The sequence below is a fragment of the Motacilla alba genome, chromosome Z, assembly GCF_015832195.1.
Source record: "Motacilla alba alba isolate MOTALB_02 chromosome Z, Motacilla_alba_V1.0_pri, whole genome shotgun sequence".
In the NCBI taxonomy this organism is placed as follows: Eukaryota; Metazoa; Chordata; class Aves; order Passeriformes; family Motacillidae; genus Motacilla; species Motacilla alba.
The window spans coordinates 20,418,735-20,707,092 of NC_052046.1; the positions used below are offsets into that span (position 1 = coordinate 20,418,735).

General features: G+C 36.3%; 4 protein-coding genes across 7 annotated transcripts in view; 2 read left to right on the forward strand and 2 right to left on the reverse strand.

Moving 5' to 3' along the window:
• The first annotated feature begins 20,608 nt into the window (after positions 1-20,608).
• Positions 20,609-55,727, forward strand: LOC119696199 (regulator of G protein signaling 7 binding protein). Of its 2 annotated transcripts, XM_038125903.1 has the most exons (8): positions 20,609-21,246; positions 23,929-24,095; positions 43,754-43,884; positions 44,309-44,355; positions 44,924-45,038; positions 51,649-51,796; positions 53,128-53,198; positions 54,710-55,727. In XM_038125903.1, exons 1-8 carry the CDS (start codon positions 21,088-21,090, stop codon positions 54,799-54,801), a joined length of 930 nt encoding a protein of 309 aa, XP_037981831.1. In that variant the 5' UTR covers positions 20,609-21,087; the 3' UTR covers positions 54,802-55,727. The 2 variants fall into 2 exon arrangements, with proteins under 2 accessions (XP_037981831.1, XP_037981832.1); XM_038125904.1 differs by lacking the exons at positions 44,309-44,355; positions 44,924-45,038 and having other exon boundaries at positions 20,615-21,246.
• A 6,586-nt stretch (positions 55,728-62,313) lies between these two features.
• On the reverse strand, positions 62,314-71,936 carry SREK1IP1 (SREK1 interacting protein 1). The gene is made up of 5 exons (XM_038125905.1): positions 71,599-71,936; positions 69,131-69,178; positions 67,427-67,567; positions 65,144-65,222; positions 62,314-62,919 (listed from the first exon to the last, which is right to left on the reverse strand). Exons 1-5 carry the CDS (start codon positions 71,897-71,899, stop codon positions 62,730-62,732), a joined length of 759 nt encoding a protein of 252 aa, XP_037981833.1. The 5' UTR covers positions 71,900-71,936; the 3' UTR covers positions 62,314-62,729.
• CWC27 (CWC27 spliceosome associated cyclophilin) lies at positions 71,925-169,004 on the forward strand. Its single transcript, XM_038125902.1, has 14 exons — positions 71,925-72,055; positions 72,742-72,838; positions 74,457-74,569; positions 75,784-75,927; positions 76,649-76,747; positions 76,908-77,011; positions 77,989-78,058; positions 80,493-80,572; positions 82,843-82,876; positions 86,788-86,963; positions 138,550-138,647; positions 148,619-148,728; positions 151,504-151,607; positions 168,592-169,004. Exons 1-14 carry the CDS (start codon positions 72,014-72,016, stop codon positions 168,752-168,754), a joined length of 1,434 nt encoding a protein of 477 aa, XP_037981830.1. The 5' UTR covers positions 71,925-72,013; the 3' UTR covers positions 168,755-169,004.
• Positions 169,005-207,092: 38,088 nt separating this feature from the next.
• Positions 207,093-288,358, reverse strand: part of ADAMTS6 (ADAM metallopeptidase with thrombospondin type 1 motif 6) — an 87,558-nt gene continuing 6,292 nt past the window's right edge. For 2 of the 3 annotated variants that reach the window (XM_038124426.1, XM_038124427.1), the window contains exons 2-17: positions 278,847-278,993; positions 269,677-269,818; positions 259,678-259,785; positions 254,629-254,774; positions 252,323-252,386; positions 244,517-244,619; positions 243,392-243,525; positions 241,517-241,640; positions 240,332-240,412; positions 236,877-237,040; positions 234,954-235,092; positions 225,486-225,615; positions 221,744-221,948; positions 217,604-217,780; positions 216,221-216,377; positions 207,094-211,023 (exon numbers count right to left, since the gene is read on the reverse strand). In XM_038124426.1, the coding sequence (XP_037980354.1) occupies positions 210,914-211,023; positions 216,221-216,377; positions 217,604-217,780; positions 221,744-221,948; positions 225,486-225,615; positions 234,954-235,092; positions 236,877-237,040; positions 240,332-240,412; positions 241,517-241,640; positions 243,392-243,525; positions 244,517-244,619; positions 252,323-252,386; positions 254,629-254,774; positions 259,678-259,785; positions 269,677-269,818; positions 278,847-278,986 (2,124 nt within the window). In that variant the 5' untranslated portion in view covers positions 278,987-278,993 and the 3' untranslated portion in view covers positions 207,094-210,913. Of the gene's footprint in view, positions 211,024-216,220; positions 216,378-217,603; positions 217,781-221,743; positions 221,949-225,485; positions 225,616-234,953; positions 235,093-236,876; positions 237,041-240,331; positions 240,413-241,516; positions 241,641-243,391; positions 243,526-244,516; positions 244,620-252,322; positions 252,387-254,628; positions 254,775-259,677; positions 259,786-269,676; positions 269,819-278,846; positions 279,120-288,358 lie in introns of those variants that run through there. The other variant, XM_038124425.1, reaches the window with a different exon arrangement.

Sequence of the window (288,358 nt, forward strand, 5' to 3'; positions counted from 1 at the left end):
AATTAATTCATAGAGGAAAATTAGTTGAAAAAGTATGACAACAAGAAGGAAGAGAGAGAAAATTGTGAAAAAGAGTAATTTAATTTTCACTGTCAGGAAAAGGAGTTTAAATATGATGTAGTGATAAGGAGGGAGCCAGTATGGAATTCAGAGAGGGAGAATAAGGTGGCTTGTCCTGTAGTCACGTATCAGGGAGAAAGCCCCAGTCCACTGTTCTCATGAGCCATTCAAAGGAATGCGTGGACTATGTTAGCTTTGCACAGGCTGTGAATAGAATGACTTGCTGCAAGAGGATCAGTAGAGAAAAGAAGGCCACTTTTATCATCCATCAAAAGATGCTTGTGCTAGGAGTAGGTACTGCAGGGGGAAAAAATATTACTTTTTTCATTAGCTTTTCAAAGAGAAAAAAATGAGAATGGAGGCATTCATATAGCAGTACAGAGATAAAGAGGCACAGCCAATGAACCTAAGGGAAGACAGCAAAAGAAAAGGTTTAGAGGAAAAATGAGGAGCTTCTGTTTCCCACTGAACCTTGAGACATCTACTTTAATCAGCAGTTAATTCATTATTACATTATCTAGAGCTCTTAATTGCAAAATCCTAACAGTGTTTCCAGGTTTCTTTTGTAGCTTTGACCTGATTTCCTTCATCCTTTCTAAAAATAAAGTCATCTACTGCCAAAAGAAGTTTTGAAACATTTACAGATATGGGTTAAAAATTACTTGACCAAAATTACAAATAGATGATTTTGGCTTATATGAATGCTTTGAGACAGACTTTTTGGTGTTTTCAAGCACCATTCATGTGACCATTCACCTGGCTTACATAATTTAGACCTGTGAAAATGATTTCAGCTGTCTTTGCTTTTCACAGCCTTCTTTGGATCAAAAGTGTGTATGTAACACATAGTTACCACAGAATGTCAGGTAGAATATAGACTTCCCCATCCTATTCTAGAAGAGATTAAAACATACTTGTTATTGCTTCTACTGCTAAGTGATTTCTCTGTCTCTCTGTACAGTGTACAGTACATTTTAAAACCATGCACCATATTCTGCATTTCCCTTCTAAGAAGCAAAACAATATCCTAAATAAGAGGCATCATTGCAGATGTCTAAGGTGAGACACATTACTTTTTACACACTCTTTTGGGTACAGGGAAAATTGATCAAGACACAAGGTAGCTAGTATTAGAACATGACATATAAACTGTTCATTTAAGTTAAAAAATGTAGATGACAAGGAATAATGCCTTATTTCTTGAAACTAAAGGTTTGTCTGTTGATACTGAAATCAGCCACATAGAAACTTTCAAACACAGTTTTGAGTATTAGAAAGCAGACATTCTTTACTGCAGCCTAGTCACTCAGAAGATCCTTCCTCTAACTGTGCCAACTGTCAGGTGAAGAGTGTTTACATTGATTACAAATTCATTGGCTGTCCCTGCTTATTTGATGTGTCTATATCACTATATTCACATAGCTGCACCCCTTGTCAGAAGTCCTTCTATGGTTCTTTGGGATCTGTCTTCAACGCCTGGTGTCCTTTTCAGGTCGCTGTTTGTCAACCCCCACTTCTGAGTAAGCAAAACATAATTATTTTTGTAAAACTTGCATTTTGTCACCCTCACAGAGCTAAGCTGGCATCCTGCTTACATTTTGCATGGATTCTGTTTGCCCGAGTTACATCCTTTATTTCTCCACAGCTGTGCTGTCATTCTACTGTCCTTATCAGAATAAAATGCTGTTCTGTTCTACTGCCCTTATCACTGTCTTTGACTAAACTTATGATTTATCTGACTTATGGACAACTCAAAGAATTTCATTCATTGCCTTAAAGTGCCTGTATGTAAATTCCAAATTTTAGCTTTTTCTTTTGCATGCCAACCTTGGGAGTTTGCCTTGACACAGGCATAGTTTATTGGTATGAAAATAAGAAGAATGTACTTAAGTTTGTAAGATTTATGAATGGGGACAAAAGCCTCTTACAGAGGAGACCTGTAAGTATTGCAGTCATCCAAAGAATTTCTTAAATCAACGTTAATCCCTTCTTGTAAGTAAACAGTGCTTGGAAAGAAACAACTTCATTCAATCATTAATAAAAACCTAAGAAATCCCTTTAGAGCTGTATTTATGACTGTAAAGAATAAAATTGTAGGTGGGACTTTATAGACCTCCCCAAGTGAGTTGCACCTTAAAGTCCACATAGCCCACATTAATCTCATGTACATCAAAGGTGAATGTGATCTTCAAGAAACAGTAAGGTCACAGCTCCCTTTGAAACCTTTTCTGGCATTGAAATGATTTTTAATTAATTCCAACTTTTGTAACCATGGAAAACACGGTACAATAAAACTTCTGCCATTGGTGTCTGGATGAGATAGAGCAGTAAATCTTTGCTCTCAGAAGATATAGATTTTTATTACAAGTTTTTGTGAGGCTAACAAAGAAATGGAGATAGATGGTGACAATGCTAGGATGTATCAGCAGACCTACATCCTGCAAAAAATTTCTCCCACAGATTCTTTGTGAGGGTAAGGAGGCAAATTTTTCAGAAAAGGCTTTCAAGGAACAAAACCTACGTGCTGAATCCAAAGCCTCTGTATGTCTAATTCACTGCAAGGGGACTAGGATTTTAAAACAGCATTTAACCTCCTTAAGAGTCTTTTCTACCTCCTCCATTTCCACATCTCTTCAGAACACATTTCTACATGCATGCAGGAGTGGTTGCCCCAAAATGATCAACTGTGAAAAGCCTGTGAAGGAGATTTTATCTGAGGAATTATTACCACATTCATAACATAGCAGCTTTGTAGACTTAGAGAGTCAAGTACTCAAAAGCTGTCACATATCTTTTCTGCCTTTTCTCAGCTACACTCTGAAAAGGTGTGTGAAGTTCCCACAACTGGTGCCCAAATATTTTCTATTTTCTTTATTACATAGCTTTATTTGCTTTATTAAAATTCCCAATATACTGGATGATTAAAAGATGACCATAAAACCCAAGAAACAAATATTCACACTCTCACATATGACAATTCTGTAAAAGTATACATCTAAATGTCTATTTCAAAATAACTTTAAATTGTAAGGTTCTATAAGCATTAGTAATAAAAGTATTCCATTTTTGATTTAGTATATTTTTTTTATTTATTCCTTTCAAAAGTAAGTTGAAATTGCTTGGAGCTACCTTCTTATTTAACTTCCAGATTGAGCATGAACATTTTGCCTGCAAATAAGACACAGAGACTGTGACTACAAATAGCTATACTTGATTTGAATATGTGTGTACTTGCATATAATGAGTACTTGTGTGCATGAACTTTAATAGGAGGCAAGTAGAAGAGTTTTAAAAACAATGTTACATTTTTTAATCTTCTGCAGGATGAATATTTATCAAACTAAAGGCACACACAAGAGTGTCAGGAGATCAACAAATTTTAAAATAGATGGAGAAAAAAAGGAAAACATCAACTTATAATCCAATATATTGTCATGATTTAGCACTCAATCATATTTTATTTGCTTCACAAGCACTAGTAATAATAATAATAATAAACATATCAAAACTTTAATTAGCCAAATACTTCTTAATAACAAGTTGATAGATGTTGCTCTCCTTCAAATGTAGTCCCTGATCTTTTACTGAGTCTCCTACAGCTCTATGTCCTGATTCTGTATGGAACTCAAATTCTATTCCTGCTACCTGAGGAAATCTGGAAGATAAGACAAAAATACTGGATAGGAAAAAGGAATAAATCAAATTAATGAACCATTCAGCACAATAGTGTAAGAGCCAGACTCAGAGCAAAAAAAAAAAAAAATTGCTCTTAAAATAAGACTAGTCATCATACTTGTGTCAAATATTCAATACTATAAGGTTATTTGAAGCAGTAGCTGTTACCTTTTTTGCCAGCACTCTGCAACTGATTATCTGCGTTAAGACACGACTGAATGGAAGGTGTCTACATTTTTATATTTCTATTATTTAGTAAAAATGTTAGAAATGTTTATTATAGAGACGTAATAATCACACTTCACAAAAGTGTAACATAAGTTTTGTGATACCATTATCACCATTAAACCAAACTGTGTGAAATATTTTAAGTATCTAAGAAAACTAATTTTATTAGTTTTATACAGGTCGAACAGACTGGATGATTACTCTAGAGCCCGGTATCTGTAAAACACCTTTTAAAAAACTTCCAATAGTTTTCTTCACTGGATTTCCAACTCTTAGCAGGGGATCTAAAACAGCGAAGATAGCAAAAAGAACATACATTGTAAAATATTTGGCAGGGTATACTCAGTTTAAACAAAGGGTATGTACAAAATCAAAACAGATAATTATGAAATATCTTGTAAGATTGTTCTTCCATAAATATTTGGCTAAATAATGCATTATCTTGTTGAAAGATACCAAGTCAGCTGTGGTTTGAGGTTATCCTAAATGAGAGGCAATACATATTAAAAAGCTATTCAATTAACAGTGATGTAGGAGTCAATACCACAAAGATGTATACACATATTTATGTGCAGTAAAAAGCCTTAGAAAATAAGGCAATCATCTTGAGTTAATGACTTTTTTTAAAAAAACATGTTGTTTGATTTTGTAAAATTTTGCACACCTGGGAACATGGAGAAGCCAAGTCTCAATCAAAATTCCACAATAAAAATGGTATAAAGAGAGTAATTAGCTAAGAAGAAGAGATAATTAGAGACAGCAATACCATCAAAAATATTGTATATGAAGATATGTTGATAATTTCACTTTTAAAAACATTTGGTAGCTTTTTGGTTTCAAGCATGTTTGGCAACTGCAATTGTCCTGCAGATTCAGTTCAAGCATATAAAAATGTGAGAAATTTATTCTAAAATTGCTCCTTATTTGATTGAGTAATGGAACTAATTGTGCAAATCTGTCTTTCAAGACCAGACCTAGGATTTTACCAAGAGTTTTGTCTCATTATATCACTGCTGTACTTAAACCTAGCACAGTTCTTAACTTTGACCATATTTGTTGTACAGAGACCATGTATTTAGCTTGGTTTCTGTCTTGTATGTGGAATTTAAAAATGAAAAAAAAAAACAAAACAAGAAAAAAAAAATCATAGACAACGTACTTAAAAGTAGATATTTAATTTATAGGACTCACCAATACACTATAACCTATATATACCAATTTTTAAATTATTTATTGTAAGAATGTGTTCATTCATGTACCAATATATTATTGTACTTCAATAATAACCTGTAGCAGATAGCCTATGTGATTAGTTCATGTGTTAACATGCTGGTATTTTCAGTATGCATATTGATAGATAGAACATTAAGATTTACTCCTTTTTTTGCTAATTTTAAATTCTTAATTTCTTCAGAGAATTCTTTCAATATAACTATATTTTAATGCCTCCTTTTGTGTTAAAAATCCCTGACTTCTGGATTTGCTCCTATTCAGATATTTTGGAAGAGCTACTCCAAACTAAATCATTAGGACACACTTCTAAAGTTAAATATTAATATATTCAGAAGATTTTAGATTTCCAAAAATGTTTTAAATTATGACCTGAAGTAGTTACTGCTACACCAGCATAAGCACCTTCTAGTATGATATTGGCTATAGAATTTCTTAGACTGCTTTCTACTCTCACAGTATTGATATGACCATCTAGTTCTCTATCAGCTGAGCAAAGGACTACTTCTAAAAGATGATGAAAAATAAGATTTTCAATATACATATTTACAGCAAACATTCCTTAATTCTAGACATTTTTAAAAAACAGATTAATTTTGTAAGTTTCAGCAGAAATACAAAAACATGAAAAATATGTATTATCTCTTTAGTCCCATAAATCTGAATAACCATACAAAGCATCATTACTTTTGCCCTAAATTAGTGCCAACACTTCTGAAGCCACCTAGCTTATGCTCATGCTTTTGAGAAATTTAGCAAAACCAGCAAAGACACAAAATACATCACTCAAGTTTATCTAAGCAGGGAGAATTCCAGTCTAGCATTTTTTTTATTGTATCCCATATACATGATTTGCAGGTAATAACAGTAGACAGTAGAAGTGATGAAGACCTGCTGTAAGATTATAATCCCAAGGTATTTCCCCAAGAGAAAAAAATAAAGTTGTATCCATTGCTGTACTTAGGAAGAAAGATTGATTGGATGGCAAGAGACAACTTGGAAGATGAATGAACTAGGGGAATTTGTTCTCATATAGGGAATCAGTTCTGACCTGCAAAGAGTACATGGGATTTTACTTATGAGCTCTGAAAAGTCAAAATCACCCATTTTTTGGGGTTTTTTTCATGCTTCCTCTTCAAAAGGAAGGTAAAATGATTCTAATTACACTGATGACTCCTATAGAGAAGACTTAAGATTTTAGACAGAACTTGAGAATATATGAAAACAGCTCATAGTCAGGTACATCAAATTAACAGATTGTAGCTTGGTGCTTAAATCCATTCTTTGAACCATCCTCACCCACAAGCATTTCCTGAGCAATTTTCTTAACTATTCTCCCAGTTAAAGGTTCAAAACAAATTCACCCGTGGTAAACAACAGAAACACTTCTGCAGGTTTAAGATCAGGGACTGCTGACAACTCCACAGTCAATCTAACAATCTCAAAGTTTTACTGTAATGCTTGCTTGTTTTTAGCATCCCTTTTGAGTACCAATGATCTAATTGAAATTGTCTTGTGTTCTCCAGAGTCTCCTCTGAGACTAATATCTCTGAGAGATATAGTCTCTGTATAGAGCATTTGACAGGCTAGTCCAGTATGTTTTAGGCATCAGCCTTATAGGAATGTACCTGTGGGAATGGTATGAGTGCTGTATATCAGAAAAATTAGATTATTTTAAAGTAATATTTTGTAAGAAATATTTTATTCACAGTAAGAATACACAATGAAACTCAAGAGCAATACCCACACAGGTAATTCAAGTATAAAGGTCTAGGGATTGGATTAGGTACTACTAATACATAGTTATAATAAAAGAAATCCTTATAAATGTTAACCTTTCAATTAGAAAGGCCCAACATCTATAAAACAGAATGTTATTGGATGCTGCATTCTTTCACTCTGCCAAATAACAGTCTCAAACTGTTTAATGAGTAGCTCTCAAGAATAAATTTCCTCTTATTAATTCATATACTATTCATAGAACTCCTATGCCACATAATTCATATCCTCTTATCAACAAATTCTCTCAAGAAGTCAGCAGGTAACAGATAGTGAAAAATTGGTACCCTATCTGCTTTCATATATTAAGCAGATAAAGTAATATTTTGGAATCAAACTGACTAAATTTCATTTTCATAGTTGAGCTTAAGACTAATTTTGATTATGTGATGTTGGCTGGGCAATCAAAAACCATATGAAGTTTACCAAGGACATGGACCAGGTTCTGCACCTGGGATGGGACAACCCTGGATGTACAGACAGACTGGGGAAGGAGAGGCTGGAGAGCAGTGCCATGGAAAGGGCCCTGGGGCTCTGGTCCATGGCAAGTTGAACATGAGCCAGCAGTGCCCTGGCAGCCAGGAGGGCCAAGCGTGTCCTGGGGCCATCAGGGACAGCATCACCAGCCGGGCAAGGGAGGGGATTGTTCTGCTCTGCTCTGCACTGGGGCAGCCTCACCTCGAGTGCTTGGCACAGTTTTGGGTGCTGCAGTGTAAGAAGGACAGTACTGGAGAGTGTCCAGTGAGGGCATGGAGGCGGTGAAGGGCCTTGAGGGGAAGCTGTATGAGGAACAGCTGAGGTCACTTGGTCTGTTCAGCCTGGAGGAGACTGAGGGGACACCTCATTGCAGTCACAACTTCCTTGTGAGGGGAAGAGGAGGGGCAGGCAGTGATCTCTTACCTCCGGTGAGCAGTGACAGGACCTGAGGGAATGTCCTCAAGCTGTGTCAGGGGAGGTTTAGGTTAGATATCAGGAAAAGGTTCTTCATCCAGGGAATGTTCAGGCAGTGGAACAGGCTCCTCAGGGAAGTGGTCACATCAACAAACCTGCCAGAACTAAAGAAGCATTTGGACTAGCCTCTCAGGTGTGATCACACAAGGTGTGATTTTTGGGGTTGTTTTGTGTAGGGTCAGAACTGGACTCAGGGATCATTGTGAGATCTCATGGGCCCCTTCCAGCCCAGGATATTCTATGGTTTTTAAGGGCAATCAATTCATAGATCCACTAGAGTAAAGGTCCACTAAGAATGAAACTGAAACAAATAAATAAAAGATAGACAATATTCTTCTGTGGTCCAAGTTTACTGAAGTAAGTCAAGTTGTATTAGGGGAAAGTATAAATCTCCTTCCAAGATAGACAGGTGAACTAATTCAAAAAGTCCTGCTAAAAATAAATAGAAACTGCATTTTTAAAAGGAGGTGAATCCCAGGACTGTAATGTTAACACAATATAGTTAATCGCAACTAGAGTAATACAGAATATAGGAGAGAGTACTTACAGCTTCCCACCACCTAAATTCATGTTCAAATGTGAAGTCAAGATGCAGATTTTGTAAAACTCTACATCAAATAATATGGAGCTGCTTTGTGTCCCACTATTCACAGAATCATATAATGTGCTAAGTTGGAAGGGATCCATCAGGATAACTGAGTCCAACTTCTGGCCCTGCACAGGAAGCCCCAAGAGTCACACCTGTGCCTGGCAGCATTTTTGAAACGCTTCTTGCGCTGTCAGGCTTGATGCTGGGACCACTTCCCTGGGGAGCCCGTCCTGGTATTATTTACATGGACTTTCGTGTTTCACAACTCTAAAGGTTGGTTTATACATGTCACTGCCAAACTAACTTGTGCCTTATCAGTTCCTGGGTTACTGCACTGCTGCTCTCGACAGTTCTCTGGGTTACTATTTGTCACATTCTCATTTGGGAATCTGAACACTTTCTGCCTACAATAAAAGCAAAGTCTGTTTCAACTAAGACTTAATTACTCTGTTTATTAAAAAGTATTTCTGTACAAAAACACACTTTATATGGTTTGCTGGTTAATTTCAAAGATTATAGGCCAAACCAAAAATCTTACATAGATTCAAATGGTCTTGGATTTATGTCTTCCCTGAAGTAATTGTTCCTGAGGACTGGAAGAGCTACCAAGATGCTGCTACTGTACAAACTGTATGCTTGTCCTGCTGTGACAAGGGCTATTTTGAGAGGCCACTAGTTAAAAACAAAATCTTTTCTACCCATCATGTGAAGTAATTAGGCTGTATTGGCACAGAAAATACCACAGGCTGCATTAAAGGTAAAAATGTAAGGTTATGTTTGAGACAACTTATGAAAGTCATGGATGAAGCCACACACCTGGAAAAAACCAACAAACCACAGGTAATATGAAATTCAACTTAGATTTCCACACTGAAGACAGCAAATGGGAAATACTGCAGGGATCATGTGCTGTTGCTACACGTAAAGCTGATGAATTTAAGCAATCTCCTCCAAAACCAGTAAGTACATTCAGGGAGTCTAAAACCAGAAAGTGGATTCAGGGAATCCAACTTTTTATATCTATTGGAAGTCTACAAGTAAAACATCAGCAACAAAAAAAACCCCACCAGGGCCATTTGTCATACACTTCATGCAGCTTATCTGCACTTGTAGCATCCTTTTGATTGATGTTTTGGTAAAGATTTCATTCGGCATTTCCTCAAAATAACTGAAAATATTTACAAACACAACAGATGAACAATGTTTCGAACACTACATTCTCTTTCAAATGTCAATAGCAGGTGTTCTATAAATAGAAGGGGAAGGTAAAATAGAAAAAGGCTACTGGCAAAATATGAATTTTCTCTTTTTCTTCAGGGCTTTACCTATCCCATGATGGATAACGTCTACCACAGTGCAGTAACTTAAACATTTCCTTACAAGATTTCACAACTTTTTAAAAGATGGTATCTTCAACTTGTCAGGATCACAGTGAATTCTCAGCTGAGTTCCAGCATCTGTCCTTTCATATTTGTGCCATCTAAATTAATAAATATATTCCAAATACCACCGTCTGGGAAACATGGAAAACACTGAACACTGAGAGATGGACTCTCAGCAGGCATCTGCTGAGCTCCACTCACATTAGGCCCATGTTAAGAGTAACCCACTGATTACATATGGAGCTGTTCGAACCATTTTTTCCTCCCTTAACTGTAGCTCTCCCCTGAGACAAGACAAAGAAATAACATACAGGCAAATATTAATCTATATTATATAGATCCCATCTATATGCAGCATATATTTCAATGGATTTCTCCAGTCCCCTGTGGTGAACAAAGACAGGATTAGGGTTCTGGTCCCATAAGTCTGTCATGTAGTGTAGTCTGGGTTTATATAAGAATTTTTAATGCAATTTTTAAAGTTCATTTGTATAATAAATCTTTCTCTCTCATCATAAGTTTTAGCCTGTGTCAGGTAAGCTTTGAATTTTGCTCATACTTGCAGGTGTGATGTGCTAACCTCAAAACTACAGTTTCACTTGTTATTCAAAATACAAAACTGTTCTTTGATTACACAGAAAAGAACAAATGTGAGTATGGAAAGCAGAGAAATGACTGAGAGAAAACCCAGAAAAATAAGCACAAAACATTTAATGGAAGGATAATGCAAGACTACAAGAAAAAACAGAAGATGAGAACGGGCCAATTAAAAATATATGACATAAACTGTGAAGAACGTAAAGCAAAGAAACAAAAGGACAAAGTTAAAAAGAACAGACAAAAAAGACCAAACAAATAAAATGCAAGTCCATAAAATAATATTGGAACCAAGCCCTTAATTCTTTACCTCTATACACTAATTTAGTCCTATATTTTTAGGAGAACAGTCCAACATTCACAGATCTGTAGCTCTTTACTGACAGCAAACAGCCTCACTCATGATTTTAAAAACAAATTTCAAGAAAAGTATGTGCTATATGTTTCTGAATCCCTTCAGATCCTCCCACATGCTATGTCCTTTTCTCAATCTAAGGAAGATTCATTCAAGCTTAAGATGCTTTGCTTTTTCTTTTTTCTCCTTTGAAATATATTTTTAGAAACATTGGTCTGCATGAGTATGTCTCCCTATGTTGTTATCTTAGGGCATACCTTCTTGGTGATTTCTCATGGGTAGCTCTTCTCAGGACTGCTCCTTCTTCTTCACAGCCCAGACAGCAACTGACTCTAGGTCTCAGTTCTCACCCTCTTATAGGACTGTTCTTCTTTATTGCTTACAACTGTGAGTCAGGCCTGTTTCTTATCTTGGATAATTGGCCTGGCTGTAACTCTTTGGGGGTGAAACTGCTTTTTACACATTTTCTTATATTCTATTCCCACACATCCCTAAACCCTACCTCTTTTGAATTCATACTTGTGTTTAATAACTTCTTGATTCTTACAGGGATATTTAATTCATTATCATACAAAGCTCAATGAAGAATTATTAGAAAGGGTTCTTTTTCTTTCCATCACCTGAAAAGAGGAAAGAAGAAGGAAGAATTAGAGGAGAAGGAAATTTCCAGGCAGAGCCTTCATACCCATGTTTCTCAGTTTCTAAGAAATGCACCTGCAACCACAAACAGAAGGACACTTTTCTCATTATGAATTTCTCCACACCTCAATAACCAACCAACAAGGTAAATCCAGAAGCCTACACCAGCAACCAGCACATCACAATAATGATTGCCAATCTTTCTACATAGGTAAAGGGATAAAATTAAAGCAACCTTCAACTGAGTAAAGTTTGGAGAATTGTGCATATAATGAAGCAACAAAACTGGAAATTCTAGAGAGTATTTTCTGAGAAGCCACCATTCCATCATACTAATAGAATGTGGAAGGAAGGCATAGAGGGAATCTTTCATTTGCTTTCACATGGATGATATGTAATGTTTGTTTTGTTTGTTTATTGGATGGTTGTTTGTTTTTGATTGGGTGGGGGTTTTTTGGTGTTGTTGGTTTGGGGGTTTTTGGTTGGTTGGCTGGGGTTAGGTTTTTTTTAAATTTTATTTTATTTTCTTATTCTATTTTTCTGAAATTCCCTAGTTTATTCAGTTCTAGTTTTCCTTAAAATTCTCCCTGCTTCAAGTGAATGTCATTGAAATAACACCAGTCAACACCATCATTGTCCCTCAAACTTTTCCTAGACTTTTGAAAGAATAACGTAATATTTAAAAGTTAGGCAAACAAGAAAGAAAGGTCCTCATTACTATCCTTTTCTGACACAATGCAGAGCCAGATTCTCAGAAATACACAGTGTTCATCAAGAACAATTACAGATTTGCTCCACGTGTTGAAAATTTTACCCATGAATTAAAAAGTGTCAATTCTGTAGGTTGATGAGATTAATGAAAGATTCATGACTGATTAAGGACAAGTACAACAAAAGCATTTGGCAATATGTATTCTCATCAAGAATGTCTTGATTTCAGGGCAGTTACTTAGAACAACAAGGCCAAAAATCTTGTAAGGCAGAGTAAGAGCTCAGCTTTCCCCCATGGAATCCCCACTGGTCATTTGATTCAATCCAGACAGCTTCTTCATGTAAAAATGAACTATGCTGTACTTACCATGTACCAAAATAGATTAAGTCATGGTGGTGTGCTGTAATGACACTTGCATGGAAACAACATCATTTCCCATGAGATCTAAGCTTTCATTTAAAGAAATTATGAAAATATGGTTATTAAAATAAATCTTTCAAATGGGTATTTAACCTGCAGTGTAACAGTCCAGATGATATTCCTTTACAGGATCTGATCCATTTCTCTTCATTTCAATAATACATTAATTCCAAAGTCGAGAAATTATCATTTCAAAAACCTCTTCCAACCAGGTAACAGGCATGACAGAATAACCGAAATTGATGTAAAATATTGGTTTGTAGGGCTACAAGATCTTTAACACGCAGCTAGTGGATAGTTATTATGGAGAGCAGAGGAGCAGAAATATGAACTGGACCATAAAGGCTGTTTCACAAGGCCAAATTCAGATGTCAAGTAGAAGGGATTTCAGAGCACTGCTGCTTCCAATGAGTTTACTTATTTTGAGTTGTATTCTAATCTTCGCATAACATAAACAGAAATTTCTCAGAATTACTAAGCCTGAGTGTCCAGTCTAATTTAGTGTCCAGACTTTCATTAGGTCACTTGCTCTGAGACATACACACATTTGGATTATTCTGTGTAACAGCACAATTCTTGTACTATATTTACATTAGATACAGTAGCAAAGTTTTACTATCCTTGACTTGCCTTTGTTATCTGAAAATATTTGTCCTTTTTTAAATGTGATTTGACTTTTGCTTTTAAAAATCTTGAAAGAGAACAGTAAAAATTTTATAAAAACACTATTTATTTTAAAAATGTAAACATGAAGCATACCAGCAAGATTCCTCTTGTGGGCATAGTTTATGCTGTGTGCTGTTCCATTCCTGAGCTCTGGGACTGCGTGACCAGAAGGCAGTGCAGACAGTGGCAAAACGACTTATACTGAATAAACCAGAGATTTTGTATAGGCCTTTTATTTCCAGTAACCACTACAGAACAGCCATGGACATGACAATGAGCGCAAATTTTGCCATCTCTTCCACTTTTATAAAGTACAGGATTTTTTATAATGTTTCTGAAGATGCAGTAGAGGGCCTTTGTATTGATCCAGGCTTTCTTCCTGTACACAAAAGCATGAAGAAAAGTACTTGGGTCTGGTATTTATACTCTCAGATTCTCAAAACACCATACTTGGTTTTTTGAATTAAGTATATGTTCCCTGAATGCATAAATTACTGCAGTTTATACATTTAATATAAAGACACAAACCCCACATATATCTCTTATTGCATCCATCAAGCACTCTCTAGACCACTATATACCGTGCATTTTCTAAGTAGTAGAGCACTGATACATTTAAAGACTTTAATTACTTAAACATCCATTTACCTAAAGCTCTATTCTCTTAGTCTCTCTCTAACAGCTCCTCACAAATCCATTGTGTTTTCTTTTTCATAGCTCTTTCTATTCTTCTTTAATAACAGTAATCTTTCACTTTGAGTTTAATCTTCACCAGTCGATTAATAATGTACAGATTCATTGTAAGACTTTATTAAAATATTTTATTCTACAGTCTTTCATTAAACTGTCATAAGAGTTGTGACTCTTAAGGAATTTTAATAATATCATTAAACTTAGCTTTTAATTGTTATTTCTTACACATATCTTTCAAAAATTTTGGGCTATGTGTTTTATGACACTAAAGATATTTTTTCTTGGTTTTTTTACAGACTTTTACAGGAAAATTAATCAGTGGTCTCTTTTATCTTCCATTTCTTGGGTGGCTTTGTTTTATGTCAGATTTTCCATACCAATAAAAAAAATAGGTGATATTAAGGCAAAATTGTATTAATTTATTGCCTTGTCTACACTATTTATAGTCATTCTCTATTGCATTGACTACACTAGAGATAAAAGTAAATCATTTGCTTTCACACTTTCATAATGAGAAACTCATCTTAACCTTGTTCATTTCAGAAATAATTCTTCATTTCTGCAGTTTGAAGATTTTCTGTGCTAATGTTTGGGTTTTTAAAGAAGGCTTTTTTTCCCCCTCTTAATAACAGAAGTGTTGATGGACTTAACATTTTGTTACTAATGATACTGTGTTAAAAAAAAAAATATAGAGGTGAAAGCAAAAGGTACCTGGTTCTATGGGCCATTTTCTTAGACTTCCTCCTCATTAGTTCCTATATTGTGCTGGGCAAATGCAGATACATTTGAAAAATTTAGTTGGTTACCTTCCTGACTACTCCCACAGACATTTTCCCACAGACTGTTCCCACAGTCTAAGCTCATGTTGGAATTACATATGTAAATATATGTGGTAAAGAGCTAGAGAAGACTGGAACATATCCTGGATAATCTCATTTATAATTTCTTTAATTCTCTGGTTTTAAGAATGCAATAGTTATTAAGTGCCAAATATCTTACCACAATAATTTCTAGAATCCTCAAGGCATGACTTAAATATTACAAACAATCTTTTGCAACACTAAGCAGACTTAGCCATTTTTACATTTTTGCTAGCTTAAGCATGTTGTTTCTTGCATTTCTAACCAAGAGCAACATGCCTGTTCTGGGCTGACAGCTACAGTCTCCCTAGTGATTGCATTTTAAAAAAATTGACAGCAAGCAAAGTAAGCCTCTTCCTCAACATCTCTGCTGCTAATACACTGCATGGACATAAGCTTCCTAAGTTAACTTAGAAATTATTGAGACTTCTAAGAACAGAACTTAGGAAAGTGTTCCTGTCTTGTTCACAAGTTTAACTGACAAACTGCCTGTGTTTGTGGAATTGACTGACCATAAATTTGTCAACACAAATATGTTTCTTTGATTTGAAGGGTATTTATGTAAATTTTAGATTCAAAATGTACATGCAGTCAAAAAACACTCACTTCTAAAGAACTGAACATTATATTTTTCTATATCTTGCTATTAAACTGGTACATACTGAAAATATGCTAATGTATGTAATCTTCACTACATAATGAAGTAATAAGGTCAAAATAATTTGACTTGGTAAGCATTGCACTGAGCGCAGGCTGAAGAGAAAGGGTGCTGGGAACCGTCTCTACTGGAGGACCTCTGAAGTCAGGAAGATTGACACTTTGGATACGTAAAAGACTTCATGGAGTAAGTATGGAATAGTCCCTCTTGTGGCACTCCTTTCCCTAACTCCCCAGTCTTCTTAAATGATTTTAAAAAAAGAAATGGCCATTAAAGTTGTGATTTTCAAATGCATTATTATATATTATTACATTTTTATTCATGGTAAGTTAAACAGTTTTACTCCATAGGAAGCCTGGTGCAAAAATCAAGTGCTTTATCTCCAGACACTGATCTCACCCCACATTTTCAGGGTATAAATCTGTCTTTAAATTTGCCTTTGGAAGACAGAATTTCTTTAAAAATATAAATTTCATAGAGATGTAGGAAAGTGTCTATTTTTTTGTTTTCATTTTCAATTTAACTTTAAAAGTTATGGCTTATTTTTCTGTCTTGTGAAGATCATGCAGAAGTACTTTCTTTTTTTTTCTTCAGTATCTGCTTCTTGGTTTCCTCTTCTCTCTGTGTATCTGTATCTAGAGGAATGGCCTTTTTTCCTCCTAAATCTTACATATTTCTTTCCCTTTTTTTTCCCCCTGCAAGGGCATCTCCTCACATTTCTCAGAAAATCAGTGTCTCTGTCATAACTTATCTAGTCCATTACTGTCACCATGTCCTCTCAGTGTCCGTTTGGCACTCCCAACCAGCTCCGATGCAGCGGATGGCAGGGGACACTCTCCCGTGCCCTAGGGTACAGGAGGGCAGCTAGGGATGTTAGCCCTACAGCAGAGGAGACGCTGGCAGACAATGGCGGAGGAAGAAGGAGCCGACGCTTGGCAGGGGTGCAATCCAAGGTTTACTCTAGAACTCTGAGGAGCTCTGCACCTCAGGGTGACCAGCTGTGAAGAGCCCAGACAGAGCTTCGACAGCTGTTTTTAAGGGCGGGGCGGGGGGGGGGGGGGGGGGGGGGGGGGGGGGGGGGGAGGGGTGTGGAAACAAGGAAACTATTCACACATCAACAAAATTTGGGGCGCAGAAACCGGGGAGATATGCATAAGGGGCCACTAACTGGGAAGCACTGGAAGGGAGGGCCCTGGCCTTTGGCCAATCACTTGATGCCCCTGATGGAAGGCTCTGGACAGAGGGGACAGGAGGCTGAGTGACTGACAGAGGCCCAGGGAGGAGATTGGGGAATGACTCAGCAAAAACTCGGGGAGGTAGGTGGAGAGTAGGGAGGATTAACATGGGGGAGGAGGGAAACAACTTGGGGTAAACTATTAGGAGAAAACAGGGGTACAAAGACGAAATCATTACAAACCGAAACGGGGTAATAAAAACCACAATGGAACACATTACATTCTACACACCCTTGAGAAATATCATCAGAAGCCAACAACCAGAGCAATTAATGGACAGCCAAAGATTACAACAAAATGGAACAAGAGAAACCCACAAGTTTAAAAAAAAAGTTCATCCTAGTTTTGGAATTACCATACAGGCTAGGCAGAGGAAAGCCCACATATACACTTTTGGTTCATTATGAGTTATAGAGCTGCAAAGAATTTGACTGTAACACACCATGCACTTTCTGAACTTACTTCAAGGTCACCTGCCTGTGGTCTTGAGAGGATGCTACAGTGGGGAGCAACAAGCCCCTGCTTTCAGTAATCCATTAAAAATCAGGAGATGAAGCTAGAGTAAGGAAAAGATGACAGAAACACTAGTTCAGACAAGAAAAAAAATCATGTCTCTCTCTTCAAGAAAGTTTTCAACATACATACATCTGCTTTTAAGAGAGATCATTTGTTTCCTGGTGATATATGTTTTCAAACCTTGTTGTTTTCAAGTCTTGTTGCTTCCACTGCCCACCCTGCAACAAGGGGGCATGCTCTGCCTAAGCCTTTGGTGGCTTAGCTTGGAGCTCTTTCCCCCATCCCCATTCCTGGGATACCTACAAAAATCATTGTTTCTTATGCATCCCAGCCTGAGTTGATACCTGTCACTCCAGGCACCTGTCACTCACATGTTTCTCCAACATAACCCTGGGTTATGCTGATAAAGTGCCATCAAATTCACCACATTCCATGATGATTTCAGAGGTCAGCCAGAACAATTATGAAAACATGGAGTCTTACAAATTACAGAAAGAATCACCATATCCACTTCCAAATGTGGACATATTGAATACACCATGTGAAGTTAAATAAGTCAGTAGAACTTCAAAACTGTTCCAGATGCTGGCTGACAGACAATACTCAGCTGTGACTCAGTTTTATATAGGGCAGATATATTACCAGAAATTAAATTATCATCTTAAAAGCCAGGGGGACTTTGGTGCTGATTTCAAGGGACCAGAGCTTCAGCCAAGACAGGTAACGTACAAATAAACATGCTGCACTCTTTAACAGATTTATTGTTACTGTTGTTCGGTTTAGTATTAGCATTATTTCATTACTGCTATTGCAGTAGCTCTTAATATGACTAGAAATAGACTGAAAAAAGACTACAACATTTGACTAAAATGATCCTTAAGCAACAAAGAAAACACTAGCACTGGTATAGCATAGTGTTATATTTAATTTCCCTTTACAAATTTATTTTCCCTTACCTATATAGATGTGAGGAGAGGATGTGTTCATTTTGCATTTTACTGGTATTAAAAATATTTTTCTTGTCATTAGGAAATGTCTTTTCTCTATATTGCAGCAGGGCAATGTCTTGGCCCAAAGCATAATCTTATGCATTTGTTTCCTATAAGAGAAATTAAATTCAGTATGAAAAAAAAAGTGATGTCCTTAAAATAGGATTAGCAAACTGCAAGTTTTTCTGCACTGAATGCTGAAAATCTACTATTATGTTTACAAAAGCAATGTTACAATTACAAGGTCATTTTAGCTTTACCTAAGGTAATGATAGCACTTGCAAGTGCTGCAAATATATCCATACAACCACATATCCAGTAGCTTACATTTTTGTGAAAATAGCAGGAAAAGTCTAAAAATAGTTTCAAAGTAGATTCATAGGCCATATCCAGATTAAAGTGGATATTAGGTTGTCTGTGTTACGGTAATGTTCACTACAGCCTGAAAAGAGTTCCTCAAGCTGCCAGAGTACCATTGATGGTATATTCAAGCTCCCTGGCAAGACTAGGTTACTCTGTCTGATGTGTTTGATGTTGTTTTGGATTCAAGAACATTACCAAAACACAAAAAAGCTCTTACTCGGTGGCCTGAATAAATACAATTTTCCAGAAGAGAGCTGAACAGCCATAGCTCCCTGGGTACAGAAAGGAACAGCACCAGCAGAAGCAGAAGCTGGCTGAGGCCATACCTCGTGCTGCGGTAGTGCAGTCCCCAAGAGCCCCCGGGGGAGAGAGCTAAAGACACAGAACAGGCACAGCCCTACTGTGGGAACCCAGGATATGCCTCTGGGTGCCCTGGATGGCCAGAGCCGCTGGCAGGGGGCTCTGAGACCCTGGCATGCAGCCAAAGACACACGTGGGGTTTTGATCTTAGCCCGTGGAGCAAATTACTAACTCTGTATGAAGAATTACAAGCCACACACACAAGTTAGGTATTGTAGTAGAAGTAGTCACGAAGTGAAAGGAAGGATTTTTGAGTGCTGTACAGGGGGGTTTTAAGCCTTGTACGCAGGGGTCCAAGTTTTGTACATGGGGGTAAGGAGTTCTAAGATGGAGGGATTTGGGTGTGCCCTGTCCTCTTTCTTTCTCCTTCCTAGCCTCCATGTCTTTGGTGATGTTGGCACTCACAGATTGGTTTAGAGTAGAAAATCACTGTTCAATATAGATAGTAGATATTGGGGAAAAGGTATAAACATGTAGTACGTAATATATGATATAAAAAATAGCACCAGCCCCCTGGGAGGGCAGTGTGCCTTTTTCTGGTCTACTGAACGGGCCACAGCAGTTCAGGGAAAAAAATCTTTAGATAAACAAGAATAAACAACCTTAAGAATGGACAACAGAAGACTACTGAGTCTTTCTTTAAAAGCATGGGTTGGAGGAGAGACTTTTCCATCTTTTGGGGTCACCCCAATCCGGGGCTGGAAACCCCACATCTAGCGTCCCTGGGTGGACAGGAGACCCGACACCCTACAGCCCTCTGCATTGGAGGGGCTGGTGCCCACGGCCTGGGAGGACTGAGAGCATCAGCCTGGTGAACTGCAACTGCACTGCGCTGCTGGTGCACAGAGGAGTTTCTCCACTCAATTATTATTTAATCTTTCCTACAAATAAAAAATACAATCCTGTTGCATCACAAACACCAAACTTATTGTTATAGCCCCAAAATACTAAGTTTTTTTACAGACAGAAAGGCATAGTATCATAGAATATGCTGAGTTGGAAGGAACCTATCACAACCACTGAATCTGCTCTTGGCCCTGTGCAGGACACCCCAATAATCCCACCATATGAATGGCAGTGTTGCCCAAACACTTCTTGAACTCTGTCAGGTTTGGTGCTGTGACACTTCCCTGGCAAGCCTGTTTCAGTGTTCACCACCCCCTGGGTGAAAAATTTTCTGATATCCAACCTAAACCTCCCCTGACTTAGCTTCATGCCATTTTCTCAAATCCTGGCACAGATTGTGGGAGTGATGGGATTGAACCTGCCCCTTTGCTTCCCCACACGAGGGTGCTGAAGATCACAATGAGGTCTCCCCTCAGTGTCCTCTTCTCCAGGCTGACCAAACCAATGACCTCAGCTGCTCCTCATAAGGCTTCCCCTCCAGATCCTCCACCATCCTCGTGTTCCTCGCTGGGACGCTAACAGTTGACTAAATTTGGTAAATATTGAGCAGTGAACCAAGTCTTTTTTAAAAAGAAAAGCAACGCCTAAGCACGCCTCTTGAAGACCGCTATCAGCTTCGGCAAACGCGGGGCGGGTGGTGCCCTACGGTCCCGGGCGGCCCCGGGGCGGCTCCCAGCGGGGCCCGGCGCGGCCCGGTCCCTCACGGCGCGGGCGGGTTCGGGGCGCGGCGCTCCCGCCCCGCGGGGGCGGTGCTGCTGATGGCACCGGCCCCTCCGGACCTTCCGCGCCGCTCCCGGCGGGCGCCCGGCCACACGCGGCGGGTCGGGCTTCCCCGCCGGGGCTCCGGGCGGTGCATGGGAGCTCTTCCCCAGCGGGCACGGGCACGGTCGCGGTCGCACTACCCCCGCCGCCTGCGCGAAGGAGGACGGCGGAGCATGCCACCGGCGGGGCGGTTCCGCGGGGACTGACATGCTGCTGAAGGAGGGCAGACGCCAGCCCCTCCGCCTCTCTCCGCGGTAGCGGAGGCGATGCTGCAGGGCGCTCTCCGGGCTCTCCCGCAGCCGCCAGGCTATCGCCCACAGCAGCCGCGCTCGCTGCCGTGAGCGGCGCGGCTCTAGCCCGGCTGAGGCGACGAGAGGCGCGGGCCCGCACCCGTGCCCGGGGCGGCGGCGGGGAAGGCGCTGCCCGCGCCCGCGGGTGGCTCCGCGCGGCGGATGCGTGTGCATGAGCGCTGCATCGAGCGGGCGCAGGAAGCGCCCCCGCTCCGCCGCCTCCATCTTCCAGGGCAGCAGGACGTCGCCGCACGGCCGCGATAGCGAACGCCGGGGCAGCGGCTCCGATAGCGCCTACCAGACCCAGAGAACCCTGGACGACTGTAAGATGGTGGGTACCCCGGGCGGGCTCGCCGTAGTTTTTTACCTTTTCCGAGCTCTCCCGGCGCAGGCAGCGGTGCCGTTCCTCCCGCCACCTTGGCTATTCCCGTCACGTGCAGTTGCACTGCTTTTAAAACCGCAGTCCCCGCCGGGGTGCTGCCCTGCGCCCCAACTCGCCGCGGTTCCAAAGCGGGAGCCGGGAGGTTCGAGGAGACTTGCGGGGAGCCGGCTGCGGGACGGGGAGCGCCTGGACAGTCCTGCGGGGGCAGGAGTCCTCGCCCCAATACACACACAGCAAAGCAGCTGGAGTTGCTTTTTGGTAGATCCGTCCAAATCTGTACCCAGGCTTAGGCGCACTGAACCCTAAATGGATGAATAGTTGCCTCCTGTGAATCACTGCACTACTTGCTGTCTTGTGCAGCAAACGCATGCTTGCCCTAATATCCTCCTAAATAAGGAGACACAGAATTAGAGGCCCTGAAATTCTGTCCCTGATATATATGGTACCTGTTACCAGTCTTCCCAGAGTAGCTAGCTACAGTTGTAAAACCTCAGGTGAAACACCTGCGTCTGTTTTATTTATGGACCGTCACATTCTGGTATGGATTTTTCCTCAGTCGTGTTCAAAATGCTTGGATCCTGACACTTTCCTCCAAATCAGCACCGTATGCCCCCTTTCAGGCTCCTTGAGCTACAGTCGGCCTGACACTGTGCCCCAAAATTTCCCCTCTAGCTAGTGACAGGTGTAGAAAAAAAATTAAGTCACTGCTACTTTTCTGGACAAATCTGTACCTGGCTAAAGCTCTATCCAGTAGCAATGGAGCTGCTACTTCTGTTCTGCTGGATTCTGGCAATTTTTTTCCTCTGGTGCTGAAAAATGTGCTGGCAGATTATCCGCTCTGATGCTTCAAGATTGGGAACAATTCCCAGTGCATGGAGGAACAGAAGCTGCAACAGTAGCTCTATAAATATACCCATCAAGTGGATCTTACTAGGTTCTGCCTGTTTTCTTATTCCCAGCAGCATAATGTGGTTAGTTACAGAGAAGTTTTTAGAATTGACTGATTAGACATAAAATATGTTTTATAGGTGGGTTATCAAATTGCGATAGGATTTGGGAGGTAAAATCAATGTGTTTTTCTTGTTCTGTGTCTCAATTCAGCAACATATGTGTGGTTTTGTTTTCCTGGGCAGTCCTAAGGTGGCTGTTAAAACAAGGGATGAGTCTGTTTAAACAAGGGATGTCGGGTAAGAACTCGCAAAATGGGTCTGGTGCAACCAGTTACCAGTTGCAGGATGCAACACTTTTCTTCCTGTTGCAGAATAATCACACTATGACACAACACAGTACAATTTTTTTTGTCTCCATTGCCTTCATGCATTCTCTTAAGCTACAGAATGATAAGAGTTGAGGACTTGTTTAGCAAATATTGTGCCTAGGGTTTTGTTTGGTGTGTGCTTTTGGGTTTGTTTGGGATCTGGGTGTAGGAGGATGCAGATGTACTGAAATGCACTTGGGTTGACTTGCTGCTCCTGAAGCAGAGGAATCTATTTGCTATTCTTAAAATGAGATTTAAGAAAGCATGGTCAAAACTATTTTTGATACCAGTTCTCAGCTATACAGTTAATTGCAGTGGGATGCATGAATATAATACTGCAGAAGTGACTCGTTTATTTCCCGAGCATGAGAATTCAAGGACTTGACTTTAAAAATTGGCAGCTCTGATTGACTCTAGGTTCTTTTATGTTGGGGTTTGTTGAACTTCTGGTGGTAATGATGACTACAGAATTATGAGCAATTACTCTTGTCTGTTTTTGTATAGTTTGGAAATTGAGGTCAAAACACAGATAAATAAATATTCTGTTCTATTACTCTAATCCTTCCACCCCCGCCACCATGTGGAGCAAATGATCTTATATGCATTCTTTCAGAAGACAGCAAATGCGTCATTTCCTTAAAATATCATTCCATGTACATGATCAGTGGAACTAAACAATAATGATCTTTCATCACGGTGAAATTACCCATTTATCCAATCACATCTGTATGTATCTGCTGGATATTGGATTTCTGTACAGGTTGTAGTGTTTATTTACTCTTTTGTTTCTTTTTCCCACATACACTTTAGAAGCAGTGCTTTCTAAAATTTTAACAGGAAAGTGCCTACTTGGTACATCTTCTCAGTCAGTCAGCTGATGAGTTTTAAGTCAGAAATCTGGGTTGAAGGAAAGTGACAGAACAGAAATCATTACAAAATAAATTAGGAAAATTGCCAATTTAAAAACAAATGCTCCATTCCAGTCCCTGAACATGCTGTTAATCAGGAAGCAGGAAAAGCAAAGGCAGTAATTTCTGGAGATATTTTCGCCTTTCATGATAGCAAAAAATAACCTTATGCTACTAGTAAAGCAGATGTTTTTTTGTCTGCTTAATATTTAATACTAATAACTCAAACACTTTCAGATATTAAAAGCAGAAACACTACTTTCCTGCAGATGGACATTTATAGCTCACAGAAGAAGCAGCTGCCATGGAGGCTCTAGTTGTTTACTGAATCGTATGCTCTTGATCATGTGTCCTGTAAAATTATAGAAGCAGGAACAAGCCCTAGATTAGGCATGTTTTTAAAAAATTAAATTATTTTTACCTATGTAGTTAAAAATTCTCATGCAAATCGTTTTTGTTTTTCAGCTTGTCCAGGAGTTCAATACCCAGGTGGCTCTCTATCGGGAGCTGGTCATTTCTGTTGGGGATGTCTCGCTCACCTGTCCTTCTCTGCATGCAGAATTGCACAAAACTCGAACCCGAGGATGTGAGATGGCCTATCAGGCTCATCAAAAACTAGCAGCAATTTCTGGGTAGGAGGCAACTTATCTTTAATTAAAGCCATATTCATGTGCAAATCTTTGTTAAGTACTACATAATGGAAACTTTCAGGAAAAGCATTAAGTTGTCTTTCTGTTTTAGGCATACAGGTGTATGACTACAAATTTTGTAGAATGTCTGTATCTTTACAATAGTACAATTTTGGATCAAGTCCTGGTCCCCTCACCAAGAACATATCCTTTTGATTTCACTGGACAGTTTTATGTAAGACAAACAGGATTTTCTGCTTATCATTACAGATCAAGGGGGAAGTCATGCCCTTCAAGGGTGAAGTAGCAATAGCTTTCTGTCCAGTCTTTCATTGAGTATACCTAATTGAATAGTTAAGAGGCAGCTAGCTCAGTTCAACTAGAGACTCAACAAAATTAAACCAAAATTAGGTGCAAACTGAGTGACTGGAATACAAAAACTACTCTGAGAATTTGTGTTTACCTTCCACATGTTTTTAAACCTTGTTTGTGCTGAAATAAGAATGAAAGCTTTGCCAGCCTATAATGTTTTAATTTATTTTTTTGGTATTACATTATGTACATTCCTTTCCATGGTGACAGAATGTATTATCACGTACTTGAGACTATGCCTCAGTGCAAGATCAACCAGCATAAATAGCTGTTTCTTAAAAAATGGGAATTCGTGCAGCTAATTCTGTGTGGGTTCTTCACGGTATGGTGACTGGGGCATTTGTATTTATACGTGTACCCCCTGAGTCATGTCTTTCTGATTACACTTTGTCAGAACTTTCTGCATCTGTCTTATCTACCATAAGCTATTTTGCACCCCTAGATAAAAGAAAACACCTTCTTTTTTTGTAGCTCTGCCTAATTCCCATTGAATTTCTTTTCATCACTGTAATAAATGAAGAAATCTGTTATAGGCTTGGTATATAAGGGGAGCCCAAACAAACCAAACAGAAGAGGATACTGGTTGGATATTTCAGTAGAATTGTCACCATTTTCAAGTAAGACTTTGTGCAAAGTCACTTAGGTTGGTTTTGTGACCTCTGATTTGTTCCTTAAACAAAATACATGCTTTTAAAATACTAAAGTCAGTGGGAAATTTTACAAAAACCAGCAATGAATAGACATAGTTTTTTTTAACCAGTACATCGAAAATGTGAAAACAAACAGTAGTGAAATTTATCTTTTTTGCTTTCAGACCTAAAAGAAAAACTAATATGAACCAAAATAATATATTTGAATAGCTGAACCTATTTTGTAACTTTTAAATATTTTTCCCCTGTAAAGAATACAATTGGTACGTGCTCATTTAGAAAGTAGGCGGGTTTTTTAAGCAATCATTTTGCAGCTGGAAGTCTGTCATATACACAAAGATGTCCTGAAGGTTGTGCAATTGCTGCGAGATTGACATTTGGCTAATCTAAAACTGTTTTAAATAACTCTGATAATAGTGTGATAGCCGGAACGACTGCTAGGTGTTAGAAACTCTTTGGAAATTACTGGTTTGGTTTGACACACATTTTACAAGATATGCTTCATATCCCCAGCCTTCTGGAGCTGAGGAAAGCCATATGAGACATTAACTTTTTTGATGTGTTTGTGATGAAAGCTGGAAATGAAGATTTAAAAAGCAAAAATAAATAAAAGGAGAGGAGTAATAAATAGTCTCAGAGATTTAGTCTTTATTTCAGCGAAAAGACTGATGTAGTGCCTATGAAATAGGATCTGAAATTGGAATGATGGGAAGAAAAAGTATCGGGAAGAAAAATGCTTAGGAACAAGAATGCATTAAATCATCCTTAGTATTAAATATTCAGGAGGGTAGTGTGGTGCTCAGAAACCACTGTTATTCAGCATATGGGTTGAAGGCTTACTGAGTTCACTGCTTTAGTTCAAAATGGACAACACTGCACTGGGTAACACGACAAGTTCTGTCTTCCAAGACTTATTGAAGAAAATGTGTTGCTTTTCCACCCAGAAATAATAACATCAAGTAGCTGTTTATGTTACCAGACTGTAACATTTCATGAAGGAACAGTATTCTATTAATTAAGGCCATCAGTAGTGTTCAGTTAGTCTCTAAGTGATCTACCTGAAGTGTTGCACGGCACTCTTACTTTTAAGAACTTGGTGTCAGTGTCTTAAGAGAATACTAAGTTCGTTTATCTTGTTTGTGCTTTTTTCCTTGGAAAATTAACAGACACCTTAATGTTATGCTGTTCCTCTTTGAATACATCGAGATTTCACAGAATCATGGAATTGTTAGGGTTAGAAGGACCTCTGGCAATCATCTGGAGACCGCCTAGTCCAACTCCTGTTGGCACTAGTGCATTTGAGACTCTTAAATACACACCTGACTAGGACAATTAGAAGAATTTCCTTTTGTAATTCACTTGTCCTACAAGACTAAGCAAGGTAACAAAAAGGAAAGATGCAAAGACTTGGAAAGAAACAAACAAAAGCAAATCCTCTAGTGCTAGAGAAGGGAGCTCTGGGAAGAAATCTGGAAATTGTGGGAAGGGAAGGAAATGCTGAAGTGGAGATAATGCATTAGAAACTGAGCAGTATAGAAGTCATGAGGACAAAAAAAAGTGTTTGTCCTGGGTATATCAGTTCTGGAATATTAGGCAGACATCAGAGCAGGACAGTGATGTAATGTGAACAAGAAGAGAAAGCTGCAAGTGTAGCTGTAGGAAAAGGATACACTGATATGCCAACAAAAGCAGATTCAGCTGTAGAATCAGAGGAAGTGAAAGTCTCGCTTATGTTTTTAATAACTGAGAGAAAGACAAAGGAGATGATGAAAAAAAGATCAAGTAGCAAGGAAACATAAAACGTCATAAAGTCCACACTGGATTAGATCATATCACCCCATCTAGCTTAAACCTGACGGCTGCTGGTAGCAGGGATTTCATTAAAAAATAAGCCAAGATAACAAAAAACAGGTTGTGCCTAGAACGACGGCTTCTCTCACTCGCTACCCAGCACTCAGTAAGCAAAGGCTGCATCTGAACAATGTGTATCTGACAAATGTGGTTTCTTTAAATATTAAGGTCTTTTACTCAGAAAATGCTGAGATTGAATAAGGACATCTTCAGACAGTGGTGTATTTAAAAACCTATTTACTAAAAAAATATTACTGAAAAAGGAAGCTTCAAGTTAAGTCTCCAACTTAATAGGGCCTCATAGGTATTACATCCTCTTCTTTATTTGCTCTGATATCTTTTTCTTATAGAAGTAGTGAGATGTTAGCAGAGGGGAATAAAGATTAGAAATAAAAATAATCTTAATTGAAATATTCTAATTCTAATTAATGTTCCTTTAGGAATGCAAGTAAAAGTAAACCCTCCTTTCAGTGTTGATTTTCTCAGGACTTCAGGTCAATTCTTGCTCTTATACTAAAAGTTGTTAGTGATTTTTAATGAGCTGTCTTCTGAAGAAGGTGAGTAAAGTTCAGTCCTTTCCTCACATTTTCTGCTGGATAATGTAGCAGAAATCAAAAATCTATAAGTATTTACATTGTGCATCCATTAGTTGTCATGGTCAAAACTGGAAAAAGTACAGCAACAAGAAAATGATTCAGCATGATTTTTTCCAAAGAAAAAGAAAGGAAAAAATATTTTTAGCAGTAAAAAGATGAGGGAAAAAAGATGCAGATCTCTGTTATGGAAGGGAGTCTGCTTTATAGAATGATAGAGTGGTGATCTGTTAGAGTTCATCAAACAAGGTTTCATCAGCTGGTTTTATAAGTGGAGTCCACTGAGTCTGGGATGTCAACAGAGAGATAACTCAGAACTGTATTTTAAGATACAGGTCTGCACAACTGTGCGCACACTTTTGTAAATGTCCTTACGTATTCTCAAGCACTTGATAGGCTTACATAATGTGTGCACTTGGCACACTGAGACCAGAACTGGCAGTGTCTCTGTGACAGTCTGATATATATGTTGGCAGTAGCTTTTTTTTGCATGAAACAAAACTTGTGTAAGGAGCTCAGGGGTGCATGCATGGCAATGTACATCTGTGTGAGCATAGCTCTGGAAGTGATTTTTATCTGTTTTTTCTGACTGGTGTTGCAAAGTCCAAAATCTAAGGAAGAATAAACCTCTCTCTACACAAGTACACACTGAGGTAGCAATTTTGCAGAAGAGGATCTTGGGGGTTCTGGTGAACATCAGGTCGAACATGAGCCAGTTCTGTGCCCTTGTGCAAAGAGGGCCAGCAGCCTCCTATGCTGCTTTAGGAAATGTTGTGTGAAGGTCGATGGAGTTCATCATTCCTTTCTACTCAGGGCTTTTGAGGCCGTATCTGGAATACTGGGTCCAGCAATGGGTTCCGTAGTAGAAAGGAGGAAGGGACATCCAAATCAGGTCTAATCAACTACCTTAAAGATGGTTAGGTAGCATCCCATATACAAGGCAAGGTTGCTAGACCAGGGATTGTTTAGCTTGGAGAAGAGAAGGCTGGGAGGGGTGTATTATCCATATGCATAAAAACTACCTCCTGGAATAGTGTAAAGAAGACGCAGCCAGACTATTCTCAGTGATATACAGTGATAGGACAGCAGATAAAAATTGAAATACAAAGAAAAATTTATTTAAAATTTTAAACTCCTTTTTCTCCTGTGAGGCAGGTAGAATATTAGAACAGGTGCACTGAGAGATTCTGGAGGCTCTGTCCTTGGAAATATGGAGAATTCAACTGGTCAAGGCCCTTCATAACCCTCTGTAGCTGACACTGCTTTGAGTAGGAGGCTTAGGACAAATTAGTTCTAGGTGTCACTTCCAGCCTCTGATGAAGTCATCATAATCTCCTTGGGAAAATTCAAAGAAAGTTTCCTTATTTGACACTCATGTGCATCTGTTACTTCTATAAAATAACTGTTAATTTTAAGTTCCCCTAAGTTCATGAGAGGTTGAGAAAGTCAGCTAAAAATCACATCCTGATTGCAATCATTTGCACAAAAAGACTATCATAGTCTTGCTTTAAGTTTTTAATTTTATGTAATTTTTACTTTTGTTTTCCTTTGCAGTCTACAGTAGGAATTCTCATGTTTTCAATAAGCACCAAATGATAATTTTCTGAGAGCTAATTAATATTAGATCGTTTCCTAAGTCTGTTTTAAAACATTCTGCTGACACCCAATTGTGGCCAATTTTTTATTGAACTATCTGAATTTTCCCTGAATTTATACTCTACAAAATTATTATCTGCTTTCTTAGGGGCCCAAACAAAAAAGATTGCCTCAAAATATTTTACAAAGTAAGTGAAAAGAAGACTGTAGACCTATAAGTTAATGAAAGCTGTATTAAGATAGGCATAACAGAAATAATTTTAACTCTTTAACTGCATGTGTTAAATAAAGCTCTGCTGGCAGTCAGTATTAGCTGAGCAGAAACAAAGCACAGCAACACTTAGCTCAACAGGGAAGAATTTTTATAATCATGATTCAAAACCAAGTTTATGCCAGCAGTTAGAGCAGCAAACCAGAAGTCTGCCCTAGCTAGATACCGATTGAGCAGCATTCGTGGGCATCTCTGTCCTTCCTAGACATCTTTGCAGTCACTGCCATGGCACTCCTCTCAGTGTATGTATCAGAGGGGTGGAGAGTGATAATGTCGATCATGAGGTTCTGAATCACAGGCACTGCTGGCTGTACCCAGCCTCTGTTGGAGTTGTTAGCATTGTTTCAACTGCAGGTGAAGGTTAAGAAAAAAGGTAAGTGCTTCACAGAGATTGCAGCATGACAAGCAGAATGTGGCCTGATTAAAGTACAGTTAAAGATCAAAAACAATGTTATGATATGTAAGAAAACAAGGGAAGTAGTCAATATTCACTGCAAGAATCAATACTGTTATACATTGTAATACCAGTAGCTTAATACCCTGTGAAGGTTTTGTGATTTCTTGCTAAAATGTTGCAGATGTTTTAAACAGTAACAGCTTAAAGTTGTGACCTTAAAAATCCTGTCAAGTAAAAAATACTGAGATCCTCCACTTCAGAAAACTCTTGGAAATATAAAACATCATTTTGCTCTCACAGGCTACACTAAAAGTATGTCAGTAAGTTGTTTCAATGTGGCATCCTAGAGCTCACAATTCTTACAGTGATTTAATAGTACTTTACTTAGGAAATTGTCCTGATGATTTAACTGTGACTGTCTGAAATGAGTTAAGTCAGGGAGAGCTTTGTCTCCCTTCAAAGAAGAGCTTTTCAGGATTACTAAGCATTCTTATCATATAGTCTCATTGTCCTTCAACTTTGACATTCGGTTTCTGTAAACATTTACTGGAATTTTCTTACATGCTTAAAATTTTCTTGTATTTTTGGGCATATCTGATTCTAGAATCAAATTATTACAGTGTTTATTCCACTTTGTTTGGCATATATTCACTAATTTCTACATCCTGAAGTGATTGCAAATGTAGTACTGTGTATCAGAAACTACACCTATTCCAGTGAATTCAGTCCTATTTTGACTAATGGGAGTTCGTGTGCATGGGAATGGGAATGTTTTGATAAACAAACTCAGATGTGGATGGTTTAATATACCCCTTAAGGACCATGTAGTGCCTGTTAGTGCAGAGGTAGGTATACCATAGCTTACTCCTTTCACAAGAGGGTAAGATGCACATGTATTGTTCTAAATAGATTCCTTGTCAAAAAATTTCTCTGGTTATACAATCCACATGCATCTAAAATGATGGAAAGGGAGAGCAAAAAGATAAAACTATTTTCTGTGAAACTCAGTCAAGGTATGTTTGCGTATTAAGAATAAAATATGTTTACTCAAATTACGTTGCAAGTTGAAAATGGAGTTTAAGTCAGTCACCTCAAGTTCAGAAAGCAAATAATGGAAGAAAAACAAGGTTATTTACTAAGACTAGAATTCTCAAAATAGCTGACCTCTATAGACCAACTTTTTCTTTGTACCTCTGTCTTTGGAGGTGATTTAATAGGTGTTTGGGACTTGAAGATACAAGGTATTAATATCTCCCTTTATAGATCTGTCTTTCATAACTGGAGGCCAGATTTAGTAAAGGGCAAAGAGACCTATAAGTGGATTTACTACTATATTATTTTTCTGTGTTCAGAGCAGCATTCTGAAAATTCTGGTAGTTCTGCATCTGCAGTAACACACCGTAAGTTAATTTTCACAAAGTGGAAGAGCTTATAGCAACCTCCTTAATGATAAACCTCACCAGCAGTCAGAAGGACAACCTTCTTGCTTGACCAGGCTCTGACAAGATTGTTCCCAGAGGTGCTGGCAGAGCATCCTCAGAGCCTGACAGACACTGACAACTTTGGGCGCTTCACAAAACACAGTGGCCCTGCCACTTTCTTTTAGCCAAAGCTGAAGGTGAATCAAACTTAGTTTCTAGACCACTTGCACCTGTGTCCCAGAAAAGGCATGAAAGTGAGAAAAGGGGAAAGTGAGTGCTAAAAGTAGAACAGACATTGTCTTTGTCAGTCAGTTGTTTGCCCCTTTCTTCCATCTGACACTCAAGTAGCACATTCACAGCCCCTTCCAGTGCAGTGCTGCCCCTGCTGAGACACTCCAGGACTGCTGGGTAAGCCAGACAGGTAAGCCAGCCACTGGCATGATGGGGCCCTCTAATAGCAGGGAAGCCATGTCCCAGCCCAGCAGCCAGGGATGCTGCCCGTGCTTGAGGATCACCACAAAGAGCAGTATTCTCCCCAGGAAACATAAAGCCACATTGCTTTTCGTCTATGCCGTGACTTGAAGCTGTGAGGTAGTTGTGGAGAATTAGGGGGCACATTGCCATCGTCTAACCCAGTGGAAAGGGTATTTTGCGTGAGGAAGCAAAATGATGTTGCGGTCTGCTCTGTACTTGGGCTTCAAGCAGTGCCATTGCAGGTAAACACTGAAAACCATTACTGAACTTCTTTTGTGGTATTCTAATCCTTGCTCCCATTTTTTTTTTTCTATGTTTTAAGCAGATAAAACACATAAAGACACAGGGAAACAGAGAATCAGAACTCAGGTAAAGGCTGACTATTCTTCAGTATTTTATATCTTCAACCTGACAAACTGTAAATTCTTCTGCACAGGACCTTGGCGGAGGATCAGAGTATCCTGCAGGTTTAAGGTGGTTTACCTTCCATTTTGACATGCCCTCTGCATTCATCACTCTCATTGCAGGGATTTCCCCTTTTCCTGGAAAGAAATACCAAAAACTAAGATATGACTGTAATTTAAGTCCTTCAGTGGACTGTTCTCTGCTATGCATGAGCAGCATTCCACTACAGTTAGATTTTAGAAGGGTTGTTTCTCAAGCTCTAACTAATTATGAATGGAGTATTCGAGTTATAGGTAAGACTATCTGTAGCAATGATTGAAATAACGAACCAGTTTCACTTTCCTATTCTGAGGTATACAAACTTTTACATGAGAAATTTAAGAGAAGGAAAACAACATACATTATCAAAGAGATTTGAGGACTGAATAACATTGGCTGGCAGGGTCTCTTTAGAAATGCTGCAGAATCAGAGCTGACCTTTTGCAGAAAATTTGGTTTCTCTGCCAGCAGTCTCTAACTTTGTGCCCTTCTCTTGCCCCATTTTGTCCTTTCAGAAGATCTGCTCTCATTGTTGAATGTAAAAAGCTTTTCACACCTTTACTTTGCAAGTGATTTTCTCAGGGAGTAATCAGCCAGTGGATCCAGCAGTTGGGTACATCTCTAGAAACAGGAACTATGGGGATTTTGCAAAGCCCACATAACTTAAGTGTGGACTCTATTTTGACAGTTGCTGTTATCTCCACTTTGGATTTTCTCATGCACCTTTCACCTTTGTCATCGCGTTTTTTCAGTGTTTTTGTTTCTTGCTTTTTTTCCTCATAGCCTGTCTCCAAATAGTAATGAAATGAACATCTGATGTGCTACTGTCACATTAACTACTTGGGAACTCCTCATGGGAGTCTTGAATGTACATAGAACAAGTCCCCTGGAATCCAGTGATCTTTAGATCTATGGCATTACTGTAGTAAACAAGGCTAACAAAAATAATAAATTTTTCAAACTCCTATGTTTTGGGAAAAGTCTGGAAAATCTCATTCAACCTCTGACTGATGTTTCAGAAGAATCACTTATTAAATAGGTGCACCAGTACTTACTATCTCTGAAAAATACTTATAATTTTACAGCATATTTGTGTCTTTCAAGAAAAAGCATTGTTTTTAAATCATCTGTTTTATTATTACTATAGTGCTTTCTAAATAACGCATGTAGATTTTTATCATTGTTTTCATAATTAATTTCTTTTGAAATTGATTTTTAAATGTCAATTTGCTGGAATTTTGAGCCCTAACATGTAAAAGCACATAGCAACTCCTGTTGCTATGTCTTGTCATGTCATGTCACAAATGGAATCAGTTAACAAGCTCTTCTTGAGCAAAAACCAGAGTGTAACTAATTTATGTCAGTAAATAGTGCTTCACAAGGGGATCTAGAGACTAAGTTTTAGAGGGTATTTGAAGAGAGAAGTTTAGCTAATTATGAGACTTTCAAGTTATGCTAATTTCTATGCCCACAAAAGTTAGAGGTACCAGAGAAGCCTGTGTGGTTCAAAATTAATGTTAGGCCAATCCAAAAAAAATTTTTCTTTGCAGTATTTCTGAAAAAAATAATATACACTTCACACCTGTCTTCACAGACGTAAATGAAAGTTGCACTTGTGCTTATCTGTAACCATGATGGCCAAGAGGAGTGCCTTTGTTGTCCCCATTAGGCCCACTGCTTTGAGCCCTCTTTCAATAGTGTATTTCAGTATTTTTCTTCTGTAGGTTTCTAACGAAACACAGCTAAAGCTAAGAATTTAGTGATGAATTTTAAGTGCTTTTTTCCTGATAATTTTTCTAGATACTGCTCGACTAAGAAATCCCACATGGCTGCTATTTTAGGTGATAGACACTTTGCCTATTTTCATTCTGTTTAGCTTGGCTTAATATTGTTCTCAGAAATTACTTCTGATTCTCATTGAATCTTATAAAGCCGGACTACGTTGACAATATATCTTAAGAAAAGTGAAAACATGAGATAGTGCAGTTATGCATTAGAAAGGCTTCAGCATGAGCTCTTAGATTTCCACATATACAGGGATTTTGCTTCTGATTTCTTGCCTCTTTTTTTGTAAGTCTTGGAATGAGAATTGCCAGTTAATGGAAATGCTTTTACTAATGTTCAGTATTTCTCAACATTCTGGAACACTGCTCTTTAGTTAGAAAGGAACCATTTTGATTCTCTGGCCCTCACTGAAATCAGCCAACGACGTTGCCAAGTTAATTGTGCGGGGCCATGCAGTTAAGAGCATGTCCTTCTCATAACCCATGTTTGATCAAGCTCTTTGAAGTGCTGCACTTCCTGCTTAGTCAACTAAGAAAAAACTTCACACTTACTGTGAGCTGCATGATGCATGGAGGCTTGCTCTAGTCAGAGTACCAAACAGTAGCTACTCTTAACAGCATCGTCAGTACCTTGCAAGATCAGTCTCCAGCCGTGGGAGATACCAGTTCTGTCAGGCTTCCACTGGAAAAATTCCAGCCAGTTTCAACAAGGTATACAAAATCTGTTGTAATTTTTCTAATTGCTTTATCACTCTGTTTCTGAACAATTAATTAAATAATTGAATCTGGTCATTAAGATCTCATCTTGACACAGCATTAAATGAAACATTCCTTAATTTAGAATCCTTCCAGTATTACCAGTTAAATGCTGTTTAAATTCATGCTTTAAAGTTAAAAAATATGCTGAAGTGTTGGCTGTTATTGAATACAATTTTCTACCTGATGGGAATTTATAGATCTGCATTTACATTTTCCATATAATTTTTAACTATCAGAGAAATAATATATTGAATTATTTGTACATTAACATAGGAGGTCTTCTTTTCTCTTATATTCCATTTTTTATCTTGCTGTCCTTATCTTTCATAAGAATGCTTCCATCATGAACATTTCCTGGCAGCAGAATTCAAATACAGGCATATTAAATTCTGTGCTCAAAGTTGTTGAAGAAACTGTTTTCCCATTTCAGAAGAAAACAAGTTTGCATTTATTGTGTGAGCAAAGAGAAGCTGACACTTCATATCTCTGTCTATCACGGCAAGACAGATCATTGCAAATGTTCTGCTGGTAACCTTGGCAGCATGGCAAATGTTTGAGTGGCAAAATACTTTAAAGTGCCATGTTTATACAGCAGCTTCCAATTATTTCCAACAGTTCAGGAGTTGTTATTGTGATGAAACAGCACTATCCACCCATATGTGTTTACAAGCCCTCCCCAAAAAAAAACCCCAGCAATAACAAAGCAGTGTTTGGTACTTGGGAATATTATGACAACTGCAATCACAATATGTAAGACTGGGTACAGGGTGAGGCTGTGTGCTGAAGAAGTAGTCCCTTCATGCAGAGTGAAGAGTCCTGGTGCACCAAAGCTGTGGACATTCTGAAGTCTGGGCATATAATTTAGCTGCAGAGCTACCCAAAGTAGTGTGTGTACAGCATTTTGCAATTCATTTTGCATCATTCAAGACTCAGAAACAAGCAGTATGTCTATGCAGCTGCTAATATACAATCCTGAATTCCTAAGGAAGACTTCATGGAGAAATCCTTGTTTCCCAAGCAGAAAAAAGGGCTTTTCAAAGAAAGGAAAAAACAAAATTACCACCAGATCACAAAGTCAAGTGGAGACCAAAGCAGGATTAAAAATCTGAAGTGAAAAAAATTGCAAAATTCTTTTTGCTAGAATACTGCTTCCTGAACACATTTTTTCAACAGATGGTTTTAAAAATTTCTTTCTCCATATATGAATTTCAATTCAGGAAGCTAATCTCTTTCTTTTTTGCTTCTATTTCCTTCTGGTTTTTTTTTCTTTTTTTGACACATTCAAGTTTTCTCAGTCTCTCAGCTGTGATTTCTAACTACTCTTACAGATTTGATATATGAATATCTGGTGGAGCTGTGTGAGATTCTAATACTGATTCTATAACACAATTTCTTTTTCACTTGGAATCCTTCTGTATGGAGGTATTTGAACCTTCATTTTCTTAAAAAAAAGATAAAAATGCTCTGAGCTATAAGCATGACATATTCAAGACACTCCTTAGAAGCATTTGATACATATAAAACCCCAAACACTACCTAATTTTGAGCAACCTTGTAATATCTACTGGATGCGCTGTTTTCCTTCCAGTTTAGAATTGTAGCAGTCACAGTATTGGTGTATTTGACCAACAGACAGAAAAAAAAGGATTATGAAAATGTATAGATTTTTTCAATAATTGTTAATGCAATATAGCTCGTATCCAAATCACAGTGAAACTTAAAGAACATCTTCAGTTTAAATAGTTAATTAGGTAGTTTGTAATATTTTTGAGGAAAAGCAAATACGTTGTTCCTTGCCTCTTCTCATTTTAACAAATCTTCACAACCATTCTGGTTTTCTCATTTTGAAATATGGAAAACCAGAAATCTGAGTTACAAACTGATACCAGGTATCCAGATTACTCTAATGCTTTATGGAATGCCTTTTGGAAAATAATATATTGAAATTTATGTTCAAAGAAAGTACTAACCACAGAAATAAAATGGAAAAAGGAAGTGTCACAAATCTGAGGAATCATCTGGTTTAGTGTCCTGAGAATGGTCAACAGCAGATGGCATCACTTGCCTGCAGCAGAGTTCCTTCTAAATCCAGTACGTTTCTAGCTCATTGTGACCTAGATCCTACAGCATCAAATACCTGAAGCATCTAACTCTCCTTCAGGCTCTCTGGAAAGTTTGATCCTATTTGTCCACACAGATCAGAACGACTTTCATAAATGACCTCACATCAGATACTAGTTTTCATAAAATTCTGAACAACTATTAATCAAAGGAACTGGATGGGAATGTAGCTATGAATCCGTATATATTTTGCAGACTTTTGAAAGATGGAGTTTATAAATCATTCATTAACAAATAGTGAGTGATTAAGAGACATTTTAAATAACACAGAAGCTTAACTAAAGTCAAAGGGCAAATCCACAGGCAGCATGACTATCAGCTGCCTGCAGGGAATTTAGAAGAGGCCGGGCTTGAGCTGTTGAATGGCACAAAGTTATCTGTGCTTTCTCTACATTTTTATCAAATTCATTTGAGAACAACTTGTTGATGCTGACAAGGCAGTGTTCTGAATAGGAATTTCTTAGATAAACTTACGAGTTATTGCATATACAGCTAATGTCACTGTCTCCTTCTTGGTTAGCACAGATCTTTTCTGGAAGGTCCATGTAATGGTTTTGATTTAACTGTTCTTTGGTATCATATAATTGGAGGCTGTGAGATTTTTTTTGTTCTGCTGAGGCTAAAGCTAAGAAGGCTGACTTGAGAGCTCACTCAAAGTTTTTTTTTCATCCAACTGGACACCACCTTCTCAACAGGTCGTCTGATAACCTGCAGGCCCTGTTCAGCTCATATTTGACCAGTGCAGAAGTCTCCTGGATTTTTCTAAAGTAGAAGTAAGGGTCAAACAGCTGAAGCGAGGAACAATGGTGTTAGGGTGTTGTGGTCAAGCCCTGCATTTTGAGCTTTTTTTTTAATTTTATGAGAACTCAAAAGTGTAATTGTGAAGACATACATGCAATTTCATTTGGAATTCTGAGTACTTAAAAATATCCTGCCGGTGATTTTAAGCTTAGCTTAGCTTATCTTATTTTGAGACAACAGCCAAACTCACACATGATTGCTTGCTCACTCACTCCTCAGCAGAATATGAGGAGAAGGCAGGAGGAACAGGAATGAGAAAGGTTAGGTGGAAATAAAGATAGGGACATCAACTGTCTGTAGAGCAGGATTGACTTGGGAAATATTACCCTAATTTATTGCTAATTAAAATTAAAATAATTACTAATTTAAGCAGTGGGAAGATAAAAGAAACATCAAGCTAGCACTTTTCTGCCTCGCTTCCACGCTAAACTTCACTCCAGACTCCTCTACCCACCCCCACCCTCCTGAGCAGTGTAGGTGGGATGGGAATATGAGGTTACAGTCCATAACCAATCTGCTTTGTTTCTCCTTCCTCTTCACACATCTCCTCAGCTGTAGTGTGGGCTTCTCCACAGGCAGCAGTCCTGTCAGGAAAATCTGCTCTAGCATAGGTTCTCCACAGGTGGCAGTTCCTTCAGGAACATCCATCTGCTCTGGTGTGCTCCGTGGGCTGCAGGGAAGATCTGCTCTGCCATGGAGAGCTTCCTCCTTTCTCTTACCCTGATAGTCCCTCTCTTGTTTCTTACTCCTTTTTTTCCCTCACTCCTTCTCCCTGTGGCTGTTTCTGCCCTTTTTGAAAATAAGGTTTTTGCTCAGCAGATAGGTTCAGCTTTGTCTTGTTAAGGATCCCTTGCAGTGCAGAGGTGTAGGAACTGGCTGTCTCCAGCACAGGGAAGACCCTCACCCCTCCCACAAAGAGCACCCTATTGTCACCATCACTACCAAAACCTTGTGGCTGCATCCAACACATTTAGAATTACCTAGAGTGGAGTTTACATGAAATCTCTTGTTTCAGTGCTGTTACTCATGTGCTGAGCGATTTATGATTGGGTTTGTCCTCTAGTGGACTAGTTTGGATAGTGCTCTGGTAATTTACCTATTGCCCTTGCTTGAGTTAGTTCAGCCATTGAAACTGACTTGTGAGGGAAGAAGTCTAGAAAATTCTGGTCTGTGATTCTGATAATTTCAAGCCCTCTTTTTTTTTTTTTTTCTTTTTTGTTTTTAATGTATCTAAATTGTTCTAGCATGGAAATATCTAAAATGTTATCAACCTGGGAGGTAGCAATGTCTACACTATGAGCCACTGCATTGTGGTTTTGTTCTGCTGGTTCTATCATATACTCAGATTGACTCCATGAGCCTTATCAGAGTTACTGGAGATTTACACTATTCTAACCAAACTAAACCTGATCATGTCTTCTGTTGCTGTGAGCACTGTTGTAACTGCTCCAAAACAACAATCTGATTTAATAAGAACAGCACTGCAGTCATTTAGGGGTCTGCTACGAAGAACAAGCCCTACTTTTTTCCAGGCTGGACTGGGTGGGGAATAGAAATTGTATCACAGTATTGCGTAAATAGAGAACAACAAACCAACACATGGCACTGAAGCTGACAGCAGTTTGTGTACTTTTTTTTAATTGTTTAGAGGAAAACACTATTGTTGGACAATTTCTCTACCTATATTCAAAATGAATTCACCAGTCTTTTGTTGCCTTCAAAGATGTATGGTTGCATGATAAAGATATAAGCAATCTGTTTCAGATACAAAAGCGGGGGCAGGTTTAGTAGGCTGTTGAACCTGAGCCATAATCACAGGGGCTTCTGGTACTTGGTATATAAGGGGATTAAGTGTTTCTCCTCTGCAATATTTGTCACACTTTGTATCCAAACAGAAGCACCATGTGTCTGAGGTAAGTTTTGGTTTTCCTCTTTTTCATTCTACTTCTTTGTATTTCTAAACTACAGTGTTTCAGACACTAACTTAAAATACAGTCTACAGGGTAATATTTGTGGACAGTAATTTTTCACAACTCATCAAGCCAACTTACATTATTTTTCAAGGGAAGTACATATATAGAGCATAAGACAGAATTTGATGATTTAATTTTCACTTCTGGCTGGACAAATGTTACGTTTATTTTCCTTTATCTTTGAAGACTGACAAACTTCATTATATGTCTAGATAGTTTTTTTGGCTTACAGTATTTTGGAACTATTAATACTTTTATTTGGAGTTAAGCACATAATTTGTCAAAGCAATGCTTTTACAAAAAGGATTACCAAACCCTTCAGATGTCTTAGGTACTCCTTTAACCAGAGATAGTACATGTCTATATTTTTTTATGTTGTTGATACTTAAAGTAAAATGCTGTTCTGTTGTAAATGTGTGACTAAAAGTCTTAAGTTAAATTGAGAGTTAGACCATAATAATTTTTCAGTTTTAGTAGTCTTATGTTTTTTCTTAATTTCATTTAAATTTCACTAATTTCAGTGCAACTGTGAATTTTGGGCACCTGTGGGAATTCTGGAAAATCTCAAGGTGTTTCTCAATTGTAACCAATATTTTGGCAGTACAATAAAATCATCTGTCAGCTATTTTTGAGGGAAGATATTTTTTAATGAACCTTTACTCTTTTCCTTTGTATTTAGGGAGGAGCATTTTAATATTTTCTCTTTTTTTGTATTTTAAAATAAATACAAAATAGCTTTAGTTACCTCTCTTAATGATACTGGGTAGTGTATGGTTGGTGTAAGAGCTCCCTCTATAGGTTTTATTTTAAATCTCAGCTTAGGAAAATAAAAAGGAAAGGAAATGCCACTTATTGTCAGTGCTTTATAAAAATATTCAGTTGAACAACATTACATGATTTTTAAACAGTAGGATTTTATGGAAAGAATACCATTGATTTTACCAATGGTTAAAGCATGAGAATGTAATAATTTATTACAGATTTTATAGACTATTTATTACAGATTTTATAGACTTACTTTTGTTTTTACCAAAAAAATTGCACTTTTAATAGCAGCCTGATAAACTGCATAACTTAAGCTGCTGTTTTATGTAGGAGCAACACAGCATTTTCACTTTTATAACTACATTTTATACCATCAACAATGAGTTGCTGGTCTGTGTCTCATGGGCAGGTGCTCAGTGCTGTGCTGGCTCTCATATATCTAGTTGCACATAACTTATTAAATAGCTCTGTTGCAAACACAGTTTAGCACGGCATTGTATAAGATCGTGTTATATGAGGTTTCACTTGAATAACTTAAGTGATGTTCATAAAAAAATGAGCTGGACTAACTGAACAGCTGAGAGAGAGAATATTAGAAGTTTGCATGAACTTTCCTTTGTATATAAATGTTGATTTGTTATATAACTAATAAATAATATTTAATAATAGTTAGTAATAAATGTATCGTAACCAGCATTCTGAAATTTATGTCTGTACTAGTCCCCTATCAGCATTTCTCATGGCATGGCATTGTACACACAGAAATAGAAAAATTGATAATACTTGAAAAGGAAATATTAAGCCCTGTACACAGAATTCAGGGATTATAAAATAAATCTTTGTGGGCATTCATATCAGAGCATTTGGCTTTCAGAGATGAAAATGAGGCCTATATACATACATAGAAGCAAATTGTTTGGTTGCAAACTAATGGAATTGTTGTGGTCATTATAACAACTAAACACTAAATAGTTTGAGACAATTAGTGAGGGTACTGGGCTGGAAATGATTCTCATTGTATAATATTTTCTTGGATATCACTGCTGTTACTCTGGATTTGCAAGTGAGAGAAGAATTTTGCCCATAGTCCAGTTAGAAATGTTCTATATTCTTGAGAAAACAAGAATGGGTCAGAACATGCATATATTATTGATGTTTCTAGTTCTTAATCTCATGCTGTTCATAAATAGAGTTTGCAAAAAAAAAAGTACTAGATTCATGACAGCAAAAAAAGTCAATTAAAATGTCTATTACTATGCTTTTTTATACTCTTCCAACTTATTTGTAAATAGGAAGCCCCTAATAAATCTGAATTGGCTCATGAGTCAAGCATCTTATTTATAATTGCTGCCTTCCCAGTCTTGACAATTAAAAATTCTGTCACTAAGAGCAATAATGTTTTAAAGAAAAGTTTTCACCATTTTTGCTTTATAGGAATTTAATAGCTGCATAAGCTGTTTCCTTACACCTGTGAGCAGACCCTGAAATCTTTTTGTCAGTGACAACTAGAAAGGAACATAGTAAATTATAAATAAACATATGCAAACTATGTTCCTGTAGTAGCTATGATTTCTGAGAGGGTCTGAGGACTAAGAGGGTCTTTCTAACTATCTGAAATAGTGCAGAGAAAAATAAAACAGCCATGTTTATGTTTTATCTAAATCTGCTACAAGGAAATTACCTTGTCACAATGTAGTGTCTATTTCTCTTAGGGACAGACTTGTACTTAAATAATTCTAGTTTTCAGGAGAGCTAGATAGATTCATTCTTTTCTTGCATGAGAAAGAGGAGTAGAACTGTATCTCCCAATCAAAAGAGCTGTCATCATTGGGCAGAAAAAGGTAATCATTACTATTTCTCGTGGCTTAAATTTTTTGCAGGTCCTACTTTGTACAAGAACATGTATGGGCAAATCCCCTTCAGGTGGAATAGACAAGTCAATGGCTTCAGGGAGAAGAAGCCTTGGTCAGAGAGAAGTGTTCAGACATCTGAAGGAAACTTAAGCAGAAAATGAATAGGCCTGTGTGTCTGTTGGTGGGGCTTCAGGACTTAGGTATTGCATGAAATAAGCAGTAAGTTTGAAGATCTAAATTTTGGACGTACATCCTAAATATGGAAAGTAAATTGAGCTCTAAAGTTTTTTCTTTTAAAGGAAGTAACTACGTGCTCATTGAGAAAAGGGCTGTAGCAGTGAGTGATGCACACATTGTGGGGGGGTGAAGCAGAATTGTGGTTGAACCCTTTTTGTTCAGTACCATAACTTTATATTTATGATAAAATGCAGAAAGTATCATGCATGATAATTTTTCAACAAATCAAGACTTCACTTCAAAAGTAAAAAAGCAGGCGTGGCTTAAGAGAAATAAAAATATTGCAGTCTAGCCAAAAGAAATAAAGGTGCTAGGATGGGCAGATTTATTGCCATATGTTTGGTGTAGCTCCTGTAGTAATAGACCACAGCAATTGTAGCTTAGGCTCCAGTAATATCCTGCTTCTTTGATGACATCTGCTTTGTAATGGATTGGCAGGTGGAACCAATCATCCTTTGTCTCTTCCAATTCCAGAATAATTTCTCTTCAATCTTTAGTGTGTTCTGGGGTGTTGTTTTTTTTTTTTTTTCTTTTATAACCTAATTTTTTTCTTGTTTAAGCATTGTACTGCTTTCCACTTCTGTGATTACAGCCTAATAAAGTGATATTTAATGTCTGATTTTACAACCGGGCATGAGAATTAGTTCCTGAAATAGAAGTGTAGGATTTCAATTTTTATTTTGAAGATTGTTACTACTTTCCTGAAAAAAGTCTTGTGCATCTCATTCTCCTCACAGTGCAATATCACATCACTACTAATTTAAATATGGGGGAAAACAGGTTCTGGCAGAATGCATAGAATGAGTAGGCTAAAACTGACTTGTTTCTATTGAAAGTGTCTTCAAAGTAGGGTCGATCAGGCTTAATACAGGATTTGTAATCTGAACAGGGACTGCTAAAGTAGCCTAGTAATCTCCTGCATCTGTGTCAAGACCAAGGGTAACTGAAATTGCATGGCAAAAGAAGGCTTCAGTCTCACAGAAAATACTTATCCAAAGCATTTAAAGAGAGGACGTCTCAGTCACTTATTTACCCATTTTCTGAAAACACACAGAGGAGATAATAAAGACATGCAGTCTTACCAAAGACAGCCCAAGAGCTATGTTAAACCTAGAGTTTCATAGTTCTAATGAATTGTTTATTATTTATTTTTCTACCTAAAAACTGTTAGGTAGAAAAAGCATAATAGTTTGTGAAGCAGATTCTGATGTGGTTACTTGCAACAGTAAGGAAGTGGATTTTATGACCCTCGCATTCTTCTAGTCTCATTCCTAACTACATTTTTCTCTTTTATTGCAGCCCAGAAGATGGTGAAATCCATCCTGAAATCTGTAGACTATATATCCAGTTGCAATGTTGCTTAGAAATGTACACAACAGAAATGCTAAAGTCCATATGTCTGCTAGGATCACTGCAGTTTCATCGGAAAGGTACTGGATTGCACAAATAGACAGATGATTGTTTTAGAAAAAGAGCAATCTTTTGGGGCATGCCTGGATATTCATGAAAGAGAAAACACTGTCCTGGTTTTGGGTGGGGTGGAGTTAATTTTCTTCATAGTAGCCATCATGGTGTGATGTTTTGGATTTACACTGGAAGCAACATTGATAACACAGGGATGTTTTAGTCATTGCTAAACCCATACGAGGTCAAGACTCTTTTTGCTCCTCACCCCACCAGCAAGTATGCTGAGGGAGCCCAAGGAGTTGTGAGAGGACACAACCAGGACAGCTGATTCCAGCTGACCCAAGGGATATCCCTGACCATATGGCATCACACCTAGCATATAAAGAGGGGGAAGATGAAGGAAAGTGAGGATATCAAAGTAATGGCATTTGTCTTCTCATGAGGTAGCCTTGTTTTCCTGGAGATGGCTGAACACCTGTCTACCCATGGGAGTGGTGAATAAATCCTTGTGTTGCTTTGTTTGCATGCATGGCTTTTGCTTTACTTATTAAAACCGTCTGTACCTCAACCCAGGAGTTTGCTTACTTTTACCATTTCAGTAGTCTCCCTCATCCCACCAGGGGTGAGCAAGTCAACAGTTCTGTGGGGCTTCATTGATGTCCGAGGTTAAATCACAGCTGTAAAATGAATCATATATATACATCTATAAATAGATTTTCAGTTACTAAAAAGGAGCTCTATTTCTGTTTATCATCATTCTTACTGAAGTGTATCTTATCAAGTATGTATCACTAATATCCTCACCATTTAAAAGTCTGATTCTTTTTAAAAAAGAGTAGTTCCTTAAGTTTTGGCTGTCATTAGTCAGACGAGTGGGCCAACTTAGTAATGTTATTAGACATATTTGCCAGGCAAGATATGTTATTAATAATATTGCTGTTACTATTAGTTTTCTTATCTCACTGCTGCTTACTTCTTACTGCTGGTTATCTCCTACTGGTTCCAGTAAATTTTTCTTAACCTATGATGTTCACCTTTTGTGCCTCCAATTCTCAACTCCAGCCTGCCCCAACAGAAGGAGGAGGGGGAGAGAGAGAGTGTCCTATGGTTTGGAAGAATGTCAGTGACAGCACTAAATTGTGGAGTATCATTCCTAAAACACAACCAATAGCAAAAGGTAGATAAATATGGTTCAAAAGATGCTCACCTTTATAAAAACAAATACTAGACATGGAACTGAAAGGAGATGTCCTCACTTCAGTGAAAATGCATCTCTCTAATAATTTCATACTTGATTAGCTCCCTACTGAAAGGAAGATGTAGAAATGCTAAAAATTTACTGTATAGTTTACTTAGTAACCTCATTGCTCAGTGATGGTACAAGCTGATTAGAGCTGTGTCTGTGCTGATTGTAACTACTCTTTCCCTAGATAGCATCTCATCAATAAAAAGCTAGGTAAAGCAAGGAAAAGTTCTGTAATGAACTGTAATAAAGATCTTGTAATGAACCTGTTGCATTTCCTGTCGTGCTAAAAGGTCCTGTAGTGTACTTTTCATATCTACCTGTAGAATACTGCTAAAGCTAGGGATATTTTTATTATGAAAGTAAGAATGGGAGATTTGTAAATGCTTAACTGTGGTTCTCAATTATTTTTTTCAAGTCAGAACTCCATCTATGAAATAGGAAGAGAGAGAAATAGCAGAGCCGTTGTAGAACAAGGTAGTAGTAGCTGTTGAAATGAGTCATCATTTTTAAGACAGATTGTACTGCATTTCCTAGCATTGGCAACAATTGTCGAACCATCTGCTGAACTGCTGAAAGTAAATAGCTTAAAGTGACATCAGTAACTCTTAAATGTCTTGTCTCTCCCTTTTGCTTCTGGATGGAATCTACATTAATAACTTAAGCAAAACATTGAACTATTTGATGTCTAAAGTTGGATTAGAGGAGTTACACCTTAGTTCCTACCTTGCAGTAGGTAGACTTTGATAGACATCAGTTTCTCAACTCACCACAGAGGCTGTCATGGTAGTTATTCTGGCCTTACCAAATAGTGATTTTTGTCCTTGCCAAATAGAGTGTTTTAGAGATAAACACAGTAACTTGGCTTCAAGCTTCTGTGACATTCTTTGAAAAAAATACATAGTAGGCAAAAACTATATGATGCCAGGGATTCAAATAATTTGAATATCCAAGAGATATAGATTTTTTGTATGAAATATTTAGTATTGGCAACACCTAGAAGTATTGTGAGGGCATCATGTAATGATGGAAATTGTAGTCCTGTGTTAATTGTTTTTTCACCATGAAGGTAGCTGCACACTGGACAGGCACTCAGAGGGGCTGTGAAATATCCCTTCTTGGAGATCCTGATAACTCAAATAGTCCTGAGCAGTCTGATGCAAGGTTGCCCTGCTTTCTGGGATGTTACATTAGATGACTTTGCAACTTATTTATTCTATGTTCTGACAGAACATACTGTTTTCAAAGGAGCATTCTGAACCCGTACTTTTGGTTGATTTCTTGAGAGAGAATGAAGAGAGTATCAGAGAATGATACTTTAGTGTAGGTGAAGTGCATAAATTTATCTGTAGGAAGGAAAGAGCCAATAATTTCACCATTATAAAATGCATTGTGATGATGCTGTATATAGGTTTTTTATTTCTCCAAGTGTTTAGTTTTTCACAGGTCTTTCATCATCTGAGTGACCATATTAAAAAAAAAAGTTCATGTGTACAAAGAGTACTGCCCTTATAACCTTTGCTTAACCCATAAGTGTGCATGGTGTTCTTGTTGTGTCTTGAAGCTGATTTCTGTGGGTAATATTTTCCATTTTGATATAGTATTTCCCTTCTCTAGCCCTCTTACTTGCCAGACAATTTGTATGTTAGGTTTTTAAAGCTCCCATGAGATTTCACCAATTCATATTGTTACTCAGGAGGCAGCAGAGATTCAAGCAGAATGACATGCAGACTGTTCTCAGCAACCTGTGGCTTATAAATAATAATGTATGTATTGGTACCTTGATCAGAATTTATCAAATAAGCTATAGAACTGATAAAACTAAGGCAGAGTGCTGCTGCTGATGTTCTTTTCCTAAGAGAAAAGCAATGTGGCAAAAAGGTGTCTTTCTAGGAAAGATATTCTCTTAAGGAAACACCACATAAAAATTTGAAGGTCTGAGCTCTGGGTATTTTGACTGCCTTTCACAGCACATATCTTCTCATATCTCCTTATCTTTCTTTTCAGCTGAACAAATATTCCTTTATTTGCTGTATATATATCAATATTCCTGTACAGAAATTTCTTGCATGGTTAGAGTGTTTTAGAATAAATTACTGCTGTTATAGAACTGCTACTAGAAAAGTCGGATAGTCTGTTATCTCTTTGAGATATAACAGCCACAGTGGGGCCATAAATATTTGCAGCTTTGCTATGCAGTAAGTAAACTGAGGTAAGTGCTGTTCAATAATTTTTTGTAAGATACATATACTACAAAAGCCCAGTGTTGAGAACTGTTGAATAATGATTCAACAGTTCAGCATTCAGAAAGTTTGCAAAGAGCACAAAGAATCATGGCTAAGTATCTTTAATTCAAGTGTTTTGTAGTTACTAAGTCTTTGGCTACCTGATCATTTATTCTGTTACTCATTTCCATAATCCCAGGAGTTCTGGCTAACTAATACACATATAAGTACTTATTTCGGTATACATCTTTCTTTTTCCTAATTGTTAAGTGTCATATATTTTATTTATTGCACACCTTGAAGAAAAAATAACAGTTATTGAGATGTGTGAGTCCCACCTGACATGTATAAACACAGGTGAGGGCAGATAATACCAGCACTAACAACAGCGATAGCTACCTGTATAGTCATGCAAAAACGGCAAGAATTGAGTTTTATAGGAAAATCAAGCATGCATACTACTCGTCTTTCATGTAAGAAATTAATATAGTTAATTATTGTATTTTCAGTGTGTGTTTTGTGATAAAAATATGTATTTCCTTAAAATAGTACCTAAAAGTGATAGCTTATGTTACAAACTACAAAAATAAACCCTTGGTTCAGGGGAGAGATTTTTTGCTTTTTGGCTTTGTTTAAATGACATGCTTTTTAGAGGTTTTGAAGGGGAAAGGAAAGATTATTTAATGGTTGTGCTATAATCTCAGTGTTCTATTTAAAGACTGGTAGATATGTGTGTAACTTACACATATCACTTATGCAAGAGGAATAAGATGCAAGAGTGTAGAAGAGCACACAGTTATGGAGAAACAATCAAGAGACTCACCCATTCTTATGTGCACACTATGAAGAAGTGAAGGAATGGGACAAGAACAGCCATGGAAGGAGGGTAACACAACTTTCACCATAAAATCATTGTTCCTATTGCATTTTCTTTAATAATAGTGTTTCCAGTGAGACAGTCTCCAAGTCTGCAGGTCCCAAGTGTAAATAAAGAATTAAATTCCTCAGGCTGTTAGCCATATTTGTCAAATACCTTTTTTACTTCCTGCACAATTCTTTTCTATTCCCCTTTCCAGGTTTTCCTGCTTGTGTACTTTACCTGTGATATATAGCTTGTGCATTTATCCTTAATTGCCAGGTTAGAAACCTGATGTAAACACTGTTCTCTTTTTGAGAGAGGAATTCTCTCAACTTTGTTAGTCTGGTGTTCCACTCAAAGATCTCAAGCTCCTCTGCAGTGAAATATAACTAGCACTGAGGGACTTTTTTTTTGTTGTTTTTTCTTTTTTTTTCATTCATCACAGTTCTGTGTGAGCTAGGTGATGACTAAGAGTAGGTGCCTAGGGTTGCATGAAGGAAGCAAACACAGAGATCACCGCAGAAGCAATGAGGGGCACAACAGGTGAGAAACATAAAACCAGATGATGTATGTAACCTTACTGAACTGAAAATTTTCTGCCCTCTTATTTATCCTCACTCAAATTTGACTCTCAGCATTATTTAACTAAATTGATTTAATTTCATATCTAAAGCATTTTCTGCTTCTTACAGTAAAAAAAAACGGAATTACTGATGAGAAAAGAAAGAATATATAATTGCAACTAAAATTTTAAAAAATCTTTTCACTGACTACATTGAAAGTAAAATTAAGGGTTCATATCAGTTTTTTGAAGTATCTATGACAGAAGATATCCTTACCAATAACTTTAAGGATGAAAAGATTTAGAAGCTTTTGTCACCCTATAGGCTGTGACCAGGGTAGAAATGTTAAGCCTGAGTCATGCATTATTCAAGCAAAGCCTTTATTATTAGCTGACTCTTTAACTGCTTTCAAGAGACTGAGCAAATGATCTGAAATTCAAGAAAGGCTTCATGAATTGCTCACAATACAACAGAATTACTGGTAAAGAGCTTTTTCCAGGTGAAAAGAGATCTGTGTCCGTTCATTCTGGCAAATCTGCAAGAGCTTGTCTTTGTGTTGATGAAAAGAACATTGTGGTCTTTGCTTCTGTTCTCAAGCTGAGAAAAAGAGCCCTTACTATTATTTCACCTAGTGCTGTTACTGTTTCCATTGAAACACCTGTCACATAGCTGAAGCATGTCACCAAAGGCCAGGTCGGGGTTCCACCATAACACTTAAAGATAATGGAATAATCCACTAATACCCTTTTTTCAGAATAATGCCTTGTGATATCAGTGGACATTAGATGGTTTACCTGAAACCTTTTTAGTGGAAATGTAATATATGAGATATTGGTAACATTAGGTTGTGTTATGCACTTCTTGTGATGGGAAAAGATAATGAAGCTCATATGACTGAACAATGAGAACTGTACCATATGAATCACCTTAAAATAACAGCATAAGCTGCAGTTAAGGACAAGATTTGAAAGTTAAACCTACAGGGTGATACAGAGTATAAAACATGTAATCTCTAAAGCAGGCTTAGTCTGCTATTCCACAAGCAATTGAGTAATCTTTCAGCATAACGGCTTATAACCAACAGAAAGGTTTTGGTCTCTTTCTCTCTGTCTCCCCTCCCTTATAATGCCTTCACTTCTTCTTCATTTCCACTGCTTTTGGAAAAGGAGTAACATGATCATCCTCCTCTGGAACTTGCTCCTGGACATGTAGGGTTTTTGACTGACCTCACATAAACAACTTCATCAGAAAACATCACATTTTATTTTTCCTTTTGTTAGGGTAATCTATCATTTCAATGGCTAAAGTGGATCACAGAAGGATTTGACAAAGCACAGGTTAGCAATGGATGCCAGTAAGCAGCAAAGAAGGGACACAGGAGATTCTTTGATGGAGGCTAAATTGGTTATGGTCATGTCATGCGCTTGTTAGGATTCCTTAGGTAACTATGGGCTTCCTACTGGATTTGAAGAGCATTAAAACATAAACAAGTATATTCTGTAGCATAAGCAACATCTAGTTTGAGACAGGTAGCTAAGAATAACTTTTTTTCTTTCTCTTTTTCAAGGACATAATTTACCAGAATGCAACTATTTAGATAACTTGCCCAAAAATGTTATGTTATGATCTGGGAAATTTTATATTTTAAAAAACAAGGTTACCTATCTGATAGCAGGGATATGTATTTGTGATGTGGAAGAGCAGTGTACCATGGTCTGCTGTTTTGGTCTCTAGTGTCCCAGAAAAATGGCCTGAATGACCACAGCTCTATTAGCAGTTCTTGTTTTTCATGTACTTTGTCAAACCTTACAGGAACTACTCAGATTTGTACTGATGTCAAAACTTTTCCAATTGCAAAAATTGCAAAATGAGAAAACATTTCCTATGCAACTTTTTGTACTACTGGTATAAATGTTGACAGTTGTCTGGGATGCACTCCAGTGTGAATTTTCTTCAGTATTTGGTGCCAGAATTGTACTTGCCACTACAGAAAAGGAATACTGTCAGGTACTCCAAAGGAGATTTGCAGCTTTACCAAAATATTCTTCCAATGGTTAACTCTCTTGAATGCTCCATTATCATGATCCAGTCCTTTATCCCATTCTCTTCCTCACAAAAGCCCTGGAAAATCTGTCATGAAGCACTCCCCCTTCAATTTCAACACTATATTTGATTTTCATACTGTGAGCATGAATTAGGTAGGTGTCAACACAGAAATTCAGAATGTAATGCATTTGGGCAGTGGGTGGTGGCAGCTTTATATTGCTGTTAAATCATAAAGTACAAAATTTCACATTTTTGTTTTTGATTTTCCCTCAGTATTGCTGTAGTACTTGGAGACGTGAATTGCAGCGTTCTTTAGTATCAGAGTTTTGAAGTTGTTTCCAGAGTGTGTGTTACAGTTTCCTCACTTACTTTGTTCTGTTTTGTCTTCCGGCTGTTATGTTGTGTTCCATGAGAGCCACTGGAGTTCAATTGAACCATTTTAAATTGATAAGAGTAACATTTGACAGCACTCTGATTTCTAGCTTGGAGAGGTCTGCTCTGCTTCTGAACAGTTCCTACTCAGAGTTTGCATCTAAGCAGTCTTTTTATCTATTTGAATTGTGCAAAATCAAGTTCAAAGCATCAATTAGATAATTTGAGTATTGCAATTAGTGAAGTGAGAAGATATTGAATTTGCAGTTAGTGAAAATGCAAGATTTTTGTGTGGTTACACACAGTGATGCTGTTCTGGGGCCAATCACATTTCTTCCAATGACAGAAATGCATTTAAGCATTTATCTGAAAGATTATAAGCAATACCTTTGGAAGCAGTAAGATGAATAGCTAAAGGAGATTCACATCTTTTAATCAGTAAATAATAGGGATACATGTTTTGTTTAAATATTTTAAAGGAAAAGAACCTTGTGGCCCACCCAAGATCTTAGATACTAAAGTGGAAGAGAGTTCTGAAGTACCTATTTTAGAAGACACGTCATTATCACCAACAGATATTCAACAGCATCTATGGCAGGTTTCCACAGATATTGAAAACACTGAAAGGTATGTCTAGTACTTCATTCCTAAACAAACAAATTTCTTTCTAGGATTTATTTATTCTTTTTTAATTTGACAGCCATTGTTGCTACTATGAAAATATAAGTAAATTAAACAACCTGTTAACTTCTCTGATACATTTAACAGAGTTTCTGATTTTGTGAAATACGCCTGAAATGTGCCAGACTCCAGTTATGCATTCCAAAATCAAAAACACAGAATCTAATTAATTTCTGTTAGTTCTGCCCATAGTTTTAAGTTTGGAAGTTTTAGGAGAGGAGGGGAGGGGAATGTCATAGCGGTATTATCTTACTCTCTTAACTATGCAGTTGAAAGACAAAAATGAGACCCTTTACTAGAGAGTAATCCTGATGGCCAACATTTCTTTGCAAAAAGTCTTATTTTAAGGCTTTGTATACTAAGTTGTAGCTGAGATTTGAATTGTTAACATGCTCATTTGCATAAAGCTAAGTTCTGTTCTACCGAGCCATAGTGTGGCGAATGAACAGCGCAATTTTTTACTAATCATTCTGCTGCATTCCTGAGAACCATTTTATGTGTAGAAGAATGAAGCAAGATGATATTGGATTTAAATCCTGAAAGCATTAGGACATTACAAGCCTGTAGGTCTGCCATCTATGTGCAAAACATAAACTCTTTGGAAATTTCTGGCCTCTTTCAAAATATATCAAAATGTGATTTGCTTTTGGAGATTATGTGTTATCATCTGTTGATAACATGTGTTATCACTTGTTGATCATTTTTTGGAAATGATGTGTTATCATATTTTCAATCATCTGCCTTCCAGAAAATCTAATGCCAGAGTCCTGCCAAGGCAGGTGAGAATGATAGCTCTGTTCCTAAAATTTTTGTTTAATGTGCAGTAAGTATCAAGGGTTAGTTGCATATGTTACCAATATCTGCTGAACAGTGAAATACATTCATGGCACAAGCTACACAATGCTAATAAGGGGTATGAAGATGATGTTAGTACTGGCTAATATTAATTTTAAGACATATTTTGTATTTTGCCTCTAGTGTCACATTGTGCCCCCTAGAGGCTTTTAATATTAAATACTCAAGTGCCAGAATAGGTCATAAATTTGAACCAGGAAAAGTTTGTATCAGACTTTCATGAAAGTGCTCCTCTATTAATTTTATTACTCTTTCTTTTGATATGCATCTTCTAATATGTGTATGTAAACCAAATGCTTGCTCAATAGATTTTTGTATTTATTGCTCCATTTTTTTTGCATATGAAGCTATACTGTGAGCCACACTCCATGTAGTCTCCAATTATTGTTCCATTGTATCTTTTTAAACTGTTGTATCCACAGAGATATGAGAGAAATGAAAAACCTTTTAAGTAAACTCAGGGAGACTATGCCTTTACCACTGAAAAATCAAGGTAAGTTTTGAATTTTTTTTATTTCATAAAAATTAAGATAATTGAAGGGTTTTACTTCCTTTATTTACAAATATATCTAGGGTCCTTTTACGGAAACTACAAAAAGAAAAATCTAGGCAAAATCTCTTCCCTGCCAATTCAGTGGAGCCAGAATCTAGTACATGATGTTTGACCTCTTGAGTTTCACATGAGGTATTCTGGAATTTATGGATACAGTATCTATAGATAAAATAGTAAGACTTTTCCTGGTGATACAAAAGCAGTAGCAAAACTACTTCCCAGTGTCTGGAGTCCTTCTTTCTCAGAGGTAATGAAGGTGCAAATTGCATAGACTATGACAGGGATCCTTCTGAGTGATGAGGTTTGCTTCACCCCTACAAGGCTTGTAGCTTCAGTGACCTGACATTGACTTTCTGCAGAAAAGCAACTTGCCTTGAGTCTGCCACCAGACTGCTTTTCCCATAGACAACTATCAGGGACCCCATAGAAATTCACAGGAAGGCAGGATCTCCGTCCTATGCATGTATTTGGCAATGGGGCTTCATTTTGTTGGCGTGTAAAATACTCCACATCTACAGGCACACTTTGTTTGTGAGAACAGCATTGAGATAATAATTTTTCTTTTTGATTTCTTCTTGATGTAATGGGTGTTCCTTAATAAATGCGATGCAGTTTTTGCACAGTGGCAGCTGATGACATGTACTGAATTTGTCCTAGATCTTATCCCAAGTAACTAAGCAGCCTAGCATTCATCATAATACACTAAGAGATAAATATAGAATGATTGTATTCATTATACAAGTATGGTTTCATGGCAGGATACCTTGATTGAAAACTATGTTGAAAGATCAAAGGGAATCACTTGTGATACAGACATACCATTATAAAGACTGCAAGAGTGATGAAAGGTCTAGGCTTAGTCTAGAAGTAAAGAATGTGCTGGAAATAAGGAAGGGAAAGACAAATTGGGGGGATATAATGCATAGAGAAACTTGAATTCAGAACAGAGATAAAGGCATACAGAATTCTTCTTTGTTGCCTGGTGTCAACACTGCACTTCAACAATGACCAGAAAATCACTGACACCCTGTGCAGCAGGATAGGAAGCGTCCCAGGGTTTTAAAACTAGGAGATTTCCCCCAGAATCAGGTAATCATCATTATTATAAAGATCCTGTTAAGTAGCATTGTAAGACTCTCTAATGCAAAATTCAGGTTATTATCTTCTCTGTGCTCTATGGGATCTACCACAGAAAGGTTTGTCAAGCATTGGAATTAATGCCCAGGGAGGTGGTGGAGGTGTTCAAGAAAGGACTGGACCTGGCACTTAGTGCCATGGTCTGGCTGATGTGGTGCTGATCAGCTATAGGTTGGACTCAAGAATCTTAGACACATAAATGATTCTGTGATTCTGTGATTGTGTAGGTGCTGCTAGGACACATAAATGATAAAATCTCTTTTCTGTGCATATGTGTACATGCTTGTGTTAAAATTTGGGGTTTTTCATCACAGATGATAGCAGCCTCCTAAACTTGACTCCATATCCACTGGTAAGAAGACGGAAGCGAAGATTCTTTGGATTGTGTTGTCTTGTCTCAAGTTAGAAGATTAAGCACAGAAGGACCAAGGAAATCATGACTTTGATTAAACCACTATTGTTTGACCACTGAAAAGATGAAAGTGGCTAATCTTGATTATAAAGTATATTTTCTACACTGGGCTATTCATTTTTGTCTTCTGCTCCATCCCCCTTTTCAAATGAGTTTTAATACTTTCAAATTATGGTGGTCAAAAAATGGCTGTGAAATAGATCTAGCATATTTAAAACTTTTTAAAGTATGTTTTGCATGCTTACTTTCAATCACTCAAAGAAGACACATGAATTATGATTCATATATAATTTTAGAGGGTTTTTTAAATTGTTTGAGCTGCAGCTAAAAGTTTGTGTGTAGTACAGTATTCTTACTAGTATCATATTAAAATCATACTCTAACAGTCTTTAGGAGAAGAACATTTGATCATTCTCTCATGGTCTTTAAGCATAGGAAACTATTTAAGAGCAAAACTATTGAAGTTCTAAGACATTCAAACAATATTGTAACAGAATTTGTACAAAATCTCCAGTTGCTTTTTGTGCTCTCATTCATATTTAGTCTTCCACTGTATCTCAACTTCAAAGCTTTATAGAAAAATAATTTATGATAAAAAAAATATGTAAATACAGAGAAATCCTAATATCTATAAACTGTACAATGCTTAGAAGCCACAAATTTCCTTTTCAGGCAATAGTATACCTACGAGCTTTTGGAAAAAAATAATTTATTTAAAAAAGGTGTATTAAAACAAACAAAGTAAAACACAACGCCAATCCATTTTGTTGCCAGTAGAATTCAGAGCATGGTGTCTGCATATCAAGTATTGATCTTATAAGGCATGCCAAAATTATCTCAGACTCTTAAGATACTAAACGTTTTACATTGTTAATAAAGTTTTTTAATTTAAATTAAATGTTGTCTTATTTCTAGTTGTATTGCCAGACTATGTATTTTTTTCTAATTTTGTTGTCAGAGTACTACACAAATTTGTGACAATATTTCCATTTCAACAAGAATAGTTACAAATATTAAAAAAATATGCATGACTAAATTATTTAAGTAGCACAAAAAAGGTAACTTCAATGTGTTTGAAGATTTCAGGTCAGGAACTATTCTTAGGCATATATATTCCTAAGCATCTGAAATGAGGAGATTCCTTCACACACAGAAATGTGTGCTTGTGAGAGCAAACAACATTTTTATGAAGAATGGAATCAAAGTCTACAGCACGTTTTTTCCAAGTTAATTCTTTAAAGTTTTCTGCACATTTCTCACAAACCTTGTGCTCACTAATCAGAACTGTTGTACATAACATTCAGCCCTGACATGTTTTCATGAGAAGTCTCAAAGCTATAGTCACTCTATGATTTATCCCCACAGATACACTAGATTTTGCAACTGTTAAAAACTTTGGAAAACCAACTCCTGGTATCTAATAGCTATCAAAAATACTGTCTGCAAAACTGATCAGTAGTTATAATTAACCAATTAATTTATTTGAAGCATAAGTGAAAAAGGAAGACATTAATGCCAAAAAAAGTGTATGAATTCAAGATTGAATGTACAGTGATGCCATGAGAAAAAAAGGGGGAAAGAAAATTTCACACAAGATTTCTTTAAAAGTCCTGGTTTTTGGTACACACAGAGAATCAGATGGGCAGATAAAGCAGTGACCTTGTCTAATTCATCACCTGCCCACATATCATCACAAGGAATTTAATATGCCAAGTTACATGACAGCTCATATCTCTGTGTTATAGCCACAGCTATTGCAATGGAATATACGTTAGTGAGACAAATGTATATACATCTTAATATGGCCAAGCTCTTGACATCACAGTCATATCACAGTGAGTTCCCTAACTTCAGCACATTCTATGATAGACTTGAACATACTGTCTTCAAAGCCCTTTGAGATTGCAGTATATTGAAGTGTACAGTATGCGTCCTTGTACCTTTTGTTATTCTGGAAATTTTAGCAGTGTTGCTTCTTCCTCAGCTAAAGACCACTAAAATTGCAGTCTTTATTAGTTTTGAAGCCTTTCTGTAATTCTAAGCAATCTAGCATCTTACCTGAAACCTTTTGTATTGCTACTAACCCTTCTTGGAGACATGCTGTAATTCCCAAGCTTTATGGCCACTTAAAGAATATTGGTGCTCAAGGGTGAATGGAAGTTCTCTTAACAGATAGTGACATGAACCAAGTCCTGGTAAGTATCTGAATTGAAGAGATGTCAAGGGATAAAAATTGGTTTACTTAGGAATGCAGTGGGTTATCTTTTACTGCTTCAAAAGGAAACAAGAAAACTTTTTAAGCCCCAGAACACGATGTCAGTAAAAGAAAGATAAATGTTAATGATATGACTACATTTTAGTTTAATGGAATAGAGCAATGTAGGATCAAAGTTTTAAAAATTCCCTCAACAAAATTATATACAAATTATTTAGAACTATTACTTACTTTCCAAGTATTTTGAAATACTTCACAATAAACTCCTAAATGCATGGAAACAAGCAATTCAGGGAGAACACTGAGGAAAGCAGCACTTGATTTCTAAATCCTTCTTGGAATTTGAACATTTTAGTTGAAAAGGTTGAGTTAAAGGCACCATAATTATTTTGCAGAGTAGGAGCAAGTAAAAATTCCTCTTCCTACCAAATACATCAAGTTTCACCAACTCTTTTTTTTTTTACTAAAACTTCGTGCAACTCCAGCTTTTCAAATTCTTAATAGCCAGCTTCCACTGGTAGCACACATTCTTCACAGATATTTAATGTGAAAAAATACATTTTTTTTCATGTGAAAAAGTGAAAAAAATATTTCATGTGTCATAAATTACCAGTCTAAGAAATCAAATATCTATGTACACTGTAAAGTCTAAATTTTTCAGGGCATAATCAAAATACAAGCTTACAGCAGTAGACAGCATGCTAACACATGCGGCAGGTTGCATGTTAACTTACCCAAAATGAGAACTTACCATACAAAATCTGCATGTTAATTTACATAATAGGCCCATGTATATCCAATACAGCTCAGAAAATCTGGGTCAGAGAATGGGAGAAATACAATAACCAACTTCTATCCCTTGTATCTATATCTGAGGAATAAATATACAGTGCCTGTTGGTCTTATGTCTGTGTAATGGTGAAATTCCTTATTATCTCTGTAAGAGATATCATACCTATTGTCCAGCTTCATGGACAAGAGGCAAGAGAAGCTAAAGAAACCTCTATTTCTAGTTATACTCAGTCATAAGTTACTCCAGTCAATGAGGAGACTTGTAGCATTATTTTGGGAAGTTTGTGGTCCTGTTTAAGTTCTAGGACCTTGAAGGCACTGACTGACATGCAGGAAAACTTACCCTTTACCAGCACAAAAACTTACCCTTTACCACCCTTTTCTGCTTCAAGAAGAACTGAGCTGGGCTAAATATAGGTGGGCAGGACATATTTTCTAGAGATCATGGTGTGGCAAAAGTTTCAACAATGACTTTTAACTGTTCTACAGCTGAATAATTAATCTCAAATCCAAAACTATTTTCCCTGAGAGTCTATTTTCTTGTTTTACAAAAATAGCCCCAGCCATGTTTGAAGAGGTATACCTTTATTCCTTAATTGGTGGTTGTACCCTCTAATATGGTGTTTGGTTTTTTTCAACTTAGGCTGTTCCCAGTGTATGCATAATCTGCTGTCCAGATCTAGCCTCATGTTGCCAGTTTTAGACATTTTCCAGCCTGAAATCACTTGGCTTTGAGCTACCAGTCTCCATCTCACTAATACTTTGAGCTCTTATCTTATTTTGTGTCATCTGTAAAATTTCTTGGAGTGGTATTTCTCTCGCTTCACTTCCATTTTTTAAAAATCTATTAAGTACCAGTAGTAATGGGAATTCTGCTCTCCAAGAGAGCACCTGTTCCTATTTGTCCAGTCTGTTGCTGTCTAATACAAGCATATCTTCATTTGATTCATTATATCTACTCAGGTCCCTCTTCCAGAAGCTACTTCTGGCTCTTCTGGGACTGCAGTTCTTTGATGAAAACAAAGTTTCTGCCTAAATCTACTCCTGGACAATTAATAACATATACAATGTGTTTCTTACAGGTCAACTTTATTCTTTGTTAAAATTGTCTGATGGTCAAAATTCTGCCAGGATATTTTATAAACTATTATACTAGGTTAAAGCCTCAGGAAAATATACAGTTCAGAGAAATAAGGATTAATCACGCCTTCACAGTACACTTTTTCAGTGGGACAAATATTTAGCTTACATAGAAAAGTAAACCACATCTTGAGTACATCTTGCTGAAGTTTAAATGAACTCTACTAAACAGCCTTTTTCAGACTTCTCTCCTTTATTGCTATTATTTAAACTATAACATTGCTTTTTCTAGATAAACCTGTTCTCCTGGTCTTGTTTCTCAAATAATTTTTCCTCTTTTTTTCCCCCTAATCTCTTTGGTTTCTTTATTGTTGTACCTCTTTTGTTTTCCGCTGCCACCACCTCATTTTGTGTTCTTTTTTACTACCTAAATTCATCTTCATAGACTGTTATACTAGAATTTCTTGTGAACAGTATAAATGTACTGGCATTTTTACTACAGAAGCATTTTTGACATATTTTTCTCTATTCACCCTTATTATTACTTAATGTGATTTGCATCTTAGAATTTCTGTTAATGCCTTTCTCAGGTACTACTGCCACAGGGCAGAGGCGTTGTAGTAGGACATCAAGTTTGTGTTTGCCCAGAGAGTTTGTGATGTGTGGTAATTTTCACAAGGTAAGGTAAGTTGGCTACCCAAGACATGGCAATGTCAGTAAAACCTTTTAGCAGCTTCAACACTGGCTCTACTGTGGAGACTTTCAGAGCACAACTGATTCATCAGTTGAGTGAAAAAGTTTGGCATGTGTGACATCCTCTTTTGCATACACAGAGATTGTGTCCTTTTTTCACTGGGGAGAGATGATGTGAGGAATTGCAAAAGATGATCTTCTAAAAATACATCCCAGGAGTTCCTAGAACTGATTGTTACATGAAACAGATAACAAGGCACCATGTCAGATTCATTACTCATGATACTTTTCAGAGGGGCCGGCAGCTACAACATTCTTTCCTGCTGTCAACTACAAAAGCACTGAGTAAATAGAGTTCAATATGCATTATCTCAGCAGCTTTCATGTCCTTAAAGAACAACCCTGTAAATGTTACTTAGTCTATTCCAAGTTCACAGCTAGATGCTGCAAGTTTTTCTATCCATAATTGCATTGCTGCAATTCTGAGCTATGATTCTGAGCTATGACTTATTTTTGAAAGAAAAAAGAAGCCCAAACCTTCCAGCTATAAAGCTGCACAATAATACTGCATCACAAAGAATTTATTTTTCTTTTTGTTCTACCACTTGGTTCCACCTATGGCTAAGACTTTTGTTTGTCCATCATTTATGCTCCCTTGCAGAATGCACAAGAACCAACACATACCATTGAAGAGAATACAACAGAGAAAGTATCTGACTAAAGTGCAGGAAATATTTAGGAAAGAGTCCTGTAAACAACACAAGTTGACACTACAAAATGACAGAATCTTTAAAGTAATATTCATACAAATTTCAATGGTAGTAGAACTTGTAGTAACAGCACTGCCTTTTTGCCCAACCTGGAAATTAAACTTGAGATCATTTTAGTAAGGAGGTAATATAAAAGAGGATCTTTATTTGAAGGCCTTCAGGAGCAATTATGGAAATATGTCCACAAAGCCCATTCCACTGCACAGGGCTGAGTACATTTTTATAGGTTTTAGGAAATGAGCATAATTGATAAAAAGCACCAATTAGGAGGACAAGTGGTGACGCAATTCTCCCCCAGGTGAAGCCCCTTCTCTGGAGCCCCCATTCAGCTCCGCTTCAGTACAGTTGTACTTTGTCCATGACAATGTATCTCAAAGAGTTGTTCTTGGCCTTGGTTCCCAGGAAGAATCAAGACAGTACCTTGTACCTTCCAGGGCTTGGAGCGCTGGCATTTGTTTTATCTTCCTGCCTAGGGAAAGGCCATGGCGAACTACTGGGAAAACTAGCTACTAACACAACAGGTGACAGAGTTACAAATATGTGTGTGAAGAATACAGAGAACATATAAAAGGAAAAAAAAAGGCAAAACCCAAACGGCATGAACACAGGAAACTAATATTAATTTGCAATCAGTGATGCACATACCACTGTCCTCACACTGCAAAATGATGATAGTTGCAGGTAAAAGACTTCAGAAGTTTATAAAGATGGCAAGTATATTGTATATTGTTAAAATGCCTCTGAAGTCCATGAAAACCACTAAGCATGGAAGTGTAACTTTGGCAGAATTTAAAGAGAAAAATATTCTTGAACTGTTGTTAAACCATCCTCATCTGACATGTATTAAAAATAGGGTAATACCTGTTATACAAAATTATTTGTGTTGAAAGGAGCTTTCAGTTATTCTAGGTACATTGAAGAAATGTAGGTACTCTAAATTGTGAAAGACACTGAAGGGTTTTCCTTGGAGTCTCACAAGCTGCAGAGAATGCTGAAGCTGTAATTTTTGTGCTGTGAATGTGTATTTCCTTTGGCTATTTGTGAAACAAGAGCTTCATTCAGTTTCAATTCAGCTGTTCCAGGCCTTGGTGCATTTTACAGCAGTTTGTTTCCCAGCTTAGCAGCTCAATTGCCAATGTGCACATTTTTCTTCCACTACCTGGGAAAGATGACTGAAGGAAACACCAAGTATCTGCTTTTGTTTCCTGTGCCTATTGCCAGAGACTGATTTGCATTTCAGAGTTTATTATAAGGCAGGTTGTTGACTCTTCGCTACTCTATGCATTTGGCATGCCCACGCCACATACTACCCACATGCTTTACTCTTGTCTTTCTTTCTGGAAATAGGCATTTCATTCTGTAGCTGACATAAAATGGCAGCTGAGATTGCTGAGATTGCTGAAATGTCAGCTGAGATTAGCTGACATAAAATGGCATTTGTCTGTACTGGCATCACCTTTGTATTGCAAGAGCTTTGGAGGCTGTAGAGTAGCAGGGATGCAATTACTAATTGGGGCCTGTACAACAGCAGGAGTTATGCCAGGGTTAGCCTTCAAAAGTCTGATTCATGCAACGTGAAGATAATAACAATTGGCACGAATGAAGAAATTGTTTAATACTATAAGTCTTGTTTTGATATCCAAACTGTTATATCTATGTCAAAGAGGAAATGGCCATAACATTTTGTAATAGAATAAAACCCAAGGAAAAAGGACTTTAAAAATTGATAGCTTTTGTTTGCTTCTGTTTATTTTCAGCTTGCTTATAGTGATCCTGCCAAAATAATGTGTAATCATGTTTCACAGTCTATGACTAGATCAATTTTAGAAGATAATTTTGAAGGATCAATCTTTTGAAGGATCAATCTTTTTTAGCTTCTCATTGCTCATTCTTCTCCTCTCAGTACCTGAACACTGATCCGTATTTGCACTTACTGATTAATGTATGTAAGCAGAAAGTGTTGTGTAAAACATACATTTATTTAAAGGATAATAGAAAATCTCACTTGAATTTCCAAATTTGATGTAACCATTCTGACATTAAGCATATTTAAGTCCATATCTTTCTACACAAAGGCTTGTGAACTGAAATTCACCACATCCTACTATAAAGGATTTCACACAAGATCACAGCTGAATTAAAAATAAGAATGAAGAAGTAGTTGCATGGTATAGTATTAATAAACCTGAAATAGAAAAGCAGATTTTTTTTCATAAAATGGTCCATCTAATAATTTTATGCACTGATGTATGCTAATAGATTTCTCAAAAAATATATCCCATTTTAAAACAGCATTGCAAAGCATAAATAAACTTGCTATGAAAGGAAAATCATCTTCTCTGCAGAATCAAAAGCAAAAGTAGACCACCATGTCAGTCACTACTCGAACTGTCTGAACTGTTCGAAGATGAGCTTTTTTCCTTTCGTCTCTTCTTTTTCTCTTTTTTATGATGCTTTCCTTTCTTAGATTTATGCTTTTTCCCCTTTTCCTTTTCTTTTTTGTGTGATTTTTGTTTTTTTGACTTTGGCTCATCCTCTTCTGCTGAACTTGACGAGGAAGATCTAGTAAAAAAAATGCAGATCAATATGTAATTAAAGAAGGAAAATGACATAACAATAATTTAAGGTGCCAGTATTTTTGTAATGTCACAAATTGAATATGGTGCAAAATTTGTACAGTAGCATCTACTGGAAAGCTTATGATATCTGGGTCTGCATGTTTAACTTAAATGATGACTTTTTTAATATGACTTCCATGCCAGAAAAGCAGTATAACAGATTAAAAAATAACGGAATAGGCAAGTTGTGTGGGTTTTTAGTCTTTGAGAAAAGAAAGATCAAGAGACCACCAAAAAATAAAGTATGTCAACAAGATAGAGTTTCTGTTTTTAAAATACCACATGATCAGTAACAATGCTAATTAATCCCTTCAGATATATGTCCCTGATGCAAAAATCTGAGAGAAACTCTTATGAAAAATTTTTTTGTTTTTGCAGTTCATACTATTGGTCTCTAACCAGCAGTGATGAGTGATTACATACATAAATAAACTATGAGGACAATAAGTCATTACATATTCATGAATACTAAAGAGGGCAGCTTTATGCTATTATTTACTTGATTAACTATTACTTGAATGTAAAGAAAACTCTTATAGATAACTATGTAATTGTTAGCTTTCGCTATTATATATGGGCTTTTGCAAACTATTTTGATATAGCACAGTTTGTCATCTATTTTTAACTGCTTTTTTATATAGTATAATTTGTCAGCCTTTTATGGGTAATACCCTAATCCCTGTGTAGATTGCATATTTTAGTGTGATACACATATGAATAGAGGCTTATGTGCTGTATATTTTAACATTGACTTTTGCAGAGGTAATTGTAGCTGTGACATAATAACTAATGACTTCATTTTTTTAACTAACTGACAATGTTGAAATAGCTAATATTAATTGAAAATACTTGTAAAAATGGCCAAAACGTCTGTATAAGATAACATTGAAAAGAACCAGGCAATTAACACCAAAAGAGCAAGGAGAAATCTACTACTGACCCTTTGGCTATCAGTAGCTGTCAAACCCACAGACCAGTGGGCCTTGTGAGGAAATAAAATACAAGACTCTCAAAGTCACATCTGCATTGTGGCACATACCCTAAGAAGATGAGGCCAGAAGTTGAACTAAGCTAAATAATTCCTGGAACATGTGAACTTGAATGAATGTTTGAATATGTATAATCTTCATGAATGTGCATTTGACCAATGCTATGAAAAAGTATGTAAGAAAAGTTGTTATAGTTAACCACGTGCATCTGGCTACTGCTATGCACCCAGTGCTGTTCCTTTTGCGTTATCCCTTATTAAACTTTTAAAAATTTTAAAGAGCAAGCCTCGTTTCTCACAAAACTGACAACCAGATTGACTCTTTTCTGTTCTATTTCTTCACAAGTGTAAGGGCTGTCATTTAAAGTGGAAGTTTGAACTACACAATGTAAATAAGGAAAAGGAAAAATGCAAATACAACAGGTATTAAATCCTGTTTTTTTGTTTTGGAGGGACATCTTCTTGTAGTCGACATATACATTTTACAGTTTATACCTTCCAGGGCAGTTCCTGGCATATCATCTTATCAACAGTCTTAATGACAAAACATTAGTTTCATCTATAGTCTCACTTTAAAAAAAGAAAAAAAACCTGAAAAAACCAAGTCAGTCCACAGGCCAGAACTCAGATTCACAATATATTGTATTGTATTGTGGGTATTATGACATTTTCCTCTGAAACTGGAGTAACACTGTTTTTAAGCTGCTACATGAACAGGTACACTAAAAGTCAACATCTGTTCAATATTACAGAAGTTTCCCTTTTGATAACTGCGAGTTACTCAGAGCACATGTGTGTGCCTACAGGTGTGCTTACACATGCATGTCTGCACACAAAGAACCCTACAGTCTCTGAATTTCAGAGAGCCTTCTCCACCCTGGCTAGGCTGGGGACCAACCCCACAATCCTCCTGACTTGTTCCTTTCCTATCACAGCTTGCCTAACTCCACAGCAGAAAATCTGTGACTCCACCACTAATCTAAGAACATTTATTATTACCATTATTTTACCACTACCTTATCATTAGTCAGTTCTCACTGGAAAACAGAAAACTCTTCAAATGGAAAAATACTTGCAAATAATGTTGCATCAATGGAAGCACTATTTCCTGAGAAAACACAAGTATCAAAAATATTTCTAAAGCTGTGTTTTGAAATGAAAAGAGGTGTGTGAAGGTTACCTTTTCCTCGGTCTTTTTAATCTTGTTTTCTCCTTGCTTTTTCTTTTTTGTTTCTTTTTTTCTTCCTCTTCATTTAGATCTATAGGTAGAAAGTTAAAGTTTACAAAACACTTGTCTGAATTAAGATCAGCATTAAAAAGTAGCTTCAGTGGCAATGTTAAGTCACAACAAAATTCTTGTTAAAAGGCTTTCTTCTCCTTTCTCCAAATTCTGGTTAGTATAGCAATTTCAGAAATATATTGCAGTAGCAGCAGGACTTATATACACAGTTTACATTGTACTGGCATCATTCTAAGCACTAAGAATGAAGGAAGGCCTGTAAGATGTAGCAAAAAGACCTCTTCCTATACATGTACACCAGATTCAGGTTTTCATATCTGTTCTTTATCACAGAAAGGATGATAAAGTACTGGAATGGTCTGCCCGGGGAGGAGGTGGAGTCACCATCCCTGGATGTGTTTAAAAAAAGACTGGATGTGGCACTCAGTGCAGTGGTTTAGTTGAGGCGTTAGGGCATGGATTGGACTTGATGATCTTGAAGGTCTCTTCCAACCTAGTCATTCTGTGATTCTTCTGTATTTTAACAGTTTTAGCATTTAACATACATGTCCAAGTCTGAAAACTAGAACAAATAAAGAAAATAATATCCTGTTAGGCTTCTCTGAGTTACTTCCACACATCCCTATTTCATGCTTCACAAACAGCAATGCCGTAAGTGAGACACATTTCAGTTAACTGTGAATGTGCTGCCTACAGAGACCAGCAAAAGAGCCACCCCTCAACTGCCTGTGTCTGTCCCCTGCCCTAATGCTCTACAGTGTGGTATCATGACTTCACATTTCACTTACAAGCAATGTTTTTATGACACTGATGAAATTTCTGATCTTAGATTTTTCTATACCAGTTCTTGAACTCTCCAAAAGGCAAATTCACCACATAAATAAACATTCAGCTAACAGGAAAATACTGCCTTTACAATTTATCCTTAAAAAACGTAGCAAATTTTGAGTATTTCATTATATTCCTATGACCTTTTCCATAAATTCTGAATGCTGGTGTAGTTATTCCTTTGCTACAACAAACACAAATTATTGGTCTGTATGTTATGGAGTGGAACTTGAAATAATTTAGTATGACATAAAAGAGCAAATTATCTTTGGAGCAATGAAAAAAACATGAATGATAATGGGTGAACAAGCAGTCTTTTTTAAACAAAATAGTGCAAAATCTTGAGAAGATGAGAAAATGGCAAAATTCCACCTGGATAACTGAAAGATACGCGTCTCCTTACAATATACACAGAAGCCACAATTTGCTTTGAAAGAACATGTAATACAACAGGAATATTAGAAGATCAAGTAAACAAGCTGTTTTTCCTGCAGATATCCATCCTCAATAAGCTTAGGACTGAAAAAAACCAACCTTTACATTCAAAAATACATAGTTGGTGGTAAATATTTTTTCCAAAGGGACTTGTTCCAAGAAAGTACTGTTGCAGCACCAATTCAGCACTCTTGATAAACAGCTCATCCATTTCTTTTGAAGTGTACAACTAACTATAGGGTTCTATCTACCCCTTTCCCTTTCTAAATAGCATCTTCCGTAGAAACTAAACGTCTGCGCATGCAAGAGCAAAAGAACAAAGCATAATGAAAAACAGAAGGGCAGAGGAGAAGAATGTTCATTCAATTAAAACACGCTGAGGTGAAACTTGCCTTCTTACTTAGGTGCACAACCTCTTTGGAGTCCAAATTTAAATGAAGTCAAGTATTTGATAAACAATTCATCTATTCTCATTCTGACAAGGAGTTGATACTCAGACCTTCCAAATATAGAACAGTACTTCTCAAAATATGAATGACTGAATTCCAGTCTACTAGCTGTTTCAGTCAAAATCCTACTTAGAAACTGGAGAGAAATTCAGGTGTCACATTTCTCAGTAGTTAGATGTTTAAACTACATGTCATAATCAAAAGATTAACTCAGAACACCCATGTTATTTTCTTCTAAGCAGCTTCTTAGTAAAAGATCAGTTAATCTCTTGAATTTAGGATCCTCTTTTGAGATATTTCAAACAAGTACATTAATAACTTCCTATAGAAGGAATTAATCATAATACTGAAAGAGTGTGGGTGTATCAAATCTCTGAAGTCTAAACACTAAGGTAAAAGACCTATTTTTAAATCACAGGCTAAAAGAACAAAAAGTAGTTAGAAGAAAGGATAAAATGAGAGTCCCTGCATGTCAGAAGACTATTATCCAAAACCCACAAAAAAACCTTACTCTTTTTTTCACGCATGGCTTGTAATCTCTGTAGTTCCTCTTCCTCGCTGTCCTCACTGCTAGTGCTGCTAACGTCTAAAACAATATCTCTTTGAGGATCTACTCGGAGGAAGTTTCGACATTCAAATGTCAGATGACCAGCTGAACAAAATAAATATACAGAAAGAAAAATTACAATTTACCAAAAAAAATTAAAAACTAAAGAACATTGATTTTTCTATTATTCAGTTTTGAAAAGTGAAAGAAAAAAAGGTAGACTGTGATCTGTGAAAGGCGCAGGAAAAACTTACTCTGAAAAACTCTCCAAGAATTTGATAGGTTGTGCAATGTTCTTCTAGTCATTAGTGCTTTATGGTCTCTCTCCTATTCTGCTAATTTGAAGATTTTTTTCAACTTTAGGTTCTGTTTTTTAATGGTCTTAGGTATTTCTTAAGAAATTACCTAAAAACAAAGCATGAAATATTTCAAAAACTACAGTAAGTGTTGCATTGCTTAACTCCCTCTAGTGAAATTGTAGAATCCTATTTGCTTATGGAATATAATCTTTAACAGCCAGCACTTAATACTGACTAAACTGACCAGTATTTTTAGTTTTCTAAGTTACATCTTGATAATCATGACCAGCTAGAAACCTTGTGCTGAATACATCCATTGAAATTAAAAAAAGGGATGATATGGCTTGGGAGACACAGTAATTCAAGTAGTAATTGAAGTAAGCTCCTGTTCTTAGTGAGGATGATGACAAACTACCTACACCTTGAAGACAGAGATTTTAGGAACATATAAACATGGATCATGTGATATGAATACAAGTTTCCTTTTCTTTCAGAAAGCTTCTGATGCTTGCTGCATGTAGAAAGAAATCACTAAATCTACATTTATATCCACTGTTCTTTGAAAGAACAGATACACAAAGCAAGTCATTGACAAAATTTGTTGCAAAAGCCTGAAGAGAAAGAATGAAGAAATTTTTTTCCTGTCATCCAACATAACACTCATATAAAAAACCCTAACAGCTTAACTCACTGTGATAAAAGTTCAAGACAATTCAGTACAAAACAGTGTCCGTTCTCCAGTGTTCTAAAAATAAGAGTGATTAAAATAAGTCAGTGATTAAAAATTTGAAATCTTCACTAAGACCTGTCTCCATTAATCAGGAGACATTTACAATAAGTGTATAATCCAAAGCATGAGCTAATTGCCAAGTGCAGAACTTGCAAGCAAAAAAGGTAGCTGTTTCTTGAAATATACAATGCACAAAATATTATTTTCTTAGAATAAAAGATTATATAGATTTTAAACTATTTTTTCTGGTGAATTAGATTGGACTTAACTTCAACTGAAATGCCTGCCTCTTTGCAGTCAGATTCAGAAGAAGCACAAGTGCTCATCCCAGTACATATCAATGAAGGTGCTTTCAATTAAAAGTTTCTCAAGTAATTGCATTGAAAAGTAGTATGTATGAATGCAATAGCACAATTTTTTTGCTGAGACACTCAAAGAGCATTGATAAGTGTGAGAAACCAGAGAACAAATATGAAATAAACAGAAGAAAGGTAACATGGTAATTTAAACTGACAAATGCTTGGGCAACAAGGGAGGATACTTCTTTCCTTTTTTCACCCTCTCCTCAAAAGGCAGTTCCAACCAACACCATAAACTGACGAAAACACTGTAACTTCCTATTGCTTATTACAGACTTACGGTAGCCACACTTCTTGCATCCAGCTCTGATATTATCCTTATTTCCACCTGAAAGAGAAAATTTCACCAATTAGGTGTTGCTGAAGACAACCTTCAAGTTTCTTTCAAATGTGACTTGATAATGTCAATACACAGACAGAAGTTATCACCCCGCACGAGTGTTAAGTACATCAAGATCTCTTTTAGAAACTGCTTTTCTAAGGCTGCTTTTCTGTGCAGTAATCTATCAGAACACACTTGACTAATTTAAACTGCTAGAGATCTTTTCACTTGTTTATTTAGAGTATGAACACAGTAACAGACATCTAACATTCCAGTGATCTGTAGTACACAATATAAATTCTATCAGTGCAAGGATGTTGACAGGCATTCACTGGAAACTCTGAAGTGATTTATATTTTAATTACCAGAACTGACTTTACAAGACATCTAAAAAGATCAAACCAAATCAAAACATCAATCCTTGAAAACAAAGAAGGAAATCAAAAAGTCAGCAAACTGTAAAATTATTCTGAATTCAGATGACATGACACCAAACACAAAAAATGCAAGAAAGCAAATGTGTAAGAAAGTGAAGACAGTAACAGAAAAGTTTGGATTCTAAGAAGGAAGAAGGATCTGAATAATGCAAATTTTAGATATTGAAAATGTGTGATTCTCCCATGTGAGACAGCAGTTAAGTTAAACAGACATAGTAGGACACAATTCAGGAGAAGCACCAGGGATTTGTCCCACTCTCCAACAGATCAATCTTAATTTTAATCATTTAAGCCATCGGTAATGAAAGCGACAACTGAATTCCCAAAATCAAAGGATGCCATTCTATCTCCCAGCTGAATACACCAGAAAAATCCCAGCAGGCATATACGAGCAGATATTGAGGACACCAGTCTCATTAATTTAAACTATGACTTACTACAACAAACATTTTCTTTAGAAAATTCTACTCAAAACAATAGAAACCTTCAAACCCCAAGTTGAAAAAAACTACCTTGGAAACTTGGACAACTCAGGTGTATGCCCTAAAGAGTGTTGGAAAGCCAAGCAACAAAGATCCATACATTCAATTATAACAGATGGTTTTCTGCAGATCCCAAACCCTTAGTATTACAAATCCCCTTCAAGGTCAGCAGTGTTCAGGTACCTGTTTTGTGACTACCTTTAAAAGGGCACCCATGAGTGAGATAAGGAGGTAGGGAACATAGAAGAAAGAGTCACAAAATTAAAATCAAAAGTATACATGTAACTTGCAATGTCACATCAGAAAAACACTTAAACCAGCATTTGCTTGTTCACTGCTCCTTGGGACTGGAAAACAAGATCACCCAAGCCACCTACTTTGTCCCAATTTTCTGAAATATTTCTGAGTCAACCTCAACCCCACTGCATAGCTGACTTATAAGTAAAGAAAGATTTGGTATTCCAGCCAAGGGAGGTCAGTACAGTCATGCGCACACTAGAGAAATCTGTGTAAGTCAGGATCTCCAAAAGAGACACCCAGCAGATGACAAGAATGTGAATATTGTCATCAAATATTTCTACCAAATTCCTAGGACTGAAATTTTGTTATTGTTTTAGGCTTTAAATAATAATGCTGGAAGCAGGAGTTTAGACTAGATGAAATTTTAGATGACTAAAAGCAAACTCATTGCAAGAAGCTTCCTTTCTCATTCCTTCTTCTTCCCATATCTCAATTCTCAAGACAATTGACAAGTGGCACAGAACTAAGGACTTCATTCATTCAGTGGAGCATAAGTCTGAAAAGAAAACCTCTGGAAACCTTTGAACGCAAACATGTCTTCCTCAAAAACCCCTTCTAGAATGGGAACAAGCTTATGGAGGCCTTCGTTTCGTCAGAGAAGCAGAGCACCAAAATTCAGGCCTATTCAGCTGTTCTCGAACCACACACTCCCCGTTTTTCAGGGCAAGAAAACACTAAAACACTGCGGAGCAGTGGCGATCGTGTTCGGCCTGAAGACCTCGCAAATCGCCCAGGTGTTTCTGCCTGCCCTGACTCACAAGCACAATCTACAGGGACACAAGCACTAACCCAGAACCACAGCGGACGATAAAAGCCAAGTCTGACAACCGCCGTTCTTTAGCTCTAACCTCAGAGGAGACGATGAGAATGCAGCGCTGGGTCACCCAGAAGCTCGCGGAGGGGCCCCGCAGCCCCAAGGGGACTCGCCCGCAGCGCCCCTGCGCTGCCCCGGCCCAGCGCGGGCACGGCCCCATCTCCATCTCCATCCCCATCTCCATCTCCCTGCCGCTGCCCTCGGTAGCGCGGCCCGGAGCAGCGCCCGCCGCCCCCCGCACGCTTCCCCGCGCCGCGCACAGCCGCGCGCCCTCCCCGCGCAACTGTCCCACTTGTCCACCGCCCCGCCGCTCGTTCCCGTCCAGCAGGCTGCCGGGCGGAGCCGGCCGGCGCTGCCGCTGCCCCGCCGCGGTCCCGGGCGGGCGCCCCTCACCCGGCAGCGCCATCCCGCCGCTCTCTGCGGACTGGACCGGCCCACACGCGCAGTGGCCTCTCCCCGCCGGAAGGCTTTGCCCGGTGCACTGCCGGACCGTACCATTCCCAGGGAAGGCAGGGGGTCTCAGCACCCCTAGGACGGGAGCCACGGTGGGATACAGATGTGTGGAGGACCCTGCGGATCTTTCCCAACACACGTTCTTTCTCAGTGAGTCTCGAAGAGACTCCAGCCGAGGACTCAGTCCTTCATCCTTTCTTCCGGCTTGTGCAATTTCATTCCCCCCTTCTCTGAACTGCATACGGGCACCCAAGATGGCGGGCGGCTCAGGGCGGTAGGAAGTGTCGGAGGCGAAGCGGGATCCCGCGTTGGTCGCTACGGAGGGCTCACCGGCCGGGCTGGTCTTTTCCCCACCATGAGCAACATCTACATCCAGGAGCCGCCCACCAATGGGAAGGTGAGGCTGCCAGGGTGAAATTCTGTAGAAGTTGTATGTTGTAGGGTTATGGGGGGACAGGCGAGAGGAACACGAGCTTGAGGGGTGGTGGTGATGATGATGGTGATGGTGGTGGTGGTGATGGTGGTGGTGATGGGGAGGTCGTTGTTTCTGTGATGGATTGGTTTGGTTACAGGTACTTCTTTGACGCTGCTGGAATCAAAGCATGAGGCGTCATGCATAATGTTTGGAGTCATAACACAGAGCAGTGCTCGGAGCGTTTATTTTCTCTATTCCCGATTATATTTTATCTCTTTAATTCTGTTATGATCTCTCACTGAATGTAGTGATGTTCCTTGTAAGAGCGATACCTTTGGACATTTATGGGATTTTTTTTCCCGTGTTGCTTCATTATAGAAATTATAAAGGGTATCTCAAGTCTCTGTAAACTATCAACCACGTTATGTTATGTTACGTTATGTATATTATTACAGCTATATTATACATCTTTATTATGCATATTGATTCAGAGTTGTATCTCAAGTTCTGGAAATGCTAGTTAGAACTAACAGTAGCTACCTGACACACTTAAATATATACCACTCTTAGAAATATAACAAATTCAGTTTTATTTTTTAGGGAGTTATACTTTGATCAGTGACTATGTTACAATAAAACTAAGGCTGCATTTATCTGTATGTTTGTAGGTTTTGCTGAGAACTACAGCGGGAGAGATAGATATAGAATTATGGTCAAAAGAAGCACCAAAAGCATGCAGAAATTTCGTCCAGCTGTGTATGGAAGGTAATGACTGAATGGGATAGGAGTTGTTAAAATTAATTACTATGCCATCTGTTCCCTTTCTGTAAAATAGATGTCATAATTATGTTTTGACTTTAGTATGTCAATAAGTTTATTTCTGTTTAGGAATTATTAATTAACACTCAGACAATATTTTTCAAGGTTACCAAGGAAGCTGGTGGAGAAAAAAAAGTAAAAATTTTGGATGGTTTTCTCAAATTAAGCTGATGACATAGTATTGAAACATTGTCTTTCAGAGTTTTGAGAGGCTTACTTCCAGCAAATACTGCAAAGTATAACAACTTCAGTGTGTGCATGAAATGACAGTGATGCAATATTGGACATTCTCCAAAATTCTTATTTCTGTATCACAATTTACACTACCATTTCTTTTTTTTTTTTCCATGAGTGCTCCTAATGTTTCAGTTACTGTATTTTTGTTGATAAAAGCTCTGTAAAACTTTCCACTGAAGTAGTGGGTACCAGAATGAGAAGCTCCCTACTGAGAAAACTGGAACAAAAATCTGTGAAAGACTTGATGCCTTTATATATTTTCCAAGTGGTATTATTTTCCCATTTAAGCATTTGTAGAATTGTGAAGAGTTCTTTTAGCCTTCATCTGTTAAACAAAAATAGCACTCCAGGCTTTGTGCCTCCAGCACAGATCCAGTCTGTTTTGTCCAGTCTCTTTTCCCTAATGTTGAGACTTTTTGCAATGGTAAAGGAAATTCCTAGCCCATAATAAAGGTTCCTGAATACTCAGTGGGCTTTCCTTTCTGACTTTTTTCAATTGCTGTATAGCATCTTGTGCTTTGTAATACATTTAAGTATCTCTCATTAATTTCTAATTATTTTCTGAATTAATGAATTTCTAATAATTTCTAATTAATTCTCATTTCCCAACGTATAACCATCCACGACTGTGTCTAGTTATGCTGCAACATTTGCACACCCTGCTTTGTCTTGCAGCATGCTGCAGATTTATTTTTTATTATTATTTTATCAACCAAGGGTTTGGTTCAGGTAAAGTTTTGTTTTCATTCCTTTTGCTTTCTTATGGTCTTGTAACCTCTATCAGATAAATAGATAGATAAAAAAAGATAGCTTAGAGAGCAAAAGGTACCACATATTTCATTCTGCAAAAATTATTGGTTTAGGTACAATATAGGCGACGAAAAGTAGTCGCATAGTCGTTCTATGCTCACGAGTGAAAGTGCAAATCATCTGTATATGGGTATTGCTAATGTTGTATGTGAGATCTCATCCAGGATAGAGCACAGTATTTCTAGTTCTCCTTTTAAATTGGTGTATTTTGATAGTGTCATTACAGTAATAAGAACTTAAAAGCTGAAAATACTGTAATTCATCAAGGTTGTCTTGTCAGTGCTGGGCAGGATTTTTTGCAAAAGAAACACATGACACCACAGGATGTGATTGCATAATTCTGTGGAGAACACAAGGGAACCAAATAGAAGCCAAGAGCGGAATCTAGTTACAGTATTAGCTTTCTGGAACTTCAGTCTCCGGACATTACTGCATGATCTATATAAAAGTTTGGGGTTGAGACCATTTACATGTATTTAATATCTTATTCTTTTTTCTTTTCTTTTTCTGTTTTTAGAGTATTACAATAACACAATATTTCACAGAGTAGTGCCTGGCTTTATTGTGCAGGGGGGTGACCCCACTGGTACTGGATCAGGAGGAGAGTCAGTCTATGGAGCTCCTTTCAAGGTGTGTATCTATAACTTACACCTTAATTTGTATGGTATTCTCTATCCATTGTTCTTCTTACCAAGTTCTGAAAAATCAACTCTTACATGAAATGCAAACATGAGCAGTAGTTGCCTTCATGTGCTACTTCAGTATGTTTGAATATGCTCTTCTAAATTGAGAGTTCTTAGATCTAGCTACTCTGGTATAATGACAAACCTGGGGGCTCAGATCCTGAGTGAAGGTACGCACAGGCTCAGCAGCTGTGTTCTGTTCTGCCTGACTGTTCTATTTCGGGTGGGGTAGGCACCTTTAATTTGTGACTGAAGCTGCAAAGCCTATTTCTGGGCCTTGCATTTTCTTTCTGCTAGACTTTTACATCTAGCATGAGCCCAAAGTTTGTGGGAGGGAATGGTACCTGAGCAGAGAACAAAACAAAATTTACCAATATTGTAGTGGCATTACTGCTTCAAAGTAGTGGTATCTCAGTATTGCAGTGTTTAGCGTTGTGATATTACAGTGCTATTCATCTTGTTCTCCTTGCTTTGAAAGGAATCCTATTTTGTCTTCCTAGTTCCAGGAAATGTTCTTCCTATGGATTTTTGCATTACTCTATTACAACCTGTTATTGTGCGTTTAGTAACTTTACATTAATTAGGATTTAAATTAATTTTTCACATAAATATAGTGATTGTCAAGAATAGTATTTTTGCAAGAAGTGTATGAAATGCAGTTACTTTTTAAGATGTTTTTTATTTTCTTAATATTGGAAGGATAACAAGTGCAAATAAAAACAATGAATAACAATTGATTTTTAGGCATTGAGCGAAAAAAGATAAAATTAACAAGACAGAACTTAGAGTTTTTTAATTAGTAATGTGTCTTTCTGTCATTGATATTTTGGTTTCTAATATTTTGTTTGGTGTGTGTTTATGGTTTCTTCTGAAGATTGTTCATTTGTTCGCATCATTATAGGCACTAGGGGTTAGAAATACTGACTAAGAATCATTTTTGCCGCTCTTAGTAGGAACTTTTGAATATAATTCTGGCACTGAGTTTCAAAATACTTGGGATTTATTACTGCCTGAATTCATAAGAAAATTAGCAGCATTTTTTTCTGTATGTGCATGTTGATATAAGTAATATCACTCCTATCTCCTATCACACTGCAGCTAAAGGAGTGAAAAGATAGTTTTATACTGAAGTTGGTCTCTTTTCTGTCCTGCTTTTACCAGGATGAGTTCCACTCACGACTGCGATTTAATCGAAGAGGACTTGTTGCTATGGCAAATGCTGGGCCCCATGATAACGGGAGTCAATTTTTCTTTACATTGGGTCGTGCAGATGAGCTTAACAACAAGCACACAATCTTTGGAAAGGTCTGTTACATGAATTGGAGTCCCAGTTTAAGTCTGACAGAAGCTGCTATAAGTTTTTCTGAAGGCCAGTTTGATATTGTTTGCTGCTATGTGCATTTGAAATTTATTTCAGTGCTTTCTGTACTCTCTCCATTCTCTTTGTTTCTTTTATCTGGCAGAAATGTTTCCATGGGTTGTTCCTGTTATTATCTGTTTTGCTGTAGTTATTCTTCTAAATTGTATTTTCATGTTGTGCTGCCTTTAAATAACCTTATTTGTATTATTATGGCTCTGTTATTAATCAGTTCATCTAATACTAATGACATGTTAGAAAATTCCATTTAGAATTCATTAGATTCTAATTACCCAAGAAGAGTCAGGAAGATAAAAAACATGAGATGAATTTGCCACTCTCATGATTTACTCAAAAGAAAATAAAGCAAGTATCTTTTTTTTATTTCAGTGGTTTTTGTTTTTCTGTTTCACAGCTCACAGTAATACTTCAACATCTTCATCTGCCTGCATTCTCAAAACTACCTATATTCCTTCAACTTTTGCCATTAAATTTAAAAACCCAAACTTCTGTACATTGTACTTGTCTTTTAGAAGTCTTACATGCTTACAACATTTCCTATAGCACTTGTACTTTCAATTTTTTTACATAATAATTGTCTTGTATTTTGCAGAATAAATAACACAAATTACAGTCATGAATTTTTACCTTTCTTTGTAAATTTGCCAGGTTACGGGGGATACGATATATAACATGTTGCGCCTGGCTGAAGTAGAAGTTGACAAGGAAGAGAGACCTCTCAGTCCACACAAAATAAGAAGTAGTGAGGTGAGTATGTTCTGTTATGAAATGGGACATTTTAAAATTCTTTTGTGCATAATGTTGAGAAAATTTGGCTTGTTCTTTTGCATATTGATTTAAAATATTGAACTACTTAATGACAAAATATTTACTAAAGATGTGTTTAAAATACTGTTTTTTTAAACAGGTTTTGTTTAATCCTTTTGATGACATTGTCCCACGACCAAACAGAAAACTGAAGAAAGACAAACCAGAAGAAGAAACTAAAAAGTCCAAAATAAAAGGCACAAAGTAAATATATGCAACAGAAATGGTGGTTAATGTTCTTTCACCTTTAATTTGTAGCTTGGCAGGTTTTTACTTCCATTTCTGCCTTTGGAGCACTTCCTTGTTTCTGGGAGGGTGGAGTCAGGCAAATCTAGTTTCTCTGACTGAAATGTTACTGTGCATCTGCTGACCTGTAACAGTTTCATGCATGGTGATAGTTCGTTGGAAATAATAGAAGGTAGTTTATCTTTCCCATGTCCCACAATGCAGTCATCTGGCTGAGATGACACTGTAGTTAAAACCTGCTGGTAGGAGTAACTAGGTTACAGCTCAATTTTTTAGGATTTTTTGAACTTATTTTATCAGATACTGTTTCTCCCCCACTGAAGTATTTAGCAAGAGGCAGGCATTTTGATTTGGGAAATTTTAGTTTATGTGAATGAAGATCCACAAAGATGCAATGAAAAGTAATAGGAACTCTAAAGTGGGCATGCTGTCAGTTCTGCTGCATAAAAATGGAACATGTTGCAACTGACTGGTTCCAACAGTGTGAACAATTAAGTCTTGAAAAAGAAATTATAGTTCGTAATTTTTTTAAATTGCATTCTGTGAATGTGTACACATTTGATATGTTTCTGAGCTGTCATATCTTGAAAATCTTGTGTCTTGAATGCTGCTCTGTTGAGAAAAAAAATCAATGGAACTGTCAGCTTTCAAGAATCTGGGAAAGCTAGTCAAGACAGGATTTCTTAAATTGTGTCTTAACTGGTGCTTTGCTATCCTTGTTTTATCTCAGGAGGATAATACAACATGCTATTCTGAATATTTATAATTTATTTCAAAGCAAAATGCATTAGTTGATTGGAACTGATGCATTTAGCAGGACAAAAAGTTTTTTTAAAAGGTCATGTACAGCATGAACATAATGTATTTAAAGTTAATGGAATGTTACTTAGACAATATTTAAAATTTTACTAGAAATTTTCTTTTTTCTCTTAAAGAAACTTTAACCTGCTTTCCTTTGGGGAAGAAGCTGAAGAAGAAGAGGAAGAAGTCAGTAGAGTTAGTCAGGTGTTGTACCAAATTATAATTATTTGTCTTTTCAACCAAATTACCTTTTCTGTAAGTTTGTGGAAAGCTTTAAAGTTTTTCGTCTTCTTACATTTGAATTTTGAACAGTAATAATAGTAGTTGCTTCAGTTTTTAGGATTCTGCTGTTACAGCATTTTGCAGAAACAGAAGTTTTCAGCTTTCTTGATTTTGAAGGTACCTTCAGTTACTGCATGGAACTTTTACATTTCCATGAGCAAAAAGTTTCATAGTATAAATCTGTGTCTGCTGTTTAAAAGTCACAGAAGCAATACCTATTTTATTCTTTTTCAAGTCCTTTATTTATGATTGCAATTATATGGTAAAATGTTTGAATACTGAGGATCATCTTATGCATTTCCAGTTCATGCTTAGCTCCATTTGTCCATCTGTGAGCAAAATGAAATGTGGTTATTGTGGAGATAATAGTCCATTATCATAATTTAACAGTGCACCATATCAAACTGTTCACATTCCAGGGTTGCACAGGTAATCTTTGGTCTAACATTTCCTTCCCTGACTTTGCACTCAAAATAAGACTAGTTTAAAAATTTCTTAAATAAATTTCTGATTTCATTTCTACTGCTGACCAAGTTGTTTTGCTAGCCTCCTAGGCTTTCTACAGTACCTTGCTGCTTCAGTTAGTGATCAGACTACATGGTCCTGCATCCTGTACCACATAAGGGAAGTTAGCTAAAATACAAAAGGAAAACAAAATACAAAAGTGAATAATGATGGACAATATTATAGTGATATGGTATCAGTCAGAATGATAGTAGAGATTTATTACAACAGCAGCTTTAACTATTTTTCTTTCTTTTTTTCAACTTACTAGTCAGACAAAGTTTACTTTTTTACCTTAATATGCTCATCTCTTGTTTTGCTCTTGCTGTTTATCTGGCTTGTAATACTAGGTTTGACTCAGTTACTTGAACTTCCTTTCTTTTCATGCCAAATACTTGTTTTCAGTTTAAAATTATCTAAATGGAATGCTTCTTTCATGGTAAGCCTAGTTTCAGTGTTTTAGTGCTCTCTTTCAGCTCAGCCTGAAAATCTCGTCTGCCTGTTTGTCCTAACTAAATTCTGAATTGGTTTTAGCTAGATAAGTGACCATAACAACTCTTTATGAAGAATTTATCTTCATTCTTTGTAAAAGAATAAAACTTCTTTTGATACCTCATTGTTTGTTCATAAGAGGTCTAGATCAGTGTCTCTGTAGTTCTGAACATTGTGTTAATCTGTTTAAGTTGAAGTACATGAATATCAGCACTAACTTGCATTCTCTGTTTTTGATAAGAAAAATGGTAGGTCAAAGTTGTTATTGAGATCCTTTGACACCTGCAGACTTAGAATCCTATGAGCTTTTTGTGGGTGCTAGATGCAGTAAGTCTTGCTTGTTTTAGAAGGGCAAAGAACCTATGGGTAAAATCCCTCAAGGTCTGAAGTCTATTACTGCAGTCAGGGATTTGGCTGTAGGGCCCCAACTGGTTGTTGATCAGTGTTAACCTTCAGTGTCCAAACTTCTTATTGTCTGTACCTGTTAGGAGCACTGTGCCATAGACAGCCCCATCACTACTCCAAACACACCACCCCTTCCTTAATGAAGGAATTATCTTTTTATGTTGCTGAATGTGTTAGTCTTTGTTTTCTACGTAATAAAAATTTGTAGTTGCATTTAAATGAGTAAGATTTTGTCCACATGTCTAATGTTTTCCCAAAAGCATTAGACAATGCATCTGCAGTGGTGACATTCACAGTACAGGTCACAATACAGACTGTTTCTGTAGCACAAATTTTCAGTCTGATTTTTCTCTGAAAATTAAGAATTTTATTTTCAGATTAGCATGTAGAATGCTTTCTAACTGCAGTCTTTCTGCCTGAAGACCTTATGTGTTAGATTTATTAGACTCTTTGTGTCAGTAAATGATTCTTAAATTATGTATTCCAGACTGATGTATTGCAGTTTGTTAATTTCTTTTTTTTTCCCTTAGGGATCTAATTAGTGTTCTTCCAGTTAATAAGTACTGTTTTGTACATGGTGGTTCTTTCAGTTGTCATGTGTCACTATTGGAAAGTTAAGTTCTTACCTCTTTATTTGCTCAAGTGTATATGTGCTAGACCTACCATCTTTATGATGTGTAAGGATTGTACATGACTTAGCAATATCTTATTTTTATCTCTCTCTCTGTCCTTTAAAGCTAAGTGTATTGGTATTGCAAAAATAAATCTGTGGACTAAGTTTGATGTTTCTCTTTCTGGAACACTTTCTCTTCCTTCTGTTCTTAAAAGTATGTATGCTTACTGGGTAGGCTAAAGCTAAAAAGAAACAAGTTATGTTTTTCTACCATAATCCTTTTTCACTACCTAGTCTCTTAAACTGAAATTAATAATAACTTTTTTCTTTTTCTTTTAACAGAGCATGAAGGGAAAAAGTAAAAGTAGTCATGATCTCCTGAAGGATGACCCACATCTTAGCTCAGTTCCTGCTGTCAAAAGGTTAGTACGTCATTTCCAATTTCTAGAACAGATCTACTTTCAATATGTTATACCCAATTATCAGCATGTATACTTATTTAAGAAATAACAATTCGCATTACTCTTTAAAAAAATTAAGAGTGTCAGTGCTAGATCAGACCAAATATTTCTCTAACCCACTAAGCTGTCACCACCACTGGCTGTCAGTGGATGCCTGGTAAAGAATAAAAGCAATGCAAATATAGTTTATCTGAGCAATCTCCCCACCTCCATCAACTTTCACCTCAGAGAACTGTCAGAGTTTGATGTGGTTCATCTATTTAGTAACCTTTAATAGAGCTCTCCTCAAGGTGTGTATTAAGTCTCTTGTAACATTGTTTCAGTTCACACCATCCTGTCCACTACAGGAAGAAGTATCTCCCCGTTTTGTTCTGATCCTGGCTGGATGCTACTAGTTGCATTTTGTAAATTCTAACTCTCATTCTGGAAGAGGCAGCGAGCTGACAGTCCCTTTTACACCTCTCTTTACCACAGTCCTTTTTTTAGACTATCTCTTTCGTAGCCTAAATGTTTAAAGATACTTAAATTTTCTTAATGTTGAAGATGTTCTTTGCTGTGATTATTCCAGAGGGTTGCTTTTCCCAGCCATCTAACCCTGCTTATGCTTGAAAATATCTTCTATTTTTCAAATCTAAAGAACAAACAAAATATCAGGTTAATCATAAACCTGTAGGCTTGAATAAACTTGGTTCTCTTCTCTGTCTATTTTTAGTACTTTATAAATTCTGATTTTAACCACAGTTGAGCTATAAAGTGAGAAAATTCCATGAAAATATGCTAACTCCAAGAACTTGCTTATCTTAGTATCCTAGACTAGTTGGTTTGGAAGAAACCATTAAAATTTATCAGATCCAACCTCCCTTTAATGAGCAGGGACATCTTCAACTAGATCAGGTTGTGCAGAGCCCCATTCAACCTGGCCTTGAATGTTTCCAGAGGTGGAGCAGTTACTTGGGCAACCTGCTCCAGTGTCTCACCATCTGCATCATAAAAAACATCTTCCTTATGTTTAGTCTGAATTTACCTGCTTCTCGTTTAAAACCATTACTCCTTGTTCTTTCACAACTGGCCCTGCTAAAGAGTCTGTCCCCATCTTACAGACCCATGTTAAGCATATAAAGGCTGCATGCTATAAGGTGTCCCTGGAGTCTTCTCTTCTCCGGGCTGATCAATCATGCCTTTCCCCATTGGAGAGATGATCATCTTCATGGCTCTCCTCCAGAGTCCCTCCAGCAGCTCCATGTCCTTCCTCTGCTGGGACGCCAGAGCTGATGCAGCACTGCAGCTGGGGTCTCAGCAGAGCAGAGGGGCAGAATCCCCTCCCTGGCCCTGCTGCCCACACTGCTTTGGATGCTGTGCACAATTGGCTTTCCGGACTTCAGGTGTACATCATCAGCTCATGTCCAGCTTTTCATCCACCAACACTCCCAGATCCTCCTTGCTGGGCTACTCTCAGTCTGTTCATCCCTTGTCTGTACTGATATCAGCAATTGCCCTGATTTCCCCAGGTACAGCACTTTATTAAATAATATCATTGATTGCAATATTGATTGTAGCATATCCAGAGTTTCTTTAGTAATCTTGATTACTTATTGATTGGTTTGAGCACACTTCAAAGCCTTGACTTTTGAGACTTATTTAATATTCCTTGGTTTTCTCTAGCATAACTTCTTTTTTTAAAATGTGAGCTAAAATGGTTCAAGGGCCCTTATTATTAGTTTGGGATGATTAACAGTGGGTGTGTTAGCCTTAGTGTATTCAGATAGATTTCTTTTTTAATTCACCAAGCTGTAGCTGTAAAATGAATTTAAATCTTGGTATTAAGCTTAAGTATCAGTAAAATGCATCTTCCAAAATATAAACTAGTTGCAATGAAATGCTGCTAATGCTAATTGTTTGGTAAATGAGATCAAAAACATCTCAACTGAGTTTTGGTTGTTTTAACTGTACATATTAGTGTTTTGCTTGAATAGCTCAAGATACAGTTAGGATTTCTCCATTGTATGAATGCCCTTGATTTTAAGCCTTTTTGTATTAGAAAATATTGTGATAGTCAAAAGATAGAAGATAATATTGATACTTTTAAGATAAGTGCAAGGATGATATAAAGTAGTAAGCTTACTAAAATTTCAGATTGCTAACAATTTTTTTATTTAAGAAATGTTGGGTTTTAAATAATATTTTGAATCTCCTCTAGCACTTCAAAGTAGTTACTTATCTTTTTCTTTTAGTGAAGTGGCAAATGAAGAAAAGGATTTGAGTGAGGCAAGTATTATTTTTTTACTAATAATTCTTTGGTTTTTACTGTGGGCAGATAAGATTTCCTTTGGGGAACAAATGTTACTTTAGAGATCTTTAAGAACTACCTCAAGTCAGATTTCTGGCAGAAGTGTGAAGGCTCTCTCTAAACTCTAAGGTTTGGCTAATCACAGCGGGGTAGAATTAGCATACTACCTGCTACCTTTTATAGAAACTGATGTTAGTTACTTAATAGATTAGTTATATAGGAAGATGTAATATGGGTTGTGTACCGCAGGGTGACAAACCACCAGAGTGATAAAAAACCTGAAACTTCTTCTTAAAAAAATAATTTAAATCAACTTTGTCGTGAATAATTACATAATTGCAATGCTTGAGGGTAAGTCTGCATGTAAGTCAGAGTCCTGTTCGAAAGATTTCTTCAAGAGAACAAAAACTCAGTGAATTATTAAATTGTAGCAGTGAAATTGTGTTTTTGAAGACGATCACCTCTGAAAGACGTGAGATTTGAATAGTCAAGCAGTAGCATTCAACTAAACATGGAGGCTGTTTAAGTACAAGAAAGTTGTCATACATGGTGCAGGTAAGCATAAGCTTGTTGCCTGAAGTATGTCTCTGTCTCCTACCATAGATCATGGGAGTACCCCTTTGAATTGCTGTTGAGATAGGGATGTAATATATGACTAGGACTGTAATCGCCCATTCACCTAATTGAATCCTGGAAAATACTGTTTTCTATATCTGTCCATCATGCACAAGTATTAACTACACTGTGTGTTGACACAGTGGAAGTAAAGGAAGAGCAGTCTGTCGCGTTAACATGCCTAAAAAACCCATCTACTCACATGCTTTTCCATTTTTCACAAGGTATAGTATGAATTCAGACTTTTTCATTCTCCTTTGTAATTCCTGCTGTGCAGGAGCATTTTAGTGTTAGAAGAGTTTGGAGAATGCTATTTAATTAGTAATTTTTCAGATATTCAAATATCCCTTTCTTAAGGAAACTGGATTTGGGGAGTGTAGAACATGGATGTATTAGATTGAAGAATAAAAATTTAAATAAATATACCTAATTAAGACAAAGTTGGAAATATGAAGGCTTTTTCTCATTTTTTTCCTGGAGAGGTGTTCTCTTTAGATGTCATTATATTTAAAATTTTAGCTAAGCTAAAATTTTAGCACTTCAGGCAGTTACTTGGGTCTTGTGAAGTGGTACTAGTATTTTATGACCTCACTTGGAGTTATTTTAGTTAACACATCACAGGATCACTTTTGCATTTACACAGCTGAAATATATTGGTAGTTTTATAGCCAAACCTGGGAGCAAATAATTCTTCCAGATCTTCCTACTTGTCCCAGCGTATAAGCCCATAGCATGTAAGAGAAACTCTTGTTAGTATTCCCTAAGCACCTGGCCTTGCTGTTCATGCTGTTAAATGCCATCCTGTTTCTCTTACTGTAGTCCTCAAATTTGTACATTTAATTCGAGAGAGCCTTTGTATTAGCAGTACTTCATAGCTATTTGTTAGGATTCTTTTTGTGCCCAAGTTGTTAATGAAAACATTATATGAAATGTGTTAACAAAATTTTTTCTCACCGGTGACATTTCTTTTCTGCACAATTTCTTTTCCTCTCTCTATTTGTCTGTCAGTTGCTGAACAGTAAGTTTCATGCCGTGCTATGTGTAGATAAAATGAGTTATCCCCCCCTCAGTTCAATAATCTGCTTAAATGGGAAAATCATATTACATACAGTAGCCAGTAGTCATTCTATCACAAAATGTCTCATTACCATTTTTATTTTCATATTAAGGAGAAGAAAAGGGCAACTCCACCTAGCTAATAACAGCAGCAAGAAGTAGTATAGCTTTCAGGCAGGCAGTTTTGCATTTCTGTGTCACATGGAGAACAACTATCAGCCAACAGAACAGCCACTTCCCTTTTGAGGTGCAATGCAGTTTAGTCTGGATTGTTGAGTCTGTTTTGTTAGATCTGACTCTGGATTGTTAGATCTGTTTGTTGATATCAGATGGACATAATGAGAGAGAGAGGGACTGAAGGAGGAGACTGGGCAGGAGAAACAAGTAGAGCTGCAGGAGGGAAAGCAATTGAGGAGGAAGGGTATATCCTATTTTCTGTGTTCTTCTAGAAGAAAAATGGTGAAATACTTTGCGAACTGAGGCTCATGGGTGGTTTGGGAAGTAGGGGATTTAGCCACGTGGGACAAGTTAAACCATTTTGTCTCTCCAATTTTTACCCTCTTCCTGTTACTCAGATATCTGTATTTTTTAACTAGCTTATTACTTAGCAAATGCTATTTGTCTAGAGTTGTGCATTTCCATTCCAGAAGTTCTCCTGTCCAATTAGTTGTGTGTCAGTGAAATGCTCTTATCTAAGCCCTAGTCAAATCTCTACCAGGAGTCTGTCTTTATCCTTGACTGTTAAAGACTTCGAACACAGTCCTGTCACTTTTTTTTGGGACTTCCCCCTGCTATTAAGGTCTGTAGTCACCCATCTCTCTGACAATTTATCATGTAAGCAAATCTTCTAGAAAGTTTTATTATCTCCTCTGTCAAACAATATCTTTCTCGTAAATTATGGGAAATGCTGATCCTGTTCCAGTTTTCCCTTCCCCTATTAAAAAGGAGCAGACGAAACTCCCCCAACAACCTTTCAGTCTTTTCATTGGCAAAATATCCAGCTGTTTTACTGTGCTAAGTATTCAGAGATTTCTTTCTTATTTCTGACTGGCCTTGTCTTGTCTAAATCTTTAATCTAAGCATATTAGTCTAAAAATTCCTAAACAGTGACTCCACTACAACTTCTGAAATCCAATTCTTGATTTTTCTCTTCTATTCCCAAATTTTGCCTCTTGCTGCTTTTATGTTTTTTATTCTCTCCTCCTCCATGTTTATGGACATGGTCTCACGCTACTCTTCCTCTTACCTGTGTGTCACACCCAGGACATGTACATGTTCTTCCTTCCCAAGTGCTTACATTCTAGCAGTCTCCTAGATACAGTGAATCCTCTGGATTGCTATTTCTAAGTGTTCTTTCTGTCTTTGGCTGAAATTAGAATCACGTGGTGTCTTACACTTTCCTTTTGCTGATGAGCATCACACCAAAGTAAATGTGAAAAGATATACCATGTCATCTTCAAGCTGTCATTCTTCAATTAAGGTTCATACAGACTTCCTTCTTCAACAAAGGAAATGGTCATCCCTTGGTCTAGTCAGGCCACTTGTTCATTCTCCAACTGTTTCTCCCTTCAAATATCTTTGATCCAAGGTGCTTTATCTGCTTTTGCCTACCTGTGCTAGACATGGAGGCCTGAGGCATCTCCTTTGACTTCTGTAGCAAACTGCAGTTATCAATTACACAGGTTTTCACAGCTTATGATCAATTATGATTGATTCATTAAGCTTATAGCAGTTCCACAGTTATGATCAATTTAGTATTTGTAAATTCCCTTATGGGAGCTGATGGGCTATCTCTTCTATCCCATCATGACTGTAGTATAGCCATGTGGTAGGGAGTTCAGTTTTTCTTTCAGTAGAAAATGAACAATGGTACTATTATGTCTCAATACCATTGAGACAATGGTATTGTCTTAATCAAATTTTGAACAATGGTACGAGTATTATCACACTGCTGTGATGTCATCTGCAGACCTGTAAGAGTTAATTGTCTAGAACAGAGTGTTTTAGTTTTTTAAATCCTTACAGATAAGAAGTAATTTGTGTATGGAAAAGAAGCTGTCGTGTTTGCAATTTTTTGTTACCTCTGAAGCAAATAAGGATATATTTGTTTGAAAAGTTTTCTTTTTTCTTGGAAAAGATTATAAGAAAAAGACTTCCATATTTGTCATTTTGTACTGAAAAAAATCTGAAGTAGTTTTATCATTTTAAATCAATAAAGGATGAAGAGGAACATGATGAAGATGCTGATAGTGTAGAGGATGAAGCTGCTAGTAATGAGAGATTTCAAATAAAGGAACGCATTGCCAAGAAGCTGAAAATTGATACAAGTGAAAATACTAAACAGCAACTTCAAGAGGAAGAAACCAAGACAGAAAGGAAAACAACTAGTCGCAGGTAAGGATTGTGTTGTTTGGTAGGTATTTTTCTTTAGATTGTTTACAGTTTTAAGATTTTCAAAGTTAATTAATTCCTTATACCGGAGTTTTATTTTTTTCTGTGAGTTAGTATTTATATGTATTTGTCAGTCTTTACTTTGCCTTTCTTCTCAGTTGTAAGATTGAGTTTTGCAGCTTCTTTACCTGTGTTAACACATAGTGGTAACAAATAGTAGCCGTCCACCACTGAGACTCACAGAAAGGAGAGTCATCCAGTGAAGTCTGGTATTACACAGTACTCATGCCTGCAGTGTAGCAGCTTCCAAAACTGCAGCAGTCACATCCATTTTTCTTTACAGACGTAAAAGCATGGATTGCTGTCAAGTAATTTAGTTGTGCCAGTGTTTGTGAACATCCCTTCCAACTCAGTTAATCCTTCTTCTCACTACTTTTTATACTGATCATGATGTCACATGGCCTGAAATATCTCTTTTGTCAGTTGGGGCCACCTGTCCTGGCTTTGTCTTCTCATACCTCCCAGGCACTCCATTTCTCCTGCTTGTGCAAAAAGCAAAAAAGGCTTTGGCTCTCTGGATAACAGCTGTGTTCAACACAAGTCCAAAACACAGCCTTGTGCTGGCTACTGCAGAGAAAATTAACTCTACCTTAGCTGAAACCAGCATGAAACTCTAATTCTGGACCACTGGTTTTCTATTTTTCAGTTTTACTTTCTCTCAGTGAGAGCAGTGCATATTAGTACGTATATCACAAATTGCAGTACATAAAATAGAGTATCATGATTTTATGGCTGTGTTAGACATAACTAGGTATTTCTTTAAAGACAATGTACAAAACATCTTGTAAAACAGATCCCCTGACTTTTATTTCTGTTGTCTTAGAAGTTTTGATGTGTGTTGCTTTGGGAATTGGCAGCTGTACTATCGCTGCTGTAGACAGATGGTCCACAGCAAGTGGAGATCAATGAGTATGATGGATAACTTCAATCCCAAAATCTGGTTACTAGTCCTGTAGTTGATATTGACACAATGTTAAGCTTCTAAGAGTCAATGAATTGTTCTTGGTTGGGGAGAATAAACAATTACAGTTTAGCATTAAATAGCCATATGTGGTAGTGGAGGCAAGGATGTAGAAATTTGATGGTATCTGAGAAAAGCTCGCTCTGAAAAAGAACCTTGAACTATATGGGAATAAATAACTTCTTTACAACAGCAAAGGACTTTGGAATCTGTACATGTTTACTACCTACCTATCTGTCCAACACCTGTGCACTAGTCTGTTTAATTTAATCTAATAAAATTGGGGTTTTATTAGAATGGCTGCAGGAAACAAAATTGACTAAGGTGTAATAGCAAGTTTGTAGCATGAAGAGAATATGAAGCTGGAGGATACCCTTAGGAATGAGGTGCTCAAGGCCCAAGCTTGCATTATGTTATAGCTTATTTTAAGAGACATTTGTGTAGTCAGTCTGTAAGCTGCTGGCTCTACATATGGTCGGGCAATGTGCTCTGTTTGTGGTTATTCTGTTCTTTCAGGGAGCCAGTAGTAATAGTATTAAAACCAAATGGGTTATCTTAACTCAGAGGAGGGTTTTATTGGTTGCATTTTTAGCATTTGGGAGCCATAGCCTTCCGAAATACTTCTTAGTATCACAAGTAACATAAATTTCTAGACTTACTATTTTCCAAATAATTGTCTGCAGTCCTCCAGCATGAAAATCAAAGGCATGATATTGTTTGTTACAAAAAATGTGGTTTTACATTTGAGGTCTGTTTAGATAAAGTAAGATAAACAATATCAAGTTTCATTGTCTGAAATAGTGACTATTTTCTCAGTGTACTGGCGATGTTTAATAATATACGCATGGGTGTTCACCACCTACTGTAGTCAAAATCTGTGTTGATCAGAGGCAGAGATGTGGGAGGTGTAAATATCAAACAAAATGTTGGATGGACTGTCCATAGCTTGAGGGTAATGTCTATGGACATATCAGAGGGTGAAGAAACTTCTGATATCTATCAAAATTTCTTCTCATCAGATACTTAAATGTTCTAGTAGAATAATTGAACTTCTAACAACATTTGTTTCAGAGTACTGTCTTTAACATGCATGATTTGTTCTGCAAAACTGTACTCATTTGTATTAGTCCAGCCTCTTTTAATCCAAATGCATTTATGAGGTCTATTTTAGAGAAGCAGTACAGAAACAATAGACACTTTCTCAAACTCATGGTACTGAGATCCAATACCACTTCTAAATGCAACCATACTTAAAGTGCTCAAGTGGTGAAGTTAATTTTAGTCATTTCAGTATGCATTTTAACCTCTTGTGTATATTTTTAAAATAGCTTTATACACTTGAAAACCTTGTATTAGGTAAGAAAACTTGTAAATAGAGTCTCCCAGTCATTCTGGCCAGTTGTTAGAGAAGTCCGGGGTTTTTTAGAAAGCTTAAACCTAAACTTCACACTGTAAACCAGCTGTTTCCATACAGGAATGTTTAGAGATAGAAGAAGTGTTTATCATCATTGAATAAGTAATAAAATTTCTCAGCATCACGCTGAGTTTGTAAAATGGCAGCAGCTTGAGATGACCATCTGAAGGCTTCAGAGTAAATAGTCCTCCTTTAGTCTGGTAATTAAAAATATTTCTTATACATTTCTTTTCAACCTGTAGGGGGAGCTCAGGTGCTACACATTTCTGCTTACTAGCTTTAAAAATTTTCGGTGCTTATTGTTTGCAAGACATGCAGTGTGGGGTGAAATTCAGTAGACGGTACAGTTTTTCACTGTATAATCAAGTTCAGTTGCATCCTTGTTATGGGTATGGTATTAAATGGCAATATGAAATAAGTGCTTAAAATAGCTAAACTGTCGAGGAAGAGAAGCTGACTTTTTGAGTAGTTAATATCACTTGAATTTAATTTGGTGTTTCCTCTTATATATTTTCTCTTAATAATCCTGTATTTTGCAGTTGAACTAAGTAATCACGTTTCTTTTGTTTTACAAACTATTACTATTCCAAGGAGATGAACAGTAGTAGTAGTAAATAATTACTACTATTAACTACTTGTAATTTTTAGTAGCTCTATTGTCACTCCTTTGCATTCCTGTTATTTTCTTATATCCATTTGCTTGACATGGGTAAAATAAATCCTATGTTAAGCTTTGCATATTTTCTATGCATATATAAATAATTAGTTCCTTCATCCTCAAAGCAGAAACCTGTAACAGTTTTTAGGATGTACTTCCTCAGGCTTAATTTTTTATTGAAAGATGTGAAATAACATGGTCAAAAACTTACTCCCCCCCAGTCCTGTCATCTAGACACAATCGTAATAAAAATAGTTAATTATGCCAGGCAGGGTTTCAAGTTCATGCTAAATCCATTTCAGACCATACAGTAAAAATTGAATATTGTCAAGACACCTCAACATTTTCTTGGCATCAGCATGAATAAACATTGTCATACTGAGCAAACAAGTTTGCTTTTCTAAAGTGCTCTTATAGTACTGTGGTGTGGAAAAGCCAAAGGTAATTTTACATGATCACATGGATGGAAATATTTTTTAAAAGATCTTGAAATCAAAACTTTTCTCTTTGTAAATCTGCAGTTGTTATAAATGATGAGTTAGATACTTTGTATTTGTAAATTAATAATTTATGTTAAAATATGTTGCTTTAAATTTATTTATTCTGTGCTTGTTACCTTGTGCTTATAATGCAAACATTACACAGTGAAAAGTAGTAAAAATGTGTATATATATGTTTCTACTTATTTAAACTTAATCTAGTATCTCGTCTTGTGTTCAGCAAGCTACTTTTCTGTTAATGTTGGCTGTTAATAAGTGTAATAATGTGATGCAAATACCATATATTTAGAGCTACATATTTACTTTGGAATGTTAAGTTTTATCTGTTTCTATATGAACAGATATATTTCTTCACAAAACTACTATTTTAAATTTAATAACTGTACTTCTAATCCTACTAGCATTTTCTTAAACTAAGTGTAACTTACTATCAGGCTTTGTCTGACAATAGAGTTTGTCTGCTGGTTTTTCAGTTTAGCACCAGAAAATAGACATTGCATATTAATAAGACTGGCTTTTGAGGTTCTGAATATAAATTCTTTTTGCAACTGACATTGAACTTCCTGTACCTAGAGGACTGCTGCTCTTTTCATACAGCAAATTCAGGTATTCTCTTAATAGTGTTTTAAGCCAAAGGAGACAACTAGATAAACTGTGTATCTCATGCCATAATTTACTGCCAGTTACCCTTGTATTGAACTCACTGTTTGGCTACAGCTGAACTGGAAAGGCATTCAAACATAATTTTTTTAGATATCAAGAGAGCATAGTTTGCTCCATATTTAGTCAGTGAGTGTATTCTATTCCAGTACTTAGATACATAATTCCTAATGGTACATCTTCCAGTTTTATGTTTTAACTTGTCTGGATTCATCTTGTAGCCACTGAATTACTTTTTGGTGTGCCTTTTTCTAAGGTTCACTTCAGCAGGCTGTATTTTCTCTTACTTCAATCTCTTAAATTCTAATTGAGTCCTTTCAATAAGCTGTAGACATTGAGTTCTTTCTGGCCTTCACAGTAAGAATTTTTTTCTAGTCTTCAAATTACTTTATGGTTTGGGTTCTTTTCCGTCTCTAATTTTTCAACATTCTTTAAATCTCTTCCATCATTAATCTCTTATTAGCCTTAATAATACTGTATGCAGAGAGTAGCAACTTTTTTTTTTTTACTTCCATCTCCCTGTTCATTCACAGGTTGACCATGTCAGCCCTTCTTACAGTTATTCAACTGATATCACTTATGTTGCTTGGGCTTTCCAGTTTCTCTTCAGTCATTGCTCTGAGAATTAGTTTGTCATTTTCTCTGTTTTTTAGTTCCTAGATTTTGGCAATTAGATCTTCAGCTTTTGTTTTATTCAGCACGTCCAGGTTGCCTAGCAGTTCTGATAAGACAGTTTGCTACTTGTGACAGTTTTTGCAATTCACTACTAATGGATTTAGTAGAGTTCCCTGGAGTGAATAGGTATATTTCTACTCAGTGGTTATGTGCCTCTGATAACTATTTTAAGCAATAACATTATAATCTAATTCTTGAAGATGGTCTTTTGGCCTCTTTTGTGTTGCTTTTTTTTTAAGACTTCCTTACATGTATTTACTGGGAAGCACATTTTTTGCATTGATTCTAAAATTAGCCAAGTTAGCAACCAGTCAGGAACTTAGGCTTAGTTCTACTAAGAAACTCCCTGATAGCATTGTGTCAAAATTTATATGCTACTCTGAAATCTAAATTTCCCCTCTTTCAATTTTTTCTCAAAATTAAACTCATTGTACTCTGAAGTTTAACAATGCCAAGTGCAAGGTGCTGCACCTTGGTCAGAGCAATCCTAAGCAAAAATACAGGGTGAGCATAAAATGGATTGAGGGCCACCCTGAGGAGAAAACTTGGGGGTGTTGGTTGGCAAGAAGCTTTACATGAGCTGGAAACATGCATTTGCAGCCCAGGAAGCCAGCTGGGCTGCTTCAAAAGTATGGCCAGCCGGGCAAGGGAGGTAAAACCTGTATGAAAGATGGGGATAAACTTTTTAGCAGGGTCTTTTGCAATAAGAATGAGAGGCAATGGTTTTGTTTTTTTCTAAAAAGAAAGAGTTGATTTAGATTAGATATAACAAAGATGTTTTTTACAATGAGGGTGGTGAAATGCAGAACTGATTGCCCAGAGAGGTGGTGGATGCTCCACCATGCAGTGTGTTCAAGGTCTGGCAGAACAGAGCCCTGAGCAACCTGATCTAGTTGAAGATGTCCTTGCAAATTGTTGGGGCTTGGAGGCAATAACTGTTAACCATCCCTTTCAACCCAAGCCATTCCATGTTTCTGTATCTCTTGTTAAGGATAATGCATGTGTTTCATGGGGAAATTGTAAGTACTTTTATTTTATTAAAAATCATTAATTCTGTATTTCAAAAAAGGCTTGTTCACTCTGTGTTTAATATGCTCCATTTGTATGGCTGTTATTTTAAAATTAGGAGCCATTGTTAGTAATAAACTGGCAAAACAGCTTGTGTTGTTCAATTTTAACTTAATTTGAAGCAGGCCATTTTGACACTAAAATAAGTGTCCAAATCTTTAAACAATTTTAAGCAATTTATATTTAGATGGATAAATTTCAACTTTATGCAAAAATAATCACATACTGAAATAATTTTTAATAATATAAAATAAAATTCTAACCAATATTTCTGTAAGAGTGCAAAAGCTCCTATAATGATGAATTTCAAGAGAGCAAGTAAGTAAATCTTTGCTACTTGTCCTATTTCAAGTCAGGGTATTGAAATGTTTCTCTTAAATCCTAACTTTCAGTGGCCTTTAGTACACTAAACATATTTAGGACTGTTCTAAGTGTTCTACTTTTTGTTCTTCAGTGGTTAATAGATTTCCATTTCTGTTCTTTCACTCTTGGTTTGAATTGTTGTTTGAAAAGCTTCTTGGAGAAGTACTAGGCATTGAAATGTGCTGATACATACACAGAACAGTATGGCACTATTTTAGTCTTTCTGTTTTTCTGTATCTTGATTGAACTGTTTCCGAGCAGAATTTTATAAGTTTAGTTATTTGCATTAGATACAGTACATCAAGAACACTAGCTGATTTAGATAATTTTTCTTGTTTATCATATAAATTATTGAGAAGGTATTAGTTCAAGCATGCAAACTTGGCTGTTAAGTCCTGACAAATTTGTAGGAGATAATGTAAGTAGTACCTTACCTGTGCATTGTCAGTGCTTATCAGGACAGTGCTCTTTCACTAGAGAACCACTTTATGGAAATCTGGGCAGGACTCAGGCTCAGTAAAGAGGTAGAATTTGGATTAGTATTGAAAGTAATGAAGTTATTCCGTTATTTATGAATTGACTTAACAGCATAAGAACACAGAAAGTACCTGCCACTTGTCTAGATCAACACACTTTCCAGGCATTACGCTGTAGTTACAGGTGCTCCAACATAAAATTCGTGCCTCACATGCCAAACTCAGCTTGTACTCCGAGCACAACTCTTCAACCTTTGAAGAGTTTTGGCATTTATGTCAGAAATAAAGTAGACAAAATGACACATGCCTCCAGTGGTTTGCAGATGGGACTCTCCTGAATTCTAAATACATTTAAAATTGTTTTACTGAAGAGAATATGTCTTGTGTTTAATAGCCACAGGAATGATATGCAGATATGCATAAGCTGAAGCTACCTGAGAACTTTTTTTTTTCTCCTGTGGTGCTAAGAAAAAGCACAGACACTAACTGGTGGGAATTCATTGGCTAGGTATCAAAAACAGTGAGAATGGAAAGTAACCTGAAAAAGGAACTTATTTTTTATGTATTCTTTTAAAACCCAGTTTTGTTGAGTGTGTTAATATAATAGCAGTTCTAAGTTTCTGCCTTTCAGAAGGTATAAATACTTCCACATATTTGTAATTTATAAACTGAACTTTCTGTTTGTTTCTGTTCAGGAGTTCTTTGGCTTCTGTGAAGATGTCTTTATACACCAGATACCCAGGAAAAGAATGTTAGATACTTTTATGGTGCCTTGCTTGATCTTGACTAGGGCAATTATTAAACTAGAAAATCACACACATGCAAAAATTCACTACAGATGTAAAGAGAAGAAAGGACGAGACTTAGTTTTGTAGATTTCAAGCATTTGAAGAAGGGAAATGTTTTCAGAGTATTTTGGTTTGGTACTGATATCCTAATTTTGTGATTATATCATATACAATCACCCACTGGTCACACATTCTTACAGTAATACTTACCTACATGTCAGATGTTTATTTTGATAGGATTCTACATTAGTTCTTGTGTATCTTGTATGCTTTGAGTGACTTGTTGTAGTATATAAATTCAGTAAGGATTTGAAATGAAATTGCTAATTTGTAAATTCCCATTTATCCACAGTCATATGAAAATGCTCACTTTTGCAAATGTTTACATGACTCAACGTTTGCAGTAAAACTAGTAATGTAAACAAAAATAACAAAAATTCATAAATAAGCCTAACAACCTATGGAGTTCCTTTGGACTGGAATTTGATAATAATTTTATGGTATGAGGATAAAGGAGAGAAAAGAATATTTTGGTGAAAACGACAGAAAAAATCCTTACCCTTGGGATTGAGTGACTTTTTTTTTTTTAAGACTGTCTCAAGAGATTGTTGCCTTCTGTTCCTGTCTGCTTGGCCTGATTTTCTTGCCAATTTTTATACAACTAGAGTGTTCTAGTTGCTTGTGGTGTTCTCTATAGAATAGATTGTGCAAGCAATCTCAGTACATCAAATTCTTAGAAGTCAGCTACAAAAACCAAGGCCAGAAGTAAGCTGTCATAGACAAGAGACTTCTAAGCAAGTTTTAGTGATACAGAAGGTGGACATGACCTTCTGTCCACAGTATACTGTATAAAAGATATCAGTCTTACAGGGAATGGGAGCAGCCTCTTGCAGGGAGGAACCTTGAATGACATTTACTCTTGTTTCAATCTTTATATGTTTTATCAAGTCATTTTGATATTAGTTTTTTTCTCATCTTCTGCACCAATGTCATAGCATGAATGCTTTAAAAGTACATTTAATTGATACTTTCTTTTGCTTTACATATTTCTTTTCCTCAGTGTGTGAGGGATCACTCACTTCAGTCTATTTTTTTGCAAGGATAGCAAATAATAATATTTGGTTTATCTAAGTGTACGGTTTCATATTTTAACAGTTTTTCTTTAAGATATTCCTAAGTTATTTTTCAACTGATGATAGTGTCTCTGTTATTGTTTAAGAAACTGTAAACAATTACCTACTTTTCCTTTGGTAAAAATGAGTTTTGAAGTTATCTGCAAGTTTAAGAATCTGTGTTTCTTTCAATTTGCATTTTTATATTTTGTTCACTTAATTCAATATTTTGGACACCTATTACTGACACACAGAAAAAAAAAGATTACTCCAGAATTATTTTCAGCAATACATTTATGTTCTGAATAAGCCTATTTTCTTAGTGCTATGGATTGCACGATTCACTTATTCTTTTCAAAATAATTTTAATTTTTCTGCCTTTTTTACGTTAATAATATTCATTGTAAAGACAAAATAATCCCAGACATACTCTTTGTAGAGTTAATGATTGGCAGTAACTTAAAAGCAGACTATACTATATTAAACACAAGCCCAGATTGGTTTGGGCACAAGACCCAGAATCTCAGCACTGAGATTTTTCTTGGCTATGCATCAAAGCTTGTTAATAGGTAGAGTGTTAGGCTGGGACAAAGACGGGATTGTTACTGTGGTATATTTCATCCTGCTGCTACTTGGCAAGACTCAGTGTATTTTTAGGTGAAGTTTGTGTGTGCATTTGTCTAGTCACCTGGAAAAAAGGATGCGTATATGACCCGTGAAAATGCAGTTAGCATAATGGGAGGTGAGAACGTGTAATCCTTATTATACAGTGAATTGTTAGCACAATATATAGTGGGCAAGATACCATTTCAAAGAGTTGGAGAGTTCTCAGTTGTTTAGCTGCACATGTAATTTTTTATTCTTGTAACATAACAAGATGGATTTAGCAGTGGTGTAGCCATGTACTTTTTAATTGCTAAATGTTCATGCTCCATTTCCTTTCTTTGATTCAACAGAGTTGAGTAGCATGGGAAGAGACTTTTTGAGGGTTTTCTTTCTATTATAGAATATATTTTCTGTAAATATGAGTGGTATATCCTAAAGTGGCACTGAAGTGAAGGATGACTGGAGTATGTTCAAGCAGTTTCTTTAAACATCACATCTGCTGTTTAACTCTAGACATTCAATCCATATTACAATTCAATATTTTTATTATTTGTACATGCCTTTCTACAGAGCCAAGCAGGTAATAAGTATTTTTAATATAGTGTAGAAGAAGTGATAGTGGTTACCAGATTCTGGTTATGGAATGTTTATAATGAGTAATGGTTTGTAAATAAAAAGAAAGGAATTCAATTATTACCTAAAAAGTTGTTGTGTTACATTTCTGATAATTAGTAGTTAATAGTAGTTGATAAATTGATAATAGTGAAACAAAATAAACTACAAAACTTTCTGATCTGAATCACAGAATGGGTAAGGTTGGAGGGGTTGAATAAAATCTGTATCAACACGAATAAAGGAAACCCAGCTTGAATCCTTATAAGGGTCTATCTGCTTCTAATGAGAAGAAGCTGTTTATCTTATGAAAGTGGAAAAAATCCAAAAAGCCTGAACCTTGAGAGGATAAGGCAGAAAAGGCTGCTAGGATCATTTCATCCAGTGATTTACCTAATAGAGCACACAAGACTCCTAAATTCTTTTATCTCATTCTTCTCTTTTGGTGGAAAAAAAATCCTATTTTAATGTAAAGAATATACCCCACAAAAATTTTCTTTGGTAATTGCCTTTCTTATTAGGTAAATAAAAATGCTGCTGCTTTTCAATCCTTTTGGCTCCTCTTGGACCCTTTTTCACTCATCTGCTAGCCTTCTGTTAGCATATCTTTATTTGCAAATTCTACCTAATTTTTCTCGGACTTTGGTGCGTCAAGTAGATTGAGCATTTACCTTCTTTTGTGGCATTTTACAGTTTTCCCCAAGGTTAGTTATGTGTCAGCTTCATCAAATACTATGCTGTGTTTTCTTTCTTCACACAAGATAGTTTGTTAGTGTCTTTTCTTTGTGTCCACAAACAGTAGAAACAAATTTTTTTAATGAATCTAAGTTGTGGTTCTGTTATTTTTGCTGAAGAATACTTTGTCACTCTCAGGCATATAATTATTGGAGTTATATTTTCTCATTGTAAAGAATGATATAGCACTACTGTTTCCCCTTCTTCTTTCAGCCCCTGGTTCTCTAAATTTTTCCTCCCATTTTATTCACAACCAGTGTTCCTCATGGCTCTAAGAAACACCTAAAAAACACTTGGAAGCAAACTGCATAACCATGTTGCTTCTTTTTTTCCTCTGAGGCTTATTTTTACTTGCTTTTATTTCGGTTTTGGGATCATTCAAGAAGACAGAAAAATATGTCATTCTCAGATATCATATCGGCCTTTCTATGATATATGAACAGAAAGAGCTATTGAATCTTTTTTTTCCTTCTCTACATTTTAGGTCCTTTTCTTTTTTTTTTTTTTTTTTTTTTTTGGGGGGGGGGTTTAATCCCCAACATAAAACAACAATAATAACGTAGAGGGGTTTCTGTATGTGCTCAGAGATGAGTGTCTGTATATGTTCAGCTGTGTCTGTTGTTGTAAATAAATGGACAATGACTGCTAAACCATCAGTTTTCTCTGTAAAAATATTTTTACCCTGTGAAGTAAAATCTGAAGCCAAGCTAAAACTTTTTTTTCCTATGTGGTCCCATTTTTTGATTCAGGCCTTTGGCAGCAAATTACGAATACCCGCATCTTTACCTTTATTCTGTGCAGTTGTTTATCCTTTGTATATTGCTGGACCTCAAGTATAAAATTCAAAACATTTGTAAAATCAAAGTATAAAGCCAAATACCATGTGTTCATGGCATCTTTTTAGTAAAATTTTTATAATAAAGTAATGTGGGGGTTTTTGTATTTAAGTATGTTAAAAGCTGTAAATATGTGTGTCTGTGAATGAACACTCAACAGAAAACTGATTTGGTGAATTCATGTAGTTTCTCCTTATTCTGCTGGAGATTAGTGTTGTCTTAAACCCAAAATACCTTTACTAATAATTGGACCACGTATTGCTAGTTTCTGTAGAGCATGGCATTTTGTAGAGTCTGCCTTTTTTACCAAGGTCTAAGAGGTTTTGGACTAACACTGTGGAATGGCTGTTACTCTGAGGGGTTATTAGGATATTATAGCATCTGGCATGAGGAAATAACTCTGGTAATACAAGTAGCACTGTTAATGGCAGTGGGACTAGCAGTTCAAAATACACAATTTAATGGAGCTGGCTATAGCATGTGAATTTTCATTTTACAGTTTGCTACTTTCACTAGGACATGTTTTCTAGTTCTCCTGGGTCTCAGAGCTCTGAGATTAGTGGCACTGCCTCTTCACTGTCCAGTGAATTAAGGAATGCTTTGAGGCATGGGACAGATAGGACCATAAAAGTGAGCAGGAGAGAATAACGTAGAATTCTGTTATGCTGTATTATTCTTGTCCGCTCATTTCTAGCTAAGGGATACTACAAAAGAAGGACATATTGCTACACAAGTTAGTGAGAAGTCAGTCTGACTTTTAGTGGATTTTCTGCATTGCTAAAGAAGTGGGGCTTAGCTTTCTGCAAAGAGAACTCAGTTTTAGAAGTTGTATAAACCATGTTACTTCAGTGCAGAATGGAAGTCTTAAAATCATGCCCAGCCTATCAGATAACATGTGGAGACACGCTGTGTGTTCTTGCACATGTACTTAGAGTAGTAGAGTTGACTCTTTTGGACCACATGATGGTGCGTGGAGTCAGTGTAGCTTACTGAGTCCTGCAAAATGTAGGCTGCAGCCAGCTATATCTCCATAGTGTCTTTAAACCTCCAGAATGTGGAATGTACTGAGACATGCTCACCTGTGAGAAGTGGGGTGGGAAGGTAATTAACAAAACAAACAGACCAAGAAAATGAACATATTATTAAAAAATAATCAAGCAAAAACCCACAATAAACACAACAATGTAATTCTTACCACCATTTCCATTAGTTCACATTTTGACTCGTGCATCTGAAAATCTGTGATCCTCTCAGTAAAAAGGTTAATGCACATTTTTTGACAACTTCCCAAGTTAGGGAACAGCAAAGCATGCCACAGTCACAGTTGGATAATTTCATAATAAAATCGCTTTTTAATGAGAAGTGTATCAGCAGTACAGACCTTTTGAAGTTCTTAAGTTCAGCTGATAAGCAGCCATACCAAGCTCATTGATGGAAAAGCATTATTTGCTGAACAGGCCTCATGCTTAAGACTGGAAGTCATTGTTACGTCATTTCTTGGTTAATTGGCTGCACCTGTGATTTGTTAACAGCTCTAATCCAGTGGTCTCTGAACCACATGTGGAAAGGTCAGCAGGAGAGAGTCTGGTGCACTGTGAAGCATTGTTAGAGGTAATCTTAGTTTGGCAACCTGTCATGCCTGTTAAAGCCAGATTGTCACTTTTCAGTCCATGATGTGAATTTCTTAAAATGAGAATGGTGCAGAGAACTGGAAAATGAAGTCTGTTGTTCTTTTCCTGCAGGGCAATGCTTAGTTAAGAACACAGGGATTTTTTTTTAAGAATGTATTAATTTGTAGGTTTCTCTTTTGTAATGAAAAATTATTTACAACTTTGTTCTTATTTGAATAAGTTTGAACTGAAACATCTCTTGTAACATTCTTTTTGAAATAGAAATAATCTCACTAAAAGTTATGATATGAGAGAATCATAAAATTGTTGGGTAAGTTGGAAAGGACTCCAAAGGTCACCTAATCTGACACTCCTGCAGTTAACAGGGATGTCTTCAACCATATTATTTTGCTCAGAGCCCTGACCAGCTTGACCTTGAATGAACCCCAGGGATGGGATATCTACCACTTTTCTGGGCAATCTGTTTCAGTGTTTCACTGCACCTATTGTAAAAAATGTCTTCCTTACATCCAGTCTGAAGCTTTACTCTTTTAGCTTAAACTCCGTTACCCCTATCCAGACAGGTCCTGCTGTAAAAAGACTATCTCCATCTTTTTTATAGAACCCTTTAGATACTGAAAGGCTGCAATAAGATTACCCCAGAGCCTTTTCTTCTCTAGGCTGAATAACCTCAACTCTTTAAGCATTTTTTCATTGGATGCATGTTCCAATCCTCTGATCATTTTCATAGGTCTCTTCTGGATCTGCTCCAGCAGCTCCATGTCCTTCCTGTGCTGTGACCCCAGAGCTGATGCAGCACTGCAGGTGGGGTCTCAGCAGAGCAGAGCAGAGGGGCAGAATCTCCTCCCTGGCCCTGCTGCCCACACTGCTCTGGATGCAGCCCAGGATATAGTTGATTGTTTGGGATGCAATTGCACTTTGCTAGGTCAGACCCATCATTTTATCCAGGACATTTCCAAGTTGTTCTTACTGGGGCTGTTCTCATGACATCTTGCAGCACAAGAATCATGTTTTTTTCAGAGAAGGGATAATAAGTTGGTAGGATTTTCATGATTGAATTAACATTTGAATATTGCTTGTGAGATTGCAAATATGTTTGGAAATGGTTGGTTGTATATGGGTTGGAGAGCATTTCTGAATGCATGTGGATTAAATACTAACCTAGTACAGTGTTTATATTTCATTATTTCCCAAATAATTCCTCAAGAAATAGTAGTGGCTTTTTGTATCGCATGTCAGTGTCACAGAAATGGCATTATGGTAGTACTCTCATTTTAAGTACAGCTTATTCTGAACTGCAATTTGGTATTTTTATTTTTTTAATTTTTGTTTTTGTTGTTTATTATCTGTGAAACACTCAAACTGACAGCTTCTTCAACACTTACTTGAGATATTAATTACAATATACTTCGGAGTATTCTGTCAAAATATGCTATTTTATAATGAAAATATTATGGAGGCTTCAGATTATTTCATAGATAATTTATGTGCCCATTTTTTCCTTACAATTCAACACTGAGCAATTTAATGTTCATTCACAGTAGCTTAAGACAAAAAGTTACCAAATTATTTCTTAGGCAAGTTCATGCTGTTAGCTATTTTGATTACAAAATAAAGTATCTGAAACTAGCCATTTTGTTAAAATATCCAAATAAAACAGATCATTTCAGCCATCTAAAATGTGAAATTGTTTATCAGCATTATGTGTTTGAATTTAAAGTTACCTTTCATCAAAGAAGTGTGTTTCTCTCATCTAAAAAGTAAGTGCTTAAATGAAAAATAAACCTTTGTCTACTTAAAATAACTGTATTTCTCATGTCATGGTATCCTTTCTATTTCATAGTGAGGACAGTATCTTCACAATAATTATTTTTAGTGGAAAAAGTAATTGAATTAAATTTGACAATAATATTCAATTTGTTTAAAAACATTAAAATTGAATTTTTATTTTTAAAAACAAGTGCATGATCCAGTGAAATCAGTTCTTTTAATTGAAGCTGTTGGATTTTTTAATAACACCTCTGCCCAGAAAAAAGAGCTGTTAGCTGGTGGAATGTAAACAGATTTTAGGGCGTTATTAAGGCACTGTCATATATCCTTCGTATGTAACTGAATGTAAGCCTCTTTGAAAAAAAAATACTTATGCCTACAAAGAAAACAGTATTTATATTGCTTTTTGTATTAATCAAAATTCACTGATACTTTTAAAGAGTTATTATCTATTATAAACTGATTTTTGTTTGGCAAATCATTAAGAAAAATTATCTGAATAATATGACCATCTTTAATCAGAGACAATTTTTTAATCATGTAATCTGCATTCCTTTCCAGGTCAGTTACAGGGGCTGTCCCTCAAATCCTGTCTGTAATTTGTATGGTTAGAAATTTCTCCTGTGAAACTTCCAGTGGACAGACAAAAATAAATAGCTTAACTTGTTCAAGGCATAAAAATACTTCTATTTTGCATCTGCAAAATTTTATCTGCGGTCTGTCCATGGCAGATATATTATTATAAGGTTATAGCAAGGCTTTAGAGTTGTGTTGTAGCCATTTTCTGATGCTAAGTTAAAGGATTAAGCAGATCTTTTAAAAACTGTGTCGTCAGTAAGGTGGTAGAATATTGGTGAGGGAAAAATGCATTCATGGGTGTCTGTTTTAATTCAAGCATTTCCTCCACAAATTTACTGCCCAGTAACCTTTAGGCTTGTTGTTGTTTTTTTTTCATTGACTGATGAAATTATAGTTGCAGGCTGTTGGTAGAAAAGGATGGTTTTGAATGGTGGCTATTGTTCTGTTAACATTAGACCCTCTGGCTGGAAGATCAGCAAGAATGCCTGCTAAGATTAAGTGACAATGTTGCCTCCTGTTCATGGAAATAACTTGCTGATAATCTATGACAGTACAAAAAGCCCTAAGGACTTGGGGTGGAAAAAGCTGTATTAAACTTCATGTATTGCTCAGCAGAATTCTCACTTGCTAGCCAGTTTGTCCACTAGTATCTACTGGGAAGTAGGAATAAACCTTACTTGTTTGTACTGTTTTGATAATTCCTGAAACAATTACAGTACATGAGGTTCTATTTCTGTTTCTCCCTACTTTCATGTTATCTTTTTGATACCAGAACATCCAAAGCATTATCTGGTCCTTAGAAAGAGTTATATAATGTCTATTAAATAAATGTATTTCCAGTGCTCTTACTGAAATTTGTATCCTAAAGGGCTAAATCGTATGTTTGTATTTCATACCTCCATAGCTTTGAGTATTTCCTACATTGAGGGTAACTGTAGATAAGCATTCATGCCATAATTGTTTGATCAGGCTCTGCTAGCCTACTCCAAAAGATACTCAGTTTTATTTAAATGCATTTGTGAGAAGTATTATTTGTGATTTATGTAATGCTATACAAACGCATGCTCCAAAGTACCTTAGGTTTAAAATGTTCTGTCATTCTTGAAGTATTTTAATGCGTACAGAAGTTTGGAATTCTCAAAGAGAATTCTAAATTCATCTTTACAGTATTAAATTTTACAGCAATGTGTACTTTTAGAAATTTTATAACAAATGTTGAAACTGTTAATTTAGAATTACAGAATTACTGAGGTTGGAAAGACCATTAACATTAGTGAGTCCAAACATAAGCCTGACACTCCCAAGTCCTCCACTAAACCATGTCCCTAAGTACCAGTTCGACATGTCTTGTCCATAAATACAGTGATGCCCAACAGCACAGTGTAAATAGTGAAATTCTTAGGAAGTAATATTTGAATGCAATTTTTAAAGAAATGTTTCTATGATTCATATGTATTTGAAGAAGATGTTATGGGAAATGTAATTTTATTTCTTTTTTTTTTTTTGTCTCCAGTGATGATTTTTATCAAGTGTGTGAGGCTATCCCTTACTATCTGATCCAAACAATGCAAGTTATTATCTGTGTAAGTGGAATGAAATTATCTGTTCTAGAGCAGTTGCAGATGAATGTGTTTTAGAGCTTGCATGGTTCCAAATATTCTGGATAACTTCCAGTATTACCAGAATATCACAACTCAGTCTTAAAGTGGGATTGCATACATTTATTTTATTCAATAATAAGAATTGTTCAGACTTGTACCTGAAGGTTCAGGTCAGTTTTTGTGGCTACTCTTACTCTAGTAAAATGATTTTTTGTGGCTTAAATTAAGCTCCTTGAAACTTATTTGAGCCTTATTTTTTTTTATTATTATTATTTCATTTTCTGAAAATTTAGTGTATCTTCTTGGGCAATATACTTTGTTGTAATAGTGGTCGATTGTAGGCTATGTCTTTGTTCCATGTGTAATCTTTTCATTCCCTTTAGCTGTGCAGAAGGAAGCTCTTGATGCACTCTTACTTTGATTTTTAAGAGTAATCTTAAGTACTATTTGAAATACTGTTTTCTCATTTATGTTACCAAAATGACATCACCCATTCCTTCTTTGCCCAAAGTGGGAAGAAGGACTGTCCTATGGGCCAAAGCTGAACACAGCACTCGAGGTGTGGCCTCACCAGTGCCCAGTACAGGGGGACAATCCCTGCCCTGCTCCTGCTGGCCACACCATTGCTGATCCAGGCCAGGATGCCATTGGCCTTCTTGGCCACCTGGGCACACCCTGGCTCATGTTTAGCTGCTGTCACCAGCACCCCCAGGTCCTTTCCAGCCACTCTGCCCCAGCCTGTGGAGCTCCCTGGGGTTGTTGTGACCTAGGGCAGGACCCAGCACTGGGCCTTGTTGAACCTCACACCACTGGCCTCAGCCCATGATCCAGCCTGTCCAGATCCCTCTGCAGAGCCTTCCTGCCCTCCAGCAGATCAACACTCCCACCCACCTTGGTCTTGTCTGTGGGCTTACTGAGGGTGCACTGGATGGAATCATAGAGTTGTTTTGGTTGGGAAAGTCTTTTAAGATCCTTGGATCAAGCTGTGAAGTTAACACTGCCACATCCACCATGAGGCCATGTTCCTAAGTGTGGGACATGCATCTACCCCCAGTGTAGAGGAGCACAAGTCCTATGAGGAGCTTAGGGAACTGGCATGTTTTAGCCTGGTAGGAATGGAGCCTCTCTACAACCACCTGAAAGGATGTTGTAGTGAGGTGGTTAGCAATCTTTTATCCCACATAACCAGAACAGAACAATAGCAAATGGCCTCAAGTTGCACCAGGAGTGGTTTAGACTAGTTATTAGAAAAAAATTTCTTCTCCAACACAGTTGTCAAGCACTGGATCAAGCTGCCCAGGGAAGAGGTAGAGTCATTGTCTCTGAAGATATTTTTAAGATATATGTGATGTGGGGGTTATGGACATGGTTTAGTGCTGAGCTTGGCATTTGCTGGGTTAACAGTTGAACTCAATAATTTTAAAGGTCTACTGTAACCTAAAAAATTCTAGAATTTTATTATCTGCTCAGAGAACCTCTCAAAAACTGCAATTATGGGTGCTCTAGCCTGTTTTCCAGAAATCTGTAGGTTCTTATATTGACAGACAACAAGACATAGAGTTAAGAAAACCTGTGCATATCAGCTGAGATTCTTCATATCATCTGCAAAAGGCTGGGTTTGTCATTTTAAGCTTTGCTAAATAATGCATGCTGTCCAAACCAATCAAAATTTTTGTCATAGACAGGCTCCATTCCTCTCTAGGACAAAAAGATATCGTGTCCTACCATTCTGTACTAGACAAGAGGTTTGGTCCTATTGTTTCCAAGTCCTTTTCTCCTTTTTCTAAATATGCTCCTTTGTGCTTTCTTTTCATGCTTAATTTCACTCATGGTGATAGTAGTTTACTGTTTGAAACCTTATATTTGCCAGGGAAAGAAAAAACCTGTATTTGAAATGGGTACTTAAATGGAATTTTGAAGGACTGTTGCTCCAAGTATATGTTAAGGAACTCTACTAAGTAAAAGTTTTAGCTTCTGGTGTTCATATTTCACAGTACAACAGTTTATTTCATATCTTAGGATAGACAGCAGAAAAAGACCTTTTTTTCCCATAGATTAGCCAAGAAATATATATTTTGTCATAGCACTGATGTAAAGAGTGAAAAAAAAATTTATTATTGCATTCTTAGGAATCTGCAATTAAAGGAAGTAAGTAGGTGTTCTGTTGTTCAAGAAGTGCTTGAACAAGACTCTTGGGCATGTACTGTAAATTTTGGGGTTGTCCCATGCAAGGCCAGGAGCTGGGACTTTGATAATCCTTGTGGATTCCTTCCAGCTCAGGATATTCTATGATTCTCTGATTTATTTACAGGAATGGTCATCTATATTTAATGAAAAAGAAACCAGAGGAGTTTTTTTAAAAGAAACCTTTTTCACCATTAAAATAAAGATGTAAAAGATCTCCAAATACAGGGACTTCCTAGTACCACAAAGTCATCACATTAAGTAATAATCACATGTAATTTTTTTTCTCTGAGTATTGTGGCTGTATGCTAAATGGTGTGTTCTCTCAATGTGGATAGACAGAACCAGAACACATAACAAACCCAGCAAATGCCATAAACTAGCTTACTGATTATGAGTATTTAAAGCATGACCTAAAAACCTGAAAAATAGAGAGGTGACCAAATTTCTTAGCAAAAATTAAAATTTATTTGGTAGTTCCAAATAATAATCAGCAGGTCTGCAGGATTAATTTACCAATCTCTTTTCAATCACTCATTACCCCTATAACCCCAGCTCCTGCTTTGCATTTTTACTGCTTACCATGCACACTTGTTCCAGCTCTCTGACTTACTTCACTTTCCTGTAAGAAAGTTAACTTAGCAAAAGCCATTAGCAGTATGGCTGCCTAAACTAGATGTCATGGTAAATGAGGGAAGAGTAATTTAGGAGGGGACAGTAGTGTGATATCTTTTGTTTTCAGTGTCAGGTGAGTATTAAAACAGCTTGGCTGTTAATGAGAACTTCATCTGTGCATGCTGCTAAATCTCAGATAGTTTCTATAGAATATCAGTGTTAGTTTCCAGCTGTCCAAATGTATTATAACACATTTTGTATTTTCCTATATTTTGATCTTTTCCTTTCCATTAAATTATTTCATTTGTTCGTTACAGGTAGAATTGTTACTGAATTGTGAATGAGAAATGTGGACTGTTGTGATATTATGGTAGAAAATATTCTTTGAAAAAATGTGAAATCATGTGATGTATGTGGAATTGGTGCTATTGCAGCACTCACCCTGGAAAAGAAAATCCAAGTGCTCAGGAACCCCTAACTTAAGATCATATGTACAGTTTTCTCTCCCTTTATGTATGCCAGTCTTGTAGTAGTAAGATACAATAGTGTTTCCTGAGAAAGGCAAGAGACTCGGTGCCTCAATGGAAGGCAAGTGTATGTGTGAATAATATATCTCAGTTATTTTAAAAATTATGTCCTTATTGCCTTTAGAATTTGCAGCGCATACTTGTAAGAATCTGGTTCCTTAATTTCTTTTCCAGCATGTTGCCAGTAACAGTTTTCTATCCCGATATGAATGAAAGATAGCATCAGTCACGCTTGTACAGTCAATGTTTTACTTCTTCCACTAGTACCATTCTCTCAATAATGAGGAGAATAGCCTAATGCAAAACAGCAAATTTCTTCCTATTATTTCCTTGGGAACTTAAATGATGAATTCAAATACATCATCAGATTTTTTCTCTTCTTCAGATGTCTTTTCGGGGGCTTAGATGGTATTATTTCTGCATACAATGTTAGGTTCAGGTAGAATCAACATAAATTGAAAAAGAGCAACTTTCCTTAAGCTGATTTGCCTCTCTCCCTAAAAGTTTTTGAAGGAAAGTTAGAGAAATTACTGATTACTTTAAAGTTGTGTTTTCTTTTTTGTGACATATGTACTGCTGTTGTAATTTGCCACTGTGAGATCTTGTTATTCTGTTTTTCAAATCGGCATGGTTTATTTTTCTCCTGGTTTTTTCTCTTTCTTATTTAATTTTTCTGCCTGATCTACTTTGATGTCATGTTGAGCATTGTCCCAAATTAGGTTGGATTTTTTTCCTTTCTTGTGTCCTCTCCAGTTGGTGATAAGTTAGATCCATTGCTTGGACAGATTTGAGATTTTAAATATATGCTACCATAAATTCTAAATATTTCCAGTGCTTTGATTTACAAGCTTTATTCTTTTATAGCAGGAATTTTAAAACCTCATTTGTTTCATACTGATTTCTTGCAAAATATACCAAAATGGAATTTATTTGCACCCGATGCTCTTTTCAGGCTTTAAGCGATTCTAACTTTATAAAAGAGGAAAAAAATTCCATAGTGTGAAATAAACCATACAATGCACTCTAACTCACTCTCAGTGGAAGAGTCTAGGGTTACATAAACTTTTTGCCTGCCAGCCTATCACTAAAACTGCATTTTTGTCATGGCAGTCATAAGAGTGATGGATCCCATGATTTTTGTGTTTTTTAAAAAATATCTATGACTTTAGACGTTGTGGGTTTTTGCATGTGTGTGGGAGGATGTGATGGTAAGTAGTTTGAACCATTTACAGTGAGAACTTTCCGAGCTGCCAAGTTAAGCTTTGAGCTCCATGGGAAGCAAGTGGAGAACAGGAGCTCAGCAGCAGTTCTGCAGTGACACACAGGATTAGGCATGTGAACTCTCAGTGAGAACTTCTGCTTCTTCCAGAGGTAGACAGGCATACACTTCCTCAGGAGAGTGGGGTTTTTTGTTACTTAGAAAGGTCAGTAACTATAGTTATATAGTGATTGCTGTTTGAGATCATGCTGTGGTTCTCAGAGCAGACTCCACTCTGCTTTTTGAGGGGTTTTTGCCTTTTTTTTGGTGGAGTAGATTACTTGTGCCTCTTGGTGTAAAAAAATATGGCTTTTGACAGTTTGCACTGAATTGCTGTAGTCTCTAACTTCATCTCATGCTCTTAGCTTTTAAAAATACCCAAGGAAGAACTCCACACAATTGTTGATTATAGACAATTGAATCAATTTCAGTAAATGCTGTTTTATGTTTTGCTTTGAAAATACGATAAATTAGAATAGCAAAATAATTCCATTTGTGGATTTAGTAGTTCCTGAATTTGGCTGAGACTGGGGTTTGCAAATAACTTCAGGGACATAAATTAAAACTGCATTGGTTTAAATAACAGTTTAGAAATTCAATCTATTTTTACCTTAAATGCCTCTGTATTTTCCACTTGTCTGTATATATGTTACAGTGCTTCATAATTTGATACCTGGCAGATATTTATATGACAGACTGGCTTTCAAAAGGAAGGAAAAATAACAGGCAACTAAGTTTTGTGCTACAGATTGGTCTTGTATCAAGAGAAGTATTTGACATTCGTGTATGAAGTATTCATGCTAAGTGCTGTTTGCTTATGATAACCTGTGGTACTTCATGATCTGTCTCAATTGATCTAAGCTTATGACTGAAAAGAGGTGCAAATCAGTTATGCTTAACCAAGTTATGCTTAATCAAGAAGTATTTCAGCCCATGCATACTTTCTCTTAATGAAAGAGTCTGTTTTGGGGTTTTTGTCTGTTAGTCTAGGTAAACTGAGTTTTGCAGTTGTACAGCAGAGTACAGGGACCTTAGGTGAGGCAAGCTCCTACTTAATAGACCCAGTGTATTGAGGCATCACGTACTTTCAGGGACGTCCAGCAGTCCTCTTTGTCTCAGAGATATGACTACATGCAGGAATATTTCTTCCATCAAGTATGTCAGATTTGTGCAGAAGAGTACAGAAGGAGTTTTGTCTGTTTATTAAAAAGATTGTACGGTTTTCTAAAAAAAAGTTTACTATGTATTTATAAAATGTGTAGGTCGCGATTAAGATGTAACCATTTGATCCTTCATAGATTACACAGAGCCTGGAAGAGACTGGGAGGAGCGTATTTCCTTGTAGGTCTGCATGTTTCTGATATTAACTCAAGTAACCATGGTGTTTATTAAATTTGTCTGAATACTTGAGCTTAAATAGTCTAATAGTGTTCAAGCTTTGGAAAGTACAGCATATTCAAAGAATTTTCACCATATTTTCCTTTTGAATTTTTTGTAGATAAATATCCAAAATTACGATGTTAGAGCAAACCATGCTCTCTATATGTGAGTTAGTAAATCCTGCTTGATTCACCTCATACTAATGATTGTCTGAAGAAATAGTATGTGATGGAAACTTTAATCGGGTATCTATGATTTGCTCATTTCTTTTTATATAAAAGTCTGCATTCTGTTTTATAAATCTTAGTTAGCTTTGGGCACTATAGATTTTTGAATGCTTGGCAAGGAAGTATGTTTATTTTGGCTAAAGATATGGAAACATGAATATTTCTTTTTTCCCGTCATGTAAACTAGTAATGGAAAAAAGCATGGATTTTGGACCTATTAGATCATCTAGTCTGACCTTCATTATACCATGGTTTGTTCCACTTACTCTTTTCATAAGCTCAGTAATCCATGTTTTTTGAAGGCAGAAGTTGTGCCTTCGGAACATGTTCAGAATATGTTTTGAAGAAGTGGGTATCATGATATGAAGACAAGAAAATGTGGAGAATACACTTCTTCTTTCGGCAGTTTCTGGTAGTGAGTGGATATGCCTTCTGTGAAACATTTGTGCCCAATCTGCAACTACATCCTTTTGTTTTTCTCTGCTAAAGTTAGTCCTCATGTCTCAGTATTATTTCCTCTTATTTCATTTGTACAGTTATAATGTCTGTCTTCTTAACTGTTTTTTCTTGGGAAGACAGAATAGACAGTGTTGTACTCTTTGAAGTTCCAGATAACTGGAAAAAGGTTTATTTAAAAAGGGAACTGGAAGACCCAAGGAAGTACAGAGCAGCCAGTTTCACCTTTGTGCCAGGCAAGATCATGGAGCAGATTCTCCTGGAAACTCTGCTAAGGCACATGGAAACAAAGGGGTGATTATTAACAGCCAAGATGGCTTTACTAATGGCAGATCGTGCCTGACAGATCTGGTGACCTTCTTTCTGGGATGAAAGGATCAGTGGATGGGGCAGAGCTACTGGCATCCGCTCCTGGACTTACACAGTGTTTGACCCTGCCCCACACAACATCCTTGTCTCTAAATTGGAGAGACATGGGTTTGAGGGATGGACCACTGGGTAGAGAAAGAACTGGCTGGATGGCCAGTCACAGGGAGTTGTGGTCAAGGGTTCATGGTCCATGTGGAGACCAGTGAGGAGTGGTGTCCCTCAGGGCTCAGTGCTGGGGCCGATACTGCTCAACATCTTCGTCCAGGACATAGACGGGGGATCAAGGGCACCCTCAGCAAGGTCACTGACAGCACCAGGCTGTGTGGGGCAGTTGACACTCTGGAGGGAAGGGATGGCATCCAGAGGGACCTGGACAGGCTTGAGAGCTGGGCCAGTGCAAACCTCGTGGGGGTCAACAAAGCGAAGTGCAAGGTCCTACAGCTGGGTCATGGCAATTCCAGACACACCAACAGCTTGGGCAGAGAAGTGATTGAGAGCAGCCCTGCGGTGAAAGATTTGGGATGATGGTAGATGAGAAACTCAACATTAACCAGTTCAGAAAGCCAAGGAAATCCTGGACTGCATCAAAAGGAGTATGGCCATCAGGCAAGGAAGATAATTCTGCCCCTCTGCTCTGATGAGACCCCAACTGGATTGCTGCATTCAGCTCTGGTGTCCCCAAAATAAGGGCAAGGAGCTGCTGGAGCAGGTCCAGAGGAGGCCATGAAGCTGATAAGAGGACTGAAACACCTGTGTGAAGACAGGCTGACAAAGTTGTGGTTGTTGGGCTTGGAGAAGAGAATGTTGTGTGGGGACCTCATAACAACCTTCCAGTATCTGAAAGAGGCTGCAGGGAAGCCTGAGGGGTTCTTCATCAGGAACTTAAATGATAGGGCAAGGAGTAATGGGTAGAAAGTGTAAGAGGGGAAATTTAGGTTAGGTGTTAGTTGCGTATGAAGTTGGTTAGACAGTGGAACAGGTTGCCCAGGTAGGTTTTGGTTGCCCCAGCACTGGCATTGGTCAAGGCCAGGCTGGCCAAGGCAACCTAGTGTAGTGGGAGTTGTCCCTTTCCATGGCAGGAGTGGTTGGGCCTAGACAATTAAGGTTCATTTCAACCCCTTAGCACTTCATGTTTCTTTGATTCTTTATACCAAGTATTTTCTTCAGTAGCTGAGCAATTTTTTTTGCTCTCTTCTATGCTGCCTATGAAGTTGCACTTGTTAACTAACTATTTTCCATACAAATCTTTTATAATTGAAAATCTGTCACTTACTTTTTTATAAAATACTCTTTTTTTCCCTTCTCATTTTTTCTTGTATTTAGTAGTTTATTTATACTGAGGCAATTGGCCAACAGAACTGCTGGGTAATCCTAAATCATTTTGAAAAGATTGGCATATTATCAGTCTTCTAATTTTCAAATGATAAATCAAAAGATGAGAAGACAGAGAGTCACTCAACTAATCCTTTTGGAAATTTAAATAGAATAAAATGTAAATGATAAAAAAATGTAATGATAAAAATGTATTTATTATTCAATTAGATGAATTCTAACAACTTCCTTTACACCTGATGGACTGAAAAATTGTGCACACTTTTTGTGTAGCATGATTCTGATTTTTGCCAAACACAGAGAGGTGTTTTTTTATTTGTATGTTCATATCCCTCATTGTACATAGTGTTTTTCAATTCGAGTTGCTGCATTCAGTTTCCCAGTGAACCAGTCTGGGGTTCCTACCAGTGTTGTCTTTCTTATGTGTTGCAGAATTGTGATTTGGGGCCAACTAACTTATACCTCTAAGGATTTTCAAATGCAATCACAATTTCTTTGCATTCTAGTAGTCTCAATTTTGTAATAATTCTACAATTTCTGTAATTTTTATCAGTGTTGGAGAAACCGCTCAGATGTCACACTGTTTTCATATGCTTGTGAGCCAGTTTGCTCTTATTTTCTCTTTTATTTTATTTGTAATCAGTGGTCTCTAGCCAGTCGTTCTCAATTCAAAACCGACTAACCTTCCTCTCATAATGAAGTCTAATATACTTTGTGTTGGATGCAATATTAGTGATTAAAAGGTCATGTAGTACTCCTTAAGCTATTTTCATCAGAACTTCTACTATAATTTCTGATTTTTCTCTCATGCCTTATTAACAGATAATTTTAGAATATTGTATTTTTTTGTCTGGAGTTTTGTTTTGTAGACAACATCTCTAAATATTCTGTTTTCAGGATGTTCAGATTTTGTAGTTATCAGGCTGGTGTGCAGGCCTGGAAAGCTCTTCAGCTTCAAAAGTATTTTTAAATAATTTCACTTTTTTGATATACTTTTACTCTACGCTATCTTTTTTAACTAGACTTCTAGTCACTGATTTCCTCCTAGGGTTTTCAATAGTCTGTGTGTATTGATCCTGTAGGTTTTAGTAATGGCAATTATATCAGTGTGCCAGTTGTACCAATTAGTTTCATATCACATAATACTTGGAATATGGGATCATTCCTACTAGAAATGAGCATGTTGCAGTAAATTCATGTAATCTAAATGCAGAAGGGATATATTAGGTCATCTAGTCTGTCATCTTATCAGAGGGGGATTATACTCTTTCATACTCTCTGAAATCTTGTTGAGAACAAAATGTTCCAAGTAATCGTACTTCCATTGTGTCTCTTAATTATTCCGCATACGAACATATTTTCCAGCAGCAAAATACCTTTGTGTGTCTGTGTCTGTGTGTTTTTCCTACTGAATTTCTAAGTAACTGAACTTCAAGATACTAGCAATTGTCTTGGTCAAACAGAACTGTTTCAGCAATGGTTTTGCTAGTTTTGTGTCCTGTTCTTTCAGATGGCAGTGCCCTTTCCTAAAATCCAGCTTGTATGGATGCTTCTAGACAGGGATCTTTTCTGCAATTCTGATATCTTTTTCTGTTTTTATAAGGACTGCTTCAGTAAGTGAGTTCATGTGTCTTAGGCCCCTATATTTCCCTCTAGAATGTTGAACCATTCTGATTTCATTGTCTCATTCACTGTTGATCCACTATTCTTCATAGTGTACTGACGTTTTACATTAATATTGTAATCATGATCTTGGAAAAGTAGAACGGGGTCATCTGAAATACCATTTCATAAAAAAGTTGGGATCTTAATGGCTTATGGATCTGTTTAGTATTTTTTTTAATCCCTCTGTGTGTGTGGACTGAAGTTGTTTGATATAGCCATCTTTGTAGTGTTTTTCCTCACCCTTCTCCCTGAAGTCATGCAATAATTCCTTTGTTTAATTGTTGATCTGAATGTTTTCGTATACATAAAATACTTTAACAATTACTTTTTTTGTTGTTATTAAAAATTATTGTGGATTAATCATCCATGGTTCAGTGCAAACCCTTGACATCACGTTATGAGAAGTTACATAGTTGGCCAGTATCTGTTTCTCTCCTTTGGTGCTAGCCATTGACTCTGCTTAAAGTTGGCAGTTTCTGTGCATGGTCTATCACTGCCATATACACTGGCAGCAAGTAAAAAAATTACGACAGTACAGCTGTAGTAGTGTGAGTTCTAAAACTTAGGACAAGATTCACACAATTGCTTTAAATATTTAGTGAGCTTAAATGGAAGTAGGTAATGGCTCTATTTTCCATTTTGTATATTTTGATAGTTGTTTCTACATGCAGTGCATACAGTTCACCTTTTGGTGGAGACATAGCATGCTCTGCAGACATTTCAGTGGAAGGTAAAAGCTGCTGACTCATTGAATTCAAAAGGCTAAGCACTGGGTTGTGTGGTAAGAGGAGAGGCTTGTTAAGACTGAAACTGGAGACAGACAAAACACTGTCCAGGTCTTAGAACTTCTTACGAAATACATAAACACAGCATAGAATGGAGGCGAGAGGACTTTGGAGGTATCTTAAGGAAATGAAGTTAGAGGAAAAGGATGCATTTTAATGAAAACTCACTATGTGTGCTGGAAATGTCTTTTATATGCCCCCCAAGCAGATGAAAGGGTGCTTTTTTCTTTTCATGAATTGAGACTAAAACATAACATCACTACTCTGGTGGAGACTCCTGTGGGACAGGTGTGGTCAGAAAAAGACTGCTAACACTGTCTGAAGAGTCTGAGTGAGCAATGTCTTGAGGCAATTAGCATTCACTGTTTTGTCGCATGTTTTCACACTCATTTACAGACCAGTATTTTTATAAAGCTTAGCTTGCTTTGTTTTAGGTTATTGACTTGAAGCTCTTTGCATATAATTCCTGCTCATCTATATTGAAAAATATAATGAAAAACTGCATGATATTAAGTTAATCTAACAGTCATGAAAAGGAACATGGACAAGCCAGAAGTTTCCAATTACAGGAAAAACATAAGAGCAAGTTATTTCTTTCACTGTTTCTGTTCTTGAAAATATGAAATACGTAATACCAGTTCAGTTTAGTCTAGGTTTTAGTTTTTGAGTTCAAAACAGATAAGTCACAAAGTAGTAAAACGCATCTTCAAGTGGTATCATGAATAGGGAATTTTTCAAGAACAAATATGGCATGGCTATACCCACCCAAAATTAAAACAATACAACCCCCCCCAAACAAAGGCCTGAAACATGAGTATAAATGCATGTGTAGTGATAATCTCAAAATACTTTATGGAATCTGTGCATCCTCAGTACTAAAAACTATCAGTTAAGAAATAGTTTAGCAAATTGTTACTTTTGTCCTTTATTTCCCTGGGCCCATAACTTAATATGTGCATTTTTACAGGTTTTGGGTATATATGAGAGCATGTATATGCTCTTTTTATTCTCCTGGCTATTAACCTGTCTCATGAGATATCAAGCTGTTAGCTAACTACTGCAACTCATAGTTTCACAAACAAAATTATTACTGCATTTCCCAACACAGCAAGTGGGTCTCTACTCCTACTGCAACTTAGACATATTCTGTATGTATTTACCAATCTCTAAAATGTAGTGTCTTCATTCTTAAAAATAATGTTTAGTAGTCCACTGTGCAGATGTTTTCAAAAGCACATTTTTCCCTCTCAACTAGATTAATTTTTTTATCCTAAAGAACTCCTAAAGCCATTCCTTACCTGCATAAACCAGTTTGGTTTGCATTGGCATGGAATGCAAGATTGCTGGTTGTCCCAGAAGTAACTTCATCCAGACTAACACCATGAGCTGTATTCAGTTATTGTTCCAACATTTACTTTTAAAAATATGATGTAGATACTGCACTGAATTTGGACCCTGAAATATTCTTTCATGACATGCATTTGAAATGCAGGATTGGGGTTTTTTTCCATTTACATAATCTTATCTGTATAAACAAGTCTTTTTATTAATTTCGTTATTGTATTAATATTTGAAGGCATTTGGCAATTAAAACTGGAGAGAAAAAGTTACTTTTTGTATGTGTGCATAAATAAATCCAACCTGGTGGTAGATTATGCATATTTTTAACAAAATAAGCGTGTGAAAATTGTAAATGGCTGTTCTTTCTTTGCTGCCAGTTGATGGTGTTGCCTGTTTGGAAGATGGTATCTTGATAATGATTTTTTAAATCATGCTTAATATTCCTGCTCATTTTGAAGCACTCAGCAAAGTTGTTTTTTAAAAAAAATAATTTATTCTCCCTTGATAGCCTTGAGGATTATTGACAGTGAGGGTATCAATACCACCATATGTAACTGTATTTTATGCCATTTCTAGCTGGATCCTGTGTTAGCATGGAAAGGATACAGTCTTTGCGAGTGTATTTCCAAGCTACAGGCAATCAGAAATTTGGGGTTCGGGGCATGGATGCAACTTGCAAATACAGAACCCAAAATCACAAGGTTGTGTTTAGAAATTAATGTAGTTGTGCTCTTCTTGTTAGCTGTTTTGCTAAGTGGGAGTAGGGAAAGATAGTAGGAAAAATAAGGGGACAGAAGGGACTATCAGCTGACACCTGCTTACACGTGATATCAGTTGAGGGTTTGTGGGTGTTATGGTGGAGGATGAATAACCCAGGAGGCTTTTGAGGATAAAGTTTTAGTTTCTATCTGGATTTTATCACAGAATTTCAATCTAGGCAAAAGGGGCAGGAAAATAGAAAGCAAAGAGTATATGGAGAAGGGGGAGGAGCTGAGAAGTATTTAAGAACAAAGCTAGACCATTATGGGAATGCAGCAGCTTGCCTTTTTATACTACAGCAGATGCATGAAAGGCAGTTGCCGGAAGTCTGTTTACTTGTCTTTAGCAAATGCAAATTTTCATATTGTTTGTGCTCACAGAGTCTGACTGGAGTCAAAACACGCAATCTTACACAGTTGTGTGAGATTGATCTCCTGTTTGACAAATGTAATCAACAGTGGACATGTGGTGTTGGCATATTCAATTTACTGAATGCCAGGGTAGCATTTTGAGCTAGTTGTTTCTATTACTATACCCAAGGCAGACTCTGTATGTTCCAGTAATACCAATTAGCACACTCTTGTGCTAATTTTGTTAAAAATAGCAAAAACTGACATTATTTTCTTCTTTCTTATGTTGCCTTTTCTAATGCAAAGGTAGACGAGACTTAAATCATCACTTAGGGTCAATTTCATTTTGTGTTTCTTTTTCTTTTCTCAAATTTAATATATTTCTGTTATACTTCTGTAATTTCAAGGCGTAAGTCCTCTCCAGAAGCAGTGAATACCATTACCTTAAAAATACAATTGTAATTTTCTGTTTTAAGGAGGCATCTTTGAAAGTTAGGTTTAAAAACTACATATTCACTTGTCTCTTCTTTCCTAAATGCTCTAGAATGTATTTCTGGAGAGTTGTGAGCTGCTGTATTTCTGCAGGCTACTTAGCTAGAAGGTAATGCCTCACCATATACTGCCAGGGGTGTGGATGCAGTTACTACTTTTGCCTCTTTCCAAATGAATTAATTTTCTAGTTTGTTGGGTTTTTTTGATAGATCTGATGCTGTATTTTAGTGGTATTTATATGACATCTGTTACTGGCCAAGTCCTCACTACGTTGCTTTGCTTTCTAGAGAAACTTAAAACCACAATTTTTAAGGCAGTGTTTTTCCTGTTAGTATGAAATCCTTTGTGTAGAAAATGCTGAATATTATGAGATACAGGAAAATTAAGTGATTAAAAGACTACTTCTTTTTCTAATGCTGTACTTTGTGAAATGTAGCTAAGAAGTTAAATATTCCTCCATAAGAAGTATTTATTAATTTCATCCTATCTATTTTACTGCTTTCTTATGAATGTTAAAGAAATTATTTTCATTTGTCATAGGGTTCTGACATTTCTGCTTAGTGTCAGGGGTGGGTAGGAAGGGCAGACGTGAAGCCTGGAAGGTGAAAGACGTGGCTGTACTTTCCTAAGACTCTTTCCTAAGACTTCTTATGCTGCTGGTTTCAATCTTTTGCATACTTTAAATCAGTTGTGGAAGAACTTGTTCTTAATGAATTAACCCTTCTTTTTAGCTTTCAAAGTAGTTTTAGTAAAGGTATTGATAAAAGTATACATAGTATGGCTTTTCAGTATGTCATATGTCAGCCAGAAATGCTGAATGAATCCATTCTCTTTTTTTTTCTTATGTTTTATAGCAGATCAAAACTTGTGCAATAATGTATAATTTGAAGGTTGCTGCATTCTTTGTAACAAGTGCTTAATCTTCGGCAAGAATGATAACGCAAATATACAAAAGATAGTATTTGGCAATAGATTAGATAAGGATGAATTGTAAAAAGGCTGAAGAAGATGGTAGAACAGTCTGAAAAGAAAAATAACTGGTAGAAAGTCAGGAAAAACTGTTGCAAGAGTATCTACTGGAAAACTCATGATCCATGAGCCAAAACTGATGTCAAACACAGTAATGTTTCCTTATGATGAATAACCAAGTATCAAGGACTTTTGTACCTAAAATAAATGCTAGCACTGAATTTACTGGACATTTAATTTTTCATGTGTTTTTTAGTTTTAAGTTTTCATGTCAGAAATCTCTGATTGGTGTTTCTTTTATCTGGTAACACAGTGAAAAAGAAGAGTTTGGTGGATTCTTGTAGTTGCAGTGATACAGGAGAGAAGCTGTAAGGACAAGACAAATCAATGGTAATCTTGTGAGGGAAAAAGGGTAGTTCTTCTCCTGCATCCAAACTACACAAAGTTATGTTAAGTACTAGCAAGTGAAAAAACTACATGAAAGAGCTGACTAGCTGCCAGCCTAGTGGAAGCTTCATTATCAGGAAAAAAAAAGATTAGCCTGCAAAAGAAGCTGTGAACAAGCTTTAAAAAAAAATGCCCTGAGAGCAGGTGGAGACAACATGCACAAATGATATATTTATGTAGCTGTGAGACATAAACACATGAGCACAGCAGCTTCCATATAAAGATGGAGTTCAGTTTTTCTTTATTTGCAATGTGAAATTTTTAAGTGAAATGTACTTTAAAAATGTTCTGAACATGTAATTAATAGTTCCATGTTTTCATGGTTTAGGGAACACTTTGATCATGTTATGCCTACAAAAATCCAATAAACTGTTGCTGGTTTTTAAGGGCTTGTGTTATATGCCATAGTAAAAAAAAACCAAAAAAAACTGCTTGCCAGGTTTTAACTTTTTGATTTCCTATTAATGTTTTGTTGTAATCTCTAATAGTAATCTCTTCAGCAGATCACTTTTAAAAGGTATTGGATGTTACTGAAATCCCGTGTTGAGAAAGATTCTGAAGTAGGGAAATTCTTTGGAAAGTAATGAGTTACAAGAAAGTTTCTTAATGTATTACTTGCTTTGCTATTAAAGCCTTGTTTAACTGAGTTTGGTTTTACTAATTATGAAATGTTCTGCAATATATGTCAGGAGTAGAAATCATTTTTTATCTTTTCTATGTTTTGTTTTTGTAAGACTTAATTTAAACAAAATGTGCAATGTGCTTAATCATTTCTGACACTACATATGCAAGGGAGATTATTTTATACAGAGTACTTTAAAATTATTTATAATATTTTGCAGGAGAAACATTTATAGGCCTGTAGTCTATTTATTAATACATTATTACTTCACAGTACAATGAACACAAACTGTTTTTCTCAGCTAAATTATGTGAAATATGAACAGCAGCCTTGTCTCACAAGTCAGAATTTTGAAGGATGTGATGGTGTGAATACTAAATTCACTTGGGAGTATGCTGCACTGCGTCCAAAACCTCTCGAACTCCCAGCTCCTGGGAGGAGACCTGCGCCAGGCTGAGAGCCGACACGCAGCTCAACTGGCAAGGGGAGGGGGGCACTACCCAGTGCAGCTTTTGGTCAATCACCGTAGGCTCCCAGGCAGCGCCTCGGCAGGAGTTTCAGGGATGCGGAGAAGGAAGGAAGGCGAGAAAAGAATGGTCCAAAGTTGGGGGGTGCAGTCCAGAGAAGTTTATCCCTCCAGGCAGGCCAGTCGAACAAAGGACCAAGGTTGAGGGGAACAGTAACTTATATAGGGGGTGGAACCTAGGGGTGGATACATTACACGAACCAACGGTAGAGAACTTGAGGGGTGGTACAGGTATAACTGATATCCCGGCCAGCGAATAGACAAGTGAATGGGGAGGGGCTTTGGCCCCTGATCCAATCATGTGGCAGAGAAGGGAGAACATTCTGGAAAGGGGGGCGGGGCTACCAGGTGATGGACAGGGATTCTGGGATGGGTTAACAAAATAAATCAGTGGAAATCAGTAGCAACAGAGGTGGAGGAATATAACTGACAACCTAGAGGGGAGGGGGGTGGAAGCCAATCATTGGGGAAGGTGGGAAAACCCCAGGCTGAACCACAACCTAACTGGGGGAGAAACTGGGAAATACCAACTTAATTAGAGCAAATTAAATAACGCACCACGACAGGAGAATGTGTTGGAAGGCATTTGTATAAAATATTTATCAACTACTCACAAAGTACCAGACTTAAAAGATACATAATTCTGCTTTGGTACTGGATTTGTCTTCCAATGGCCACAACCCCCAAAAATTGTAGAATTGTGAATTATGAAATTTCTGGTTTTGTTCACTAGAAATATTAATTGATTAGAATAATGAAAATAGCTGTCTAGCTTTTTCTTTACAAATTACTTTTTTTTTTTACAGTACCTACTAAAGAATAATGAAGCCTTAAAAGAAGTCAGTTATCCATTTTAATTTTTTAATGCATTTTGAGTACTAAACAGAAAATCTGTTTCCGAAGTATCCATGCTACTTTCATTATTTTTGAATTCCATTCAGTTTAGAACTACAACTGAATATAGTCTCAACCAAGTGCCTTCTGGCTTGGCTTACCAAAAAACTTAAAGATAAATTGATATGGTGCTGCAAGATCAATCGCCTTGAGAAGCTGTAATTGGCATTTTAATTTAATGTTAAGCTAATATGCTTGACTTTGCATTTGAGATTGCCTGAGTGTATATACAGTTATATATAACTGATCAGTGGACACAAGGTCATCTCTAAAGCTTAAGTGTCTACTCATGTCTGAGGATGTACAATAGCATATTTCTTATGGGAGTTTTCAAAGAACAAAATCAGAAAAGTTCCAAGATGCTGAAAGGAAGGGAGAATCAGAATATTTGAACTGAATATCAGAAATATTTTCCAAATTATGAAGCATAAGGAAAGGATTGTTTGAGATATTTATACTAAGAGTATCAAAAAGCAGTACGTGTCTCATAGGAAAGAGGAAGCAGATAAACTAAGTAACCTAGTAGATCTTCTGCATTTTCTTCATCCAGCTTTAAAAATAATTTGCTACAAATTTTGAACTATCCCTTTTTAGCTGTTCCAAGAATCAGTTTAACATTTGTCATATCATTTTTGTGCTGGAACTTCAGCCAGGGCTGGTATGACCAGAATATTAATTCCACAAAATTTTTTAAAGAGAACTGTAAATATAGCCACAATGCTGTCTTTAGTTTTGTTTGCATTGTCTGTGGGTTTCATGCTACTACGTGGTTCTTCCTATTGACTAACTGCACTTTTTACTATCTTCCCTAGATTTTTTTCTTGCACTTTTCAAAACAGTGTTCATTTCTGCCTGTATTTTAATTTTTATAAGTATGTTAATGCATCTCTGGTTTCTTACTGCAGATAAGAATTATTTAGCGTCTGCAGATTTTTATTAATATTCTGTTTACTGTCTGATTTGTAATTTAGCCAAGTCAGTTTACACAAAATAGCTAGTAAAGAAATACAGAGTTATGAAAAATATCAACAAATTCGTAACACAAATGATCACTGAAAGGTAAGATTTATGGCACTCAATGAATGATGACTGTGTAAAAATCAAAGGAGCAAGAGCAAATATTTCTGAATAACCTGGTTACATATAACATGCTTATCTTGTGTGTGTTGCATCAATATAACTGCAGCTCAATCATTATGTGAAATAAAACACTTTTTACATTAGTAGTATTTAGTCTGAGCTTAAATTTTGTGGAAGTGCAGTGCATCTGTATTAGCAGACACACAATGATTTTAAAAAAAAATCTGCTAGCAGATGGTATTCAACAAAGAGTACTATTGTTTCAGTATGAGATGCTTCAAATGTTCTGGGCATTTAGCCCAGACAGAGCCATTTTTCCTATAGTATGTGATCAGGCAATAACAAAAAGAATGAAAATAGAGGTGTCAGTCCATATAAAAATATTTTTATAACTTAATATATCTAACAAGTCAGTGGCAATTATTAAACCAAGTTAAATTAACAAAACTGATCAGATCATTCTTTTTACATTTTCATGTCTCTCCAAACAGTTATTTGGCATTCTGCCTCCTAGGAAAAATGAGTTTGGAAAGTTAAGCTACCTGCTGGTACTGTTTAAATGCCCACAGATAACATAACTCAAGCTGCCTGGTGCCTGAAAGTGAGTGTTGGGGCAATCAACAGGAACAATAAAAATCTGTTCAAACAGAAAATCCACAAATCCCAAGGATTTGGAGCCTCCCTGTGGATTTTGCACAAATTTTGCTGTTTTCAGCAGAATCTAAGCTTTTATTTTAAAGGTGAACTGCAAAGCTGAAAGGAAAATTGAGTTAATAAAATATGTGCTGAATCCCTTGCTCTCCTTCTGCAGCCTCCTAACTGAGGCTGTGTGCCACATGTGCTCCAAGTTTTTCTAAAAAAAAGCATCAAAACACTCAGTGTTTAAATATTATCTAAAACTTACTTGTTGACCTTAAGAATAAACCTTATCTCAATAATGTATTAACACTGAAGAATTTCTTAAATCCATTATTTTGTTTTCTTCAACTGACATGTCTGTCATCCCTCAATTTAGTCTCACTGTCTTTTTTCTGCATTTAACCCTTTAGAATACAAACTTTTGAGCATGCAGCTGTAACCTTCTATTTATAAGGATATTACAGATATAAAATAATTTTAGAATAAAATGTGGTACAGCTGGCTTGAATGAGGATTGACTGCTGATTTTAGTTTGCAAGCATTTTCCCAAGTATTTTTAGATGTAAATTGTAAAAAACAGATGGACTCTCACAGAAAATTTGAAATATGGTAACTTAAGTGACATGAGAGTGTTTTATATGAAGTATTTCAATTGACATTCCTTACTTGAGAATATTTAGTCATAATCTTTGGTAGTTCAGTAAAAACAGGAACAGGATTTTACTGAATAATCAGCAAATGAAAACCAGATCCCAAAATGCTGATAATGATAAAAGAGAAGTAACTAATACTCTAATACTATATTATAATACTATATAGTATACTGTACTGTATATATACTCTATGTATTACGATACTATACATTTTGAAGTAAAAACCTCTAAATATGTATTATTTTTTATGTTGTTATGCATAGACTTCATGATAGAAAGGAATTTTTTTAATATAAGGAAAAAGTAACATTGAGGATCTTGAGACCCATTATCTGTGTCCAGTGATCCTTATTGTTTTAGCACCGATTAACAGGTGCAGTGAAGAAATTAAACATGAGATGAAAAATAAAAAGAATATTGGCAACTTTTTTACCTTATGTTGCTGTAGAAAGACTACTTCTTGGTATGATCTTTTTATCTTTTTCTTTATTGACTGTCAATAATTGTTCTTTGCCAGTAATTTTAGTAAGAAAATTTAAAAGAAAGGGGCATCCTTTGTTTTCTAAGTGCAGATATCATTATTATTTTAACTGTCTATCTAACTTTTTATGCACTGATTTTTGTTGGTTTATTGGTATACTTTAGTATTTTTAGGTATATTCTGATTCTAAATTCCAAGCAGCTTAGAGATAACACACTATTTAATGCTAAGTGGTTGCAACAAATAGACTCCTGAAAATTCTAAGACTTTTTCATGAAACAGAGTTTGCCCTTAATATTTCTGTACTTAATTAAAACCTGTGTTGCAAGCTTTGTTATGATGCCATAAGCCTGTTTTGTTTCCAAAGTAGAGATGAACTTTTTGTTCCTTAATCCCAATGAACACTGTCTTCAGCAGGTGATAGAAATGTTTCTTTGCGTTGCAGCTGGTTTTCTTGTCTGTTTAATGGAACTTGCCTGTACCAAGAATAATTTGCATTCATTGCAATAGTTTATATTGCAGGATATTTCCTAATTGAAGCAGTTACACATGGTATAAAATGCATTCTAAGTAGCAGAAATGCTACTTAGCTCAGAAATGCTCAAATATAAGGTTAGTTTTCCTTGTATACTTACAACTAATTGTTTGGAAATGTTTCAGCCTCAACATTTTAAGCCTATGTAATTAATAGATCTGTCTGGTTTTGTTTGGTTAGTTTTTGGTTTTTTTTCGTTTTGTTTTTGTTTTTTTTTTTTTTATTTCATGTTGAGATAGGTGTAATACATTAAACTGTACTTACAATAACCCAGTAGAATTATTTATATATAAAGCAGTGTATAAAACCAAAGGATTGGAGATTGCACTTGCAATACAAATAATTGATGTGGTTGTATATGCCAATCTGTTTTCTCTAAATTGCTATGACTACTAGAATAAAATGTCCTTTTGAACATCCTTAAATTGGCTTGATACAGATAATGTTCATTATTAGTCAATTACAAATCTTTGCAATCACACCTGAGTGTGGGATGATCATCTAAAGTTGACTGCTATTGCAACACAACGATTCAGGTCTAGTTTCAGATCTACTGAAAAAATAAAATGTCTTTGCCACTTGATTTAATTTTTGAGATGTGCTTTAGCTCAATTTAGAAATTCTTTTCATTCAGCCTAAAGAGCTATCAAAATGTTTTCTCTGGCTCACATATATTCCATGCTTAATTGATGTACAGGTGTGGGATAATAATGTAACAGGCACTTTGTAGCCATTCTTTTTTCACATGAGCAGGGAATGGGTAATGGGAAAACATTCTTACTTTGTAAGAATGTGAAATCTACCTGGAATATGAAGCAGATCAGCTCAAATATTCCTCTGTAAAATAACCTAGAGCTGAGATGGTGCTTGTACGACTCTGAAATAATGGACCTTACTTTTGGTTATTCATAGACTTCACAGATTATAACAGTTGTTATAGAAATGATCACTTTAATTTTATAAATTCTTTTGTAGTAGTCTTACTATGATGCTAATTTTTCACTGTTTTTTGTGACTCATATAGTCACAAAATTTTTAAAATTTTTATTTTTAAAATTAAAAAAACTAATGTATAGAATGTACTTCACACTGAAATACATGCTTTGATAACACTGTGGGGAAACTGGAATAGTTTTTCTGATTATGTATACATTGGTGTAATTAATTCAATAGTCTTTAGGCATTCTTCAGATAACTCTTATGTCAGATGTGGCATGATGGTTGAGCATTAAGTGTTCAATATGGAGGGAGTTTCCATGGGTCATAAATACTGAGTCAGGCTTTGATTGTATTTCAAAATCAATCTATTGGTTATTAATCCACTTCCTTGTTTTACCACTGATGCATTACATAAAATTAGAAAGCTTTTGCTTTTTTTATTACCACTGCATATCTCACAGTTGTTGCATAAAATAGGAGGATTATCTTTCTTGGAGCTGCAAAAAACTTAGTTTCCCTCTATTCAGAAACAGAAAATGACAAATCATTTTCGTAAGGAATATTTTTACATGAGCAATATTTAATTCCTAAAATCCATTTAAAAAATAAATACATTTATGAACTTTCAAACATGGAGCTCTCCAGTATGGCAGATATCACTCCTTGCATGTGTGCTACTAAGATAATAAGTGTCAAGTTTTAGAAACCATAACTGATTTAAGAATAAATTATGCCAAATTAGATCAAAGATCTGTTTAGCCAAATGTCCTGTCTCTCATGGTGGACAGAAGCAGTGTAGTGCTACAATACTACTGGGCAACTTTTTTCCAACAATGTGAAGTTCAAGGCTTATTTAGTCAAGAAGTTCATTTGGCCTTTTCTGTTTAATCTTCTGTGGTATATTTTTCTTCTGTGACTAGACCTAGCTGCTTTGAACCTGTTCATGATTTTGATCTGTTTGGTGTCTTGTGGTAATACATTCCTCAATTTAATTTTTAGCAGTGTAGACAATATTTCTTTTTATTTCTTTTAAATATGCTGTTTTGCTGTTTCATTTTGTACCCGCAAGTCCTTGTCATATGAAAAATAACAAATAACACCTGTAGCTTACATTCTGGTCAAGATATTTTTGTCCTCTGTTTGGATGTATTTTTTAGGCTCATTCAGATCTCCATTTATATTGTAATTCACCTTCCACACAAAATATCTGTAGCCAGAATCACTAATCACATCCTGTCTCTGATGTCTGGAATCTGATTTATGAACAAATTTTGACATGAGGATCTCTTTTATGGGACAGCCAGAAGGACTTGATGGCCCATTCTCACCAAAATCCCAGTTGAAACTGATCTGCTCCTTCTGTCAGCTTATTTAGATAGAGGAGGTCATAAAATCAGGCAGGGGGGTTTTAAAAAGTCCTCTTAACCAGCTTGTGTTCTGATACAGAAGCAGGGTTAGACTGAGCTAACAGTGTTTGACTAATGAATGAGCTGCATAATTTTTCCAGAGACAGAGAATTCACAGTATATTACTTGTAATTTGATTGCATTCTGTCATGCAACTCAGGAGGGTAATTGCCTGAAGTGCTGTGTTTACTGTGTATGTCTCTGTTTTCTGCCTTAAATAGGAGAAGGGAAAGCAGGAGTAGGAAGCTGCTCACAGAGAATCTTATCCAGCCTGTACCTAGCAATCTCTGTCTTCAGGAGTTCCTCAGAAGAAGTATGATGTAAATTGTTTTGACAGTGGAAATCCTGGCTTTTGACTTTCCCATAGTGTCCTACATCTCTACCCTGTCACATCATGTACATGTGGTTCCTGCATGTGACAAAAGAGGGCTTGGGAAAAGCAGATGCTGCAGCTAGGTTCTTTTCTTGCTGCCAGAAAAATTCTTTCCAGTCTGCTCTCTCTTGTCTGGATCAGAGGAGCCCCTAGAAGAGGGAGCAGCCAGGGAGGATCCCCAGGCTGGATGAATCACCCTGTTGGATCCTTTGAGGCTCAAATAGTACTATTGGAAGAAGGAGGGGAGTTTTGTTTTGAGTGAGGCTCAGTGATTGTTTCTAGACTTGAAACATTCTGCAGACAGTCTTCAAACTGGCATTAAGTTGATGACATTTTTATGGACAAAAAAGCAATTTTATGTAAAATTGACATTTGGGAAAAATTAAATTATTTTCTCTTCAGATATCTGCTCATTTCAAGTCTTAGCAAAAAAAAAAAAAATCTGTAGTTGCTTGCAGAGGAATACATTAGGTAGATTCTATAGGATGTTTAGCTGATCTTTCAGACATTTCAGCATTGATCCTGAGAGCACCTCAAGACATACTTAATCTCAAGCCTTTTTTACATTATTAGAACTACCAGCTACTGTGTACTCAGAGTTCCCAGTTGTAGTCTGCAGTAGCAAATCATTTTAACGTGATTTGGGTTTTTAAAATACCAGTTACACAGAGAGTGCAGAGCAGACTCACTCAGAAATAATGTTGACATTTTGTAATAGGGAAGAATGTTAAAATCTATAAATGTCTAGGCCAGCTAGCTCTATAAAAGACTTTTGGCAAAATTATTTTTTTAATACGGTTCTTCAATGTAATTACAAATGAAACTTGTTTATTTAACACTGCTTCTATTATAGAATTTACTGTTTTGTATTGACAGGTAATATGGTAGATCAGAAAATAACTGTATATCTGTAGTGACTATATTTTACAGTGTCTGATAGGTTTTTATGGAAACCATTTGGTGATCTCATCAACAACAAGTCTATTGTTTCATTACTATCAGATTCAGTGGGTTTGTGATTAAATCAGCAGAATGGAGAACATGAAGGGAGTGCTGTTCACTTTGCAATCATTTCCATCTGTTAAAAATTTTTATCAGATGTTGGGAAACAGCAGGCAAAACTCAGAGCAGGTGTTTTATCCAATTTCCAAGAAATGGTGATATATAATTGGCATATATTATGTTCTTAGTTTAATCTGTCCAGTTAGATGTTTTAAATAACCTATGGTATACCAGTATTAGTAGAATATATAGAAAGCTATTTCCATCATCCCTCGTATTATATTCTTTCTGGTGCTGATACAAATATCTTGGTGCTTAGTAATCATGAGCACTGATGACACTTTATATGAAATGGGGAGTCAGAGTGAGACTTGTAGAGAAAAACTTCCATTTGGCATATGCTGCGGTCTGAAGTCTCTTTGCCTCCATTGATTATGTAGGAATCTGCAAGTGGAATTGTCTGGCCAGTGGCCAGTACCATTGCCTTCAGAGAATTGGGAAAGGAATCCATCAGCAATATCTCTAAGCTGATTTGTAATTAGGTGGTCCCAAAGCATAGAGTATTCTATTTCTTCTGAAATTAATTTTTAGCACTAACTGTTCTAAATAGGTGTTTCTGGTTTTCATGTAAATGTCAGACATACCTTTAATAATGTGAAGGTTTTTTACCCCAAAGAAACTGTGGTCTCATCTGAAAAGTAAAAAATATTTTATCTTTTCTAAATTACTGAGACATTACCGAGTGCCTCCTTGCCTAGATATTAAAAGTTTGCAGTAAGTAGTGGTTTTACTACACTTTTGCATTTTTCCTCTGTCTCATCTTCTTCTGAAATGAGTAGTTCCTTTTTTCTTCATCTTCAGGTCAGGGGTGATTTTTCATGATGGGAATAATCTTGGTCATCTTTTCTGGAGTTTCCTGTATTACTGTATTGGCAATTTTGGCATAGGATATTCTGTTTCATTTATATTATTCTAAATGGATTAATATTGGCTGTCTCTTGTAGAGCCACTATAATAATTCTTGGTTTATTATCCTTAATAAATGTGCATTTTCTGTTACTGTTTTCCACAACTACAGACTGATAGAGTTCTTCATTGTGCTGTTACTGGTTAAGTTCATATGCTTTTTTCATGAACTTGTTCTGTTACTTTAGAGTAACAGTCCTTGTAAAGAGTAGAAGGACTTCACTCTGCGGGATATTCTTCAGTTTTGTAAGATAATTTTATTAGAGTTTCTGAGAACTTGCTTGTTCCATTTTTCATTCCTGGGCTAAAACCATGAGAAATCACCATATTTTGTCTGGAATTGGCTGAATTCCTGATTTTGGATCTTCTATAAATGTATTTCACTCCATTTATTCGGAGTATTTAACCTGAAGTAATAATTTATTTATACTGAAATGAACAATATAATTACTTATTCTTGTCTTAATCTAGGTAATTTTTTTCTCTCTGCGCTTTATTTTCAATCCGCTTTTCACCCTTTTCTCTCTCTTTCAAGGGCACATTGTATAGGCTTTTTGAATATATAAAGCTGTTCATCTTGTTGTCCATGACTTGTTGATTTTTGCTTGAGTAAAGTAAAGTTGAGTACTTGCTTAGTTACTTCAAACAGAAGCTGTCATGACGTCCACTGTCCTGTCCTTGGTTATCCCTTTTGTTCTAGAGATGCAGTGTTTGTTATTACTTGGTCATCTGATACAACATTGGTTTTAAGGTGAGTTAGTGAAACAGTAATTTCTGATTTCCTTTCTGAGGATGTACTCTGGAGCTTTATCACACTAAAGTTGGTTGAAATTTACCCTTCTGACACCTTTGTCTCTCTGTTCTTGTTTCATCTTTATGTCCAAATCAGATCAAGTTCTTGGAGAGTTACTCCCTAGAATCTTCTTTTGAGAAAGCTGACACAAATTAATCATTTATCCAATCAGCAGTGATTTTATTTTACTTTATTATTCTCTTTAATCCCATGTGACCTAGTGACCTCTTGCTCCTTTTACTTTTCTTGTTTTAATTAAATCAATTATTTTAGCATTAAACTTTCAGCTGTTTCCTCTTTAAAACTCATCTTTACCCCTTTAATACACTTTGTAACCTAAGACCTTTTCTAATCTATTCTGAGAGCTCTAGCTTTAGATTTACAGAAGCAAAATTCTTCTAAAAATTATTTTACTGCTTGCTAGTCACACTAATTAATTACTCATCTTTCTGGTCCATTTTTTTGTGAGTTTTGCATTGCAAGAATACTTTTGGGATTTTTTTTTTTTTTGTGTGCACCCTTGCTACTTCTAAAGTGTTTATTAGTTTTATCTAAGGTATTAGAACCTGCTTGACTTTTCTGGTGAAACCACACTTCTAAGATTTCATATCCAGTTACAGATTTGGTTTGCTTCCCCTAAGATAGTAGAACAATATAAGACAATGATCTAGATATGAAAATAAGAATATTAAAGATGCTTATTAGTGACTAATAGAAAAAAACATGTTGAATTGGTTTACTAAAAAAGATTCTGCTAAATTGACCAGCCTATAGGTGTTTCCTCAGCCATGGTAAGCTTTTCTCTAGGCTAAATATTCATAACAAAATTTATTTGGGATTATTCTGGAGGATATGGTTAAAATTAAAGAGAGGGAAATACAGAAGAAGAACAAGAACTGCAAAATAAGCAAGAAGTTGGTCAAAAGAGAATGTAAAGTATGTTGAAAGCTATTGTTTTGGGTCAAATTTAAGGCTAGTTCTAATTCCAGGTTTTCAGTAATACTTTAAATAAATAAAAAAAAAAAATTAAAAAAAAAAAAAAACCAAAACAAAAAAAACCTCACCAGAGTTTGTTAACAGAAGCTTGTAAATACTATGAAGTTGGAAACTAATGTTAATGAGGCAGGACTATCCTAATACAAAATCATATGATCTCAAAAGCTTGAATGATAGAAATAGGGTGAAGTTTAAGAGTCATACAATCACACAGTAAGGAACAAAACCAAAAATTCCTCCTGCAGGCCGTCATTCAGAAATGACAGAGTAAGAGGAAGACTTCTTAATTGCAACAGTTCTGCTGTGCTATGAGGTGTGCTATTGAAAAAAAAAAAAAAAACAAACCGCAAACCTACTTCTATCAAGCACTAAGCTAGGCATTTGCAATCCAGATAGATACAGCATTGGTCTGGATGAGAGATGCTGGTCTCCTCTTTTTCTTGTTTTGCTTAACAGTTGTTAACTATCTTGCAGTAAACAAAGTTAGGTTTTCATCTTAAACTGAAAAAAACTTAGAGTCTCCTATCTGTTCCAGGATCTGCTGTGAAAATAGAAGGTTCAGATAGTGCATAAAATCAGCCTTAATATATATGTGGTATATGATATATGCTTCTATACATACCCAAATGCAGACATCTGCATTTTCTGGCAGTGTAACTGGTGGCTGAACAATGTAGGCAAAGGAAGTTTATAGTGAAAGCCAATACCTTTTATTAAGCAAACTGTGGAAGAAAAATAAACTAGCTGAGGAAAATCTTGTGTGCCCTGAAACCTGTGGGGTTTTTTCCTTCTACATCTGTGTTAGTAACCATAATAAAATATATTGCCTCTGCTTTGGTATCTTTTTTGCGCAGGTTTGTACTTCCTGTTCAGCTTATGGGCCCTGTTGTTTGCTGAGTTTCTCCCAGTAGAGTCAAATGGTAACGTTCTTCATCAGTTTCAGTTGTGAGAATTCACTGCACAGTATTGGGACTGCTGATATACCACATAGCTTACATAGCTATACATAGTTCAGTATGTATAATTAAAACAGAGTGCCAGTTTTCTGAAGTGTTAGTGGTGTGATGCACCTATTCACACTCAGTGTTATGGTAGTGAAAAGACAGTAACAGTTGACCATGTAGTCTTTAATAAAAGATGCCAGTCCTTTTAGATTTCATCACTGAAATCTTTCCTAGGTAAAATATATAAAGCTATAATACTGGTGATTCATCCATAAATTAATTCAGTGCAGAAGTTTTTAACATTTTATTTCTAAAACACAGAATTGCAGTACTAATTGCAAATTGTAACAGATACTGCTAAAGTCAAACGCAACATTAACTGTCAGCCTTACTGTTGACACAGGTGGCCATGCAGGACCCAGCAGCTATATTAAAATGTTTCATCTACAGTTTTCCAATGTCAAGACTGCTGAATATGTCTACCACCATTTTATATCATCATCTTATTTGAGATACAGTTGCAATACACCATTTGCAGAAAAGACACAGATAGATGTCTGACTTCTACAGCAAAACCAGGCGGGCAAAGAGACAAAGTGCATATTCCAAATCCATAATTTTTATTCTCATATTTACAGTTGTAAAATTCTTGCAGTACCAGAGATGAACAGTAATGTGAGCCAGACAAAAATAAGATTCTTGAACCCTAGAAAAGTCTTAGATGTACATGCCAAATGGGGAATTTGCTATCCATTCCAAGAATTGCATGTTCGGAGATACCCCAAGGAGCAGAAGGGGGAATATCACAAAAGGCTTCAAAACTGACGGTGTAGAGCAGAACATTTACCTTGATAATACATAGGTATCTTCTACATATTCTGCAATTCAACTAGTTGTGCAAACATTACAATTTTTTTTTTTATCATTGGGGTTCTCTATTTAAAAATAGTATTTGTATTTTAACTTAGAATTGGAACTTTCAAACCGAATATTATGCATTTTTCAAGAGTGTCTAGCAGAAAACAAAGCTATTATCTGCACAGAGATTTCTGTTTTCTTTCTCATTGCCTCTGGTGTTATTAAGGTGTCTGATTGTCAGTTCTAGAATAACCTTTCCATATAAATCATGGGCATTGAAAATTAACATTAATAAATATAAGAATGAGAACATGAAATGTGCTTTTAATGGAATTAATACATTTGGGGAAAGATGTGGCTGCCTGTAAGGCAGGGGGTAGAATCCAGGACTTCCTTCCAGGCTATTAGTTTACATGATGAAAGGATAATATGGTACTATAGCTTGATTTTTATTTGGTTTATCTAAACGGAATTAAAATCATCTCTTCTGCTATGAAATTAACATGAGAAGTGTGGAAGTACTTCAGTAATAGTTTTATTTTATTAAGATATTATAGGATTCTGCTCATGTAAAAATTAAACTTATGTAATAATCTTGGCATACTTTTACTATTTATAACATTCTAGAATTGCTTTTAAAATTAATAAGAGTATATTAGGTTGTTTTCTTTGTTCTAATATGCTTACTTGGAACAACACTTCCTAAATAATGTTAACGTTTAAGGATAACCAATTAGTAATTTTCTTTTGATGTTACTGAATGAGAAGACAGCAAAGGCAAATGGAAGGAAATTGTCTTTAAAAAAATCTAAGCAATGTAATTAAAATACTAAAAAAGAAGGGAAAATAACATGCTATGCCATCAAAAATAATAATTTAATAATTACTGCAGCACTTCCCTGAATTAATTCATGTTTCAACCATGACTTGCATTCTAGAAAAACTCCAGGCCCAGTGATGAAGATGCCATGATTTTTCTGTTGTTTAGTCTCTGATAGTTCCTCCATTATAAATTTACATTTATCTCAGTAAATGCTCCGACTGGGAGGTGATCTGTATTGTTTTGCCACCACCTAAATATTTCAGTTTTGAAAGACTGTGGTCTTGTTTAATACTGGTTGTACCAGCATCCGTGAATGACTGTGTGCTAGGGTAACCTCAAGGAGTTTAAGCCTCTCTAGGGTCTTACATGGAGTTTAGAGATGGAGTAGTGAATACTCCGAATTGTAAGGAAGTTTAGGGAGTTGGGGTAAATTTGGAAATGCACAGAATGCAAAGTTTTCCAGCACTTTGTGATTGGATTACAGCATCAAACGAATCTTGGCGTCTTCTGAGATTTGTCATCACTGGATGGGAATAGCTGAATTAGTTTTGAATATATGCAGCCTTTTTTTTTTCCCCCTAAATCACAGTTGAATAACATACTGTGCGCCTCTAGGTCTTATTTGTGTCTATATATAATATATTTTTTATTTGTTAGAGACTTGGTGTGCCTAAATAAGTACAGGAGTTACGGTTTATATACATGCGTGCAGAAGCCTACAAGTTCAAAGAGGCTTATATATGTATGCAGAGAAGGAGGAATGGTTTTGGACTTGTGCATAGCAATCATGAACGTATGATCACTTACACCAAAGTCACAATTACTGTTTATTTCTGTAATCAGTTCTCTTTTATTTTGCCAAAGTGAAGTCAAATACAGAACTTACTGTTTTTAATAAATTTACTTCGTAAATTCATTTGTAAATTAATTACTTTCAGAAAAACACCTTCAGTACATGGCACTCAGAAACAATTTTATCCATTTAACCTAAAATATTTGGCTACATTTCCAACTGATCTTATTTCTTACTAACTGTGTATTATTCTGATTTAAAATACAAAAGAAAAATCATATATATACATACTAGAAAATTGAAGTGAGGAATATATATTATTAAGAAGATAACTGCTGAAAATAACTTCCATCTCTCTGGGGGCCACACTGCTTTGATGCAGCCCAGGACACAGCTGGCTTTCTGGGCTTGGAGTGCACACTGATGGGTCATATTCATGTTCTCATCCATGAGCACCTGCAAGTCCTTCTCAGTAGGGCTCATGTCCTCCCTCATCTTTTAGGATTAAACATTTTCAGATAACAGGGTTAGCTAACTTAAGTGTAAGAACTTTGGTGAAAATGTAATGCTTTCTGGTTTACTAGTGTTCATTTTAATAAAAGTCAGAAAACTACCAGAATTCAAAGAACAGAACTACTGTTTCATTGTGATATGAATGATACAGAGAAATGAAGTAAAGTTAGCCTTCCTTCACTCCTAACCAGGTATAATAGAATGGTTTCATACACTCTTCAGAAGAAAAGGAAATTACCAAAGTTAAAATTAAGGCAAGTTAGTGTGATTTTGTAGGTAGTAGATAACTGTGTTTCCTTTTGGGAAAATTGGAGGCAGGGAATTATATGATACAGCTTCAGAAAGTGTTGACTCTTTGATTTAGAGAAATAACTGAACTTCTGCCGTGTTTATAGTACAGGTAGGTTTGTACCAGGCATTTATTTGAAAGCAGGTGATATTCTTAATTTGTTTTTTGGAAGTCATCATTAGAAATTAATAGAGTACATGTCAACAGACTACTATGAATAATTTGAATTTAATACCTAAGTTGGCACAATACAATAAAAAATATCCTTGTAATATAACAAAATGCTGTGTTTTACAGCTGAAAATCAAAAATGCAGGTTGTGCCTGCAGGGCAGTACAAGAGCTGAATGACATTTTAGAAAGAAATGACGAAGAAGTGAATTGAGAGTTATTATGGAAAATGAGTGCTCGGTGCAGTGTTGACCTTATGTTCCTTTTTGAGTTAGGAACAGAGTGCACCACCAGCAGAGACTTGCGGGAAAGCTGAAAAACCCATCAGTATATCTGATTCTGAATTCCATCTTCAGAAGGACTAAGGAAATACTACAGGGAATTCTGGATTAGACAGATGTGATTAAAGTGAATATTAGGAGACCATTCTTTTAAAAAAAGCTCTTTAAAAAGAGTATGAATTAATATGCTAAAGAGAAGCCAGAGCAGTGACCATAATTAACAATGTAGAGTTGTTGTTTCTTGATTGTGCATTCAGATAGTTTACTAGGAAAGCTGGTGCTGTCACCATACATGGTGTCTTCAGGGTGTAACTAGATTTCAGCACAAGGTTACCTATTCATAATTCTTAACATCTGGAGTTCCTATCAGTTCACTGTTCACAGTCCTGTCAAACCAAGGCACAGCTGAACCAGAAATTCAAATGGAATATCACTATAAATTTTGTTGATAAAATCATTTTATTGTACTGAGTAGAATCTGAAAATTCTGGTGTTACGAACCATTTGGCTAGATCCTTTTCAGTCTTCTGCAGAGAAAGGTTACATCTGCTCTGGCAGTATCTCTGCATGTAGAGTAGAAGTTTCCAGGCTGCAGAAACTTGGAAAAAGAAGAAGAAGCAGGAAGCAAGAGAAACAGGAGAACCTGCTGTGGCTGTGGAATCAAGGGAGCAATGAGACAAGGATGGAGCAGAGAGCTGTACTTTTATAGCAACAGAAACTTTCCAGGGATAGCAGGCACTTACATAATCAATTACAAACTAACAGCTATGTTATGTGAAACTGAATGCAAATTTACTGCATGCAAAGATGAAATGATTGCCTTTCTCACCAACCTGCTTTGGCAAAGTCACCTAGGAATAAAAAAATATGTTAAGTGTGGAGTCTGTAAACAGAGCCAAGTATCAAAGTTGTTTATTGTCCTAGTACTGATCATAGAAAGGTCTTGAAGAAATATTTTGGAGTTAGACTTTCTAAGAGTTAAGATTTTCTGTGTTCTGTGTGAAAACCTCTTTCAACTGGGGAAAAAGCGGAGTGGGGTAGCTAGTTCATTGTTCATGCTGCAGTAGTGTTTAGCTATCTAAGGGAAAGAGTAAGTGGGGTCCCCCTTACAGGAAACTTCTGATGTGCTAGACTCTGTTATTCCCAAGTGCCATTTGTAACCCATTCTCTCTGTGTTGCTATCACTGTCTGTCACTAAATATTTTAAACTTACAACCTTATATTGATGTGTGTTGTTCCTGCTGTGCAACTTCAATAAGAAAATGTTGCAGCATACTATAAAGTATTGTAATGCAGCTTTTTACAGTTTCACCCCCAATTTATAGAAAAGCAATGGAGATACTTGGATCAAAAATCTCTATCTCTTTTTCCCCTATGATTTTCTTTTCAGGTAGAAAAGTAGAACTGTAGTTTTTTGTAAAAGCTGTTAATCTTGCTTAGCGCAGCTTCTGCCATGCTGTTGAAAATAAAGACCTTCTGATGTGGTTGGCTGAATAACTTTACAGTGATAGTCTTCTTTGCTACTGTTTTTTGCTAGTGCTTTTTGCAAGTGTGTTTCTGTATTTGTGCATATACACAAATGACAACGAAAATCAAAAGTAGTCATCACCCAACAGTTCCGAGTCTTTTGCCTAGAAAAGGGTGTAGTCCATAGTGGTATTACAGATGAAAATTCAGGTACATAAAACAATTGCAGGGGAAAAATGCTTGCATGTCACGTTCCTGCATTGTAGTAATTTCTGCAGTTAATTGATTGTGATGAAATTTAAATCAACCAGAACCTAATTTAAAGCTAAAAAAATTTTAAAGTGCAAAGTACAAATTCTAACATCAGAAAAATTTGAATTAATTATCAGTTCTTTCCCACTGGTAACCAGTAGATGGTTGCAAATCGGCATGAACTGAAATAAAATTTAAATTCAATTTACAGAAGAGCTTTTTTTGCAGTGAGGGAGGTTAAGAAGTAGTTGCCCAGAGACTTTTTGGAGTCTCCATTTTTGGATATTCAAAACCTGACTGGACAGTGCTCTCAGCATCCTCCTGTATTTGGCCCTCAATTGAACAAGGAACCTGGACTGTCTGATCTTCGGAGGTCCCTTAAAAATTGTAATTCTGTGAAGAAAAATATTTCATTTTATATTGGCACAATGACTTGAAAATTTTAGTTTCTTTTCATTTCTTTCAGTTTCTTTTTTCTGGTGGTATCTCATTAGGTATTTGTAGGATGAAAGTAATTTTCATCTTAGTAATATATGCTTACATATGTTTCATGTCTTTGTCACTGAACAACTGCATTGTTTGTCCAGCCAAAAAATCCAGGAAAAATCCTAAGATTTATTACTTGAGCAAACTAAATTTTATAACACATGCAATAATATTAGGCAGTACCTCTGTTTCAGATTCTCTTCATGTGCTTCTCATGGCTAATTAGAATGTTAAATGTTAAAATTTATGTTAATATTAAATGTTAAAATTCAAATGGGGATTCCTTCTTCTATTATTCATTTCCGTAACATATTTCTAATGGGGTCTTAAAGTAAGATGTCTCTTAATGTTCTTTTGTTATCCCTGCTAATGAAAATAATGGACTTTCTGAGGTCCCAAGTGACTTTTAAGCCGTGTTCTTAGCATCAGTGAGTCTGTACCTTCCCTTTGTTTATATCGAAAATCTATGCCCATTAACTTTGATTCTGTTTCTTCTGAGTAGTTGTAAATCTCAGAAGAATATTCCTGTGAATGTTTCTCTTTGCAGTGAGGAGCTACGGAAGGAAGCCCGACAGCTGAAACGAGAACTGCTGGAAGCAAAGCACAAAAAAGAAGAAAGAGCTTTAAAACCCAAAGAGAAAGAAGGTAAGAGGTTTTGTGTAGATCTCCACTTAACATTCTGGTTTTAAAGGGTTTTTTGGTTTTGTGTTTTATAGATGTACATAAATGTGGACGATTGTTGAAATGTAGATTTTTTTTTTCTTTCCCTAGGGATAGTGGTAATGTAATGATGCCAGTATGTAAGGAAATTATATAAGTAGCATTTGTTCTCAAATCAGGTAGTATTTCTCCTTCTATGTGTTTATTAGTTACATCCATGCTGTGACCTCTTGACTTGCAAGGTCTTTTTGACTTTCTGACTTGGAAAGGTTCTTAAATGCAGACGGGTAACTTTGAATTCAAAGCTACCAACTTCAAACTTTCATGTATTGTAAGACACTGATGGAACTCAAATTCACAAAGTCACTACCATATTTATTTTCCTTAAACCTTAACAAAATGGGATCTTCAGCTGTCCTCTTCTTTGTCAGACAGTTTTTATATTCTGTTTCTTTTTAAATGTGTATAAATTGCTACATTTATAATAGCATGTAAAGTGAACATTTTAGTCCAGAAGGATGGAACACCCTTTATTGGCCAAACTGAAGAAACAAAAAAGTGTATTTGAACACTGTGAGGTTGCGAGACACACTTTTAGAGTGGATTCTTAGTTCAGTTCTCAATACCATAGAAATATGAAAGAAAATATAAAACAATTTTTTTTCAAAATTCAGGTAACACAGTTTACAAGAGTGGTGTAAAATATAACGTAATTTTTAGAATAATTTGTGGACTCTCTTGAATAACAGGTGAGCTTGATCAGCATTTTGGCAAAGTAAAAAATACATGATGAATCTGCAGATGAAATCTGGCACCAAATGTTAAAAATTGCTGACTCTGAAAATGTTTTAGTAATCACTAGAATATAAGCTCTCACTGGCAAAAATAATGAATGTTGTCACTAGCTATGTAAAAAACTGTGAGTAGAGGTGTAGCAAAGGTAAACTGTAGTCCTTTTGAACATATATGATAAATTATCTTGAATAGTGCCATATATGGCAGTTCTAACACTATTGCTTAAACTTATCCCTGTTCTGGTGCCAGTCAGTGGACTTTGTAATTTGAGGAAATTCACCATTACAGTGACAGAATATAGTAATACTTGGGCAGTAATTGCTACTATGGTACAGTTTGGAAGGATACCTTCTACTCAAGCAAAGGGAGCTTATATACCAGGGTTGGTGGGGGCCTTCTGTTTTCTTTGAAATAAATAGCAGGCAGGCCATAAATCAGTTGAAAATCTGCAGGCTACAGCTAATGGTACAAATAATCTGGAATAATCTTGGTTTTCCTTTTTGTGATAGGAAGGGGTCTGTTCCAGTACCTGTTGAGAAAGACAGATGGCAGGAAAGAACCTATTGACCTAATCAATGGAGTACCTAACTAAAAATCTTAAAAATAAACATGTTCTAAAATTTAAAGCAAAATTAAAAGGATGTTACATGAGATGCAAGTAGTGAAGGATAAAATTATTAATGAAAATGTAGTGAAAGATTTCAGGTTTGTACTAGAAAACAAACTGACCATGAATTTACACTCTGATGTGGCTGTCACTGTGTGGTGGTTGCTACAAATGCAATACCTTTAAAAGTGTAGTTGTACTATTGCACTCAGTTCCAAGTGTTGTACCACCAAAAAGGATAATGAACAATTCAATTAAAATGGAAAAAAACACCCAAAACTAGCAGAACACAATTTGGACAAGTTTATTAGGAGATACTTGGAGGTATGTGTAATTTATGTTGGGAGGGAAATGGAAGGGTGAAATCTCAAGTCAGAGGAATGAAGCATACCTTTATTGTGAAACTGAAATTACAACTGAGAAATAATAGAATAGACTTTAGAAAGACTTTGTCTTTAATATAATGAACTTTGACAGAAGTGTTGTACCAAATAAGTAATTTTGCCCCAAAGTTAAAAGCACTTAGTAATTTTATATTTATTGGCCTGAATTTTCCTCAGTACAGTAGAGCTATCAACATGGAAGACAGTCTGCTAAACATACAATAGTTTACCTATTCCACATTAGTTTACATATAAGAAATTGTACATATTTTAAAAATATTTCCATCAGGAAGTTTATGTTTAAGTAGCAGTAGATTTTTCCATTCTCTGCCTATCCTCTTGGGAAGTTTGGGATGGGAGAGTGAGTTGTCATGCTGTATCAGGTATGCCTGTGCAGATAGTGCAGACACTTGCATTGTGTCTGCCTAGGCTTTGAGTTGGCTGCATTAGGAAAAAATGTTAGTTCACAGGCTATGTAACCACATAAGTGTGATTCTGTGCTTGATTAATAAACACTACATCAAGCCATAGTAGGAGAATTTCACTGAAAATCACAGAACAGTGACAATAAGGCTTAGGTCATACTGGACAAGACTGAGTCTTGTTCCGAGAGAATGCTAAGGAAGGGTCAGCAGCATGAAACATCTATTTTAAGTCTACTGCACAGATCTTTATCAGTATTGGCATCACATTTAGTATCACTTGTTCAAATTGTTCATATTATATTTACCTGATCTTTATCTGTATTTGAATATTAGATTAATTAAGAAAGACTAGAGAGTGAAAATTTAAGCGTTTACATTGTTTCAAGAGGTCAGAGAAAAAAAATAATTCCCTCTGTACATGTTTGATTATAACCAGTCTTCCAGTTTGTGAATAGTATTGTTGACTATGCCAGACTGCTGTCAAGACCTTACTTTAAATAAGATGTTTTTCTTTTATGTGACATTTGTGATAGTGATGCCAGAAATTACATCAAACACTATCATTTGAGTGCTGAATTAGTTCAGCATTTTGAAGTCCTTGGTCAAATATTCAAAAAATATATTTTTGAATTTTCAAAGTTCTGTAGAGTAAACCTGGGAATGTACTTCAATGAAATCTGCTTCAGACATACAGCATCTGCCCAGTGAATTATATGTCAGTTTTAAACAGTAGAAGTATTTAGGAAGTAATATTTTAGTTTTTCTTGTTAGAACATTTTTTGAAAACAGACAAATAATCTGTAGACTGTGAAATTTAATTGTCATACATGAGAAAACAGAAAAGCTGTAAAATACTGTCTGAATAGGGAAACCTAACAACTACTATAAAAACCAACATTCAAGGGTAAGAATTCTACTGAGGCATGTAGTACTGAGCCATTTTCTATTTGTTTTTTATTGTGATATGGTAATCAAATTATTAAAATGTTTAGAAAATTCTCAAAATCAAGTGAGGATTGCAGTGTAACATTATGTTTTATTTCTGTTTTATTTTAAAGTCTGGGTAATGTCAGAGGCACTCAAAGAATTAAGCCCTGTCTTTCATGGAAAGATACTTTCTTGAAGTCTGGGACTTTAATAGGGTTTTGGACCCTTCAGTACACTCTGAAAATAACAAAATCCAAATTTTGATGGTTTGGGAACTTTGCAGCATAAATGCATTAAGTAGGAAGATTTTTTTCAGTATATACAGTAGAGCTGCATTGTATCAAAATATCCATCTGTCATCTTTGCAAAACTGTTTTCTCCCACTGTTCACATTTTTTTACATTGAATCCCTAATACCCAGCATCCCTGTGCAGTCCCCTTCCTGCTAAAGTGAATACTTCTTTCCGTTTCTCTCTCTGTCTGCAGAAGAAAAGAGGACAAAACCTCACTGTAAACCAGCTTTGATTTTAGTAATAATCTTAGGCATGTACTCAAAATCCACCAACATTTGAAAATTAACTGTATTTTGAACTAGGACCATGTGCCTACCACAGTTCAGAAAGCATTTACTAGAAACTTGCAGTTCACACTGTTTTGCAAATCTGCTCTGGTCTTTCAGATAGGTGTTTTGAACCTCTGTGAATTACTTGTAAGATTTAATTGTTTGAGTTCGCTAAATGAACTAGTAAGTTTGTTTTAGAACTGTTGCTTTTTTACTGTAGCAAACTGAAAATCTAGTTATCAGTCCAACCATGGAAGCTCATTCTGTAAGCAAATCTGTTCAATTGTTCACAGTTGCTAAATATTTCCTGACTCTTACCTAACTACTTGGCAAACAGTGGCTCTTTAGAATTTTGGGCAGGCCAGAGCTATAGGGACATTAACTAAACAGTTCTTGAAGGTGCAAAGAAAACCTAAGTAGAAAATGTAACTAGAACTAGTCCTAAGCAAAAATATACAGGAGAGTATGTTACTAATTCTCTCAAGCATAAAATTATTTCATATTGTTTTTCTGGTATAATAATTTTTACACTACTTCACGCTGAACTGTATTTTAAGTTTCAGATACATAATATTTAAAGCTGTAATATTTTTTTTTCCTAATTCTGGAAGAAGTGAGTTATTTGTTTTGGTTATTAATTATCCAAAGTGTCTCTAAGTTCTGTACTTGTAACTTCTAATAGGAATTCTGTTTTAATTCCTGAAATATTATGGCATATTGGAATTTCTTTAATAATTTGTGATGATTTTTTTTGGTTTGGAGCAAAAGCAACTTCTCTTTTTGAGAATTCAAAAGTCTCACTAAGTCTCACTAAGTCTCTTAGTCTCACTAAGATTTTTTAAATGAGTACTGCATACCCTTACAATTCCCAAAGAAAGCAATATAAACTGAATATTGATGAGCTGAAAGTGGAATATACTGAAGTAATACAGGAATGTGTTTTAGATCTCTTATTTTAATTCACCAAAACATTCAATCATAATTACGTTCTCATCAAACAAGAATTTTTTGAGGTTTTTTGACCCTTTGGTATTTAGTTTAGCTATGCCATGCCTTTTTTGGAATTTCTGTCCAGTAAGTATTTTATCATATGAAATGTGTCATCTGAGTTGCTAAAGAATACATTTTGGATTCTCTGGAAAATTTATGGGCCCGCCACATTTCAAACATACACAAACCCTGCTAAATAAACTGGGATGCCTTTTTATATGTGCATCTTTGTACATTCTTCTTGTCCTCTTATCTCAATTCTGCATAAACTCATGATTACATATGAAAATTTCATTACAATTGTTAATGGGATTGCTTTAGCATATCCAGAATGTTTTGTAATGTAAAATACTTAAGTGTGTGTAAATATCTTCATGCTAGCTGTATCTCATCAAAGAAAAATCATAAGTCTTTCATTGATCCCTTTCAATGCTATAGTCTCTTGCTTTTTTATGGTTACATTAAATCTTCAGAATCAGGATTTTTTTCTGTCACAATATGTATTTTTTCTACCCTTCATGTGTGTTTCTGATAATACTTTCACGAAACCAAATTCACTTCATTTTCCAACAAGTGTTTTATGCGCAGCTTCATTATCTCTTTCTTAAAAGGAAATAAAATCTGTAGAATTGCATACAGATTCTAATTACAAGAACAGTAATTACTACAAGGTTTGTTTAAAAAAGTTTGTACTGTGGAAAATTGCATGCATACTCTCAGACCTTCATTTGTGTCAAATTGTACCTTATCTGTTCCACAATTGGTGGACTTATTATGGCAAAGTTACACTACCTGCAGTGCTAGGAATGGAGCCCAGTCTTCAAGAGCAATATCAATGTGAGCATAAGTAGTGATCATGCTCTTCTGATCTACCACAGGCTGCTGAATTAGAATTCATATTTCTTGGTTTCATTTGGTGGAGGATAAAATTACAGTTTTGAAAACAGAACACTTCTGATACATCTTTTGTTGAGTGTTTGGTATGTTGTTAAAAGTACCAGATGCTTCAGAAATTAAGCTTAAAATTACCAAGCTTTCTCTTCTGCTTTGTCAGGGCTCACCCCTAGATTGGGGTGACCCCGAAAGATGGAAAAGTCTCTCCTCCAACCCGTGCCTTCAAAGAAAGACTCAGTAGTCCTCAGTCGTCCGGTCTCAAGATGGTTTATTGCATGTTATCTTAAAGATTTTCTTCCTGAGCTGCTGCGGTCCGTTCAGCAGGTCAGACAAAGGCACACTGACCTCTCAGGGGGCTGGTGCTATTTTTTATATCATACATTACGTATCAAATGTTTATGGATTTTCCCCAATACCTATTACCTATATTGAATGGTGACTTTCTACTCTAAACCAATCTGTGAGTGCCAACATCACCAAGAACATGGAGGTTAGGAAGGAGAAAGAAGGAGGACAGGGCACACCCAAATCCCTCCATCTTAGAACTTCTGACCCCCATGTACAAAATTCAGACCCTGCTGTACAAGGCTCAAAATCCCCCTGTACAGCACTCAAAAACTCTCCCCTTCACTTTGTGACTACTTCTGCTACAATACCTAAAGTTTTGTGACTTCTTGTTCTTCCTGCAAGGTTGATAAATTGTTCCATGGGTCAGATTCAAAGTCACAGGGGTTTCTGGCTGCATGCCAGGGTCTCAAATGCTTCTGACCTGGGCCCGGAACATCCAAGAATGTCTGAGGGACATTCGGGGTTCTGACACTGCTTCACTTCTTGTTAGGAATTGATCATTCCTAAACCATCCACACATTTCAATTCAGTGCCCTTGGATCTAATTTTGCCTTTGTTATACTTCCTCCATTTGGTAATTAAAAACAGACATAATTTGAACTGTTCCTTTTTAAGGTGTGAGCAAAATAAGGCCTTTCATATTTTTTTTTAATCAATATCTTTCTTTCTGGTTTAAAGACTTCAGAATTTCCTCCTTAGCTTCAGACTTTCACTGTAAACCATGTCCCAAACCGAAAGTTTTGGGTTAGATTACATCATCATGTTGGCATGTATTGGCCATAATTTCAGGATAGAAGAATCTGTCTGAAAGAAATTATTTTGACACAGTAAGATGAAGACTTTCTTGCTGGTAACTCAAGCTAGCTTACATAAATAGCAGAGTACTTATAAATGCTTATGACAGTAGGATGAAATGTATTTTCTGTAAGGAAGGTTATCAGTTTCTTTTTTTTTTTTCCTTCACCTTCCTTCCTGTTGGAATATACACAACACCTTGTTCAAACTAAAGAAGAAATTCTTTACTTCATGCTATTTACACTTGGTTTGGGGTGAGATCTTTCTAGGGAACAAGATTCCTGTAACTTAAATGATCTTCTGCATCTTGTGATACCTAAATTGAATTTAATTGTTATTTTACTTCTGTGTATCCATACCATTTTTCATTAATTTTTGTCTGAATAAATCCTCTTAGATTAAGGAGATTAATATCAAAGTCATGATCCTTGTACTTTTGCTGAATGAGCAAGCTGGACCCAAATTTGTAAAGCTTGATAGGAAGGTCAAGTCCATCATACCGTGCTGTTGTTCCTCTTATTTTCAATTCAGCTGCAAAAGACTTGCAGGGAATCTGGGTTGCAGACTGGGAGATATGAAGTAGTAGGCAGCAATCTAGTTTTACATTTAAAAAGGCTTCTTCCCACCAAGTCTCTCTCTTCTGGAATTTTTTCCTTGCTTGCTAGTTACCAGTCAGACACAAAGTAATTTTATCAAATAATTCCGGCTTATCAAAAACTGAATATATAATTTCTATTAAAATGTACTCTGTGGTTTTGTAATCGTTGGGGTTTTCAAGTTTTAAAATGTTAATAACCCATTGGCTTAGGGGCTCTTGAAAGTCCTTCCTGTTTTGTTGCTTGCTTTAAATGTTGTGTGATAAGTTGTAGGACTTCATGAAGAAATACAAGCATGTTTTTAAGTAACTTCAACGAAAGTTGGAAAAATATGATGTGTACAAGGGCACAGCTCTTTTGGTTGAGTCACTCTGAAGTTAGTTCAAGTGGATCTGATTATCTTTTGTCTGAGTTATAAAAAGGCTTTCCTAGGAGGCAGAGAGCATGAAGTTGAGGATTAGAAAGCCTCTGACAGGCAAAGACTCAAGAAACAATAATATCAAAAGAAGGCTTTAACTGAAATTTAAATTACTTGTATTAACAGTAAGTGGCACACATAGGAGTGTGATAAAAACACACAAACACACAGCTTCAGGGGAATTTTACCCTTTTTGTAAAAAAATTGTATTTGAGCTGAATTAAACTAAATTTTAGTCAAAAGACCTTTATGACTGAGGATCACATTTTTTAATTCAGCCTATGTATATCAAAAGGTGGATTTCAGGTTTAAATGTTTGTGGCCATTTTGTGACTGGCATTTTCAAATATGTTCAAGAGCACTCTTCTCAGTTCTTTTGCTTATCATAGATGGGCAATTATATTCATCATGAGGTAAATGTGATTCCCTTCAAAGCACTCATTTAGCTATATGTCACCTGAAAGGTCATTTTTTATAAGGAAGCAGATAGTTTTGTACTTCAAATTATTTATCTATGGGCTAAATGTTAGTAAAAGAAGACATTATGTTGTTTCCAGATAGTCAACACCTTAGATACATGCATTTATACTAAAACAAATGCATTATTTTGACAAGGGGTTGGTCTTGAATTAAGAACAAGATTTTTAATTAGTAGAAGAGAATGACATAATAGGGGGAAATACTGAGCTTTTTCATTATATGTGATAGTTTTTTTCATGAACTTCTGTTCTGCTCGGTTCATCCGATGTTATGCTGCATTAGATTTTATGGCAGATTTGATTTCATTCATGCAGCTGTTTAATCATCCCTAAATGTGTGTGTGTATGCATTTATCTATTTTGGTCATTCTGGAAGATGGATTTTTCTTTCTTTGTCTTGCTGGTACCTGTCATACTCTGTTAATGATTATATCCAACATATCAACTGGAAAACAGAAAAAAAAACCCCAGCTCTAACTTGTATTGAGTATGTTTGATTATTTTCCCTGGTACCTTTTTAATACAATGTAGAAAGGGTTTAAATGTTGTTCAAATGTAATGTAAAAATTAAGATAAAAAGGAAATAAGATATTTTATTTGTAGAAATACATAAATAAATATTTTACATGTAGATATATAATTACAAATTTATTTTGTTTTATTACAAAGGGCTGTGTTGATAAACTTTATAGAAAACTTGAGTTGCAAGAGAAATTTAGTTTGGAATCAGAAACTTTTTCTGTATAGCTGTCAGCAGTCATCTAAAAAAACTGGTAACAACAAATTCATTTAGATTTACAGTTCACCAGGCCATATATCCTGAAATTTCTTGAAACAATTTTCTCCAAAACTGTTTTCATTTGCAAATGTTCATAATTTGTACTGGACATCCAGGAGGTTTATTCTTCTGTTTGTTACCAGGAATAACAATTGTGTAAATATGTGTACATAAAATTTAAGTATACTAAATCAATGTGTACAATATCTTAATGCTGTTCAAGAAGAAGAAAATAAAGTGAAAGTATGGTGTTGATCAATTTTCCAGTTCAGTTTTTGTCCCATTAAACTATTAATGAATCGTTTGTTCATTAATAATTTAATGGGACAGTGAATACTCTGCAGTGCAGACCCTGTCAAAAAAAGACAGAGTAGCTCTTGACTCATCCATGTATCACTTTATAAAAAAGGGTTTTATTCCTGAAGAGTTATATAAAAAAGAGTTTGTTCCTGATTGACAACATGGACTCTGTTAAGAATTTAAATGTTACTGAGTTTTTTCCATATTGCAAAATCAAGGACTTGATTTGTGGCTACTTCAGCCTACAAAAGAGGAAGACTTTGACATTTTCTATAAACTGTATTTGTTTACTTTTGAACAAACAGTCACAGAATAGTAATACACATAACATTTCAACTGCTACAAGAAAGATCTTCAGAAATTAAGGTCATCTGGTTAAAGGAATTTCAACAGTTTCCATCAGAGTTTTTATTTCTGTTATCCTGCTTTCCCTGGCTCCATAGTAAAATATAATTGAAACAAAAATCTTTTGACTCATTCTCTGCCCAGTGCAGTGTTGTGTTTTTCATTTCAGCAAGTAGCAAATCATTCTCCTGCTGAGAAAGCAGTACAACTGAAATGCTTTATGGGAGTGTTTTGCTTGGTATTTTATCTCCAAAAAGACACTAAATCATGAAACCAAACTAAATTTGTTTAACCAAATATGTTTCCTTATTCAGAGGAGGAACTTGCTCCAAACAGTGTTGTTGAAGAATACCTTCAGGAGAAGAGAAAATATGAAGACAAGCGAAAGCAGCAGCCAAAGAAAGGAGTTTCCCGTGAAGATCAGGTAATAGTTTGATAGCCTGAGCAACAAAAATCCAGAAAATGAATTATGTTCATTTTTTAATATGTTTATCTCTTCATTTGTATAAAAGCAGAGTTTTAAAATCTGTTATTTCATTTTCTATTAAAAGAAATTTATTATTCATAAAAATAAATATTTAATTACCCAGGTGGACAGGTAAGTGAATTTTCAATGTGTATTTGAAAGGGCTTCCAGTTTAGTTGCTAAAATCTTCTGAAAGGAAATGCTAGTCATGAAGAGGTGTCCTTGATTACATTTTTTAGAATTCGCATTTCTTCACCTTATGCTTTCTTTGACGTAAGATAACACTGGGACTGAAGTTTACATATTTGGCATTTGGTTTTTAACATTTAAAATTAAGGTTAAAAATGTTAAATTCATCAATACTTCTTGTTGTGAAATGAAAGAAATGGTTTATAAGCACTGTAAAAAGAGATGCTGTTTTAAATATAATTAAAATTATTATTCACAATCAGCATGTCTGTAAGCAAATATCAGCAAAGTAAGGTTTGCTTTACAAAGGCATTTGTTTTTCCTAAAATAGGAAAGTCTGAAATGGTTAAATATATGAAACTGCCTATGAAGTGGAAATACCATCAACTTAAAATCTGTGTTGTACATCAAACACACTGGTTTGTAAGTGCATGTCAGTTCAGCTACGAAGATGTTCCTGTTCACATGTTGAATCTAGAAGAGATTAGAAACTTGAGGCTTAGTAATTTCAAAGCAGCATTTGGCAAACCTTTATATATGCAGCAAGCTGATTTAGCCCTAAACTAAGAAGTTTATGGAAACTTTGTACATTCAAAATCCCATTATCTTTGAATCAAAGAGTAGTGAAGCTCTGTTGGCAGCATGGATCAAGGGACTTAAAGCCATGTCTAATGAATTTATATCAGCCCTCTCCTGGACATCTCCGGAAAACAACATGAGATGATAGGGTTATATATTCTAGGAGATCTTAATTTTTATTTATGTAACCCTGCTGGCAACTATTCAACAATAATTAATCAAGTTCTTTGTAATTCATTTCACTTGTGAAGAGCCTCTTCTTGTCTCACACCCCTTGTAACTTATCCTACAGTACAATACCATTTTCCATCCTCAGTGCAGTAGTTAAGGAAGGGGGAGAAAAGGTATCTTTCCCTAAAATACTAGATAATGGAAGTCCTGGCCCTCCTTTTTAGCAAGAGTCAAATTATAAAGTTATTCAAAGCACAATCACATTCTAGTGATTCACTGCAAAAATGGTATTTCAAAATTATTCTGTCATTAGGTCTATTCATAGGAATGCTGTCGCCAGAGAAAATTAGACAAGACACAAGGAATGTGGCTTTTTTTGGTCACAGTTTTGTATTAAAAGGGTCAGTTTTTAGTTTGTTTCCTTCTGATGACCTCAGCAAAGATTTGCTGTCTCAGGTGTTGCAAGTACAGTGTTTGTTTACAATAACATGGAAAGCTATAGAACTAGAATGATTTGCTGGCCCAAATATCCTCAAAACTTTCCTCTTTCTCACCTTAAACAGAAGAATAGACAAAAAAAAAGAAAGTAAATGCAATAAAAGTTGTCCAAAATCTGCCCTTGGCAGTGCTAAAATATGTTTTTGAAAGAATTCAAAAGCCAGGAAACTCCTCAAGTTAAGATTGCTCCCAGAAGGAAATTTGATTCCAGTGAACACTTCTGGTATTTCCTATTTCTGTTTTCTATTCTTGTTTAGTTTTTATTCTTTTAAATTTGAAAAACTTGACTAAACAAAACTACACAGCCATACAGAGGTGTTTTACAACATAGGTTGCCTGCCTATCACCTACAAATCAAATGTAGCCTGCCACATAAATTCAGTTGGGCACTTATTCCCTGATGCTTTCATTTTCAGGAATGTCTCAAATATCAGAAAAAAAAAAAAAAGCTGTGGGCTGTGCAAAGTATTCATAAGCTCTTTGCTTTTTTTTAAGAGCCCCCCCTCTACCATCAAAGAGCTCTGACATATGACTTTTGTATAATCAAACTCTCATTTGAGATGATCAGGAACAAGAACTATGGTATGGTCTTCAGGTGTCATCTGAGATTTGGTGACTTCATTGTCTCTGGAAGATCAGGCAATGTCCGTTAGAGAATAAAACAGCAGATTTAAAGGAGTATGAGCTTTTTATGTGCAGCATAAGAACCTGTATCTGCAGAATTAGTTAAGCTGGTTCATTTTTTAGAGAAAAACTTTGAGTTTTTTCAATGTCCACACATAATTTAAAAGATCATCAACATAAAGTATATAATAAGTATCAGTTAAACTGGGTCTTCAAGGCTTGAATGGTTTGTAATTTATAGAGTAGATTACTTTAAAAGGGGACAGTAGCATGCCCTAAAAGTAAAATTAATTGTCAGCAGTGTTATTTCATCAGCTGTTTTATTCTCTAGGTAACTACAGTTAGTTAAAGTATTTGTTCCTTAAATATTCCTGTTTATTTCACTAGATGGTGAGAGAAGTGCTTTTTCACACCTGGCAGGCCCCTTCCTGCTTGCTCTTGTTGCCTTAGCATTGCCTGCCCACTCACTCCTTCAGGGCTTTCCTTGCAGTCCTGCTCTCATACCCACCATCACCTCTTGCTCTCTCACTTGCCTCTCTATAAAGCGTTTCTTCCAAATTTATATGAAACATCACTCTCATTGTACTTTTTCTCAAAATAATAAAAATGTTTTATATGGCTGTTGGTGTGTAGAAATATACAATTTCTCTAAAACCATGTGTTTCATTTCAGACACTGGCATTGTTAGATCGATTTAAAATGAAGTTAACCCAGGCAATTGAAGAAACTCCTGAAAATGAGCTTTCCGAACCTGACGTAGATAATGACGAAGGATGGTGAGGTTTTTTTCTTTGAATTTCTGTGTTTACCAACACAAATCCTGCTGTACTAACATAGTCGCACTGGTATGCATGAATTTGAGTAGCAGAAAACACCAAATGTGAAGGCAGATGCTCCATTAGGAGTCAGCTAAAAGGTTCTGGTTTAGCACTCTTAAAAATATGTCATGAGAGTAGATGACATTTAGCGTTCTGTAGTTTTAAATCCTTCTAAAACTGTGTGTTGAGCGTGGTAAGTATTTTCAAATGATGGATGAGGTTAAGATAGTCTGACTAATCTGAAGTGTAGGGTGACCCCAAGGCAGTGGGGTATTACTGAAGTTGATAAAGCACTGCAGAAGTTACTGCCTTAATGCCTTCCAGTCAAGGAATCAGTGTGTACCCTGTTGTCTCATATTCATTTTTCATGCAAACTACCCACCTTAGGTAATCAAGGGGATAAAAATCAATATGATTTGAAGTGTGATCCTGAAGCTCTAGGCTGCATGCTATTAAATGCTCATAAAAGTAAGCATAATGCAAAAATGCATAAAATTGGAAAAAATAAAAGAAATCCTAGCAAAAAAGTTTTGTATGGATCTGTCATCTCCATTTACAAGGCAAACAGTACAGCTGGTCCAGCAAAATAGGCTGTCTCTGCCTACAGTTTTTTTCACAGTTATGTGTATAAGCCATTGGAGCTACAGCAAAATTACCAATAAAATAGAAACTTTAACAAAATTCATGGCAAATATTTTAGGACAACCGGTATTTCTGAATATCAGATGACTTAAAATTATTTTGTTGCTTCTTCAAACAGTGTTTTCTTCCTTCATTATGTCTTTTCCTACCTCAGGCTCTTTGAGGATGAGAGATAGCATGCAATATAAATTTTGAGATCCTTGGATTTCACTGATATTTTGAGATCCTTCTGAGCTACCAAAGTGCTTCTATGTCCTCCAAGAATTATAGAGCAATTATTTCATTTGTAAGGTACCTACAACCATCATCCTGTCTACCTGCCTGACAGCTTCAGGACTGGCCAAAAGCTTTGTTGTTATGGGCATTGTCCAATTGCCTCTTGAGCACTGACAGGCTGGGGGCATTGATCTCCTCTCTAGGAAGCCTGATCCAGTGTTTGACCACCCTCTTCGTAAAGAAATACTTTGAAATATCTGGACTAAACCTCCCATGTCCACTATATGATTCCTTTATCTGGCCTTTGTATGAACATTTTATGAACTTGATCTTCATGTCAGATATTTTCTTGTCACAGTAATACGACCAGCCTTTTAAATACTTTTATAGAATTCAAACATATTTTTCCTATTTCCTTTTGAGCAACTACTGATATCTAATCATCAGCAATGCTATCCACTGTCATTCCTACTCAATTAAGAAGTGCTGTAATTTCAGGTTATGAAGTTGTTTTTTGTTCAGAAGACAATACTACACTCAGAATTGCATTAAAACAAATACCTAAAATAATATGAAACTACATATTAGACTAATAATTAATATCATTAGGTTTGCAGCTAATGCAAGTGTTCATGTTAACTTTACAGACAGATGAGGCAGTTTGTTTTCAAATAATTTACTTTGAGGCCAAGTAAATTGTAAAATGTATGTTGCACACATTGGCTATAAACCACATTAACAAAGCAATGAAATCTTCTGAAAGCTATTAATTATTGTGTGAAGCAGTTGGAAAGTTAAATTGCATATTTTGGATTAAGTGTTTACATTCTCAAATAGGATTATTTGAGAAAAATATAGTGACTTTGCATTTTAAAATTCTTTCTTAATTTGAATCTACTTCTCAAAAGACAGTAACTTCATTTGATTTTTATGAAATATAATGTATGGCGTATGCATATATGATACACACAAAGAACGTGATTCCTCCAGGCCATTTTGTAGGTCATGGTTGCTGTTTTTATGGGAAGGGAAAGCCTGCCACTATGCTTTGCTCTACTGTCAGGGTATGTTATCTGAGGTAAAATGATTGCCTCTAAGACATTTTTATGTGTCCATGAGTGGCCACACATTGAGGTATGATTTTCATTCTCTGTCAAGATAGAAACCATTACCAATTTGTTATATTTTCTTTTGTTTGGCAAACTTCTCTCTGCATATTTGGCTGAGCTGCTGTATTGGCATGGCACATAGTAGACATTTGGGCACTTTTCAGCAGCATTCTACTTTTTATGCAATAAAAAAGGAAGAAATATGACTCTATTGTAAACAGTGTGTATGGTGTTTGATAATTATTACCAGACTTTACTGTCTAAGAACACATCTGAGGAAATGTTGTGAGGAGTGCTGAAGAGAAATGCATAAGACTAAGTTTTAATGTGGGATGTGAGAATCTTTGCTGAGACATTTTATTGTAACCTCTACTGCTCTGTGAGAATAATTATTTGTATTTGTCTGCAGCAATCAAAATCCAATTTCCCTTACAGATTTAAAAAATACCATCATAAACATTCTGTTCAAAGAAGGGGTCAAAGAATAAAAATGTCTGATAATAAGTAAGTGGACACAATTTTACAGAATCTGGGTACCTTAGAAAGACATTCTTGATCTCAGTTCTTTCAGCCATTATTTTTCTTGTGGCTTCATGTTGACAACTAGTGCTTGTGCTTTCCTCTTAATGATTTGTTAGATGTTCTCAGTACTATTTGATCACTAGCTGTTTGCTATTTGCTTACAATCCAAATAAGAAGGACTCAGATACATTACTATATTCTTTTTTTCTTAAAAGTTGTCTAGAGTGCTGCAGAGGTAGGTAGAGATTATCTGTCAGAATTCTGTTACATTCTTGGCTTAGAATCTTAACCAAGAAGACTTATCCCAAAAATGTAGGTAAGGTCAATCACATTGGCAATGAGGTATCATTTGCTTAGAGACTAATATTATAAAAACTGAGTGTGTCACAACAGAAGACCCAGCTGGAATCTACTTGATACTTGCCACTTGGATTACTCAATAGGCCTGAATTTGAATGAGAAAATACTGCACAGGCTACACTTACTCAGATCACTGCTGCTGCTCATCTTGTGTAGGACCTACTGTACCACATATAGTTGCATGCATGTGATACCCATTCAGGCAGTAGTGACACTTTAGGGTTCTGATGATAATAACAAATAGTTGCAACTGTAGTCAAACACAGATTTCACTCCAGAAGATGTTACAGCAACTGCAGATAATGAAGCTAGTGATGCAGATCCTGTGAATGTGACAAAGTATTTTCATAGATAGAATCCAGCAATGGGATAAAAAAATTCTGATGCAATCAAGTACATTCAAAAACTGTTTCAGTTAATCCGTGCAAAATATTCCTCTTCAAACAGGATAAGAGTGATACTTAGTACTATAAAACACCCTTCGATCAAGTAATTCTAAGAGTTCCAAGTGCTTCTTTCAAGATGTGAAATCTGAGACTAGATACAGCACTCAGCTAAGTCTGTCTGTGTTGAGTGGAAGTATTACCTTTTTGGTGCTGTTTTTTTCATACCTGGTTTCCATTCCTTTCTAAGCCACAAATCCTTTCCTACTGAATGGTTGCCTAACTTAGTTCTGTCCTGTACCCATACTGTTGATCACTCTTATTGGAATTTAGCCATTACACTTTTTAAATGTATCCCATTTTTCATACTGCTACTCCTGTTTGCCAAAATCACATGAATTCTGAATACTCCAATAAACATTCAAAACTTCATATTATACATATGTTCTGTAATTATATTCTTCTCCAGCATAATCATAAGTGGAAATTAACTAACCAACCATTATTACATTCAGCTTTTCACTTTGACATGAAACTATGGCTGTCTACTGCTAAAAACAGGACTCTCCAGCTGAATTTTTGGGAATCTTACATGCTTGTGAAATGTAAGAAATACATCTACACTTTCCTATATGGAATATTGTTTTTTGTGGAAGGAATGGATTCTCTGCTATAAATATACATGTCATGTCCTTAACCTAAATCTGGATTTAAAGTCTTCTCCCTCTGATCTTTTAAAACAAGTGGAGGCTTCCTGAAACTACAGGATTTACTGGCATACTGAAGTATATCTAGTGCTATGACAACTTTTGAGTTGGTAGAATTTTCTGTGGTAAGGAAGCCACCACATTACTTTTTGAAAACTCACCTGGTTGCCGAGTCAATTTAGCATATATCTATGTAGGATCTCCATTATTTATACAGTCTCATAGACAAAATGCACAAAAAGGTTCAGGAATCAACTTCAGTATTCTTCAACATTCTTGAGCTTAAATCTTAATTGTCCTTGTCAAGTAACTGAAAAATCAAAATTCTCATCACTCCATACCACTAAAATACCATACGTTGCACACAAAACCAGTCAAGTTTGCAGAACTTTATGAGGCATGGAAGACACATAGGTTAGGAAATCATGATGGGTTATCTTTTTGATTGATTGAAAAGACATCCCCATTAATTCACTTCTTGGGACTGACGCTCTTCAGTATCTTTATCGGTGTCAGAGGCAGTGGGAACAAGTGCACCCTCAGTACATTTGCAGTGACAGGAAGCTGAGCAGTGCAGGTGGCACTACAGAAATATGGTATGCCATCTAGAGGCACCAGGACAACCTTGAGAAGCAGGTTCTTGTGAACCTCATGAAGTTCAACAAGGCCAAGGTGATGCATCTGGGCCAGGGCAATCCCAGACAAGAGCACAGACTGGGAGCAGCCCTGCCCAGAAGGACTTAGAGGTGCTGGTGGCTGAGAGGCTGGACATGACCCAGCCATGGGCACTCCCAGCCCAGAGAGCCACACGTGTCCTGGGCTGCATCCAGAGCAGTGTGGGCAGCAGGGCCAGGGAGGGGATTCTGCCTCTCTGCTCTGCTCTGCTCTGCTGAAACCCCACCTGGAACACTGCATCCAGCTCTGGGGTCACAGCACAGGAAGTACATGGATTCTTTTGAGCAGGTCCAGAGAAGGAACACAAAAATGATATCTGGAATATCTCTCCTGTGAGAAAAGGCTGAGAGAGCTGGGGTTTTTGGGCTAGGTAACAGAAGGCTCTGGAAGGACCTTATTGTGATAGATATTTCAGTAATTAAAGGGTGATTAAAAGAAAGAGGGAGAGTGACTTTTTACTTGGGCAGGTTGGGACAGGATGAGGGGTGATTATTTTAAATTGAGAAATTTAAATTAGATACTAGGAAGAAATTCTTTACTTAGAGGGTAGAGGCACTAGAACATGTTGCCCAGAGGGGTGGCAATGGGGTTGGACTGGGTGACCTTTAAAGGTCCCTTTCAACCCACACCATTCTATGATTCTATAAATATGAACATTGCATTGAGGCAATATTCTGTTCCTGCATAAAAACTATTTCCATGCTGGTAATCTGAGTTCTGATAAATATGGTTTTACATTGTTATTTCTTCAATTTTGACTTCATGGAAGATGCCAGACTCATTCTGTTGGACCTTCAATATTCAGTGTAGAAACTGAAATATTAATATGTGAAAGTTTTTCCTTACCAGATGGACATGATTATGTGAAGTGCATTAAAATTACTACCACCAGGGAATCAGCCAAAATCTGTATCATCCTCGGTAGAAGGATTTGGTCTGTTATTAATCCCATCAGTTCACAAGTCAAGGCTGCAAGTAGACCCCCAGTTGATTTTAGAGTTTGTGTTACAGTGAAGCCCAGTAATTTTTCTTTCATTCTGCACCTGGCTAGAAGTTTAGGATTTCTTCTTCAGAATTCAGATCTCATCACTGGCCTTTATCTGCTCTCAGTAATGCACTCTGCAGCCTTTCAGAATTTGACTGAGACTGCTAGCATGCTACATAGTTCATTTAATTAATAGCACGTGATGCCAGTGCTTCATAACTGAACCACTGCAGTGTTTCCTGGGTGGAATGTAAGGTGTTACATGTGAAAGGTAAAGCTTCCTAATCTTTGGAAGAGATCAGCTTTTTCCTTCCCTGTGGAGTGCTGTCACAGCTGTAACTAAGCAACAAATGTAAGTAAGTCACATAAGTTTTTTTGCAAGTATGTCTAGACTCTGAAACTTGGTCTTTCTTTTTATTTGAAATAACATAAATCCATTCAGCTTTCAGATATACTGTGGGACAAGAAAGAATGAGCAAAATGGGAATTTGGAATGAGGTGGTAGTTTTTCACATGGTTTTTTAGTCTAAAATTCTTCTGGTTACTTACCTTTGTTGAGTCTAAACTGTTCTAAATGTTGGTTAATTTGAGGTATAGAAAAAATAGACTTTTTTTTAAAATCAAAATGAAAAAGTCAATACCTGAAAATACCCTCCAATTTGCACAAAAGGTTGTTGTGAAAACTGTGGCAGTCAAGGTCTTCTATTTTAAACAAAAAGGTATTTCATGTCTTGCTTAATGGATGGCTTCATGTCCATATTGTGCAATTATTAGTATTGTCGAAACTATTGTCCTCTAAGTTATTTGTAAAAAACCAAATGTAAGATAATGAGGATTAAAACTAATTCAAATTAATGTAATGACATGCGTACTTTAAAGGCACTGTTTTAAAATATTGTGTGTCTCAGAAAGTTTTTAAATGTATCTTTTTCTTGGTCATAAAATATCTTGATCTGCACAATGATGCTTTACATAGATCAGATCACCTGATTTTAGCAGAAATTGAAGGGATTAGATCTGTTTTTATTAATTTATTGGTTCTGCAGACAAAAAACTCCCAGAATTCAGTGCTAATCGTTTAAAGTACAGCCTGTTTTATGTAAGTCAGATACTGTAATCTGTTCCCAATTCTGAATTTCAGAAAACTGTCACTGAGGCCACTTAAATATTGTGGGAACATTGGGTGCTAATGCTGAGTTCTTTTTGCCAGGACAATAATTGCAATTTTAGTGTGCAATTTTTTAACCAATTTGTAGACGTAGTTTTATTTTACTGTAGAACAAACAGAAAATAAATCTGTATATTAAATTAAGATATTATCTATCTACCATCAAGAGTTATGCCCTCTATCTTCTTTAAGAAACATTTTTGTTCATAATACAAAGAAGTTTCCTTTCAGAATATTTATGATTGGTTTAATGAAAAATATGGCACAATTAGGAGTGGAAACACACAATATTTTACTTACCTTGTATTCTCACCATAAGAGGTTTTGTAACAGAGGGCGATTTAGGTCTTAAAACAGTACCAAGGCCTCACTTTTCAATGTCTGTTGTAGAGTATAGGCTAGAATTGGTTTGGGCTGGGGTATTTTTTAATTGAAATAGCAATTTTAGACTAAATCGCAATGCACACTATTAGTATTTAATCCATATACATTTGATAATGTGTTCCATTTTATTTCCAGGATTTCCTATTTACTGCAGCATACACTATTGAAATTTGCAGGGTTAAGTTCTTCAGGATAGACACCTAAAAATATTGTTTTATATACATGAAAAAATATTGTTTATATACATATAAACCTTGTTTTACATACATTTTATAAAATGCATGTTTTTCTTTCTTAAAAAACCTCATTTAAAAATTTAGAGTTATGAAATGCAGCTTCCTCAAGATTAGCACCAGTCTTTGCAGCTTCAGTTGCAGAAGCTTAACTGACAAACACAGAAAACCCCTGAAAACTAAGCTGCAATCTGTTTTACATGTTGATGCTAGCTTGGGGAATGACAGAAAAAGTGCTGCTGTAATTTATGCACAAAGATGGATTAAAGCCATGTTTGCTCCCCTCCTCCCATCCAAACTTGAGCCAGCGTTCCTTCACTAGTCTGGAAAAACTGGCTCTGTATTAGGTCTCTCCTGCTAAGGCCATTGATTTACTCAACTACATTTTTTAAAAGTTGACAAAATACTTACTTGATTGTTACAAAGGATAAATGAATGCCAGAGGTCTGTATTAGAAACACATTGGAAAGAGAGGTTTCTTTTCTGTTTGGCAAAAAAAATAAGCGTTTGTTTGGGTTTTAGTACTGCCACTAACCTTTAAAGAAAGAAAAAAAAGCCTTCTGCCGTAAATCTTTCTTTTTTCCCTCCAGTTTTGTCTCCACCTTCACCCCTGTACTGCTAGAATATGGTCAGGCCTTGCTTGATTTGTAAATGCCACCCCTTACCCCACTGCTTCAGTCAGTAATTCAAATTAACAAATCGTTCTTCTGCTGACATTGTATATTGATTGCCTCTAGCTGTTCAGCATGTCTGAGAAACTCAGAGCATTTAAAGTGGGGTTTTGCTTGTTTATTTTTTGCTAATTCCCTATATCTGAGCTTATTTGGACTACACATCTGAATTTTGACTACTGTTTGACTTAAATTCAGAGATGATCCATGCTTTAGTAAAGGGATATCTAGTGTTAGATTTACTGTCTGGAAATCTGACTTTTTTATTGCCAGAAAATCTAGTGAAGAATGAAGAAATAATCTTCTAAAGATTTATTAGCCTGGTTTAAGCTTCCTGTATATTTACACACCTTTGCAAGCACCCCAGCTTCATCACATTGAATGACAAATTTAAGAAGTACGGATTTTGATACATTCAGAATGAGAGAGGGAATGGCAAAAGAAAAGAGAGTGTCCAGAGAATTCTGAATTTTTTGAAAATCTGGGTATTTTTGTGCTAGAAATACTCTCTTCTCCTTTCTTTTCATTCCAGCTCTGTGCTGTATTGATACAATAATGCCTGACTGCTTGTGTTAACTTGGGGTGGTGATTTGCTGACTGACTTCAGAGTATCAGATGTTGTACAAGCTATTGCGAGAGACAGGATGCTAGAATGGATGGATCACTGGTCTGTTCTGCTATGGTGGATTTCATGTCCTTGCAGTAAATGCTGTGTAGAACTTTTCTGTACTGGTGTGCTGTCTGGAATAACGTCTGGAATTTGGATTTTAGTCTTCCATACCAGTCTAGTCTACCAGGAGCAGTTGTCCATTTAAAGCATCCATCTTCTCGCATCAAACTACTTAACATTTTTGTGAAGGGGTCAAGGATGTAGTATAAATATACTATACGTATTAATTGTTATAGAACAGAAGCAATATCAAGATAGGATAGGATAACTCAAGATATGATAACTGAATTTTATTCAGAAAAATATTTATTGCTTGAAAAAGTCATCGTAGTTTAACATAGTTTTCCTGATACTATGAAAAGTCATCACACTTTCCCACAGATTATTACAAATAAGGTGAGCTTTTTCATAGTTAAGGTGATTTCCCCTTCTCTTAGAAGGTTACTCACAGTTTAATGTTCTTTCAAGAGAAAAAGATTTTTAGTACTATCTTGAGCAATCCAAGGATACAATACTGTATTAGTATTCACCAAGATTAGGTTACTTTGTTGTTAGCTTTGCAAAAACTGATATCTTTAGAGTTCTTTTTAAGCTGGAGGTCCCATGGTTAGTGAAACTATTAGTTTCTTTTTCTAATTTTGGCAGTGATTATTTTGTGATAAAACTTAGCATATTACTGTTCAAATAAACTATCTCAGAAGGTATTATTTTAGAAATATCTGCAGAAATTCTGTTCTCATTATTTTATGCTGTAGACCAAAACAAAGAGAAATTATAAACAATTAGTTCTTTGGTCTGTGGAGGAGCCAAAACTTGCTGGTTATTCTGAAGAGGTTAAGCCAATTTTCAGTCCTCCAGTAACTGTAATATACTAATTCAAAGGGCTAGTTAAGTTTCCAGAATTGTACAGGCTGACTTTGTGTAGTATTTTTAAAGCATGTTTTCATCAGTTTTACTTGCTTAACACTGGGGACATTTTTGCTTTGTGCAAGAGCAGCAGTAATACTTCCATTGTTGTTGTGTTTAACTCAGCCATCAGCCAAGCCCCAGGCAGCTGCTCGCTCACTGCCCCACCAGCAGGGTGAATCAGAAGGGTAAAACCTGAAAAGATCATGGGTTGAGATACACACAGTTTAATAGGGAAGGCAAAAGCAGAGTGAAACAAGGAATTAATTCCCCACTTCCCATGAGCTGGCAGGTGTTCAGCCATCTCCAGGACAGCAGGGCCCCATCCTGCATGACAGTAACTTGGGAAGACAATCACTCCAAACATCTCCCTTTTCTTCTTCTTCCCCCCATTTTATATACTTAGTATGATGCCACATGGTCTGGAATATCCCTTTGGTCAGCTGGGATTGCCTGTCCTGGCTGTGTCTCCTCCCATCCTCCCAGACACTTCCAGTCCCCTCACCATCATGGCAGTACAAGAAGTAGAAAAGGCCTTGGCTCTGTGTGTGCCCTCCTCAGCAATAACAAAAACATCATGATATCATCGACCCTGTATTTAGCACAAATCCAAAGCAGAGCCTCACATCAGCCACTGTGAAGAAAGTTAACTCTACCCCAGTCAATATCAGCACAAACAGCTGAAAACTGAAATATTGTAAACAATAATACTTCTGGGTCTTGCAGTTAACCTCAGGAGAGTGCAGGATGGGGCAGTGTTTATAGCAATAGTAAAATTTTTAATTTCTGTGTAAAATATATATCATAATCACCAACATGGATTGAAACAATATTATTTCAAAGTAGTAAGTATTTTATGTGAATACTTAACATTTGAAGTGGACTGCAGTATGGCACATAACTGTATTTATAACTATTTTCTCACTACTCTTCTAGAGATTTTATAGCATTTAAAACTTCCATGGAATAACTAATTATTTGGATTTTGCTAGATCTGAATAGCAAATTTTATTTCTCTTTTTAAATATCAAGTCAATAAACATGAAAAATACAGGGTGTTATGAAAGCATTAAAAAAAGGGACAAGATATCCCATCATTAGGAAGGGAGATGAGGAAAAAGAAACAAGGAATGTGGAATGATGAAAACAAGTACTGAAAAAAAGAAAGAGTGAAATCTCTTAGTGATAGCAATCACAGCAGAAACCTAGGACCAGAAATTATTCCTAGAAAGTATTGTGAGTCAGTCTCTTCTCCCAGTTAACAAGTGATAGGACAAGAGCATGTGGCCTTAAGTTGTGCCAGGGGAGGTTAAATTGGATATTGGGGAAAATTTTCTTACCACAAAAGTTGTCAGGCATAGGAGCAGGCTGCCCAAGGTAGTGGCTCCATCCCTGGAGGTATTTTAAAAGGCATATAGATGTGGCACCTCAGGACGTGGTTTAGTGGGCTTGGCAGTGCTGGATCAACAGTCAAATTTTTTGATCAAAAAGGTCCTTCTCAATTTCAGTGTTTCTGTGGTTCTCTGATTATTAGTTTGCTTAAAGTGAAATCACACCTGGTTTGGCAAACTAGGCATGGTGGAAATGTGTGATACAGTGTAAGGCTTAAATACCAAGTGCCACAAAGGGATACAGACTTTTGCAGGTAATTTAGCACAGCTCCAGTATTATGAGTTAATGAGACAAACAGTACTTAAGGAAATTGTTTTCTGAAACATCTTTCTTGAGACAGAAGTGGCTGTATGAAACAGTGATAATTAAAGAGATTAATCTATCTTTGAAACTGGGTCTGTCATGGTACTTAGGATATCAACCCTCATTGCTGTAAGAATTAAAAACTAATTCAAGTACTTAGTAAAAAATTGTTTTTCTTTTAATTTTATTTTAATGATAAGGGAGAGCATCTTGGATTACAAAACTCCTTTGCATGAAAAGAGAGATGATGGGTTATGTTACACAAGAAGGAAGACAAAGCTGGATGTTGAGACAGGGCAAACAAGCTACAAAATTTGCTTACAAGAGTTGTATTACACAGACCACTTAGTGATAGTTGCAGATTTCACTAGAGATACAAACATACTTCCTCTCTTCTGCTGCATTGTGTTTACAAAATTATTTGTAAAGTTCTTGGACACACTTTTGCAAGGTATAATGACAGCAGCCTGATCCAAGAGGCTTATTTTGCTTGTAGTGTCTCAATTAAAAACATTTTTTTAAATGGAGAAAGATTAGATGTTAGTAATGTATTTCTTCCTTTAAAATTCCCTTTGTTTTATGGTCTTGACATTCTTTTTGCCTTGTTCATACTCTTGTTCTCTTGCCTTGATCCAAAATTTATATGTCTTTTTAATTGTCATTTGACAATTTTCTTCACTTGATTTACATTTTGATAAGTCTCTTTTTCTCTGTGTTTGCTTCTCATTCTTACATTTTTTTAGTATTTCCCTTCCTCAATTTTTTTTTGTAGTCTCTAAACTGTCTCTCGGTGTTTCTCAAGTGTCTCTCTTCTTCCTGTGCTACCCACTACTCTGCTCGGAGCAGAGAGAGTGCCAGTGATTTCATTCTCCCAGAACAGCCTATTTTTTTTTTTCCTTGGGAGAGAGATCTCTTTGCTTTGATCTGTGGATTCTCATCTGTTTTCTCATCTGTTCACTTGAATTACTTTTCTGTCCACTGCCTAGGTATCTTGAGGATGGTGGAAGAAAAGTGCTAGAATGTTTCCTACATTAATGATTTTTGCTTACAATTCAATATTTACTGTATTTGAAGGAAAATTAGCATTAAGTAGAATATAACTTACAGAAAGCAGTAGTGTTTGAGTATCTGTGTTTTTGTTTTGAATATGGCATGCATTGTGAAATTGAGAAAATAGGAAGCCTATTACTTGCAATCAATGTTCAACTCAGCAACAAATGGTACTACTAGTAATTATGGTTCATACTGGTCCCAATTTTTTAGACAGCCTATACAATACAACTGAATTTCTTGACACAGATACTTAATCCTTCTGCATTCATTTTAGGCAACCTGATGGAAAGAAAGAACCAATAAGTATCATAAAACACAGCCATAATGTTCAAAATTATGATACTCCACATTTTATAGCAACATGATTAGTTGCTTTATTTATTGTGTATGCATTTAGTGTAAAAAGAAGGAGTATGGTACCAACTGTGATGTCTTATGCAGGCCCCTCCAAAGTGCAGACACCTGCCTAAAGCTGCTTAAGAATTTAGTGCTGCTCTGCCAGAAGCTACTACCCTTAAACGGAGTTGGCAGGATGTAACTTTTGCTCATCCTTGTTGATGACTTCCTGGTTAAAATGCTGATGTAGTTGAGTGCAAGATAATGTTCCAGGTTTACCTCCAGGCACCAGGAGGTTTGCTCTGTAGGGCCATCTGTGCGAGGAAAGTTAAAGTGGGCAGTAGGCGGGTGGTAGCAAACAACAGCTATATCAGTTTGAAAAACAAGTGTGGTCTTAGGCAATACAGCTTTGCACTTTCATTTCACTTAGTATAATAATCACTGATGCATGAGTGTACCTGGAGGTTTCAGCTTTATCGGTAGAGCAAAAGCATAGTGCTTCCTTTCTCTTGCCAAGATTCAAAATTATTCAGTTCACTTATTGCCCCCTCAGTTTCTCCCAAAAGGGGTTCTGGAAGGGCCAAAGCTTTTGGACCATGGGACTTCTTTTTATGCTACACTTAACTAACTACCTGTCAGCAGCTGGTGTATGGTTCAGATCCAGTGCATGGCTCACACATCTCAAAAGCAGAGGGATTACAGTATATTATATCTTTTTTTACAAGTACCGTCTCACTAGAGTAGTTCAAAAGAGCCTGATCTGTTTACTGACCAGAGAATATCATTAGGTCCCAAGAGTATCATTGTACCTTTGAAATCCTGTGCTGTCTCTGAAACTGTCTTAAATTAATTTGTGTATTTCAGTCTAACATTTCAAGACATTTGATTTTTGAAATACAGAAGAGAGCCAACTACTGAGTGTTCTTTAGTAATATAAAAGGAAAGAAATGCAGGACAGCTTCTCCCCCATTACATGGGATAAGACCATGGTCAACTTGTAGGATGCTGTCATCTGGTCAGGGTAAAAATCATCCTCATCAGCGATAAATCTATGCAAAGATTGCTCGTTCATTTCTGTTAAGATGATGGGCATCTTAACAGAAATCTTGTGATTGTGTCTTCTATTTAGGAAGAACAACAACTTGCACAACTAGGTACATCAAACCCAGAGTAATCAGTTTTGGAAGCTATTTTATTTTACTACTTTTTAGCAAAAAAACTAAGCTGCAAAATTGAGGTTTTGTTTTCTTTTGAGTTTAGCTTGGTAGAACTGACTACCTCTCATCCTTTAAATTTTGAAGAAAAGTGGACTTATGTAAAATGAGCTGTTAACAATCAGTGATAACCACAAGTTACTGGGTTCCTGAAGACCAGGGACACAGAGATAAAGTTACTGCTTTCAGCACAGTGACTGCAGAAACATGACTGGGCAGCCAGCTCCTCACTGAACCCAGGAGCATGCAGAAGGGAAGAGAGCTTTAAATTGAACAAGGAAAAGTCTTATGAAACTTGTATTTGTGGAACTACGCCCTAACTCTGCACTTGGAAAATTATGCAAAGGCAAACTTCAGTTGGAGGAACTTAAGTAAGATTAATTTAAATTCAAATGCTTAATATAGAAATAATTATTAAATGCTTCCTATGTTCCTTTAAAAAAATTAATTGCTTTTGAAGAACAGTATTCACTGTGATTCACCGTTTGTATAGGTGCAGAACAGGTCTACCTGGGAAGATGAGTGACTTGCTGAAATTAATTTAAGGTCACAGAAGGAAAATGTTTCTTAAAATCTCCACTGCAGTCTGTGTTTATTTTGCTTTACCTCTGAGATGCTGCATCTAAAATTGATTCTGGGAACATCAAAAAGTTTCTTAATATTGGCTTATTTTTAATCACTGCTGGGAGTGTCTTAGTGGAAAGTTATGAATAAGAGTCAGAGACTATGACTTCTTTCAGCTCTTGGGGAGAAGTAAATATTGCCTATTCACAGTCTGAATCTACTGCATCTAATTTGCAAACTACTTCGGGCCCTGTATGGCCTGACCCAAGAATTAGAGATGCATTTAATTTTAATTCCTGTTAGCTGTATCCTGCAGGTTATGTCCTGTGCTATAACATTCTTTGAAAACCTGAGTTGATGAAAGGCCTAAGTGTGACTACACTTCTACTTACACTCCTATAACACACTTTAAAACCATGCACCAAGGAATGACTCCATCTCTTAGGCCTGTGTTTTATTCGTACTAGGACAGAGGGATTTGATGTGTGTACTCATCTTTAATAAGTTGAGAAGAATATGACAAATGCAGAAAGCATGTTAGCTAAAATAAATTACTTCAGTCCCTCCACTGTGAGACAATGTTTTTATAATTAAACTACAAATATGCAACCGTGAGTCACTCTGATGGTACATTATGTTATTCTGAATTGTAGAGATGACTAAAAAAACAAGTTTGGGTGTTAGTAGTGTGGACAGGGTTATAAACTACCTAAGTTTCTTACACTGGAAACAACTCCTTAAGTATTTATGAAACACATATGTCAAGAATCAGTTGTGATGAAAATTCTCAATTTTTGTTTTTAGGAATTTTCTAAAGCATTCAAGCAGATCATGTATGGTCTATAGCTTTGATTTTTTTTCTGGTTTCTTAAATAGTACCATATTGTAATCTGCAGTAACTGAGCTGGTTCTCCCTCCCTCTCTTTATGTGTGGAGATTTGTACTAAACCTCTTTAAAAACTGTTTAGTTCAGAATGTCGTACATGTTGCAAGAGACCAATAAAGCAGTGCTTCATTGGCCACAAAATTTTCCTTTTGAAACTTGCTCGTTTTCCTGGATTTTCTGACACGAAGACTGTTGACAAAGACATGCTATAGAGATTGATATGCTTAGATTCAGATCAGTATAGTTCATAAGTTGTCCTATTGAAGTCAAAGACATTTTTGAAATTGATCACACAGAATCCAAAGGTTAAGTGTGGTTTTTGCCTTGAAAAAATAATTTACCACATCTTTGGGCAAGCTGTTCCACTGTTTCACCACCCTTGTCTTTAAAAATGTTTTTCTTATCTCATCTTAATATGGGCTCTTTTGGTTCAAAACTTTTACCCTTTGTCCTGTAACTACAGGCCCTGCTAAAGGGTCTGTCACCATCCCTCTTAGTAAGTCCTTGTGTGTACTGCAATAAGATCTCCTGAGAGCCTTTTCTTCTCCAGGCTGAGCAGTTCCAGCTCTCAGCCTGTCCTCACAGGAGTGCTGCTCCATCCCTCTGATCATCTTTGTGGCCCCCTCTGGACTCCCTCCAGCAGCTCCATGTCCTTCCTGTGCTGTGACCCCAGAGCTGATGCAGCACTGCAGGTGGGGTCTCAGCAGAGCAGAGCAGAGGGGCAGAATCCCCTCCCTGGCCCTGCTGCCCACACTGCTCTGGATGCAGCCCAGGACACAATTGGCTTTCTGGGCTGGGAGTGCCCATGGCTGGGTCATATCCAGCCTCTCAGCCACCAGCACCTGTAAGTTCCCCTTGGCAGAGCTGCTTCAATCCCTTCTTCTTCCACCATGTGTTGTTATCAACAGTTGCCCAGGTGTAAGATCTAGTACTTGGCCTTGTTGAACCTCCTGAGGTTCACGTGCACCACTTCTCTGTTTTGTAACAGTGATGTTTTCAGATTACTGGAAATTTGCTGAAATTAGGAAGTACCTAATGGGAGGAAAACTTGTAATGAACAGTCGGAAAAATATTGAATTGAACAAGGCATTTGTTTAGTCTGGTATTCTGAGAATTAAAAAGCATGATCTGAACCAAGTTAATGTGAAGCAGCAGGACATGAAGCATTCCCCTTTTGATCTTCTGTGTACCTACTTCAAGCATTTTCCATGTAAACTCTTCTCCACTTTTGCAAAACCCTCCACCCTGGTGAAAGGTGTCTAAAATGACTAATAGGAAAACTTGAGAAACACTCCCTGTTGCTGGGAAAATTTTGCCATACATTTTGGAAAATATGCTAAATAGAAAAATACAAGAAAACAGAGTGAATGAAATGAAATCCAGAGAAAACTCTTTTCTGTATTTAGCTGTGTTTTTCAAAAGGAGTCTTTACAAAATTATCACCTTATAATATAAGGGTCTTCTAAGAAATTTAAAAAAAAATCAGAAATCTTACCATGTATATCATAATTACAAATTGTAGCTTCCATTCTTTCACTGAGTTGGAGTTTGGTTTTTTTGTAGGATGTCGCATGTGCTTCAGTTTGAAGACAGAAGCAGAAAGGTGAAAGATGCAAGCATGCAAGATGAAGATACTTTTGAGATCTATGATCCACGGAATCCTGTAACTAAGAGGAGAAGAGAAGAAAGCAAGAAGATAATGAAAGAAAAAAAGGAAAGGAGATAAAAGGAGTGTAAAGTTAGCCAGAGTTGCCTTGGAAAGTGACTGCAATAAAGCACTGGCTCTTTTGTAAGCTGATCCTAGAAATACCACTGGACAAGTGTGAAAAGGAATCTCTCAAGAACCTGTTGAGCAGTTTTGAAGCAGAGCTATCATTTGTTTTTTAAGTTGTGTGGTCAAGTGCTCTCACTGTATTCATTATCCAACCTCTCTAAAGGTTTTTAGAACGATGTATTTAATAAAACAGCTGACTTGACTTTTGTCTGTGTTTTAATTACAGTAGTCAAAATCTTTATTTAATCAAAATATGGTAATCAAAAAGTTTTCAGCATAATGAATGGGAATTTGTCTAAGTGAGGGTCAGGTTAGAAGATGGAAGCCCCATCTGCAGGCTTTTAAGATTTTATGGAAGTACAATTTTAATTATTTTCATTGTTCTTTAAAAGACATGTAAACTTTGCCTGCCTGAACCACTCTGACACAGAATTAAGATGATGACCATTTTTAGAATGGTCACAGCTTTCTTGAAACAAGCTAAGTTTAATTTGAGAATCTGGCTAATTCCTCCTTCTTTTGAAATACACATTCCAGTACAGATCCCATCTTGGGAACCTGGGATAATTCATTTTAGATGTGTTACTTCACTGTTCATATCACATGAATAAAAAAAAAAAAAAATCTGCATATGCTGTAATCGTTGTTTAAACCACTTGCTGCAATACCAGAAAGATCCCTTTGGTAGAATTTTCACTGTGGCAGGTAATGAAGATTAGTTTGTTAATTAGTCCAGTACAGAAACAAAAGGAAATATGATCAGTCTCATTAAAAACATAACCCTGCTTTAAACAATTATTCTGTCATCTAAAATTGAATTCAGTCGAGCTCAAGCTTCCAGTTTATACACTTTCCTCAAATTTTACAACCTTGGATGTTAATATTTTTACAGATAAATAGGAATTTTCATTGCTTCTTTACAGCAATTCTGGTGCCACAGGAACATGAATTATCCAAATAGGCAATAGCTAAAGAAGAGTGAACAAGGTCATTAAAAAGTGCCACCAGAGCAGTATTTTTGCTGATGTTGTTTTTAGAACAAGTTCAGTAAGGTATGATGTCCATATCAAGCTGCCCCTGCCAAATATCTTGATAGGGTTTGAGGTGTGAGATACATAAACCTGCATTGGTGGGTTATTATGGCCCAAATATCAGAGGTAAGATTAATACAGACTATTGCTTAAATGCACAGGGCAACCTTTGAGATAAGGAGAAAACTTGGAGGTGTGAAGTGAGATCCTGTATAAAGCTGTCATTATCCTCCTCTTAGGCTGAATGAATTATACTGTGCCATGGTGTAAAGAAGTTAAGAGGGGTTACATTTCTTAACAGGCCATTCACAAACTAGTGAGTCAAAAGTTTTTAATCATTAAGTCATTTCTGTCAGGCTGCTGCTGGCAAAGTGAAGAACACCTAATGTCACATACTGTTACCTCTGTTCATTGCTTTGTTTGTGGAGAAGATTTTAAATAAGTCATTACAGGAAATAAGCATATCAAACCCCCATTCTGGTGGAGATGGGAAGAAGGAAAAGGTAATGAACATGGGAAAAGTGAGGGCTAGATCTGAAAAGCACCTTGAGAATCAATTCCAGGACAGTTACTGCCCCTGGAAAAAAAAATGTTCTAATTAGGTATTTTTACTGCAAACTAAAGTAGGATGCATGAGTCAATAAATAGACAAGTTGACTAACAACTTAGCTGAATATTTTTGTGGACTGCCTGCATCAGCTCTGAGTAAGCTGTATTGAATGATTCCCAATTTTAAGCACTAGAGAAGCCCAAAAAGAGGACTTTACTTGAGGGTTAGGACTCTGCTCAGTTAGAAGAGGTTCAAAAAGTCTGGACCTTGCACAGGATTGGTAACCTGACAAGAGCAAGAGAGTAACTGTGTTGACAATGTTAACATTTTCTTGGTAAGTGTGCATTGAAAGTCAGATTATGACAACTAGTCAACTGAGAGTTGATGAAGTTGACTAGAAATGGGCTAAGGTGTCTAAATTTTATTCATTTCGCTGAAACAGATGTAGTTCTGTATTTAATTTAGGAGACATTTGGAGCAAAGTCAAGAAAAGTTTATGTCAAAAGTACATTCTCAGGTAAAGTCAACACCAAGGAGTAAGAACGTCACAGAAAGAAGTGTAGTGATGACACTTCTCTGAAACAAGTAGTTTGCAGTGTCACAGGTTATTCTGCCAGTAACAATCCTGCCAGTTTCCCATACTGCCAGGCTAGCAGAATCATTTCAAGTCAAACCTATTTCATTCATCATCTGGCATTGCTGTAATTACATAAAATGTTGAGTGGTACAGCATTGCAGTGTTCTTTTTATAGACTGTGAAATGTGTGTGCTCAGAGTTACACCTTTTATTTGTCAATTCTGAAAATCAAGTGGGAAATATAATGCGGGCAGATGTCTCCCTCTCTGTGAAAGAGTCATTGAGCTAGGTTAGTGGCTGAAAACTGAAGGAGCAGTTGGTTTTGTGGCTGAAGAAAGAATTTGTTCTATAGTAATGAGATTTTTTACTGATTATATTTTCTTAAATCTTTATTAAGCATCTCCCATGTTCCACCCTTATGGCCACCACCTCACCTGTCTGTATAAACATGAGCATAATCTCTACATAGTTGTAACATACAGCTAGGTACATTTGTCTGTGCACTACCAATTAAAAAAGTAGTGTCTTAACAGTTGCTTGTGAAGCTTTACTTCCTAAAAATGCTAATTATGAGCACAGATTGCCCAGCTTGAAGATGCAAACCACAGTGCTGATATGTAATAATTTCTGTAGGCAAGTCAGGGTTTAAAATTGCTGGATATGCTCTACTTCCCCACCATCACCACCTGCTTTTTGAATACTCATTTTGAATACTCATACTACATCAAGCTAAAAATCTTATAAGACCAGACTGTGACTGAATTTTGAGTTAGATCTACCAAAGGTCTACCAATATTTAGTGGCAGCTAACCTGCAATTTCAATACATCAGCTTTGCTACCAACACAGTGGGCCGTGTTGGCAAATGTTCTGTGAGACAGTCTCTCCAGTCATACCTGCCATTCTTTTACTATAAACATTAATGAAGCCTTTCATTTTGCAAGAGGGAATGTGACTTTTGTAGCTGAAAAGAAGGGGTAGGGGAAAAGGTTTTCATCCTTGCAGATACCATTATGTTGATAAAGTCAACATTTTCATTTCCAAACCAGCTGGATTTTGAGGAGATAAGATCCTTCTAGGCCACATCTGCTAAAAGCAAGATCCTCAAGAAGAGCTTAAAGGCTGGCCTCAAATGCTGCCAGTGATGCCAACAACTAGTACAATGTGCCCTTTTTGCTTTGGAGCTGAAAAAATCCTGAAGTACAACAGAGCCTGGTTTATTTCTGTCAAATAGCCACTATGCCTAGGCTGCTAGGGGTGTAATCTGCAATGCCACATTATGTAGCTTTCGCTTAGCTGCTGGCTTCCAGCATGAGCAGGTTTAGGAATAGGTTTTTCCCATACTGTCTCCTTTCCCCAGCAGAAGAGTGTCTGAACTATAATGGTTAAAATAACTACACAGCGATGCTGTCTGCTTTCGTCTAGAGGACATCAAGTTTGCAAAAGACACAATTATGTTTTGGCAACATAAAAACTAGCTTCAGACAGAAGGGATAGCTCCAGACTCTGCCTCATTCTGGCAGAGACATGTGCATCTGTCATTACTTAAATGATGATAGATTTGGGCTGTTAGAAGATGAGGGGACTTCTTACCTGTGTGTTCTCAGTAAAAGATGTCAGTATTTGCTTACATCTTTCACTGTAACAAAGAATGAGCTGATCATATAGTGGCTATATTTATAAATTTCCTGGCGACGTACACACAGCACAGAGAATGTAAACTGAAAAGTTTTTGAATATATCTGATCATCCCTTGGTAGCACATTCTTTCCCTACTAGTATAGCAAGTACCAGCAGTTGGCTGCTTCTCAGTTGTGTGCCATAAAGTGATTCCCTTTGGTTATCCTGGGCAGATGTGCCATATTCCAGCCTGATAATCACAAATTCCTCGTGCAAACTGACAGATACCTTGTACCCACAGGGGGGCTCTCTGAAGGGCAGGTGGCACACAGCCTGTCAGAGGCCTGTACACCTCAGCTGTTGCCACAAAAAAATATTCCTCTGAATTAATTTTCACAGTACTTTTTCTTGGCAGGATTTCACTTCCACTTCAGTATCCATTACAGATGGGGTTTTCCATCTGATTTTTCACTTCTTTTGTTTTTTTAAGAACCTGATCACAGCACAAGTTTCATTTATAAGTCACAGATTAGAAGAGTGTGTTTAAAAAGCTACTGCACACTTGGGCAGGTCTTTCTTACACATCTCACACAGACATGTAAGAATTGGTTTCTGCCTCCACAGGCTTCATCATCATTTCTCTTGTCATCATGCCTTCCCTGTCAGCCTCTATTACCAAGGGCCAGACAAAGAATTTGTGTCCTCCCCCTCCTCAACCTTTCAATTGTTTTTGCATTTATAGCTAGCCTCTGCCCCACTGTCTTCTCCAGCTCTCTTTATGTCTCCTGGCTTCCCAGTCCTGAGCTGAAGAATCTGTAAACCACCAGATAAGTCACACACAAAAACTGAAGCTGTATTTTATTTTATTATGTGCCTGTGTAGATTCTGTACATACTACAAATGCAAAAAACATTAAGCCAAAACTTCAGACACTAGGCTTGAAATTTATATTTAAACTTTTTTTTTTTGTTCATTTTAACACTTCCTCTGTGTATCTTTTCTTTTTAAAATTATTATTCCTGAAACACATACCAAAATAGCATTGTACCCGATCTGGCCACAGAATGAGGATCTGCTGATTGTAGCCTCCAATTGTTGTCTGGTACTGCTCCAAAGCAGTACAAAAGCCTAAAAGCTACTATTTTTGGAAAAAAAAAAATCAAGGCCTTTTTTAAAACACAAATTGGTTGATACTAATAACCTTCTACTCTTAAAGCACTGTTTTAAAAAAGCACTAAGATCCTGCCTTAACAACTCCAAATTTACAGACATGGAAGAGGACTACAGACAACAGGACAGCACCTTCTGGGGAAAAAAAATTGTAAACCTTAACACATCAGAAAAGAAATTGCATTTTTAAGACTAATTTGCCAAATGTTAATAAAAAAAATGCATTATAGAGAAGGTCGGTGGGAAATCTACGCTTGACCTAGACAATCACATGGAAGAGAAAACAAGTCCTGATATGAACAGGTTCATATACTTTTACTATGGTTCTTATTTCTAATTTATTAAATGCACTGGCTTTGGAACAAAGCATGATATGATGGTCATATTTATACGTCAATGGCATTACACACTTAAAAGTCCAGTCCAATATTCATAAGATTATTTAAGCTGCACACTTGCCCTTTGTGATTTGTTTGTAGTAGTAAAAGGGCACAGTTACAGAATGGCCCTAGGATAGCCTTTAGTTTTGGCAGCTTTATTTGGCAGCAATAAAGAATTTAAAGCTGAACCTCTTTATATTGAACACAGTCTGGAAGATCACATTTTTGCAGCCACTATTGAAACTTGGTTCCAAAATCACATATGTTCTTCTTCAGAAGTAACTTCTGAGTCAAACAGATTTTAATACGTTGCATTCAAAGGATACTTCCTTCACCTGCTTGAACAGAGACTCTTTACAGTCTTGGGAAGCATGGTCTGACCTGTATAATGAGGTATTGCATCCTTACATCTAAAAAGTTATTTCACTGGAACAGCAGAAAATAACTGTCAGTATATGGTCACTCATTTTAAAAAAGATTTCCATTACAGCTACAATATGCTCTCCCTTACATATACAGAATATACAAACCAAGGAGTTTACACATTAAACACATAAATTATTTCAAACGTCAGGGCATGAGTTGGTCCTAAGTGTTTGAGTAGACTTGGCAAGGTGGTAAAGTAAGTATGAACATCTGGATAACAATTCAGGGGCATGAGCTGGTAAATGAGGTCATTAACTATAATACCTAACTCTGCCCTACAGATTAGTAAGACAGTTTTTAGAATGATTGACCCTTGGGGGGAGACAGAAATATGCATCTTGTGCATCTTGTGCAAGATATTTTTATCTAGGGCACCCAAACATCAAAGTTATCCCAAATGACAACAAAAAAGCATTTTGAAAGAGCTGTAAATGGGGAGGAAAAAATAATGGTTCTGACCGAACTATTCCAGATTTACTTATATTTATAATTTAGTCAAAAGATTTTCCTCACAGTGTTTCATATAATTTTATTTTGCAAAGACAAAAATCATCAAACAGGAAAATCACAGTAAGCAATGTTTGCCTTTGCCAAGCAAAGAATTTACATAAAAGTTTGCAAATAGATTTTTAAAACCCCGAAAACTCAGCCCAGCTTTCTTCAGCTTCTAAATCTGATGCACATTACTGGGTTTTGTTTAATTTCAGGTGGTTTCACTGCTACAAGATGAGACCTCATATACCAGAGAGACCAAAATATACTACCTCACTGTCATATAATTTAGGCTCAGTCATACCTCAGACAATATTTTTACAAGGTCACTTTGCAAAAGTATGTCTAGCCTTTCCAAATGACAATATTATTTATGCCAAAGGTTTGCTTTACAGATGGAAGTATTCCAACCACTGTTTAATAGGCTGTATGGAGAGGCTAAGAAAACATCATTTGTTGCACACACAGCTTAAGTATACAATATAGAACTAAAGTGTACAGCCTGATCATTGGCAACATGGGCTAAAACTGGCCTCAGTGAAAAAAGCCACAAAAGCAATGAGCTTCTGAGTTTTCCTCTCTGATATTATTTTTGGAATTCCTGAGCTTAACCAGAAATATGAATGCACAAGTGAGAAATAGATGTGAATTCAGTAGCTACCTGGATATTAAAAATGCAAAAAAGATATTTTTCAAAAGGGACTTTGTAACACAGACATGACTTCACAAGCAGACAGGACAGCATATTCTCAGCTGCAATCTCAGAACAGGGAATGGATAGGAGGGTAATGACAGGGACTCCAATAAAAAGCTTTTTAAAAGTACTGAGGTGAAGACAATACAGTCTTCAAAGCCAAAGTAATTAGTACCAAGACCAAGTGTTTCTGAAGGCAATTAGCATAAAACAAGCATGTTTTTTCTCAAGCTCTATTCTTAGAAAACAATTTTCATCCATCAGCTTTACTTCTAGTCAATTTGTAACAGTTTTTCTGGCAAGCTCTAATTCTTTAGGGGCTGAAACTTGCTGTTGCTGACTAAAATCATTGTGAAAATTGCTAAGATTAAAAATCCACAACAGACGAGCACTACCATATACACCAGAACATTATAGCCTGTGAAAATCAGCTGGCACCCAAACAATTTCAGCATATCAGATTCATTAGGAAAGTGTAATTAATATTTGGAGGAACAGAAGCACAATAGAAGACCGCAAGGGCTGAGGAGGGAGCTGGAAAGGTACTGTATCTGTGTAAGGATCTTAGCCAGGCAACCATGGTACACAGGCCACTGCATCATATTCTGTAAAAGCTCTGCTTTCAGTATGATAAATTAATGTTTATTTACCCTACCAACCTGTGGAATAGCTGCCATTCTTCCTCTGTTAAATTAAGTCCATGTTTTCTGACAGCACCAAAACATGCAGAGAATTGGGAGTTTTACCATATGATAAAAACTACAGCAGGGTAAGCGACCTTTGGTGTTGTTTAATTTTGAGAATACTTCTTGTAGACTGGTGGTCAAAGCAGCAACACTACTGAGACTGGCAGCAGACAGTGGAGTGTTGCTCTTTCTGTTCTGGCCATTCTGATGCTTTGGTCTGATCTGTATTTCACAAATATAAGTTGGTCTTTCAGTTGTCAGACCAGAGGTTTAGTTCAGGTTCCAGACAGGAGTGGGAGAAGCAAGTAAAGAACTTTCACAGTGACGAAGTGTTTTCTATTTCTACAATGTGGCTTTTGGAGTAGTGGTCCCTTGTGACCACAGAAAGCCACAAGCATTCAGAGCCATTTGAGTAAGCCAATACAGTATCACACAGCTATGGACAGACATTTGGCTTCTGGACACCCTGTGTGGAATGTAGTTTTAGAAGAAAAATATGTTAAACTCTTGGTTAGAGGGCAAGTCCAAAGATATCTCACACAAAGAAAGACTCAGTGACTTAAGTTATCTATTGATTTATACCTTGAATAATTTAAGTACACATTTATAGACAGTATGAATGCACCTAAAAAGAGAGTTTGAAGGCTGAAGTTCTATTTATTTACAAACTATTGAACAGATTACTGTGCACTATTGCACACTAATTATTGCACTTCAGAAATATGGGCAACATTAGGGAGGGAGAATACAGGCTGCAATGCTAATAAGGGAAAAAGGATGCTGTTGTACGAAGGCCAAACAGGACCAAATGAAAAGTCTGGAGTTCTTTCACAGCAGTGAATTAATCAAGAATGTTTAGTACCAAAGCTACATTAACACCTAATGGAGATACATATGAAACAAATATTCCTGAAACTTCTCTTTTCAAGCTTTTTTGGCTCTCTGCCTACATATAGCATCCTATTTCTAGTGAGTTTCCAAATAATAATATCGCCACTAAACATCATTCAAGTCAGAACAGACAACACATAATCAGATATACTTCCATAACTTAAGAGAGGGGTTTGCCTAACCTCCCTCAATACTCTACATGGTTTTTTTCCAGTGCATGAATATTCTTGTCTTTTGAAATATTTTTTTAAAATCTTACCTAAATCTCTCTTGCTGTAGCACAACCCGTAACTTCTTGTACCAGTCTGAATGAATAACCTTTTCTGCACTGCAGCAATATTTTATGTATTGAAAGATTTATCATGTCCTTTTTCTCCTCTAGAATAAACAATCCCAGAATTTTAGTTCTCTCCCTAACAGTCATGTTTTGTATATCTCTAAATCATTCCTACTAATCTTCTCTGGCTTTTCTCCCAGCTGGTCTACATTTTTCTTTACCTGTGTTACCTAAAGAATGCTGGAAGCAGCAATCTCACCAAAGTCTGATTTGTGCTAAAAACAGAGGAAATTATCTTAACACACAACACCCCTGTCTGTACATCCAAGCATGGGCTTTCCTTTCTCCTCCATTTGCACAGGTTTTTTTAATGATGTTCAGCTCTGAACCTTTATAATTCTCAAGGTCTTTGCTATTAACCTAGTGATTAGCAGGTTTGGGGTTTTTTAATTGTAGCAATTGATTATTCCCGGGAGTGGTGTTCGGTGTTCATCCATATTGAACTGCACTCTGTTGTTTTGGTGTGTTTTATCAAATAGTTGCAATTGTTATGAATTTGTCTCGTTCTCAACATGCTTGGAAGGCCTTCTAGCTGTAGTTTATCCAAGTCAATACTTCACAGATTCCTTATCAGAATGCTGTGTGAGACAGGTCAAACCATCACATGATCACTCCTCTACGATTTGCAAGTCCTATTACCCTACACTAGACTTCAATTTGGCAATAAAAATAAATTTATGCTCTCAAAACTAAGGTCAATTTCATAATGTTCTGAAGAATTATATGAGGGAGGGAAAAATCTACTCCTTGAAAGGAAAATATATTCTGAGATGCAATTTATCCTTAATATTACATAGACTATGTAAGATAAGAAATGCTTTTCATACTTGACTAAATCCAGCAGCAATGAACCAAGCTAATACAGAGTTGAAGCCTAAAGCCTGATTATCCAGTCAATTACAGGCATTTATCTTCTTCAGTGTGTCATGAACAATAGTAATAAAACACCTGGCTGCAAACAGCAGGAATTAGTATACCTCAAACCTCAAGTCCTTGAACTGTCTGGATAAAAGTGTAAGCTCTGGGTCAAAACAGAATGATGTGAAGGTGGTAAACACACCTGAGCTTTCTTCATCTTTCATGTTAGCAAGGGTATGGAGCTCCTTCTGAAAAAAAGGGAATCTGTAGAGGATTCTTCCTTGAGTTGACATAGCAAATTGTCATGTATACACAGTAACTAAAACAATTTCATTTCTTGTAAATCCTCATAGGAATACTTATAATTCATCTTACCAAGGTAGAAAGTGAAAAGGAAAGTAATTAAAGTGTCAGAACAACTGTTCTCATCTGTCATTTGATAACTTATCTGCCATGTCTGCACAAGGAAAGTGAAGTGCCTCCAGCCATTGTTCTTAGATGGATTTCACATGGTTTCTTACACTTTAGTCAAGTGTACTGCTACTGAAAGGAAGCTCACAGGCTACAGAGAAGGAAGATAAGGGAGATGCTGAGTGTGTGAAGTACTTAGTGGTGACTGTGAATGTAAAACAGCATTTCACATTTATGAAAGCCAACTGCACATAGGGTAAGATAACGGGATGCTTTCTAAAAAGATCGCCAGTCTTGAATGTGAAAATAGAATTCATTCAGTCAGTGGTCAGGCTGATGTTGAATCTCTCCTCTTTTATCTTTTGAAATATTGGACACATAATCAGAAAACATATTCTACCTGAATTGTTGTAACTATTCAGGTCCAAATATATTAGTCCTGTGTAGCGCAGTCTTTGCTATAACTACCCTTGATTCTGGCACCTTTCTCTGCACATTAGTGAGACTTTAGATAGCTTGATTTGGCCATCTTCTCAGAATCAAATGGCATGTTCTTGTGAATGGGACCTGCTAGTTCAGTAAACAAAATCTAAGGAAAACAATACCTATTGTCTTGAAAAGTCTGTTGAACTGGGAAGAAAATGCGTCTCCACATTCCTGCTGGTATACCTGAACAGTTTAGGGGAATGGGGTTTCCATACAATGCTTTAATCCTGGGAATTTGTAGAGCAACCTGTTACAGGTAAAAATAGTGACAGTTGTTTCTTGAGAGATATTGGACATATAACATGATTACTCCTTGGCATCAACATCGTCTTCATGTTCTGCTGTTGATGCCTTCTGTAGAACTATCCCTTCCCATCCTCAAAATTTTGACCCTTCTTAAATGAGACACTTCTTGAACAGAGCCACTGCTTTCCTCAGACCCAAATATGATATCATCTGAATAAATGAACACTTCTGCATTTCTTCAACAAGTCTTTTTCTGTGGGCATTACCTAATCAGAGCAGATGTTGCTGGTGTAAGAGTCATTTGTGCCTTAGAACTCCAAAGTTTTGTTCCCCAGACAATAAGAAGCAGCTGGCCAAACAACAGTCAGAGAAACATCTCCTGCAAAAGGCACACCAGTATCATTTTTTTGAAATTAGATGATTTTTAGCATGACAAACAGGACTGAAACCTTTCACTGTAGGATTATCAGAAAAAATATTTTCAGGTCTAAAGAGAAAGATTAAATATTCATTTTTTCATAACTGAATGAAAGCAGTCCTACATCAAGGCTGAGCTGGATTAATACTGTATTGCCAGCCTCTCCCCTCCCAAGCAGACCTTAAAACCTGTCAGGCAAAACACAGCCACGTCCAAGTGCTGCAGTCTGGGCTGTACTTCTGAGAAACACATTGCAGAAGCTCGGTCTGTCTTAGCTGGAAACACCTGCATGCTGCTTCAAACACAGGGCTAACTTATCTCCTCTGTCCACTGGCACCTCATTTATGCTGTGATGCTGTCCCTTGAAAAAACAATTGTTTTCCTGTTAGAGCAAAGCACAGAGTGTCAGAGGTAAAGAGAACTACTTCTTTATACACTGGTTGCATCAAAACAGTTACTTCTCTTTTACCTAATATATTTTTACTTACTTGATATTAGAAGTTACTGTTACCAAGAAGCTGTGTTTGTTTTGGGGTTTCATTTTTGGCCAAAATCTGTCTTGGAGGAAGACCAAACAGAAAAACATGTATTAAAGCTTCCATCTTATTGCATGGGTTTTACTAATATGACATTTTTCTCTTTACCAAGTATTTTTCCATAGCACCCATGCCAAATTTTTTTTAGGCTGTAGAGAGGCAGAAGACAGACAGGGACAATGATATTTGAAAGCAATTTAACTCACCTCCAAAATAATACAGCTGCAGTCTCTTGCTACAGTGGCCCATGCTCACTAACAAAACTGAAATTAAGTGCTTGAAGACATTGAGTACTGACTTGGTATTTCAAGATCAGCTCTTAAGCTCAGGATTTTGGTTTGAGACTAGCTAGAGACCTAAAAGCCATTCTGAAGTACTTGAGAGTTTTCAAACTGACATAGATTAGACATAAACATTAGATTACATTTCTAATGAGAAGGGAAAAAAAAAAAAAGAGAGAGAGAGAGAGAAAGAAATAAAAAGAAAGAAATAAAGAAATATCATCATATTTTTCTGGAGCAAATGGAGTTGTTGTGACCCAAGTGCAGGACCCAGTGCTTGGCCCTACTGAACCCCATACAGATTTTTCTCCATCTCTGGGGAACCCAGTGTAGGAAGGGCACGGGCTAAGTTAATCACAGCACTGTGAAGGCACATCGAGAGACTTGGGGTTGTTCAGTCTGGAGAAGGGAAGGGCACGTGGTGTCCCGGTATGCTAAGTCCCGGCTACATGATATCAGGGGTGTGACAGACCCCCCTTCTGAGCTCTGCAGAATCCCAGTGGAGGTTCGGCGCAGAAACAAAAAGGCAGCAGCACGGGTCCTGGGGTGGAACTGGGGTAACTTTATTTGATGGCAAAACTCCCCGAGTCCCCAGGGTCCCAGGACCCCAAACTGAGGGCAGACAATAGCTTATAAATGGGGGGAAGGTCTCAGGGAAGGATACAATCTTTAACTAATCGGGAGAACTGGGGGTGGAACACAAGGCGGGAAAACACAATGTGTAAACCAGTAGAGGATTTCAAGGGAGGAGAACATCTTCAGTAAACTAGTGGGATTTCAAAGAATACAAAACTGACAGGGAAGTTTCTAAGGAAAAGGCAAGTTCGGGGAGGGATTGACATTTAATGAAAGGAGGAGTAAGGAAGGTTCTGGGGAAAGGGCGGGGACAGGAGGGGTTAACAACTGGAAAGGGGAGAGGGTTTAAAATTTGGCAGGGAGTAGCTAGGTAACAAACAGAAAAACCAACACTTGACTGAACTAAATAACAATGAGGGAGCAAGTCTAATTTTAGAAACATAAGATACAAAATGGGAAACCTGTGCCACTCTGAAGGCAGGGGGAGGATGGCATAAGGGAACTACAGAATCACCAATCAAACAGTAAGCATACTAATAAAACCAAAGAAAATACACTGCAACACGTGGAGAGCTCATATCACCTTCTAGTACCTGAAAGGAACCTACAAGGAAGAAGGAGAGGGACCTCTTACAAGGGCATGTAGTGACAGGACAAACTAAGTAGTGTAGATTAGATGTCAGGAAAAAATTCTTTACTGTGAGGGTGGTGAGGCCCTGGAACCATCTGCCCAGAGAAGTGGTAGATACCCCATCTCTTGAGGTGTTCAAGGCCAGGCTGGATGGGGATCTGAGCAATCTGGCCTAGGTGAAGGTCTCCCTGCCCATGGCAGGTGGGTTGGAAGAAGATCATTTTAAGATCCCCTTCAATCCAAACCATTCTGTGATGCTATGATTCTAAATCCATTTGATGCACAAAATAGATTGAATGTGAATACCCTTAAAAGAGATTCAGATGGATTTTCTTCATTCATGAACAATCTGAAGGGTATCATCATATGTGTTTGCAGGTTGCTGAAAGAAAAGTCTCTGGGCTGAATACAGCTTTTTCTCCTTCACCACAATCAACATATTATGGCACAATCACAGAGTTAGTACTCAGTATTGCACAAAAACTAATTATGAACTGCAGGGTAAGGCATATGAATGTTTTCTCTCTGAAAGTGAAAGAAAAACATGTTTCATAAAATAAAAACAGATTTAAAAGCGAATGGGACAGAAAAATCTAACTAAGATCTCATTCAATCCATTCTCATGTAAATCAACCTTACAGCTAAAAAATATATTGTTGCTGTCAAAAAGTTATTATCTCTCTCCATCTTCTTAGAAACGCTGAATGGAAAGACAGCTCCCCTCCAAGGAGTCACCAAGGAAATAATTTCATTCTCAGCCTGTAAACTTAATTATTCCATGAAATTAAAAAAAGAAAAAATACTGTGTGAAGTAAGTTGTAGTCATTATTTCAAAATGATTGTAATCATACTCTCTATTCTAGAGTCATTACTGGACTTCATTATAGCATAAGAGGTCTATTTAGAATTATGTGTTGCAAAAGAAAAGAAAAAATTACAAGGGGATAAAACTCAAATACATTACCAAACTCAATTTCTCTCTTATTTTCTCTCTCTTCTTTTACTGTTTTAGGGTTTCTCTAAAAGTTCCTTTCTCTTTGGTCTTCCTTTTTTTCAAATAGGTTTCCTCTACTTCTTCTTTTGGCCACCTTCAGTCATTTACCATTAGTCCTGCTGAATCATGGAGTTTCCAGTCAACTGGAAATTAGTATGTATGATGCCACTCTGCAAGAGTGACTGGAAGACAGATGCAGGGAGCTACAGGCTCGTCAGCCTGACTTCAGTGCCAGGGAAGGTTATGGAGCAGATTATCTTGAGTGTGATTGTACAGCTCATGACGGATGAGGGATCAGGCCAGGCCAGCACAGATTTGTGAAATGCAGGTCCTGCTTGACAAACCTGATCCCTTTCTACAGCAGTGTGACACACTTAGTGGATGAAAAAAGCCTGTGGATGTTGTCTGCTTGGGCTTTACTAAAGCCCTTGACACTGTCTCCCACCGCATTCCCCTGGAGAAACCGGCTGCTTGTGGCTTGGATGGGTGCACAGGTCATGGGTTAAAAACTGTGGATGGCTGGGCCCCAAGAGTGGTGGTGAATGGAGTTACCTCAAGCCAGATGTCAGTCACAGGTGGTGGTACCCAGAGCTCAGCACTGGAACCAGCACTGTGTAATAGCACTGGGTAATTGCTGATCATGTCCACCTTCAGTTAAGTTCATGTATGACACCAAGCTGGGTGGGAGTGCTGGTCTGCTGGAGGGCAGGAAGGCTCTGCAGAGGGATCTGGACAGGCTGGATCATGGGCTGAGGTCAGTGGTGTGAGGTTCAACAAGGCCCAGTGCTGGGTCCTGCCCTTGGTCACAACAACCCCAGGCAGTGCTACAGGCCAGGGCAGAGTGGCTGGAAGGGACCTGGGGGTGCTGGTGACAGAAGCTGAACAAGAGCCAGGGTGTGCCCAGGTGGCCAAGAAGGCCAATGGCATCCTGGCCTGGATCAGCAATGGTGTGGCCAGCAGGAGCAGGGCAGGGATTGTCCCCCTGTGCTGGGCACTGGTGAGGCCACACCTCGAGTGCTGTGTCCAGCTCTGGGCCTCTCAATTCAGAAGGAACATTGAGATGCTGGAGAGAGTCCAGAGAAGGGCAATAGAGCTGGGGCAGGGTCTGGAGCACAAGTCCAATGAGGAGCAGCTGAGGGAGCTCGGGATATCTAGCCTGGAGAAAAGGAGCCTCAGGAGAGATCTTTTTCTCTCTACAACTGCCTAAAAGGAGGGTGTAGAAATGTGAGGTCTGTCCCTTCTCCCAACTAACAAGTGTAAAGACAAGGACCACCTTGTCTTTTGAACTCAGATTAAGTACATTTAGTCACAAACACTGAGAGAAAGGTCACCTTTTATGGGATCATCTAAAATCCTTCACCATCCATCCAAAATGAAGGACCTCTACAACCTCCCTAGTGGATCTGGGCAATGGGAGATGACTCAAAAAGGACATAGAACACAAACAAGGACCATTAGCAATATATATGAAGTTAAAGATGCCTCTTTAAGACAAAACGTATTATGGAAATACAACAAATCTGTCAGAACCCAAAGTTCTTTTGGTTTTTAAACTAGGAAATTTAAATCAAGATAATAGGCTTTTTCTCCAGATCAGTGAAACCCATTCATTATCACAGTCTTCAGAGTGATATAAATAAGACATTACCTCTTTGGGAAAGGGAGAAATTCTTTTGAACAATACAAAACAACAACAACAAACAACAGCAAAGAAGACATTACTTCCTATCTCTTGGTGCTTCTGCAGATTCTTTCAACAAGCAGCTACTCCTTCCCTCCATGTGCAGTAGCCACATGCAGTGACTTCACCCAGTCTTTCCTGGACTAATATGTAATCTCCTGGACTACATAACGTTTACCCAAAAAATAGCCATAGAGGCTGGAATAGCAATAAATAAATGTAATAGAGAAATAAATTTAATAACGTTAAAAAGCAATAAATAAATGTGGATGCTAAACATTTATGAAAGGGAATGTTTTACTGAAAGTATCTATAAATCAAGTAACTTTGTTTCTTCTGCAAATGGCAGATTATCATTTGATAGATTTCAGAGGGAAAGGACAAGTATAACTAAACCTTTACAATTCATACTTTTACATTACATACTTTTCATTACATTACATTATTTTAACTTTCCTTCATTTTCATATGCTGAATTATGACCTGATTGTTCAGATTGAGTTCACATTTCCATTGAGTTCACATCTCCTGTGCAATTCCTTTGGACTCAGACATTTACACTCAGCCAGTATTCATTCCATTCCCCCTCCCACACTGAGTACGGTGTTAGCACACACAAAAAACAGCTGCAAACAACCAAAACCAAACACACCACACACCAGCTTTAGAACATGCGGGGAGAACTTTGAAAACTGCAAGCAATTTGACTGTTTGTTTGAATAGTGATAGGACCAATAGGCTTTTTGGTTTTAGTTCTAGGCAATCAGTAAAAAGAGATTTGAATCACTTGGTAAGGAAATAGAGTTATTGAAATAGCTATAGGTAAAATCATATAGATCTACATTTAGTTACAAGAACAGTGCTTTTTCTGTGCCATTTTTCCAAAAACATGCATCATAAACATAAAATAACATAAAATTCTTGGGAAAAAAAGCAGAATCAACAAGGGAAAAAGGGAATAGGTTGTCAGAAATTCATGTTTGTCAGAGAAGAAATTAATAAGACATATGGGATGAAACCAAAGTAATTATAACATATAATTACTTAAGACAGTCATTAATGGAAAAACTACTAAGAAAGGATAGCAAAAAAACCCCAAACAAAACAACAAAAAAACAAACACAAAAAACCCAACCAAGCAAACAAACAAACAAACCACAACAAACCAAAACCCCAAAACCAAACCAAACCAAACCAGACCAAACTAAAAAAACAAACAAACAAACAAAACAAACCCCCAAAAAACCCAAAAACACCACAAAAACAAAAATGAAGGCATGCCATCAAAAGAGAAAGAAATTATACGGGAGGAACACCAGCTGATCAAAGAAGCAAACTAGTGATAGATGGTCAATATGTTGGAGGTGTACATTTTTTTCTTGACAGTCCACACATAATGAAAGAAGAAAGGATCCTAGGAATTGAGGTATGTTTTCTTAGGCTGGGGGGAGTGAATTGTTGAAAAGCTTTACCCTCATCATAAAGCAGATAAGAAGGCAATTAGAGCTCCTGAAAGGCAACAAAGCACTAGACCCAGATGACTTAAATACCCAGCGGAAGAGAGGACAACTGTAAACCTTAAAGAAAAGATTTATGACAGGTTACTGAGAACAGGGTATTACAAAAGGGCCGGAGAAAGAATTGATACAATTACCACATTCAATAGAGGAAGGAAGGAAGGAGCCAGAGAACAAATGCACTGAGCTGTAGACACAGATATAGGAAAGGCTTACTAGAAACGATAAAAAAATTTGTGTGACATTGATACAAGATATGGAAATAATAAGGCAAAAGGGAAGATAGGGAACTCACATTTTCCAAACTTGTTTTTTTGTTTCTTTCTCTGGTCACCTTTAATACTGATCACGTAGCAGTAGAAAAGGGGACAAGCAGTAAAAGCCATTTATCTGTGTTTAAGGCAAGAAGATATCCCATATCTGTATTCATGTTGATTGTCACAGGGCATTTTTAGTTGAAGAGAGCAGTTCGTCCTGATAAAACACCTATCACAGACAGCTGCATCAGTCAGTACAGCATGAATGTGTTCACTCCAGTGGCAGGCTCCAACCTCAGAGAAGCAGAAGTTAATTGAATAGCCCAGAAGATACATCGGATCACTTGAGAGAAATTTCAGAAGTGCTACAAGCATTTCATGGAGACAAGCGCTTAGAGATTACAGAGCAGCAGCAGAACACCACTGAAAGACATATGAGTCGCAGCTCAATGTTGAAGGGACACTTTCAGAAGTGTCTTTAATAAGCAAGCAGTTTTATAAATGCAAAAACCACAATTTGCATGGTCAAAGTGAGATAAAAGGAAAAAAAAATTAAAGAGATTCATTCATATTAAGGTCAAAAGACTAAACAGTAAGTGGATGTGTGCAATCCCTCCCCTTTCTCTCACAAAGCACTCCACCAAATAAATTCCTCTAAATTACACTGTTAATTTACTCTGGAGGACATTCGTTTGTATTTTTAATTTGTACTTTCTATTTATAAAGATTTACTAGCTTCAGTAATTGAAGAATATCTAAGATCAGAAGGTCAGAAATACATACTTACAGTTCTCTATTTGTGTACTTAGACTCTTGAGCACAAAGTTTGATCTGCCAAATTTAAAAATACTCCAAACACCAATTTTCTTGCCACAATGTGATTTGGCACATAGAGCTGAGATTCAGGTAGTCAATTAGTCCACTAATTTCTTTGCAGATCTTCTCTCATACCACCTCCCATTTCTGGTGGAGAAAAGTATTAAAACCATGGAAGATATTTTTTCAAAACAGAAGTATGAGCATTTTCAACAATATGCAGCTTAGAAAAGCATAGCCATAATCATAGGAAGAGGCAGAGCCACAAAACAGCTTTTATACTTAAATAAGGGCCTTCAATCTTCTTATCAGCAAGCTTGTGCACACTCTTGTCTGGAGTCTGTCACACAACTTATCTTTTCTAGAGGGGGAAAGAGTTTCTGTGGGAAGTGGTGTTAAAAGACTGGCACACTTCATCAGTATGCAACAATTAAAGAAATAGCACTATTTTTGGTTTCAGTGAGATCTTTAGTTCATTCGGTGGCACTTCTAGCTGCCCTAATCACCATGTCAACTTCTTGTTACAGACAACATTTCTGATCATCAGAAAACTAACATGAGCTTAAAATAGATACATCACAGAATCATAGAATCATAGAGTGGTTTGGGTTGGAAGGGACCTTAAAAGTCAGGAGAGTTCTATGGTTCTATGACAGGGATGGCACCAACTAGGCCAGGTTAATCAAAGCCCTATGCAGCCTGCCCTTTGATAACAGCAGTGATGAGAGAGAGCTGGATTCACTGAGGAAAAGAAAACCAAAAGCAAAGAAATATTTACCATGCAACAAAAAATGCCTGTACAATCACCAGCAAATTTGAATCTGGAACTACTTTTTTTTTTTTTTTTTTTTTTTTGGTCTTCAAAAAATGCCCAAAGTATTTGTGTACTAAATCTGTGTACCAAGATCACAAAAGTTTCATACAAGGTCATAAACCAATTACCACACAAATTCAAAACTGTATCTACCGTAGGATAGCAAAAGCACATTTGGGAAAAAAGATGAAGTGCGCTGAATTAGGAAAGTAAATTTCTAATTCTAACTTACAAGAGCAGTACTGGAAGTTCAATGCAACTAATTTTTAAATATAAAAATTGTGAGAAGAGAAACAATAAAAATAGCCATCTTAGCATCTCCAATATTTCCTAAGGCCAGCTCTATGTAGCACCATTCTGAATTGTCATCTTCCGTCATTTGATATCTGTGTATTCTAAACTACACAGCTAAACCTCGCTGGAAGCTAAGAACCTACGGATTGCCTTTCCACTCTTTATTTCTACCATTTTCTTACAGCCTTTGAAAACATTAATTGAACAAAGAAATTAACACAACTATGTTTCAAGTGTTACACACCCATATGAACCATTTGCTAGTTATATACAATAAGATCAAAAACAAATGAGAGTTGTGATGCTTTTTGATTCAACACAGAATAGCTTCTAACTCAACTTTTGACACACTTTCCACTTTCTCTTCCTAGACTACTTTTTGGGGGTTGTTTTTGGGTTTTTTTGGTTTTTTTTGGTTGGTTGGTTGGTTGGTTGGCTGGTAGGTTTTGGGGTTTTTGTTTTGTTTTGTTTTGTTTTTACCTTATATTTTTATTCTTCATTTTAGCAGGTCAGACCATGTCATCTTGGATAGCCTCAGGGGGCCTCTGAGCAATCAATGGTGCAGAGTACAAAGGTTGAAAAAGCAACTGTAGGTGCAAACTATGCTATCTCTGATCACATATGGTGCACTGTAATCATCTATTTCTTAAGGCTTCGAAAACTCCAAGCTGACCTGGTGCTTTGTAAATCATGCCACTTTTACAGAACTATCCCCTCCAGCTATTAACTGAATTGTTCTGCATAAACATGCATCAAATCTTATTCTTCCTGTTCAAGCTTACAAAGGGCATAGCTTACTCCAGAGCGAAGAGACATTAAGAGAAACTTGGAAGATAGTTTAAAAGCCCCCAAACACCCAGTTACTATACTCTAGCTAGTCAAAATCCACAAAAATCAATGCTTATCCTCAGGACTCATCTCTCTTGAAACAGTTTCTGAAGTTATTTAAATTCAAAGTTTTGCAAGAACATTCAGCTCACAAATATATTTAAAAATATGGAGTTTTCATTCATAATCTTATTTAATTAGCATAACCACAGGAAAATGGTTTAAGGATGACCTTCAGGCAAACAAAGAGAAGTATTTCTTCGTTACTATCAGTACAGGGGAAGTCAATGTATTAAGCTCATAAGGAGGCTCAAGACTTGCATCCATTTAGATACGCATGGAAACCTTGTTCCTGAAGCCTGCCTACCTATGTCTGCAAATAACTAAAGTTACTAAGAAACTAACTTAGATTTAGGTATGTACTTAAATGCATACCACTTTAGCACATTAAGCAGGTTAATCCTTAGGTTAATCCTTAATTTCAGAATAGAAATGTTGACTTTTTCTCACTTGTTGGTATATGCACCTAGACCACATAAATTTCCAGACAAGGCACAAAGGAAATATCATCATTATCTCCTAACCTGTGATTCCAACCTGACAGTGGAATAAGGACTCTGCAGTGTTAATGCAAAGACCTTTATTGGTTTTAAGTGCTTATACTTTCCAAAGCTGCGATAAGATGCTCCACTTAACGCTTATTGGTAACATATTATTGCACTTGCCTCATGAACTGAGCGTGCTGTGGTTGCACTGCATACACGAACAGGATGAGATGTTCCATCTTCTTGGATGTTCATGCCATGTGATCAGCTTCAAGGTTGTTGCTACACAACCTTTAACAAATCAGCCGTGCTCTTCACATTTAACTCATTCTGCTCCTCAACAGTGACCAGTGTCTAGGATGTGCAGACCAGGGTGCATGTACTTATGTCTGTCCTGAGGCTTAGAATCCATACCTCACTAATGCTTTTTCTCATTTTTTTCCCCCAAGCACCAAGCTATGGAATACTTAAAACAAGGGGTGAAGGCATGTGCCACTAAGGGAGATATTCCATTACTCTGATACAACATGCTCTTGTGCATCTAGCCATTACATATTCTTGGAAATTCCCCCCATAGTATTTGTTTACATGGCATTTTGCAGGCAGGCATATGAAAATTCCACCCAAACAGAGCCAGCAGGACATGTGCCAGGTCTGAATGAAAAGCCATACTGTGCATTTAGCACATTATTGAGCCTCAAATGATAAACTCCACTCAGCAGTAAGAAACTTTAAATCCTGGGATTTTTTAACTTTTTACTGTTTAACGACAAAAAAAAAAAAAAAACAAAAAAACAAAAAAACCCAAAAAAAAAAACCACCAAGGATGCCTGCTTGCAATATATTAAATAGCAAGATTAAGAATTTTCCGCTATAACACTACCCCAGAACTTATGCTAATGCTAGTAATAAAAGACTAGCTTTTATTTTGAGTCCCTATCTGTGAGAGGTAAAGACACACACCTTGACAATTTTTCAGGTTTTTGTAAGATAGTAATGCAATCTGAAACCTTGGAAGGAGCAAGCATGGCAGGCACGCCCTACTTAATGTGCCAGTCAAAATGATATAGCTGTTTCTGAGGCAAAAAAAAAGGTTAGAAAAAAAATTGAGAGCTTAAAAATCCATGATCTTAGTGAAAATACTCATCTTAGACTTCCCTGTTCCCTCACCAGCTAGGTTTATGAAAACCACTGTCAAAACATCCAAGATCCACATAGAGGACAGCAACCTATTATTGCTGCCAATTACTGGCTTACTTCAAAGTGCCTGCTTTGATGAGCCGAAAATTTCAGTCTATTTTGAATGAAAAAGGCGTCTTGGAGAAAGCAGTATGATTTTCAAAAGCAATCATTCAAGAGTAACAAAGATATGAAACTAAGACCTCCTTACGCAACATTAATTCAGCCACCTGTTTATGTATGCCCAGGTGAGATCTAATAGGGAAGGGAGCTGAAAGGACATCGCTCTTCTACAAAGGCACTTCTCAAAGCCAAGGCTAATAATATTCTCTGCAAAATTATTACCATTCAGAAAGTTTCTTAAAACCATCCTGTCTAGTTTCAGATCAGAAATAGCAATAATTTGTGCATGTTTTTGAAATTCTCAGTCTTCTTATTTGAAAAATAGGTTTCACTTCACAAAGCAATTATACACACACTTAGAACCAAATCTCAAATTGTCATTCCAACATTCCTCTCACAACAGTGTAACATTCTGTATATATTTTAGCAGCAGGTCAGTCATTAAAATTTCTGCTCACTGTTGGGAGCCTGAACCATGCCCAGGAGTCCTTCTAGTTCAAGGCAGGTAGGGGTTGTGAACAAGCCACAAGCACAAGTGATCAATTCTGTTTGTGCTTGTATTAGTAAGAGAGGAGGCTGAATCTGAGCAAAACCTCAGGGCCAGTTCAGTGTTACATGTATCATTTTATATCCAAGACAGAATTTGGGAGGACTGAGTCTCAGTCTTGATGAGAAGTATGAAAGTCTTCACCAAAGACTTCACCAAAGAAAGGAAAAATCCTTCAGGAGTTCATCTAAGTGAACGTAACTATGGAGTTAATCCTGAGGTTGGGTAAATAGCAATTTACTTACTTGTCTAACATTTTCTTGTTCAAATGTTGATTCCAGTCTAAGAGACTAAACACCACTGCATTCCTTTCCTGTGAACGTGGCAATTCCTTAAACTGAGGGAAGTAACAGCATTTCAGCAGGGAGAGCCTGAACCTCAGGACACTCCCTATGAGTCTGCAATCCTCCCTCCCTTCATCTGTCCATGATGTTATGTTGCATACTTTAATGATCACAAAACAATTTTTCATTAATGACCTCTGCCCCATTCTGTATGTTTGAGACTTGGAGGGTGAATCAAGGCTGCACATGAAGTACAAAAGACTGCCTTCTGAAAGCACTCTGCTTGGCCAAAAACACTGGGAGAAATATTTGAACAAAGCCAGAGTTGCAGAAAGAAGAGTCTGGTTTCATACTCAAGGCTGATAAGTGATAATCTGGAGCATTTTTCTCTGGACCTGCATCTGCATAACACTTTTCACTTTAGTAAATGCTATACAATGCCATACAATGCTACATGGGAGACAAGAAAGAAATAAATAAACAAAAAATAAAAACAAGAAAAAACTTTTTCCGAGGCTTTGGAAACTGGACACCCAAAATGAGTTATGGCATTGAGTTGCAAGACTAAGTTCTGACCTACTAAATTGTGAAATATGGGATCTATTAACCTGGTAAAAGTGTTTTGAAAATAATAGTGATACTTGACTATTATTTGACAATGCTAAACCATTGTGTCAGTTTCCTTAAGAAACAATCAGAAACAAATCAGCAAATAAAACTATTTGCTTAGCATAATTTCTAGAAGCACAGGAAATATGATCAGGTTTAGATGCTGATTTGCTTATTACTTCATCAACAGTTATAGAATCAGAAGTAGCAGAGCGAATAAAGCTGCAGAATGTATTTGGCCCTATGTGCAATTGCATAAGGACCTGTTTAAAAATGCTGAGGTTTTTTAACAACAGAAGACACAGTTTTCCTGTTAGCACTGTCATCCTGGGTAGTAATTATTATTTAAAAATGCTGAGGTTTTTTAACAACAGAAGACAGAATTCCAAACAGTTTTCCTGTTAGCACTGTCATCCTGGGTAGTAATTATTAAATTTCAAAAGCAGAAAAACAACAGCAATTCTGTGGAATTATTACTATTTTTATACATTGTTATTTTATACTGTCATCAGCAAATAAAGTGTTAGAGAAAGATGGGATAGAGGCCATTTTCACTTATTTTGTGCAAAGTTTCTGAATCTCTAAAATATCTAATATGCTCTTCGTTGTCTTAAACACAAAAAAACCGACATTTACATTTTTTCATCTTTAGAACTTCTTTAATAAAATAGCCCACACTAAGAAGATAATAGTTATAGGGTTATAGGCCTGTTTATTTTCTAAGGTTTCACAGGAGAAGTCTTTAAAACTATTTAAAATGTAAAACTGGTTAGAAAATTAATGTCAAATAGAAGGACCTCAGCAGTTTGTGTTAAAGCTCATTTCTCAGGACAGAAAGAACATTCCTTCTTTTGTGGTCTGTAAAATATAAAGAGCTTTATTACAAAAGTTGACAATTAATTACTGGGTCAAATAAAGATTTTATTCTTTTTTCCTCTTTCTTTGTTATAAGCTGCCTTCAGCCGATACTGGTTTGACCACAAGGCTTCAGGCTACAGAAAATCCAAAATCATTGCAAAACACTGAACAATTAGATAGTGATTTTTCTCCTCTTCACAGACAAATTGTGGATTTCCTACATGGATTAATTTTAAAATTAGCTGTTTCTTTTCTTCCCCTGCTTACTTTACACTTCATACCTTCCTTGATTTTTTATGGTCCTCAGTGAAAAAAGGGAAGTATTGCACACATTTCTTAAAAAGGTGAATGATCTGTCAGCCTCACCTTGCCACTGTTTCTCTCTCTAAATTTGAGAGAAATTGATTTGATTTGTGGACAGTTAGATGCTCAAGCTAGATGGCGACCTGCAGAGAATATTGGTCCACAGTCGGTGATGACTGGTGTCCCCCAGGGGTCTGCAACAGGACCACTATTGTTTGATACCTTTGCTAATGACATAGATGAAGAGACCAAGTGCGGTCTCAGCAAGTTTGGAGATGACATCAACCTAAGTGATGTGACTGACACGCCTGAGTGATGGGATTTCATCCAGAGGGACCTGGACAAGCTTAAGAAGTGAGTCCCCATGAAACTCAGGAAGTTCAACAAGACCAAGCGCAAGGTTTTTCACCGGTGTTGGGGCAACCCCCAGTATCAATACAGGCTGGGGGATGATCAGATTGATTGTTTACTTAGGTTGAAGTACAGGTTAGTTCTTCAATTTTGTTGGTGCAAGAAACTAGAACAAAGGATCCCTGACTAAGGTATAGTTCTTCATCTCTCAATTTTGCATGCTTTGATAATCACTTTTAATCATAGGGCTGTGTTTTATTTTCAGATGTCTGTTCAAGTAGGTAAATATCTGGCTAATAGGGTTGTAATGAACTCCATTTTTCTTCCCTCCCCTTCCTCAAAAACTACATGTCTAAGTCTGAAGGTGGCCTGTCTTCCTTCCTCAAGGTTTAAGAAGGAAACATGGTAAACAAGTAGATGTAGTTTCTAATTCAGAACATAGGAAGCTGTGTTTAAATACATACTCCTTAAACGGTAGCTTTCTCCATGTTGTCAACATCGGCAACCCTTCTGATTTAACTTATGGTGAACAGTTCTAAAATATATGATAGTTTGATGATTTGATAATTAATATTATGATAGTAAGATAATTTACATATGATCAGTTCCAAAATATGCCTTGTTTTATAATACAATGCAGTATGTTATAGAAATATTCATCTTGGTTCAAGGTAAACAAAAAGTGCAACATAGTATCTGCATATATGGGTTGAATGGTAAAGAGAAATAAAATCAAAATAATTTGATCAAATTTTAGTCTCTTGTTTACAAGTTGAGTAAAAATATTGCTACTTCCTGGTACTTTTCCTTAGCATATCTGCAGAGCTTGTTTCTCCCTGGAGTAGAAGCCAAAGACAGAAAGAAACAAGGCTAGCCCAGATTTACAGAAATTAAATCCCACCTAAATTTTTGTAACTTGTTTCTTATTACCTCACTACCAAGGCCACAGCTGTTGATCAAAGGCTGTAAAAACCCCATTACAGGCTCACAGATGGAACACTGAAGTAGAACATTTGATAGGCGTGTAATCATTTAGGTGGAGGCCAAATGAATCTGTTCCCAGGAATCACATTCAAATGGATTTGATCTTGCCATTTTTTATGAGACTGCAGGTGAAGACACACCTTTGCCTAGTTTTCACAGCTCTGAAATAAAAATTTTATTTTCAAATTAAACTAAAAAAATTATCAGAAGCTTATTAAGAACACAGATATCCCCTTCATTAAGAATGCTCCAGGAATGTCTTGTTTTTCTGTCTGCCCTATCTGATCATGAAAAGTTGTATCAAATACCCTGTGAGACTACTCCTCACATGTAAGGTCCTCCCACTTAATTTCTTCCATTTTTCAGGAGGCACCAGACAAAGTGATCATTCCTCAGGAGCCCTTGATGTGGTTCCTTGTACGCAAATGGTCATTGAGTGAGCTGCCAGCTCCTCTGATGGGCTTGGCAGCCTCCTCCTCCTGCCATTGTCTCTTCTGAGCTCCTTTGTGGTGTTTTGCCACATAGCCTACCGCTTGGATTTAGAAATAAACAAATAGGAAAAGAATTTGAAAAATATATTATTTTTAAGGATGTTCTTCAATTGTAGGATATCTAGAAAATTACTGCCTATAACTTAAGCTTTCCATTTATCCTTACAGTCTCAAGCTGTAATGATGCTGACAGTTACAAAAGCACAGTTGGAAAACAAGAAGTAAAGATAAAGTAGTACTTAAAAAATAAGGTACATCTGAGTTTGCACCTTTCTTTTTCTTCTCTCATACTACATCTTCTTTGCTCAGCTGATTTAAAAATACTTATATTTTGATCACACTCAGAGCTGTGTTTTTCCTGGGCTTGTCTTACGCTTAGCTTTGTCTTTTCAGAAAGCTTCTGCCTGTTTCAATATCACAGAGCAAGTGACAGATATGTTATGATAAGTAGCATTAAATGGGATAAGTATACATTCTGACTGTGGGTTTCAAGTGAAACCTCACTTGGACAGAGAGTCTGATTAGAGCCAAGTGTTTAATTTTTTTATAGATCTCACAAGTTCTGGCACAAATAGTAGGGACCTCAACTTGTACTGCTTTTAGAATAAGACAGAATTCAGTAGCACACTATAAATTCAGTAAATATAACACAAAAGATATTTGGCTTCATCTTAGCAGAGAAGCCAATGAACACATTATAAACATGCAAAGGGGGAAACCTCACTTAACTGTCTTTGATCTAAAATTCCCTGGGATAAGGAAAAGAGAAGCCACAATTGTTCTTTTATAACTAACATAGCATAAGTTTGACCACTAGCAATGTCTTTTTATTAAGATTACTAGATTTCTCTTTTACAACACCCTGTTTCTCAAGTGACCAGCAACTCAGCAAGACAGCAAATTTAGACCTTTCACAGTTTTTTTACCACCTGGACTTGCAGCATCTATAATTCTTTCAACACCGAGAATACAACTGTGACTAAACCTAGCAACATTTAAGCTACTGCTCTTTCAACTTATTATCAGCTCTTTAAAAAAATAGCATTTATGTGAAAGCATAGAGTTTCTGCTTCTCTGTCTGCCCCAACAGTCCTCAAAATAGCTAATCACACAAGTGCAGGATCTAACTTTTCTAGACTTCTAGACTAACAAAGTTCAGTGATGACCATTAGAATTGCCTCTTAATGTGCACACATGCCACAGCACTGTATGATTTCAAAGCAAAGGCTCAGTCAGAATTACTTTATCTTCTGAAAGGATCATCAGACCTGGTTAGTCATGCCAAGTCTCTACTCATTCCTGCTCTGCTAATGTCTGCATGATCTACAACCTCTAAAAGGCAGATTTTCACCTATTTACCAGATACCAAATGCTTGCTGCCTCTCACATCAGTGATGTGACCTGCTTGTCAACCTGCAAAGAGCACCAGAAAAACTGCATTTACTATCTGAAAACCAAGACTATCTCAGCTACAAGCAATTGTAGCCCCAAAGGAGTTATTTGCTCAAAGTTTGGCAGCACTGAAGTTCTTCTGACTTCCGCCTCAGTTATGGGCTCCCAGTACTATGGGATCAGACCAAGCCTATTTTACTGCCTGTTTGTTTTAAGCAGAGATCTAAAAAACAAGTAACTTGCTAGGGAAAAAGTGTTAATCTCCATCAATAATAAAGAACTTTTTCTTCTAACCTTCAAAAGGGATTACAAACAGCAACTGACCTGTATATCTTACCTTCTATTGAATGTCCCATGGGGTAAGAGATTAACTGTTAAAATTATATACATAATATTAAAATTATTAAATACATAGATATAAACAGAGAGAGAAAGCATAAATTATAGGACTCCACAACAGCATGGACAGCCTGGGATCTGCTTTTATATCTTCCTAATTGCTCTCATACAACTTCATTGAATAAAACAGAATGTCTAGAATTGACTAAATGTGATCACTTGTTCCACACAAATCCCCATAACCTAAATGGGCTTGCTTTTCCCAGCTCCAAATCAGGCATCCCCTGTGAAATCCAGGGATCTGTATGGACCACTTTATCACTTCAAGAAATCAGCTCATGATAGCACCACAAAGACCTCTTGAAAAAGTTTTGGGGACAACTTCTTATTCACTGGAATGGTATGCTCATACCTCAAGTCACAGGTACATCATCAAGAGTTTTAGCTTTCCTTCAGACAGAATTGCTCCAACAGCAATGCCAGAAACACCCTTCCAAACCTCAAAGGAAACATCAAAGAACACATCAACAACCTTCTGTAACCTCCCCTTGGAAGCCTCCCAACAGGGACAGGCACCCAAGGGCAGATTTGAGAGGAAATGGAAGAGTGTGAATAAACCCAGTTTACAGCCTGACAGCTACTTTTATCAGTTTTAGAAAGTGCCTGAGGTTACCTAGGGTAAATGGTTTCTCAAAACTCTCAGCAAAAGGTTCACAAATGGTTTCCAAACTTTTTCAAACCTATCTATATTTTCAGTGCCCAGCTGGATTATGACTGATCTTCTACTTTTGTTGCACAAGAATTTTGGAGTCTCTGATTTGCAAATGTGCAAATACTTGACTCTGTTTGTGCACGGTCTTATGTGTATATGGCCTTTTAGACAGCTGCAATGGCAGAACCAAACCAGGCAGTAACACATCAGAGAGACTATTGGAGTACAACATCTGAAGAGTTTGTAAATTAAGTAAAAATGGGACTGCACCTCATATGTATCATCAGTTTACTTCCCATATGCTTTTTGGCTTAGCCACACAAAATTAGTATCTCAGAGCTCCATTAAGCAGGAACAGCAGTTTTGTTCCAAAATTCTTCCAGTCAGTTTCACCCATGCACCAGTTTAGCAAGTGCATTCCCTCTTTTCTGTGGTATCACTTCCCTGTGTCTGTCTCTGTTGGCTTCTATACATAAGGAACATGGCACAAGAGTAAGAATTATGGCTTGACTTGAGCAAGTTCTTCAATAATGTAAAAGAGGGTATGCTGTGGGTTACACAGAACAGAAAGGTGAACTCAGTATTGATAGAGACATCCTAAAGCTTCATTAGGGTTGAGATTTGTTTTTTCTTAGGGAGAAGATAAAATCCAGAGGTGAACATGACAAGAGAAAGGAAAAAAACTGTCCAGATATAGGAACAGGCAGTCAATTTTGTGACCAAGTCTAAAGTCATTGATTTGACCTTGAGAAATGTCAGGTAGCACAAAGCCCAGGATAGGTAAATGAGCATTTAAAATGAGCTCATTTTGAGATGAGTAGTTCTGTTAAGAGGTATTTGTAAAAATATATATTTATTTTATACTGACCAGAAAGCAGTGTAAATGCATCTTGTGACACTGCATTGACTTTTGCTAAGCAATGGTAAACTTGTAACTAATCTGAAGAGGAGGATTTTTAAATAAATGTAGAAATACGCAATGCATATAATTTGGCACTTGGTTCCACGTACAAATGGAATGAAGTGCTTATAGCTTTTAAGACTTAAATATGACTGCTAATGACCAGTTTGCAAAAAAGGCATCTTTGTCATAAAATACTCCCAAGCTGCTTTCCAAAAAAATTTAGCACCATTTTAACAGAAAAATATACCTGTAAGAAGGCAGCATACAATACAGCTGGAAGCTCCCAGAGGTTATGTATAACATGGATGCATAGCTTATGCAACTATCAGTAAATAAATAACTTCATGCTTGGATATGCTCATTTACACCTGATCTTGGGAATGTTGGTGAACTTTCTGAAGCATTTACTGATTTCTGTTAAATGCGTCAAGGTACTATAAAGAACAGAGTGAGGTTTAATGAAATGAGACCCTAACTAATTTTAATATTTTTGTGCTGTCAATAAACTGCAATTGAATGTCAGCTATGCAGTGTATGGGTCATGGTGAAAAAATTTATTTCAACGTTGTTTCTCCAAAGAATGTTTTTTGGGTATTTTTCCTAGTGCATGTATATATTTTCAAAACAGACTGTTTAGAGCTTTTAGAGACTGATTTGTAATTTTAGTTCTAAGTCAGAAATGCTATTTGTGCTTGGGTTTTTTGTTTTGTTTTGGTTTTTTGGGGGTTTTTTTTTTGTTTTTGTTGTTTGTTTGTGTTTGGTTTTGGTTTTTTTTTTTAATTGGAACCAAAATTCCAACATATTCTTCAAATCTCCTCACTAGCACTTCTTCAACAGATGCCTATCAGAAAAGTATATTCAGTTTGGAACCTCATATAGGTTTCTTCTAAAACAGAAGAAAAAGGAGACAAAATACTTTGGGAAAGATTTCTATCAGTTTATAATGAACAACACCAAAGAAATCTCAGTTCTTATCTAACATATTTACATATAAGCTTCTAAGATGTATTACCTTGTGTTGAGTTTTCAGACCTAGCTGTTTGTTAACAATTTTGGATGACTCACAAGAGTACCCAGATATCATCATATCAACACAGTACTCCATCAAATACTGACATATGAAAATGGGTCAGATTATCCACTCAGAAAAATCATTCTTTTCCTTGTATGTTTACTTCAACACTGTTATGTACTTATATGGAATTGTTATTTAATCATATTATTGCCAAACTGGCTATAACATAATTCACCTAGCACTGACCAACTACAGAACAAAAATTAAACAAACATTTTGCTGTAGTTAAATTTTTTTTCTATGGGTCTGAACTTCTGAAGCCAGCAGGTCACTTGGATTATATACACGATGTTGATAATTGCATTCCTTAAATCTACAAAATGCAACACAGCTCACTATTTTCCAAAATAGCTTTAAAAACAATTACAATTACTGCCCAGACATTTTCAAACACAGCAGGCTATTGGCTTAGGCAGTGATGGAAACGCTAAAAAGAAGATAAATATTTTGAAATGCACTGTAAATCAAATTTGTGCACTGGACTAAGAATGGATTATCTGCCTCTAAACAGCGAAAGATGTTTTAGCTTGAGGGGTTTTTTCCATGCTTATTTACTAGAAATTATTTTAAACTGTGTCCGTGTGATTTATTTTTTTTTTTTCCTCAAGATTTTTAACAGCTGATTTGCAATAAATGCTCTACTATAATTAGTTCTACATATTCTACTCATTACATTTACTGATGCACAGGAATCCACTGTCTCTCAACCTTTTAATAAAAAGTACATTTTTCAGCTTAAAAACTGATTTGGAACAATGCTATCTTGGCCTAAAGCTGCTCTGCAAGTATTTATAGCAGATGTATCTACAGTCTCAAGTGGGCAAATTTTGATTACGTTTTTGATTGATTAAGAATGAGACCTTGAGGAAGATTATTATGTTGCAATCTACTATCTTTTGGTGCTGTGCTACAAAGACAAAGTTAGCCATTTTTTCTATCATTCATTCCAGAAGGTGCCTGGGAGGGGGGAAAAAAATGTCAGCCCAAATGGAAGCCAAAAGCACTGGTTTTGTGTATGTCCACTCCAACCTGGTTCTGAACTATCAGTTTTCTGACTTTGGGCTAGATTCACCTTCTCTGGCATAGCAAGACTATTGTGGGACAAAGACAACTCTGCCTGTGTACCTTCTCAGGGATCCTTCAGCAGACCAGAAGCTCATGTCCACTGGGCATCTTCTTGAAATAAGTTATGTCGTAAGATAGGATGATGCTAGATTGATGCTGATGGTTTACTGATTAGTACAGAGCTGGAATCGCAGCCTTCTCTTTCCTAGCAGATCACAAAGACAATGTGGGAAGTTTACCCTGGACTTTTAGACTTTCCAGCTGGAAGACAATCCCTTGGAATGACCCAGAAGGAAGTAGCATTTTCTTAAGTCACGTCATTATTTTTATAAAATGGGAGTGAAAGCCTAAAGTTTTACAAAATTTGCCTTCACAGAGAAAGATACCTATCACTTTCTTAGAAGTGTCCTAAGTGTTTAGTTCTTAATCAGAATGGGGTATTATCCTGTTAGCCCCTGGAATATTGTAATATGTTAAAATATTTGTGCTTTCTAGTGAAAGACTTCAGTTGCCTAAATCTAGCTATTGAATTTCTTACCTTTCCTTCTTCCCCTTAGAAAGTGATTTTCTGGCTTGTCTCAGTATACAGAGCAGAAAAATATGATACAAGCAAATCATAGGACTGAAAAAAAACTAAGAAGAGAATGGCAAGTCAAAACTTTGATTTTGGCTTAGTGGTTTATTTCTTACAGACAATTGCATGATTTTTTCTAAATCTTGGCTCACGATTTTTGTGCAGTAGGGCTGATCATTCATCTGTTCAGCCCTTTTCAAACTTCCCTGCATTACATCCTGGTAAGAATGGGCCATCCCTCCACAACCAGCATGAACTTAAGTAAAACAAAGATAAACATATATTGTTGAATGACATATATGGTATAATAAGGAAAACATAAGCAAAATCAAGCTAAGACTTCCCGTGTAACCACAAGACTCCACTGCACAACTCTGGACACCCTATGCAAGGTCACTTGATTTGTAATGAAGTTTCTCAAGCCACAGAGGAATGATCATCATTTCAGACCAAAGTTACCAAAACATGTTACTTCTCTCTTTTATTTTTAAAGGAGATTCAGGATTCATTGTTTCGAAGGCTGTAAGTGTCATACTCTTAACGAGCAACATACCTCTTGGCAGCCCTTCGCTATCTTGATTACCAGCTGAGAGTCAACACACCCTGTAAGCATTTGTTCATCAGTTCAGCAGAATTACTCAGGACCCAGTGAGCATCTGGCATTCAAGAATACAGCTGTCTTTGTAACAGGCAAATTTACAGACATGATTTTTGCAACTGCTACTTTTTGTGCTCATTTGCAATTCAATCATCTGCTAAATACAGCATGGCCGATTAAAACAGGTTATGTCCAAAGTGGTATAGAGTTCTGCTCACTTCTACAACTCACTGAGAGACTCATAGCTTCTTTTGTTATTAGTATATATAGCATTAAGGTGTTCACCGAAGGGATTAAACTGATGCTGTCTCTGCAGGCTCTGCAAGGGCTCTCCACTCTCCACCCTGAAGACTGAGCTTCTTCAAGGGACATCTCTGAGCTCAAGGCATTTCTGCATCTACCCACAGAAGCTATGTCCTTTCCTCTGTAGGGGTACCTCTGGCTAGGACCTGTGGTCTTGTCCTTTTTACCCAACTCTTGCAACAGCATACCCTCTCTGAGATTTCCTCAGCTCCTTACACATACCCTAGCCCCATCTCATGGCCCCACTCTTTCTTCCTGGCCCCTCCACAGCTTTCCCAAACTAGCACCTCAGCATAGCTCCCCCAAAACCACTGTCACTGGCCTTCCACTTCAGCTCAAGCCATCCTGTTCCCATGCAGAGTCTTCTCCCTTTGGAGCTGTCATGGCTGCACAGGGGGGCAGCCCCTTCACCTCTCCAGCTGAGGAGGCAGCTGTGGTGAGCTGCAGGCTGGGCAGAGGCTGCTGCTCAGCCTGGCCCAAACAGCGCTCCTCAGACTCGGGGTTCCCTGAAGAGAGGCCGAAACATGCCCATTCTCAGCCTCGCCTCAGGTGCCAGCTGCTCACAGGGGAGACTCACCACAGCTCATAGCTCAGCAGCTCTCCACACCAACATGACTGACTAGGGATTGCCAGCTGCTGTGGCAGAACTGCACATTCCAGCATTCCAGCACCCACTCCCGCCACAGCTCAGAGCAGCCACAGCTGAGCCCCAACAAAGGGCTGAGGGACAGCTGCTGCTGTAGACCAAGAGGTGGTTGCTGGCCAAATTTGAAAGATGCTCTGGAACCCTGTCCCCAGCAAGAAAGCCAGGTGACAAAAAGGCCTCATTCCATGGGAACCAGTTTTATGCAGTGCCGGCCCAAGGCACTTCTGATACCTGATGCCACAGCCATCCACTGAGTCTTTCATGGGTGTCTGCCCACACTGCAGATGAGCAGGCAGCAAGCCTGTGGTACCAGTAACCTGTTTTGCTCATACTGGGGAAAAAAAGGTCACATGGCAGTTTTCCAGCTAGAGGAGAAAAGGAGTGAGGGGACACACCCACAGCCATGAGACCAAGGCCTCAAACACATCATTCTCAGTCTTTCTTTAAAATTTGTGATCATCACAATTGCAAGAGGTGGGAAAAAACCAGCATAGCAAATCTGCAAATCTGGGGGTGATGCTTCACAGAATGGTGCTTGAGATCTTTCCTAGATTGATTAGGACAACAGAGTTAAAAAACCCAAAACCCTCCATGGAAGTAGAATTCACGCCATTTGTCTTCAGCTTTACAAACATTTAACAGTGCAGTGAGCAACCAGTGCTGAGCCAGCTTCTTAAACCTCACTGAAAATCAAAATGGAATATTCTTACCTTGTGTTTTCTTTTTGAAGCTTGTATAAAATGCAGTTTAATTTTTTTCCTCATTTAATTATATAGGCTGCTCCGCACTTTATTTCACAAGAAATCTGAGCAAGATATAGTTAATTGATACAGTAATTATAGCCATCATACCTTCCCTTCCCTCTAGAAAATCAGTTACAAGCCCGATCCTTGACAAAACACTAGCGAAGAATAATACATCTGAAGTCAAATGTTATTGCTAATTGACAGGATAGTTTCAACAATGTAACCTTATCTGAGGTAAATAAACTTCTACGGAAACTTTGAGCCAGAAAGGCCAAATGAGATGTTTGAGATTTTTTTTTGAAGCAGAAGGTCTTGTTTTGATAGAGCAGTTCAATACAAAGGCTACATGTAAAAGAGAATCTGTGACCAAAAGGGAGGCTTGGTTCCTCCTGTTTGTATTTGCTCCTAACCCAGTATTTTTCATATAGGAAAAAAGTAACTTTAAGGAGCCTCTGATTACTGCAGTAGAAAAAAATATTAAATATTATTTTTACTTGGACTACTGTTTGAAAAAGAATTAATGAGTTTCTAGATTTTTTCCTTGAAATTCTTATTTGTATTTTATATTTAATTTTACACTTCAATAAAAAATTTTTACACTTCAGAAAAGCCTAAAATGCGCATTTTAACAAAAAAAAGTGTTGAATTACAGATGCGAAAACTGTCAATAACATTCACGTTAAAGTATCTGATCAAAGACAGCAGTCCTGTACACCAAATATGAGATGTATAAATGTGTTAAAGCAGTGAGAAAGAGGAGAAACAGCCACCAGGGGAGATGATGGAGGGGAGAGATAGCCTGTACCAGTGTGTGGATACTGAGGAGTGTAGTCTAAAAATGAAAGAGAGTGTCCTGGAAATGGATTGTAAACTTTTCAACCATGCATTGTCATTCATACACAAGGCCTGCCCCTATTTCTGGTCAGTATTCAAAGATGTTAGAAGGCAGTGACCCTATTAAGCACACTGCACTTCTGTAAATTTATTTGCTTAATGAAACATGGTTGACCTCAGAACAAATGTGACAATAATATCTTAAAATGCATTCTCAGCTGAAGTTGGTCTCCTGAAATCCCTAGAGTGGGTCAGGGTCTTTTCATAGAGATACAACTGGAAGATATTCCCACATGTCCAGAACTGTTATCCCACAGTTAATTTGGAGAGGAAGTGTTACTCAAAAATGTTACTCAGCATTGCTTCTCAGGGGAGGTAGATTCTACACAGAAGGCTCATCTTCATTGCAAAAAAATAAATAATATTGCAAGATGGGTTTTTTCAAACAATGTGAGTGATAATTTTGTTATAAACACTGCAAGAATGCGCACATTTGTAGACCTTGATGTCAAGGTGGGGTTGGGGAGAAGAATAAACAACTATATTTGTCTTGATGCAGATGAAGAAATCCAATTTCCAAAATCCACAGCTTGTTCCTTATCAGCCAAGACAAATCTCATCTCTCTGTGTGGTCATAGCAACTGAAGCTTGGAGCACTCACTGGCTAACTTCTAGCTAACAAAACACTTCGTTTTGTATCTCAAGCTGTGATCTGATAAATTTATTTCAAATAGGATTACTAAAGAAGTGGGATTATTTATTTACTGATTTTGATAGATCTACTCTGAAAAGGCCTTCCTGTTTGTAGAAATTTAATCTTCCAGTCTTTAATGCAGAAATACATGTATTTTTTCCAGGACAGACTTCAATAATTTTCTGATTGGTAGCTATATGACCTCTGAACATAAACTGTGTCCTGTAGCCTGTCCAGCTCAATGAAAATGTCAGTCCCATGTAGAAACAGAAGAAAATAAATTACATGTGGTGCTTAGGTGGTATGCCAGTTTAAGGGTTGCAGTATCCTTAAATGTACACCATCCCACATTTTGAGTGGCTCATTTTCCTAAATTGGACATGAACTTCCACTTCATCTGGGCCAAATACATTTGGGAAATGACCAATTCATTAGTTCTGTAATGAACCTGGTTCTGTGGCTGATTGAGCCCTTATAAATCTGTTTGGGATTTCATCCTGATCATTGCATGGAAATGCTCTTACACCATCCTGTCAAGAACTTAGAGTGGAGGGACCACACAGAAGCAGTCATCTATCCCTTCCACCTAATTGTGTGTGGTGAAGGGAAAACAGCCAGGCAGGGTGTCAATTCTTGCCGTGTGATAGCCTCAGCTTAGTAATGGCCTTCTACAAGACTCTTGGATTGATGACTGACTGCCTCCAGATGAGGCTCACAGGACTCATCCAAAGTCCATTGCAGTAAACGTCCACAGAAAAGGACCCAGAAGAGTCCTGGGTCTTAGTTCCAAGTAACAATAAAAAATAATAAAGAAGTCAGGTAAATAATGAAAACCTGTTCAGAATTCTACAGAGGATATGTAACAAATGCTTCTTGTACATCAGAGAGCTTCAGATAGAACAGCAAGTATAATCAAGAAGGAACAGAAAGGGAAGTCAGGGAAAGGAAAAGCCAGTATCTCAGGTAAAAATGGAGCTCATTTCCTCAAGAAATAATCTAAAAAAGTGTAACAGAGAATTATAATAGTAGGATTGGCCCCAGAATCAAATTCTGGTGAAAAAAAAGCATTTTAAAAAGACTAGAGAGAATATTTTGTGTCAGTTCCACAGTCATCATGGGTTATGTCAGGTTTAAGGCAGCAGGAGAAAAGGAGGGAGAAATACCTCTGTTTCAGTGTTCTCAGTCTGTCATTATAATACTAGTGGGAAAAAACCAACACTACAAATTGAACAATAATGGGAAATCTATCAGATTATAACTTAGTGTGAATGTACAGGAGAAAAGTCAATATCTTTACCATGACAGAGAAAACTGTCATGAAACTGTGTTATTCACTAAGACTACTCCATCTTTAACTTCTGATCTGAAGGGCAATAAGATTTTGTGATCAAGCACAGATATAAATACCCATATTTTTAAAACAGGCAATTGGTTTTTGAATCCGTATTTGTAAATAGAATAACAACGAATAACCAAAATTAATAAATACCTCATCAATACATTTAAGGTTCTCTGTACTTTCTTTAACATCTTATTCACAAGAGTAGAGCGTTTATGTTCATTAAACCAGAAACTAGATTTTAATTCAGAAATAAGAAATATTTCATAGGACTTGATCAGAGATTTCCATAGCGAGTTATTTGCACTGTGCCAGGTAAGAAAGGAAGCATCTATTGGCAACAGTTACCCAAGCACCAAGTCTACTGAAATTACTTTCTTCTTTATATCTAAAAACACCATGGCTTCAGATAAACTTCAGATAAAACCTTAAAAGCTCAATGCAAGAAGGACATTTTATTGTTATTATTGACTGGCTGTAAATGAAATAATTCCAAGAAGTACAGAATATTTTTGCTGCCAATAATTTCATTCTTGATCTACATCACTGCTTAGGTTAAAATATTACTTAATAATGTACATGACCACATTATTGATTTTTCCTTTTTGTTATTTCCTTATTTGCATATATATGACAAATATTGCTGCTGCCCAGGACAGGATTCTAGCATAACATAGATGTTACTTCAAAGAAGACACCTTATAAATATTTTGATGCATCGGATGAAGCAGACATTAAGCATACAGAATTCTAATAACTGTAAGTCAGGGAAGAGACAATTGTACCATGGATATCAATCTTAAAAGCTGCACTTTTATTTTACTAAATTATCTATGTTAAAAACAAATCTGTGCCTGGTATGGAATTTCACTGCATCAAGTGTTACAATATTTCTGTTTTTATTACAAGCAGGAGAATGCATGTAGAACAAGTGTTAAGAAACATGACAATAAATTAGAATATAATTTACAAAAGCAAAAATAATAATAAAGTAACAGTGTACCACATTAATACTGAGTATAAAATAATAAGCAACTAATCACAATAATACAAAGGTAATTTCAGTCTGTATTATTAAGGATATCTATGTGACATTCACTCCTTTATAAAGTTCCTAATGAAATGGACTATTTTGGATGTATACACCTTGAAGGATAAATCTTAGATTTTTATTTCTCTTTTGATCGTTATCAGCTGATAGTATTGCTCAGCAGAAGTACTGGCACCAGGTTTCTGCATCTTGTATTGTACTATTTGATTCTAGGTCTGTCATATTTATAGCCTGCACAAAGACTCCTTTTGTCATTATTTAGGAATATAACACTATTTAGCTTAGATTATATAGATGGCTACAGTGTAGCAGCAGCAATGAACTGTGCTGTTGAAACCAATTATTTTTCTTTGAATTAGGTTTCATATTTCAGTCATAGTCTGTAGTGTTGCTTAGTTTGCAAATCCATATACATTCTGTGTTTTGTTCCCTTTAACAATACAATTCAACATTGCTCCAGGCAGTTCTTTAAATTCCAACCTCAGTGCTGTTATATTGCAGAGTAAACATCAGAATCCCCGGTGTTCTAGCACCAGTAAGAGAGCAAAATGTGTCTTTGGAAACATTCCTTACAATTTTCATTTCCTAAGTGAGGTAAAAAAAAAGGGCTTGTTTTCAATACAGAGAAAACCCTTTTCTCATTAGCTGAAATGACACATTAGCTGATAAACAAAATCATGCCCTGGAGAAAACTGGACCTTGAGACAAAGAGGCCTCTTGCTTAGGGAATGTCATAACAACCCCTTACCCTTTCATCATACTTCTGATCTAACCAGGGCATGTTAGCACCAAGGTGTTCTGTCAAAAAGATACAGGAAGTCAATTCACTTAACAGACAACAACTATGTACTGCCCTTAATCCCCATGTGCAACTCCCAAAAATTTGGGATGTTTTTACCAACTGGTGTCAGTTTTAACAGGAGCTGTTTACATGGTGATGAGAGCAACAGATAACAAGCATATGTGAATACATGCAAACCAACTGAAAATTAATTCCACTGGTCACAAGTGTACAGAAGTGGAAATACTGGCAAGAGGTAGCAGATGACAGGAATTTGATGGTCGTGAGTACAGACATACAAAACCCCTTGACAGATTGTCAATATGTTGGGAGAATTTCATAGTATGAGTCCTCTTAACAGTATCTATTGTTTCATGTTAATTCACATTAGTAAGTAGTGTGCAACATATTTGGTTTGTTATTGGTAAAATACATTAGTACACTTCAATCTCATATTTTGAAATTATTTTTCACTGAAAAGATTATCTTTTTTTTAAAAGTGCTATTTGAGTTAGAATTTGTAACACATTATTGTTCACATAATTTTAACTGCTTTACAACAAAGGAGTCATAGTTGGATACATAATCACATTCATGAAGTACCTGTTGCAAAATGCAAATGTTCAAGTACAATATATTGTTATAAAGAAATACCTACTTTTCTCATCTCCTTGTTGAGACTGTTACTGAAAAGTGAAGGGGAAGAGGAGCATGACAGTTAACTTTTTAATGTTATATTCCTGATTGTGACTTGCCTAAGAAGTTTGGTTTCACTTTTAAAAATGCAAAGTATTTGGTGAATATTAAAAAAGGGTAATATGAATAAGTGGAGCATGGCAGTGAATAGTTAAGGCATCTAGCTTCTAATTTACTGGCATGAATTTGTTCCAGTCTCATATTGAAAGCTGCCCCTTGCTTACATATGGTCCAGCTTCACATAGGTACCTGGCCATTTAGGAGAAGGTGGCCAGAATTCACTACAGCCATCCCTTTTCCAGTGTGCCTTACTCCTGATAGTCCAACAGGCCTCTTTGCTTGAGCACACAATTCTGACTTCTCATTTGAACAGAACCTAGATACCTCCATGAGTCACTTATTCTTTGGTTGCAATCCTTGCCACTCAGATGCAGTCTCCTGAATAGAACATTCACATATCCCTTCTCATAAACAATACCTCTGCTATGGTATCAAAGGAGGGAACACCTGGAATCCATTTTATCTTTCAGCTTTGCAAAGGATTGTTGCTATTACACAGTAGGCTTATCTTTTGCATTCAAATTCCTTAGTTTTGGAGAATCAAAGCTAACATGTAAACCAGATCTAGAAGCCCACAAAGTTGTTTCTTCTTTGTGGCTGGTGTTGTAAACAAAAGTGAGCTGGAGTCAAAGTGTAAGTCCTAAGCAACCTTTATGATAGCAGTGAAGGAACTGGCAATCCAGTCTTCACCACTGCTGGGGCCTGCCTCCCCCATGATACTGAAATATGTTCCTTTCAGTGGAGATCTGTTTCACTTGTACAATGGTAAGATGGCTATAAACCTGCAGTGAAGATTGCATTTTGTTTCATAGCACACTTGTATTTCACGCACCACTGCAATAACTGTTGCACCTCTTAAAACTAAGTCCCTCATGGTTGTTCTATTTAGTATAGCTTTATATATGGCTCACAGCAGTGTTCAGGAAATATGGATTACTCCAAAGGGAAATAGGTGGAATGAAGGAAAAATACCTTTTTTCTAAAAAAATTCTGCTCCTTAAATAACATTTCCAAGCTCATTTTATAATTTAAATTGTGGTGCTGTGTCAAGAGATAAAATAGTTAAGATTTTTAAGCTATGACTAAACTTTTTTTTGATTCTTCTTTACTTCCATAGTAAACCAACTCATAAGAACTACATTTTAAACAGTTTTAAATAGAAATGGATTCAGTGTCATTGCTAAGTCCATAATAAAAGTTATTTTAATGGTCCATGGATGTAAACAGACTACTGGATTTAGTCAAAAGAACACAAATGTTCCACAGTAAGCTACTCTATCTATATGTGTTGTGTGAATCTTTCAAATTTGGGATCCCCTCATACTGTGTCCAGCACTTTGGATTAATAAATCCCACTTCACAGAAGTTAAAATAATATTGAAATCCTGTCAGCTGGGGCTGACCAGTGGTTATGTTTTCCACAGGGTAATGCATTTGCAAGGACGTCAATCTTATTCCACTGTGTGGCTCTCTTCGATGGACACTCTTCCACAATGATAACAACAAGGCACATTCTTCTGCTTCCTGTGGGTCAGTGTCCTTGGCAGGTCTTGCAGCACATCTGTCTGAAGTATGCTCGACTGCAGAACTTGAACTTCAGCACCAGTGGGCAATAAGCCACTTTGTTCACATCTTTGCACTCTAATAATTAAGAACATTAAAGAGAAAATAAACAGATATATAAATTAAAGTACAAAGAAAACTTGATGCTTAACATGCTTCTCATCTATCCATCAATCTTGCTTTCTTTGTAACTACTCTTTCTAGTACAGTCTAGTGCATAATATTGCAAATTTAAAAAGCCATAAAAATATCTGCAGGACTTTCAGACATTTAGAAGTGTGCAGTCTTTGCCTTGGAAGAACTATCATTTACTGGAATAAGTGATCACTTTACACAGTTAGAACATGTGATTCTTTTTTTTACATTACTTTTAACTTCCTTCTCAGGAGTTCTTTTATTCATCCATGAGAGGTTATCATTATGATGATTCACACTATTTGATACCACGCCTGTGCATTTGTAAGAATCCTTAAAACAGAATGAGCATTTCAGTTAACAGGGATGAAGAATATTACAGTGACTGAACTGAATGGTGGATTATACTTTAGGCATGATTCCACATATCCACAATTTATTTTATGCTAGAAGGAAAGCAATTTTTGTGCCTGTAATAGATGTAAAAGCTTTATCTCAAAATTTTGTTTTCCTATATACTGGGCTTACTGCCTCAGCTGCCCTGTTGTGCTGGCAGATAGCTTCCCCAGGAAGGGAGAACAGAGCTCAATCCCACTGAGGAGGGTTTCATTCTTTTGCATCCCAGACAGGTTGCATATAAAGTGACTTTGTGAGTACATTACAGGAGCTGGAATATGCTGTAGTTCTCCTCTGGCTCATTTTTGTACTTGTAGAAAGGAGGTGGGAATGGGGAATGGAATAGTTTGATCGGTGTTCAGTTCTTATCCTGATACAGCTTGAGAAAGAGCTACATCGAAGAATTCAGTGACACACTGATTCTTGCTGTGGGACAGGGTATTACAAATAGTGGATTAACACTTGCAAGCATACTGTAGTAGCAAATTGAGTACAGATGAGAACTTTTAGTATTTGAACCTAGGAAAGCATTAATGAAGCTGAACTTCCAGGTCTGTACTGACCAGTATTTCTGATAATGGCAATATGCATGCTTTTAGCTAAACAAGCAGACATAGTGCTTTCATTGCAATTCTTTCATTCCACCTACATGATGTTTGACATACTGCTTTTCTAATTTTTTTAATTCTTAATGGAAACATAATTGAGTGACAGGAAAAAAGACATTGTGAGTAGCTGGTTGAAACAGATATATTTCTCTACCAGCAACCACACACGGTCACTGTATTTGACTGACTTTCAAAAACTCTTCACAAAAGAGGTCAAGTCTCTTCCAGAAATATTTCAGGTAATCATGTTTATGAAAACTGGGAATATAAGAGAGACAGATGGTGAATGATAAATGAAGTGAAAAATAAAAAGGTTCACTTGATCTGCACAAGACATAAAAAGTTCTCTCAATCGCAAAAATAACCCTCAAACACACTGTGTTTAGTTAAATACAAGTAAATCCACTAACTCAATTTTTTGCTAAAAGTAGGATTTCAAAGGAATCTTTTTCATGTTTCTTTTATGTTATTTTTTTCTCTTGAATAAAACTGGACCCTGTTCAACTGATGCCATTTGGACAGCAATGAGAGAATATTCTTGAAGTTCCCCAAAACTTCTGTTTTAAAAATCAGTTTTGAAATAGATAATGGTGGCTGATGAAGCAGCCTATTCTTCATAGGACTGTGGTTGAATGGAGAAGGTTTAGCAGAGTTCTTTTTGTTTCTAATAAAAAGTGTTAATGGGTTTCAGTAAGCTACATGCACAAGCTCTGCCTTGCTGAACTTTGTGACTAGATCAGGCAATATTATGATATTAATTATCATTTCACATTAAAAAAATATCACAAAATGTCACTGTGCCTCCATCTAAAGAAATTGCAAGATGCAAAATAGAAGAAAAACTGAAATTACATAAAAATAGACAAAACAGTTTTTTTGGTAAACTTTTAAATGGGCTTTAGCAGTCTAGATTCAGTAGACATATATGTATTTAAGAGAATAGAATAATTCTGAATAGGTTTCAAGTGGTGTGGTAGATGATGCCTGTAGTTCACTTCCAGCAGAAAATGCAACATTACCCCTCATCAGTGGCAACTCATCAAAACCACATCTACAATATTATAAATTACCAATGAAAAGTTTGAAAACCCCAGACCTAAAGCACATGTAAAATATGACAAGATTCAATGTAACTTTCTTTTCATATTTCTGTATGCCCAAAATTTTGACTCTTGTTTTATACAAACAACCTGTACTTTCCCAAAGAAAAATTTTCCAAGCTTCACCAACATGACCATTACACTGTGGAGTGGCTCAAGCTTCCTCAAAACACTGTATGATTTTATTTTTGGGTAGCAAAATTAAATTGCTAAGAAATTGTTGAACAGACTCCATAGTCTGCAAGCACAGGTGTTTAGCAAAGGGAATCAGGTGTGCTGTGGTTTGAAACAGGAAGAGAGCCCCCCAGATAACCTGACCCTGCTGCAAACCAGTGTACTGCTGCTGAAGTTGCTTTTGACCGGCAATGGAGCCCAAAGCATGAGGCAGTGCTACAAGATGGCACATGGACAAAGTCCTGTGCGAGGGCAGGTATGCAGAGTACACACATGTACTCTGAAGCGGACAAACCCTCTCTGGGAGATCTGACTTTTCCCTTGAAACCCAAACACTGATAGTCAGATCACATCCCACTGTACCTGTGGAGTGCCAGGAAGTAGGCACAGAGGCACAGCATGCCCCACTCACAAATATATTCACGATAAAATATCATAGCTCCAAAATTTCTCACAGAAAATACTACTTTTCCAAAAATAGTTGTGCTCATTAGGATTAGTTAGCTCTTGAAATATTTTCATCATCTTCAGGATGGTAAAAAAGATAAGCCTCACTGTTTACTCAACTAAGAGATGTCAGCTCCTCTTGTGTCTAAGAGGACTTTTTTAAAGCAGAAAATGTGTCAAACTTACACATTATTCTGCAAATCCTGTTTATGCTTCTCCTATTCACTATTTAAGAGCAGCTGTAAAAGATTAAAAAATTAGAATTTATATATATAAGAACTACTTGTTCAAGTATTGAAAAAAATACCTTGAAGATAGAATTTTTGCCTAATTTTTGCTTAATCTTGGTCTTTCACAGATTGCAGCAAAATTCTTCTGAAATGATCTAAGCATTTTAAATTGTTAAATGAATTTTGAGATAAATACCTCCAGTGTGGGACATAAACAAAAATGAGATGCTAAGTGGCAATGTGTTGGGAACTATATCTTTCAGAAGACACTGTGCTATATTTCTTTCCCTTTGATTCTTCCTAACTGTGCTAATGAGCCTGGATAGCTGTCAGTTAGGAGCTGGATTGCACCTGGCTCTTGCAGAGTGCAGGCCAAAGAACTGACAACCATCTGGAATACAGTATAAGTCTTTTTCAATATTTTCTATTTGTGGATCCCAAAAATTTTCCGGTGAAGGTGTGGGTCCCTAAAAATGCAATTACCAACAGACTCACTGCACATAGCTAGCTTGCACAGTTCTGCACAGGGAAGTTCAGGCCACCAGTGTACAGAGATCACACACAGAAAATGCCCCACTGCATTCTTGTATAAGAGATTAGCATATTTTCTGATAATACTGTAGAATTACTAGTGCAATTACTATAAATAACAATATGACCTTGTCATCTAGAAATTAAGAGGAGACTGGGACTGAATCATGTCCACTTACAAGTAATTTATTACCTTCCTTACTTTGGACTGAAATCAACATCTGTGTTTGGAAATGAAATAATATGTAGCCCGTGAGATTTAAGAGGCAGAAAGTTTCCTATACTGATGATTATCACTTAAAGATTTCTTGAGAGCACTAAACAGAAATAATGCAAACTTTACCAAAAATAGTGAATTACAGTGTTCATACATTGAAACATAAGTGTATTTCTGAGACAATTTTAGTAAGCTCCCATTCCATCACAGACATGTCTATTTGCCAGACTTTTATAACAATTTTGAATCTATGGCTTGGACATTGATAGATAGAGTAGGCATTGAATGACCACCAAATCTGGGTAGACTGCAGGACAAACTTGCCTTTAAAAAAATTTAAATCAGAGCATTTGTTCCACAAAAACAGGACATTAAACCCCAATGTAGAAAGAGAATCTGTGTAAAAAATGCTCAGTTATATACTGCACAAAGATGAGTTACGTTAAAAGCAGCAGTGCTAGCAACATTGTGGTCATGTACTCAAAATTTAGGGAATATAAAAATTTTGGGAATAAGTGTTTTAGAATAACTGCTTTTGCTGTGTAATCTCTTAATAGTTTGGAGAATTTTCTATTCCTTTTCCCCTTCCACACAAAATGAATTGTACTTATCTCATGAGCAACTATTCTCAATTTTATAATCAATAAGGAAACATATTTTTTACTGCCTAGAACTCCAAGTCTACTTTGAAGTCCACATTTCCTAACAGCTTGGCCTAGACCATTTACATGTTCAGATCTGAAGTATTTAGTAAATATGAATATGCTCATTTTCACAATATTCCCTCATATATGCACTACCAAAAATACATTCTGATGAAGTTAGTTAATAGTCTGATTAAACTAGACTATAATATATGATATATAGTATAGCAAAAAATACTATAATTAGCAAAAAAATACCATAATTATTTTGAGCAGGCATTATAATTAAAAAAAAATTACAAGTTAGTTAGAAGAAGCTGAAAGTATGTCAAAGTGTAAGAACCAACTTGTTCTTTCATGAATCATGTAGCATGAAATCTATGGTCCCAGTCTTCCAATGAATGGGGAATTTACTATTTTTTGCCAGTACATTGTTGTGTTTAACACTGATCAGGCAGGTAGAAGGTCAGTGGATGAAAAGTGTATCATGCTCCCCCTGCTATTATGAACATTTCCATTGAACCAATAAAGAGATTAGAAAATCAATGACACAAACAATAGTATTTTGTCCATGACTTAGGCTATATATTTTTAAGGGTATTTTTTTAAACAATGTGTAGTTAGGTTTTCATTGACTTTACCATTGAGCTACAATGACTAAGCAGAAAATAATTTTTAAAAAGTTATTCACAGCCTGAGAGATGATGTCATCTAGACTTTTACCAATGCAGCAAAGCTGACTACATCACTTTTATTCTTTTCAGAATAAATTATATTAAGATGGCAGACTTACCCTCTGTGTTGGAAATGGGAGTACTGTCACATTTACTTTCACACTGCTGCATTGATGGAGGTCTGAGAGTTTCTGGACACTCACTGGATGCTTGTCCAGTATAAGACAGGCACTGTACTGTTCTCATCTGTTGCCCAAGACCACACTGTGCAGAACACTAAAGAAGGAGAAGAAAAATTTAAAACCCTGCATCCAAATTTTAAATAAAAAACAAAGCAACAGAAAGCAATTACATCCACAAATTCTAAAGAAGACAGGCATCTGAAGATGTTTGATTAATAGAGAAAAGAATTATCATAAAATATTCCAGAATTTTTTGCAATACATGTGAGTACTTGTCTTTCAAAGAAAAGAAAATGCAATGCAATATTGACTCCCTGAAAAGTTCAGATTTGAGATATTATAATATAATTTACTTTATTTCATGTATCATACTGACACTTTAGAATAAAGAAGAAAAAAACAAGGAAAACAAGAATCCAAATCTTCTACAGGATTTTTTTAAGGGAAAAGTAAATGTCTTTCAAACACCAGACTTTGCTGTTTCAAAATATTTTTAATTTCTGTAACTAAATAGTTACAATTTTAGTACAATATTAGTTAAATATAAAAGTGTATCTGAAGAATCACCATGAAAAAAAGCTAACTAGACTGTAATACTGCAAATTATCTTCCACTGGGTAATTAAACTAGAATGTTTCATTTTCATTAGAGGAAAATTGTTCAGCAAACAGAAAATTATTCATTCATTTAATATTCTAAAAGCAGGCAATTGATCACAAATGAGATGCAAAAACATAGAGAAAGAAGGAAACTTACAAAATCATATTTTGAATGCCACCATAATGGTGGCAGTATTCAGCCTGTCCTGGAGTAATTTAGCTCCCTGTATGGTAACTCCTTATTTTATGTAAAAAATTATATTGATCTCAAAGTGTGGTTTTGTTCAGAGATAGATATATACATAGATCTCCTACTACAATAGGAACTGGCTTTATATTTCCATCATGTTTCTCAAAGAAGTTAGGCATGTTTTAAAAACAATATCTCTTGCAACACTGTAGTATCTCCAAAATACTCTAAAAATGTAAGGATTTTTTTTTTTCTTTAAAGTAGAAACTCATCCAATAGAAACTAGATTGCTCTCAGACAATCATCATGAAGAATCACGTTTGAATCTGACACAAAAGGGAAGAATAGTTTTGTTTCCCTTCTCAGACAAGCATCATAAAGAATTATATTTCAATCTGACACAGAAGGGAGAATCTTTTTGTTTCCCTCAGCCATAGGAACCATCTCTTATCTATCTTCAGGGACATCTTAGGCTATGAGGTGCTAATGTGGGAGACTAACAGCAATGAAGACTTGCATGAACTGTCTCACCTGTCCCCAGTCTCCAGCAACCCAGCGAGGAGGAGGACATCGGCCTAAACTGCAGCGGATGCGCACTGGTGGCTTGTTCTCATCTTGGCATTGCGCAGCTGGAAAGGTTTTTAGAAGATCACTGCTTTTGCACAGGACAATTCGATGTTTGAATCCTGGGCCACACTTTGGCGTGCACTGAAAAAAAAAAATTATGCAAACAAATAATTAAAATCTCAGTAAAACACCAATGAAACTCTCAGAAATGCTATTTGTAAAGCAGGACATGATGATCTTACAATTCAACTATAATCACAATACAGTAATAATAATTTTTAAATGTTTAGAAACACAAACAAGCTGACTGAAGATTGTTTCATTATGTACAAGCTTTTCTAAGTTTTAAATTTCCTTTGCTGTTTATATTTAGACTACAATGTTACTATTTATGTCAGGCTTAAGAAAAACACTGTAAAGTAGAAAGGTCTGCCACATGTAACACTATTATGAAACCAATTGGAGTGTTTCAATAATTTAAAAAAGTCTGTTCTTAATATTAGCTTAGCACAGTCTTCATCCATTTCACTTTATCACAAGCAATGAATACATTTTTTATTAATACACAAAAGGAAAGAGAAATGCTGGATTTGACTTCATAGAAACCACAACATTCATATATATCAAAATATTATACCTTCTCCTACAGTGTATGCTTTCCTCTCTTTTCCTATTTAAATTTTAACTCTTATTTCACAGTTTTCCCTCCTTTTATCACTCTTGTGCTATTCTGACAGCAAGCAGACAATAAAACAGCCACTTGAAAAAGGCCTGATGATCACTGCTTTTCATAATCTTCCTTCACTATGGTGCCACTGCCATTCTCTTTCCTTTTTGCTACTGACCATTAACTGTCATACACAGTAGCTCAACTGCATAATGAGGAAGAGATGAGTGCTAACAAAATTAAACCTCAAGAACTTTCCCAAATCAGTCCCTTTTTAACATGAGATATTGTAAGCACCCTTTTAGAATCCTTTATTGGCATGTTAACCTTTATTCCACAAGCATGTCTGCAGTATTTGGATCAGAATCAATTTTTGACAGCCTAAACATGCAGAGTATGCTAACCTGTTCAAGACTGACACTGCCTTCAATATGTAGAGACAAAACACTATTTGAGAAGCAACATTACGGAACTAGAGCAATATTCAAGAGATCACATATCAAAGGCTTTCTACCTATCCAAAACAACTCACTATATAACTTGGGAAAAAAGAAACATCCCTAAGATTAATTTTTAAAAAATCACTTGAGTGAGGCAAACTTAATTGTTTTATGCCTAATCCTGAAGCATCATTGAGTAATTTATAGAAATTTTAAAACAGTTCCACAGTACTATGTAAGGATATGCCTTATGAATATGTAAATTTTTATATCTCTATCTACATATACCTCAAAACAAGAAGAAAATATCCAGAGGGAGGCACCTACACTAGTCCATATAGAATGAAAAAGTTTATTCCAAATGTTATCTCAACGTGGATACAGGATCTTAAACTGGGCTTCATAAAGATGAGTCTTGCATTTGAGTTTATAACACAGAATTCAAAATGGATATATAATCACTTTCCCTAAAACGTAACCTTTTCTACCCTAGTCAATCTTTTTCTACCAAGGTACAGCCTCTTTATCTACCATAGTTCAGTATTCAGAATTTTGATATGGAATAAACAGTTTCAAAGGTCCTTATACTTCAACACCAAATCTTGTGCACACTGCCTACTAAAAAACTAGATAAAGGAGGGAAGTAAGAGAAGATCTCTGGTAGAACTACAGAAATAACACTAATGATAAAGAGAGACCAAAACACAATGACAGTTAATATGTGAGGTATTTGAAGTCATGATCATGACTGATTACTTGGGGTCCAAATTCCAAGGAGTGTTATGAGTACATTCTCCCAAATGTATCTCGTGCAAAACACATGACTTTTTAAGTAGGATGTAGAAGTATGTGCCCCTTCCCAGATGAGTGCTTAAAAATCACATTGGTCTGTCTGTCAAAACAAACAGAAAAGTGACAATGTTGAAAGGACTGTGTCAAAATTCAAAACCCAATGGGCCTGTGAGGTTTCATAATCTACAGAGAATGTTAGCAAACAAGCAACAAGGACTAAACTTTGAGTTTAAGAGCATCTTCCTTCTAGTACTAATTGAAGACACAATCTTGAATTGATATGTAAGATGTCATCTGAGAAAGATCTTCCAGCTACTGGTACCAGAAGAAAACACTCCCTTTTGTGGAGTTATAGCAAAAATTCTACCAAGATGGACTATACTGGATCCCAGAAATGGAAGTGAAAGAAGTTGCCTTCAGTAATACTGAATCACTAAAAAAATAATAAACCCCAGTAAAATTTGACAAAAAGACTGTACACTTCCAAGGAAAATGAAAATAAAACATCCAGATAAGCCAAATGAGGAAAAATTATCTTCCATTACTAAATGCTTCTAGAATTTCTGACTGCCTTTGTGGAAGTCATGAAGGCAAGTTATATGTGCTTGTCTGATAAGGCTCTTCCCAAAAAATCCTTAGAATATTTTTTCTCTTTTTTTTATAATTATCCTGAAAAATATAAAAGGAGTAGTTTAGAGTGGGTGTTATGTTGCACTAAACAGTTATTTAGTTGTTGTTTTGCACTGGGTGATTGGAAATGTGCACAGAGTAGTCTTTATATTACACTGAACATCTTATGTTATATCACGTGGTTTGTTCTCCCTTTCTCCCACCACATGGTCTGTTCCTCACCCACCCCTCTGCCCAATACCCCCTGGTGGATTATTCCCTGGTCAATCCCTCCTCTTGCCCCTCTTCACTGGTATCCCATTGGCTGTGGGCCTCTTCCTCTGCCCCCATTCCTGGGGTATAAAAGTCCCCTGCCATCAGGCACAGTGCTCCTTTCCATGCGGGTTTCCCTTGTGGTGGTTCTCAAGACAATAAACAGAGGACATTTGTCCCCACGTGGAGAAGAGCGTTTATCGTCTTTTACGTTCGTCCATGTAAGACCGTGTGGGCTGGGGTACATAGCTAGCAGGAGTGGACCCTCAACAGCCTGAGAGACACAGTTTTTCAAGTGGGTAGATTAATTCTGTCAAAGCTCAACTATCACAATGTGTGAAAAACCTCATGGCACTAACTAAGAACTACTACATTCCAGTAAGAAAGACATCCTTAGTTTTCATTTCCATTTGATAAAACCACGCTTATATTCTCCCAAGGTCTTCATATAACCAGTATGTTTACAAAATGTTTTTGCTTCTCTGACCAAAAGGAAACATAATTTCTTGTTAATAATCACTGAAAAATTTAAAAACATGTATATATTGAGTGTCAACAAGTGTGTAAGCAGATAAAACAGTTCTATAATCGTTTTATTTGTGATATGCATTGTTTTGAGTATGAAAAGAAAACTTCATATCTTGCATTCCAGAGAAAATTAGCAAGGTTTGCCATTGGTTTAAATGGGAGGAGTATTCAACTCTTCATTTTTTAAGTCCACTCTTGTTTTCCTTTTCATGTTTCTGTCAGAAATTAATATAAACACACATATAAAAATGTTTATAGTACTATAAGGATTTTAATAGTCTATATTTCTGGAACCCATTAACAGAAAAAAAAAAAGCAACTTTTCTCATTATATTAAAATGGTATCATCAGTCAAGACAGTCTGCCAAGCTATACAACTAAAATTCATACCAGAAAGAAGCCTAGTACTTTTTCACAATCCTGATTAATTATCACAACCAGAAGTTTAGCAGAGTTTGAATCTTTAAATTAGAATGATTTTGTTCAAAATCATTACATGATCTTGCTGCATAAAAGCCTAGATGTGATAACAGAGTGAAAAACTACTTTACATAACTAGCATGTGATACCTGAGGGAGAGAAGGAGCTAATTTAGGGTATAGTGACACTGTAGCTTACGGGCATTTTCATAAGAGGCAGGAAACAAAACAATGAGGCACAGGTGAAACGTCCTCTGCGAAATTTTCCCATTAATCCTTTACTTAGCCATCCCTGACAGAAAATGTACTAATATTCAGTGGTCAGAGATCCTACCTCCGTTATTACCAATGAGCTAACACAGTGAAATCTCCTTACCTCTGACCAGTCCAGAGCAACCCACTGTGGGGGGCAGGACTGGTTGTTGCAGGGCTCTTTTTCAAGAGGCCGGTGTGTTAAACAGTTGGCAGCGTCCAGCGTCTCCTCCTCTGAAGGCCCAATCTTTCTGATGCAGAGAACTGTTCGTGAACGCATTCCTCCATCACAGGTCTTACTGCACTCTGACCAATCTCCTATAAACCATCTGGATAGAAAATGTTAGGAGGCTCAGTTAAATACATTTCAGAAACAGAGTTGATAACTACACAAACCAAGAATGCAAATATTTTCAATCACTAAACCAAAGTAATTTTTAACAATACACACATTCATGGTGAAATAAAGTAGAAATTTATGGGTCTTTTTACTAAATATTTTAATTTATGCCTCACTGCAAACATATCTTCCAATAATAACACTACTTTGTATTTTTCAAGAGCAGCAATTTCTATCCTAGCCTATAGTAGTTAGAAAGAAGTGTCTGAGCATGACAAAACTGAAGCTATTTATGTAGGTTTGTACTGGACTTGCCTGAAATAATTTCTGTGAAAGTGGTTTGCCACTGGAAATGTTTGGGAACCATTGCTGAAAGTTACATCACAAGTTAAAAGATGAGATGTTTGCCTCTTTAGTATCATTACAATAAAATAATTTGATCTCAAAATTGGGGTTTTTGAGAGTTAATCCTCATCTGATTATGAGATATTTGTAAACTTTTTAATAAAAGGCTAATTTTAATGAAATGTAAAATTATTTTTTTTCTTTTTTTTCCCATTTTTTAAACTGAAGCAAACACTAGTAAGACATGCATTCATCTCATAAAAACAATCATCTGAACAAATTCCTTTAAAAACTCCACCACTATAGGTGGTAGAGGGAACTTCTGAGTGCTTCTGCATATGTAGTAGACACCAAGAATTGTAAATAATATTAGATTGCTTTGTGCTGCAGAGATTAAAGCAGCTATTAATCTGGCTGCAATGTTATATATTTCTACTTATGAATGCCTAATGCAGCTCAATTAAATAGAAATATTTCTTCATATTGATGATTACATTTGGTCTTCAGTATTTAATATGTTGATTAGTTGCTTGCCTGAATCATCCTTGCAATGGATGAAGTTGAAGTCTAGTATGCTATCACATGTTGCCAAAACGCCAAAAATGCCAGGCAAGTAAGTCACTGTGGATGTTTCTGGAGGCATGCCTGGAGCTACTTCATAAGATGTCTTTTCTCAAGCTGCTGTCAAAAAAGAAGTGCTGCTACCCTCTTTTTTGTTACATTATGTGTAATATATCCTAACATGAAACTAGAACGATGCAGAGATGGAAACAATTATGTCATATTCTGTTGTTACTTTCCCAGCAAAAGGAAGTTAATTTGTGATTCTTCATCAAAAAATCTTGTGCTTTTACCACAATAGGGGGAATGTGAAGCTATTTAGAGCTTTCAAGAGGCTGCAGAGTTAGTTTTTAATTGATATTATAATTTGCTCAAGTGACTTTGCTCTCAGGTACCTTTAATATATATATATACTGTATGATAAGACAGCACTATTCATAATTCATAAAAATATAGAAGTATTTTCTTGAAATCTGAAATGTAAGTGTTACTTATTGTAATAACAAACAAAGTATTGAAAACAAACATAGTCTTCTTCTGTTCAAAGACATCAAGTATAATGTAACTGGCATTCAGTTGGAAAGGGTATAATTTTCATCGCTTTTGGTATGCACCAAGAGAAGAGTAGAATTGTGCTAATTAAAAAGGGAAATATTTGGCCAGTCCATGTAAACACAAAGTCTTACTGCATGATAAAACTTTCTGTCAAAACAGTCAAACTTCTTTGGATAACTATCTGTTATTTGAACAACCTCTTACTAGACTACTTACAGAATCAGGAATTGAGACCTGTCCTTAGTTTGGCACTTAGGATTCACTCTAGGGGAACATCAGAATGGAGGCAGACATGGGTTGAATTGCTCTGATATGTTGAAGTAGATGCTAATTAATACACTCTACCCATTTTCTGAATATTGATGTCTTGACTTTCACCATGTTAATCAATGTCCCTGTTGTACTGGATAGGGAATCCAAAAGCTTCCCACTTTATGGGCTGGATTTTGTTGGTTTGTGGGGGCTTTTTAAGCAGTGTCAGTGAAAACAAAACAAAACAAAACAAAAACCAAACCAAACAAAACAACAGAAAGACCCTTGAAATTACACTGGTTTGGAATAACTTTGTTTACATTACTTTTTAAAATGCTAATTTGCTAATAGTTAAGCCACACAAAGGAAGGGATTGGAATGTGTTTGGCAAAAAGGAACTGATTAAACATGACTGCTTTTTTAGTCCTGCTCTCAGGTACACATAGTTGGTGCACTCAGAGCCATGCCAAACAGTGTTATCTAAATAGAGGACAAATGCATACCCTTCCAAGATAAACATATATTTACACATAGACTGTGGGGACAATGATTTCAACCTAATTTAGACCTGTCTGACACAGCTTGCTCACACTCAAAGGTAACAGCAGTGCAATGGCTTCACTTGGCTTTATGCCAAATGATTGTGTTGCGTGACACAGGGGCATGAAGTGTAAGAGACACTGCTCTGCCATCCGGCAACCAGGCACCACACCAGGGAAGCAGCTAATACTCCAGGAAGAGATGAAGAGACTGACTTCAACTGCAAGTTCATTGACCTGCTGCGATTTAATGCACAATATTCTTGTCTTATTCTTCACAGTGTCCTTCATGCTACAATTTAGCAGTTTCTAAGAGACATTTACAGGTGACCACAGTATTGTGCAGTATCTGCATTTAATTAACATTAATGATTTTCATACCCAGCTGGAATACAGCTTCAGATTATCACCAAAGTAAAACTAACCAGAGCTTGGGAATGAATAAACTGTTGTATCTGTTCCACCTTTTCCACAAGTTTTATTTGTCCCAAAGCGTAAGGAAAGCTGTTGTCACATGTTAATACTATTTTCTAGTACAAAATATCACAACTGTTTCTAGACAGGTTTTTGAATTAAGATTAAGCTATGCTTTATGTCCTTGCCAATCTTCATTTTTGATCAAATGAGCTGCTGGGTTTTTAATTATGAATACATAGCATAGAGGTATCTTTAAAAATAAATCTAAACAGAATCTAAGCACCTAATCTTAAAGGCACACAGCATTACTCTTCAACACTGAATATGCTGGAGAAAAATTTGACAAAACTATTGCCAGGAAATGGTTTGGTCCTCTTAGAAGTTTCTGTATTTGCCACTTCTCATGTGAACGCTTCAACACAAATGTTAATATAACATACTTTAAAATATGGCAAATGTTGCAGATGCAGTATTAATAACTAGGGTAAAATTTCACCTCAACACTTTTTTATCATTGTTGCCTTAAGAATGGTCCCCAGTTCTACTCTGTGCACTACTCACTGCATATGAAACTCATGCCTTAAGAAACTGTTTTGCTAGGTTCTGTTTACTTACAGAGTTTGGTGTAGTTCAAATATCACTGTTGTTCCACAGTCAAGCAGAGATCCTCAATGCATTTTTCAGAGCTGATTTTAGAGAAACAAGAAACTAAAAACCAAACCCAAATACCTTTTCTGATAAGGCAGGACATGAATACTAGAGGAGAATCTTATTTGCTTAACAGGATTTATTATAGATTATGAAGACTAATCTTTCTATGTAAAACTGATGTCCATCTTAAGTGATTAAAGACTTACTCAGGTGGGCAAGGCTCAGTATTGCAGGCTCTTTGGTTTTCTGGAGGCTTACTGTCAGGGTCACAGTAATTGTTTTGTACAATGGAGCTGTCATCCAGCCTTTTACACACCACCTCTTGTTTCTGGACACCTTGGGATGAAATGAAAGATCATTAATTAATCATTCTTGCACTTCTAATTTTTGAGTATAATTGTATTTCACCTATTGATTATTAATTCTACCATCCCACTTTATTTGGCCAAAGTCTACAGCAGTGAGAATTTAATTTTTTCATTTTCCTTTAATTTTAGGCTGTCCCACTCAGAGAGGAATTTAAGATTCTGTTGTTTTCTAAAAAAAAAAAATTTAAAAAAAAAAAAAATATATATATTTATAGATTTACTAGAAGTTTGTTTTTATTTGTATATTGCACAAAATCCATTCTCTATCTGCCATCCTCTCCTAGTAAAGACACTTAAATTTCCAAAGAAAACATCACCAAATAGGATGTGGTCACACTTCAATGCAGAGCTATTGCTTATGTATTCTGGTTTAAAACAAACCAGCAATACTGGGAAACAGTATTACATTTTCATATATTATCCTACAATTTTTTATTTTTTATTATATTTAAATTATTATTATATTTTAATATATGTTATTATATTTTATTATATTTTTTCAATAAAATAATAGAACTATAATTAATTCTGTATTTGACTGGCACTTCCAGTTCCTCTTTTATTGTTAACCATCAACAGGGTAATTTGGAATTGATCATTATTGCCAAAGCACAGAATATCGCTGCCAAGGCAACATTATGAGGTAGTTTATTAAGCATATTTTAAAAAATCAGTAAAGAACCACAGCTATTATTGTTGCAATACACACTGCCTTCCTCCTCTTTTAAAAAGATGCTGTAAGATGATGATTATAATTTTAAAAATGTGTCTTTGCAATTCACGTGGAGTTTTTATTGAACATGCATAGTTATAAAACTGAAATAATGGCATTATTTGTACTTAAAAGCTGCAAAAAGTCCTGTACCTTTCTTCAAAAGAGAAGCAATTATTTAACTTATTCCAAAATGTGACATGAATATAATTAAATGGAGATTAAAACCTCCTGCCTTCAAATATCTGCTAAATTTACCTTACAGCCATCTCTTCATTTTAAGACATGCATAGAATCATAGAATGACTTGGTTGCAAGGGACCTTAAAGACCACAGAGTTCCAAAACCCAGACTGTGGGCAGGAGCCCTTCCACTTGACCAGGTTGCTCAAAGACCCAGCCAGCCTGGCCTTGAACACTACCAGGAGTGGAGCATCCACTTCACTGGACAACTTGTTCTGTGTCTCACCAACCTCACAGTTAAGGACTCTTTCCTAATATCTAATCTAAACCTGCTTTCTTTCCGTTTGAAGCCATTCCCACTTGTCCTGTCACTAAATGCTCTTAGAAAAAGTCCCTCTCCATCTTTTTTTGTAGGCTCCCTTTGGATCCCAGATGCCTGCAATTAGGTAGATCACAGCTAAGCTGTCTCTTTTTCAGGCTGAACAAACCCAATTCTATCAGCTTTCCCCTGTAGAAGAAAATAATATCCTCCTTTGGCTCTTGAAAAATAAGTGAAAGATCTAAATATACAAGAAGCTGTGACAAGATTCACCTTGAATACTATAATCAATGCAAAAACTGCCAACAGAAACAATAATTCAAATCTGACCTGACAACATAAGTAGGAATATTTCTAGCAATTTTCTGCTAACATTTCACCACAATAAGAAATAGTATTTAACAGGCCTAGACAAACAGCAATGCCAGTAATGTGGCACTGCTAGCTGATATACTATTCATGTTGAGTTCTGACTAATCATTTATCCTTTCTATCACAAACTGCCTTAATTCTCTTGGTTGAATAGGCTGAATGTGGACTTCATAATGATATTTTCCTCAAATACATTTGGTTCAAAATAATTTATCCACACTTTAGAATTAAGCATTGTAATAAGGCATACCATTCTCACAAATGTACTTATTGGATAGCATTGATATTAATGCTATATTTTTACTGCATTTCCTACTGGCATCAGACATACTTCCTTCTCGAATTTGGCTAAAAATTGGCACTCTAAGCAAATTGATTTTTGAGGAATTTTGTAATAGGAGTTTACAAAATAAGTTTACAAAAATATTGTAAACTTCTATGATTGCCAAGTATCACTCAGCTTAAAAAAATTTGCAATTGTGTCATTAACTGAATGTTGTTCAGGTAGCATATCACCTGTAAGACAGTACTCACCCTATTCCCTTATAGTGAAGAATCTTTAATTGATGCCAGGAGATATATTGATCCATTTTTTAAAAGTTCTGCAGCATCTTGTCACACAGTATATAAAATTAACATCACTGCTGTCTAATTTTAATATTATTTATTAAAAATTGCAGATAAAAAAAAGAGATAATAACTTTTAGGACAAGAAAAATAAACAGAAAAATGTAAAAGTGCTGATTTTACCCAGACAACAGATACAACTTGGTTATGCCTCGTATTGAAAAATTATTTTTAAATTATGAACTCTTCCCTGAGTATATGGTCTCTTTTAAAAGTAATCTAAAAAGCACAGATAAACATGTTCATTTAAATACTGGGGGGAATAATTACAAGCAGTTAGACAGAAACATTCTGCTTTCAAATCTACAGATTTTTAATTTATAATAAAAGACATAAAATGTCCTCATGACTGGTCAATGCAATCCTAAAAGAAAACAAAACTCCAGTGGTTTAGTGACCATAATCTCCTGAGAACTGAAATGCTTTGCAGATTTCAATTCCCAAATAGTCTGCATGACTTTCAGCAGCCAAATTTTAAATTACATGGAGCACATTTTATTCTTGAATTAAAATTGAAGCATGTAAATGCTGTATCTATTTTTAAAAGCAATCCCAAAAATTGTGGCTTGTGATTGCAACAGTTAATTATAAAGATGCCAGTACCAATACATAGTGAAACTTGCATCTCTAAAACTAGTGCATGCTGGTTAACCCAGACATACTTTCTGAGCTCACTCATCAGATCACAAGATGTTCATCTCAGAGCCAAACTTATATTTTCTTTGATCAGGAAAAGTATGTTTTATTTGCCTAAAGATAGTTTCATAATTCATCTGAGGGCATGAAAGAAAAACATAGTAGGCATCACTCTAAATGAGTTATGAGTAGCAAAGAAAACTGAACAGCAATCAATTTACTTATGATAGTAATACTATGCTGCCTACTTTATAAAAAAAAGCCATGAATATCTGAGATATTTAATCCATCTGGAGATGAACTCTAATAGAATGAATGAAATCCTGACCAATTCTTAGGCCGACTGGCAAATTCCAGATAATAAATGCTGTCATTTGTTGCCATAATAAACATGAAAGAAATTAAAAAGAGAGTAGGCAGTTATTTGGGTTATTTTTAATTGCATAAAATATAAAAAACATAAAGAAAGACTTTGTTCCTTTGCTAGATTTTTTTAAAAAACTATACTACCAGAAGTTCACAAGTATTAAGAATACTTGTGGATCTGAACAGAGTAATACACTTTTTCTTGGGAAGTTACCAGATATAAGGAAGGATATGTCTGAGAATTAATAAACTATAATTCTGTGATCTGCAAGTGATATATTTGCCCTTTCCTTTCAATTTCCAGAATTTTCATTGTATTGTTTCAGTTCCTATTTCTACATATCTCATTTTTCATTTTTTCTGTGTTTCTAATTAAATAATATACAGGTCCTTAAAGAAAATCTTCTGTTGTTGCCATTAATTTTTTTCTGTTTTCCCTGTGTTTTCTCCTTTCCCCCTCCTCTCTCTATAGATAACTTAGCACTGTACATTGCACTATTTTCTGGAATTGCTTTCATATCCTCTTGTCCAAGTCGGCCACTGGCTATAAATACCTACCTATATGAGATAATAACAAACTTTTCTTCTGAAAACCCTTACCTCAGAATAGAAGAGCTTTTACTGTATCTTAAGAAAAAACAGGAATTAATATGAAGAACACATGTAGATCAGCTTTACATTATGTAATGTGTGTGTATATTTATTTATTTATTATATATAATGCATATTATAGATACCTTTTTTCCCAGAAAAAAAAAGAACTAGCTGAGACACTATAGATTTATATTCTAAAGGAAAATTTTTCAATACAGAAAATATAGATTCTAGAGTACAAAATATAAATTCCAGAGTACAAAAAGAAGAGCTGTAATTTTGGATCCCTAAGCCTAAGAAAAATAATTATATTAAAAATCTGTGAAATTATATTTTCATCCTATATATGAGCACAGGGATCCTACATAAACAAGACTTCTCTGTCACCAGACATGCCTTTTTAACTATCTGGTTAATCTAAAGATCCTCTCTTAAAGAAAAAAAAATTAAAATATCAAAATAGATCTCAGACTTTGGAGATTTGGTTTCTTCTTGATTCCATGTACAGTGAGCATCAAGGTCAGTGGCAGAAAAACTATGTGTACCTTTCTCCTTTAACATAAGTGACACCACAAAATACAGTTTACAATCTCTCATAGAATGGGTCAGGTTGGAAGGGACCACAGTGGGTCATCTGGCTCAAATTCCCTGCTCAAGCAAAGTCATCCTGGAGCACATGGCACAGGATTGTGTCCAAACACTTCTTGAATATCTGCAATGAGGGAGAATCAACAACCTCTCTGGGCAACCTGCTCCAGTGCATAGTCACCTGCACAGTAAAGAACTTCTTCTTCATGTCCAGCTGGAACTTCCTGGGCATCAGTTTATGCCTCTTGTTCCATTGCCTCTTGTTCCACTGATTGGTGTTACTAAGAGCCTGGATCCATCCTTTTGTCAGCATCCTCCGTATCTCCATGTCAGGAGTTCCATGTCTCTGTTGTCCTGAGGAGCCCAGAAATGGACACAGCACTCCAGGTGAGGCCTCACCAGGGCTGAGTAGAGGGGCAGGATCACCTCCCTCCACCTGCTGGCAATGCTCTTCCTAACGCCCCCAGGATACCATTGGCCTTCTTGGCCACCAGGACACGCTGCTGGCTCATGGACAGCTTCTTGTCTACCAGGACCCCCAGGTCCTTCTCCACAGAGCTGCTCCCCAGCAGGTCAGCCCCAGCCTGTGCTGGTGCCTGTGCTGGTGCCTGGGTTCCCACGTGCAGGACCCTGCACTTGCCCTTGCTGAATTTCAGATGGTTCTTCTTTGTCCACCTCTCCAACCTGTCGAGGTTCTTCTGAAGGGCTGCACAGCACTCCAGGGTATCAACCACTGCTCCCAGCTCTGTGCCCTCAATGAACTTGCTGAGCAGGCATCTGCCCGGCAAGCCATTGATGAATAAGCTAAATAAAACTGGGCCCAGTATTAAACCTTGGGTGACACCACCAGTGCCAGGCCTCTAACTAGACCCTCTGCCACCAATTATGACCTTCATCGGCTGTTCTTCAAGTCCACACCTGAGTTTGCCAATGAGAACATTGTGAAAGGGTATTGAAAGCCTTGCTGAAGTCAAGGCAGACAATACCCACTGCTGTCCCCTCATCCATCCAGGTAGCTCTTTCATTGCAGAAGGCAATCAAACACCTGATTACCTTTAGTGAACCCATGCTGACTACTCTGAACACCTTGTTGTCTTCCATATGGACACAGATGGCCTGCAGAGGTGCTCTGTCATCTTCACAGGGATTCTGGCCCATCATTCCCTGGGTCCTATTTCTTGCCCATTTTGAAAACTGGGGTGACATTTTCTTTATTCCAGTCCTCAGCATCTCTCCTGATCTTCATGATATTGCAACGGTGATCATGAGCAGCCTTGCTGCGATGTGCACCAGCTCTCATCACTCATGGATCCATTTCATCAGGGCCCATGGACTTGAGTAGGTCTATCTAGTTGTTTCAGACCAAATCCTGCTTCCCTAATAAATTATCTTCCTCCCAACATTCCTCCACCCTGGTCTCCTCAGTCAGGGATCCTTGAGGCCCAGTCTTGCCAGTGAAGACTGATGCAAAAGCACTCAGTAACTCTGCCCTCTCATCTTCCCCTCTTACCAGGGTCCCGTCTCCATTTAATAATGAGCCCACATTATCTTTTTTATTTTCTTTTGTTATTGATGTATTTGAAAATACTCTTTTTATTGTGCTTGACATCCTTAGCCAAGTTGAAGTCTAGCTGGGCACTGGCCTTTATAGTCTCCTTTGCATTTACCCTGACCACCTCTCTACATTCACTCCAGGTGGCCTGACCCTGCTTCCATCTCCTGTGTATTTCCTGCTTACACTTCAGTAATGACAGTAGCCTTCATTCATCCATCCATCCACAGAGATCTCTTACCCCATTGGCCCCACTTTCTCATTGTGATACATTGTTCCCAAGCCTGGAGTGAGTGATCCTTGAATATCAATCCACCCCTATTCCCAACAGGGCCTGTTTCCATGGGATTCTCCCAAAAAGATCCCTAATGAGGTTAAAGTTAGCTCTTCTGAATTCCACAGTTATAATCTTTCTTGCTGTCCCACTACCTCTTCATTTAATACAGAATTCTACAATCTTATGGTCACTACAGCCAAGGCTGCCTCTCATACAAGATTTTTTCACTTTTAGAGGAAATCTATACATGTAACTGTTTCTTTCATGAGCTCTAACTTACCTCCTAGATCATTCTATTGAGAATACAGGGGACAGCAAGTATAATGTCTACTGTGAAGGGCTCATTGATTTCAGGTGTGTGAGTGAGTTTTTATATGAGGTAATGAATTTCCTTGAATGCTTCAGAGGTCAGAAATTCCAGAGAGCTATACAACAATAATGAACACATAATGAGCAAGTAAGAGTGTAATATATGCTTTGAGTTGCTCAATACCATGAGAGAGAATGGAATGGAATACAAAGCTCTGGCATTGTATTAAACTGTCATAAACATGAAACCTTTCTTCTCCTTCCTATGATCTCATTTACTATGCTCTTCCTATTCTTCAAAGTCAAGAGAGGCCCTATAAGAGAGGTCCTTTTTCAAAAGTTAAAGCATTTTTTATTCTTCTGATGTGACTATTCAGCACAGCAGAGATGAACACAATACAGAAGTCCAATGGAAAAGACAGCATGTTACTATTCAGTCAGACTGTAGGTTTCTCCTAGCTTGCTCTTAGCTCATTCCTTGACTCCTGACGGCTCTAGTCACCAAGATAAGCATACTGCAAGTCTAGGAAGAGCTGAATGCAGTGGATTGCTCTTAAAGCACTATGAAGAAGAAACAGCACAAAAAATCAGTCACTTCTGCAATATAAAGTACTCCAAAACTATTTAAACTTTGCACTGCCACAATGTCTTTATGCTCTGCTTCATGATATTCAACACATATGCTCAAGTTCCCTTTGGTTACTACATCAAGTAATACCCATGTTTTAAGAGTCACTAAGCAATTAAGAAATGCTTAAGTCATTAAGCAATGCAGATACAGATAAACTGATTTAGAAAGAGCTAGACTAAAGCAGCACACAGTGGACATAAGGCAGCCTGTTAATACAGTCTCTGGTCAAGTCTCTGCTTAATAGGATATTTACATTAGCTAAATTTTCCAATTAAAGTCTCTATCTCTTCAACCTTTGTCACCCATTTCTTTTTCCTGACTCAGCTCCTCTTTAGAATTGTGTCTTATTTTGGCACACAGTGAAATGCATTTCATAAAGTGACAGAAATTGCAGGAGCAGGTTCTCTCATGGAGGAAGTAGATACATGTTTAAATATGAATTATAGCTACAATGAAATATATGTTTATTAGTAGAGTGCTCAGGGAAAATAAATGACCACAGTATATCCTTTTATTAAATTGAAAGAGAGGAGATAAAATGCCTGGTTCGGCCACCATAAACTACCAAAGGAAATCTCTCCTCCACCTCCTCTGAATTTAAGTTAATAAATATATGCCACTGTAAGGGATTCACAAATCTTCCCTTGAAATCTAATTAATTACATCCAAATTTTTTTTAATCTCGACAAGTGCCTACTCCTTCAGAGCCAATTATTTTTTCCACTGTACTTTGTCAAATGCATGAAATGACAATGACCTTCACAACAGGATATCCATGGCTACAATCTTGTCTCTACCTAAATCAATGGGAGTTTTCCCAGGACTTCAGAAAGATCATTAGCACATTACCATCACAAGAAATAGGATCTGACAATACCTTTAAGGTTCTGATAGTTGGAGCTTACTTCCTCTATGAGCTAGGCACTTCTCTTCTTTATACTTCTCCTTTAAAATGTTTTTTTCTATTGTCACACTTAGCATTACTAAAATTGTATTTTAAAATCAATCTGTCACCCAGGAATCCAACAAACGAATAATAAAAATATCAGAGAAAGTTGGCATTCTTTATTTTGTTTCAAGACTTTCTCTTGTGGCACAGAAAATAATTTATGCTATTCTTTGTGTATTATGTATGGCTAGGCTGTATTTAAACTGCATACAACTAGTAACAGCCACAGCAGCTTCCAGCAGAAAGGTGAGGCATGACAAATACCTCGCACAGACAGAAAAAAAAGAAAGCAACAAGTATTTGGTCCAAAGGCTCTTTAAAAAAATGGTGTCTCTTCTTGATAAGGGCTGTCCATGGTGCCGTAGATACTGATATTCTGAGATGCATTTAAAGCACTCTTCCATATCTTCTGGAACAGAGGTATGTTGGGGAGATGATTCATTGAGTCTCCAGAGAGAAGAAAGATACTGTTCACACAGCACTTCTACTCACCAGTTCTTGCAGCAGCAATGGTGTTGGCTTTGAAGGAAGCCAACTGTTCTGCTCTCCCAGCCAGAGGTAAAGAATTGCATTGGTGGCCACTAGAGGGAGGATTAGGAATATAGTAAGTTGTCGGCAAAAGCCACCCATGATGAACCACATGGGACAACCTACAAATCCCCCACTGCTGCCCAAGGGCAACAAGTCTCAGATACTGCTACGGGCTGGCAAGTAAAATCCAATTGTTATCATCTTCTACAGAGGAGCTGCCAGTGTGCATCCTAAACTTTGGTGGCTGGAGAATAGGAGGGCTGACTAGGATTGTGTGAAGGACACCTACAAACACACAAAGACACATCTCTTTATTTACAGATGCCTATTTTGCCTGCTCGCTTTTAATCTCCTTACTTAAAACTTCTGATGTCCTGTATCAACAAAGCTTCTGGGAAAAACAAACATACCAGCTTCAAGAGAGTCTCAGAAGTATCAGCAGAGAGAGACACTGTGCCAAGACATGCTGTATTTAACAAAAAGATCTGAACATATTAAAGGTACTTGAAAACAACAAAATCCGCTGTGATTAAAATAAATGTTCATTAAGATCTGAGGCATACCTGAAAGAAATGTTTTTAGTTAGTCACCTAGATAATTATACAGTGAAGTGTATCTTGCAATTCAGTTTACCCTGTAGCTTGACTGACTGGTGTCTTACCTCCTGCACAAGTGGCAGAACATTCTGACCAAGGCAGATGATTCCATGCAAAGCCAACCTCATTGTCTCCACTGCCAGTGCGAGAGATCGGAACATTGAATTTATATTTTATCCCCAAATTCTGTTCCTGCAGCAGAATCTGTAGTTGAAAACAACTGGTTATACCATTAAAGCAGCCAAGCAGAGGGCAAACACAATGACATTTATTCTAGGAATGTGTTATGTTCTGCTGAATGGGAAGAAAGTAATAAAGGAAGTCACAGTAGTTCTTTTTAGATATTCTCCAAAAGAATTTGTACCATTTGCACCATTTGTACCATTTAAAATATATACAAAAGAAATATATAATTGTCCAAGGTGATGTTTTTCATTTTTTTCTCCTTTAACACAACTTCATTATTTCTGTCAGTTCCTTATTCCTGACAAAGTTTCCTAATTTTGCTTTTTCATAAATTTTATAAGTTTTGCTAGTTTTCATAAAATTAATGTCTTCATGGAAATTAACTTGAGAGCTGAATAATTATGGGAGGTCAAAGTTGGAAAAGCACATTACTGTAGAAACATGCAGCAGTTCTAACTGAAGTCTTGTGAGGAGTACAGTCCACATTTTAAAATTATCTCTTCCCTTGTTAGCACTTCTAGTGACTACAGTACAGTAGTCACTATTACTATTATTACTTCTAGTAATAATTGTAACATGAACAGACTGCTGCTGAGTCCATTGTTTTCCCCTAATGCAACAGCCAACAGCTTAAGGTGTGATTGGTGGAATCACACAGTGATTCCTTTAAAAGAATAACAAAACTCTCACTGCAGCCACACCACTACAGGCAACATAAACAAAAGTACCACAATCACCATGAGTTTTTGCTCAGCCTCACTGTTGAACTGCACTTCTACAGATTACCTGTCCAACACTAGCCTTTGACCCTGAATCAAACTTTTTTTTCATTGCTAATAGCACAAAATCAAGTTAGATGCAGCAATCTGACCCACCCCAGAGCTACTTTACACGCATTTCTACTTTCTCTTACATTTTGCAGAGGCACATCTGCCTGTCTCCACATGGCAAAAGAGCAGAGAACTTTCAGAAAGAAAGTCAGTGACACAGACTGAATGAAACAAGGCACTATAATTGTGTAACTTATTCTGTATGGACTGTCTAGCTTATGAACAGCTACAGAAGAAAGAAAGATTATTCAAGTGTTTGAAAATGCTGCCTAAAATATGGATATCCATGCAACAATTACTCTCTACAAAATTTTCCAATCTGGCTCAAGCAATCACTGAACTGCAAATCCGGTAGCTGACAGAATACACTGGGAAAATATCAACTTGTTCTCTTACTCGTCCTCAACATAGTAGCAAAACAGCATGTTCACCATTGCCTGTTGTCAGAGATGGCATCAGGATCCTGGTCATATCTTCTGTTACATTCTTATACTCAGTAAAATCTTTTGAGAGCAATGTATGCCACAGTGACATACTTTTAACATGTGTCATACCATTATACTCATTCTGCGGTAATGCTATATATAAATGTCACACTCAGGCCAGGCTTAAAACTACGGAAAGGTACAAACTGTCAGGGACTGTGAAGTGTCAGCAGTATGCAGAGATATGATACACTGCCCATTCACAATTTTCACTACCATTACTGTGAACCACATTTAAAGAGATGTGGTTTATTTTCCGTGAGTTTTCCTGGTGCTCTTCTGGCTTTATCCCCATTTCATCACAATGTTTGCCAGTCAGTTTTGAAATGTAAGAAACATCTGTTAAAACATTCACACAAAGTTCCAGCTAAAAAAGTTGTATGCTGTTTGTAAACTCAACCTATTTTAATTTCATTCATGGCATTGTCCTTTCTCAGAACACAAATACATATTACAAATTTCAGAAATATATTTATTGTAACTTTACCATGACTATGAGGTTTTCTGAAGTAGGGCCTAGTGCTTCCAAAGACTCTGGTTCATCTGTTGGCCTCTTGTAATGGAAAGCTGTTCCAGCAACATCAAACTTTCTTGGCCAGTCAATAGTCCAGGCACCATTAATATAGTAGTCATCCTCTTCCGATTTTAAAGCTTAAAAAAAAATACAAGCCACCTAAAAATTGGAAGCAGCATTTATAATGGAGAAGCCATTGTAAATTAATCTACTAATCTGCTAGAAGTATGTGAGCCTCAGCTCTATATCACTGTTCTTTCAAGCTATATAAAGCTTTTTCTTTAGCCCTGGTGAAAATATCCCTCATGTAAATCAACAATTTTGCCTCAGCAATAATCTTTAATGTGCAGATTATTTTGCAGGTTTCAACATGCAGATGCTGCATGAGATGAACCAGAATGCCTCATGCAACTTGAACTATAACATGAGATACATGCACTTCTGAAATGCATAATCTATTATCAACCTCATCTTTACATTAAGAGGCTGGGGCATGGAATAGGTATCACAGACAATGTGCAGAGGTAAAAAAAAGAAGGAACATTGAGTCTGACATATGGTACCAGTCAGCTGTTGTTTTGTTGCCTATGTTCACTGGTTCTTTTTTTGCCTTATTGTCATGGTTTGAGAGGAAGTGAGTTTCTGGGAGATGGTGGTGGTCAAACCAATAGGTGCTCAGATGTGAATATTGGCACCTGGTTTGGCCATTGAGAATATGGATATGCCTCTGAGAACACAGGGGTTAAAAGCAAGGAACACCCAGGGGAACTCTCTCTTGGTTCCAGTGGATGGAGAGGTCAGACCTCCCCTGCCCAGCTGCGGGCTGGGTGGGGGAGGAGAAGTCACGAGGCCGGAGGGAGGTAGGCCGGAGCCTTGGGCAGAGAAGGGAGGTGAAGGCCCCTGGCCCTGGCAGGACAAGAGTGAGTTCCCCACAGAGATGGAAGGGTGGAAGAACTCCGCGAGGCATCGGGCAGCCCCCCTTTCTCAGGAGGGGGAGAGAGAGAGAGGTGCCAGTGCTACCTTGAAATTTGATAGCACTGGCCTGGCCGAGAAGGAGAAGGGGGGGGCGGCGAGAAGAGTGCCCGGCAGAGCCAGCGTGGGAGTTCTGGACGAGTAGAGACTGTGATTTTAACCCTTCTGTGGGATGATGGAAACCTTGCAAATGCTGATCCTCCGGGAGCTGAAGGAGAAGAGAGATAGGGATAAAATGAGAGGAAACGTGCAAGTGTGATACAAGCTGTGAAGGTGAAGAAGGACCGAGAGAAGTTGAGAAGAATTTTAGGTGGGAGGAGATGATGGAGTGGCTTTTGGCTGGACTTTTCTTGTATGGCCATGGACAGAACCTTTCCTGTAATACAGAGACTGCATTTTAGGGGGAGGCGACAGCTTGGTGCCAAAGGAGTGATGTGAGCGGAGACGACAGGTGATGAGGTGATGGTGCTCTCAAGACCCCTCGGCCCCAGGGGGTGAAATATTGGGGGGACTAGTGTCCCAAAAAGGTGAGAGACTGTCATTTTCTCCTGGAACTGGGCGAAGCATCCTTGAAAAGGGAACCCTAAAAGCAGCTCTGGTCCATGTGCAGTGGTGAGAGCACTGAACATGGAAGGAAGAAGTCACGAAGGTGGTGCTGAGTGACGGGGAAACACAACTGGACTCGGCTGTGTTTCCAGGGGAAGCCTGTGGCGCAAGAGGGACTCCTCTCTCCTTGATGAAATGAGAGGTGATTGTCGGAAGGGTGGAGATGGACTGAGTTGATTATTTGAAGGGTGATGGACTGGTAAAAATCTAAGGTTTTGTTTCATGCTGTGGGAGATTGAGTGGGGGGAGGAGAAATGTTTGAAAGGTTTCCATTTTTGCTCTGTGTGTTCATTTTATTATAGTTCTAAGATAATAAAGTTTTTTTCCTTCTTTGTTTCACAAGTGGAGGCCTGCTTTGCTCTGTCTCTGATCGCATCTCACAGCCGATACCAGGGAGAATATGTTTTCATGGGGGCACTGGCATTGGGCCAGTGCCAAACCATGACACTTATTAAAGCAGAAGTACAGGATATTTCTACTACAAACTGAAATATTAGCTACTTAATCTGATATTTTATACTTATTAATTTACAGCCTTGAAACATGAAAGTACTGTAGACAAAACAGAAATTTTATAGCTCATCAACCATTAGAATGGGCAAGCACGTCTTATTCAGGGATTTGAATTTGATATTTTATTAATAATATTACATTAAGTTCCTAAATATAAAAATGACATTGCATCTTAAAGTGAGTATTCAGGTAATTAAATACTGACTTATTGATTTAAGGTGAAGATTACCAAGTTTTACATATTTTATTTCTTTAATTTATCTTAAATAGATCACGTGTTTAAAGAAAAATGATGGTTGCAGCCCCATAGTCAAAGAGCATATAATTTTTCATTGAGACAAATAACTGATTTTACTGGATAGGGGAAAACTTCACATCATAATGCTAAGGAGTTAGACAACTTCAGTTATCTGACATTTTACTCTCAACTACATGTGTGTGGACAGTTGGTTTACCTCAAACAGTTAGAGAAAATGCCTCAATGATGCTTATGTTGTCTAAAACAGATCAGAAAGCATTCATATGAGCAGGAGATAGAGAGGCAGTACTGTTCTACTGGTGACAATGACATTCAGCAGAAATTAGTAACCATTTCCATTAGCACCATAAGGTCTGAAAATTAACATATGTATGCTATATATGCCTAAACGAATATACGTCCAGAAGCAAAGCAGTTAATTTTTTACCTGCCTGCCAAAGAAAAATGCATTTTCATTTTCTAAGTACATTTACCTAATGTCAGTTATGCACAGGTGAAGGCCACAGTTGTGAACAGCAGTCCAATTACTACATGACAATAATTATGCAGTGGCATAATGCTAGTAGCATATGAGACAGAAAGAACAAGTTCATTTTCCTAATCAAATAATTTATGAGGACCTGAAATGCAGGAAGCCCACAGAAAATTAGCATAAGAGGAATATAAAGCCAGCTGTCACGCCGGATCAAGCCATTTAAGGGAAGATAACAGTTTTGTTGCTGCTTGGTCATCTGTTGGAGAAATCAGTTAAAATATTATGGTATTTGTGCAGCTGCAGAAATGGGCTTTTGACCAATTTTGACACATAACTAGGAGTGATACTGGTGAAAAAATGATCAGCCAGATCAAGGTGAGAGAGGACAGGAGCTAGCTGAGCTAACTGAATTGTCTAACTGCACTCCAAACTTGAGGTAATGGATTTCAAAGGTACTCCATTCCAGTTTAAGGAACTATGGGATGTTTGCTGCAAGTTAGTTTCAAAGTCTTAGTTTCAATAAAGGAGCCAGTGTGACAACTACAGAGGAAGAGGGGTTTGTTTTTTTGGTATTTTAGAATCATATATAAAGAATGCCCTTACCAATGTAGTTTTTTGACATTGCCACTTCTCTTATTTCAATGTGCACAGAACCTCTTGGAATTCGAATCACTTCCATGTATCCTGTAAGACAAAGATAAATTTTATTTAGGAAGGAAAACTCTCTAAACTTCGTACAAAAAAATTTAACTGATCGCAAGAGCTTAAGTATTCAGGAATTCTTTTTTTTAAGTGCTAATACAGTATTTTCAACAGTGTATCTTAAGTAATTAAGACATTTAGAAATATCTTCAGGAACATAGGATAATTCAAGTGTTAGAGGACTTCAGTCAATCATTTAGTCCAACTTCCTGCTACAAGCAGGAACAGCTAAGAGATCAGATTGAGTTACTCAGAGCTTTATCCTGCTGGGTCATGAAAAACTCCGAAGACAGAAACTGTACAACCTTTCTAGGAAATCTGATTCACTGCTAGACTGTCCTCCTGAGGAAATAGTTATTTCTTCTATTTGGTTAGTCACCTCCCTTCTATCAGTTTATAGCTACTGTCTTGTCTCCCACCATGTACCCACCAGTGAAGAGTCTAGCTGTTTCCTCCATGACCTCCTCATAATATTGGAGGGCTCATAGCAGATCCCCATAAACCAGGGGATTCTCCAGGCTGAGCAAGCCCAGTTCTCTCAACCTCTCCTCACAGAGGGTCAAGCATTCCAGATCCTCATAATCTTGCTGGTCCCGCACTGGACAGAACTAACTGCAGTGCTTCTTTCCTTTTCCTGAATTATGGAGGCCAAAATCTGGTAACACTAAGATTACAAGATTAATATTTTTGAGCTAAGTTTTAAAATAATAGCCTATATATATTTTCTGAATTCTTAATATTATGAACTTCTGAGATTTTTTTGTATTCTTGCTATTCTACAATTTCATGCATGATTATCAGATTCTACTATACACAGTAAAATATTACACAACATTACTCTTAATATACAACCATAACTATATAATTACAAAAAACTCTACCAACAGACCTAAGCATTCTATAATTAAACACATTGTTGAATTCAGGATAAATCCTAACTAATACACAAAACCAGGAAACAATAGAAAAACAGAGTCAAAGTGAATGACCAGCAGCAATGCCACTCTGGGAAAGAAGGCAGCACTGGTATCTGCCAAAGAGTGATCTGAAAGCATTGTGTGACAGAATGGACACACATGTACATACCTCCTCTGGGCAATGAACCATTGAAGAAACCTTCAATGGCTTCACATGTACTCCCATCTCCTCCACAAACACGGCACCTGTCTTCCTTAGCATCAGACCCCAAAATATTATCACAACCTACATGCTGAGAACAGATAAGAATAAATATTTTTACAGGATGATGGTCGTGCACCATTATTTCCGAAGTTTCTTTGAAGTGTTTCTCTCAAGTTTGAGACATTCAGTTCTTATTTTTAGCTACCCTGTTGTTGATAATCACTACTTTAAGTGGGTTTTCACTTGACAATGAAAAGAGATAAAAAAAGAGAAAAATTTGCATTTTGGGTTATTAAATCTTGATTAATAAGAAATTTGCATTTCTACTGTGACTTCTATGAAGGGATTTCACAGTGTTTTCCATATTATATAATTATTATACTTATCAATAAATGATTATTGATGTTGTTATTTGGTATTACAACAGCTTCATGCCATCGATAGAGCTTTTTTAAGGTCAAGATTTGCTGTGTGATCCTTTAACATTTAGACAGCATAAGTAGTATTCTAAGGCATTACAGCTTCATAGACCATATTTCCACATGCTGCAGGGGAAACTTTTAATTTGTATGGGTATTAATGTAGAGTGTAAATGACTTCACAGTAAGACTAAAAGCAGAATGAAGCGAAGTGAAAAGCTAAACTGCATGCTGTATCAGATGAAAAAAAAATGAAAATAAATGCAAATAAAGACAGGACCTTTGGGAAAAGAAAAAAAAAAAAACTAGGATGAAACAAGTAGGTTGCAAACAGAATAAAGTCTGCAGCTTGCCAATATTTTTCTTGGATTCATACAAAGAAGCAGGTAGCTATTTAATTGTCTAGCTGTCTTTGTTTCCTCTCTAGCACTATTATTTGTCATCTTGTAAACAGCTAATACACACATTATAGGAAAAGTTAAAATACATGCAATAACTGACAAAATGTTATTATTTTAACTCTTTACATTTTGACTTACTGATTCACTAAGATGACAGACACCAAACTTTCTTCACAGTTCAGTCTCAACTTGAAATTCTTTTTATTGGTTTACTAAAACATGGCAAAACTTTTGATTTCACTATGTCATTAAATAAACATACATCTTCAGCCCTTCATTTAGCAAAGCACTTCAGCATTAAGTTAAGCTTTAGTTATGTCATTGGGTTTGCTGAAATCAAATGATTTTTAGAGTCACCAGTACTACTCAAATATCTAGACCTAAAACATAATTAAATGCTTTGCTAAACTGAGGAAGAAGTAGAATGTTAATAACCAAAAAATATGGCACAGATCCCAAATCCTACTGAAATTCTTATAATGCAGTTCTATAGGAATCTTACAAGATAATCAGATTTTTAGTAAAAGGCAAATACTTACAGCATTATACATTTTTTCCTAGAACCACAGGGCAACAGTGATGACTTTCTGTTTCAATTACATTACCAGCATGATTTTTTGCAACAGGATTAACTAGTTCAACAGATTAATATGTTCACATTTAGCGTTTTTCAGCCAGAGTGATGCTCTAACTGAAATGATGGAACAGGCCTTGGAAGAGTGCAAGGAGCCTGTTCATCTCCTGTTGCCATTTCCATCAACTCCTCAACAGAAACCAGAAAACAAGAAAAAAGATAAAATGGCATATTCTACTAATGTTTCTAAGAAGTTACTGAAATTCAAATTATTTGTCTATTTTATGCAATACCTTTTTTAACTTTCTGTCTCAATCTTACACTTTTACTAACAACTTGACCTGTCAACACTCCCTTTCATGTAACATACAAGTACCTTAACTAAATATAGGTAACAGCAGACACAAAAAAGAAATCCATAAGTACTTTATAAAATGTTTGTAACCTTGCATTCTCCATTGATACAGATATCCAGTGAATCAGCATTGCACTGAGTCCCATCTATTACTGCAGGAGCACGTTCAGTGTAAAAATTATACCCTTCAGCCAAGCAGTTTAATGCACATGGTTTAACCCCACCTGGACAACAAAATCAAATGAAAGGGGAAAAAAATTAACAGAAACCTTACAAATTTAAGGTTTAGTTAAAAATATTATACATAAACAGATCTGCAATTTACAATCTTATCTCATACCTGACATATACAAGGTATATACACTTTATTTAACTACCCCTTAATGATTTCTCTACTGGACTCTTCTCTTTTGCAAAAAAGTTGTATGTTATTTCATGCAGTAAGATGTGACAAGGTTGCCTGGGTCCATAATGATGCCATTATGCTAGTACAATCCTAATGGTAATCAAACAATTTAAAACAAGGATACCACGTCACTATTTCAAAAAAAAGAATAGCAACGGAATATCCACAGCTCATACCACATGATCATGATGACCTTTCTTAGGCTTTTAATCTAAAAACCTGTTTATAAAACCATTTAGGCTGTTAAGCTAAAAATCACTAGTAAATCATTTTATTCAAGTCAATAAAGTATAAAAACCACAAGTTATACCCTCCAGCTATAGAATAGGAAAAAAAATTAAATTATGGTATATAAATAATGCAATTATTGGAGTAGTCTTCAGAGACTCCTACAGATACTTTTACTTCTTTCTCATTTTCCTAGTATGTTCCTGACTTTAGTAAAGGCAAACTTATTGTGAGATTAATGACATTAAATTCATCATTGTAGCATAAGAGGCACTTGCAGATCACCTATGGAATATCTAATTCTAGTACAGGTGCAGGTGGACAGTGGCTCCATATTTTTAAAGTGGAGTCTCTACAATGATGGTGACTCACCTTCAGACCAAAACCAAATCTACTGGAATAAAGAAATTTTGCTCTTCAGTAACACTTGCAGCAACTGACAAAAGTACAAGCTTAAAAATCTTAGCTCATGCCATTTTTGTCAAGACATTATATTTACAAATATTACTCTCTTATATACAATGTTTACATAATTTCAAAATCTTCAACAATGATAATGGTTTTGCAATGCTAACCATTACCTCCAGTGTAGGGTTTCCAGTTATAATACTTTCCCCGGAAAGGCATATTGTCAAAATCTGCACATTGCTTCTCTCTAAAATCACGAGCCCCTGAAGGACATGGCTAAAAAAATAACACAAAATAGTAAATTGACTCCAAATATAAACATGAAAGGAAATGCTTAGAAGATCATACTGCAAACACAATCATGCAAGTGATTAGAGGGTTTTGTCTTGTGGCTCTGACTTGAAAATTTGCTTCATTACTTTAGAGTTGAAGCGTCCATTTGTAATCATAGGCTGGCATGAAATAGCTGAAGTAATTTAAAGAAAGGTAAGTGTTACATAACAGATTCCATAAAACTGGAAAATCAGAATCCTGTCAAACTATGTGTCATAATCAATCCATCAGCTCTCTTCTTATGAACACATTTAAAACAGTTGGAAAAAAAATTTGGTTGGAGCTGTAGGTTCAATAATACTGTACTAAGCAGTTGTACTGAGACACATTATTAAGACATCAAGGAAAAATCCATTTTATACAGAACTACATCACTCCTGCTTACTTGTAGCCTTGACAAAAGTATTTTTTTAAGGCTGAGAAAGAGAATAGATAGCATGTCTGGCTCTGATTACCAGCCTCCATGAATCAAGAAATAAAAATTTTCATTGCTTTGCATTAGCAATTATAAAACAATGAAGCAACTTTTTTATTTGGAATGAGGGTAGATTTAAGTTAAATTAATCTTGGAAAGCATTAGAGGAGAAATAGAATTCTTGTCTATTTATAACATTTTTTATCAGCAGATTCAGAGCAATCTTGAATATACCCTCGTCTCATTAAACACTGTTTAAGTACCTGCTGAAATTGAAGGCTTCATCAGAAAGTATTTAAAACACAGATTAAGATCCTGTTTAGAATGATAGAGAAAAGGATTTCTTTGACAGACATCAGAGGTGTTAATAAACATTACTACTTTATGAGCAAGAGAAGAGTCCATTTTATAGCATTTTACTTGTCTTTCTGTATACCTAAGCCAGCTAGCTCTTCCCAGGAATCTGAAATTCATTTGAGTGAAAGGGACTCAATTAACATGGATGCTAAAAATTTATCACACAATGTAAATATAAACATAACAATTATGATTCTCATTATACATTAATCAAGATCTCAGGATACCCAGTCCATTGCCATATGATTCAGGAACTTTAATTTTTTTCTGCTATTCTGAAGCAATATAAATTAAAACAGTGAACATTAGACAGTATTTGTATTTTTAGTTTTCTGTATTACTCTATTACTCCCTTCTAATTTAAAATACAATTTTAAATGCAATGCATAAGCTGGTAAGAACAGAGTAGTGCAATTACTTTTATTCAAGAATCTTTCGGATTATAACAATATGAATTCAAAATAACTACATCAATTTTAAAAAAATTAATTTTAGAGTGTTTTTAATAGTAACCCAAACTAAATTTGCCTCTTTGCATCACATCCTCCAAGCAGTGGAAGGATCAGTCTTGACATCTCTCAAAGCTAGAGCCTGAATCTCTCGGGTACTGGTCACTTCACACTCCTTCAGTCCCATTTGCTCAGCTCCTAATCTACACAATGGTATTTTAATTACACTGAATTCTCCTTACAAGTTAAATAATGAAACCCATTATCTAAATAGTTATATTAGGACAAAATAATAAAATATGAAGATAAGTAAAAAGGATCAAGATTTTCTTTTTTATACTCTAAAAATATTCTTGCTACCTGGTCATTGAGATGTAGTCTTGCTGCCTAAATTTCCTATCTTTTTACAGTATCTCACCAATATCTGACAGGAGGTAAAACTAAAGGCTACGATCTCAAGAAATGCATTCTAAACTGTGCTTAACAAACCTGATTGCCTTCTATGACACAGTAACCTTAGTTGCTGTTGGGTGAGTGGTGGACGCTGCTTGCCTGGATTTCTCCAAGGCTCTAAGTATTGCTTTCCACAGCCTCCTTCCGCAGAAGCTGTTGTGTTATGGCCTAGACAAGAGGTCCTGAGGGTGGTGGGCACCTGGCTGACCCAGGGCAGTGGTCAATCACTTCTCTTCAAACTGACAGCCTGGCACGAGGGGTGCTCCCAGGGATTGATGCTGGGCCCAGCATGTTTATTTTTCAGGGTGATCTAGAAGACAGGATCAGGTCTATCCTGGTGCCATTTTCCAATAATAATATACTGGTCAAGGAAGCAGATGCTTGTCAAGGGAGAGCCACCTTGCAGAAAGACCTGGATAAGCTAGAACAGTGGGCTGATGAGAACATTGTGAAGTTCAGTGAGGACAAGTGTAAGGTTTTGCACCTGGAAAAGCAAAACCCTAGTCCAGGAGTGCAGCACAGTCAGGGATCTACCCAGCTTGGGAGCAGCTCTGTGGGAAGGAGCCTGGCGCTCCTGGTGGACACAGCTCCATCTGCGTGCCCAGTGTGTTCCAGCAGCACAGAAAGGGAGCAGATCCTGGGTGGCTCCACCAAGGGCCTCACCAGCAGAGATGAATTCCTTATCCCACCCCACACAGTGCTTGTCAGGCCACACCTGCAATTCTGTGTCCAGTTTTGGCCCCTAGTGCACAACGCAGATGCGGACAGGCAGGAGAGGTCCAGAGGAGGGCCACAAAGGTAATTACAGGGATGGGAAGCCTGGCACAGGAAGAATGGCTGAGGGAACTGGGTTTGTTCAGCCTTGAGAAAGGAAGGCTTGGGGGAGGCCTAATCCCCATGTTACTGTATTTAAAGGGTGATTACAGAGAAGATGGAGATTCCCTCTTTTACATAGAGAAGATGTCATGTGTACAAGTAATTCCTGGTCAGATTCCGATTAAACACAGAACAGAAACTTTTCTCAATTAGAACAATTGGCCATTGGAATAATTTCCTCAGAACAGTGGTAATTTCCCAATCAGTGGATACTTTTATGATTTGGCTGGACGGGGTACTGGGCCATCTTGTCCGGACCATGTTTTTGCAAAGAAATGTTGGACCAGATAGTCCTTCAGGTCCCTTCCAACCTAAGACTCTATGAAAATCCTAGTCATAGAAATGCAAAAATATTACCACAAGGTAAGCCACAAAATGCATTTACAAAACATCATCTCTTTAGCCCTATCTCTTTGTATATGTGTTCTTTTCCTAATATAAACATGCAACAACTGCTTTTCTTTAATGGGTAAGATATTTCACTTTTTTCATGCAATTACGGTACACAGATAACTCTTTTCAAGCTAAAGACTGCTTGTGTCTCCAAATGCTCTTTTATAATACTGCAAATCATGAGGTTGGAATCCAGCAAGAATATGAGAACTTAAAATCATGTCTGAAGAAAGTCCTGAGAAGAAGATGTTTAGACTTTAAAAAGTGTTAACAAATTACTAAGCCAACACTGACACAACACCTGTCCATCTTGGAGTTTGGGGTCAGGCAGATTTCAGCAACTGAATTTGTTGTTTCCTATTAAGAAAGGTCTATACAACTCCTCGGAGAAGATGAGAAACAAGCCAGAAGAGCCACAGTTCAAACTCAGGTACTATTACATTATGTGGCTTCTCACATGAATTAATTTCAGAAAAAAAAATGCTTGAAAATATTAAAATTATGAAAGCAACAAACAATATCTGTGAATGTATGCATAATGAAAGGAACACTCCCCCCAAAAAAAAACCCCAACATTCTGTTAAGAGAAAGGACTGAAAAACAATAAACTTTTAAAAATATGTCTACACACGTATATGCATAAAACATTTCCAGAATTTGTAAGCATGTTTTTCATAATATATATAAAAAGGGACACTTTTACAATTTTAGATGTATGTCAAATTAAGATTCGCATCCCTAAGTAAATTTTAAATCAATTAGTTACTATAACAGAGAAATCATGTTTCTTGCTATTCTACTAGAATTTTCTACTTTTTTAAAAATTAAAAACACTTTGGTTAGAAAAATACACTTCTTTTAAAGAGATAATGGGGTTGGCGGCAGAAAACAATTTTCTGATGAGTGTGTTCTTTCTACCACCCTTATGTTTCCAGAACTTATTAGCTAATGTTATTTTCTGTTGATCTCAATGTTTCCATTAGCAGATGCCTTTTGAATTAAGAAGTCATATATGGCTTTGGAAATACTTGATGAAAAATAAGTCTAGTAGGAGTGTGTGCACTGTTTCCAAAGGATTAAAATGGTAAAAAAAAAAAAAAAAAAAAAAAAAAAAAAAGACATGAGAACTAACTCATGTCTGCAAGAAAACTGAAGTCAAAATGAGGAGGGTTTTGCTTTACAAACGGTAGGCACTTTAGGCAGGGCTATGTTGAAAGCTACATATGGACAATGAATGTTGATCCTGCAAAAGAAACTTTAACAGAAAAAGTGTACAAACAGCACATTATTCATAAAAACAATAACAGATTTCCATGGTCTTCCATGCTCACTTACATTAATCAACATACCATTCCATTAAAACTATCAAAGACTAACTATCAAGCACTACAGACTAACATAAATCTTGAAACAAGTGTCTCACTAGTGTTTGCTAGTGTCTCTGATTTTTAGTGACATAGAATCCTAAATATTGATATGAAAGTATTGGACTAGAATTTTCAAAACCATTAAGACTGTAAATTTAGACTTCTGTAAGTACCAAGATATTCACACACTGGAAAACCATACCAGAAAACATGTTAAAAATTGGATCACAAACTGTAAAAATGGTGTTTTCAAACTGCCTGGCTTGAGTTTGCAATCGGTTGTTTTTCAGACTTAGGCAATGAAATTAAAAGTTCCCTTTTCAATACCTTGTTGAAATTACTGATTGAAATATGAGAATAGGTAGGAAACCAGTACCTCAGAATAGAGTGCTGTAATTTTTAAATATTTCAATAGATTGTTGCAGTGGTTTGAATGGATGCAAATTACTACACTTGAGTATGAGCAATTGGCTGTGAAAGCACAGTTGAAGAGTGACCTCCTAAACAGTGCTTTTAAGAAAGAGTTTTGGACACAATGAATCAACCTGGACTAAATGAACATTGTCACTACTATAAGAAAAATTAACAAAATACTAAAATTAATGAACAGAATCCCATCACTAAGGTGACAAACTAAGTTTGAAATTAGAGTTATCTCTGACAGGCCTCAGCTAGTGCAGTGGTTTATGCACTTGCTTCAAGGTGTGTGCTACTGGGATCCCAATGGTTACCAACACAGAGATGGTCTGGTGTAAAGAAAACTAAGAATAGACAGGATAGTAACCTGCAAACAAAGGAAAGGTTCCAATCTAGGGAATAATATCAGTTATCTTCTCATTTGGTTTAGGGGGTAAGTAGGGATCTTAAAGGATTGAAAAACATACATATTATTTTATGAAAATTGTACTGACTGTAAGGATATTAAAAATTCCGAATGTTATTTCCTGGACTGGAGGTATTTCAAAACAGGTCAGGTGCCTAACCATCAGTTAAGAATGGTTTATTCAGAATTATTTTGTCTTTGTGCCAAGGAATAGCCTGAATGGCCTTCTCAGAGACCTTCTGTATGTTACTCCTCTGACTCTGTAAAGCTCCTCTCTGTAATAAATAAAGAATAGGGGAAGAAAAAAGAACTAAGAATAAAAATGTCTGAAAAGTGATAATTAGAAATTTAATATAATAAAACCAAACCAAATCATAGCAACATTTATGTGGTGTGTCTAGGTAGATATGGGGTCATTCTTAATAATAAAAAAACATTAAAAATTGTATATTTGTGAAGGAACGGAATTATATATTATGTAAACATTTTTATGTACTAGTTACTGTGGTAGATTGGAGACAAATACAACATTTGAAATAATAATGCCTGGACAAATACTTTGCAAGAGTCCTCAGAGTTAAGGAGGAGGGCTGTTGTGTGCAGTGTTTTTTAACAAATCTTAGAATGTGTACAAACTGAAACAGTGATATGTAAAAAGATCATTATTTGAAAAGGATTAATAGAATAGTCAAGATTACAATTTGCCTCATATCAATCCCAAAAAAACTGAAAAGCTGGCAGATACTTGATTGATACGGGTTTGAAAGAAAGATAAATAACAATCCAAATTAGTATTTTTGTATAAGTTTTATCAACTAAAATTTATTACAACTCCTGGTTAAATTAAAAGAATAATGAAACATACCTAGATTCTGGTAAGTCTTAGCTTACTAATAGACATTGTGGGAATTGTTGTAATAGTTCAATGAAGCATATGTGAAATTACTAAATATTGACTGACAGATTTCAGTAAGCAGTCATCATGCGGTTGCCAAATTTGAAAGTGGATTTCCTATCAGCTGTAAGAATAAGAGACACCTGATGAAACTCAATATTTTCATTTTTGAACTACAACTACCAAAATATTTCTTGCTTATGAAATATTCCAATTACATAAAGACCACCTGAGAGAAAGTAAAGGTAAATTAATTACTGAGTATCATCTGATAAACCAGATCCATTCAAACTAAAATTGTAGCAAGACAGACCAATGCAAAGATAAACATCTACAGAAAAAAAATAACACAGTCAAGGTTCCAGAATGGTCCACTGGATTTTGGCGGTTGGGTAACTGGAAAAGTTTTACAGCTCCTACTGGACAGCATCTAAACTTCAGTTTTTCTGGCTATACTGTGGCCACTTCTTGACTGTGTGAACCGGGCAGCTGTGATCAACAGTAAGAAAGTAATTTTTAATTAGAAATCTTTTATACTCCCTAATGAAGAGAATTACCTCCACAGAGAAATTTGCAGTGACAAAAATTACAATAATTAATAATGACCATAAAGGTAAATTTTTCCATAGAATTAGTATATAAACTATTATAACTTTCTGAATACATTGAAAGATAAGTAGGTGAAATAATATCTCTAGGTATAGATTCTCTCAGTGTTACAAACTTCCTTGGTTTAAGATGAAAATTTATATGAATTTAAAGCTAAAATAGTAGGGGAGTTTTTAATATTTGCAGTGCTACTGACCTGTAATTTGACTTGGAAACTTCATGAAATTCTTTATAATGTGTATTTTTTTCCTGGTTTGAATTTTAGGCTACTTAAATTTGTAATTTAGGTTCATAATTCGACCTAATACATTTATAATATGTCCCGCCCCTTCAGGGTCCCTGTCCAATGGGCTCAGCTCTAAAATGGAACTGCAGGATCATTCTGGTAATACAGTGACTAGCAAGTACCTGGTGGCAAAACAGCATGTTTCGAGTACATTTGCACAGAGTGTGTTAGAGGATTGTGTAACACATTAGCACATTTGCACATTAACACATTAGCACATGAATTTTACAAAGATATAAAAAGTGTAAGAGGGCTTAAAAATGGGTTCATGGAGGATGTTGTAACTTGTGGCAGTTGATGTGGTACAGATGCAACTGAGTTCCAGCAATCTTCAGAAACACAGCTTTTGGAAAATCACAAGGTAAACCAATAGAAAAGTTATCCCTTGCCTGTCAAAAGTGTATAGTTTATTACCTAAAAACCTGTCATAAGCCACTGCTGGAAGATAAGACAGTGGCCTAGACAGATTTTTCCTCTGATGTGGAATGATCCTTGCTCACATTTACCATGGAAGCTCCAGTGGAACTCACTTCAGGCCTTAATGCAAAGGCACTAGCTAGATACCACATCAAAACAGGATCCTAACATTTACCAGAACACACAGGGTCTGTTTGCAAGTTAAACACAGAATCCATACACTTTCTGAACTGGAGAAAAAATGCATCCATTGCTGGCAAATCATAAACGACTCAAGTTGATCACAGTAGAATAAAAATTACTTACATCAGTATTACAGGAGCGATAACGCTTCCTCTCTCCAAGACAATATTTGCCTCCACCTGAAGGCCTGGAAAAACATGTTTATATGTTAGGATATGCCCTAGAACAAACACAACTGCATGAGATATACTAATGCATTCTTAATATTAATCCAATTCCAAGAGATATATATTACATAAATAAAAATATGTTGAAGTTTTAAAATGAGATTTTGAAAATAATTATATCTTTGACATGCATTGGAGCAGACACAAAATATTACTTGGTACTTGAAAAATCATTACTCATAATATTAATGTAGTTTGCATAAGTTCCAAACAGTACAGTTTAATTGCATTTTGAACATAATAAAAAAACCTGATGGTTTTAATTATCTACTTGGTTTATAAAATTAAAATGAGAAATGTGTAAACAACCTATATGATTTTTTTTTCAATCATCTCATCTTACTTGAAAATCAACAAAAACTGGTTTTATACTTGGAACAAGCAAAGACTGTATATTCTAGATCAGAAATTTGAATCTGATTTGAGTTAATCAGTATTAAATCTGAGGAAACTCCAGAGTAGGCAGATTTCTATTAATTTAGGTAATTGAGTGGTAAACTCCCAAACTGCTCAGGAACACTGTCTATCTTCCATATAGGTCAAATATTGAACTAACTTAGACTTATATGGAAGATGAATCAGACATCAGTTCTTTGGCTTGCAACTTGATAGGCAAAAGAAAAAAAACAACTTTGTGAGGCTTTCATAATAGAAAATTTTAATATTTACCATCAAAAATTAACTATAAAATTAAATCAATACTATTTTTTTATTACAGTATTTAACCAGGAAATGTTATCCTTAATCAAAAGCATTTTTTTCCCATTGCATACACACTCTGTCCCAAATGTCTTTGCCTGTTAAACATTAAAAAATTAATCATTTTCATCATACCAACTCAAATATATGGTGACAGAAGTTGGAAAAGAATCTTAGGATATTATTCAGGCTCCAAAAAACCATTCCACTAGGCTTTTTAAACACTGCTTTGGAAAAAAAATCAATTTCTAATTCTCTCACTAACACAGTCTGACTGTGTTATTGAAGCATACAGATAATTTCTGCTTTTGTATCCATTGAGTAAGTAGTGATATTGGCCAGATTAGGTAGTTACAGCTAAAATAGGGGACAAACAGACCACCTTAAGTAGCAGTCATATGACATCATGGTATCTGTCTTGCAGAGTGCAGTGGAAAGCTGATGGACAGCCTGGCTTGGAAAACATGGATATAAGAAACAAATAACCCAAGTGAACAGAGAGCAGAAGACAAGTAAAGGAGTGACAAAGACAGAGAATGAATTTTCATGAAAGAAACACAAATGACTTTCAGAAGCAGTGGTCTTAAAAATCAGTAGTGGCAAAGAAGATAGTGATTATGAGAAATTACGAGAAGGAAACATGGAGCAAGAGAGCTATCCTGTGAAGGCCTATAGCTGTGGTGAAGTAATCAGAACAGGTAAAAGCCAAAACAGAAAAGAGCAGTGATTCATTCAGCAAAGAACAGCAGCAGAAATATGAAGCATTCCTCATTTGAGAAGGGATAATGACAGAGAGAAGAGCACTTACCTGACAGAACTTCTCTGGAACAGTGCTCAGGACATTGGAAAACAGACAGATTGTAAGAAAAGTACAGATATATATAACAGATCAAGATGTAATGGAGAAGCTGGCCCCTCTTCAGAGAGGGCAAACACACCAATAGAGAGTAGTGGCAGGCAAAAAAGATGCTGAATTGTTTTAAGAGTCAGTAGGAAGTCACGTGTGAAGTGTGGGACAAGGTAGCACATAAATACATTGTATGCAACATAATATTACTACCTATGGTTTGTAAGCAGTTATATTGAAAACCTTGGAAACACTGTGTTGGGTTTGCATTTATTTAATAAGTAATTTGGGGTTTTTAAATAAGTAACTGGCAACTGTTATTTTATATCTGAGACAAGCATGAAAGGAAATATGCCCAAGCAAGAAACCTCTCTAAGGCATGATTTAAATATATTTTGATGAACAACAAGTCTCATAAAGAAAATCATTCTGGTTACTGTGAAATATAAATCCAGCTATCTTTACAGTATATAAGATACATTAAAAATGTTAGAAGCATGTCTAGTGAACTCCTGTTTAAGTATTTCTGTCTGCTGTTTTGAAGACAAATGTTGGCAAACTAGCAAAACATTTTTACAGATAACAAGTGAAACCACAGTTTTGAATAATTTCCAAATGTGTCTTTTTGTTGGCTCCGGCTTACTTTAGCTACTTACGCTGGACTGTCACAGTGTCTTATAGATGACGAGACTCCTCCCCCGCAGGTCCTGCTGCACTCTCCCCATATCGACCACGGACCCCAACTCCCATCCACGCTCTGGGGCCAAGTGCCAAAAGGTACGCACTCTCCCTGATAACACCACTAAAAGATTTCACAAAAGAAATACAAAATTAGCTTGGAGGCTGACAGAGTTATCAGGACAGAAAAATATAAGGGTCAGACAATGACCAATTATAGGCATTAAAATTCCCTGTACAGATAACAAGACTAGTATTTTACTTTTTCTAGCCATGTTTAGACATTGGTGAAGGTGTGTGTGACTTGTTAAATGTCTCCACTCAGTCCTGAATTATAGGTCTCTAACACACACCAGAAGTATTTTTTATTTCATCAGCCTCCTTAATGTTTCACAATTAAGGAACTACAAGTTGCTTACATTCTTTTAAACAGTAAGATTCATTTCCAAGCCCGGTTTGGTAAAAGACCCTCTACTGAAGATTTACGTAGAGGCTTCATTACAGAAAATGAAAAATTCCCCTGATAACATTTTTGAGAAAGTATTTATTTTTATAAAAGAAAATCTGGAGGACATTACAATCAAGGAAGAATTTTTCTCAGTATTTCATTCACTAACACCACAGACATAATAAAAGTAGTGCTGAAGCATTAGACATGGTACAGAATATAATTTTATAATAGTGACTGGCCACTTGTTTGGGGCAGAATGGACATGTGTACTTCATTCAAGCAAACATTTAAAATTTGCAATATTATTACTTAGATCAGAAATACAAAATTACAGACAATTCACCCAAATTATTAACTATTAAAACAAGTTTATAATTTATTTCATCAGGGACCTTTTCTAAACCATTCAGAAATAATCCTGGAGCCCATATTTTGATCACAGTCTACTGTATCACTGAGAATTTGAAGCAGCCCAAAAGATACCTTTTCCTACTACTGCAGGCTTAGGTGACAGAGCAGAGCATAGACTCAGGTCTACCATGACCTGAATCTGCACATTTCCCTTCCAAAAGCTGAGCAAGTGCTGTTTTTAAACTCCCTAAAATTTCTGTAGTATTGATCATTTCCAAAAAAAAGACAAGACAACTCATCATCACAGTGTTTTGCAATCCCTCTCATGACACAATAAGGATGGAGTATAAAGTGAGCCAGAGGAGTCCTAAAATAATATGTTTTTCTTCTCTTTACAGTGATAAATTGGTAGAAATTTATAACTAAATATCAAAATCCCCTTGTTACAATCTATTAGCGATTACACAAAAATACATTAACAGATATGCTAAAGTCAAAAGCTAAAAATGAAAATGCTTCTAAGAGTAAAAATGTAAGCAACTAATTTAAATTACACTACATACATTACAAACAAATCAAGATCCAAGCTAAGAAATGCAAGATACTCACATTTAAACTCGTAAGAATATCACAGTTATAAGACTGAATAGATAATCCATCATAATTCCATACTATTAGAACTATAGACAATAGACAGGTGCAATTTACCTAATTTATTTTTCCAAAGCTGAAAAAATCCTTATTGTGTATAATTTCCACTGTCATGCAAACACTGTCTTCCACATTCCCATGCTGCCCTGTAAAACCTCTTTAAATGCTGGGTTTTCTCATCTACTGAACTTAAACCTGAGGGTTTAATGTTCACCTCTGTGTCACTTCTTAATTTCCTCGTAAAAATTTATCTTTCAGTAGAAGCCAGTGATGCATAGAATCTCTGTCATAGTAATTAAAAATTACAAAAGTGTTCATTACTTCTAATGGGGCTGGAGAAATGTGTTTCCCCCAGAATGACAGCAACTTCATCTGCTATAATGAGGTTAGGACTATTGAGTAATCACCATATGAAGAAAGAAGAGGAGGTGACAGCTATTTAAAAAGAACAGTTCTTCACAGAAGGTTTAGATCTGAAATATTAATTCTTCTCTAACATTGAAAGAATAATTTTCCATTATTTCAGCAGAAAGATGACAGTGATGCATTCAAATACACATAAAATATGCAAATCCTCTGTGAATAAAACCACTCTAAAATTTTTCCTAAAGAAGTAACTTATGAAAATAAAATATTATACGGTGGGACATTTGAGATCAATTTTATGAGTATTAGCTGCTTTACAGAATTAACATTTATAACACTATAATTTTAGAAAAACCACACAGCAAGTACTCTAATATAGAGAAAAACTTATTTTCTATTTTGTATGAGGAAGAAAAATTTAGTGTAAATTTTAACTACTAATTTTCAATCATCAATTCTACAATTATTTTGCAAGAAAGTGTATTCAATAATAACTTTCATTTATTTTATGTTAATGTCCAATGACAAGTTAAATCATCACACAATGTAGCTAGATAAACTATCCTTTCAGCACTGTGTTTGCATTTTTTGCATGGTTTGTCCCTCTTTTCCATCCCTAGCATGGATGTAATCTATGATCTACAGAAAGGGTCACCTTTTTTACTACTTTAAATTAAAACATGACCTAAATGTTCCTATCGGTTTTGTCTTTTTGTTTTATACACATAATTTCTTAGTGGCTGTATTTTTTAAAAATCTATCAGTTAATTAACCTTTACAACCACATCTCTGGGTATACTAGAGAGAAACTTCATGCAGATTTAAAATTCTTATTAAAAATTAGGAAAAAGCTTCAAAAGAGAACAGATGTAACAGTTCCATCAGCAGCAAGAAGCAATTCTACTCTTTTTCCCTGTATGCGGACAACTAAATAACTCTTATGGAAAATGTTCTAAAAACCTTCAGGGGTATAGGCAGGTATCGACCACAGAAAATTTCAACCCAAAGGGTCAAAAGCGTGTCAAGTTTATAAAAACAACTGAAAGAAGGTTTTATTATAGAAGGTTAGGCTGTTTTAATTGTAGAAATCCCTACACATTCTGCCAATAAGATATTAATATATATTATATCAAATTTTGGCTTGAGCTTTTTGTTACACATAATACATAAGTAAATATATAAATACAATTAAATACTCTGAGATCTTGTTCGGTATTTAAAGCCGAAGTTTAATTTATTATATATTTGCACAGAATCCGTCAAAATAGGGCTTAACTTGGTTGGGGCCTTTAGGCATGACTGCAGTATAATAATAATAATAACAATAATAACAATAACAATAATAATAACAATAACAATAACAATAATAATAATAATAACACTAAGAAGGTTTTACAGTGCAGTAACCTATTTTTTTCACATTACTCTTTGGGAAAGGAAATTACATATTTGGAAACAGCTCATGATTTCTGGTTTATTGCTACCAGGAACTATTAATTTACAGGAAGCTTTGTGGATACAGTTTATAGACACAATTCTCTGCTGTTAACAGGCATCTTTGGTTTAACAGCTTTATCTTTGTAAAATGGTATGGATTCTCTCATTTCCCTCTAAAATCTCACAACAGAACCAAATACTGGTGAATGGAAAAAGATGTTTGGCAGAGAGCAAACTGATTAAAACTTCTTGACAAGGGAATAGATCAAGAGTGTCTAAAAGTATCTCAACAACTTGTAGTCTCATGGTTGAAAAAACATAAACTGAGGTAAATTACGGTTTGTCATCGAAAAGGAGGATGGTTCCAAAATAAACCTAGACTGTTGATATAAGAGCAGGGCTTCTAACATTTTCTATTACTTTAATATAGGTTAATATTTTTGTGAAACTCTGAATGTCTCTCTATTTTTATTGGCTAATTCTATTCACTCTATTTTTTTAAATGACCAGTTCAATAAATTTATTTAACATGTTTTACCAATATTTCCAAATCCAGCATGGAAAAGCCATCAGAACGATACCAGGTCATGGGCCCTGAATGAAGCCATCAACATGCATTAATAAACTGTGACAGCTGCCCAAAAGCTTTCATTCTTGTTGTTTAAACATCAGATTGCAAGTCAAAATGCACTGTTATCTTTTTTGAAACCAGCTCAGCTAGTATGACAAAAGTCAGAGTGAGACTACATGTTCAGAAAAAAATCCAATAGGGATCACTGAATCTCATGAACAGAAGCAGCCACTCTCATACGGATACTGGAAATGGCTTAATATAATAAGCTCTCTTCACTTTGTACAAACCTGCATAAAATAGATTATCTTGAAAAAAGGTATGTAGAATGCATTTTTTCCTCCCCAGTACGTATGTTTAAAATAAATTAAAATACTTTTTCTCTCCTTTTGAAGATCTGCATAGATCTTGCCTTGTAACTGAGAAACAGTCTTCTAACATTCATGCCTGAAACTACTGATATACAGAGATTGTTTTAAAATCAAAATTCTCATATTCAGACAGATATTGTAGTGCTAAATGTATCTATTGCAACACTATCTTTCAGTACCCTTCTGTTAGGTAGAAGAGTTTATCTGACTGTACATCAAAGTTTGTAGAGCCAAACAGTCATGCAAGCATAACTGAATAATGAAAAAATAATTCAAAGTCAAAATAGAAAGGTCACTGGGAAATATAGGCTTTTATAAAACCATGTTATGGAGTCTTACTTTTTTCTATATGCTTGCATGATTTGGCATATATCTGAAAAAATAAAATTCTTTTCCCTTCTAACAAGATGACATAGTTCAGGCTCTAGATTATGTTGCACATTTTCGAAGTCCATGGCAGGCCTGAAGCTATAACAATTCTTAATGGAAGAATGGTATAAAATCAAAAAAAGATTAAACTGAAAGAGTTTTCACCAAAAAATTACTCAAAAAATAGACAGAAGAAATAGAACATGGTTTGGGGTTGTTTTTTGATCCAGGCTCTAGAGTTTTATAGAGAGGATAAATATTTTAGTAAATTACACATATAAAATAATGGTGAAAAAATTCTGTAGAACACTTTCTATTACAATGTACACATATTATGATAAACCAGATTTTTGTTGAAACTGTTATAATTGCTGTGAAATACTTTGATTTTCTAGTTCTTTCTTCTTGTAGTCAGTGAACAACAAAATACTTCTTCAAACAATAAAATTTTTGTACTCACCCCCTTTTCAATGCTCCCTGTTTGGCAAAGAGTACCTTCTGCTGCTGGAATGCTGTTGGTAACACAGCGGTTACTTTTGCTGAGGCACCAGAGCTCTCTACACACTTCCTAGGAAAGAAGGCAGAAGCAAGTTGATCAGAATAAACACCTAAATTTCTTCAAGTCTCATCAACACATGTATACACAAATTTGTTTTGAACAGAGACAATTAAGACATGGTCTGCAGAGAAAAATCTAAAGATGGCCGTGATAGCAGCAATTTTGAAGCCACTGTATTTTGCCTAAGAATATTCTGCCCAAAAAAAACATTCTTGAAGCATCACAACTAGACAATAATATGATTTTCACACCTACCATGCAAGTAATGTTATATAATTGCTTTTTTTCTTGATTTGTGCTAAGGCTGGGCTTAGTTTATTTTAGTGTTGTTACAGAAGTAGTCTTCAGATGAGCTGTAGTGTCTCTGTTAAGGCTACTATCTGCCTTAAAATTACCTGCCAAAAAGGATACCAATAATCTTGAGATATGAAACAGCAACAATTATTTTTCTTTCCTTTATGTAAAAAGAAAGTTTTTGAGCTCAGACTAGCCTCTTCTGCAACACTTGTTAAAGGAGTACATGTGTAGTTAGAACTAACTAATCTACATACTAATATATTTCCTTTAGGCTTTTTAGATTTGCAGCTGCTCTTTCATAAACAATTTATCCTATCCTATTCCTATCCTATTTCCCTACATTGTCAGTGTTAAACTGAGGTTTTCAAATAATCTTTTTGTTCCTACTATATTTTCTCATTTGGTTTTGCCCATTTATTAATTTAAATCAAGCCAGTTCTGCTGATATTGGAGATAAATTGTTAAAACTAGCAAAGGGCTGAAATTCATAATGTGGGCATGATCCAAGGTAGGGTGAACACCGGAAATCTTCACAGTTGTTTCAGTTGCCCCTGTATTCAGCTGTGTACACACAAAAGAAGGAAGAGATGTTTGCTTTTACAATGAATAACTTACATAATAATATTTACTGTATTACTTTGGGATCTGTGCAAAAGTTCACAATTTCCTTATACATATTTTATATTTTAAAATATTTTTTTTAATTTGGAATATAACAAGATCTTTAAAATTATCTTATGATAATCCTTACTGTTTCACTTTATTTAACTGCTGCTTGAAATAATATTCTACAAAAAAATCCTTGTACAGGTTCTATAGTGAAATGTGAAAGAAAAAGAAAAAGGAAAAGACAGTGTGAATGAATTAAAGTTATTATCCACTCCCCTCCAGGTTCATTGTTTCTCTGAGGTAATGAATAAGTACCTAGCACCTATACACCCTATATGATATGTTCTATACACATCAACAGGAACAACTCTTATTTTTTTACCCCAAGATTCACATTTCTTATATGAATTGTACTGCATATAAAAATTGATTTATTTATTCAATACTCTCTTGTGGCTGCAGCAACAGTTCAACAGTAGAATATTTTCTTGAAGAATGCAGAATTATTTATGAAGTTTAAAATCAGCTGGTGCCGTTCTTGCAGGGATGTTATTACAGTGTATTTAGTTTCATGATTGGCAGAAGCAAGGTATCTTCTCTATAGCCCATTAAAAAAATAAACTACAGGAATGGTCTGAAATTAAACAGAATGAAAGCCAGTGATTCCTGGACTTTCCATGCAATTTTTGACAATTAGGCCCAAGTTAATTCATCCTACTTAGTGTCTGTCTCTATGAAAACTTAAAATTATTAAGCCTGTTTTAGCAGATACACTGCCACTTGTAAAAGTCTACCTGTAACCAATGCAGAATTTTCAAATTAGTTTTCTTTCAATAAAGAAATGCAAGCACTATAAATATTTACGTAAAACTCTGAGCAATATTTTTCTCACTCAGCTGAAAAATCTTCAAATTAAGATACACATAAATAAATATACTAATTAAAATAAAACAAAGAATTAACAGAAGATACATCACATAGCTTCTTGAAAAATTTAGCTCGATTACAAATTTGAGAGCAACCAAGTAAGGTGCTAAAATTCAACACCAAATCAATTTCACATCTAAATCAACCATGAATCCAAACTTCAATACAGGATGGATTTCAAAATGAAAACGTAAAATGAATTCTTTTCAGACACAGTATGAGGTCCTCCTGTAATAATCCTGCCATATTTACTTAACCTTTAATTTACTTCCTCATTTCGTTGAACAAAATTGGTGTAATTTACTCGCTCATTCTTCACATGTGGTTTATATTGTTAAATAAAAAAGAGTCAGACTGTGATAATTCTACTTGTGACCTTTTATTTATTTTATATCTGACCAAGTTCAAATGTCTAAGTTAACAGCTGTTCTGACTTCATAAGTTTGTTCCAATGTTCTGAAAAGCAAAACATTCAACTGCATTAAGAAAAAAGGTTTTGAACATTCCAATATGGACAAAAGCAAAAAAAAATCAGGTCTGGATAGCAGTCTGGAGTTTTAAAACATCTATGTTTCAGGATTATTTGAATCCAGAATTCTGGCTTTTGCACCAAAGCTTACGTGCAGAATCCCACTTCTGGTATCCCTTCACAAGTATACCATCTATATATCATGTAAGTGGAAGTAATAATTAATGTCTTTACCATTTGTCTCTACAAATGAGAGCATTTGACAACTTCCTTTCAATAGGATTCTTTCAGTATATTCAAACTTCTCTGGTGCATTAGACTCTTCTAATTCACTGATCAAATACCAGCCTGACATTTTAATTCAACAGGGTGAATTAATGAATACAGCACTACAAAACTATTTTAGTCATTTGTCTGTTTGTCGGAAGATTACAAGCAAGTCAACTCACTCCCTGCTTCACAAAATTACAAAAACATTTATTCCTAAATTGCTTTGAGAAGCAGTACATCAAAACTAGATATTATTACTGACATATTCTGATAGTCCTTTTTCAGACTGTAATTTCAGCAGGAATTTACAGCAGTAAATCCCTGATGACAAAATGATAGTGGTGTAAAATTACTATGGACTTTATCATACTATTAATGTATGAGCTGAAACCTCTACTAAAATCAGAAAGGAGTTCTGTTTGAGACAGATACACAATATCTTAAAATTGCCAGAATATTTCCTCAAAGAGAAACTATTCAAAGCACCAAAGAGCCACAAAAATAACACAATGTACCAATTTGTAGATAAAATTTATATTAAACCCAAGGAATGAAAGGATTTTGGTAATATCTTTTAAATTTGGCCAAATTTAAGATATTATTTATTTTTCCCTGCTGTACTGCACTTAAAAGCAAACATAGACTCTGAAGTATACTCTCCATCACCCTGTACATGAAATGAAAAATAACATAGTCATTTGAAAACAAATGAGATACCTAACAAGAAGTAAAAAAAAATCCATCTGTGTTGTTATTTGATTAAATTAAAATGGAATTACACCAGGTGTTCCTATGGCTATGTCTTCTTTATTTTCAACTGACCTTGGGAAGTTAAACAAAGAAGTTCTGACTAAGACTCATAAAGCTTTCTCTTCTCCAGCTCAACCCCATGAACCCTATACCCGCTACCACTTTAGTTATTGACAAGAGCTATTTCCTTACCACCACCATTATCTGTAACACCTCTAACCAATTGTTTTTATTAAGCCAGCCTTAAAAACATACAAGAAACTGCCCTGAAAAAGTCAGGCCCAAAATAACTTATACTGCTTTTTTTCACACTCTCTCACACATACACACAAACACACGCACTCACCCACACCCACCCACCAACAGGTGACCCTTTTATGGTAGTCTTTCTTCCTCAGAAAAGGATGAAGCTAACATATATTTCGCCAACATTATATTTGTTTGAATAATTCAATGAAGCTAAGAGAAAGAAGCATAATCTGAAAATTAAAAAATTACTTGAAAGTCAGTCTTCAATTGTCTGGACTTAGTAACTACTAATTTGTAAAGTAAACAAGGGAAAAGTTTTAAAAATCCAGGAAACATAAACTGAAGCTGAGGCCTTTCACAAGATCAAGACAAGATAGATGACAACCTGTAACGGTGTATCTTAGGGTTCCATGACTTCAGTTTGGAATTCGGATGCTTGTATTTGCAGTAAATTAAACAAAGCTGAACCCATCTAGAGGAAAAAACACAGCAAATCAAATTACCTTCATTTTGCCTAAGTATTATAAATGATGGAGCCTCTTTCTGTTGCATCATGCAGAGTTACATATAGGCAATTCAAATTACGTAACATCTAAGCATCCTACATCATAATCATCATAAATTGTTACAATACAGCACAATGAAAACTCAGTAATATGAGCAAAGATCAAATTGCTGTGCTGTTCTTGTTTTCAAAACTCATGAAAGCTTCCAAGAAAAGTTAGTAGTTCAGCCCATAAAATTAAAATTTTAAAAAAATTATGGGAAATACATTCACAAGGCATGTTAAATTATGATAATTTGGGAGGTTCACCTTTTGTTCATAAAATTTTAAAAATCCTAAATAGGTTTTTCTGTTACTTCAGCATGTTTAATTTCTAATATTCTGTACCTCTGGATGAGCATTTGCTAAAAGAGCATAAAAACAATTAGCTTGAATTGCAATTCAGACCTGAAAATCATCAACAGAGTATTTTCAGACTAATTGCTGAAATGAAGATGACAACTGGACTCAAACTAGAAGACCCTAATTAGTAAGTGTGCTTCAGAAGGCTCAAAGTTTTGTTCAGATAAGAACCCAAAAGTTACCATTTTAGTGCTTCACTACCAAAAGCTCATTAAGTAGTGAATCACACCAAAGAATGTGAAATAGAATACAAAACTTACATCCCACCTTCATATTATGTTTCCAACATCCATTCATAAACATTGGGTGCTTATGTGAACCTTCAGGAAACTAAAGGAACCCTACAAAGTCAATCACCTCCAAATACCATCTTCCCTTTCAAACCCATGCAACCTATCCATCTTTATTCAAACAACATTCTAGTATCTGGAATCTCATCCATTATTGCTTCTACAATCATCTAATGCACTTCTCCTGTTCTGATCACCAGCTTCTCCTCGCACTTTTTTAACAGCATTCATAAAATGCAGGCACATTGGTGTTGATATCTGTGCCTCTAAGACAGAGATAGAGAAAAACAAAGACAGAAAGGAAGGAAAAAGAGAGGGGTTTGGAGACAAGATAGTCCTAATAAAGAAATAAAAGGGGACTGCAGGAACTTGTTTGGAAAAGGATGCAGAACTGCTTCAGGTTCCAGAAAGAGGAAAACTTCTGGGACTTTCCTTGGCTATACAAACCATAAACTTAGAAAAAAGAGGGAACAAAATTCATTTAATTACAACACAATCCTGTAAGTTCTTACAAACGAAAAGCTTGAAACTTTGCAATAATTTGCAGCGCCGAAGGCCTGCACAATAGTGGCAAGAGTTCTTTCAAATTACTAGGAAGCAAAAAAAAAAAAGGTTGACAAAAATGACAGAGTATGATACCAGTATCTTCAATGCCTCTCTTTGCTTACAAATACTTTTAACATCACTTTGTGAGCAATGAGACGTAAATCTATCTGATGAAACTACATATGCTCAGTTAACAACAAGCATAAGGGCAACTTAGTTATGGTATGATATATGAAACTGGGGTCAAAAAAGGCACTTTACAGTAAGTTATTATTATGCCCAAATTCAACCAAATGCATGATCCTAGGCATAGTATCAACAGTGAGGAAACAAAAGGAAAACAGTAGCTTTGGTGCAAAGACACAACAGTGGCTTCTCTGCCTTTCCATGTGGAAGATTACCAGCTTCCAGAATCTGCTTCTGCTTTTATCTTCCTACAAAACCCCTACCTCAAGTTCAATACTACTGCTCTTCAATTAACTGGAGTAAACCACATCCATATTTCAAGAGAAAAGTGACAGTTTAATTCATGAACATCAAAATTTGTATCGCTCAATCACTAGGGTCAATTGCAATTCAGGCTTCTTGGCCTAGTGGAAGTATTTTAGAACTATAGATATATAGTAACATATTTCTTCTCCTGAATTTTAAAGTCAGCTGATCAACGCTGGTAGAAAAGCATAAAATGCAAGAAAAAATATATCAAATAATTGTAAGCTACTATCTCTGAAACCCTGCTGCTAGCAGGCAGCAGCTTCACAGATCATAAAATCCAACACAGCAATACCAACCATATGCATAAAGTATTAACTGCTTTTAAAATGTCTGAGGTTTTAGCCTCTCTCCTAAAAATGTAAGGACCAGCTCTAAAGCAGAACATTATTTTGAACCACAAAATCAGTAAGTTATGAATTTTTCAGGTATTATTTAAACTCATAAAGCAGAGAAATGAAAAGTCAAGACAGCAATTCTTTCCTGAGTTAACCCAGAGACAGCCAACAGCCAACTGTTACTAGACAGATGCTCAAAGGTTAAGGAGATCAGAAGTCAATGAAAAAGTTTCCCGTACAATCACCTAAACCAAAAGACTAAAGGAGGCTCTGTATTATTAGTGGTACTAAAACACAAACAGAGCAGAGAATTGAGATACATCTGACAATCAGCAGAAGAAAATCCACACTGCATCATCCTAGAAGTTATAGGTTATCCAGCAGTTACATAACTGAAGAGGAACTAGCAGTGTTTCTAACAACCTCAAAACCTTCCACTCCACTGAATTCAATAAGATATCTGAAAGCATGTATTGCCTTTAAGAAAAAGCTATGCATCAGCATTGAATGGTGCAATTTCCACCACTAGAATTTGGATCACTGTAAGTCATAAATTTAACATTCTCCTGAGTGTGAAAATATACCCTAAAAATGAAATATTTTAAATAGCCTAAGACATTGTTTTTCACTTTTTTATTCAAAATTCCCATTTCTTCACCTAAATTCTGTTACATTTTCCCTATATCAAAAGGGTCACAGTATAGTATATAGATTAGTATAGTATAAAGAACAATGCACATGTAACACTAGAAAGATCAGCGTCTACTTGCTGAAATACAGCTTTATTTTTTCAGCTCCAAAAGCTAAGGCATCACCTCGACTTCTTGTCTCACTCAATGTGACCAACAGTTGCAATGCTTTCGCTACAAGAGTTCTGTCCGAATGTAACTAAACAGTTTGATTAGGCATAGTCCTCAAAATAGCATCAAAACTGAAGAGCTCCTCTTTATGCCAGATTGTCCCCTCATCAGTAAACAAACACACACAAAAGCCGAATCTTGAAGTCCCTTTAGTAATTGAGTTCTGATGCTTTAATTGGTCAAACACCTCTTCATGTTATTTAACTTCACATTCCTAAGTAAGAACAGCTCCAACTTTAACAGTGAAAAATTCATTGCAGAATTAGGACAGGATCTATGATCTAAAGCAACAGTTTAGCTTAAAATCCAGAGGAAGCAGATGAGGACAAAAGGGAGAAAAGGCAAGAAACACAGATTAAAATTAAAGCTACATGGTTGAAAGCAGTACTTTTTCTAAAGGTGAGAAGATTATGGCAGAATTCCTAAGCAGAAAGAATGTGAAGATTTTCCAAGTTATTTTACAAATGCCGATTATATCAACATGTTCATCACAGGCCACAGAATATTTTCTGCCTGCATGTATTTTGATTTGAGAGTTCAATTGTTTCTCTTGTCATAGCTCGCCACTAAAAACCAGTAAAGAAGATGAGCAAGAGAAAAATGCAAGCAATTTTCTCTGAGACTTGGAATTTATTTCCTTTTGGGTCACAAAACCCCCTGTTGGAAAACCTGCTCTACACCTTTTTTTATGAGATGCTTCAAATAAAAAGAGCTAAAAGAAATGCTTGAAAGGAATGTATATGAACTACATTCACTGTAAATAGGTAGGTTTTGCTGTGTTCTTCCATCATAGTTGCACATGTGTCTGTTTGAAAAAGATCCATGAACTATTAATGGCATCTTCATTGAATAGTACATTGAGAAGAAATATCCAAAGCACTGACTGTTTACTTTTGATAATAAGAGAGTTGAGCAGAGTATTCAATTTAGCTTGTCCTGGGATTTAGATCCAGTTTCACTCTTCAGTCCTGAAACCTTTTCATACATAAAGAAATTTTTTCTAACTAGGTTATTTTCATCTGCCCTACAATCTCCCAAAAGCTGTTTCCCCCCTGCTTCAAAATTATCACTTCAAATCTCTAAGATAATAATCACCATGGTCACATTTAAAGAGTATCATGGCCATGGCAGATAACATTTTAAATGTATATACTATTTTAAATGCGTATTATTTTTTAGAATGGATACTACCAGACTTCTACAATAACTTATATATTAATGCAGTTAATGAATGCAGTTTGAATCCTGTGATCAAAATAGTGTGGTTATTTTCTAAGACACTTGGAAGTTATGTTCATATTGATGGCACACTGATGGAACACCTCACCCTATATCAATTCAGAGGTCTGGTAATGAAGACATAACTTCAATTCATGAACATATTGCCTCAATTAAGTGTCAACATCTTTTCCATAACTCTTAGGAAATCCCAAAAAAAAAACCTTTAAAAAAAAAGAAAGCAGAAGGCAAAAAGCAAAGATAACCTACATGTCTTCATTACTTCCAGTTATTTCTGGTTTAGAAACTGATTTAAGAAAGAAAATGCACTGTGCATTGCAATCATCACAACAATGGTTATACAGTTTAACAGTGTTTAAAAAACCCTACATGTATGTGGAAAAGCCAGGTTTTGCACATTATAAACTTTCCAGTTAAATTTAGAATACAATATATCTCCAAAAACTGTGCTATAAATCATAGATTAAGTAGTTGCAGATTTCCCTAGTCTGCAAAAAAAAGATTGTGGTGAAAATTTGTAAGAAAAAAAGAAAAAGAAAAATGGTATGATTTAGATGAAGAGACAGGAAATAGGGCCATGAAAAATAGTGATGGGAAGTAAGAACCTAAAGAGGAACAATAAAGGGCAAAAGAGGCTTGATGAGGAATCAGAAGACTCAGAGCTAGTTAGCCAGCTACATAGCTCTTAGATCCTTTCCAAAATGAAATCTGCCAAAGAGGCATCCCAAAAATAATATTGTATTTATCACCCCAGAAATATTTAAAAAGTAATTTCTTGTTTTATTTCATTATTTTATCTGAATAATCTAAAAATTTAAAATTATTAAAACTATTTACTTTAAAACCATAAGATATGTTCTCAATGTTTACTTAGTGTGGTCTCAGCTTATTATTTCATAACAAGCATAGCAGAATGCTTTTTTGCCTTTAACTGCATACTTTTGGCTGGAACATTTTAAGTAAATACTTGTAACACAATATGTGAAGGTTTTTATTTCTACTGTAAATTTATTTACTTTAATTATTGCACACTGGTACTTGCAGCCAAATTTTTGCAAGTACTTTGCTACTCATTATTCTATCCAGCTATCTAGCTTCATGTTCATCTATTCCCAGAACCATAATTCATCTTTCAAAATAGTTATCTGAATAATGTGAGATGCAATAGACTCAATGTTGGGAAAAACAAACAAACAAACAAACAAATAAAATAAAATAATATCTGATAAATCAATACAAGTACAAAAGGAACTTCAAAATGTAGCTTTATATGGAAAGATTAAAGCAAAAAAACAGACTTCATGTTTCAAGATTAATTCAACATAAACCTGATCTCAATCTAGTGAAATCAGGGAAAATTCTCAATTACACTTTACAAGGATTGGGCTCGAGTGTTCTGGGCTCTTTTTCTCCCTACTGTTAAAAACAGCTTACCGGGCTAATGGTTAACCACATTTAGTATACAGCACATATAAAGGGCTCAAGCAAAAGATGCAGCATAGGGATTAAAATTAACCCTTTGCTTACAAATGATGGCACTGGATATGCTATTGGAAATCTGTAACCCACTACTACAACTAACTAAAGATTTATGTGGTAAAGGAATATATACAAATGACTAAGCAGAACACTCAGCATAAGGATTAAGACTTCTTACCCCATATTTACATTGGCGGGATGTTGCTCCATACTGGAAGCGACACTGTTCATCAGCATCATACACCTGACCTGGGGCCACAGCTGGATAAAGAAAGTCACGCTTGGGAGGCTCATTATCAAGGCAAGTACCACGGCCCGAACTGTTCAACATAAAGGACCAAATCAATTAGGAATTCTACTGACTGTAAATCACAGTAATGATATTATGTATCTAGTTATTACTTTTAACAGCGCTGGGTGTGAAACAAATATGATTGCAATAAACAGACACTAAGAAGGTACACCCATATAAACAAGAGAAAATATTTAGAGGTAATTAAAATTAAAATATTTTTTCATCATTATTATTTTTAAAAATGCTTATTTTAGATTGTGAAATAATTTTATATATTATCCTTTTTAAAAGTGTGATAATTTCTGAGCCACACAAGACTGATTTTCATTTTTGGTTTAGGATTCCTATTTGTTTTCACTGAAGAACAGCTACATTTAGTCATAGAATGAAAAAAAAACAAATCAAGTAAATGCAAGAAATTCAGTTTACAATTTGAAATGACCCTTCTAATCCTTCTAACAGCTAAGTATAATCTTATAGATAGAAGCAACTCAACTGGCTTATGTAAAACTAAAACACAAATTCAAGTTTCAACATGACAAAATGTTTATAGGATCAGGACCTTAACATGCAAGCTTATCTTCCATTCCAGGGAAGAAAATGGTTACAGAGGTAAAAATTCTGCAGGAACTTCAAATTTACCTATACTAGGTAGAGAGAAAAAATTTGTACAGGTCTAAGATCTTTTTTACTGTACTAATAGTTAGTCCTAAAAAATTCATGTTGGAACCAAAAGAATCATCTTTGCAAACTTCAGTATTTTCTTCTTTTTATATTCACTGTTTTGTTCAGTGGTTGATGATTTTTTTCCAAAATATGCCCATATTCAACCACAATATTTTAGTGTAGAGGAATAAATTACAAAGAAGGCGAAAACCAGACTGAGCTCTGTTTAGAAAACTTTGTACTTTGCTAAATACAATTATTCAGTTTTATTGGGTCAGTGTGCATAAAAGAGGACAGATGCTTTTTTACTTTCATTTCACATGTGAATAAGTAAGGATTTTCAAAGAATTCTTATGGCAACACTTAAAATTTTTTTCCGACATTCCTACCAATTTTGCCAGCACTTATGTTCTGTTTTTTTCCAAATCTTTTCCATGCACCTTGCCAAAGGAACGTAATTTCAGAAGTGAATGTTCTACACTGTTTTTTGGAGATCTCCAATTTTCTATACTTTTCATCTACAGATAAAAAAGAGCAAAAAGAGTCCTTTAACGACACACTTTATGTTCTCATTTTAAATCTATTTTGATCAAGTCTTCAAAATACTAGAAAATATCCTTTGGAAAAACAAAGAAACAACCTCTGCCACTTCAGAAGGTGGCAAATAGCAACTAATGCAAGAACCAGGTAAATACTGGAAAAAAATCAGTATTTGATGACAAATTTCAGGGATTTCAGTGTGATCCACCTGCATGCACGCACACACACTACACCCATGCATCCATTCAGTTGAAATCTACTTTTAAAGTATCAGCTGTGTGGTTCTGGCATAAAAAAATGATGTACTTTCTCCTTTATCTCATGCTGTAAGTATATATATTTTCTAGCAGCAGAAGTTGGAAAAATATCCTTCATTCTTTTAAAATATTTCAGTGCTGTATTTTGCATATATGAGGAGTGCATGTTAATAATTCCAGTATTAAAAGAACTGACATACAAGCTGATTTTTCTGCAGTGTCTGGACTAAACTGCAGATAGAATCTTTCCTTAAACAAGCAGTGAGAAGTTTAGCATTTGGCACCAGCTTGAGCTAGTATTGCCATATGATGGGAACATTTCCACAGATTCCAATACTCCAGTTTACAAGATGACTGCAAACTGTGGTCTTGTAAACAGACAGCCGAGGACACTGCATTGAAAAAACCTCATTTCCTTCAGTTACTTCTCTCCACAGGCATATGTACCCCTGCCCAAATTCGATTATATAACCAATTCTAAATTCTTTAAATTTGCTAAATTAAAATCTATACCTACTCTATGAGACATACAATGGCAGAAAAGCAAGTCATAAGTCCTTATATTGAATAAAAAATATGACTCTTGTGCTCTAATTACCAGATTTGCACCATAATAAAATATTGTTGTAGTAATTCAGTGAGAAAAGTACTACTGATAAGTTGTTCTCTTACTAGCTACATTATATCACAATCTCTAGACTGAAAATTTATTTCTGACTTTACTTCTGCTTTAGTTCTATTATTTATCTCAAGCAGTTGAGCAAAACTGACCCCTGATACTGTATTGTGGGAACTGAAGTATCCTGGAAAAGAAATGGCATGATCTTTATAAACACTTTAATAAAACCAGAGACTTTCCATTGGTAATGAAAGGTCTGACCAAAGCTGTGCAAAGGATGAATGCAGACTGAGGACCATTTAACCTTTCCAGAAAACTTTTACAGGACTTGGGAATGATTCAATACTCTTGTGTGTGTGTCCCTGTTCTCTCTCTCTGTTCCTTCAAAGCAAAGCCCAGATACTTGAGAAAAAATTTTATGTTAAATCTAGGGGAATGAACCAAAAGGGTCCAAGAAGATTCATGGTTTTGGAGAACTTTGTAAACAGAGATCTAATAGTTATTATCAGTCAGGCATATAAAAGTGTAGATGTAAAAAGGGATAGGAAGGAATGCCCCAAATACCTTCATATACACAATTTTAGAAAATTTCTACTCATAATTGCTTTTGTGCTATGTGATTTTACCTTATACAGGTAGTATATACACCAAGTCAAAAAATCTACAGGATATTCCTGCAGAGCATTTGCATTTTTGAAGATGGGGTGGATAAATCTTTAATGTCTACCACAAAAATAAGATGATCTCAAACTGACCATTACATTCTATTACTCTACAAGGCAATAATAGTACTCACAGTTTTTGTCATTTTCCTAACTTTAGGTTAATTTTGTGAAGTTTTATGGGACACACTGGGACTTGTTTCAATTATGAAATAGCTAAGCTTGATGTCATTTCAGCCCAGTGTTCCAGTGTAGTGTCTCCAGCGATCATTTTAAAACACTCTACAATATAATTTAAACTTTCCTTTTGTATTTTAATATCACATGACAGCAAATTATTCTTCTACTTGGAAAGATAACAAGGATACTAGAACATTCTAGGAAAGCTTAAGATTTCAGGCTACTATCACTGCTAACTGCTCAACCAAATTAATACCAACCAGGGATTAAATCTTTACAGACTGAATAACACAGAACTCAGGACCACCACCTCAGCACAGATATCACAGTTGTATTCAAGACCAATAAAGAGAAAAAGCAAAAACCACGGATGCAGATCTCTCAGGATTTATGTTCTTATTACAGTATCTATTCCCAAATATCCCTACTTACACAGTATAACCCAACTCTACCACTGGCCGAAGAAAACATCCCAGAATGCTTGCTCTGAAAATTGGTTTTGAATGTCTTACAATGGCTTCATTCATAATAAGTATGCGGACAATAATGCTACCCTTATGATCACAAATCAAATGTAATATAAATATTTGTGAATACCTGTTATAGCTAAACTATCATATACATAAATACATTGATAGTATACATAATGTTTTATTTAATTCTGATCCCAAACTAGCCATAAGATATGAAAAAAGCAAGTGTAAAATTATTAACAAAAGAGAGCACTTTTACATATACATACCATTAATTATTTACATGCCAATACATTTGACTCCTAACAGAATCCTTACTTCATATTTTTAAGTATAAACTGATTTTTTTATAGCACCAGATTATAGTTCTGTACAGGTTACAAAAGCTGTTTTACTTGACATTAATGGGTAAACTCTGCCCATTGCTCAGTAGTCTACAGATCTAGGCATAAATATTTGTAGAACCTGGACATAAGTAACAAAATTGAGATTTGGATTTGGTGTGCTTTAGATTAAATGGAGCCAAATGAAATTACTAAATAAAAACTTTCTTGAATGTTAGGGAAATTAAGATTTACCATTCACTCTTCTGATAAAATCTATTTCTTTCTATTCTTTTATGCCAAGGTTGGCTCTGTCTTAGTATCTATTTCATACAAAAGACTGCAAATTTGCACAATCTTTTCATCACACTCAATGTTCCTCTTGCTTGGAGGTAGTAATTTGCTGTTTCTTTATTGCATACTATCCTCCATGCTTTCCTGTGTTCCAAAGCGTTATTTTATTCGTTGGAATATCCAGCAGCTGTACAATGAAAAATCTATTGGTTCATCTATCAAAACCATCCTCCTACCAAAATCCAGTTTTAAGAGTTCAGGAGATACTAACATATAAAACACTGGACCAAATATTTATTTCACCAGATATTCTACAAATAAGTTAATGGAAATCTGAGGCTGATTCTGCCCTTTACAATTTCCTTATATTTAAATAAATCAAAAGGTAGACAAAGAGTAATACTTGCAAAGTCAACACTCAAAGCCATATTGCCATCCCATAATTACAGAAACTCTTCTATCTTTTTTTGAACTAAATAGCCTTTTAAGTAAAACGTAAGACTTTCAAAGTTTCAGAAATCTATAGTAATGAGGGCATGTGTTTTTTATTTAATTACCTGTTAGTAAAAAATAATTTAAATCTTAGTATAATTTAAAGAAAAGAAGCAAATTATAAGCCAAAGTGTAGGTCAATACATAATACTGAATGCAAATTTTCTCCACTGATTTGTAGAAAAAGATATTAAATTTTTATTAATGTGAACTTATCTTTCAAAACCAGTCTTTTTTCCAGCAGTTACTTCACATTTCTGGAGTATAAGGGAACTGGCCAGTGTGCCATGGATAATATATGAGACATATATAGACATATCCTATATTTATCCTGCATATACACTTGTACATTTAAGATTCTTGGGCAGATGATATCTGGACCAGAACACTGAATGATGGCTTTTTTGTTTTCCCACATTGTCTGCAATGGCTTGCTTGGACAAAGATAGTTTTTGGCTCCCTTCCAGATTTAGAAAGTTGTAGTCTAAGATCTAAATCCTGCTGTATGGCAATCATAGAATGTCCCCAAGAATTTCCTGTGATAGATCTTAATGAAATAATTTAAGATTCTTGGTTCTCCTCCATCTTCAAAAGACAATCCTGCCTCTGAAAGATAGAGCTTGCTCTTAATTCCTCTCCTGTTACTGACAAGAAAAATAAACTATGATTCCAGAAATCACACAGTTTTCTTAATAACAAAATGTCGAAGTTATATATACACACACACATTGCGTGGAATTAAATTCAGACTAACTATTTTTCAGCCACTAAAATTTTAGGCTTTTCTCCTATGAATAGGTATTACAGGTTTGTACTCATCTCACAGAAATCTCTGACCCCTGAGACTGCCCTCCAAGCCTTCAATTCTTAGTCAGTATTACAGTAATTAGTTCTATATAATGTTAGTGAAATTACAGCCATTGCAAAGAACTTATGAACAATTCAGTTGATAAACTGAATTATGTCAATCTTTACCTAAAAGCTTGACAGACAACAGCTATTTTAAGTTTGGAAGACAACAGCTTTTATGTGCTTCATGGAATGTTTTATCCAGAAAAAAAGTATTTCCTTTGGCCATTCCAGTATCTGTGCTGGTTGATCATCCTTGCTGAGAGTTTTGGTAGACCTATTAGCATTACACAACTTTGATTTGTCTTATTGTCAGCCTTTGAGCCATATTCATCCTCTTTCCAGCACTCCTGGAAAATAATTTGCTTTCTCAACTACTACCTGACTGAACTGATACCCTCCAGGTGATACTTCATGGTTATTCCTCAGTGCAAAACTGCTGTAGCAAGTGGTGACCTGAGCCGGTAACTAGTAAATCCACATTAGTCTTCCTTACCATAAAATACTGTGAATGTGTCATGAAATTCTATCAAAATTCATTCCAGTTGCATTAATATGGTACCATGACAGCATGGGCCAAACACAGGCAAAGGTCCAAAGATATAAATTTAAAAGGTCTCACAGACCTGGTTTCTGCCTGAGTATCTGCATTTAATACCCTCAAGTCCTACCTGTCTTGTTACACACAGTTAAATTAATTCCAAAGCAGCTTGGCCTCTAAAGCTCTGAATCAGCATTTTTCTCACCTGTTGCTAAATCATCAAGAAATATTAGGGAAAAGAAATAATTTTTCCTGTGAGGATGCAGACTCTTCTACTCTTCTGAAAGCAATCACAGATATGTTGCCACTTGCTATAATTTTTTTGATTCTTGCTAAATGTTTACTACCTGCAACTGAAATATAGCTGCTCTCAGAGCTGCTCTGTCTTAAGGAAAGATGTGAATGGGTAAAATGTGATTTTGGGTTCTAGCAGTTATCCTGCAGGTATTTGTTTTACTCTAATTGCTGCCTGCTGTCATTGAGATTAAAAAGATTATGAGGAAACTAGAAACTAGAGAAACAAAATACAGTTTTACAGACTATCTACCTTATGAAATAATAAATCAAATATTTTAAGGAGAAAACTATAAATTCATTTGTAGGATACTAGATCCACAGACAATAAGCACAGATTTATAATGAACAGATCATGTTTGAGAAATCTGACATTTCTGAAAACAGATTCCAGTATTAGGAGATGAAAGAAAAGTTATATTTGACTCTTAGTACAATATTTAACACTATTCTATACAACAGAAAAATTGACAGAAATTGTGATGTGTAACATAATATGTGTCTAAGGCGGCTTTGAAAAAAATAGCATCTCTAGTCCAGGTTACAAAAATACAGCTGAAGTATTATGAAAAATAATTTATCATTGAATCTGCTATACAAAGATTGTTGTTTTTCTCTAGTTCAAATATCACTTAGTATCTTCAGTAATGATTTTTTGTGAAATTCTATTTTGGTAGTAATTCGAGTAGAGTTGCAAACACTGGCAATGATAGAGAAGTATCTCAAAAAACCTAAGGATATTATTACTATGGAAACAGATTCAACAGAGTACTTCTGGCTTTATAGCCATATAACTACAATTTCACTGCCATCCCACAGACTTCAAAATTAAACTTAACCATAAATCAAACCTATGGAATAGAAAAGAATAATAGAGGCGCTAACAGTAAATAATAAACTAAATCAATTAAAAAACCCAGTGTAAAAATGCTCAAGATAAAAATGTTTTTAACTGGCAGTAAAAATTTGAAAGACCCCTGCATGCATCAGGCTAAAATTTGAAACTCTGCAGGAGCATGATGATCAAATGTTCAGCTTTATTATAATTGCAGAATAACACACATCACAGAATTTTATCATGTTCCCTTCCCTAAATCCATAAATAAGAAATATCTTCTTCACTTTATGTTGAATTATGTCCTCATCAACAGACAACTCATTGTCAGGACAATTATGGATCAAAATTTAGTTTTTCGGAGAAGAACAACAAATAGAAGTAAACGAGACAGAGAAAGCAGAAGTGTAACAAGAAGAACAAGCTCCCAAATACTACAAAGAAATACCTGAACAGTAAGCTTACAGTCAGAAGTACAAAGCTGTAAAATAATCTCAGAAGATATATGAAAACCATATTCTTTTTCACAGTTAAAACCAGGCTGCAATGACATACTAGAAAGACTACTAGTGGGAACAGCATTGAAATAACATAAGTAATTGGTAATTATAAAACAAAATAACTATGTATACTTTTAAAAATAACGTTAGTGTTAAATAAATACATATCTATATCTATATCTGTATATATATCCCCTTAGCAAATGAAATTATATTGTGAGAAAGTTGTACCACACATATATGGTAGGGATGATTTACTCATTTACCACTATCGTTTAGGCTAACATGTTCATCTTAAATACACCAGTATATGAAACTGTGTGGATGCACAGTTCAGAGGCATGATACAAAATGTCTGAAACCTATTACAGTAACTGATGAGAAGTTTTCTTCCTCTGAATAGCACCAATACTTAAAGATTCATCTCTGCCCACTGACTCTACAGAAGTTCAAGCACCTGGACAGCCCAAGTCAGTGATTCTCTGCATCATGTGGGAAACTACATTTGAATCAACCTAAAGGTTTTCGTCTAGATAAGGCCCTTCAGAAAAGATAGAGAAGACAGCATCTTATTCTGAAGTTAAATCCCTAAAAGAAAAGGAGATGCTAATTTTGTTCTCAGCATCCTCACAGTTAGACAATTGACTGGTTTAAGTCCCTCTCTTAAAATACAGTAAGTGTCTGAATTACTGAACAATCTGTATTTCTTAAGGGCATGATTGCACTAATGACATTGAACCTGCCAACTGTTATTTGCCTCCAATAAAGACCATCTTTCAGCATCTAAAAAAATCTGTTAAGAATCTATTCTCAGTGAACTCATAGTTATATGTAGTTGTCTTCAAAATTTGAAATACATACTTCATTATGAATCATCAATATATAAAAATGTATATATTGATACATTTCTGTGAATATCATATTTTGACTGCCTGAATTTTTTCATAGTGAAATTTCAGGCAGCAAACCACTTCTGGATAAAAATCACCACAGAAGGAGAGGTTATCAGAATTTTAAGGTATTCATATAAAGATCTATGCCATCCTCTTCTATCATCTTTATATTCTCGCCAATGGTACCAAAGAACATTGATAGGTAAAAACCCGCAAGACTGCATGAAAAATATCTGAAGAATTAAATGCAAGAGGAACAGGGCTATAACCATCTTCCTTTCATTAGATTCCCTCACATTATTTATGCTAACAAAACATGATCTATAGACAAATCCTACCCTTTTTTATTTCTGCTCTCAGATTAATGAAGTAATGAAGTATGATCAGAACTTCAGAATCTTTTGAGTAGATTAAGAACAGTGCAGAACTGTTGAGGTGGCAAATGGAGCAAAAGAAGCTTTTGCCTTTACACAGAAATATTGCTCTACAGAAAAAAGGAGTTTTAAATTACGCACTATATTTCTGTCTATTCATTATAAAAATGTAAACCATCAGAACAGGTCAGTAAATCTCTACAACTGATCCCAAAATGTGTCAATTTTTTGAAAATTCATTTTTCTTGAGAGATTACTTACTCTAAAAAGCTGGTGATGTAATCCCGACTGCAAGCTGACCAGGAGAAAGGATTGGTGTTTGCTGTAATATGAGCTGCCATTAGCTTTGCTGCTTCATGACCTTTGGTCCCACAGGAATTTCCAATTCCATCATGATTCATACCAAAACTGCTCAAAAGAGTAGGAGAGAAACAGGCCATTACTTTTCTACAGCATCATATATCGCTTAGAACATAATGTCACCTTTACAGCAATCACATCAGACCTAAAAGAAGAGAGCGCAGGAGAACTCCTAAGCAGAGAGTCAGTTAAGTTCTGTTTAATTTATTCAGATCACATAATACAGCACAATAACATAACCATGTTCCCTTCTATGGATTTTTGGAAGCATTTTATTTGTTTTCTAAAGCTTTTAAAGAAAACATAACAGTATTCTTGCAAGACAAATACAGAACACTCAAGCCTTTATTTGGTATGGTACCTGGATTTGGAATATTTATTATAGTGCAGACTCTTGGATTAGTAAAAAAGGACTAAGAATAGGTACTGTTGCTGTAACAATACACTATATATAGGCATAGCGCAACCAACAATAATTTAAGTAGAACATGGGTTTTGCAATTCCTAGGACCATCCTGTATGCACACTCCCTCTCTGTATCTACTCACAGAGGGACTTGGAACCCTCCTGTTAGAGCTTTGCTTTGTCAAAGAATGTCAAAATGAAGACAATTAAAAATCAGCAGAAAATAAAATAAGAAACCTCTGGATGGAACTTGGCCAAAAGAGATTTTCAGGAAAGAAATTAACTTTCAAGAAAAATTATATGACCCTAGTAAAAAAATATCCTAAAGAATACTTATTCTTCTTATTATAAAATAGTCCTTATTCTTATTATTATAAAACTCCACATTCTTAGTCTTTGAAAAATTTCCATTCAATCACTTGGGGAGAAAACTTTGTTCCCTCATTTCTTATTTTTTTAAATATTAAGCTTTGGTCAAATTTACTCCTTCTCGAATGCTTACGAAATCAGAGGGGCAGATAGTGAGAGACAGGAACTTCCTTGATAATGAGACAGAGAAGTAATTAAAACAATGGCAAAACCGAGATTCGGAACTCCCAGAATCATACTGAGATGTCTGTCTTTGAAATCTTCTGTATGCTAAAGGAACTGACTCTGATTTCTTACTCATCATTCAGGAAAACAAATGCATTCTGTAAGATTTAGGGCTGACGCAAGAACATACAAGAAGTAGTAGAAAAGAAACTGACCTTTTATCAGCTGAAAATACCACTTCATACCAGTTCATGCCACTTTCTTCACTGAAATCAGTGCAGTTGTGTTATATTAATCTGAACCTATTGCTCCAGAATATGGTGCAATACCCCAAGAGTTTAATGTTACCCTGAATTTCAATATACTGAGTAGTATTTCACCTCTTCAGATGATCATAACAACCTACAAGTGAAAGGTGTTGGCAACCATTCCTTCCAAAAAAAAGAACATCAGTGAACAACGGATGATTCTTACAGGATCAGGAAAGGACTTCATCATCGAAAAAGCATGGCTGCCTCGCCTACGGGATGTGTCCCTGTGGAATACATATTCTGCAGCAATGCCTGCATGTGTCTGGCTCAGTTTGTGTTATCTCACAAATGCTGAAGCCATATACTGTATTATACACAGCAAAAGTCTAACTGACACCTTAGACTATTATATAATCAAATGAAGGATGTCCCTTGCTTAAAAAATACAGCTTTAATCAACTCATACGAGCAATGTAGTAATGCAATGAAACTTTCAGACCAGTGTTAATTCTTATGATCTTACCAGTATCTATTCATATTTGGAGAGGAAAGAACTTAGATGTCCTGTGCAACAAACTAACCAGAATTTTACAATTAATAACATGCTTTATTTATCTGTTCACAATGGTAATTATTTCCTAGAATTTGCGGTACTGCAAACAGAAACATTCCTTTTTCAAATGTCTCTGTACCATTTCTGAAACAGAAAAAGTTGTTTTTTAATAATCTCCATAAATTACTCCTTTACAGAAATGAGTTGGATGATTCTTGTATTCAGCTTATCTCTAGTTAGCATATTCCATTTGTTAAAAATCTTACAGACTTCAGTTCTCTGGGAAATCAAATTTTATCTTCTGGGTGTATAAGTAAAAGAACAAGCTTTATAGTTTAATAACCTTTCTTCTACCTGCTCTCCTTGTGAAAAAGATAATGTTGGTGACAGTAGCAGTGGTGTGCCTGATAAAAAGCATATCTGAATGGAAGCCATAATTTGTGATGCACATGGGAACTCAATCAATGCCTTTTCAATGAGCCAATGGTATGCTTTATAAATATTCATTCTCCTAAATCATCTATCCCTTTCCAAGAAGGCTTTTCTACTTGTCCTTGCTTCTGAATTTAAGAGGAATGTGATCATGAGGTGCAGGTAACTTTTTCTGATAATTACAGAAGAGTTTTACAACTACTGTCATAATTTCCAAAGATGGTAATGGCAGCATGCCATTACAGTCCAGTAACTTGCCCTCCTGTGGGCAGGATTGCAGATGGAAACACATTTCTGACCGAAGTACCAGTTTTATTTCCGTCAGAAAGAGCTGGTCATATTTGGCCATCATTACATTAAAACTATGTCTTTACAAAAGCATGCTTGCAATTGGATTGGCATGGAAAGGTAGGGAAGAAAGTAAGGAACATAAAATATTATTTGTGGAGCCACTGTTATAATTTGCCTACCTTTTTCAATCTCACTAAACATACACAGACTTCTTCCTTTCATTTGGCTTTAAAAGCCTGTCTAAAACTACCAGTATAATTTTGTCTTTACAAGAACAGCCAGATGGGTGAGCAGAGACTGAAATCTCCTCAGCTGACACCGAAGTTATTCTATGAAGTTATCTTTCCATCTGCCATCTCAAGGAAGGATGTTTAACATAGAAGCTCTTGTGTTTTCATGCATTATGGCTCCTCATTTCCCAAGAGAGCACTTACTTTACATTAAGGAATTGTGCAAAATAGGAACATTTAAGAACTTTAAAATTACAACTGAAACTCTCCTGAAAATTATCTCTAGTTTGTATGTTACTTAAAAATTTCTAAAGCAGCACATCCTAGTAGTGCTCACTGCTTTGTTTCACTTACCAACATCTGTAACTGAATTTTTTTTTTCTTTTGGCAATCTGTTTTTCATTATATCTGAAAAAATTATCTGAGGGAATTATTTGTAATACACATCCAACTAACGATCCAACTCCAAAAATCACAGGGGAGATAACTAGTGTCAGCTGCATTGAATAAAAGGGCAATAGATAAGCAGAGACCCTGTAGTATAAGCAAAGGGAAGGATGTGAATATAAACTTCTTGTCTACCCTTCCTTTATCTTGCAAAAAAACCAGCACTGCAGCTAGGTCCCTACATTTTCATTTGGTTACTGATATATTTGGCAGTTCTAAACAATCATGGTTATAGCCACCAAAACACTTATTGCTGATACATATGAAATTTGAGCAGTAATTTTTGTGAGACAGCCAGATAGCTTCTGTCCTTATTATTAGTATTACCCAGATAGAAGTAAGAAGACAGATCCACACCAATCTGAATGCATCTCCATACTCTTTGCTGAGATTTATTTTGTATTCCATATACTTTATTAGCCCTGAAGTTACCTTAAAAGTGGTACTCATGTGAAATGCTATTTCTCAACCAATTATCTCTGCTATCCAGCTGAAGTACTAATTATCTTCATATCAAACAATTTCCTAATTTTCTTAGGGTTTGGAGGATTCATAAAAGCACAGATTGTTTCATTTCTCTAAACACAGTAGAAAATGTTAGGCTTTTTTGTTTCTTACCAATTCATGAGTTATATGAATTTGACCCTTTTTTTTTTTTTTAAGCAGTATCTTTTATGTTGCTCTGCCACTTAACAGCATTAGGAAGAAGAGTGCCAGAGACTAAACTGTGAGTCAGGTGAGGGAAAAAAAGTTACAGGAACACAAGCAAGAGAATACTGTAAAGTCAAGCTCTGGATCTTCTTGTCCATTATCTGAAGCTGATTTACAGCTCCCAAAAGTACATATCCTCATGATACAGAATTGGCACCCTATCTTCCTAAGAGAAAGACAAGCAACTTACACGTAAAGAGATTTAATGATACTAATTATCTGTACTAGGAGATGAACACACATGCTAAAAGTGAAATAGGTTATTTTCAAGTCAGTATCTTGACCCTAGGTACATTGCAAGTATTTCCTCCAGAGTCTCACACTGACCTAACATTTATGGAGATTGACATAAAGGATAGAGAGGAGTCATAAAGTGTATCAGTGAAGAATACTTTAAAAGTTTCTAAAAGTAAATCTCTGCCACATTGTGAGCATGCTTATACATTATTCTTGTATTTGACAGAGGGCCTAAATAGTGAATCATAATTTCCTTGGAGAAACTGAGTTTATTATATAAGAGACAAAAAATTTCATTAAATTTGTATTAAGCAGTTTTCCACCGTATTGTACTTATTCTCTTCATGGTTTCAAAAGTGTAATTTAAATCTATATATGTATTTCATATAGCTTAGAATGTCTACTTAGGGCCTACATTGAAAAATTAGAACTGTTAGCTTCTCTACATCTGTAAATATAGGCATGGCTTTAAATACACTTAGTGTCAGTAGAAAATACATGAGGGAAGAAAGGGAAAACTACCATGTTTCAACATTATTTTGTTCAGCAAAAACTGGGTGAATCTGAACATAAACTACTATTAAATAATAGTAGAATTTTTTCCCTATGATATCACAGCTATGAGCTACTTGGAACAAAGCTCAATCTCTATGTGAACATACATGGTCATTTTTTAAATTATTCTTGTATCTACTAGGAGCGAAATATTTGTCAATTTTTATGAGGTTATGGTAAATGTTGGAGACATTACAACCATCAGATTTTATGCTTTCTCAGTAATAAAAGTAAGCACTTTTTCTTTACTCTTGTAAATATTTCCCCTATACTGTCTCTTTAAAGAGAATTCTCCTCTTTCCAAGAAGCCCTCCATATAATTTTAGCCAATATTATAAAATATTGATTGTATCTACATAACAGCATGAAAATTTAAATTTACTGTTAAATGACATAACAAATGAAGGGAAAAATAATCAAAAAGTATCATCTTGAAAAATTAACTTATTTAATTTTAGGATTCCAAACATTGATAGCATGTATTGAAACTACCTAAAATCGCATATTCCTGAATGGAGGAATCAAGGTTAATTAGTTACTTCACTTTCTATTTCCATGTCTTAACATGGATTTTAACCCTAATTGCTGATTTCCTGCATTTGGACATCATTCTGCAGCAATGAAGAATGGTTTGGAGTATCCCATATACTTTTTTTTTGAAGTAATGCATAATTTTAAACTTGGGTGAAACATATTAGCTCCCTGAAAACTTAGAAAACAAACTAATTCAATAATAGGAGCTTTATAAAAAGCATATCTGCCATGAAGTTCAACATAATTTTAGCACACTTCTATCCTAATTTTTCCTATTTACTTCCTAAATATGGTTCTTCTCTCAGTTATGGATGATGACCAAACACCCCACCAAAACCAATTTTTATAAAGGAGCATCATTTAGTATTAAATAACATATGAGGCTCTTAAAAGCTCAGCAATTTCTAAATTACTAAAAACCAATGCAATTTATTCAGAAACCTGAACTTTCTTATGGGGAAATGACAGTCTTCTGTAGAACTCTTACGAAAAAGCAGAGCACAAACTTCTCCTGAATTACATTGCCATAGCTTCATAGCCTTCATGGCACAACAGTAACATTAAGTATGGCTTGTATGCTACACAAAGCCAATAGTGTAAATGCATCGGGTCTTCAGACTGTAGGTCAAAGTGGAAAGTATTGGCTCTGATCAGGAAGCAAACATTTGAGGACAGATGTCCTTTGGAAATTCAAGATGCCCTGAAGGTTATGATAGCCTTCCACTTTGTCCTCATTTATTCTTCTTGCTCTTTTGTTAAGACCTGTGAAGTGCTGCAATGTTCAGTTTCCTTGATAAAAATGCTTTGATGTTAGAAAAATTCTTTTAGTACTGTAAATTCTGAACTTCAAAAAGTATTTCAGATATGTAGAGAAAGATGTCTTTTCATATTTTTAACATAAACATGTCACACATTTGGGGGGTTTTGCCATTTGCTTATGACATTTCATTTTATATACGTGTCACTAAAACTCAAGTTCCAAAGAAAATGTTTTAAAACCTGCAACATTATAAAAGCAGGCATAAAACAGTGTTCCTTTATCAAAAAAAACAGGGCAGGGGATGGAGGATGGGGGGTGAGAGAGTTAGTAATAATTATGTGTGGTCTTATGTGGCTTGCGGACACATTTTGGTTAAGGTTTTTGCTGGTTTTGTTTTGTTGGAGTTTTTGTTTCTGTGGCTAGTTTGGTTTGGTTTCATTTTGTTTCATTTCATTTTGTTGGGTTTTGTTTTGATTTGGTTTGGAGTTTTCAAACTAAAAAAGATAGTAAAACAGTCCCTAAAAATTCACGCCATTTGAACTCCATCACTCCTAGACATCTAGCAGGACTAAGCTTAATGTGTTCTGTTTGCTGTTGAGGTGTTCAAACACTGTAGATTTGAGAGAGACTGCTATAGGTAAAGAGAGAAGATACCAACATCTGAGACAAAACAGTGACGCCTGCATCAACTGGAGAGCTGACAGGAGGTGATGTTAGTACAATTCATTCTAGCTGTGTTTCAGCTAGTTTTGAAAAAGCTATTATTTGGTATATGTGTCTCTACGACCTCAGACTGGAGTATTTTTTTTCTAGCTGTACAAAAAAGACATTCCTTGACATGCATTTCTTCTAGAAAACCTCCCAGTGAAGGTTACTTTCACTAAAATGCAAGTCTTGTAATGCAGCTGAGGTTTGACTGAGAGTAGTGGGTTGACCCTGGCTGAATGTCAGGCGCCCACCCCTCTCTTCCTCAGCTGGACAGGAGAGAGAAAATATCAGGAAAGGTTTGTGGGTTGAAATAGGGTCAGGAAGAGACTGCTCACCAGTTACCATCATGGGCAAAATAGATTCAACTTGCTGAATTCAGCTTGATTTTATTACCAATCAAATCAGAGTATGAAAAATAAAAACTAAATCTTAAAACAACTTTGCCCCCATCCATCCCTTCTTCCCAGGCCCAAATTTGCTCCTGAATGGAGAATGGGGGTTACAGTCATTACACATGGCTGTACAAGCGCTGCTCCTTTTGCTTCACACGGTTCCCTTCTCCAGCACTGAGTCCCACTCACCCACTGCAGACAGTTCTCTACTAAATTCTTCAACATGAGGCCTTCCCATGGGCTGTAGTCCCTCATGAGCTGCTCCAGTGTGGGTCCTGAACACAGCTGAACAGTCCTTCAGGTACAGCCAGCCCCTGGGTGGGTCCCCCATGGGGTCACAGGTCCTACCAGCAAATCTGCTTCAGCATGGGCTCCTCTCTCCACAGGGGCACAAGTCCTACCAGGACCCTGCTTCAGCACAGGCCTCCCACAGGGTCACAGCCTCCCTTCAGGCATCCACCTGCCCCAACATGATGTTCTCCTGGGCTGCAGGTGGATCTCTGTGTCCCTGTGCCCCTCCAGGGGCTGCAGGGGCACAGCTGCCTCACCATGGTCTGCACCAGGGGCTGCAGGGGAACCTCAGCTCTGGTGCCTTCTCACTGTCCTTGGTGTCTGCCGAGTTGTTTACCTCACATATTCTCTCTCATCTTTTCTAGCTGTTGTTGTATAGCAATTATTCTACCCCTTTTCTAAAATGTGTTATCCCAGAAGCCCTACCACTGTCACTGATGGGCCCACTGTCCTACCATTGTCACTCCATCCTGGAGCCTCTTGGCATTGTCTCTGTGTGACACGGAGGAAGCTGCTGGTAGCTTCCCACAAAAGACACCCTTGTAGCCTGCCTGCTACTAAAACCTGGCCATGCAAACACAATGCACTGCTCAAACATGAAGCTCACTGGTCACTGAAGAATGAGGTACTGACAAGCACCTCCTGAAAGTACCACCAGATTACCAAGTTTTACTCCAGCACTGAAGACCATCCTTCTCATATAGAAGGAGGGGTATTTATAGTATTTTTCATTTGGCATACAGGCTGAAAAGAGACTTTGAAAAGTGCTAGAATTGCAGTCACACTTTAGCTGTATGAGATAATTTAGAACTGAATGTGTGCTTGAAAGTATCGCTGCTCTTCATTTTGAAGACAATTTAGTCAATTGGACTACATGTTCTTATTATTTCTCACCTTTTTTTGTCAAATTGTCTAATTTAAAGTAATTACATCATCTATAAGTCAAGACAATTCTGACTTTTCAGAAGCTATTTTAGCCACCACTCTTATCTACCAGCTCCTTTCGTACAGCCCGCAATGATTGTTTGTCATTAGTAAATTATTTTCTTACTCCAAATTTTACGGGCAACTTTCTGTCCCAAGCCTAGTCCACTATCCTCATATTTTGACATTTCCTTTGTTTACCCATTTTTATTCTGTTTATTCTTTCTCACTCTGTTTTCACTTTGAAAATCTCTGCCAACTCCTCCACAAAACTGCAACAATGAATGGTAAAATACCTTTCTTATTCCGATACACCTCTTCCAGTGGAATCTGGAATTCTGAAATTCCTTAGCAGTTTAACTAGGCATGCTTTACAGCATGCATAGGACAAAGCTAGGCATTTTAGAATGTACCCAAATATAAAAGCATAGAGCAGAAAGACATCTGACTCAGCTGGCTGGGGAATAGAAAATGTGACTGGATCTTACATCATTCAACTTGTCCGAGATAAAAGCATGATCAGGCCTGCAAAGAGTTCCTCTCTTCACCAAGAGAAAAAGTCAAACTTTGGCAATTTAGGGGATACACACTCAATTCTCACTCCAGGTACAAGAAGTTACTCTTTGTGATTTTTCCTTAGCAGAAATCTTAAGCATCTTTGGTGTGAAATATATAATCATAGGAAAGCAGACATTCTGTATGTGAAACACCAAAATTCAGTTTTCTAGAGAAATGATTCTGAAGTCTAAAGGACCAACTTTGAATTTTATCTAATTCACAGAAGTACTAAGAGTAATACAAGGCAGTTCTCTGAATCATAGCTAGGGAGAAACAATCATAAAACATTAGTTTCTCCATTGTTTATGACCTCAAGAAAGAAACAATCAATGTGTACTACCATCTTCAATAAAAACAGCTGGTTATGAGCCTGAACTGCATGCAGCTGAACAGTACCAAAACTGGGTTATATACATATAAACACTACAAGTGGCAAGGAATGGAAGCCAGTTTTTTTTTTCAAAACTGTAAGTATTTAACAGAAAGTGTGACTGACTATTACAATCAAACTACCAGTTCCTTTAAGGTTTCAAGCACTTTCCTGGTATTCTTCAATCAAATTGAACTAATTTGAATCAATACAAGGTTAAAAGAGTTAAA

What these genes read in the sequence shown, in the direction of transcription:
- LOC119696199 (XM_038125903.1), top strand. Translation starts at nt 21,088, where the DNA reads ATGAGCGCTGCATCGAGCGGGCGCAGGAAGCGCCCCCGCTCCGCCGCC. An exon ending in AACACAACCAATAGCAAAAG is followed by an intron (nt 45,039 to 51,648) that starts GTAGATAAATAT and finishes AATATTTTAAAG; the next exon opens with GAAAAGAACCTTGTGGCCCA. An exon ending in TTTACCACTGAAAAATCAAG is followed by an intron (nt 53,199 to 54,709) that starts GTAAGTTTTGAA and finishes TTTTCATCACAG; the next exon opens with ATGATAGCAGCCTCCTAAAC.
- SREK1IP1 (XM_038125905.1), bottom strand. Translation starts at nt 71,899, where the DNA reads ATGCAGTTCAGAGAAGGGGGGAATGAAATTGCACAAGCCGGAAGAAAG. An exon ending in AGCCATGCGTGAAAAAAAGA is followed by an intron (nt 65,223 to 67,426) that starts GTAAGGTTTTTT and finishes TTCTACCTATAG; the next exon opens with ATCTAAATGAAGAGGAAGAA. An exon ending in TTAAAAAGACCGAGGAAAAG is followed by an intron (nt 62,920 to 65,143) that starts GTAACCTTCACA and finishes TTTTTTTACTAG; the next exon opens with ATCTTCCTCGTCAAGTTCAG.
- CWC27 (XM_038125902.1), top strand. Translation starts at nt 72,014, where the DNA reads ATGAGCAACATCTACATCCAGGAGCCGCCCACCAATGGGAAG. An exon ending in AGGAAAACAACTAGTCGCAG is followed by an intron (nt 86,964 to 138,549) that starts GTAAGGATTGTG and finishes TTCTCTTTGCAG; the next exon opens with TGAGGAGCTACGGAAGGAAG. An exon ending in AAAACCCAAAGAGAAAGAAG is followed by an intron (nt 138,648 to 148,618) that starts GTAAGAGGTTTT and finishes TTCCTTATTCAG; the next exon opens with AGGAGGAACTTGCTCCAAAC.